Consider the following 288,358-nt stretch of genomic DNA (forward strand, 5'->3'; position numbering starts at 1 on the left):
TACTGAAGATCAAAGTACCCAACTAATTAAAACTATTTGAAAGTAAAACAAATGAAGAAACTCGGATTTGAAGCATTATTTTGAAATCACCCTTCATTTAACCCGGTGTAATCATAAAATATTTCTGCTCTGCAGGGTTACAACATCTGTTATTCAACCCTAAACACCAGAAAAAACTTTAACCCTAAAATAGCCGAAAAATTTTTTTTTTTGGTTTTTTTTTTTTTTTTGAAAATGCTCAAATCAAAAAACTTTATGTTTTTTTGGGTTCCCTATGTGGTGTAGATTCTCCAGTTTCCCGCTTGTACTACGAGTTTCCGGACACCGTGTATAAAACAGACCTACTCGTAATATCTGTGTAAATTCCATGAGGCCCGGGCTCAAATTATATCTATAGTTTTGGGAGACCTGCTGTGATATAATTTTTTTCCGAACTTAGTCCGATAAGTGCTCTTGGTGTGAAAATACAAATACAAATGATGTCCTTGAAATATTCATAAGTAGTTTTTATTTTTTATGTAATTTAATATTTTTAAAGCGAAATTCAGTTCTGCAAACCCTACTAGTTCTCTTTGGAAGAGCTAAAGTGGATAGGTACCTACTCGTACTAGCTCCCTCTCCCTAGTCTGTGGTTCTTCTGTTATCTTTGAAGTGAAGAGGCAACTCGAGTAGGGAACGTAACAAGCCAACCTCTTTTCAAGGTGTTCTTTGGGTAGGAACTTTTAGTACCTACACAGGATTAATGGTTCTTATATTTTTTTTATTTATGCATGTACCGCACAAAATTTGAGGTATTATGATATGTAATTGGGGTATGTGCGAGGCTGAAGGTAGTGGGAAGGAGATGGAGTTGGGGAAGAGGAAAATGGAGAAAGTACCTGGCCATTAAGCCCCTGCATACCCCATTTATACCGATTTATAAGAAGTTTCTCGTTAACTCTTTAAGTGTTTTTTTCAAAAAAAAAAATGTTATTTTTGAAAATAATATCTATAAATTTGCTATGCCGAATCGTTAAGTATACGAACTTCCCTCGATAGAAAAAAATCGCAAAGTAAGCTCCAAAAAATTATTAAAAACACGTTTTGTTCTGTTTTTTAATATGTTAGAGATATAAAAAAATCAGTGTATCTTTAAAAGCAACTAAAGAATTTATCGAGAGATTTATTTTATCTATTTCGAATGAGTCGTCTTTTATTAAATATTTTCACCATTTTTACTTACTTATTATCGTTTCTTTAATATTAGCGCGCTCCCTCTAACATTCGTATTTGCATATCTCCCTTTCAAACCATCTTTGAACGCTTACTACGTGGCCTTAAGAACTGATCACCAAACACAGCTTTAGCAATTTCAAGTATCTTTCCAATTCTGAATGGTGGTCTTACACCAGGGCGATACTGAAAGTATCTACCACTCTGGAATGAACCGCAAATGTACTTAGTATATTTTTAGTTAATATATTGTGAAATAACACAAAATAATCAAATAAAAAATTCTTTGTACGCCGAGATGAAAACCCGGATGCGTAGCCTAAAATGTTAACCACTCAACCACGGAGGCCGTCAATTTAATTTGTGAAACTCTTTTTTAATAAAAATAAAACATACTCTCACTAAAGGGATTAACCGATAGAAGTTGTTGTTGTAGGCGTGTCCATTACCCTAAGTATTCTCAATTCTTTTTAGCTCTGATGAAATTGGCTGAAAAGTTCAAAAACATCTTTCTTGGGCAGATAATCAATTTCATTTGCCCTTTGGGGACTATAAATCGAAAGATCTTTTGTAAATATTGGTGGCAACCGTTTTCTATTAAATTAATCATAAGGCATCTGGGAAACTGAGCGCCTAACTTTAGGAGTCAGGCAAAAACGTAGCACGCGATACAACGGTTGTTGATTTGGCCAACGATTGAAAAAGAAACGATTTGATTATAATTTTAAAATATTGCAATTATTTTTACTTCCTAATTTGATAATTTTTTTTAATTCCAAGATATGGGGAGGCTAGTGCAAACCCACACCTCCTATATAGTTTTTTTAATGTTTATTCAAAAAAGAAATAATTTTACAAAATTAATGCTAAATATAGTAATTATTTCACCTAATTTTATACGTAAGATGTACCGCCATAATGAAGCCAGGCTTGTGTGTATGTGGAATGTGTTATTTTTTATGTAATATGCCAAAGTATTCAGTTTATATTTTCAGTGTTTTTTAACGTCAAGTTTAAAATCTTTGTTGTTATTTATATTATTAATTTCCAATCTTCATATTTTTGGTACCTACCTAAAAATAATAAGTTTATCTTATTTCCTTTAGCTTATCATGTTTTACAGCAACTCGCATTTTAAATTTCCTTATTTTCTATGCAAAATCGTTCTGAAAATGTGTACTGTCAAAATTGTTTCTATGGTCGGGAAAAATGGCTGGCGCAAGGCTTCCGATTGTCGGGTTGCGTACTCACGCACAACAAGTTTGTACTTTGTACAAAGAAGCGCTTCGTAATATAGAAAGCTGGGTACCCCATAGGTAAATACAGGTCTAATAAATATCCATTAAAAAAATCACTCTTTTCTAACCTACCATAAAGTTTCTAGGAGTGTTACATAATTGAGCTGTCAAAATCCTGCAGTGTTTATGAAAATATTATTAGTTCTCGATTTCTTGTCATAAATAAAGCAGTTTCTGTAATTTAATTGATATTTTGGGTTTCTTGTCGTATATTATGGTGTTTTCTTTGGACATTTAACGTTTCCATAATTATCAAAAAAATATTGGCCTCTGAAATGACGGTAATAACTTTGAATGATTATCGTGAATTGAATATAATTTATTCCTGAACTCGAATCGGTATGAAATCCATCTATCACTATGTTACTGTAATGGACTAATAATACTTACTATCTGGTAGTTATTTGAAACCATAAATAATTTCTTTTTTTTAGTTGATATCGTCTTTCATTCCGTATCAGGGACATTGTTAAACAATTTTTTTTTTAAATTAGCATCTGTTTTTCCTCCTTCATTTAATCCATTCCTTCAAACAAATCCCTTTCTTAACCTGCCTCATAATGTTACCCAGCCAAGTGGCAATTTAGTTTGTGTCATTTCACAGTGTATTTAGGTGTCACGTTAAAAATGGTAAACATCCAAATGGCCCATTGTCTGAGAGGAGCTACACAAACCCTAGGTGTCGCTCTATGAACCACATTAATTCCTGTCCTCCATCATGACACAAGCATCATTTTCAAATAACAATGGTGGTAATAGGAGTTTTCAAATTTTGTCAAGTTATTCTGTGTGTTTCTTTTAAAAAAGTCTCTTCTTCCGTCCAAATGGTTTTCGGGACTTCAGATCCAGTTAACAATAATAATAACTTAGTTAACTTTATCTTCGACCCGACTGTCGCAAATGTGATCCATCGGCGGCTATCTCCGTATGCAGATATCACAGATCTGATCCATGAAGTTTCACTAAAAGGCATAGATTTTGTCAAAACGTCCCGCATGATGGAATAGATTGCATAGAAAAGGGCCAACAATAATAATATTAGGACAGTGCCATTTTTGTGAAAAATCACCTCAAGGGCACTGGTTGTAAAGCTTTGTTAAGCAATATTCTCTATTTGCAGGGATGAATTGCGCTACAGATGCGTGCTGCTACGCGAACGCTTCGATAAGAACAAGGACGTAAAAAACATAATAGAGGCGCGACGCCTACTGGCTGAAGGGAACGAGGAACTCTTCCAAGAAATGCATTACCAACCAAAGAAATGTAAGTTTTATTTCAATAAACAGCTTTTTTAATGTATTGAGACTCAACTGCCTTGAAGTCAGTGGAACTGTTGTTGTCAAGCATAAAGGTCATGTTTTTATGCTCCTCAGCTGAACGAAATTTGATGCAGAGAATCAGAGTTTAACAGGGACTGTTCCTTTCCAGGAAACCCAACCTTAGAGCACTTGTGCCATACATAAACCACTCACTAGATCGATATCTTCGGGCTTTTTGTATGAAACAAATTGGTCCAAAAAAACCATAGATATGTCAGTATACAGACAGTTCGATTCTCATTTGGAGCCTACTTATTATACTATACACCAATGAAAACCTCTGAAAATTTATTCCATAGACTTTCAGAGTTTTTCATCGGTGGATATAATTGGCATCACAATAATTCAGTTCCAATTTTCGATCGGAGCCTTGTGCACTAGGAGACCATTCACAAAAATTGTCTTTAAAAATCACAATTAGAGATCAGATAACATCGCAGGCTGTTCGCTGAGTGCGTCGCCGAAAAACTGCAGGTATCGGCGACCATGTGCATAAGCATGCATTTATCAATATCTAAGCTATAATATCCAATAGTCACTGAAGACCTGGTTGCCAACATCTGTCGCCTAGTGCGCAAGGGCCTTAGTATTTCATTGATGGAGCAGAACAACTTTTACTGATTTTTAGATTACGCCTTGTTGCGCATCCAAGATTTTATACAGCCATGCAGTGTCTATCGTCAGGATAGATATGTAGAAAGATATGTTATTCGGATAAAACAAAATTTGATAGAAGAATAGGTTAGGTTAGTTTGTTTTTTCTCTTCCCTTTTCTTCAATGTTCTGTTGTCATGAAACCGTAGAAACTTTACCGATTGATCGATTTCCGCTTGTCCTTAGTCCCCCACTCGCCAGGCGGCGCGGCCTACCAGCGTGATGTATTCGCCCCTGACTGGGTGCTGGACTACTGGCATCCCTTGGAGAAGGCCATGTACCCCGAGTACTTTGCACGCCGCGAACTGCGCAAGAAGGAGTACGTCGAATGGTGGGAGCGCCAGTACGGCAAGCCCAAGCCCGGAGAGTATGATGGACACCATTGAGTCTTTGATTATTGTTATAAAATCTCTGCAATTTAATTAAATGTAAATATTTCATAGTTTGTGTGGGTTTTTATTTGTTTGTTACACTCCCATCTAGACATCCTTTGTACCTGTTTTGTTTCAATGATATAGATTTCAGCCTATTTTATTATTTGTCATTTCATTCTTATTTAACCTTGTAGGGCACAATTATGGAATTTCCTAGACGAGTGGCAAGTATGCTAACCAGCAACCTATAAGGATGCGTATAAACACGCGAGCTGAACCACGACTTAAGACACAGGAACCAAACAGCTTCGTTCCTTTCCCATAATTCGTGTCTTGGCTTGCGCATTTTTTCTCATATATGCAGCATAAGGGCTTCTCCGTTAATGGAGGACTGAACACGGCTGGCTCTAATAAAAAAAATATCCAAAGAAGCGAAGCTCACAGTCCACAATGGAGTGCTGAGATCTACCTTAATGTATGGTAACGGGTCATGGAATTAGCAGCGGAAGGACGGAAGTAGACTGAACTCTATCGAAAAAGATCCCTGATGCGTAGGCACGGTAAAACCGTATATGGAGTACACATTAGAAAAACAAGTTTTCAAATTAACAGGCTTTATTCACATTCATGCCTACATTTGACATGGTTTTAAAAAAAAAGAACAAAATTATTATTGACTTTATTACACTATGTATTCGTGAAGTACATTGTTTTGATACAATATTTTTCATAATCGGTCATTCGTTTATCGCTCATTCAAGTCTTGGGACATTATTTTATATAAGTAACATTTCAATAGAAAAATGAGATAAATTGAAAACAACGTAAAATACCTAATTAAACTAAAATTCTTAAAAATTTACTCAAAATATATTATTTTTCAGGCACCAAAAGTATTTTTTACAACAATAATTTTGGAACTGGTGCCTATTTTCAGTTTGAAAGATCTAACAACCATAGTTAATCACCTCTTACAAAAATTTTATAGAAATCCTATGACATGAATCCTTGTTCCCGGACCCATAAAATTATCATTATTAAACCGGTCAGTGGTTGAGTGGGCATAGCGCTTGGGTCTCACCCGAGCGTCGCGTGTTCGATTCCTCGGCTGGCTAAGTCCTCCATCACAACACAAGCAACATTTTCGGCTTTCTGTGGTGGTAGTAGGAGATTTTCAAACATTGTTGGGTTATCCGTGACCCGGGAATGTTTGTCTTTCTTTTAAAAAAAATTTTAAAAAAATTTAATAATCCTAGAAAGTTCATTTAGAGAAAAAAAAATACAACTTCACATTCAATTTTTATAACCTAGTAATAGGGGTAAAAAAATGTGCATATTTTTTTAATCTTTATTTTACCAGAGAAAACAGTTTTTCAAATTTGCCCCTTCAGAAAAAAATAATTTAAGAACTTTTCTTAAATTTTAAAACGGCAACACCACAAAAATATCATTTACAGAATAAAAGTTGCCACTGTGCAGGTTTTTGTTAAGAAACTTGTTCCCTCATGTTTTTAAAAATCTATGAACCACAAGGGCTGATTTAGTTTGAATTAAAACCAGATTGGTGCGTGTTCCCTCTCAATCATTTGACAGAAACTTAATAAAAAAAATATTAATACTAACTAATGTAACTTGGCAGGTATTAGTTAGTATGTATAGATCTTGTTTGTAAATGTTGCATAGCTATTAGATATTGTATATTTAGTATGGTTGTATACCTGATACGTTTAACTCCGGATTCAAACTGAATAATGAACATTATAATATGTAACAACAGACGTACATTATAAAGTCATTTAGAACAATGTTACAAGAAACACATTGAAAGATTGTACTTCAAGCCAGTTGGGTGCTCTCTCCGTACTTTTTCTAACAATTGTTCATTACTTCAATGCGCTTTTCCTTGTAGTAATATGTAATTATGTTAAATTTCCAGAATTACAGGACACACTGGGTAAATTATTTTTTAAACACTTTGTGTAAGTTTAATACATAACAATGAGATATGAATATTTCAGTCGACGGACCTGGAAAATAAAGCATTTTAAAAGCTATTTTGTTTAAAATATGTATAATTTGACATCATTTCTTCACGACATGTTTTAACGTAATAATATTAAAATAGTTTTTTTAGGCTAGTTTATTTTTTAAATTAACCCAAACTAATAAACCTATTTTAGGTTAAATAAGAGAAAAAAATTAACCTAATAACTTTCACATCAGTAACAATGGCCGCCAAATGCACAATATAATTATTAAAATGTATTATTTTCTATTTCCGCCGAATTAAATTGTTGTTTCCGTGACTGGCAATTCTGGATATTTACCGTAATTCATTCCCATTATCTGCAAATGAGTTCTGCTATTTTGTTTGATTAATAGCACGATGGTTAGTTAAATTTTTTAGCAATTATTCAATTTTGGCAGTACGACGAAGATAACTTAGTACGGATGGTTGTTTCAAGACGGTGGAGGTCTAGTTGCCCAGCTGATGGCCGCGACCCCACTGGTGTCCGCGGAACAGGCCGCCCATGCCCCCGCCGCCTCCCGCAGCACCCGGCTGAGGGGCCGCCGCCCGCGACTGCGGTGGGATTCCAAACCCACCCATCCCGCCACGCGCTTCGGGGAACCATCTCTTGCTGCAGATACAACAACACATTTAGATTAGTGGTAAAATCAAACAAAAACAGCTTTATGACAAAATTCAATAACAGGTATGAAAGAACTTAATTAAGCAACTAGGTACTGAATTTTTCTTTCTTGGTAACACTGATATTAGTTAATCTATGGAATTTCAAATTCTACTGACATTTTTTGGCGCTTACTCCTATTTCTAAAAAGGTTTGTATATAATATTTTATTTTTTATATTAATATTATATTTTTCTTTCCCAGTTCAATGAGTATAATAATTGTAAATTATTTCCCTGATCTCCGCACTTTTAGGCACAGTTTAAGGAAATTAATTACACTTTGTTTCAACAATTACTATTTCATGCACAAAATAGGTTATTAGATTCTTAGTTGGGGTTGATTACGTAATTTATGCATTTTAGATTGAAACGAAACTCTCGCAAGTCAAAATACATACAAAAATGTTAAAAATGGCGGCAAAGCGATCGTTTTATAAAGTGAACATTGAATAAAAATGCATCTTTTAAAATCCATTCTGTCCGAGCGATAATTTAAACTTGTCGTCATGTAAATAGTATGCATTGCCATAAACAAAAACAAATAATAATTTCATTTTTACTACATCAATAAATTCAGGACAAGTTCGCAAAATAATTAATTCAGTTGCTGCGGTCAGTTTCAGTGAAAATAACTTCAGTTAACCAGAGGCGGCTCTAAGGATCCAGTCGTGGTAGGTCATTTGAAAAAAATGTGTGCCCATATATTATTATCTATATCAATTTGTTATAATATTTCCATTGAAATAAATACACAATCCATGTACCTACTTACGGCAAATTATTTTTAAGATGTTTAGTTTTAATGTAGTTGTGCACAACATTAAAGTAAATAAAATAAGAGTTTGATTCTATTTGACAATGATCTTTTACTTTTTTTTGTTTTGTTTCATTCTACAGCTTCATTCTAAATCGATAATAACATAAATAATTATTCCAAACGTTTCTCGAACTATCCAATGAAAAACAACCATCGTTCCACACAGTACAAGCGTGTAAATGAAAAACCGACATTTGTTTATGTCACCATCTCTGTAAAACATATAATATTCATCGTGTTGTCACCCCCACGGTCATGACCTAAACGTCCCTAAGCTTTCTTCGGTACCTAATTTTTACTTCGACGAAAAATATAGTGCCATCTCGTTTATTCTATGGCGCGCATAGGGACAGAAGATGCCAAAGAGGACATTCTTTAAATTGACCCGGCGAATCGTGTGGACTTGTGAATGAAAGCTTCTATTAGAGACAACAGATGTCACTGGTAGTCACTCGCCGCCGCCGCTGTTTCGCGTTACATTTTAAATAAAATAAGAATTAGACCAGTTGTTTTGATGCACATAATTGATTATTATTGTTGTCTTATAATTTTGGGGGGTCAAACACCAATTGACCTAAGGGAAGAACCGCCACTGCAGTTAACCATCTTTACCGACGTAAATCGTTGTTGTAGTAATTAAATTGAAACGAAGTGTAATGAGTGCCTAAAAAGCGCTGCGGCTAGGGAAATATTTGTCTAAAATTATTATAAATAAATACTGCATATTTTTAACACGATTGTAGCGTATAACTGACAACCTAATGTAAAAAAAAATTTGGAGCCTGGTCTACAATTCAACGCATTTAAAAGACCTTACACAGCTGATACATATTAACTAACGATCCCTAGCGACCGATTTTTTGTAATTTGACCTAAAAAATTTCAACATCGGATTCAATTTACTCGAAAACGAAGCTCAAATCAAAAAAGTTGCAACACAAAATTGACTCCAAATGTGATGTAGATTCTCCAGTTTCCCGCTTGTACTATATGTTTCCTGTCACCATCTATAGTTTCCTTATTGATTTGGTACCAAAATATAATATTCGTTTTAGGCAAAATTAATTATTTCAACACCTTTTTTCAAATAATTCTTTGTATTTATATATTATAACTGTGTGTAAATGGCATCTGTGTGCCATAAATAAATAAATACTCACAGAATGGAAGGTGTGCTGATGAGGGCAGGTCCTCCAATGTCCTGGGGGTACTTGAACATCAGGAAGAAGTACAGATGGCCAATCAGGATACCAACGAGCTCCAAGATTCCACTAAAACATTTAAAAAAACAATTTAATGAATTATCATGTTGGTATAGATGATATACGGTGAGGGCCGTATACTACTTGGGTTAAAATATTTACTCATAGTAATATTTATGCAAGATTTTTTTAGACTGGCACCACTTTTTTCCAATCCTCAAAAACACGGTCATTTTTGCATTTCGCATTTAGTTGCTAACTTCACATTTCTTCAGATGACATTTGAGATGTCATGACTCGTTCTGCTTTGAATTGCTTCATTCATTCTGTATTTGCTTCGGTAAATCGATATTTCAATTTAAAATATTCCTCTGGTATTACTGTTTTTTACATTTTCACTGCACGACCGATCGATATTTGTCAAATCAACCAGATTTTTAACAAAGTCCGCGAACTCCATCTTAATACCATAGTAATACAGTACTCATCCTGGGGGTCGGACTGTTTAAAAATCTGTCAGCCACTAACCTGTTCTTATCCCTCCGCATTCTATTATGAGTAACACGGTTCATGTTTGTTATTATAATTATTAAAACTTACTTTAACTGCGTTATTATCTCTAAATAGTAAAAAATAAAGTCGCTATCAGCGTCTGTTTGTTTGTGCGCTTAGTTCTTATAAACTACGCAACGGATTTCGATAGGGTTTTCACTATCACTCCCGAAAGGTTATACACGGTTTTCCAATAAGAGGTGTTATTTTGAATAGCCCGCTATTTCGGTAGATGTTACTTTCGAAGCTGTCATTTTTTGACATTTAACAAGTAGAAACTACGCCATTAATAAAAATGGAACGATACACGCTTCAACAACGCATTGAAATTAATAAAATTCACTTGAGTGAATCAAATGCAAATCATCTTGAGTGATGAGGCCCATTTCCACCTCGGTGGCTTCGTCAACAAGCAAAATTGTCGCATCTGGGGCTCGGAAAACCCAAGAGTTATTGTTGAAAAGCCTCTCTATCCTCAACATGTGACTGTTTGGTGAGGTTTACGGTCCGGCGGAGTCATTGGACCTTACTTTTTCGAAAATGAGGCTGGAGCAACAGTTACGGTGAATGGATTGCGCTATAACGAGACGGCGCTACGTGTCACACAAGCAACGAAACCGTTGATCTTTTACGATTGAATATCAAAATAACACCTCTTATTGGAAAACCCTGTATATATAAAACATGCATATTGTATTTACTGAAAGTAAAGAAAAGTCAAGCAACGCCGGGCACACATCAGCTAGTACATATTACTATAATATACTTATTAAACTCCATTGCACAACTTTCGATATATCTTTATATCATTCTACTACTTCATGTGCTCCTTTTCCTTCGCTGTGTTAATTTAGCAATGTTGTGAACACCCAATCTGTTGTAATAAAGGTTTGCCAAATACAAACATGTTTATTTTTATAAATATCAACAAAGTTACTACAGATTGCTCTGTAACTACTTTCATAGTACCTTAAGTACTTATTTTGTACTCTTGTTATTATATTCAAATAAATTAACTCCTTTGTACAACAGAACTTTCTATTATAACTTGTATTATGCCTACTTATATCGTTCGTACTCAGTTTACTATGTTATGTACTACAAACTTATTATTGTACTCCCAAACATCTTATCTATAACAATGTATATACATATCGTCGCATTAATTCGTAGAATGCGTAACCACCAAATGTAAAATTTTACAGGAGGCACAAAAAACCTCGTAGTGAAAAAAAATGAAAGACGGCTCATTCTTTTTATTTATGTTTCGAACATATAATATATTTCGAAATTTATATTCAATCATTAAACTTTTGTAAGTTAAGGCTTTCTATTTCAAATCGGAGTTAGGAAGTTTACATAAAAACCGAGAATGGAGATACGTATTTTACAAAAGATACATACTTTTCTGCAAACAGTTTTATGAGATAGGAATTTTACAGTCACAAAAAAAAACACAACAATGTATGTATATGTCGAGGCAGTCTATTTAGATGCATTTTAATGATTTTAATGATGCGGAAGGTTATCGTAAAAGGAGTGGTAATCCTTTTCTAATGTCTGTTTTAAGTCTTGTAAATGCTGGTACTTTTCCTTCCTTAAGGGATTAAATCTGACTCTCAAGTGAAATCTTCAAACTATGGAGATCATTACAGATTCGGCGACGGTTTTGTGCTGGGTGAGATCTACACTGACCGGGAGTAGTCGTGTCAGAGATACTCGTTAAGTGACGCTTGGGGTTGATGAAGGAGATTGTAGAAGAATTTGATCTGACATTTTCGATCACCCTTGTAGAGTCCTGTAGAAATAAAACTGATGTACTTACTAGGGTTTGCAAGACCAGGGCAAAGAGTAGCCATGACAGGAAACGTTGTGAAAGAGACTCCTCAGAGTGTGAAGATAGGTGGGAGAGACTTGAAAGTGGAACTGGTGAGCAAACATGTGCTTTAAGCGTAGAAACTCTTCATGCTCAGCATCACTTTGGAGTAAAGTGAACGCTTCATCTTGCCCGGCTGGTCAATCTTGAGGCGAGAAGAAAGGACGTCGATAGATGCGTGCGTTCCTGCGTACAATGCAGGACAATTGACCCTCCGCCATCATCCCATGAAGCGGGTAATCTTAATGTTGTGACAACCTGGAGTCGCTTGGCAGTTGATGTTACTCATTTCGGTAGGAAATGTTTACTCATATTTATCGATTGCGGTCCAAGTAGATTTGCCGTGTGGCGGGAAATCGAGTCAGATAATGCAGCTTCGATTATCAGACATTAGGAAGAAGTGTTTCGGGAAAGAGGCCCGCCCAAAGACTCGTTGTAGTTCTCAGTAGTTCTCATGTAGATCTCAGTAGTTCTCATGGACAATGGTACTGCATTTTGTTCCTACAGTGTTACAGATAAGTGTAAGAGATGGAATGTTCGTCAAAGATTTCGCGCGGCATACCGACCAGCTGGAAACGGTATAGTTGAACGACATCATCAAACAATAAAGAGAACTGCAGCCAGAAGTGGAAGCGATCCCCTGCAGGCAGTGTTTTGGTACAATCTTTGGCTACAAAAAGTCAGGATGATCAAGGTGTTGCGCTGTCTAGTATAGTTCACACTTACTCGTGGAGACACCCTTCTGCGCAAGTGAATATAGAAGAGGAAGTATTGACTGAGTTCTAAGTGGGCGATCTTCTTGCGGTTAAGCCAGTAGATGGGAGATGCACATCGTGCATGGAAGGGTGACAGGACTTACTTCAGTCAACAACATCGAAGTAGATGGCATACCAAGACATGTGCTTGACCCGCGGAAGATGCCTGACAGAGAACGGACTGTGTCTGAGGAGAGACGAGATGTAATTGTCGCACGTTCCACCGTCAATATTTTGGGTTTGTTTGAAGAGGACAGTGAAGAACCGGATCCGGATATGCATCAGGAGGAGATCCACTTGCAAAGAGATGGTGACCTTGAAGAAGAGATAATCACAGAACAACGACCTATTAGGTAGGACGCGAAGGGCTCCGGGTTAGTTAAATCAATTCGTGCAGTGATGATGACATCAGGAGGGCGTGTGGTGATAAGCAGGTACCACTGTAAAAGCGGTGAATGCAACCGCAGAGGCACATAAAACAAGAGAGCTACGGCAGAGCGTCACACGGTGCAGAAGACATCAGTTTAGACTACAGATACAAAACACTATTCGTGACTTCACAATTAAAATTAAGGTTATAAAATGTTCAAAATTGATTAATCAACTTATCTCAGTTAATTTCACGGTAAAACTATTACACCGTAAATAAATTTCCTGTCAAAAAACACAACAAGCGTGCACGGCTCACCGGCCAATACTGAATTAAGGAGTTTCGAAGTATTCGCGAGTAAAAATGGCACCATGATTTTACGCAGTTTCCTAATTTGTGTTTATCTAAAAGGTTAATTTTTTTTTAAATTTGCGAGTTTTACTAGTCGATGCGGGACTAATTTTAACACCAGATGGCATTAAAAACGTATTTTCGAAAAATTTGGAGTTACGCAGTCTACGAATTAATGCGACGATATATGTAAAAACCTTCGAGGCGTGAATAAATAAATAAAATAAATTTAATATAGAAAAAGTTTAACAAGGGATCTGTCAACTGAAACTTCTTAACAACCTTCCGCATCGCCATTCATAGATATTAGAAATACGGCATGGAAGCCTGCTGACTGTCGCCAAGCTACGACCAAACTGCACTGAACCGTAAAGCGGCTATGCAATGCAATTAATGCATTACGTAAATACAAAGGCAGGGCAACGCTGTGCGTAGCTGCTATTTTCACTGGTGTGGATGAACAATATTGGCAATTTTCTCAGTTTCATAACAACAATGCTTCCTTCAACAATTCCTTATTAACTGGTACAGTTAAGATTCTCACCCTCCGGAGATGACCAGGTTGAAAGCAAACAGCACCCACGGAAGGTACATTGCTTTGAATCTAGTGCCGAACCAGAAGGATACTATAGTGTCCTTGTTCAACTGGCACCAGATGTACAGAACCGAGAGAACCATTGGATCCATCAGCACCTGAAACAGATACGCACAAAACTAATTATTTTTAAATTCTCATCAATTACAGCACTTCTAATTTTTGGTGGCCACTATGAAGAGAGAGAATTGATAATGTATGTACTAAATCCAGTATGAATTTGCGTTGGATCTGGCCTACACTATCAGATATAATAATCATATTGAAGGAGATGGTCCGCTTAACAACCATTATAACTCAGGGCATAAGCCCATTGTGCTTCATCTCCCGTGTTTAGATTATTCCCCTGACAGTAACCCAGTCTCTTAAATAAAGTTCACCAGAGCTGAAATTTGGTATTCAGCTATCTCCAGGTTCCAAAATGTGTCTTTACAGGGATCTAAGGCCCAGTTGTTTCGCAGTAATAGAAATTCACGCGTGATAAAGTCATCAAATGGTCATTCAGCACCCTTTTCTTTTTTTTACATTTGAAAGGACCCCGTTAAACGCAGATTCTAGGTGCGTTTCAGCTTTCTATCAAATTGTGAATAGCTGACGACAAGCTTAACATTACAGTTGTCCGCTTCTGCCTATCATAATGGCGAACTTTTAAGTATCAAAATGGCACTGAATGGCTATTTGATGACAATATTACATTTGAATTTTTCTGAAACAACCCATCCAAAAAACGGTTTTTTGGATGGGGATGAATTTAAACAATTCATAAAAGTTAAAATTCAAGTTCTATTTATATTTTTTCATGGGCCGGTTGATTCACAGTACTCGGATAGTAACAGAACTTGAATATCAACTTTGAAATTTTATGAATTGTTCAAATTCTGTGAAAAACCCGTCCTAACTGTCCTTCCCTTCAAGACGGAACATTGGCACCATATATGAATTGGAGTTCATCCTCTTTACATTTCCTTCAGCTATTATTGGCACACTTCAATCCTAACAGTTCTGTTGGTTGCATGTGTCTTCTGAGATAGCAGTGTCCTGTTAAAAATCCTACTAGCTCCCTCGGTGAGTTTCTAGCCATATTGGACAGTTGCCAGATTCGTTTGAGGTTTGGTCTGTTTCCGGATGCCCTTTGCCTAGTTTTAACGTAATACTAACATGAATTTCTCCGATGAGCCCCACGATGATGCAGAGCAGCCAGTTGAAGATCAGCATGAAGAAGTAGTCGGCCGGCCGTCCGGCAAACAGCCCCGTCTCCAGCCGCAGTGAGTAATTGTACAAGAAGTAGCAGTTGATGAGGAAGTGGAAGCCCGTCTGGGGCGTGATGGGATAATAGAACACGGCCGTTAGAACTCTCCATAACTGAAAAATAAACAAAAACACATTGCAGTAGTTCTGTGACAGTAGATGCAAAAAATTTCTATAGCGCAGTTTCAAGATATTTCACCTCAGGATGTAGAGTATATAATCAGATTTATAGCAGTTCCTGACCACTCCTAAACTCGACAAAAGAGTTCACTTGCGACTTATGCAGGATCAGCAGTTGTGTATTATTATTCTTTTTTCTTTCAAGTTGTTGAAATTTTTTATGATACCATTTATAATGGGCCCATAGACATAAAAAACAGTAGACATGCCATAACACAACATCTGAGTATCAAACCAAGTGACAATCATTTTGGCACCAGGAAGATTGGAGCATATCTTGAATAAAAAACGACGTTATTTGTACATCGACCGCCGGCGAGCAAACATTGAAATAACCAGACCGTGCACAGAAAAGTAAGGTAACGGTTTGCAGCACAAATAACCATTGTGGGACTTTTCTGTGCAGGGTCTGAATGCACGTTTTTAACCGAGCCGACTAATACTATCATTGGGTTGCATAGCAATACAAATATATTCCTAGGGAATCAGGGATGTGCCTAGTGCACTTTTACAAAATACACAGATAATTGTTTCTTTACGTGGTATTAAATACTTTATTTTGCTTAATATATAATATTTATTTATTAGTAAAATGATGTACCCTTAAAGAAATATAACTTTTTTCAAAAGCCTGATCAAAAATACGTCATGATTTATTCTTGTATAAAATTATGACTAAAGTTTCACATAAATAATATATTAATTATGTTTAAGAGATTGCATCCCCACTCCCGGGTACTTTATGTGACTAGAGGTCACTAAACAAGACTAAAGCCATTTGAAGCAACAAAGGCGATACTGAGAGTATCTAATACAACTAGGCGCAAATAATAATGTACCTGCTATGTAATTTTTTCATTAAATTATTTATGTGTGAAATAATGAGCATAAATTAATTGAGATGATTGTATTATTATTATTATGATAGGACAATCCTAAATATATTTACCATAGGCGTTCACTCACCATGTACGTATTTGTTATAGCGGTAAATAATTATAACTCATTTGTCCTTACTAAATACTGTAACAACATATTCGATTTCAGAAACAAGCGAATCTTTTTTCATGGGACTTTGAATTTGCAATAGCGTTTATTACTGTTACTAGCGATTCGCGCGCCACTGTAAAAAGGACTAATAATTCATAGGCAGATTTTACTTTCAAAGTTTTAAAAGTGATAACTGTCAGATTCATTTACTGACCAGTAATAATTGATCCATAATATGGGCATTCACCTAATTTGTGATATTTTAATAATAAAAAATAAATAAATTCATTGAAAGGGTGAGGTCTATGCCACCTTTGCGATCCTTTCAACTTTCAGTTTGTTTCACTCTCCCTTATCGGCATGTCTATGGTTTCTCATGTCCATGAATGGGCCCTATAGACGACTCAATTTGGTTGAGCAGTTGTTATCAACCTCATTGAGTTGAAAATACGTTTTGTAAAAACGTCATCGCTCGAGTGAATAAGAATTTAACTTGCTTGTGAGATGTCCTCTGATAAGAGATACCAGGGACGAAGCTCTTGTCATCCTTTTGGACCAGTTCAAATGTATTGAAAAGGATGCAACGATTTAAACCAAAAAAAGTTTTGTTGCGTGTGTTAGTTCCCCAGAGTAGCAACAGACGAAATTGAACCAACCATTGCATCGTCTGTACGCAACACTCAATGGATGACACACAATGTGTCGGTTGAACCAGCCAAATTGAGTGGTCTGTAGGGGATTTATTACATCATTTTTCTGGCATCTTATAGGTATTGTAGGAGGACTCATTGTTTGGATCCCAAAAAATCACAGAAATATTAGTTTACCATGATGAAATAATTCAAATACTACTATAACATACCTGACATTCTTTGAAAAGGGGCTCAAAAAAGAGCATCATATAGTACGGTTTTATCAAACCGAATCTCCCTAATAAACTGAAACCTATTGTCAAACTCAACCACCATTTCGTAAAGAACGGAAGGCCGTTAAACCAATCCTTAAAGTCAGCCATGATTAACAGATTTTTGATAAATCAAACTAGTATTTTAAGCACAGGGAACAATCATAAGGTATGTTTATTTTGCCGAAACGTCAGGCACTGGCGTTATCGTCTAAGAGCGAAGTCCAGATAAATTCCACAATACACAACTTCTGGAAGTTAAAACTCCGAGATATTATAATGTTGTCGGCACAGCACTTATTAACTATACCGGCTATTTAATACGGGTTTAAAGGGACATCAGGGTGGGCGAATGGTACACGTGTACCGTTCGAATTTGTGGAAAAATCATGAAAATTGAGTTTTGTGTTGTTATCAATGAAGCTAGCAACAAACCAATACGATACGTCACTTCTTTTTTAAATAAAGCAGTATGTGCACAAACTGCGTTAAATTTATTTTCAGGCATCAGTGGCTACTCGGCCAATAAAAAATTGTTGTATTTTAATTTGAACTCCATATAGGATTCTCAACTGCCCGGAGCCAGTGGGACTATGTCATCCGTGAGGCTCAAGGGAATAAGTATGGAAATAATGGAAAGGAGTTGTAGAAGAGGATTATTGGGAAGTATCTGGCTATTCGGATGTGTTACCTAACACGGCCATAATTGCCATTATATCTAATTAATTCTTCCCAACCTTCATCTTATCTTTTTCATTTCCCTACCCACTCCCCTCAGTCTCGCGGATGCCATCGTTTCACTGGCTCCAAAAGCTGATGTTGGTAAGTATGGAAATAATGGAAAGGAGATGGAGAAGAAGATTAGGAAGTATCTGGCTATTCGGATTTTTCACCTAGCATGACTATAATTTCCATTATAAACTAATAATATTTAATACATTCTTACCAACCTTCCTCTGCTCCATCTCCTGCCCCTATCCCCTCCCTGATGCCAGAAAGGGTGAAAGTTTCACTCGCTCCATTTCTAGCAACGTTTCTATTCTGAGTGGTGGTTTTTCACCAGGGCAATAATCTGCTTGTCTACCACTCAGTTGATTAAAATGAATAAGAACAAATACAATTAAACTCATTATGTGATAACAAATCAATTAATTCTAATCATATAGGCGTGAGTAAGCCATTGAAACAGTTTTAAATATGTTTTGTAAGCCCACCTAAGACCAAAACAATACTCTTGTTATTTTTATTTGGTAAATCATCCTTAACGTACGACGATGCGACACGCATGTTTGGTGGTAAAAAAATCTGGTTCTTTGCTTAAATTTTAACTACGTAAATTGGTTTCATCATCATTGTGAAGTTTTCATTTTGATCAAATAGAGTGGCGATACAAAAAGTGATTAGCGACTTCGGTTTCTATTCAAATCTACATTTAAGAATTTTCTAGTGTGCATTTTTAGTGGTCACGAATCAAATATTTTCTTGAATGATTATTAGTTCCTCGTGTAAAAAATAATCGAAGGCATTACATTATTTTTAAACTAATTACGCAGTATAAGTAAAATAATTTGAAAACAGTATTTGAATCTTCTATCGTTGGCATTGAATTATGTTTTAATTTCGTGCACCAAAAAAATGTGTTCCATGCTACATTATTGGTAAATGTAATGATGTCCATCATTATTTTATTAAATTTATAAGTTTTTACGAGAGCCGAAAGCAGTATCAATTGACATAATATCAATTATTGCAATATTAGGCTAAACAATTTTAAAAAATCCAATACTGCCAAGCGAAATAATGTCATTCATTTATTAAAGAATATCTTTTCCCACAAATTTTAAAATTAAAAATTGTGGAAAGTAATTTTATTCTTACTGCATATTTTTATCCAAAAAATCTTTTTATTTCTTTGCATCTTTACGAAATTCAAAAAATTAATTTTGAACTTCTGTGATATAATATTTTAGTCTGCGAGAGGTATTTGCTTCTATGATATAATACTTTTGCCTGCGAGAGGACAGAATTTATGCAAAGAACCTATTTTCGTAAATTGTTGTTTGTGTTTCTATTTTGAAATAGCCAAAAACCTTTGTTGTACTTATCTAGGTTTTGTATTCACTGGACAGTGCTTTGGTCGGATTCTGATTGCTATTTTCGTGAATAGCTAACTTTACAATTTCAAATATGCCCCGCTTTGATATGCTGAAAAAATAAATTTATTGTTTATTTTCAACACTGACATCACCGATCGTCTCTCTTTTTCCGGTGTGTCAGGTAAACGTAACCTATGTTTTTGAAACTTCCATCTAAAATCCTTAAATGACACGATAATCGTATAGTTATTTGAAGTTAAATTGTTCAAACAATCATTTAAAAATGTTTCTTAACCATCGTATATCTTTATTTCAGCTCAGACGCCATTCACAAACATGTCCGACGTTGAAGTGTGAGTAGATTTCATGCCTCCTTATAAAATGTCAAATGCTCGTGTTTAAAGTTCGCTAAATAGTTAAAACATTAGCGCAATTGATTTAGTTCAAGTGAATTGATAAAATAAATTAAGTGTTAATTTATATTAATGTCAAGAAGTGACCATTTTGAGATGATAAACATTGATGTGACATGACAACAGGCTCACTTATCTGGCTGAACCGAACATAACCCTATATAAATCTGTCTGGTTGTTGGATGTAATTAATTTTAAAGTGGCGATGGCTCCTGTGTTTTGTGCGAATTACTAAGGGATTTTGTTATGTTTTTAGTGAAGCTCCCCCCGCGCCAGTTCTGGGTGGAGGACCCCTTGACGTGAACACAGCCCTCCAAGAAGTCTTGAAGACCGCTCTGATCCACGATGGGCTAGTCCATGGACTTCACCAGGCCGCCAAGGTTCTTGACAAGTAAGTAATTCGTCACATTGTATTCTAAACATTCCATTTGTCATAATTAAAAACATTTTTAGGTTAGTTCTCAGTGCAAGTGTTTCGCATAAAATGACTAAATCACTTCAAATTACGAGTCTCAAGAAGAAATAATGTCAGTTTCAACCATTTGGATTTTTTAACACATACTGTAAAATAACTGTATTACGAGTATTTGTTTGTTGTTTCCTTTTACTTAGTTTGCTCAAATAGTAAACTATTTTGTTAAATACAGCTAGTGAAATGTGAACAATTTAAATAACTTAAGCAATAGTCTTCTTGATGGTTAAAATTACTGAAGATTTCTAGTCAAACCTTTGTAATTCAAGAAAACATCTTAAAATCTGATCACCGATACTATCAACATCATTTTAAAACTGTCTAATAAGTGTGGCAATGAATATAAAACAATATTTGCTTTGATCTGACCTGTTCTAGGTTGGATAATTGCAGAAATATCATCCGGTCCCTTGTAGCCGGGTGGTCTAGCTTTGTTGCCCACATCAATGCACGTGTCATAGTACCAACTGATCACGAGTTGATCAACTGGTCTCCCATTAGTGCTACATTCATCCTTACCTTTCACCCTGCAGACGAATAGATTAACTTCTTTAAGGTTATAATTTCTAGATCTATGAGCTAAGATTTTGTCCACTCTGTGTAATCACACTTTGTTGTTGTTTTTTTTGGCTGCTCTGATATAACTCTGACCTCAATGACGTGAATATGTACATGTATTTTGTGCCCCTACAAAATTTCCTAGAAGAAAAGTACTTATCCTCAAATTTATCAGAAAATGCCATGGGCCTATAGCAAAAATCTAACATAGCTCTAACCACATTTTGTCCAATTTGCAAACGCCCGCGAGTTCATGCTGGCCAAAATGTGGCCAATTTGAAGAGATATTTTACAACATTTATTGGAATTATTTCTTTAGCTCGAGCTCGTTGGAGTCTTCGATTAATCATAAAGCTAACTTAGTAGTTTCACATTCTAACAAAAGATGTCTCACATTTCTTCAGACTTGTTATTGACATCAAATCATTGATCATGTGTTTACATATTTAAAAATCAGAATTTATAGCAGTCCTTATCAACTAGGCCATAGACAACATACAGAAGTCATAGTATTATTTAATATTGCTCCAATTAGGTACTACAATTGGCAATTTTAAAGTAAATAATAAGCAAAATTTGTGTTTTTTCCCTTCAATCACCCTTGTTCTATTTATCGATGCTACACTAGTATGACATATTAATAAGTATTTGTTGCATGTTCTTTCCAGGAGGCAAGCCGTGCTGGCTGTCCTCGCCGAGAACTGCGACGAGCCCATGTACAAGAAGCTGGTTCAGGCCCTGTGCAACGAACACCAGATTCCTCTCATCAAGGTGAACAAACATACATCCTAATCTACTCAGTGCTAGTGCTGTGTTGACAATTATTCTTAAAACTCCTTTCAAGTCTTTAGGAAGTGTTGGAGAAGGAGACGGTGGTTGGGAAGTACCTAACAATTCAAATCTTTAATTTAATCACGTTTTCTATTCTGAATTATCTCTGAGAATACTTACCACTTCTTTCTAGTCTAATAATCACTGAAAACTTTGCCATTGGTTGTGACACTTTTAACTAGCTAGTAAAATAAATCTAACCATCACACTGGGGTAGGCAGAGAAGATGGACTCCCAAACAACTCGGTCTTAGCACACACTCCTTACTTCATTCACATTCATACATCGTACATACCCTACTGTTATTCTGACTATGACTCAACTCAAGCATTTGACTCATAAGATGGTGTCAAATCTTCCTCGGGCATCCCAGACTTACACACACTCACAAGCTGAACTGCCAAGTTGAACCACAACTTATGGGAAAGGAATAAAGCAAACAGCAAATGGCATGAAATGCCGCTGGTGGTTGCTTCCCATAATTCGTAGCTCAGCTCGCGTTTCGGTTCGTAGATGTATTAGCAGCATAATACAATCTCTTTACTGTATTATTTGAACTGCTGGCAATGAATATAAAACAATATTTGCTTTGATCTGACCTGTTCTAGGTTGGATCATTGCAGAAATATCATCTGGTCCCTTGTAGCCGGGTGGTCTAGCTTTGTTGCCTACATCAATGCACGTGTCATAGTACCAACTGATCACGAGTTGATCAACTGGTCTCCCATTAGTGCTACATTCATAGATGTTAATTTTCCGAAGCTCATAGATTGCTGTGTTTTGATTGGATGGATGATAATCAAGTGTTATGTTTTCAGGTTGACAACAACAAGAAGTTAGGAGAATGGGCAGGACTCTGCAAGATCGACAAAGACGGCAAAGCCAGGAAGATTGTAGGATGCTCATGTGTTGTCATCAAGGTAATTATAATCATATTTCTTTTTAGTTGTGGCCCATTGGGCGTCTTCACTCTGGAATTACACTCAGTATAATATGATATATGCTAAGGAAATTCCATTAGGAATATGAAACCGAATGTCAGTCCATATCCTCGCTATGTGCCACATTTCTTGACTCAAATTTAAGCAGGCTAAATCTGCCTCTCAAGCCTTGGTAAGCCTCAGAATTGTTCCCCTTTTAGACGCCGAGGCGCTAGCAGTAACGAATGTCAAATATGATGTTTACATGAGTAATTACATTCCCATCTCACTGGAATTTATGTAAATTGTCTAATTTTATCAGAATATATTACATTCATAGAGCGATGATGGATGTTGATGTTGACAATTATTCTGATAAAGTATTTATCAGCATCGGGACAGTGTTTTCAACAATTTGTTTATTGAAATATCATTAATAGTGCATTGACTCCAGCAAAACTTGAAGACTGGAGCATATAAAACAGAAAAATATTTTTTAAGAGTTCAGAAAGGCACCTCTCATAAAAATCGAAAGTGGAATCTTAAGTTTTATGCCCAAGCGATGCCGATTTTGTTTTGTACATTTTTCGAAGAATTCAAGTCAAAATCGCATCGCAAATTATTCTAAAAAGGAAAATATTAGAATGCTCGCACATTCTTCAGAGAGACTCATCGGCAGTGGATCACTGTTAAAATCATAGGCAATATGTGTAATATTGCTGATATCATCTAGGCTTACGACCTGTATGCAGATTATGTTCCAAGCCACGCCAAGCTCGACATTTCAACCAAACCTCTCTTAAAATCAACTGTTATACCGGGCCTATGTACTGTGTACTGATGTGATACGAGAACAAAAAAACTTGTTGCAAGCGCTTCACTGTTTCACCGAAGGATGTCAATAACTTGTTCCACACACCGTACAGCTAGTACATTAGGCATTTTCCAAATACTGAAAAAATAATTTAGCAGAGTATAATAAAGTGTATCGAATCATTTGTGCCTAATAATAAGTTCAGACTTTTCCCTTAACCCCTAGGAGGCAAGTAAAATTTTGTAAATATCTCAAAAGCCAAATTTAACATTGAAAATTAGATTGTTTGCTTAGGAGTTTTCATGGACAGTAACAAAATGCATTAAAATTTTCTAAAACTTAGCTCAACACAATGCACACTGCAAATGTAGCCAACCGCACAATACCGGTTAATATTCAACTATTGCTTGATGCGTCTTGTTCCCACTTGTCTATTACACGCCTAGTACCGTCACAAAGCTAATACTATCTGTTTACCCTTTTGTGTTTTTTTACGAATATTGTTTTGTTTGTTGCAGGACTTTGGTGAGGAGACTCCAGCCCTGGATGTCCTCAAGGACTACCTCAAGTCATCCAGCTAGGCTTAACATTTAGATTTATTTCTATTTACCAACAAAATAAACCAAAAAAAATGATAAAACACCATGGCATTTTAATTATTTATCCCCTTGTCGACTTTACCCTTTGACACACGTAATGAAATGCTGACTTATATCAAAATCAAAAACGTTTTATTTTAGTCTACAGAGAGCTGATATGAAAAAGTTATATCCGAGACCCATAATAAGTAAGTCCCTTGGTGTTATTTTTCTTAGGGACACCTTTGGGAGACAGTAATTTGTCGGTATTGTTTTGTAAATAGTGGAAACATCACAGACATAATGTCTCTATTGGAAACATGAATTATTTTCAACCTAGAGACACAATAAATTAGAAAATCTAATAGGCAATCTAACAGTTTTTTAATCCATCTATATTTTGTCGAGTAACGGTCAATGCATAGATAACTATGTTGACCTGTAAGTTTTTTTTTAGTGAAATTTTCTATTGACCCTCAAATGAAAAGCTTGCTTTTGAACGTGAGTGGTTTATTTATGGTTTGAACTGAGCAAATAGTCTAGAAGTTATACCTATGTGAAAGAAAACATCTTGGTAATTCATGCAATTGATCAATTTCACCAGAATTAAGAGAAAAATTATCATATTTCGGGTGAATGGACACACACAACAACACTCTTATATGAGTTTTTTGTTCAGTTAAAACGCCGAATCCACTGAAATAAATTAATTTGTTCATTAATATGAACAAATTAATTTATAATAGCCAGAGATGTGCTTTATTTCAAATAAATCCATTTCAAATGGAAATGCAAAATGGGTATTTTGCATTTTAAATGCTTTTCTAAAAGCCATTTTGCATTTTAAATGCTTTTCTCAATGCATTTTCCATTTTAAATGCTTTTTTGCAACATTCTTCCTACTATCTCCACTCATCTTTTTTTCATAAGCCCCAAATATCAGTCGGTCCTCAACCTCGCTATGAGAGATAATTTACATTTGTCAAGTTGCTTTCTGGTCGCCCTGGCAATTGAGTGATACCATTACAAAAAATACTGATTCAAAAACTGAACATGGGGCCATGACGCTGTAATATTAACTGCTAAGTTTCTATGTTTTTACTTTGGCAACATTAGTCCCGCGCAAATTTTTTGTGGTTTCATAATCTGTCGTCGTGGTGTTTTTGGATTTACCATCATGTATAATGTTTTTTCTACATTGATATCCATTAAAATGACAAAAATGTTTAAAAATTATATAATTATTTTATTGTTTGACTTGAGAAACCATTTTGCATTTTCAATGCATTTTGAAAATAGGTATTTTGCATTTAAAATGCTTTTGTAAAAACCATTTTGCATTTTGCATTTTCAAATGGAAAAATTTTGACCCATTTCCATTTTGCATTTCAAATGGTTTTGGGTACCCATTTTGCTCATCTCTGATAATAGCTGATGTGTACCTGGTGTTGCTCGATTTTTCTCTACTTTTTATAAATATAATATGCATGTATTACATATATAACAATATAATAAAATAAACCTTCTCAATATAATAAACCTTCTGGAAATTCTCTAAATGATGTTGCGTAGTTTAGAAGAACTAAGCGCACAGACAGACGTGGATAGCGACTTTATTTTAGTAAAGTAAAGATTAAAATTCCATGGGCCTTTTCAAGAAGGTATATTTATATTTCAGATTTATTCCATGCAGAAGACGGAGGAACGAATGAGGCCTAAAGGCCCGTTTATAATAGGAATAAGCGGTAAGAATAAAGGCCCGTTTATAATAGGAATAAGCGGTAAGAATAAGCCGTAAGGCCCTAGGCCGTAGAAGTTGGAAGATAGGAAACCTGTGTATCCGTTTATAATAGATGGCAATAATCTCTTATTTTTTTCCATAACCGAAAAGATGGTCCAACTTTATCTTTTGCGGTTACGGATTACAGAAAGCTGAGATATATACTGAGATTTATGTATTTTCGATCGATACTCTATGGCAGGGGTGCTCAAACGGTCGATCGCGATCGACCGGTCGATCGCGAGTACTTTTTGAGTCGATCTCGAGAAAATTTTCCCATTTTTCATGCCTTATTTTTTATTATTTATTTGTAGCTTGTAAGACTGAGTTACTGAACGTAGTGTTCTGAAACAGCTGGAAAATTTCGTATTCGCAATGTTTGGGTCAACTTATTTGTGCGAGTCTGCATTTTCTGAAATGAAGATAATTAAGTAAAAATATCGCAATCGACTAACTGACGAACATATGTCATCGTGCTTGTGATTAGCACTCGGTAATTACGTACCATCGTATGAAAAGTCATTATTTAGTTTAGAAACTAGAACTCGTTTGTTTTTTGTATGAACCAATAAACTTGCAATTTTTAATAAATATTAGTTTTTTCATCGACTTTTTAGTGCAGTTCTCCACCTACCTTGACTAAAAAAATGCATATTGCGAACTAATTTCTGTTGTTCCTCCAAATTCTATGTGGATTCGTGGCCATGCAATTATGGAACGTCCCTATATATACACTTATACCTGCGCCACGATACACCCTACCTACATAGACGACAATTCTGTATATGCACATACTTGCAGTCTCTCAGAGTCGATCGATCGGAATCTAATAATATTGAGGTAGATCGCCAGCAGTTCAAGTTTGAGCACCCCTGCTCTATGGTATCTACTATTTGACATAATGGTTTATTTATGTATTTGACAATTGAACAATAATATTTGTGTTGTAGAAGTCCTAACAAATTATAGAAATTGGTCTGCGACATTCTTGTAAATTGATCGTTGCCTACTGTCGCCATGTCTTTTTACAAATTATGGAATTGTCCTGTTTTCTTCCTTTTATGATTAATGGGACGCACACTCTAACGTCGTTTTTTCCTTATTTTTTTCGTCAATTGTGTGTCTCCTATTGCAGCGTATGCTAGCCCCAGAATCGACAAAAACATTCCACATGCAACGATATCTGATGAATCCATCGTTTCATTATTTATTTATATAAAACAATATTACTTTTATAAGATGGAGGAAGAATATACTCTCGGTTGACAGTTGACATTGACAGGTGACAGCGGCATAGTCACTTCTATGGACGTATTCTATTCTATTCCTATTTCAATTATAAACGATGATCTAAAATATTACGGATTACGGCACCGGCCTATTCTTACCGCTTATTCCTATTATAAACGGGCCTTTAGCCAATTGTTGGACATTGTTATTAAAAACAAACCTTCAAAATTAGTTCAATTTTTAGATTTCTGGCTGTCTGCACAGATTATTAAGTTTTAACTTATTTTTATTTCAAATTTTTTTATAACGGGAAATAAAAAAAAAATAAACTTGACTTTTTAATTTGATTTCCTTTTCACTGTGAGTGGTGTTTTATGTATCATAGACAATCTCGCTATATTTTTTAACTGTTGGTAACATTCTTTGTCTATGGTTTAGCTAAACTTCTTTGTTTCCTTTTCCGCAAATTTCTGCATGTCATAAAACTTTTTGGCGCTGTGCTGGCTGGCTGGCTGTTGGAGCTACGATCACTTCCTATAATTCCATAATCGGGGTGGAGACTTCGATGCAGATTCGTCGCAGGACTTTAATGTCATCAACAATGATGGCTTTAAGATATAACGGGTAAGCTTCCACCATTAAAATCATGCTATTTGCTACGACGAAAGTTTCCCAAATTTTTCGTTTTTCTTGAGCCACGTGGTAAAAAGCCGGTATTTTAAAGCTTATAATAAGCAATGGTTCAACTTTTCAACCGTTTAAAGGTGAAATTAACTGGCACTGTTCGTTACTTTACGTGATGAGCCATTTTTGTAGATTATAATTTAAATACGAAATCTACCCTGTTTTAATGATGATTACATAGTTCAGCTGAATTTTGTATTGATGACAACTCGACAATGTCTTTCGTCCCTATCTGATCAATAATTTTCACATGTCCATGTTTAAAATGAGGTTACATTATTTTCTATTACTAATATGGTACCTTTGTATTTATTTATAGGAGTCTCCATAATTCTTGAGGTAGCAACTCATCGCACCGAGGACAAATAATCGTACTATGTAAGTAATATCAGTATAATATTTATGAAAAAATTATAATTAGATGTTTGGCACACTAAAGAAAGCGTTTCCCCTTGCGTCTCGCGCAGCTCTGCAAAAGGTTTTTATGATGATAACATAGTTCAGCTGAATTTTGTATTGATGACAACTCGACAATGTCTTTCGTCCCTATCTGATGAATAACTTAATTTTCCCAACTTATTGTTCTCATTTGATTTCCACTTATGATCAAAATTATTTATTTACAGGTGCCAACATTTGAGCCTGGAAAATGCAACCAATCATTGTAAGTATTTTCTTATCTAGAATTTTATAGCCAAAACATTATATTTCTTGCAAGCGGGGAGTAGATAAGGTTTAATGCTAGTTATATTTGCGAAATAGTACATAACTTATCCATAATATTCAGGCTAGTGAATAATAATAATAATACACTTCGAGGTATAACAATACTAGAAAATAACGATAGCAACAAAATAACTAATGTTCGGATCGTTATAAAATATAGCACAATGGCGATGCACTGCAGTGTGGAATATTTGAAATCTGATGAACTCACACAGTCCTTGTGTAGATGAGCAATATGGTTGAAATTACCTTTTGTTTTTAAATATTTCTGTTCATTTTCCAAAGAGCGTAATTTGCCTCATTATTCCTACAAAAAACTATTTCCGAAAGTTCATAAGTAGGAGATTTTACACATTAAAACAGGTAGTCACTTCATTTTTTTGCTGGGCTTATAAAAGACTTATTATAATTTAAAGGTTGTTTTCTTTATTCTATTTTAATGTTTATTTAATTAGCATCTAATGGTACGTATACATTTGCGAACTGAGCCCTCGAATTACGGGAAAGGAACAAAGCAACTGCAAGCGGCGTTTTGCACCATTTGCCGTTGCTTACTTCTTTTCCCATAAGTTGAGGTTCAGTTCAACTCGCGTGTGTATACGTAGCGTTAGGGATCAATTTTCAAACCCAAAACACATTTGCCTTACAATTTATTTATTGCAGATATGTACATTTTGCCAGAATTTGTGAATTTATTGCAATAAATATTTTTATAGATTGAATTTACCCACTAATGACCCTAGCTATGTAAACTTCCATTCATGGAATATCTACTACTTATGGATGTGCAACTGTTTCTAGTTTGTCCAATCTATACGAATATGTGCATTTTAAGTGTAGCAGTTAATTTATACCTGTTTTTAAATACAGTTTGTGGCTTAAATGATGATAACATAGTTCAGCTGAATTTTGTATTGATGACAACACGACAATGTCCTTCGTCCCTATCTGATGGTCACAAATTAACATTTTAAAATTTTTTTTAACTTGTATATATAAAATACATTTTTCTACAGCGTTCTTTATTTATTTTCAGTTGGCCGATGTTTTCTACTTCAACATTGAAAGAATTTGAACAGCTGCACAAAATGCCTGAGTTGATATTGCGTAAGTATAAAATTTTAATCATTTTTATTCGAGTTATTCACGGCATACCACTGCTAAACCAAATCTTGCAATTTCAAATAGATTTGCTGTTTTAAATGCATTTCAAAATAAAATACGGTTTTTGAAAGCAGACGAAATATAAAATATTGAACGCAAACATACTTAAACGTGTGTAAACTGGAATTATCACCTTACAAAACTAAAAAAACATTTTAAACAAGGGTTTTATAAAAGTTAAACTTTTAAATCACTATAATACAAAGTGAGAAAAGTCTAGGGACAGATTGTTTCGAAGAATTTGAACAATACATCAATGTTCATTTTCGGGTTCTGTGAAAGTCCTTTTCAAGTTCTTTTATTATATCATTATAGGCTAGTTGCTTGACAGAATTCAGATAATAACAGAACTTGAAAAGTATCTTTAAAATTTGAAGAATTGTTCAATTTCTCCGAAACAACCCGTCCTTAGGCTTCATTTTCGATTTATATCTTAGAATTATAATATTTTAGTCAAAAAGTTGGTTGTTACTGCAGAGGTTTGTTAATGAAGAGGGAAAAAAATCAAAACCAAAATGATGATTAGAAAAGTAGTGGACCGAACAAATAAATGTTGGACGAAAAATATCTGATTCAAATATAACAATTTTTTTTCGCAAAAATCTTAAGATACTGTCATTACAATGTTTTATGTCTTATTTCCAGGTGGCTTTAAACGATTTGATGCTTATCAAATAACATAGATGACTGCTATAATATGAAATGGTGAGAATTTGTCTTTTTTTTTTAAAATCAATAACTGATAGTTTTTTTTGTTCATCTCAGCAAAACAGTTTGTAGTTTTCTAATCAAACAATATCAGAGATTTGACAGAAATTTAATGATGATATCCAACAGGCTCCCTCATCCGATAGAACCCAATAATACAATTGTGACGATGATACCTGGTTATGTCTGATTTATGTTCTGCTTCCTACTGAACGTCTTATTTAAATTCTTTTACCCGTCTTCTAACTATTTACCATTCTTCCACAGAGATTGGAGATGTTGCAGAAGTTAAATTCCCTATATTTGCGGTAAGTAAAATCATTTCTTTTGCAGAATAATTTCCTATAGCTAAGTTATCAGTTCATTTATATTCTGCGGACTTTATACCCATCCCATGATTTTATTCAGATTGTCATTGAGAAAGTTTTGATTTTACACCATGTTGAGTTATAGGGATAGTGGATCTATGCACAGTCTTAACTGCTGGTTTAAACTAAGTGTCCACATCGTATCGGACGGATCACGGCTAACGGATTTATTAGGCGTAATGCGTCCTCTGTAAAAAGAGAGATAGGCTATGGTTTCGCCAACTTTTTCATTCCTACTACTGCAAATCTTATCAACGCACGACAGTGCCCTGACTTTGTTTTTACCTACACACCAAACTTCCATTGCATAGCTGCATTGATTGTCTGTACAGTTTGGTTATAGCTCGGTGACAGTCAGAATGCTTCCATGCACATATCCTTTTGTATCAATCCTGTATGGTTACATTTGGGAGCATTACTAGTGTACATTTTGTGGATACAAAAATATTTGTAAATAGTTTGTTCCCCCCTTTGCTGCCTAGTTTGTTGATTCAAGCTGTATCTTCAATAATTGTCCTTTGATGGTTTTCACAAAAATCTTGCTGTTATAATTCCAAGTATCTAATATTTTATTTTTTGTGCAGGTCCCCACGTGGTGCTGGTACCAAGATGAACTCACAAAAACAATATTTTTTTACTGTAAAAAAAAAGATCAAATAAAGAATACCCAATAATTTTGTTTTATTTTTTTTTTGTGTATAACCACAAACACATTATTTTACTTTGGAAAAAAACACGGGTCCGCAAGTAAGAATGATCGCCCGTTCCGTATATGAATTTCTATTGGCGCCCTTACACGGTTGGTGCAGTGGGAGCAATTTGCACAATTCCAATGCCTTTATTCTCAGGGGATTTACACTGGTCAGTTTTGTAAAAATCAACCTTGCAAATAATTTCAATAAGTCGCAGGTGACGAAAATGCACGTGGCAAAATAGACCAGCTTTCTACATTTGCCGCGGCTAAGTCACGCTTTGGCCATGTTTCGCACGTTTCTGTGAAGCATTTCAAAATTGAGTCTGGTTCGATGTTAATCTACTGAAAATAGAGTGGCTGTGTGATGAATTGCTATGAACGACAGGGTGACTAATCGCATGACGAAAATCGATAGTCTAAATCCCCAATTACTCCATGAGGGAGGGATGCTGATTTCATACTGACTTGTGAAGGAGCGGGCTTGTTATTTTACGCTTGGAGCAATACCAAACATCAAAAAAGTTTATTAAATTACTTGATAAAATGAATGATTCTTGCAATACTGGTAGGTTGCTTTTTCCTCACAAGAGTCCCAACTGCTCCCGTCTGGAGCCAGTGAGACTATGGCATCCCCAATTGGGGGATGTTGTGAGGCTGAAGGTAAGTGGGGAAGGGAAAGAGGAAGGTGGGGAAGTACCTGGCTATTCAGATCTAGTCACTAAACACGGCTAAAGTGAATACCTCACAAGAGTCCCAACTGCTCCCGTCTGGAGCCAGTGAGACTATGGCATCCCCAATTGGGGGATGTTGTGAGGCTGAAGGTAAGTGGGGAAGGGAAAGAGGAAGGTGGGGAAGTACCTGGCTATTCAGATCTAGTCACTAAACACGGCTAAAGCCATTTGGAGCAACGTTTCAATTCTGAATGGTGGTCTTACACCAGGGCGATACTGGTAGTATCTTCCACTCTGGAACGTGCCGCGAATATACTACATATTATTTTAATTAATTAATTGTGAAATAACACAAATTAATCAAATAAAATTTATTTGCGCAAGCCGGGTTCGAACCCGCGACCTTCGGAATGGCAGTCCAATGCGTTACCACTGGACTATGCCGGCCGTCATAATGCTGGTGCACCAAAAGCATTTAATTTGGTTATACATTCTGACGGCCTCCATGGTCTAGAGCAGAGGTTCCCAAAGTGGTCTATGTAGACCCCCAGGGGTCGATATCGGCTTGCTGGGGGTCTATGTCAGCGAGAAAAAAATTTGGGGGTCCACGAGATTCAAATGGGGGTATATACGAGCGGATCCCCATTTACCTCAAGTCAACATTTAGGAGTTCCGTAAATGACACAATACACCTAACACAAATAACACAGTTTGCGTAATATTAATAATTGACTGAGAAATTACTTATTTGATATTTGTATTTTTATATTTCGTAAAGTTGTTTATTGAGGTATATAATAAAATTATACGTTCCTTTTCTTGTCAGTATTAATATATTCAAGCAAATCGGAAGCCGCGAATTTTCCTAGATTCCCAACTTGTTTTTGAAAAACGTCCAGGGTAATAATGACGTTCAACATTTAAATGTACTTCACACAGACTTCAAAACTAAGTTTAAGGACATTTTGGCTGTGGAATGTTGAAGAATCGGATATCATATGACAAGAAGAACTGACCGGAATAAGCCCTGACAAAGAACTTAAGGCGCAGTTCTGTAGGGCCAGCTACAGAAAGAAATTCCCGTTGCTTATCCTGCTCCATTTTCATTTGGTGTAATACCTCACAAGGGCGCCCCTGTCTGCACAGTGTAAAGACAGAGGAACTATACCCGCCACCCGGTTGTTGGACAGGCAAGGTAAGGGAATCTTCTTACGAAAAAGAGAAATGATTATCACATGGGACTTTAATAGTTTTAGGAAAATTCAATATTTGGCAGGCAGGGGGTCTACGGAAAAAAATATATTTGGCTAGTGGTCTACGGGGCAAAAAAGTTTGGGAACCTCTGGTCTAGAGGTAGAGCTTTCTACTAGCAAGCCGAAGATCGTGGGTTCAAATCCCGGCGTGGGTGGTGCAAGTAAATTTGATTTATTTGTGTTATTTCACAATTAATTCATTCAAAAAAATAATATGTAGTATACTTGCGGCATGTTCCAGAGTGGAAGATACTCTCAGTATTGCCCTTTTGTAAGACCACCATCCAGAATTGAAACGATGCTTGAAATGGCTTTGGCCATGTTTCCCCACATTTCTCTTCCCCTCCCCTTTACCTTTTCCCTCACAACATAGTGGATGTGGATACATCATAGGAGATGACATAGTCTTCAGACGGTAGGGAGCATTTGGGACTCTTGTGCGGTATTCATATTAAAAAAACATGATGTCTAGAAAGTTGAGGTACAGGCGGTGAATCTATATCACACATAAAGAATCCAAAATAACTTATTTCCTTTTTTCCAACTGGGTTTGTAAATCAAAATGTCACATCAAGTATGGTATTGTTTTCATGTTGACCTTAACAAAAGTGTATTTTTATTGAATATTCTTGCCAGCTTCTACGGGTTAAAAAGCTGATATTGACCCTACAGCGAATGATTTTTTCAAATCGAAAAAGGTTATACCACAAAATCAACTCCAAAAACAAAAATAATTCAGTCGGTTTTCCACTTGAATTGAGTTTCTGGACATCGTGTTTAAATTGAGTGTGTTCGCCGGTGGCTTACCGCCACACTGGGCCTGTAGCATGGGCTCCAAGGTGCGCCAACTTCAAGTACTCACATGCACACAGAAGGTGCAAAACAGCCAATTTATTATATTTTTATACAAATATGGTAAAACCATAGACATATGAATATTAGTAGACCTGCCCTAAGTGATTAAAAGCGTATTATTCCCCACTCCCCATACCGGTTCCATTGGAGCCGGCTGGGCTCGCGTATGGCTTCCCGTGAATCTTGAGAATGTGACGTCATCATTCTTGTTCGAACTAGCGTCGAGCTATGGTCGAGGCATTTTATGAAATAACACGGCAACATAGTGGCTTGTGATATGAAAACTTGTAAAAATAGATGAGAAAAAGAGAATAAACCCAATTGTCGTATTACATTCCATATGTAAGCATCATTTTAAGCTTATTCACGTCGTATAATATGAATCAGTTGTAGAAACATATACTATCACATCGAGCCAACATTGGTCGAATGTAGCGATTCTCAAGTGTGCGCATCGTTGTTACTGGGAAGTAAATTATGAACACTTATAAAAGTGTCTTAACTAAATACGTAAACAAAATATTCGACTCTGAAAATAAAAGAATTTTTTTTTGTCGAATTTGGACTTCGCAAATTTGTTCATAACGTGGCGAGTAATTTGCGCTCCCATGTAAAAATGTCTATTCATTCAAAAGCAGATTTTACTTTTAAGAACTAAATGGTGATATTATAATGCGAGATGCCTATATACTGTCAGATTGATTTATTGACGAATCACAGTCAGCTTTACCCCCTTCGTTCTTCAACAGTTGATTTTACCCCTCACCTTTAATTTCTAGTCTATATATTCATATGTCTGTGGGTAAAACCCTATTTATCAACGAAACATCACACCATCGCCTTTACTATCTTTTCCAGAACAACTTGTACATGGAGTATCTTACTGTAATTGTCAGCATTTTGCAGTCATCGCTGGAGACCTGTACCCGGCGAGCGCTCGAAAGCGACAAGCCAGTGGTTAAAATCTCAAAATGTCAGCTAGCCCTAAGTTTTTCCCCATATTTTCAATACTTATGTTTGCTCCATATTGTCGACGAAGAAACAATACCGCCTAAGCAACCTAGTCTAAAAATCAGTCCATGAAATTCAATAGAGAAACGAAATGGCACACGGTGGCGAAATAGCAATACCTGACATCGGTTATGTTTTGAATGAAGTGCCTATCTCCAATACTAATCACAAATTAGTTTGACGTGCCGCAGCAAGCTGATACCCGATTTTTTTTCTCTTTGCACAATGATATTTTTGGCATTGCATGGAGCCGTCTATTCATGGACGGTATTATATACCTCAAAGAGGTTATTTCAAAATTGTATTATAAGATTGTCCCACCAGATTGGCAACTTGTTATCAGTTGGAATAATTCCAGGAGCTTATGTCCTGCATGACGCCATGTTTAGTGTATACATAATTCTCCACTGCGGTAATTAAAGTTTTGACCAAATACAGCAGGCTAATTTTGTAGTGTGTTTGTAATGTATATAAGATGTGAGTGTTCTTAAATCTGAACACATGGTAGTCCTGCAAGAGCATGAAATCTTTATTATAAACAGGCGTATAAATAAAAACAAATAAAATTTTACGCATTTTTATTTTATTTTTATCCTTATCACATAATGTACACCCCGACTACACATTAGATCATCTTTCTGACCAGACGGTTGATCTTGTCTTCCCTGTTACCAAAGTCTCCGCCTTCCACGTAGTGGGTGGTCTTCTTCCTCCATCCTCCGGTGGGGGTGTTTAGCTTGAAGGGCCACAGGAAGTTTGTGGCATACTTGAAACGGCTGCCCACTGTGAATACCTCGTGCACGAGGTCCTCCACGCAGATGATGTTGGAGCGCTTCAGCTGCTTCTCCACAATAGTGTTGGAGGTGATGGGGATGCGCTGGTTGTTCACCTTGGCGAAACCGCGCTTGTAGATGATCTGGAACAAACAAACAAATGTATGCATTATTAATACAAGCGTCTAAAACAAAGTCTTATAATGGAAAATCATTTCAATGGTCACATCAGATAGGGACGAAAGACATTGTCGAGTTGTCATCAATACAAAATTCAGCTGAACTATGTTATCATCACTGTAACCATTGTAAATTTAAATAAATATTATAACCAACAAGTGTTTACAAGATAGCACAGAATGTGTTTTGTTAAATAACACCAATAAAAACGAATGCTTGCCCCATTACATATTTATTTACTTGAGGACTACGCAAGATTTTCAGTAACCACATCGGTTTTGGAGATTGGGTTAGGTTGCAATTCCTTAGCAGTTCAGATGGTGGATAACCCTGTGGAAATGGTGCTTGTCTACCAGCCAAGACAGATTGAGTTCAATACTCATAGCAGGCACTGACGTACTGCCATTTCAAACAGTCATGTTTGTTAAAAAGGTCTGTACCATAAAAAATAATTCCAAGGTCTAATATAAGTGTAAATGAAAAGATAACGAACCTCCCTGACAGTCTTGAGGTTGGGATATCCCCAGGTGATGTAGGGCTCGCAGATGCGCAGCATGTTGAGGGTAGCCTTGTTGAGGCGCACAAACACACCATTGTTGATCTGACGCAGCCTGAAGAGTTGGAGCACCTTGCGGACCTGCACCACACACACAACAAACACAAGGGTCAGTAAAAGATTATATTAAAATGTGGTGTTTGGTTACAAATCAGATAGGAGCGAAAGACAATATGCAGTAACTATGTTATCATCATGATTGATTTTGGGCTTTATAAAGTTTCACATAATTTATAATATATTAGATAATCTTGCAAAGGAATAGATAAGGCCCTAATTGTATCAATTTATTTAGGTAATTATAATAATAATTGGATAACTTGTAGAGCCCCATTTCTGTGAAAAATCACCTCAAGGGCGCTTGTACAATTTATTTCCTAGGATCTACATTTGTTATTTAGAAAAGATACCAAAACATACTTACCTGGCAAGTCACTTCCGACAAACACACTTATATTAATATTAATGCTTTAATGTCTAGTGCACTCAGAAAGTAACAATAAAAATAAAGGCTTTATTTAATAAAAACATGTGCACACTTCATTATGAAACTTTTGTGAAAAATTACTCTAAAACCATTTGCAAATAAATTCATTCAGAATATCCAGCCCCAAATTCTTAACTTTATATTTTGGAATAACTTCCAAACTCTCTGGGATCACTCCCAGCAAAACCTGTATGAATTAACTTATACATGGCAAAAAATTTCCATAAAAGTCTTCACCACTTCATTCTCCTATAGCCCAGTTTGAAAACAAACCCACTGTGTTTTTGAACTTGTGTTATAACGTGCATCTTTACGAATGTTAAGTTGTCATGTTTACGTTCGCGAGAAAACTCCACTTAGAAAACTTATTAGAACGAAACAAACAGAAACACATGTGACATTGCTAGAATGCAGAGTGGACTAACCGAAACGTCCTTAAACAATAATGAACCCCGGTGACTGATAAGCTGGTGGTATGGTAACTGAGGGTGTAAGAATAAGAAAACCAACCCTTCGCATCTGTGTGTACAAAGCTTGGCTTCAGTCTAGGCGCGCGGCGGACTACTCAATTTGGCTTAAGAATACTGTTGAATTATAGAACTTGATTTTGTGCTTTCAACTAATAAAAATAACGGCAGATTATGGTAGCAGTCGGAAAATTGAACAGCAGATGGAGAGTGTACCGTAATTTATGGAAATTGGTAAAAAAACATGATGCAATGCTTATTGACGGTAACAACCTTGGAATGAATTGACAGCAGTAGTAGCAACGTTAATGTCGGAGGGTGCCCCAGTGGAAGAGGTGGATAGACTGCATGGACGATGATTGGAGTGGGACAGGAGGTGATTGAATGTGTGTTACCTTGGGAGCGAGCTGGTTGATACCCCTGATCCTGAGCACGAGGGCGAGACGCGCCTCCGAGGGGATGTAGAAGTTACCCTTGCGCCTGGCCTGACGCTGCAGCCTGATCTCTTCACGCTCCTTCAGGTTGTACTCCTTCACGTACTTCTCAGCACGCTTGAAGATGTCCTTGCGCTTCTTGGCGGCGCTGGTGCGGCGCTTGATTGTGAGCTGGAATTATCATTTACTTTCATTGAGAGGGTGTCCAACACAAAACAAATAGTCAAATATACCAATAATGACTCCTCAAAGGCAGTAAGAAGCTAGAATATAAAACAGTAAGTCCATTAACCGCCCTATGCATACGAACGTACGTAATACGTCCGTCAAAGTATCACCCAAACGCAACAAGCCGTATCACGTACGCTCAGGTACAAAAAAAACTTTACCGAAACCCACAAAACGTTCGTGCGCGTCAAGTTTGTTCCTGTGTCATCCGTTTAGGATTTCGAAGTCAGCCGAAGCAAACGGGTGAGTTTTCGTCACTCCCATACAAGTTACGTCGCTAGTCAGTGGTTCTCAACGCAAGTGGCGCAGTTTTTATAACAATATTATTACGTTACGTGTTTTTTAGTGAACTTCATGTGAATGTATGTCTATTTATTAGTGACTTTTATACCGTTTATGTACTTCGTGTTATCATAAACTGATTTTTTTGTGTTCCAATATGTCAAGTGAGAGTGAATATAAAAATATTAGCTCCTCCGGAAGTGAGACCACTATAAGTGAGGATTTTTCTACATCACAAGATGAACATGAAAGCGAAGTAGAAGACGTTCCTACAAGACTCTGAAATAGAAGTTTTGCAACCACCATTTGAATTTAGATCGACATGTGGCTTTCCTGAAGCACTCAATAATTGTAAAGATGAATATGAATTCTTCACCTACTTTTTTGATGAAGAACTGATGCAAGTGATAGTGGATCAAACAAATTTGCTGAGTAATTTAGCAATTCTACTTCACCTTGGACGGATGGATGGCACGAACTTACAAGGCTTGTCGAAGTTCGTGGCATCCAACAACAATCAGCGAAATGAGAATATTTTTTGCAATCATTTTAGTGCAAAGTTTGGTAAAGAAACAAGAAGAAAAGATGTACAGGTCCAAAAGTCCGATATTTGAGGCTCCATTTTTTGCACGTACCCTTTCATACAGGCGGTTTTTATTGCTAAAGAATTTTTTGCATTTTAGCAATAATGCTGAATACAACGAATCGACCCACCCCAATCCCAAACTGAACAAAATATGGCCTGTGTATCAATATTTGCAAAAAAATTTCAACAAAGATATATCCCCGAGAAAAATGTGACCACAGACGAAAGTTAGATGTTATACAAAGGACGTTTAGGATGGATACAGTACATGCCACTCAAAAGATGGAGATTCGGCGTGAAGACATATATGTTGTGTGAGTCCACCTCAGGATAAATATAGTCCACAATTATTTATATAGGAAAAAATACCCTTTTTGACCAGAGCTACAAACATCTTCCAGTCTCCTCCCAAGTCGTTATGTCACTAATGAGACCATTGCTCAATAAGGGGTACTGCCTAACAGACAATTTTTACTCGTCACCAGAATTAGCGGAGTTATTAGTTACAAAAAAAATCATAGAGTTTGTAGTGAAAAAATGGCCTAAGAAAAGGTGTTATGTTCATTTTGACCGCCCACCAACAATCGCTGGCTACCTCATATGCAGAATGTACCGAGATTATGTTGATTGACATATTATATTCAATACAAAATATTCAATAGAATATTATTACAAAAAATATTCGGTGACATCTTATGTTGAGAACCTCGGACTTACAAAAGGATATAAAAAGGGTCATAAATGAGTCTGTTGTCTAAAAGTAATGTCTGGTATGTTGAAAACAAGTATTGTTATTGCGAAATCTAATGAAAAAAAAACCCGATGTGATTTTACCTACATTTTGAAAAATAACCAAAAGGTAGGGCGGTTAAACTTAATTACTACCAGAAACAACTACTTATGTGGGGGGGGAGATAGTAAAAGATGCTTTAAAGTTCCTTTGTTCAATCGGTAGTTTCCTGTCAGTATGATCCGACATTTGTCATAAGGTTATTATAGGTTAAGAAATTTTAGGGAATACGCAAATTATTTGAACAATCCAACTAAGAAACCAATTATCTATTTCGAGAATGTTTTTTACATCTCCTTCAATGTAAATAGTTGTTTCTTGTAATAATTAAGTTAAAACGAAATGTTATTTCAATAATTTGTGCATATAAACTGTGAAACGGAATACCAATAAAAACTATAGTTAAAATTAATCTAGGTTCAGAACCATCACATGTCATTTTTGTTATTTGTTTTTGGGGTATTATGCCGTGTTGCGCTAACTCCTTCTTTAGCCAACGTTTCGGACAGCATTGCAGTGTCCATCATCAGGGCAGATGTGTTATTTATCAAAAATAACACATCTGCCCTGATGATGGACACTGTAACGTTGTCCGAAACGTTGGCTAAAGAAGGAGTTAGCGCAACACGGCATAATACCCCAAAAACAAATAACAAAAATACTTTTGGCCGTGAAAATCTTAAATCATATCACATGTCATATTTGACGGCAGAACAAAAACATTGATACTGTACCCCAGACCAGTTATTTCCTTTCCCATTGATAATGGACTTTCCACTTCTATGATTAACAAATTTAATGACAAGTTTTGCTTATTTATAAGGCATGTACTAGAAATCTATGCATTTATTTTAAAATTATTAAAACTTCTGAGAGGTTTATTCAGAATATCGCTCGCCAAACATTGGCATTGGGATTGTATGGCGAGCGATATGCTGAATTAGGCCAAGCCATGTTATCGTAATCTGTCAACATCATTAGTCTTTCTCAAACACAATAAACTAATCTAAAATAAGTATTTTTAAGATGTATTTAAAAAAAATATTAATAATTAGTACAAAAAGTGTCACAAAAAAAAGACATGTGGTTATTTCAATCTAAATACAAAAAAAAGTTTGTGACTAGTAATTCAACATGCGAAAGAGACAATACAGATTTCAAACAAGTAAAAAATATTCAAAATTCTTGAATACAGAGCTAATGTCAAGACATATTTTAACACATTATATTTGCATGAACACAATATGTGTCTAAATTGCGCAAATTGTCAAACTTTGACATTACCGTCACATGTTGCACACCTTGAATATTTATTGATAAATGCTTTATTAAAATTATTGGCTTTGTTTGAGCCCGAGTTGCACTCTAGTTGATTACTGTGTTAAAATCAGATAGGGACGAAAGACATTGTCGAGTTGTCATCAATACAAAATTCAGCTGAACTATGTAATCATCATTTTAAAATCACAGAATCAACACTAAATACTCCCAAACGTGTTAATGATAAACATACTATATTCATCTTGATTTATTTTATTTACCTGGACAAGCTTGGCGCGGTTTGTCTCTCTCCTTTTGCGGTGCTTCAGAACGGATTCTGGCACTGCTGGGAGCTTCTTGCCATCCTTAACTTCGTTCTTCTTGGCTTCAGCCTTGGCTGGAGCCTTGACTGTGGTGGCAACCATTATAACGTGCTGCAATAAATGAAAGCAATGAGGTTAGACATGGCCGACTCCTTTGACAGTTGTAGGTTAGGAGGCATGTTTACCTCAGATGCAACAAAACATCATGTAAAACACGACACTAATTAAAATCCCATATCCATTCGTGCAATTTACACTCGAATAAATGCACAAGAAACAAACTTGTAGCCTTACTATGCAAAATTATGACAACTGAATTCTACGGGAACACGAGTGCAAGGATGTTAAAAATATAAGTAAATGCGCTTCAATTCGAGTGAAATTTTAAACAATAATATTCAAAGGAGTATAAGGATGAATCAGGTCCACTATATTTCTCGAAAAAGTCCGAAGATTGCACTAAAAATACAATTATTTTACTCACCAGCGGGTAAAATCCTCGCGACACGTGTGTTAACAACTAAAAAGAACGATAGAGCAGATCGTCGGTATTTCCGGCGCTTTTGGCTGTTCGGAAATGCAAATATCTATGGTTAACAGTAGTACCTACTCCGACAATGAAAAAAAAAAGTTTTTAGGCTTTAATAAATTATCTTATTAAGTTATACTGAATCGTTTGCAATATTTTTACAATAATTTAATAAAAAACACATAGTTTTAATACTAAAAATTGTTACTGCGCATCTATAGTACACAAATAAAATAATCGTTTTTGGCGTACTTGGAAGAATTTCGAATTTTACTCTAAATATTAATAAATGCATCTCAAAACAATGGTATTATAAAGAATTTTTCGAACAATTCCTTGAGATGACATTAGATGAACACAATATATGGATTAAGCATTACTGTATAATAAAAACACGTAGAAACCGCATTTGTCGGAAGTGGAACATTTACGAACATTGTGCGGAAAATTCGAATATGGTATTTTGTGCAAAACAATATTTGATATCGTATTTTTCCGTGATAAAATAATTCTTGCTCCCACATTACTGTATATATATTGTAATAAACTGGATTTTTTTCTTTAAAATGGATAAAACTCTTGGAATACACATAGATTCAGGAGAATTGGACATATTTTTGTAGTAAAATGTATAAATCTTCTGGAAGAAAAGGATAATTTTTCAATTCATAAATAGAACATTAAATTACTCATTCGACTTAGTGCATCCATTTTAATGTGTTTTATATGGGTTGAATAGCACAATCGCTTCCGAAAAACTATGTCAATTAGCGGCTTTGGAAGGTGGCTAGCTTTCAGAAGAACTTATAAAAGATACCTGCTTAAGTGGCAAAGTTTGTGCAAAATAGTAAACAGGTATATTTTTGGTAAAGGTTACGAATTCCGCCTCACGGTAAATACGCAATATTTTACTTTCAAATAAATGGATTTAGCTTTATTAATTCAAAACATGATTTATTATGTCGGGGGAGACGGAAAAATACGCACTTTTAATTTTAATTTCGTTTATTAAGTCACTTACGCGATATGTCACACGAGATTTCAAAGAAACAAAATAATGTGACATTTGCCGGAAATACCACAACTAGTTATTTACCTAGCCAGTGCTCGGGTTAGGTTCAGTACCTACCTACGAACTAATTCAGTTAAAGAAAATAAAATCTTGAAAATATTAAATTAATGTATAAAACCTAACCTAATCTAACTGTGATTTTCTATAGCAAAAAAATGCCCCTTTAATAACGCCTGCTCGCGTCCCCTTTAGAGTTACATCCCAGTTTTCAAATAGTATGTGGGCTACGCTAGGTTTGTATAGACTTGTTTGTGATTTAATTCTAATACCTATTTTCCATGTTCTAACCTAACCTAACCTAAACTACCTAAACGGAATACGTTTAATCACATTTTATTCTATTTGTTTGTTATTCGGGTTATTTAATTTAATTATATGTTGATTATTTGTTATAAATAATACATTGACTTACATATTAATATTGATTAATTATACACGATAATATTATTTATTTTATATGGCAATACTAATTTTTTTTTGGTTGGCAGCAGCGTCTATGAAATATTTTGTAGGTATGAATTACGATATTATGAATATAATCCAACTCTTGATATGAATATAGTCGCTTTCGGCGGCGCCGCATACTAATTGACATATCGCGTAAGTGACTTAATAAACGAAATTAAAATTAAAAGTGTGTATATTTCCGTCTCCCCCGACATAATAAATCATGTTTTGAATTAATAAAGCTAAATCCATTTATTTGAAAGTGAAATATTGCGTATTAAGAGTGAGGCGGAATAGGAGAAAATTAATATATTTTTTAACACTTGTTAAAAAATATACCTGTTTACTATTTTTAATTCAATTCAATTTGTTTATTCCTTTAAAAACATTACAAAATTACATTTAAATTCGTTTTTAAGTACATATATAAAATGGTATTACATAATAAATAGAGCTTGCCTTTTAAAGGCAGCTTCACCTTCAGCTAAATATGTCGATATCCGAATTGATTCTGTTCAACAGCAAGACTGTTCTCCCCACCGGTATGACCATTGATAATTGTTTACCTTCTTCACTACTATTTCAGGGTCTGATGAACTTGTCGAATTTCACTGCACGCTGAAAATAGCAAAAAAAAAAAAAATAGCAGGGTTTCAACTACTAATTACTACAAGACAACTATTGTTGGGAGATGGTAAAAGATGCATTTAAGTTTAATTTTTTCTGAAAGATAGATTATTTATTAAAATAACTAAAGCTTAGGTACAACGTATTTTGTGAATATTTACTCAAACCCCCAACTCAAATAGTTGTCTCTATTAGACATTTACGTTGAAATCAAGTGTTGTTTGGTTAAAGAGCCTTTGCATTCAGAGGGATTCAACAAGTTTACCCAGGTTCCTTTACGAAGTTATATGCATTTCAATTTGGATGCAAGAGTTTTAAAATTTTTTTTGAGTCAGATCTGGAAATGTTTCATACTAGTAACCTTTTTTGCTGTGATTCATTCTCAACGAAAATTTTAGTTTAATAATTTACTATTCTGGTTTTCAGCTTTATCCAAAGCCATTCCACTATGGCATCTCCATTTTGGAGAATGTTGTGAGAAGGGAAGGAATGAGGAAGGAAGGAAGGAAGGAATGAGAAGAGGAAGCTACCTGAGTTTTACAGATCTACAACACAGAATTGACAATAAGAGTTATCATCCAGGCTGAAATGACGAGCAAATAGTGTCGAGGGTTCCCAAACTTTTTGAGGTTGGGAGCTACTTTTTACCCTAGTTAAGGTGGGGATTGATTTCCAAAGGGAATCTTACAAGAATTTTTGCTGTAACATTTTTAGTTCTTCAAAACTTTTGACCATTGCTGCTTCATTAATAAATCTAAAAATACACACATTGGAAGACAGGCGTAAAATAAACGACTTAACTTTTTTATTCAAAATTCGACTGTTGCGAACTTCTGTAACTCATAAACTTATGAATACCTACAATAACAACACGGCAAAATACACTATTCCACTGCAACACACATAAGCGCAATTACATTGTGAACTCCCCAATTCAACGGTTTCACACTATTAGAAAACAATACTTAGGTGATGTCGATATATTTCATATTAACTTTACGAATTTTGTGGATCACGTAAAAGATTTATTTCAACACTATTCCTAAATGGAAGTTGTATTTTTGTAAACCAGTCAAAAAGCTGTATTTTTTAATTTATGTTCTTGTCCTTTTTATTTTTGTTTCTTGCATATATTATTTCTTTCTCATGTTTCAAAATTGTCTGTCATCAAAATTGTACCATCTACATGTAAAAGCCCTCTGGGCGTTAAATAATACCAATAAAAAAAATAAAAAATGGTTTTGTTCAAAGGCAGATTTACACAGTGTGCAAAATTTCATCAATCTCGGAATAAAACTGCAGATTTGTATAAAAATCACATCCATGCCCCCTGCCTGGTGTACACACAACGAAATTTTCCTCTTACTGCGATGGTAGTAGGAAATTTTCAAATATTTTTAGGTTATTCGTAACCTGAGAAAGTTGCTTTAAAAAGAAAAAAATTGGAAATAATTTATGCAAATTCATTCCTGTGCAAGCAAGACATTCTCCAGTAAGCAACTAATAATTTGAGATATTATTATTGTTGTAGGCCCATTACAATTAAATCATCGGTAGACTGATTTTACAGCCATCACGGAAATTAAGGTTTACATAAATTATATACAGAATAAAGAATATTATTTGCAATTGTGATAAATATTTTTAATTTCTTAAATTTATTTGTCTGGTATAAAATGTTTCTTCGTGTAGTTTGGTCGTAACTCGACGACAGTCGGTACCCCCTCCATGCGATTTCTCCCTTTGTTTGATCTGTGATTCCAAATGCAGGTTAAGTGTGGCTATCCATAGAGGGGGACCAGTTCAGGGGGGCAGGGGCGTAGCAGACCAACGCGCCAGGAATACATCACCTGAAAATTGGTAAAGGGAAGAGATTAAAAAACTTTCTTCCTTTAAAAAAAATGGTGACTCATACCGTTGCATATCGCTGAAAGTTCCAAAAAAAGGAAGGTTTAATTTTTACTTCAAGGTTATGTCTGCCTTTATATGTATTTTCGAACTTGTTGTGAAATCCCTCTGCCTAGGTCTCGTCATATTGGTAAAATGCCAATGACATCTCGATAAAATCCCTCCGACAGCTCTCCGAGAACGACTCTTGTAGGGTCTTCTTTTAAATTTATAACATTGGCAATGTTCTCACGAAGATTCTGAAACCAAAACAACATGATAAAAGTTGAATAATTGAATTTCAAACCACACTCGATATATCTGGTCTGATCATAGATAATAGAAACAGAGAGATAGGCATGGAAGAGTGTCGGCTGTCGCTGAGGTACGACCAAACTGCACGACGGGCTATCAAAAAGGTGGAGCCAATGAAAATTATGCTTTTGGTGTGTAGGTGGTAACGGCGGCGGGGAGCCGCTGTGTGTAGATGCCCATCTCCTTCGTTTTTCTATTATCTATAGTTCTGATGATGGGACTAGAAGAGAAACTGTCTACACTAACAAATCCCCATCAAGCAGAACTGCTATACTGCTGTCATAAGTAAAAACATAGTGTGAAATAAGATATAATCATAATTTAAGAACACCGGTGTCGAGGGGATCAATGATACTAGAAATACCAGTAGAACAAGGATAGCATTCCCACGTGGCATCTGCATTTTAAAGATTGCGATGCATTTGTTAAGTTAGGGGAATCTATCAATGGACCGCCCGTTTCAACACAGAGTCGAGGGTTTTTTTCAGACACAAGTCAAATAAGTTTGGAAAACTCTGGCATTATTATGTATACTATCAACAAAATATTGTGCAAATTATAAATATTAATAAAAAAACAATGTAGGGAATAAATTATTTTTAAAAAATACCTGTAAAATCATGTAATCGAAGTGCGGCACAGCCTTGATAAATTTGGGAGAGTTGTCAATATTAATATTTCTGAAAATGTCCAGCAGACATCTATATACATCCCAGCAAATGTCAACATTTGTACTGGAAATTTTTACCTTGTCAAAATTTCCCTCAATTTTCTCGTTGCAAATTTCCACAAAATCATTTGCCACAGAAATTCGTAACGGTTTCTCTCGGTCGATAAAGTCACTACTGCAGATTTCTTCTTTTAACTTCACTGCCTCAGAATCAGATATATTTTTTAGGAAATTGTCAGCAAATTTTTCTGCACATTTGTTGAGAGTTTGAGGAAGTTTAATATAATAGGAAACTGTATCTTCGTTCTTTTTAATTCTTGCTTCAATATCAAAGAGTAAACCACAATTTTTTTTAGCTAAATCGGTTATCCTATCAAACAATTTTCGTTTGTTTGTAGTGATTAAAAGCATTCTTTTGCGAGGATTTGCAACAGGCAATTTTAAATGGTACAATGAATCGATAATGGCAGGTTTTGAAGGCATTATGCACCAAAAAACGTGCTGTTTATTGTATACGCCCGGTGTTAGAGCTACTAATTTAGTTTCAAGTAAAATGTGCATATATTTTTGGCTTTGTGAAACGGGCAGTGCTACTTTTAAATTTGTAGTTTTGTTTATCTGTAAACTGGCATTGTAAGAATCATAGACATTGTTTAATTTAATTTTAATATCCAAATGCCAGAGTTTATTATTATTTTTGTTCATGTTTTCAATTTTATCTTTCAAACATTTTGAAATCTCACATTCAACAACATATATTTGGGCATCTTCATTGCAATATTGTTTAGTGTTTTCTATAAGTACAATATCATTTTCATATTCCAAATTTGCAATGTCATATATTTTTACCGTTGGAATAAAGTGCTCCAGAATAGAATTCTTTTTCCTATTCAAAAATAAAGCGATAATATAATTTTCTTCTTCCATTATCGCACTTAAAATTTGTTCATTTTTATTTGTTTCTTCATGAATTGCGCTGATTATTTTCTTGGTATCTGTTAGATTCTTTGGAACTTCAAAGATGCTGTTTAATTCTGTTGACACCACGCACTCATCTAATTGAATGTCCACAGTGTAAATGATATTGTACATAGAAATACAATACGCTTTTTGAGTTTCTTTAATGTAGAAAAAATCATAAGGCATTCTTACGTTTAACATTTTGTGTTTAAGTTTAAAATCATTGGTGCTTGATTCAATTGTGGTATGCCATAACTTTTGTCCATCGGTGTATAGCACCGATTCATTGATAAAAATTATCCGTTCTATCGAGGAGTTTAAATGAATTATGTCGGATGCAAGACATCGGTTGATGATGTCACAGAATATGATAATAATGGATCCAGTTGTTAAGCTCAGATATATTCTAGAATTTGATTCAATGTGCAAATTTTTGATAGGAAGAGGACTCGCTATCAGAACCGATAGATTAAGGATTGTTTTCGACTCACCATCCAAAAGTACCCAATACAGAACATTGTTTTTCGTAATTAATAATAACAAAGATTCGAGAATTATTTGCGATATTTCAATATGGAACACACTGGATATAAAGTCAATGGAGAAGTATTTCAAAGGTTTCACCTCCATTTGGATTTCATCAACAAGATCGTTGCAATTCAATTTGATTTTATATGTGTCTCTAACTTTCATCTTTGATGTACCAATAATAGTATAAATATAAAGGGTTGTGTAGTTTTCTTTTTTAATTAGCACAAATATTTCTTCATCGTTGTGGTGTACTCGTAAAACATGTTTCGCAATAGTTTTAAATTCGAGTGTTTCAAGTGGTTTTACTTGATTTTCTCGTTTCCTTAAAATGGTGAAGTGTAACAAGCAGTCTTCATCCAGGCAAAGGAATATATTTCTGGACAAATAGATATTTTTAATTATGAACTGAGGATAGTGAAGAGCTTGATTGATTGACAAGTTTTTAACTTCTTTAACCATGATGGTGAACTTATTCCACAGAACCACGATGAAACTATTGTTGAACTCGAAGTTTAACAGTCGCAATGGTAAATATGTTTTCTCTCGGATCTTGTAACATTCTAGGAAATTGGTGGGAATGGCTACATCTTCTTCGTAATCCATTTTATCAAACAAAACGCGCAACACAATATCAATAGCTGTCAACGCTGTCAAATTCAATTACCGCCATATTTTTCTTCTATGACCATCCATAGATATACCAATCACGACCATACCATAATGCAAATTCTTTTCTTATATACTTTTTGTTCAGTTCTTACCTACATATTTTGAAAATAAAACATGACGAGCATGACTGAGAGGTTTCAAATAATTTTAAATTTTGCGTGAATGTTCATTGCACATGAGATTCGGAAGATAGGTTGTAAATAAAGGGTATTTGATATCCACGAAGAATGAAGCGCCAGTCACCTGTCAAAATATTTATTTCACTCGACTGCTATGTTTTTCCAGAAAGTCTTAATATTTCCAATCGTTAACATAATATGTATGCGTAATATAGTCTTTAGCTCAAACACAATCTTCTAGTCTTAAAAAAATCGGTAGATATTTCCATAACCGCTGCACTTTTAATAGAAATATTATGAAAATTATACTTCATTTCAACTAAATTACTATAAGAAAAAAAACGATTTACGTTGGGATAGATGGTAAAAGATGCCATTACAAAAAAAATTAAAAAAAGTTCAAATTTATCTTGCAAAACGATCCCTTTGCCACCATTTTGCATGGATTGGCACTTGCGAGAGTTTTGTTAAAATCTAAATATGCCCACATTACTCAATGAACTAAGAACGTGATAATTTATTTTATGCATCTAAATAGTTTCTTGTAGTAATTGTTGAAAAAGTGTAATTCCCAAAATCTGTGCCTAAAACTGTAGCAGTTAGGGAAATAATAAAATTACCAATAAGTGTTCCACGTGCATCTTTAAAAAAATATAAAAGCTCAGTCTTGCTCTTGCGATGGCAAATCCGGGGATGAAATTGTGGCAACAAATATTTTTCAGGAATAGTTCTTAACTAAAACTGTGTAAATTTATTTATATTTAGATATTAGCAGCCAGGTATGTAAAGTATTATGCTATCTTGCTTTAAAAGTTAACCCTTTCATACCTGTATGGGCAATATGGCAGTCATAGAACATATTTATTAAACTTGATTTTTCATGCAGTACCTACTTTAGAAGTTATGGTAATTATTCGGGCCACGCTTAATACGATTTTTGTTTAAATAAAACCTACTAATTCACCTTAATTACTATAAAACGAAACCATCTGCACATATGATTGGGAAAAAACGTTTATTATAGCCACGCATGTAGTATCAGGAATACCAACATGAAAATATTGTTGATATATATATATAATTTTTTTAATTTTCTGGATTCTTATTTGGCATGAAGTGATGAATCATTTAAATTTACTGAATTTAAAGTTAATGTTCTTTATACAAATAGAACGGCGTCATTACACCTCACAATTTTACCTCATATGGGTGTTTAAAATGTTACCTAAAAAAACTATTAAAATTGCATGTTTTTGCATCATCAGCAGCATCAAGCTTCAGCATCAGCAGCCATATATTACATACATGTCTGTTTGTGTTGTGTTGGGACTATTGGGAGTAGGAAGGAGTCGGCTATGGCCTATTCTTAGGAATACCTCTGCATTTGTCTGTTGTATTAAGGGAAACCATAGAAAACCTTAATCAGGAGAAATATTTTCTAAATAGATATACAAACATTATATAATGGGATGGAAGTCGGGAGATTGGAAATACCTACTGCTCGTTGCTTATGCGTCCACGTCTAAATCTGGTATGTGCCAGATATGATCTAAGTCCACCAGGTAAGGTCGCTAGGTGAATTGTACTGTCCGATTTCTTGAATGTGTTAATTATTGTGTAAAAATTGGTAAAATTTGGTCAGTCTGTGTTTGTACTCATATAACGTAGGTATTTCTTCTCGGTCGTGTAGTTTTGAGTTGAAGAAAAATATACTTGGAAAATGGGCGGTGAGCCAGATAAGGTTGGGAACCTCTGGTCTGGACAGTTCACACAACGTACAGTACATATTCCCTAGCAAATAAATAATTAAACCATCAAAAGTTTTAAATAAAGCATAGGTATATACCAGTAGGTATATGATAATAATATTTCTATAAGTGTTCAACTATTCCTTGATACTTGTTTGCACTTGTCTAACAAATGCGTGGCACGCCTCTGGGAGTTAGGACGAGACTAACCGTGTGTGTAGAAAATGTTGGAGATACAGTGGGATGTAAGTAAATAAAAGGTATAATATTATTTTAGAATGTTTTTTTTTTACTATTTATTTTAAAAAAGTTAATGACCAACCAAAATGCTTCCAAAAATGAAGATTTACCTTTTTTAGCATTTTTTCTGTAAATGTCCGCAACAGGGTCGAACCGGCCCGGTCTAAAATATATTAGTAGAACAAAGTTACACAATACAAACATTTTTAATTACAATATATTTAATGTATTATTGCCCAGTTCCAGCTGTAAAACAAAGAATGTGCAAATACAACAATCAATTATTCAAATAATAATTTCAGTTGTCTGTGTCCTGCGTAACACTGATTCCCACGCAAATTTGCTTTGAATTTAAGAATCATTGTAAAAATTGGAACTGTTTGTGTGAACAGTTCAGAAAAGCAATAAAGCACCAACCTGTTATATTATATTTTTAACAGAAAATTACAACAATCAGAACAGATTTTTCAAGAATTTTTGTCCCCATTAAACCCATTATTTTTACGGGTCTGCTCTACTATATAATTATAATTTCCTTTGTGAGTGCATCCTCCGTAGAGCGTGATCATTTCAAAATTGTAACCAATGGGTGTGTTAAAAAAATCCAGGCAAGTGATTATGTAGGTAGGTACCTAAATATAATATATTTATTTCATATGTTTCACTTTGCAGGCCATTATTCAGGTCAAGTTACATCTTGTGATTTTTCCCAGGTAATTGTAAAAAGACTGAATCAAAAATGTGCCTAAGACATGTGTGGCTTAATAATACATACATTAAATTTACTTTAGAAAAGTACCATGACAGTTTTTGCATTGGAATTGGCATTGTCTATATCAGAACACGATTCTTTCTCAGGCTCGGAAGAAAGCTTACTCTTTTTACAATAATTTAATTTGATGTGTTTCGTTAGATCTGTTGTTCTATAGAAGCCTTTAAGGCACAACGGACAAAAGTCAGTGAAAATTTTAATGTGAATTTTTGTTACGTGGTAATCCAGCTGCAACTGAGTACAGAAGGCGGCGGAGCATTCATTATAGGTGCACACATATTTAGATGCGTTTACATGCCGCACACTATGAAGGCCCAGATTTCTTTTGGTTGTAAATTTCTTATTGCAAGTTTGGCATTCAAATGGACGCGTTCCCGTATGCACCATCATGTGTTCTCCCAAATTGATAAAGTGTCTGTTGCACTGTTCACAAGTTCCGGAGAGTTCTGAGTGTTTGGATTTCAGGTGGTTAGCTAGGCTTTTTGAGAATGAGAATGTGGCACCACATTTGTCGCAAGAGTGGGGTTTTTCTAAGGTGTGCACGCAGATATGATGTTTTTTTAAAGCGCAGAGAGACTTGAGGCGCTTCTCGCAGATATTGCATTGGTATTTCTTCTCGTCGGAGTGAGATGCGACGTGTATTTGCATGGACGAGGAAGAGATGAAGCGCTTTCCGCAGATGTGACAAGCGTGCGGACGCTCTCCGGTGTGGAGTCTGGTGTGCGCATTTAGCGTGCTGACTTGTGCAAACTTGCTGGGACAGTACGTGCACTGGAATGGTTTTTCCTTGGTGTGTACGCGCATGTGAATGATGAGGTCCTTTTCGTGGCGCGCCGACCTGCCGCACACGTCACAGATAAAGTTCCTTCGTCTCATTCGTTTCTCGCCGCCGTGCAGTCTGAGGATATGCTCTCTCATTGTGCCCTTTTGGGTGAAACACTTCTCGCAAGTGTCACACTTAAATGGCCTCTCGCCCGTATGTCTCCTAGCGTGGATTATTAAGGCAGATTTACTTGGAGTCGTCTGCCCACATTGGTCGCACGTCAAAGAATCATCACTCTCTGAAATTGTTTTACTAATTGTTCTTTTTGATATTTTTGTTGATTTTTCACTTTTACTCAACTTTTTACTATTTTTTCTTTTTGAAAGTTTTTGCAACCTTCTTTCAATTCTACTTTGTTTAGTGGAGACTTTCTCTTTATGCTTTTTTCTAACCTTGATACATTCCTCATCATCATAGTTCCCAGGAGAGTACGTATGATCGTCTAAGAATCCCATCTCTTCCTTTTTTATGTTAGTAGTTAGAGCACTGAGAGGGAGATCCTCTTCTGTCTTAATATCAGATTGTTCGTCGAATATTTTCAAATATATATCGAGCACTTCTTGCAGTTTAACATTTGATAAACGAACCTTTGTAACAAATTTAATCACAACCGTCAGCTCGGTTAAACACTCTTCACAAATTATGTTTGGTAGGGCATCATTTTGGATAATTTCTAATCCGGTGTACTCATTTATAAGATCAGCATATTTCTTGTTGCCCTGTTGTTCATATATTGAAACACCTGTTTTGTCTGTATTTAGACAAATGCGACAAGTAAATTTGTTCCCACCAACCATCATAATACTTCAATAATTCAACAAACTGAACAAATCCTGCAAAAGCACAACAGTGAACGGGCTTAAAAATATTTTACCATTCTCATATTCATAAATATACCACTCTCTCATATTTAACTTTGACGTTTGGGAAAACATTGACCATAAAGAAACAAAGGGTATTAGCCATAAAACCACCCACGTATTAGCCGTCTGTGGTAATTTTTGTTCAATGGTCTCTGAAGGGGGCCACAGATTGTGGTTGAATTATTTATGCCACAGAGATGATCTGATTTTCTGTCCTAGACGAATGAAATATAGCTCGGCTAATACTGCGGATACACAGCATTAGAGAGCAATATTGTTTACAGGTTTTTCCTGCGACATTCGATGACTGTGAGTGACTGTGAGTGAGTGGTTTACTAAGTTTACTTGTGCGTGTGCGTTTCACTTTACAATCGAGTTGTGTCAAATTTGACGTTTATCGTTGTAAAAAATTTGTTGACAATGCGATAAAAAATAACAATTTTGATAAAATGAAGGCTTTAAATAAACTCAAACAACTTATTAGACATAACAAAATCAACACGCGACGAAGCTTGTCATCGACTGCATCATATTCTAATAAAAACCGTAAGTCCAATTGGAGGTTATGATTTCATTAAAACTTATAACAAAGAAAAAACAAAAGCATAATATCATTATTTTAATCAAATATTCTGTCTTAATTTCAGATGTTGTAATCCAAAAACATTTTAATGTTACCATGATTGGAATTAACAGGCCTTCAGAGAGAAATTGTTTGAATTCTGAAACATTTGGCCATCTAATAAACGAGTTACAGATTTTTGATGAGGATAGTGACGCCAAGGTGGCCATACTGCACGGAGAGGGGGGAAACTTCTGCTCAGGATTTGATTTGGAAGAGATTATGAAACAAGGATATGATTCAATACTCAAGACTATTGTAAGACCCTCCACAATAGCAAGCAAATTCTAAAACTAACTTTCACACCGTTTTTCCGGAGTCGGTAGAGGATGGACCGCCACACAAATGATTCCGTTACACGCTTCAGCATTTATCCGACTTAAGTATTTGATTCACATTTGGTTGTGTCTGACTTCTTCTAACATACGATTTTGCATTGAGGGAATTCGTATTACTAAGTTGATATTGACATCAACTTTTATTGGTAAAGTTGCCGAATTCCGCTGTATGCAAGCGTTTAAAAAAAATGACACTTAATTACTACTGGAAACAACTATTTAAGTCGGGGGAGATTAGTTTGGGTTATTTAATTCATTTATGCGTATTTACTAACCTTCAAAGTTAACTTTGAGAAAAAAAATGGAACTTTAATGCACCTTTCGCCATCTCCTCCGACATAAATTCTGGTGATGCAAGTCGTAAGTCAGCCGGTGCGGTGAAGGCCTGCGATGCGAGTGTCGCAAGTCATTGAATGGACGACAGTGACTTGAAGAATTGCTGGCAGACGCGGCGTTTATATAGATGCGGTTTCTTGTAGAGTGATCCTGAAAGTTTTGGAAGGCTGTCATATTTTCATCACGTGTCTCGAAGCTTCTATTCTGCATAGATTGCTGATAACATGGCCAGCTGGCAGTTGTGCAATAAGGCGTACATTTTCCTGGCGCTCCGTTCATCCGCTCTACATGTCCAAAGCATTCCTTTCTTAATCTTTTCTCTACGCTTGCTTCAAGCCTTGCATTCTTTTTAGATCTCCACATTAGTAATGCGGTCATACAATAAAGCCTGGCAAGTAATATTTATGCAGCGCTCTTGGTGATTTCTATTATAACTATAATGGCTGCGTCACTCTTATAATACTGTTTCGGAATTATTAATATAATGATACTAGGTACTTAGTTCATCTTTTAACCGTGAACAAAGATTACGGGTTTGTGTTATTTAGTTGCGAGCTGGAATGTTAAAAAAATGAGGCTAATACATGGGCTTTTATACTACTATAATATATCTGTCTCGCTCTCCACTGACGAAGTCAAACATTTGACTTTCTTGTCCCACCGTCATTTTTCAGAAAAATGGCACTAAAAACATTACCCTATTATTATTAGCATCATATTTCCCAAATTAGAGATGCCTTAGTCTCACTGACTCCAGGCACCTAGCGACTCTTGTACGGTATCACATAAACCATTAAATTCTTTAATATAATAAATAAATACTAAATAAATATATCGGGAATTCCAAAGGACATTGAAGAGTGCTGAAACCAATAATTTAATTTCCAAACCAGATATAAATAAATGGCCCTGAAACTGTTTATATCCAAAGTTCAGAATCTCACCGCCCGCCCCTGTATATTACTTATTAATCATAGATAATAGAAATAAAGGGAGATATGGTATGGAAGAGTGTCCACTGTCGATGAATTATGACCAAACTGTACAGACTATCAAAGCAGCTATGCGTTTGGTACATAGACATATGAATATTAGTAGACCTGTCCTAAGTGATTAAAAGCGTATTATTCCCCACTCCCCATACCGGTTCCATTGGAGCCGGCTGGGCTCGCGTATGGCTTCCCGTGAATCTTGAGAATGTGACGTCATCATTCTTGTTCGAACTAGCGTCGAGCTATGGTCGAGGCATTTTATGAAATAACACGGCAAAATAGTGGCTTGTGATATGAAAACTTGTAAAAATAGATGTGAAAAAGAGAATAAACCCAATTGTCGTATTACATTCCATATGTAAGCATCATTTTAAGCTTATTCACATCGTATAATATGAATCAGTTGTAGAAACATATACTATCACATCGAGATACATCTGGTCGAATGTAGCGATTCCCGAGTGTGCGCATCGTTGTTACTGGGAAGTAAATTATGAACACTTGTAAAAGTGTCTTAACTAAATACGTAAACAAAATATTGGACTCTGAAAATAGAAGAAATTTTTTTTGCTGAATTTGGACTTCGCAAATTTGTTCATAACGTGGCGAGTAATTTGCGCTCCCATGTAAAAATGTCTATTCATTCAAAAGCAGATTTTACTTTTAAGAACTAAATGGTGATATTAAAATGCGAGATGCCTATATACTGTCAGATTGATTTATTGACGAATCACAGTCAGCTTTACCCCCTTCGTTCTTCAACAGTTGATTTTACCCCTCACTTTTCATTTCTAGTCTATATATTCTTATGTCTGTGGTTTGGTATGTTGTTTGTATAGTATTAGATCCGTAGATGCAATAGTATAGTTGAACAATGTTGGCAACACAAATTGTGCTTGCGGTTTCATACTAATAATGGTTTGTAGCCCATTTCTATTATCTATGATATTACTAGTCATTTGTGTATATATTTCAGGCGAATTTAGATGGCAGACCTCTTTGCAAGAAGCCACTGATTGGGGCAATAAATGGATTCGCTGTTGCTGAAGGATTCGAACTGGCCTTGGCTTGTGATCTGCTGGTCATCGAGGATACGGCGTCCATGGGCGCTCTTGGAAGGAGATTCGGTAATATTTAACTTCCAAAAGTTCCTCCAATCTTACCGGTCCTGCAGTACATGAAGAGCTGCGGCGCCGATCACCCCAATCTTCCTTTGCTTCTACCTTCCACTTTGCCAGTGACCATGAGTTTCTCCAGGTTTGAGTTCTCAGTTTGGCCAGCAATGCTTCCTAAATATGTTAGGATACACTGCAGACAAACAGTTGATGGCCTACTTTTGGTTACACGGGGGTAAAAGCTTGTCATTTTTAATAGTTTTGCTAATGGCCTAACATTGCGTACATAGCATGCGTGAACTTCCCTCACCACATTGCTTGTGGGCCTAAAATCTTGAACTTGACTGTTGTGACCATAGATAATAGATACAAAAGAGAGACATGGCATGGAAGCATGCCGATTGTCATTAAGCTATGAATAAACTGCAGGGACTATCAAACCGGGGAACGCAATGAACTTTATGCATTTGGGCGTAGGTAGAAACAGAGGCGGATTAACTGTTGAGAGCGCCCTAGGCAAGCACCTCATCGGCGCCCCTCTAGCGACCACATATTATAAATTTTAACAAGTACCTAAAGTAGCCGAATTTGTAGTTAGGTGGGTTTTACGTGAAAATAAAAATTTCGTGGGAGAGGGGGGGGGGGGGGTGGCTAGAGAATTTCAAGAAAATAAAATTTGTCCCGAAAAAAAAAATTCATGGGGGGGGGGGGGTGGCTAGAGAATTGTTTCTGTTGTCTCGTTCTGAGTAGCCTAAATGGCGATATATCGCCCTCGTTGGCAACACTGTTAGTAACATACTACCACTATTTTGAACTTCTTCGGTGTTCAAATTGACCAAATTGCTTAAAAACGAAAATTTGGTATAAAAATTGCTGTACGCTTCTCGTCTCTTTTGAAGTTCAACGACAAGTCTGTCTATAATTACTAAATATACTGTCACTCTAAATGTTTCCCGACCAGATAATGAAAAAGTAATATCTTCGGCAGATTCATCTGCTGTGAGTTTTCTCTTCCGTATCCTCTTGATGTCCTTTTCATATTCTCTGACTTATACGAATTCTAAGGCTTGCTCTTCATATTTATTAAAATTTTCCCTTTCTGAAGAAATTATTAGAATCAGACTGTCATACATTTGAATAACTGTACAAATATCAATATCAACGGACTGTAATTTTTTATTGGTTTTATTCATGTGAACTAAAATAAAACCCCAAAACACGATCATGAAAGCAGTTTCTAGTCGTTCTAATTTCAATCTTATGCCTTTAGCTTCACATACAACAGAACGTTTTTGCTCTGTATTGCTCTCGATAGCAATTAAAGCATTGCAAATTTCTGGAAATGACTCTTTCAAACTTTTGCAAGCATCTGCTCGAGCTGACCAGCGTGTGTCAGATGGATTTTTGACAGTAGTTTTATTTTTTTTATCATTACCTAGGATTATTTGTGCTTGTAGAGTTTGCCATCTTTGAGTTGAAGCTGTAAAAAATGTGTAGATTTCTTGAAGGAGACCAAAGAACCAACAAGCTTCTTGAGCGCATTCAGCGGCACATTCACCCACTAGGTTAAGCGAATGTGCAGAGCAGGGTATATATTCTGCTAGGGGACATAGTTCTTTTATTTTGGCCTGTAATCCATTGTAAATGCCTGACATATTTGCGGCATTATCATACGACTGGCCTCTACAGTCTAATATATTAATTTCAATCATGTCCAATGTTTTAATAATAGCATTTGCTATGTCTTGTGATTTGTGACCGACATTTGCGATAAACTTAAGAAAACGTTCAACGGGCGTACCGTCGGTTTGAATGTATCGGATCACGAAAGTTAATTGGTCAATGTGGGAAATATCTGGTGTTGAATCCAATATTATTGAATAATATTTTGATATCTTGATTTCATGTTTTATTTGTGTTAATATTTTGTTTGCCATCAATTCAATAAATTCGTCACACGTTGTAGAACTTAAGTAATTGGTATATCCCTTTCCCTTGCCGCCATATTGAGCAATATGTTTACTTAAAAACGGATCAAACTCCGCTATGAGTTCCAGCGTCAATAAGTAATTTCCGTTATGAAGAGAGCCAAGTTTTTCGTCATGTCCTCTAAAAGGTAAACCACGCGATGCTAAAGATTTTACAGTGGCAACCACTCGTTTTAAAACTTCACGCCAATAAGTCATCTCTTCTAGAAATTGAGTGGCGAGCTCATGATCGACACGACCGTCAATGTTAGATCTACGTTGCAAGCTCAAAATACATGTTTTATGTTCACATGAGTTTTCGTGGCTTTCTAATCTATTCGATGCGTTCTTCCAATCATTAAAACCAACATCTTGTTTTCCAAAACTAGTTCCACCACCGAATAATAAACAAGGTCCACAATAAACTTTACCTGTGCTTGGAGAGTAAATAAGCCATTTCCTTGGAAGTTTTTCTCTATTTAACAACTTTCTTTCAAACATTGTTTTTGTTAAAAAACGTGAGATTTTATCTTCATATATTCTCTTACTCAATGAAAAATCTGCATTTTGATTTTGATTAAATCCATTAATTGCAATGTATTCTTGTGTTTCGTTATTGATATCCCACTTGACTGGGTCACATCCCACGATAAACAGTCTATTTTGCGACTGCCTCACAACTTCTACGGCTGACGGAGTAGGCAGCATGGACAAATCGTGTTGTTTAGAACTAGTAGGAATTTCACATTGAATAGACTCGGTAGAAGACGCACTGTGAATTGCGTTAGAAAATTCCGAATCATCACTTTTTAATTTAGAAAAAAATGTCTCAATATGTTTCGTATGCTTTATAATATTTTGATTTTTTTCTTCTTTTTCCTTAGCCTTCCTTTTATAAGCTGCACCACTAGGTTTCTTCTTCAATTCACTCATTATTTGGGTAATGAACTAAAACGCAATGTACTAATTAATTCACACAAATACCGCTGCGAGTACGTAATCAATAGAAGCGCGCGTAACCGGCGACATCCAAGCTGAAAGTGATGAGTGTGACTGTCACCCAGTCATCCGTTCGGAAGTCCGGTGCCGGCCGCTTAGCCCCTGCCCCCGCTGCGCCCTTTGCCCTGCAATCTAGCAACGCCCGCGAACGAATCCACGAGCGAGCGGTCTTCTATTAAAAAATCATGCGATGGAGGCATGGAGGAATAATCAAGAAGGCGAGTATGCTTTGGAAGCTCTGCATCTCTACAGAAGTAAATAATCTTTTATATTGTGTAAGCAGGTGCATACTAACTTACAAAATTAAGTTTATATATATATTTTTTTTAATTCTAGGGGCGCCTGCCGGCGCCCCTTTGTAACTGGCGCCCCTAGGCACGTGCCTACTTTGCCTTAGGGTTAATCCGCCACTGGGTAGAAACAAAAGCAGCGAGCCGCTGCACGAAGAAGCGATTTGCAGTAGTATTGGTGAATGATGTTGATGACATTTTTACATGATTCTAGGCCTATCTCCCTTGTTTTTATCATCTATGGTTGTACACAACACAGACGGGAATCTCTTATGCGGTGTCACCTAAAAGTAAATGAACTGATTATATTTTCAGGTGCTCCCATGCTCCTCGGTGGTGCCAAGCGACTCTCTGATCTGGTGGGCGGTTCTAGAGCCCTGGACCTGATCCTCACCGGGAGGGCAATCACGGGAATTAACGCCCATGAATGGGGCATGGCCGCCAGATCCGTTGGAACTGGCACTGGTACGTTTACGTAAAACTGGGATAATGCACTACATGTAGAAACTAGCTTTTCACCAACAAGGGTTGATAAGTCTGCAAAATGAAATAGCTTATTAACTTAGGTGGCTGGACAGTATGGAGGCAAACGCATTCTATGGGATGAGAAACTGGAGGAAAAAGAGCATTTCCCAGAGAGAGAGTGGACTCTCCAAGGATTGCACTATTGGTGGTAAATTAGGTCACCTACATTAAGCAAGGGTGCCAGGGTTCTTAGGTGAGGTTTCTTGGACCACCCTACCTCCAGATTTCTACACACCCCTCATACCCTTTTCTTTCTCCTCCTCTCCTTAAAAGACCCTCCACACAGCATTCCTAACGATGACATACAACATTAGGGAAATTATTTTCCTCAGGGCCTTCTGCGTGGAGCTAATGCATAAAAAGGAACTTTAACCTTCCAGCGGGCGCGCTGTCGTAAAATTTACGACAGACGCGCATTGTCGCTTCCCCCACTCTTACCACTTAGTCGTAAGCATCGAGCTTCGAGCTATGCTAGAGTCAAATCAAATGTCAAACATTTACTGCAAGATATAAATGCTTCTCTCAAAGTGAATTACGGTCGGACAGTTGAACCGATAACAGAAGAAGAAAACAGAAGCTTTCCAAAACGCGGTGTTTGTCAGTTATGTGCGCTGGATAAGAAAAGATCCTCAGCCTCAATGAAGTGTTGCCGTTGCCAGTCCTTTACATGCAAGAAACATTCTTCAGTTGAGGTGGTTTGTAAAAATTGTAAGGATGAGAATATTGATTCTGACTAAATAGGTCGATAGAATATTTTGTATTCAAATATTAACATGTTTATAGTGTTGCTTTATTTTTTTTTTAAGAAAGTCAAATATTTTTTTTTTAAGTACTGCCTATTATCATTTTTCATAACCTTAAAGAAATTCCCTAACATTTATATAAAGAAAACACCACTTACATGGAGAAAACTCGATGACGTAAAATTTACGACAAGCGCCCGCTCAATGGAAATTTCTCAACGCGCCCGCTGGAAGGTTAAAACATCCAAAAAAGAATGTTGAAAATTAGGTCAGGTAGTAATAAAGCATAGATAATAGAAACAAACGGAGATACGGCATGGAACCATGCTGGCTGTTGCTAAGCTACGACCAAACTGCACAGACTATCAAAGCAGCAATGAAATTATGAAAGCTATGCATTTGATATGTAGATAGAAACAAAGGTGGGGTGTCGCTGTGCATAGATGCAAGCAACAGTAGTACGGGTGAATGATGTTGGCGACAGCCTATTTCATACTAATAATGGTTTATGGCCCATCTTCCTTGGTTTTTATTATCAATGATATAAAGCCAGTCAATTTATAATATTGTACTTTATATTTCAGCTTTAGGTCAATCTCTGAATTTGGCTCAGTCCATTGCAAAATACCCCTCAAATGGTTTACAATACGATAAGCTGAACATCTACGAGTCTTATTTGAGCCACAACGAGGAATGGATCGCTCAGAATAAAGAGTATTTGAAAACATTAAAAGTGGCAGCCATTAAAGACTTGGAAACAAATGCAGTTAGATTTATAGATGACGGTAAGCTTTATCAGTATTAGATTTTTTTAGTAACTCCACATAGGTAATAACATCGACTTTAGGGATATGTCTGTTTAAAAAATAAACTGGGTTGTGCATGCAAACGGACCACTCGTTTCTGTACAGAATCAAGTTTTAGAGGTGGCTGTCAAACTCAACAGTGCGGCGCAATAAAGATTTATACAGGGTTAATAGCGCAACATCTGCGGTCCCTGTACAGTACGCCCAGTTTCCGAGAGGCTAACTTGACTCTGGATTCGATGGAGCCCCCGTCCCTGTTTCATAAAGTAATGTCAATGGAAGCTTGTTGAGAAGATTGCTAGCGTTGAAGTAGATCACAATCATCAAATCATATTAGAAAAATACACAAGAAACTGACTGATGTAATTTTAAAGAGTATAAATTATATATATTATTCATTATGATGTTATTATTTGTTTTATTTCCAGGAATTGGTAAACATGGAAAATTTAAAAATTTATCTCTAAAGGAAGTTACTAGTTGGGAAACAGAGGATAACTTAGAGAAAAATAAACAAAATAATTGATCTGTCGCACAAACTGTAGTGTTTAATAAAAATATACCGCTGTTAATACAAAAGATTATTATTTTATTTAAATTTGAATAAATTATTGTTAATACCGCAAATGAGTTCCAATTGCCCAAGTATTGGGACTATGGCATTCCAAATTGGGGTATGTCTGATAATAGGGAAGGGAAGGAGGGAGAAGTACGTGGCTATTCAGATCTGGGTACTAAACACGGCTTAAGTCATTTTAAGCAACGTTTGTGGTTTTTCAATCTGCGCAATTAAGTGAAATAAAATATTTTTGGGTTTTAAATGCACAACCTCTGGATCCGTGGCCAAGGATCTTAACTCTTCGGTTACGGAGGTTGCTGTTGGTCAGTCGGGTTAGCATTTAACTTGGACAAGTCGTTGAATAAAAACATGAAATCATCATAAAAAATGTATAATATGTATTTCCAATTAAAAATAAGACAAAATTAAAACACCACTTTTACCAATCAACAATGACACAAATTGGCTGAATTTGTATTGAACCATACCAGAAGTCGAGTATTGATCATCGTGGATTGATTAGAACAGTGCTCCACAACCATTGTGCCGTGGGCCGATGCAAGATATGCCGGTGAAAGAAGACCAAATCTTAAATAATTTGTCCCTTCTCAGAAACACAACAACGCAAAACCCAGAATAGGTTCTGCATGCAAAGCGATAATTATTTTGTGGAGCTTAGACCGAAACTGGACAAAGCTTAAGGTGATGGTTAAACTTGTCATGATTCCTAATTGTTTTGTACTAAGAAATGCAAAGTTTTTGGCAAGTTTGAATCATAATACTTGCATGAAGCAACTAACACGAATAGTTGCAATCAGAACATAAGAATGGTTTCTTTTTACAGTGAGTCAGCATGATTTAATTTAAAAAAAATACATTATGGCTATTGTGTACACGAATTGCTGCAATCAGAACACGAAAATGGTTTTTCCACTGAGTTCGAATGTGCCTCTACAAATATGACTCTTTTGAACATGAATAGCTGCAGTCAGAACATGAGAATGGTTTTCCTCCACTGTGGTAATGAAATTTTTATATATTTTTTTCTTTATCAACATTTACAATGCTGGCCTTTTCAATGCAATCTGTGTTTTGGTGAAGCTTCATGGATCACATATGCGACATCTGCACACGGAGATAGCCGCCTACGGATCACATACAACAGCCGAGTAAATCTGGTTAATCTTAAAGACAACTATAAAAATGGTTTTTGCTATACCTGTTTTGTCGAGAGATTCTTATTTCGAGACAGATGTAGACTTTTTGTGAAAATAATAAAATCGTAACGTATATTTATTTATCAAATTAAAAAAGAAAGTTAAATTTGTGTATCCAATTTAAAAAATATATTTTTACTTTTAAATTGCTGCTGAATTCTGGGAAGAACTTCCAAGTGCCATGGAAGAGAAACGGTTGCGGAGCACTGAATTAGAAACAATGTGTTTACGCCATGACAACGCTCTTGGGCTTGGCTTCCTTGTCAGCCAGATATTGGTAGTGGAGGGTCATGCAGTCATCGTTGGAGATGTTCGTCCATCCGTCCTCTTTGATGTGGTAGACGCGCACAATACCGCCGGAGTAGGCGTCCCGGTGGGTGGCGTGGTAGATGGAGCGGCGGCCCAGCTCTGTCCAATCAAAATGACAATTAGTTCATGACAACAATATTTCAATGCAAAAACAAGTCCAAAAGAGTGATATTGAGATATACTTAATTCTGTTTTTGGCAAATATACAGAAAAACAACACGGTTAATAGGAATTTATTTTAAAAAACACTTTGTTTCAGTTAAAAAAACTGATAGTTTCACATATTGTTGCCATAATAATATTAAAATATATTTTTTAAGACAGCTTTTTTATTTAAACAAAAAAAATATTTGAGGTTCGGGTGTAAATTTTCAGTTAAATAAGATAAGAAAAAAAACTAACCTTAAAACATTCACATCACGTAATGGCCGCCAAGTGAACAATCGATTTTAATTTGAATGAAGTAACTATTTAGTAAAATGAATTATTTTCTATTTCTGGAAACTAAAATACTTACTTCTAGTAATTATCTAACTGATACCAAGTGGTTTTTTTTTTAAACTGTGTATTAACTGTGTCTCACATTTCTGTATATTTACCCTGTTTTTACATGGGGATAAAATACAGTACATATAATGGGAGATAGGATCTATTTATTATTATTATTATCTCCAAAATTCTATAACATAAGAGAATAAAACATATACACGCAACACAAAAAAATGTATAAGGCAAGCGGCACGCACAAGCACATAGATCATTGTAAGTGCCGATTTCCATTCCCTTCTAATGTTTTTATTTTGGTGTGAGAATTGGATTTTGATTTCTAATCTTTATTTTTGGTGTAAATTTATATTTATTTTAATGTTGTTTTTTGTTTAAATGTATAAATTCGTATATTTTAAAATGGGGGCCTCAGCACGGGTGAACAACCCAGTGAGGCCAACGTTGTTGAATTGAAATGTGAAGTACTGTAGAGTAATGTATCAATAAAAAAAAAAAAAAAAAATAAAAAATAAAAATAAAAATTGTATGAAAATCACTCCAGGATATCATAAAAATAATACTAGTATATTCCTACAACATTATTGGGTTGGCACAAGTAAGAACAGAATTGACGGCATTCACGTTTTAAAGTATTTAATGAAATTAGATAATAGTGAATAATATGAAAATTGATCTCAATACTTTAATTTTTCAAGACAGAAAACAAATTCAAATAAGTGACGTTGAGATATTCACGTTTCAAAGTGTTTTTTATGAACTTGTCAAATGTAATTGTTTCAGCACGGCTTGATACGATCCTGCACTCGGAAAAAAACATGCAAAAGTATAACACAGTCCTGGACCGCTAATGTTTTTGGAAGGGGAGGTGGTAATATGTTCTTTAATTTTTCCGGTCTCTTACGAAGATAATGACCAAGTGGACTGAGGAAGAGATGGATAGACTGCGTGGATGGAACGGTCAGTGGCTGAGTTGACATCGCGTTTGGGTCCCACCCAGGCTTAGTGTGTTCAATTCCTCGACAGGCTAAGTCCTTCACCACAAAACAAGCAATATTTTCCGCTTACTGTGGTGGTAGTAGGAGATTTTCAAATATTGTCAGGTTATTCGTAGCCCAGGAATGTTTGTCTTTCTTTTTAAAAAAATAATATATATACATGGTAATAAAATAATGTATCGGCAAGTACCCGACAAACTTTAACCAGCTATTCCTCAGCACATTTGGAGTAAAAAATGTTATGGGCGCTTTGCTGTCCGGTAACATTTTTTTTCCATTAAAAATAAAAAATCCACACTCCATCACTGTCATTTGCTTTGTATCTCGTGTTCAGCAGCTGTTATTAGCAAGTGTGTCAAAAAGTGTCCTCGCTCTTTCGTACACACTAAAAAATAATAGTTAAAAATGAGACGAATGGTGCCGTGCCATTTCATTGCGTATTGTAAAAGCGCGCCAACGTAGGTACGTACGTACATTATTCAACGAAACTCGAACAAAATATTGCCAGATGGGTTTTCAAACTTTGACAAAGGATAAAACATTGGTGACATGTGGTGAAAATATGAATAATACATTTTTTATTAAAAGAAAATGTTACCGGACAGCAAAGTGACCATAACATTTTTTACTCCAAATGTGCTAAGGAATAGCTGGTTAAAGTTTGTCGGGTACGTGCCGATACACCCTGTATATATATATATGGAGCGGGATGGAAAGGAGCGACGATTGGAGGTGAATAGCGAGGGACCAAAGTCAGTGGAGATCATTAGTGGAGGAGGCCAATTCCCACACGAGATGATGCATGTGGTTTATGATAAAATGTTATAATGACTGTTTTAATAGTTGTATGAAATAATGATGTTTTCAGAGAAAGGTTATTTATTCTTACCGAAAGCAACTTCATCAGACATATCCCATTTGAATTCAGAATCAAACACTCCCAGGGCGTAGATAGACCCAGATCCAACGGAGAAACACTTTCCCGCGGTTCTGGTGCCTTCAGAGTCCACGTAGTATAGGCTGGGGCCCTAAAATATCAATATTGTGCTTTAGTCCTTCCATTCACCGATAATATTGATAGTTAACTCCAATCCAGCGACAATTTTTTGTTGTTGTAAATATTGTGCAATATTTGGCTGATTTAAATTGCGCCATTTTCGTGAAAACTATCATCAAGGGCTCAATATACAATTCAATCGAATATCTACGCTATGGATGGCAAAAATCTTAAATGTCGCTCTGCTACCGCAACATAAATACATTTTTCTATCGGATTTCAATGTTAGAAGTTAAGGTTTCTAACAAGTGCACTACTGAAGGCTAAAAGCACTTAATTTGGAGAGGGTTTTTCAGATAAGACGGCAATTGAGAATATAAAGTATTGCGGTCAGCAGATCGATGAGGATTTCCTCAACATAAATAAGTACATAGAAAGTTAAAGGTAAAGTGGATCTAACTCACCCTCTTGTCCCATCCTGCCAACATCATGCCCATGCTAAGCCCCATGCCCTTGTAGCTGTAGACCAAGTTCGACATCAGCTTGGAGGCGGCTGCCACGCTGATCCTCTCCCTGTTGCGCAACTCGTACAGGCGGCACTGCTTGGCCAGAACGCGGTCCCAGTACACGCAATCCGCTGCTCCTCCGGCCAGGGTCCCCAGCAGGAAGTCATTGATCTCTACAATCTTCTTCATGGACTGAGAGCCGATGAACTGGCCCCCGGTCGCTCGGGAATCAACTGCTAATACAATACCGCCCTGGTATCGGAAGCCTAACGTGGTTGTTCCGTGGTGGAAGTCCATCTTGATCGCTTTACCGGTCCCATCTTTGGTGAATCGGGTTAAGTTTTCAGCGGGATCTGTGAACGGCGGCACACTCAGATCGCAATTGGCGGTGAAGTTTCTGGTGTGGTGAGCTACTTCGTTGTGTATATCGTTGTACCGATCCAAGGGGTTAGTATTCAGGTAATTATCCAGCCCGATATACGCTTGCAAAGCCATTTTTAATTATTATTGTACAACGACGGCAACGAGAAACACAGAAAACAATGACAAAATTTGTAAAATGACAATCGTTTCACATTGGATTGACATGAAGTTGTATTCAGTTTCTACCAACCTCAGAATAAAACCGACGTCTACAAAGCTGCACTAGCAAGGTACCTACCTAAATGTTTGGTACTTGCATATCGCTTGCGAGAAAAGTAATATTTTATATTATTTCTTCGACCTTATTAGACCAATATTTGGTAAAAAAAGAACATTTATTTGCTATAATATTTCCGTTTTAGAAAATACAACTAATACTAGAATTTTGGTCTAAATATTTTACTCTCCAAAAAATAGAAATTTAAGCATTTGTAGGTTTTCCTTTCGACCTAGATTTTTTTTACTGCGGTGCCTTTGTCGTGTGTTTGAGAATTCAATAATTCATATTCCACTCCTTTCACCCACACCACACACCTACCCCAATTGGGATAAATGGAAAAAGTTTAGCCTGCTGCGCTTTTTCCGTGGGTTTGTAAATGCAATAATTACCCCAATTGCGAATACCTACCTCAATTGGGAATACCATATACAAAAAATCCGCTTTCGTCGCTTTTTACGTATTTTTCTGAATATAAGTAAAAGAATTGTAAGATGTTGCTCTAGCTCGTTGATTAAGCCACTTTTCATTATATTTAACGAATCATTATCTACAGGAACTTTCCCAGATTTATGGAAAAATGCACATATTGTTCCAATACATAAATCTGGTGATCAGTCTTTTGTGAAAAATTATCGACCAATCAGTATTTTATCTTGTTTTGCAAAAGTCTTCAAATCTATAATGTATAATTTAATATTCACTAATTTAATAATTTATTATTAATTTAATATTTTAGACCACAATTATGCATTAATCAACGTGGATTTGTTACCAACAGATCTATTAATTCCAATCTTCTTGACTTTTGTGATTACGTTTGCAATGCTTTTAACGAAAGAACTCTAGTAAATGCCATTTACACAGATTTTAAAAAGGCATTTGATAAAGTAAACCATTCTATTCTACTACAGATTCTTGATCGTATGGGTATCCACGGTGATCTATTAAGATGGCTTAAATCTTACTTGGAAAACAGAACATAGCTAGTAATTATAAATGGGTATGAGTCACCTCCCATAATTGTAACCTCAGGTGTACCTCAGGGGTCCAATCTTGGCCCTCTGCTTTTTTTAATCTTTATTAATGACCTTGGCCCCATGTTACGCTGCCATTTTGTTTTATTTGCTGATGATCTCAAGATTTCCACTGATTCTGATCAAGTTATGCTTCAAGAAGATCTTTACACACTACATAGCTGGTGTACTCAAAATGATATGTTTCTAAATATTGATAAATGTTACATTATAACATTCACTCGTAACAGAAGACGAAATAATAGTGCATATTTCATTAATAATGTTCAATTAAATGCAGTCACCACTATTAGAGATCTAGGAATCACACTTGATTCAAAATTTAAGTTTGATCTACATATCAGTGGTATCACGAGTAAATCCTTGAAAATGATTGGATTTATACATAGAATATCGAAACCATTCAAAAATACCCAATCCATTATAACCTTGTACCACTCGTTGGTCAGAAGCAAATTGGAATATGGTAGTGTTATCTGGAACCCACACTACTTGAAATATTCAAAAACTATTGAAACTGTACAAAAAAAATCTAAGATTGTTATCATTTAAACTTGGACTAAGTGCCGTACTGCAGTCTTACGAGGAACGACTCCAATACTTTAACTTTACGACACTGGATAAAAGAAGACAATTTGCTGACTTAATATGTCTACACAAAATTATTCATGACAAGCTTGAAACAACTCATTGTCTGAGCAATATTCTTATTAAAGTTCCTAATAGACGTAATCTAAGGAGTCAGAATATATTCCATCTAGAATTATTTAAGAACAATATTGCATACTTCAATCCATTGTCTAGAATTCTAGAATGTGTCGTCTGTACAATTCTATTGAGTATAACTACATAGATATATATGCAAATAGTCTCGCTTATTTTAAAAAGCAATTTAGCAATAGATTGTGAATGTTTGTTTGTTTTTTTTTATTTACTCTATTTGTTTTCTGTTTTATTTTTGTTGCTTTTGTTTTTTGGATCATATATTTATCTGTTTTTTTTGTTTTTGATATCTCTTTTTTGCCTTTGCTCACGTTTTGCTGTTTATATTTTTTTGTTAGTACATAGTGTATAATGACACAAACTGTGCATGATGTGAACATTTTTAAGTGGACTGTTGACATATACGTTTTTTTGCAGCGCTTATCTAATGAATTTTTTTTCATCTAATAGTCTGTAAATGTTCCTAAACAATAAATAAATAATAATTCGTATTCCACTCCCTTCACCCACACCAAATATCTACCCCTGGGGGATGCCATGGAAAAATTTTCGCCTGTGACGCTTTGCCGTGTCATTGTGAGAGTTGTAACTATTTTCGCTCTCATCACTTACTCCAGTTGGGGACGCCATAGTTCCACAGACTTCAAACACATGAGACACACGAACCCTTTCAACAAAATTATGGATAAAATGTGGTTTGGCGTTTTTCTGTAGGTTGACGGTTTCAAAGGGGGCTGCCGAACTTAGTAAGCCTACTGGCCTTTTCACAGCTTAAGCCGGCCCTGTTCATAACCCCGCGCAACGACGGGTACATTTCAGTATGTAAACATTTCTAGTTTATTCTGACTACTTCATTGTTCCTGTAGCGATGCTACGAGAATATTCTGGAAAGCTCGGGGGGGGGGGGGGGGGGGGGCTATATAATGAGGCACATCAAGATGTACTTAGTCAGTCATCAATTAGCAGTTTTATGAGTGACCAAGCTGCGAGCGCTGCTACTGCTCGCAACTGCGCAACTCTACTGACGCAAAATAAACGCTGTGACAAAACACAGTCATTCTCTTTCATTGTCTCCTTACCAGATCACCAAATTCCTTCCCTATAAGCTCTATACAAAATTTTAGCTGCCCCCCCTAACTTGAAAACTGGCAACGCCCCTGTATACGTAGAATTGTTAGGTATTATCAGCTTTTTGGTTCCCTGGCTCCTTGGCGCCTTAGAAAGTCAGCGCCGGACGCAAGGTTCTTGGGAACCGCAGCGCACTCATTTTTCTACATTTCTGTGTCAAATATCTTTGTCTCTCTCCATATTTCTTCCGTTCTTCTTGCGTTGTGTGCTTTTTTGTTTTGTGCATAGATGTGATATGTAAATAAGAAATCAATATTGTTATAATCAACTTTTTTTTATTTAATGTAATGTGAAACAAATAGAGAACACTCGGCGGACAGACAACGATCTGCAGCACATTCAAATAAAGATTCACAAGAATGGATATGTTTTGAAAATAACATTTTATAAAAAAAAATATGGCAATAAAATGGCAATTATCTTTTATACATACATTTAAAAATACCCCAGTAATAATAATAATAATAATTGAATAAAAACTATATAATCCTTATTACGTAAAATACTCTTACCCGCTATATATCTAAATTAATTGGTAAACCTACAAGTCTAAAAGAATATTTTTTTAATATATAATATAATATGTATAGAGTATTTATTGAATGGAAGAGATTTCATAAGATTACACAAGTATAATATCTACATTATAAATTAGAGAGTAAATAATACTTTTGTGAGCAAACTCTCTTTGCCACGGAGAGAAACGAGTATTGCTGATTTATTAAAATCCTGTTAAAAACGAGATAAGAGGCCGTTTGCTAATAAACTGTTCATAAATTCATAATATATCGAAACACGTTTTAAACCTGATAATATACAATGATGAAATGCGAAAATATTAGTATTTTATTGAACACGTTTTTCGACGTCACACATTCGTGTTTTACTGAAAGTTTATTAGGAAAACTGTCAATTCATTCGTTAAAGGCCTGTTTTTAACCGGATTACGAATAATTTGAAGAGATTCTTAATACATTAGCAATATTTTATATCAGTTGGTTTTCTCCGTGTGTGAAGGAACATTACAAACTTGTTGAAGTGTGACAATATGTATTGACAGTGGTGATCCTTCATAGATGGCACTAATTTAATTATTTTAGGAAAAAACTCTTTTGCAAGGTATGCTGTAAAAAATTAAGATAAATTATTTGTTTGCGCCAGTACACACGCAATATAAATACGAATACATATTTTTGTCCATATACAAACTCAATTTTTTCAAGAAAGGCATGAAAATCCAATATTGTTTTTGTATTCCTTTTTTGAAAGATTTTAGTTTTTTACGGACAAAACTATTCATATTCATATTGCGTGTATATGGGCGTAAACAAATAATTCATCTTGATGTTTTAAAATTTTAACATGTTTTTCTACTAAAATAATTAATATAACGCCATCTATGAAAGCGCAGATCATGAATTATTTTAAGTATATCCTTAAATACGAATTCAACACCTTGTTTTATTTACAGTAAATTGGAGTAAATTTGTAAAAATATGAATTGATTGATTTGTAAATCACACTTCATTCTATGTAAGATATGAACACATTAAATCATGCATAAATAAATAATTAAAATTCATCCATACTACGAAATAGAAATTTGTTTTTGTAAGTTTTAAAAAGTTTTAAGCTCTACGTTTTTCAAATGTGATGCTAGAAGCTTTGATTAAAGTTAAATGCAACGTAAGTTATAATTAACGCTTTCATAGATAGCGTTAATTAATTAATTTGATTAAAATACAATTTTGCAAGGCTTTACAATATTAAGACAAATTAACTGTTTGCTTTTCAATATTGAGACACATTATTTTTTTGCTTTACAATATTAAGAAATGTTATTTGTTTGCTTTACAATATTAAGACAAATTATCTGTTTGCTTTACAATATTAAGAAAAATTATTTGTTTGCTTTGAATAATTGATTCATATTCATATTGCGGATATACGGGCGCAAACAAATTTTTCGTCTTAATATTTCAAAGCATAACTTGCAGAACGTGTATTTTAATATAATAATTAAATTAACGATATCTATGAACGCGTAGATTATAATGCACGTTGCTTTTAACTTCTGAGAAAATTAAGACGCCATATTGTTTGTTACATTTGTTTAAGCCCCAGTTAAGAAAAATAGATTTCAATAGTGTTGCCAGGTAGTAACTAATATTTTACAAAAATATAGTTTATTTGGCACAAATTGTTCGTTATAATATATATTGAAAATAAAATGAAAACAATTTACAATGGAAAACCATAGATAAATATATGAAGAAATGTGAAGTTGAATAGTATTATAAACATAAATATTAAATTATCACAATTAATTATTGTAAAAGACAGAAAACCATCACACATATATTATATGACAAATAACCTACACATTGACGCATTTCTAATTGAGCTGGAATTGGATTTTAATTTAAAACTATTTACCTAAACACCTTTTTAAAATCATTGCATGTTGAAACATCTTTGTATCATTTAATAACAGTAAGTATAAACCTACTTTATTGTTATTTAAAAATTGGCATTATTTCAAAATATAATTAGCTGTAGGAGAGATTGACAAGTTTTAGGACGGGTTGTTTCGGAAAATTTGAACAATTCATCAAATTTCAAAGTTCATTTTCAAGTTCTGTGAATGATTTTTTCAAGTTCTGTTTTTATTTCAGTTTTGTCAAGCAACTAGCCTACAATGATATAATAACAGAACTTGAATAGGACTTTCACAGAACCCGAAAATGAACTTTGAAATTTGATGAATTGTTCAAATTCTCCGAAACAACCCGTCCATCATTGTCATTGACAAAAAAAAACTTTTTTAAAAATGTATTCGACCATGAAAACGTTATTTAAAAAAACGTTTCTAGGATATCAGTTATACAAGTTGTAAAAAAATACCATAGTTTCTCAAAATGTTAATAAAATATGGCAAAGTTCTGGTAAATACGTAGGTACATTATATAGGTAGTTGAAAAATAAATCAAAATTTTAAATAATCAAAAAAATATCATATTATTTCTTTGCAACTTTTAACACAATATTATAGTTTATGATAAGAAATCAAATAAGTAGTTTTTTGAAAATCACAATCAAAGTTATTTTATAATGTCCTGGTGAAAGACCATAAGCAATACCGAAATTTTGTTTGAAATGGCTTTAGCCATCTTTAGTGTCCATATCTGAATAACCAGCTATTTTTCAATCTTTCATTTCACACTCTTCTTTCCCATCCCACTTCATTCAGAACAACACACACAATTGGAATATCATAGATATGAAATATAAGCCCACTGTCTGGGTGTGTTGGGACTTCTCAGAATACATTTAAAAAACGGTTTATTTGTGGTTTGTTGAACAGATGAATTTGAATTTTCAAACCTATTCCATTCTTATTTTAAAAATTAGAATACAGTCCAGACTTTAAAGTTTAAAAAAATATTAAAAACATTTTTCCCTTGCGTATTTAAAAATGGAACATTGTCTTAACGATTTAAAAAAAATGTACCTACACAGATGATTGGATTTTATTTCTACCGAAAAATGAGTAAATAAAATTTCTGCTTTATATTAGAATATTCACGAGAGAAATAAAAATAAGTTACTTCCGTTATAGTTTTGTCTTTCTTTAATATACATGAAATTATAAAGATAGTTAAAAAAAATTCCACGATAAAAATACATCAGTTTTCAAAATATGTATAAGCGTAGGTATTTGTTTTGAATCCATATGAATAAATTACACATTACACGGAATAATATACACAATCTCAATAAACACAAAATACAAAAAAACTTGGCACATAGGTACTTGAAGATTTTGCAAAGTTATTTTATAATATTATATACAATTTTTTTGACTATTAATTGTACAAGATTTAGATGTCTCATTAAATAAACCTAAATAAAATCAGAAAATTATGAATGTATTAAAAATATCCGTTTAGCTTACACAAACTTTGTACAATTGAAGTTTTTTTTTCTTTGTGATTTGACGAACAACACGGCCTAAAAATAACATGTGAAATATATTATATTTATATATTTTTGTTGGGATGAAAAATGAATTTTTAAAAATATATTTTTATTTATCATATATTTTAATCCCTTTGAGACCTTAATGATTATTAAAAAAAATGTTAACACCCAGAGAATTGTTTGTAAATTTTTGGTGAAAAAAACATTTTTAATGCCAGTTTAATACTCACTAATTAGATTATATTTGAGTTAAGGCTCCTTATTAAGTGTTCAAAAAGAAGATAGTTTGAAAGGGATAGTAATAATATTAAAAAAAATAATAAATTGTGAAAATATTTATTAAAAAACGACTCGTTTAAAATATAGCAAAAATCTCTGGACATAAGACTAATTTGCATTTATAAAAATGTTGTGAATTTTTTCATACTTATAACGAGTTAAATAACAGAACAGAATTTTAGATAATTCTCGGAGACTACTTTGCGATTTTTTTTAATAAGGGTATTTCATAAAATTACCGTTTCGGCTCTACAAATATATCGATATTATCTTCAAAAACAATATATATTTTTTGAGAAACTTAGATACTTAAAGTGTTCAAGAGAAATATGTTATAAGACGGTAGAAATTCCGATGAACATTGGGTCTCAAAGGGTTACAGAGTTTGGCGTTCTTGAAATATGAATTCAAATAATTATTTTTTGTACCTATTAATGTGTGTCAAAGATAGTAACTTCATTAATTGGCTAATATACACAAAACAAACAATCTTATCTTAATTATTATAAATATGTTTAAAGTATGAGTATTTTAATTGCACTTTGCGTAAGATTTTTCTCTTTATGGGCCGGCATATCAGTTGCTCTTGAGAGATATTTACGTTCGTTAAGTTGTTCTATACTAGAAACCCTGACAAGATAAGCCTAGTGATACCATTACTAATAATTACTGATATACCGGGCCTAAGCCAACAACAGAACATATTAATTTTTTAGTATCCAAATTCTGTTTGACAACCACAGCCGAGAGCTCGCAAATCAACATTATTATTTAATTATGTCCTTGTTAACACGGTTTTGGCGTTTTTTTCATTATAATGATATGTTTTATGGCACCAGTTTTCACATTTTTTGTCAGTTGGCACCACTCTTCTTCTGCTTTATTAAAGATGGCACCACCTCTCTTATGCTTGCTTACAAATATATCTGTTTTTAGTGAAAGTTGACGCACATTTGGTTTATGTTTATTCGCACCCCTTTGCACAGGCAAGAACTGCATCAGTTGACACCAAGATAATATGTATTTTATATCCAATGGCGCCACGTACATTAGTTTTATGTCAAATGTCGTAATTTGCATAAGTTTCATCGCCGTTTTCATTGGTTTTATGTCACATGCCACCGCTTGCATTAGTTTTATGCCAGATGGCGCCACTTGCATTATTTTTATGCCACACGGCGCCACTTGCTTTAGTTTTGTCAGGTGGCACTACTTGCACAAGTATATACGGTGAAGGTGCTGCCAACTCGCGGAAGTTCTGCGGCCACCCCTGAGGCTAGGTCCTCCAGCCTTCCGTTACTTCTTGATGTCCTGATCCATCTTGCCTTTATCTAAGGAAGACGACACCATCCCGCTGCCCGGATACAGCTTGTCCATGTGCTTCAGGGATTCGTTTAGGAAATTCTGGAAGAAAGAAAACACAGATTATTAATTAATTATGATATTTTACACCCTAAATATGCATGTTGGATATCATGCATCAAAACAGAATACTTTGCTAAGGTTACCATTGGAATATCTAGTATACCTACATATTATTTCAAAATCGTTCTCAAAACCTCTTGGGCAGACCAGCGAGGCGTTTCTGTTTCTGCTGGTATAAGGAATTATCCTTAATCTAAAAATTACGATTCCAGTTTACACGGAAGACAGCGAAAAAGTCTTTAATTTTAAGGTTTAGGACAATTTATTATCTAAGTAGAAACGGAAATACGAGGAGAAGATAGTGCGATTAGTTTGATGAAATTAGTTACCTGTATCGCCGTCAGAGCCGCCACGATCGCCGGCCCCCCGAACCCGTGCGAGATGAGACTAAAATGCGTGAGGTGCCTCTGCACGGCCGGGTCCAGCAGGTGCGGGGGCCGCGTGTTGCACAGCGGGCTGCGGTCCTGGTTGAGCAGGTCCATCAGCTCCTTGGTGACCATGCGCGCGGCCAGCAGAAGCTCGCGGCGGCGGGGGGCCCCGTGGGGCTCCGTGGTGGCGTGCTGGCGACACAGGTGCTCCGCCACCTGGCGCGCGGGAAACTCCGTCTCGCACACGTAGCCGAAATCGCGGGCTAGGTGGACTGCTTCAGCTGGAATAAGACAGAATGTTTAATTATTAAAGAATAGAATATATATATATATATATATCTGGACTGTCCGTGCAGCGCGGGACCGTGAGGAGTGCAGGAGACTGGTTTAGGTGTCTGGTAATAATTGCTAATAAAGCCCGTGACAGACCACGCTATATTTTCGTGGCTTGACCATAAATTCCCATCGGTAGTGGTGTATGGCGAGCGATATGCTGAAATAGGCCAAGCCGTGATGCGTGTAGCGTAATGTGTCGCCTACCTAAATGATACAACGAAATCGGTCAGCACTAAAAAATACACACTTTTTAACCTGCTAACGCAAGAAATACTAGAATGATTTTTCTGTACATTAAATACAGAGTAGTTTGATGCTTTACTTAGTGCCTACTGCCTACACACATTGCCAAGTTACAGCTTTTATTATGTTACAACATCAAAACATTGAAAACAATGTAATTACTCAACAAAAAATATGGGTTTTTATTTCCTATCCTACAGTAACATTTTGGGGTGAAATGCACTTTATAGATGAAAAAAGTGTGTAGAAATTCATTAAAAAAAGAATTAAGGCGCGGAAGAATAAATTGAGGGAGATACAGCCGATCAAAGTTTAATAAATTGCACTTCGCGATCTGAGGGTAAAATTCGGTTTATGGGAGTATAACCGAAATTGAACTTGATTTAGACTAATTTAGGGCTGGGGAATTAGGTGGGGGTCGGCACTATTAACTGAGTTATAGGGTTTTGAAACTTCGTACGCGATACATAGGATCTGCATTCCTCCCACATTTTGTTGCACATATTAAATTTGAAAAGGTGCCAAATCTAACAGTCTCGCTTCATATATTGATATGAATAATGAATAACAACAATTTTCGAACAGGAGAAAAATGTTTTGTATTGTGATTAGTAGTGCGAATCTATTTATAAAATATGCCTTAAAAATTATAATATTTACCTTCAACTAACGAAGTAAGAAGTGTGACGTTGGCCGCTTTCCTTCTTCCTGCCGGCAGGTTCAGGCCGATCTTTTCCAGCTTTTCTCTTAGTAATCTGCCGCCATTTTTACTCTTCGCTCTGAAAAGCATAGAAAAATACAAAATTAGATGGTTGAACGGTCAAATAAGATAAAAACAAAATTATGATGGGAGAGAAGGCACGAAAAGAACACAATGATGAGGGTGAATGGAATATGGCTTTTACGTTTACGAATTGGTATTTTGAGTTCTGCAAGGTGGGTCAGTCAAAAATATATATTTATAAATTAGTGAAAGCTTCAAATAAATTTACGATTCCAGCGTTTAATTAAAAGTCTTTCCAATCCACAACAAAAATGCACTAATAAAACAAACAATTAATAAAACCAGATTTGATTTGCAGCGGAAACATGTTTGAAGCTATCAATGAATTTTAATACGTGTTGTGTAATAAAAAAAGTACTAATGTTTTACGAATATATTATTCCAATCTACTTTGGTACATTTTTTACGATCTGAAGGGGATTAAGTATTTAAAATTAATGTAAAAAGCCGCTACAAAGTAGAATATTTTCAGCTTCGTATTGATTATATCAATAATATATTATGGATTAACACATATTATTTTTAAATGTACGACTGATATCTAGTATGAAAGAGACGGTATGAGAGAGCGAGAAGGACTATAAAAGAGGGTTGTCCATTACCCTTATTCACCACCTTACTCCCTTCAACTTCACAACACACCCAATTGGGAATGCTTTCCTTCGGACAGTTAATTTAATTTCAATTTATTTAGTACATTTTTAATTTGTTCAAAATCTGAGACGATTGATAATCGGTTTTTAGGGGAGATAGTTGTTTCAAATTTGTTTATTTTAATCCACTGTGCGTGGGTAAATACTATTATAATTTTTAACACTATTCTATGATTAAAGATTTTTAAATTATATATAAAATATTAAGTAGGTATTACACAAAGTCTTAGTTTTTTATGAAAAAAGATATAACACGAAAAACAAACTAGACAAAATTTAAACAACAAATAAAAAGATGGATGACTGTTGAGACTTCATGAAGACTTCAAAACATATCTATTTCAGTGATTTTAACCATGATTTGGAATATTTTTGTATAATTTAATAAGTAGCAGAGATGTGCAAAATGGGTACCCAAAACCATTTGAAATGCAAAATGGAAATGGGTCAAAACTTTTCCATTTGAAAATGCAAAATGCAAAATGGTTTTTAGAAAAGCATTTCAAATGCAAAATGCAAAATACCTATTTTCAAAATGCATTGAAAATGCAAAATGGTTTCTCAGGTCAAACAATCAAAATAATTATAGAATTTTTAAACAATTTTGTCATTTAATAATGGACATCAATGTAGAACAAACATATTACATGATGGTAAATCCAAAAACACCACGACTACAGATTATGAAACCACAAAAAATTTTCGCGCGACTAATGTTGCCAACGTAAAAACATAGAAACTGCTATCTAACATTTAATATTACAGCGTCATGGCCCCATGTTCAGTGTTTGAATCAGTATTTTTTGTAATGGTATCACTCAATTGCCAGGGCTCCTACCAGGGAGCAACTTGACAAATGTAAATTATCTCTCATAGCGAGGTTGAGGACCGACTGATGTTTGGGGCTTATGAAAAAAAGATGAGTGGAGATAGTAGGAAGAATGTTGCAAAAAAGCATTTAAAATGGAAAATGCATTGAGAAATGGTTTTTAGAAAAGCATTTAAAATGCAAAATGGAAAATACCCATTTTGCATTTCCATTTGAAATGGATTTATTTGAAATAAAGCACATCTCTGATAAGTACTAGATTTTAGGGGCAATAAAATTAATATATCTTTGAGCAATTCTAATCTGTCTTTGTAACAGGCATATAATAGACAATAATATAATAAACAATGTAATAGACAATAATACAGAATATAGATAGAACGGTTTGATTTTTTTGTGAAATTGTTAATATTTAAAAAAAAATAAAAAAAATCAAAATGGATTTAATGGATATCAAATGTGACGAGAGTTTGTAACAAACCAACCCAATTTAATTACTTCAAATAAAATACAGCATGTCCGGGGGTAAATTGCACTAACTTTGTGAGATGATTATACGTGATAGTAAAAGTTAAAAAAAAAGTAACTTTTTTACAAATTGCAACGTTTTAAAGAATTTTTCAGATTGAATAAATTGAATTGATTCTATGGAAAAACATTTTTGTACCACGGGACGCCCTGCATATATGAAACATCGAAACTGACTTTTATTAAATGAAGTAAAATGAAAGGAAACAAGTATATTTTTTATGGTAATATAATTATTTTATTATAAATAAATAAATTCCAAATAAAAAATTCGTCATCATTTAGAATAGATCCCAATATATCGCACAGAGGAGGAATACTCGGAGCAGGTGGATGAGTTTGTGTATTTAGGAAGTAAGTTCTATAGAGATGGGAAGGCTGACAGAGATATTGAAAGAAGGGTAAATGCAGGTAATTACGTTAATGGAGGACTGAACGCTGTTGGCGCTAACAAAAAATTGTCCAAAGAAGCGAAGTTAGCAGTCCACAATGGAGTGCTGGTACCTACCTTGATGTATGGAAGTGAGGCATGGAACTGGCAAAGATAGGATGAAAGTAGATTGAATGCTCTTGAAATGAGATCCCTGAGGCGTATGTGTGGTAAAATCATGTTTGATCGTGTGAGGAATGTGGAGATCCGCAAAGAGTGCAAGGCTGATGTAAGCGTAATGAGTAAGATTAAGAAAGGGACGCTTAGATGGTTTGGGCATGTAGAGCGAATGAGCGAAGATAGGAGTGTAAGGAGGATATATGATGCAAATCCGAATGGTAGCAGAAGTCGGGGACGCCCGAGGAAGACATGGCACGATCAAGAGAATCAGATACTCGAGTCGGGCCATGTCAAGAGTCAGAATAATAGAAGAGTATGTATGAGACGATGTATGAATGTGAATGAGGCAAGAAGTGTGTGCCAAGACCGAGTTGTTTGGCGGTCCGTCCTCTCTGCCTACCCCTGCGGGGAAACGGCGTGATGGTTAGTTAGTTAGTTAGAGTTTTGACGACCGGTGGAAAGAGCCGAGGAGTGAAGTGTCCCCGTTTCAGTGGAAGAGCATCATCCCTTCTTGAGAATAAGAGAGAGCCAAAAGATGCTTGACGTCAAAAAAACAATTGTAATTTCTACCCATAGAGTGACCTTCCTAAGTTAGTCACGTTACCCCCGAATATCCTATACATTATTTGTTAACAAGTTGCTAAATTAGGTTGTTAACAAACTCTTCTCACATTTGATAAACATTAAATCGTCGATCAGCGCCATTTTGATGTATGTAGGTACCTACCTATATTGTGTATTTTAAAAGTTTTTTTTTGGCAACCAAAATAAGACCGCTCTAATGATTAAAAAATGCTTTATTGTATTTTGGACACTTTAAAAAGATTTATTGATCGTATCATACAAAATTGGTAACAAATAAAAATAATAATGATTAAATTGTATAACGGTAAAACCGGGGTCTCTTGTCTGTTGTATGGACTGCATGTCATAAACTAAACTGTGAATACGGGGCAAGATGTTGTTTGGTTTAAAACAATTTTATACTTAAACGTTTTATGGCTTAATTTTACTGTCACAATAAAACGGAGTGGGTACCAGAATAGCTGGCCCATTGGATTTGAATGTGGTGATTATGATATCCGTTTTAGATATCAGATATTTAATTATATTCTATGATGAAGATTAACAAAAGTTTTATGGTTAGGTTGTGTAGATCGAAAACTCTGACTAATGCGTGGCGGTATAATATAGGGTTTTCCAATAAGAGGTGTTATTTTGATATTCAAAGAAACTTTTCCCGTAAAAGATCAATGGTTTCGTTGCTTGTGTGGCACGTAGCGCCGTCTTGTTGAAAGTAAACGTTGTCCAGATCAAAACCATCCAATTCCGGCCATGAAAAATCATTAATCATCTCTCGATAGCGCAATACATTCACTGTAACTGTTGCTCCAGCCTCATTTTCGAAAAAGTAAGGTCCAATGACTCCGCCAGATCATAAAACGCACCAAAAAGCCACACTTTGAAGATAGAGAGGCTAATCAACAATAACTCTTGGGTTTTCCGAGCCCCAGATGCGACAATTTTGCTTTTTGACGAAGCCACCGAGGTGGAAATGGGCCTCATCACTCAAGATGATTTGCATTTGATTCACTCAAGTGAATTTTAATAATTTCAATGCGTTGAAAAGCGTGTATTGTTCCATTTTTATTAATGGCGTAGTTTCTACTTGTCAAATGTCAAAAATGACAGCTTTAAAAGTAACATCTACCGAAATAGCGGGCTATTCAAAATAACACCTCTTATTGGAAAACCCTGTATAATGCAATGCAAGTTAATTTTAATTAAGACGACACAATAATCTAAAATAATGTTGGAATCTTAACGTCGTAAGTGAGAAGGCGTGTAAAAAACTGTGCGACGCGTGCCTCGGGCCTATAGGAAGGACGTACGGTCGAATTTGGCTTAGCAGGCCTAGAAAACGAATATTTCCGAGGGGTATATTTTAATTATTTAATATCTCAGATGTTTTAGGCTGAATAACTCGGAAAGTTATTATTTCATCGTTTAGAATAATAAAATTGGTGCATATGTTTTACGTAGAATATTTTAACGGTTTTAATAATCTTGAATATAAATAACTTACATCCCTTGTGAATTCCTTTAAAAAATAAAAATAAATTGTACACCCCCCTGGCAAACCCTTCACTTACTCTGGCAACCCCCTTAAAAATGTGGCGAATTCTCCTCTTAACCCTTTCAACACTGCACTTTAGATTTCACATATAGGTCATATTTTATGCTTGTTAACACCAATTATTATTAGAATTTTTGTGTGTAATTTTTTTTTGGTTAATAAATCAATTTTTTTCTATTTTTTTATTATTATTTTTAAGCCTCAAAGGGTTGTTTTGTAAAATAGTAAGGAAAAAAAATCTAAAACAATTTTTATTTATTTATTTACTCAGTATAAGCCCTGGTGAAAGACAACCATTCAGAATCAAAACATTGCTTGAATTTGCTTTAGACGTGTTTAGTGACCAACCCTCACAGGCAGGTAGGTACTACCCAACATTAATGACCTTAGCCCAAAAATGTATTGAACGTATTGGGGATCTTAAAACTTTTGATATTATTTGATCACAGTTTATTGTCTAATTTATGGCCCCAATTAAAACATTATCCATGAATTAGTTCACAGAGTAGGTAAAGGGCAGATATAAAGGTACAGAGGCTGTTTAGGAAGTTTGTTTTGATTTCACAACCCGTTTAGTGTGAACCTTAAGAACCTTGGACCAAGCATTAGTGTGATTTGTATGAATGGAATTGAAGCCAAATATATGGTGAGGGGAAAACGAACTCTAATCAGAATTCTTGCCTGAACAGACTATGCAATAATTACAATGGCGTATTATCCAAGGTGGATATTTTCAGTTGCGAAACTTACCAAATACAAGAGGTCCATAAAAGAATATTTCTCTGATGGTTTGTGAATAATGTTATGTCTCTATTGTCTATATTTCGATTATGATTTGATATAATCTTTTGTTTTGTATAAATTATTGAATTCATATTCCTTTCTTACAAATTTAAATGACTTATTCCTTATTATGCTGTCTCAGTAGAGGTAAAGTCACAAGGACGAAATCAAAAATTAGTTTTATTTTAGCTATATAATACTTATGTGCAAACTGAAATAAATGTAAACTGTCGATTTCCCGAAAATTAATAATAAATAAAAATTGCCTGGTAGCCATCTTGTATGACTAACTTTTGAACAGATTTATATGGGGGGTGGTTCACGATGAACTGTTTGTGTTGATAACGTAGTTAGAACGGATTATCAATATTTGGGGTATTTGATGAGATAATAAATGGGATACATCGTTAAAAATTTTAAGTAGGTTTTGTCATTTTTTACACATCTCCTCCCTCGCCCCGCGGCTTCAAATCGTTTTTGAATTGCTCCGTCCAAGGTTTTTTAGCTCCATTTTTTTGATTTCACAACCCGTTTAGCGACCGCTTACGATTTCTCTATGGTCAGTCCAGTTAGGTACCTACTTAGTACGTTTTACCCCACGGGTTTACATCTAGTAGTGTCCACAGGAAAATGAACACGCATAATAATATAATCTTTTTATTAACGGTTGCGATCATATAAAGGAACTTTTATAGCGGAGAGCGGTGAGAAAGGCATTCAATTCGACCAGAATGAGGTGAGTTGTGTCATACTGCATCAATAAAAGAGACCCCATTTTGTTAATTTGATAAATCTTTAGAACATTGATATGTGGTGGGAAAGTTAAGTTTGTTCTTCCAGTATAATTTCAATGGATGGAGCTCCCAACTAGCATTGATGTTCTGACAAAGCGCATTTGCACACGGATGAAATTTATCAAATGGGAACCTGTAAGTACGTACCCACTAAGGAAAAACTAAAAATAAAGCATTTTCTTACTGAACTGCGGTGCTTACTCGACTGATACTGAATTAATTGGATGCTGTGTGGAGGGTTTGTTAAGGAAGGAAAGGAGAGGAAGTTCTGGGAAGTTAAAATGTACGAGGGTTGGGTAGGAATCTAGGGATCAGTGTCCAGGAGTGACGGACATATTAATATATTCCCCCACTGCCCTTGTCCTTCCACCTATTTTTGTTCATTTAAAGTATGCGAATGATCGAAATGTATTAATCATAATAGGTAGGTATATTATTTCAACCTGAATATTTTTCATGAACAAAACTACAAAATAATAATACATCACCGATATTCGTCAGGTACCTACCTTCCTAATCAAAGTTTATTGCCACACGCCACATTATTATTCCGTGTTCTAATACGGATCTTTTTGTCGACAGCCGATGCCGCGCGGGAAATTTGACGTATGATCAAAGATGGCTGCCGTCGGCTGCGCTGTAGGTAGGTATATCCAATGAGCAAACATGATGGAAGTCTGCCAATCAATAAGCTATTACCGCTGCACTGTTTGATATAATGTCCATTGCCGATTAATAAATCTAAATACCATTAGCTTGGATATGTGTATCGAGAGGTTGCACATCTTTGCAGATATAAGTATAACGATGGTACCTATCAAACGAAGAAGTGATACATATTATGGTTCAATAGCAGTGATAGACATAATCGAAGCATTCATTTCGAGTGATCAATCATTAACGGAATCGAAACCTTTCGATTTGTAGAATTAATCATAGAGTATTCGATTAGTTTTGTGCTGTTACGTATATATATTTTTAAATCACTTTCAAACGACTATTTATTCCATTAATCTGAACGTTGCATTGCCCCGATATATTTTTGCTAATTTTGAGTACTTTATTTTTATATATTGTGAATATTTAAATGACTTCTAAGATAATTACGCCAAAATAGCCCTTAGTCGTCTATAATACGAGGGAGAGAGGTCGATTTACGAAAAACTGAATAGTCTGAATTTTTACCGTACGATTTATCATTTGAACAAGACAAATACAAGTCCAAATAAGTGAATTGAGATATTTGAGATTATTTTTTTTTTAATATCATAACAAAAGTTACAAAACAACCTTCTTGAATTTCCATATCTGTACCTACTGAAAAGCAATATTTACATAAGAAAATTCTGCGATATTTGGACGACAGTTGTTTGAGTTTTTCGAATGAGTTATTTATACATTTATGGAAATGGTATGATTATAAAATAAAATAAAAAGTTTTTAGACTTGTTTCTGTCTTGACTGGTGTTTCGATTATAAATCACTCTAAATTTGGTGGTAGTAATTATTTTTATAGGTACCCCTTTAATATCCGGATACGGGATGAAATATAAAAAAAATTCAAATGAATTATTAAGAATGAAAAAAGTTAAGTAGGTACCTAAAAATCACTCATGCTAAAATTCGACGTGCAACACTAAGCTCCATTAATATTATAAGAACGACGTTCCATATTTAAACTCGCGTCAAAATCAACTTCAAAGATGGCAGCCTCTATTTATTGGGGTTACGCCCTAATCTAGATGTAATTATTGAATTTTGCTCCTACAGAGACGAATGTTTTAGAATTAATATATTGCTACGTTTCCATCTCTAATGTCGGAATATATTAAATACGCTTTAGAAAGTCGTTCGTGTAATGATGACTAAATTTAAATATGAATCATTACAGGGTTGTTCACTAGTGCTTAGTTACCTACTTATGATCTGGAGTACAATTTAATCGCGCTTGTATATTTTCCAGAATAATACTTCGTTCAGACGTTTCAGTTTTAGTTGATTAACACTCCGTTGAAGGATACTATTTCATCAAGTTCTTAGTTAGAAATCTTGTTCAATGTTTGTCGTTCATTAAAATGTAATCAACCACCATTGAAATATCATACCGCGGTATATTTCTTATGGTAAGAATTACGAGCACAAAAAATATACAGGTTGCATGATTTTACAGAAATGTGGTCCAAAATCACTCATTTGTGAGTTTTAAGGCGATGCACTACGTCGTGTAATATTTTAAATTGAGCCGCTATCAATAACAACCCTTACGTAGATGGCGATAAGGTTTAAATTCCCGCTTAAAACCATCCGCCTGTTTTGATTTATGCAAGAAAAAAACATGGCCAAAAAGTGCCTTTTATTTTATTTTGTGGATGTTCAGGCATAAATATTTAATTTTTTTCGATCATTTTATAAATAACTTAAATTTCCACATTATAAAATAAAATCATAGCCGAAAAAGGGTTTGTAAGTAGGAGATTTTGAACTTAAAAGCAGTTTTCATAGGCCTTATACGTTATTTTTTTCTGGGCTTATAAAAAGACTTATCTAAAAAATACTTGATTATTTCAAAGATCAAGATGTATTCTACTCGCAGTATTTAGATAATTAAAGCATCTGAAACATTTCTAGGCGACCAAATTTTCAAACCAAAAACACATGATTTTGCATTACTACGTATGGCATCGCCTTAATTATAGATTCCAAAATATTTATGTCCGAAAAAGGTTTTCCTTGCTAGTGCTTACTTATTAAAAATAATATATGGTATATTTGCGGCACTTTCCAGAGTGGAAGATATTCTCAATATCGCCCTGGTGTAACACCACCATTCAGAAGTGCAACATGAATTGTTGCTTGAAATGGCTTTGGCCATGTTTCTGCACATTTATCTTCCCCATTTCCTACCCCTCCCCTCTACCTTTACCTTCACCTGATCCCTACACTGATCGCTGAAGTATAACGGATAAGAGTTTCCAAACCACAACACTATCATCGAATCTGTATCTGTCACATAGTGTGTTAACTGTCATAACTAGATGTCACTCACGTGTCAAAAAACGATGTTTTCGTGCGCGTGAGTATTTGGACCATAATTGTGGCGAAGTACCTACCATATAAGTTTTGTGAAATTAATCACCTCCTTTTCCAATCATTGACGTAAAATTTGGGATATTTAAAACTCTTGTCATGTTAATTTGATGACCGTCATAATTTTAGATCAGCGCCATTTTGAATAATAATAAACATCCCTAACCTAGTTCTGTCCGTAAATATTAATTATTAATCTCGGTCAGTCGAAAGATAAACAAACCTAATTTTTAACAGTTTTTGGCCTTTGGTTTTTGACGGCCCAAACATTTAACAAACTAATATTAATTTGTTAAAATTATTGAAGGCAGTTCTATTTATTTGAAAGTACCTACCTGCGCACGTCATTGTCTTAAAAATACATTAAAGGCTACTAGATAGTACCTAGTAGGTACCTACCTCGATCATATTTACATATCACGTATTTGCATACATTATTTAGGCCCGGAGAATGTGGTCGAGTTCATTTTATAGGTAAGTACCTAACTACCAACTTATCATACAAGATCATATCATATCTTCTTTTTTTAAAAATATAAATCGATCTATAGTAAATAGGTAGATACCTACCTAATGAGTTATTATTTTATTGGAAAGTTGGTACTTATTCTGGTCTATTTCAAATCATCTATGATGGATAAATGTATGATTTTGATTCACGACTACACGGAGACAAATCCGGTTAAGGCGAAGCTTAATGCTAAATCACTATTTTGATTAATCTTTATAACGAATTGGTGTACATTATGAATACCAAAACTATGCTTTAGATAAATTGAAGGTTTTCCTATCGTTTCGCTTAAGTAGAATACAAATAAAACAATAAATTAGGTACTCAATAAAAAATATAAATGTAAACTACTAAAAAATATATTTTTGCAAATAGAAATGTATGAACACGTAAAGAAAACAAATTTTTAAAAATACAGTATTATAGCTAAGATTATCTGTGACAGTTACACTTGATTAACTTTTTTGCTTTCTTATAAAGTTATTTACAAAATAAATAAAAATCAGTTTTGTGCTTGAAATCGAACGTTTCTAGACTCCCTTTGTCAGGCGATTTTAGTGCCTATTACCTACAATATAAGGTACCTATACAAAGATATTAGAAGAACGAGATGTGCTATGAGCAGTTCGTACTGAGTGGAATTGTTTTGCCGAGTGTCGCCGGTTTTGTTCACCAATACTACTGCACACCTTCGCTTACGCTAAGGTATCCGCACTAATACATAGAACAGATTTCTGTGCGTACACGTCCCGATACCGTTCAAAGTACCCTAATTAGGTAGTACTCCGGCTACGGTCCGGCGGCCAACATAGCATATCTCGTTCTTCTAATATCTTTGTACCTATAGGTACCAAGAATATACACAATTTTTAGTTTGTAGCTTCCTCTTATAAATTGGATTGCAAGTCGTTTACTATTAAACTTTTATAATATATCGGGACACGTGTTCACGCACTTGCATGTGTCCTGATATAAAATGACGAAATGCGAAAATATTAGAATTTTTATGAACGCGCGTTCCGAAATCGCGATAACACACGCGCGTTCAACTGAAAGTTTATTACGAAATTAAAGGCCTGCAATCCCGTTTTTAACCGGATTACGTACAATTTTGAATCTTAATAAATTGGCATATTCAATATTAGCAATTTTTCTAAGTGTAACCTGAGAATGGTTCTTTCCTTAAAAAAAACGTCGCCATTTACATTAAAACTTTTTAAAATTTATATGGCCATGATATTATCCCGATATTTTTTTTTACTTAATATCCACCTTGGGATCTTTTAATTACGTAAAATTAGTTTGATATGAAAGAAAATTGACGCAAAAACACCTCTGCCTACTGTTAATTATTGTGAAAATTAATTGCCGTATTAAACTGCTTCGACGATGATTACGTTGATTATCGAGGGTATTATTTTAGCGGTAGCAAAAATCAATTAACTCGTTTCCTTCGTACTGCTTTAAATGATAAACGCTTTGTTGCCAGGGACGAAGTGGAAAACGGCGGTCAGGTACTCTTAACTGCTTTTTAGTCCTTGAAGAAAATAATTTTCCACAGTGCCTATGTCGTCTTTGGGGATGCTGTGTAGAGATACGACGATACTTGTATTTTATTATTATTGCAAGAATAGTATAGGCCTTAGATTTGATCCCTGTGGTACTCCAGAATACGCCGTGAATTCCCCGGATTTGTAACCGCTGATGATAAGATATTGTTGTCTTATTGTGATACCGCGCTGCAAGCATTAATCCTCTTAATTTCAGTATCATAATTAGTGAAATTGGTATGGGTATCAGCGTTTTGTTTTGGTGTAACCGTCAAGAATCCGTCCCTATTGATTTTAGAGAGCCGTGGAGTTAAAAGTACCTCTCTATGATTAATATTAATAATGAAAGTTTGGATAAATGACTGAATACACAATACCTACAATTGAAATTGTTTGCTGAGCATTTGTGCAAAATGAACATAAATTTCAACATTTGTTTTTTCACTGTTCTATTTGGTCATGTAACCGTTTTCCTCAATACGGCACTGTTGCGTTTCGGCCAGGCCACTTTCCCCACCCTCCAATTACCAGAGCCGTTGACGGATGCTGTGCTACGCGCTGAGGTACACGACCAAGTCGAGCGAGACTGATGGTTGCTCGTCAATTAAATGCCCATCTGCATTCAGGTCAGCCGTGGCACCAGCAACCAGCGAGCATTTTGCGAACGGGTTCGTAGATTGCACGGCCAGATTGTCTATATATGAGGTGGTCGATGATCTATTTGGAGATTTTTAAAGTGTGGTGCGTGAGATGTCTTCACCTTAATAAAAATATTATTCATTAGACTGTAATTCACAAGGTTCCACGACAAAACAGAACAGCGAAGAAAAGTGTACGAAAAACATAACTAACTTGCTATTATTTTATCGTGTTATGTCATGTCTTTGTTCTTTTATTCGGTTACCGCGTATTATGTGGTATTAGTTTACAATGAGGGAGTTTTACTGTGAAATTTAATAAAAGTAAAGGAAAAACATACCTAACCTAACAATTATTTTATCAAAATTTTGTTTTATTCGGTTTTTTGTGTAATGGCCCTTTATGACTTTACATTAAGGTTTTACAATGATAATGAGATGGCGGAATAGTAGTCAAGCGGCTCTATGTTACACAATTTATTATTTCGGGTGACAAGAGACGCCGGACAACCTTACATACTCTTTATATACATAGGTACCCGCAGTTGTCTCGCTTTCATGTCTTCTCTCTCAGTAAACAATTTCATTCACTTTAGAAGTTATTAACTTTATAATTCATTCGCTTAGGAATTCATTCACTTTAGATTTCATTCACTTTAGAATTAATTTCTTTAGAATTCATTCACTTTAGAATTCATTCCCTTTAGAATTAATTCACTTAAGAATTAATTCACTTTAGAATTCATTTACTTTAGAATTCATTCTCTTTAATTTTCTCTTTGGAACTATAAAACTCTGTTAAATGATCTAAAATAATATGGCACTGTCAGCTAGAAGGATTCTAACTAACTTGGTATTTCTGTATAAATTTTAAGTGATGCGCTTCATAGTCCAGAATTTTTTACAATGATAAGATTTCGGATTCCATTACATAATATAGAAGTCGGGATTTATTTCAGTTTCGAAATTATGGGACTAACTACCATATAACATTATGTACTCCTCATTGCCCACAATGAGGAGTACATAATGTAATAAAAAAAAACTGTATAAAAAGGCGTTACAAAAAAATAGATTCACAATAAATTAATCAATTAACTTTAGAATTAATTCATATTAGAATGGGTTCACATTTTAAACATTAATTCATAGCTGTCCTTAGAGACATCGAAATGTAACAACTTATTTTGAAGTCAAACACAATACTATGAAAAATTTGCTTGTAGGTAGGCTGACATGGGAAGTTGAATCAATGAATAATTAATTATCGAATTTCGATTATAAATAATATTTTGAATACGATTTATCAACACAAATATGCATTAAGAAATAAAATGGAAGTAATTCAAATCGATTCTTCTCGATTAATATCGACCAGAGGATTTTACAAATTCAAGGGATGCAGTACTACGATAAATATGTTAAACCATCGCCAGTTTTCAGGCCGTGCTGTAGAAAATGAACTGATAGTTAAAGATATCTGTTTTCGGACTTTTGCACTGGGTTTAGCAGAGTTTGGTATTGATCCCTGCTACTAACCTATAACACTATACAGGATGTCCGGGGGTAAAGTTCACTAAATTGAAGATGATTCTACACGATGGAAGATATAAAAATGATAAATAACTTTTTTAGAAACTCCTACATACTTTTCCCACACTAAAATATTTTTCACTATAAAGGAATCAATTAACTTTAATTCACATTAGAATCAATTCATATAATGGTAATAATTAACCTTAAAACGTTAGAATTTCGAAAAGAGTAATTCATCTTTTCTACTTCTAAAATCCTGTAGAATCATCCTCCGAAATTAGAGCACTTTACCCCCGGACATTATGTATATATAAACCCAGTGAAAAAATCCTAAAACAGGTCTTTTTAACTGTCAGTTATTTTTCTACAGCACGGCTTGTATTAATAAAAGATGGCGGTGGTTAAACTTAACTGTCACTATTTCAAGATGGCGGAATTCATATACCATTATACAATTATTTTAATTTTAATTTGCACGTTATTATTGATAATTATTCTTAAAACTCTTTGAGATGTAATCTATCTTCCAATGCATTAAATATATACGTACTTAGATCAACAATATAACTAACAGGTTCTTATTAAAAATTAAACAAAATGTTTTTTTAATGTGAACACCGCCCAAGAGTCCCGTTTGTTGGGGTAGGTTGCGAGGAAATTATTCCGTCTGGAGCCAGTAAGACTATTGCATCCCCAGTTGGGGTACATTGTGAGGCTGAATGTTGTGGGGAGGGGAAGGAGATGGGAAAGAGGAAGCTGGGTAAGTACCTGGCTATTTAGATGTGATCACCAAACACGGCAAAAGCCGTTTCGAGTAACGTTTCTATTCTGAACGGTTGTCTTTTTTTTTTTTTTTTTTTTTTTTTTTTTTATAGTGAATACCTCACAAGAATCCCAACTGCTCCCGTCTGGAGCCAGTGAGACTATGGCATCCCCAATTGGGGGATGTTGTGAGGCTGAAGGTAAGTGGGGAAGGGAAAGAGGAAGGTGGGGAAGTACCTGGCTATTCAGATCTAGTCACTAAACACGGCTAAAGCCATTTGGAGCAACGTTTCAATTCTGAATGGTGGTCTTACACCAGGGCGATACTGGTAGTATCTTCCACTCTGGAAAGTATCTTACACCAGAGCCATACTGAGAGTATCGTACGCTCTAGAACGTGTCTCAAATATACTATATAATATTTTAATTGAGTAAATTGTGAAATATTTGCCGGGATTTGAATCCGCTACCTCCAGTTTGCTAGTCGAGAGCCTTACTCCACGACCACGGAGGCCGTCAGAATCATTGGGTGTGTTAGGGTAGATAGGAAAAAGGAAGGTGGGGAATACCTGACTATTCAGATCTGATCACAAACGCAGCTAGAATATTTTCAAGCAACGTTCCGATTCAGAATTCTTTCACCAGTGATAACCATTGTATATCAAAATTCTTTCAGCCTTTCGATTGGCCATCGAATATGCAAACCACCCAATATGATTTGCATTTTAAACATAAAACGCCATCTGTCGATGGTTCCGTGAAGTAACGGGATGCGTCATCAGTCCTGCCAGCAGCCAGCCCTCTGATTGAGTTGACAGCACTTTTTATGTCGGGATAAAAGCGAAGAGGCGAAATGGACCCATCTTGGGAATGCACCATTACATTTTAAGACCATCGCCGTTATTTATTTAATCCACGCCGTTGTTTATCAAATAACCCGTTGATGTCTTATTTGGATTGCGATATTATCTTGAATCGTAAGTGAATTGGTGAAATATATTAAGCCCCAAAGCCTCTGATATTTTGCAATGTACGTCTCAGGCTAGCATTACACTTGTAAGTTTTTTCGTAAATTTACGACTTCTAGCCAATGGGCATCTTGCATTTTGAAAATCCAATGCGCCCATTGGCTAGAAGTCGTAAATTTACGAAAAAACTTACAAGTGTAATGCTAGCCTCATACGAGAATTGTCAGAAAACTTTTCACATTACATTTGATTTCAAATAAATTCGATGTTTTTGAACGAAATTTAAAATAAAATACTCTTCTTGGAAGCAGACAAAAGATTCTTTCAGATTTTAGTATTAAAAATCGATGTCAGCAATTAAAAATTATAAAATTTTGAACGCAAACAAAGACAAAAAGGCGTTAAAGTTTTTAAAGGCATTTACCGAAGGTTTTCATTGTGTTAACTGTAATTACTACTTTACACGAAACTAAACTGTAATTACTACATTACACGAAACTAAATTGTAATTACTACTTTACACGAAACTAAACTGTAATTACTACTTTACACGAAACTAAACTGTAATTACTACTTTACACGAAAGTAAACTGTAATTACTACTTTACACGAAAATAAATTGTAATTAGTACTTTACAAGATACTAAATTGTAATTACTACACGAAACTAAAAAACATATTTAATTGGACAAAGATATTTAAAAGTGGAATTGATTTTTACACAAATCTATAGTTTTATTCCGAAATCGAAGAAGTTGACTTTCAGTTATAAATAAATAAATTTATGAGGCTGATTTGGTGAGAGATGGTTGATTTGATGATAGACTATTTTGGATGCTTCCTCTTCTGGAATGGATAGATTAGGGCATTTGGCTGTTCGTTCGAAATTTCCCTGACCTCAGAAGATTTTTATGAAACATAAAAATAACATGTCGCAGTTGAATACCTATTCGAAATACAATTAAAAAATCTTACCTTCTTAAAACTCCTCCAAGAAGGGACGCGTTGAGGCACTCGGGGGGCGATAATCGCCTCTGCACCTCCGCCACCGTGACCTTATACTTGCTGGTACTGGAGAGCAGGCTCAGCCGCCCAGGGACGGAGCAGAATACGTCGGAGGGAGACCCGCCCCCACCCAAGCCGCCCATGTCCTTTCCTTTCATACCTGGAACAAGGGAATATGATTAAAATTCTATTAAAAAAAACCTTCCATTGATATGCTTGGTGTAACTCTAAGTGACCACGAAAGCTTTATCGAAGCCTGAGTAAGTTAGCCTCCTAGAAGCTGTACAATAGTACTTACTGCTGACCCTGTACAAATCGCAAGTCCATCCCATTGTTGAATTTTTTCAGTTGCCTCTGATCTGAAGTCCCAAAATATTTGTAAGCCATGACTCCTTGAAGTAATGGCCGGTCTCCTTATCTTGACAAATAGATTGCAACTCTTTACAGCACAGGCGTCAGGTTGAATTGCTGTTCTTATTCTTCTGGTATTTCAATGAAAGATGCTCTGAGGAAGTAGCGTCATTGATCTCTTCAGGAAACATTTGAACACTGTTGACATTTGTGACATGAGAACAGATCGTTTCTATATCTAGTACTTGAGTTCAACAACTCGGCTGTGGAACAATTTGCTGTCCTCTGTGTGTTCTTCCTCCTATCACGTGGATCTCTTCAAGATCTTCATCCTCTCCTCAAAAAGATCCTCCACATAGTGTAGGCATGACGTACTCTGAGTAGTCTTCAAAGATATACTTCGTCTCGTAACACGGTGATATATTATTTATAAATTCATTGCAAAAAATACCAAACAATGATCAGCCGATTAAAATTTAAATACGACATATCAAATCGTAGCCTTAACAAGAGTAACTGACATATAATACATGGTAAGCACTATCCTAGCATAATTATATGCAGACACCTGCTGTTGATATTTATATACTCATTGTATACATACGAGAACCGTATTTAACATATCGCCCAGGCGTGTAGAAATTTCTAAACTCCCCATATCAATTACTGGGCTATAAATTATTATGTACGTACATAATGTCAGCATGGACGGAGGATAGTGTGGAATATAATATAATGACGTTATTGACCAAGTTGTAGAGACTATTAACTATTTATCGCCCTAGAGAAAGACAGCCATTTAATAAATAATTTTAACCATGTTTCGTACCAACGCAACGTTCCACTTCCCCATCTACTTCACTTTTCACTATTCATATGGTACCCTTTCATTTTAGCACCTTTATGGGCATTTTTGACTAAATATCATGTTTATAACATTTTTGTTCTTTCCTTTCCGTTTAAGGCGATGCCATACGTAGTAATGCGAAATCATTTGTTTTTGGTTTGAAAATTTGGTCGCCTAGAAATGTTTCAGAAGCTTTAATTAAATACTGCGAGTCTTTTTATAAGCCCAGAAAAAATAATGTATAAGGCCTATGAAAACTGCTTTAAAGTTCAAAATCTCCTACTTACAAACCCATTTTCGGTTATGATTTTATTGTATAATGTGGAAAATTAAGTTATTTATAAAATGATCGAAAAAAAATTAAATATTTATGCCTGAACATCCACAAAATAAAATAAAAGGCACTTTTTTGCCATGTTTTTTTTCTTGCATAAATCAAAACAGGCGGATGGTGTTAAGCGGGAATTTAAACCTTATCGCCATCTACGTAAGGGTTATTATTGATAGCGGCTCAATTTAAAATATTACACGACGTAGTGCATCGCCTTAATACCAGATTATAAAAAGTAGGAATTTTTTGCAGCGCAATTTATTTTTATTTTTTATTTGAACATATTTCGAAAACACACAGTTAAACATGTGAATTAATTTTGCATTTATGATGTTGAGTGTAAAATAAACCAGTGTGATATCTGTACGAATGTGGATGAGTGCAAGCGAGATGGAATGTTTGCAAGATCTTATAAAAGGAGATGCATATTAGTTGTGTGCCTCTTTTGTTACAAACAGCTCCCCAATAAATCACCTAAGAGTATTATTGCATACTACCCTACACACTACTATAAAGGCACGATAATATTACATACACTACACCAGTTAAGTTCCATTTACAATATTTTTTATAATTACAGGTTAGGAAGAAAGTTGATATTTAAATTTAAAGTTTAAAAAAAATTCAAAAGGATAGATCAACGAAAAAACATTATTATTGTTTAAATACATTGTAAGGGTAATGTTGTAGTAAAGTAGTAGTTTGTAAAGAGTGATAGGGTTACATTGATGATTTTCAAAGCCGTACGATAGTTGTCTCAATTTTTTGTTTAATATTTTTTTAATTATATTGAGGATTCCAAATGACAGAAGATGCAAATGACAAATGGTTTAACATGAGTTTTTTCTCAATTTAGAGATGGTAAGTTTATGTCAAACCAGTATTTATGTCTTCTGTTGCTTTTAGTTTTACTAATTCCCATGTATTGTCAGTTTCAATGATGCATAAGCATGAAGCATAAGAGGTTATACTACCATGAAGTGATTGAGAAAACATCCCGTTTACATATATAATGAATAATATTGGACCCATTAGCGTACCTTGTGGGATTCCATAATCAGATGTAACTTCATCGCTATATTTATTGTTTATTTTGACAGATTGAGTGCGATTTTAGGTGGCTTTTTTATCCAATTCGCTACATTCTTTTTAATTTTGAGATGAGATCTTACGAATGCCATATATAGTAGTTCTAGTGTTAAAGGTTTATACAATGGTTTTTCGATGCCTAGAATGAACCTCATTTGTTTGTAGGTTTTTCTAAGATGTGTTCAACGTGATTTTGAAATAATAATTTAGAGTCAAGTTCTCCAAGATCTCTGATTTTTTCAACTTAGTGGTTCAGGTGGAAAGTATGGATGATTGTGTGATTTTTACGTGAAAATGTTTTCGCATTACATAGAATATAACGTGCCCAAAATGTACAACATGTTGCAAAGTAACATCAAAAATTGAAAATTCCCAAATAGATTCATGTACAGGATTTTCCAATAAGAGGTGTTATTTTGATATTCAATCGTAAAAGATCAATGGTTTCGTTGCTTGTGTGGCACGTAGCGCCGTCTTGTTGAAAGTAAACGTGATCCAGATCAAAACCATCCAATTCTGGCAATAAAAAATCATTAATCATCTCTCGATAGCGCAATCCATTCACCGTAACTGTTGCTCCAGCCTCATTTTCGAAAAGTAAGGTCTAATGACTCCGCCGGACGAGAGAGAGGAGATAAAGAGGCTTTTCAACAATAACTCTTGGGTTTTCCGAGCCCCAGATGCGACAATTTTGCTTGTTGACGAAGCCACCGAGGTGGAAATGGGCCTCATCACTCAAAATGATTTGCATTTGATTCACTAAAGTGAATTTTTATAATTTCAATGCGTTGTTGAAGCGTGTATCGTTCCATTTTTATTAATGGCGTAGTTTCTACTTGTCAAATGTCAAAATATTATAGCTTCAAAAGTAACATCTACCGAAATAGCGGGCTATTCAAAATAACACCTCTTATTGGAAAACCCTGTAGTTCATAATGGAGTTCTGATTCTAATATGTTGAAAACATGGCTCATAGAACTAAGAAGAAATACTTTATACTAATCATCACTATTAATCAATAGTTTTTATTTATTGGCATGTAGATTTAGTGTTATTTTAGATTATTCGTAATAATCTGAATATCTAATAAATAGCAACAATATTATGTATATTTATAATTGGTAATAATATTAAGTATACATATTTACTCTGTAATTGAACATGTACATACTGTTGACAAACTGCTCAGTTATAGTTTAACGGGAAAAACTTTAAAGAACAATAAAAAATCATTTACAAATGTTGTGGCAAATTTATCACAGCAAAATATTGTTTCCTAAACTTCCCATGTGTCGAAAAAATGTTTGATTTAAATTTTTTAGGTTTTTCTATTATACGGCTCACGAATACACCCCAAAAACATTATATAAGTTTATTCCTTAAGTGCCCTGATGAAAGCAAACTTCCTATAGGAATTAAGCTTGAAAATTGAGTTCTTAATATCTCTAGTTGCCATACGAATAATTCTTATTTCAAATTGAGCTGCAGTAACTTTTTAACTATGAATTTTCTATTAGTTAATGTTTTCCAATGCATGCCAGTTGTGTTTGGAGTTTCGCAACCCGTTTATCTATAAAATAATTGGCAGAGAAATAAAATGTATTGTCACAAGTACAGGTAATTTCTTGATAAAGGCTGTTATGCACAGGTGGCTAGGCTAGGATATTGCCGAGAATAGGCAATTAATAAAAAAAAATCCACGCAAGTCGGTCGCAAAGGAAAGCGGTTTTTCATTTCGTAGGCAAAGTTTTTTAAGACTTGTACATAGTGCAATGGTTTATCTAATGCGCGTATTAATATTATCATGTTCATGAAGTAGGTAAATGCATTACATTTTCTATAATAGTGGTCCATTTATCTCCCGCTAAACAGAAAACTCCTCACACTGATAATGTGCAATGGATCTACGATCAATATAATAACATTAACACATAAATGAAGCTGTGAACTTTAACTAACGATCGGCACAATATTAAATTACAATATGCCCCAAGAGATGACGTAAGAACAAATTGTTTATAGACAAAATAATATTATGGATTGATTAAAAATTCGTTCCTACGTAGGAACTGGAGTGGATATCTCTATCAACCTCGCAAAATGCCGATCGGGTAGGACCGACATTTATTTCGTATATTAAGCCCTCGCATACCCAATTTCTACCGAAGTTTCTCGTTAACTCATTTTTAAGTTTAAAAAAAAAAGTTATTTTTGAAGATGAAATCTATACATTTGTCATGCCGCAACGTTAATTATGTGAAATTAACTCGATAGAAAAAAATTTCAAAGTAAGCTCCGAAAATTATTTGAAACACGTTTTGATCTGTTATTTAATTTGTTATGATTCGTGTTTTATTAAATAATTTTCGTTTAATTATTATAGTTTTTTTAACAAAAGTGCGTTCCCTCTAACATTCGTATTAGCATATCTCCATTTCAAACCATATTTGAACGCTTACTACGGGGCCTTAACTGCTGTAATGTCAATTTCAGAGAAATGTGTACATGTTGGCGTGTGTGTGCGTTATTGCCACAAAACTCCTCAAAAAGACTCTTAACACAGCATCCCCAAAGATGACACATATTACGGAGAAAAGTATTTTCCTCGCAACTTCCTGTGTAGTTTTAATGTACAAATAAGGGTTACAAAAATGTATTAGAGAAATAATCTCTGGTTGGAAAGAGGTGACTTAGTAAAAATGTCTATAATTGGGAGAACTGTTACAAGTCACAAACTTTCCTTTCTTACACATTTTTCCCTTCCCTAATTTCTTTAGCCTCACAACACTTTCAAAATTGGGGATGCTATAGTCCCACTGGGTCTGGGCATTTGGAATTCTTGTGCAGTATTCAAATGAAAAAATAATATTTTTAAGGAAGTGGGAACTCCGTGTTAAGAGGAAGCTACAAGCCAAAAATGTATATATTCTTGGTATACCTTATATTGTAGGTAATAAACATTAAAATCGCTTGACAAACGGAGTCTAGAAACGTTCGATTTCAAGCACAACACTGGTTTTTATTTATTTTTTAAATAATTTTATAAGAGAGCAAAAAAGTTGATCAACTGTCACAGATAATCTTAGTTATAATACTGTATTTTTTTTAAGGTTGTTTCCTTTACGCGTTCACACATTTCTATTGAAATTTTTTTTTTTTTAGTAGTTTACATTTATATTTTTTATTGAGTAATTTATTTATTTATTTGAATTCTACTCAAGCGAAACGATAGAAAAACCTTCAATTTATCGAAAGCATATTTTTTGGTATTCATAATATACACCAATTCGTTATAAAGTTTAATCAAAATAGTGATTTAGCATTAAGCTTCGCGTTAAGATCGAGTTCCATTGCATTCCATTCTCTCTGCATAACCTGAGAGGAATGGTGCGATGGTTGGATAGACCCAGTTGTTCGAATCCTTGCCATATTTGACGTCGTTAAATCAGTACTTAGCGCCATCTTGAAATTTTGGCATTTGAACTGTTTCCGTTAACTAAAACATTTTAAAGATTTTAACTTTATGCTTGACGGTTGATCAAACGCTTATCGGCACTTAATGGCGACTATTAACCAGGTGGTAAACGTCAAATAATGTGTGCAGTGGCATTGATTGCCGATTCGATGACAACGTCAAATGTGACGGGAGTTCAAACAACTAGGCCTTAGTCTTAGATAGAAAATTATATTGGTAAATTGTTTTGCTTTGTGTCAATATGATTGACGAGCCAGAGCGTTCGCAAGTATGGCCATGTTTTGCGAATATATTCCGAAGTATTACTTATTACCTCCTCGTACGGAGAATATGTCAACGGACATGTGTAATTTACGTCGTTATAATTGAAGGTTTGAATTATTTATGATGCCGGGAGCCGAGGGGATTATGCAACCCGCACAAAACGCGAATTTATGGGAATATTTCTATGAAACACAACTGGTCGACATGCAACTAAATCAATACAGAACCGGTACGAGATATAACACATACAAAATGTCCGAAGTTATAGATCAATTAATGAAACTATATTAACGGCCCTCCATAACAAGTGCAATAAATACGCGTCGAAACGACTTTGGTAAAGCAAGCGTTAATTTTAAAGTAAGAACTCTCCAAAAAAATTCGTAAAAATTTAAAAAAGAAATACCTCGTATTTTTCCCCTTTTAATGTAGGTAGGTACCTACTGTTCTGAGAGTAGCTATCTATCTACGAGTACTTTCCAACTAAAAGGGTTAACAACTTTTTCTATGGAAAGGAATGGAATGTCGAAAATTCGTGGCATTTGAAATTTTATTCCAAAAGTAAATCTCTTTGCGAAATAAATGTTGCCAGAGAAAAAAACACGGCTTTATATTAAGAGAGTTATTCAGGTACCTACTAACTCATGTACAACTCGAGGAATTTTAAAACTGGGATTTATTTTATAATCTTTCTTGCCATTAATTTTTAATTTTTTTCTAAACGTTACTTTAACATTAATTTCTCGCAAATATATTTATAAGGATTAAAATACTTATATTTAATTTGATCCCCATAACTTTGAAAGATTTAATATGTAAATACGTCAGATTAAAACACATAAATAACACGATAAACATGTCTAATTGACAAATAAAATACACGAATAAAGGCTTTAGAATCTACCATTTAAACCACATTTAAAAAAGTGTGATTGTCGGTTAAATATAAACATAAACGCAAGTCACTCACAAGAAAGATACTGAGAGTATCTTTCACTTAGGAATGAAAATATTACAGAAAGGCAAAAGGCATTTTTTACTACCTTTATTACCTTTCGACTCGTAGGCCCCAGACAGGTCAATAAAATTGATAATCTATCCAAGAAAAAAACGTCGATGTATGAAAGTGTTTCATCAATTTCACAAGAAGTAAGGAAAAATTGAGGTTAATTTAGGCACACGAACACGCCCACAACACATTCTTATCGGTGTATTTCTTCAGTGATCCACCGTTAATTATACTTTCTGAAGTGTTATTAAAACGCAATTAGACATGTGATTTCGGATTGAAAAATACCGGTATCAAATTGTGGGCATACAAAAAACGTATAGAATTATAATTCTTTTCAGCTATATTTGTACACCTTTGGAAGAACGACCACAAAAACTTGGTTTCGGATTACAAATATAACAAGGGGAGAGTCTATTGTGTTGGATTTCATACTAACGGGCGTGTATATAAGAATAATTATTACATTTATTAGCTATATTGTATGAAAAAGGAAACCAAAAAAAGATTAAATGCGGTGATGTATTTTTAGTACCAGTACAAAATAGTTTTCGACACTTTTGTTAAGTTTTGAAAATTCAAATGACTTATTACACCCAACAAAAAAACATAACGATTTGTAATTTTTATTATAATGCAATGGATATTTCAGAGTGCCTAAGCTAGTGATGTAAATTTTAAGACTGACACCCCCAATGATCAGTGGCTGAGGTGGCAACACGTCGGGTTCCTACTCAGTCGGCGTGTGTTCAATTATTCCTCAGCTGACCAAATTGTCCACCACAACACCATTTTTGAAAAAAAACAGGTCGTATTGTTTTTTAAATAAGAAAGGAATATGTGAAATGGAAGTTTAGGTAATAACTGGTTATTTAGATCTGATAACAAAACATAGCTAAAGCCATTTCAAGGATTTTGGAACATTCTGAATGATAGTCTTTTCTTTTGGACTGCAAATTTAAGTGTGTCATAATATCATAAAATATCGATTAGGTATCTAGACAATTTAATTCTAGTTCAGCGTTTGATCGTACAATGTTTAATATATTTGTGCCTCTCTAGTACCTACATGTTGATCTAAATAACATAAAATCACCGCGTAGGTACTCGATACAGTACCTAATTTAAAACACACGTGAACACCTGGCAACACTATCTCACATTCCAATTTTAAAATTCAAATAGCTCCGTAATGGCGTACATAGAATAATATCAAAGACGGCGCGCAGTTTTGTATTCAAATACCCAAGGTGACGCCGATGTTATTATTTCATTATTATTTCTTGAAAATAAAGATGGCGAATTTAATAACGTTTATTATTGATATTGGATCGTATTGATAATGTATTGAATCTGTGCAAAATGGACGTCAATCTATTTAGATTTTTAATGATATCTGGTAGACAAGAGATGGATTTTTAAATTTGTTTGTACAATAAAGAGTCTATTGTCGGTTACACTGAAGAGATATCAGTAGAAGTGTACGGTGGGGAGTCTGTGTCCTCGAAGTAAACGCAATTTTTCCTTAGTTCCGTTGAAATTGGTCAAAAAAATTAAAATATGTTTATCTTTATAATAGACAATATTTTTATGCCATCTGTCAGGGGAAAATGTCAATTAGGTAGATGTTTTAAATAAATTATACTTATTGGTTTAGATAAAATATCAAAACTATGATAAAAAATAAGAACATATAATAAATCAGGCCCATGAAAAAAATATTTAAGACAAAATAGCTTTAAAGCCAAATATATACGAGTATAAATGGATACAAACAAAATAGCTTCAAGGCAATAATACATATATACAAGTATAAATGTATGAAAACAAAATAGCTTATAGGCAAAATATATACGAGCATAAATGGATAAAAACAAAATATCTTCAAGGCAAATTGTAAATTAGTATAAATGGATAAAGACAAAATAGCTTAAAGGCAAAATATATACAAAATATATACAGGGTGTATCGGCACTAACCCGACAAACTTTAACCAGCTATTCCTTAGCACATTTGGAGTAAAAAATGTTACGGGCACTTCGTACTACGGGCTGTCCGGTAGCATTTTTTTTTCAATTAAAAACAAAAAAAAATAAAATTTCCACACTACATCACTGTCATTGGCATTGCGTTTCGTGTTCAACAGCTGTTATAAGCAAGTATGTCAAAAAGCGTCTTCGCTCTTTCGCACACACTAAATAATAATAGTTAAAAATGAGACGAATGGTGCCGTGCCATTTCGTTGTGATTGTAAGTGTGCGCCAATATAGGTACACACGTGCATTATTCAACGGAATTCGAATAAAATATTTGCCAGATGGGTTTTCAAACTTTGACAAAGGATAAAACAGTGGTGACATGTGGTGAAAATATGAATAGTAAATTTTTTATTAAAAAAAAACGTTACCGGACAGCAAAGTGCACATAAGATTTTTTACTCCAAATATGCTAAGGAATAGCTGGTTAAAGTTTGTCGGGTACGTGCCGATACACCCTGTATAGATAAAAACAAAATTGCTTTAAGGCAAATTGTATTTTAGTATAAATGGATAAAGATAAAATAGTTTTATAAAAATAATCAGCCCAGCTATGAAATAATCCAGAGACAAAATGGTTAAACATAAAAATGAATTAGTCCAGAGACAAAATAGCCCAAAAGAAAATACAGAAAAGCCTCAAAATAATGATAGCTTTATGAAAGATTCATCAAATACAAAGAGGTTTATGACGAATTACAATATGGCTTCAGACGAAAGAACTCAAAATATTATTTTTCTAAATATCAAAATCTTTTACTAAGCAAGATTCAGAACTATTTTTAAATGTGTAGGTTGATTTAACATAGCGATACATGGATCCGTGGACTGGACTGAAGTGGGTACCTACTCTAAGGTCAATCTATTTTGGCCAAAAAAACTGTTCATGTGCTGGCAATTGTCTGCTTTACGATCATCAGAGAATAATGAACGTTTTTTTCAGACGTTGAATAATGTAATTTCAAGAATGAGAGAAGGAGAGTGGATCACACTTACGTTGAATTTATTGTGGATTACTTTAATCTAGATTAGCAAGGTTTAGTTGGAAGTATATGGAAAATATATGAAAATATCATCGGATTACATCATTTGTTGTGGTAAAGAAACTGAAGTCACCCATTGATAGACAACCTAAAGAGAGCTGCCCGATGGATTGAAGAATCCTTAAAATTAACTGAATAGCCAATCACTTAAAGTGTGTTGCATTGTGATTTGAAAAAAAATGTTACATCGTCAATTTACAAAGGATCTTTCGTATTTGTCATCAATTTACATAGGACCTTTCGTATTTGTCATCAATTTACAAAGACCTCTCGAATATATCATCAATTTACACAAGACCTCTCGAATTTATCATCAATTTACCCTAGACCTTTTGAATTTATCATCAATTTACACAAGATTTTTCGAATTTATCATCAATTTACACAAGACCTCTCGAATTTATCATCAATTTACACAAGACCTTTAGAATTAAGCGTCAATTTACATAAGACCTTTCTAATTTATCGTCAATTTACTTAAGACCTTTCGAATTTATCTTCAATTTACCTAAGACCTTTCGAATTTTTCATCAATGTACACCAAGCCCCTCGAATTTATCATCAATTCATACAAGACCTCTCGAATTTATCATCAATTTACACTAGACCTTTTGAATTTATCATCAATTTGCACAAGACCTTTCGAATTTATCGTCAATTTACATAAAACCTTTTGAATCTTAGGCAGGCCAGGCAAGACCCAGAAATTGTTTGTCTGCACAAAAAATAATTTCAATATTTGATCAATCACATAAAACTTCTGTTGGTATTTTTATTGAAATTTAAAGTGTAAACTGGATACCAAAAAGCTTATAAAAAAGAAGAAATCAATTTGGAGAGTTTTCGTATTTAGATTTTTTCATTTCAGAATAGATTTTTCGCAAAACGGACATCACTAATAATTCCGTCCATAGCATGAGATCTCCGAAGTAATTGACAATTACGATTAGATGTTTTTTACATCCCTACGGTACTCTTTACAATTTCAAGTTGGATTTCATATTAATATTTGCAATATAAATGTATATTACATACACAATATTTTATTATACATACTTCTATGGTGTACAAAAAACGTGGTTTAGTATCAAGACTCCGTAGTAAGCGTTCAAATAGAAGAAAAAGATGGTTTGAAAGCAAGATCAGGTACTTGGCTTGCAATACAACATCTTAGTATGAACTAATGATACAAATTATAACAGCTGTAGTCAGACTGATAGAACCTAAGCGAAAGCCAAATACTAAGTTTAGTGATCGCGCTTTCGGAGTATCTGGGCCGAAGGCTTGGAATAAACTCCCTCCGGAACTAAGATCCATAACAAGTCCAATAGAATTCAAGTATAAACTAAAAACTTACTTTTTTAAGCTGTCATACCCTTAAATTAAATATATCATTCCTGAAACAAAGTCCAGTTATATTCAATTTCCCAATTATGTCCTAAATCCTGTATCTAAATTTCGCTAATAAATAATTAGATAATGTTAATTAAGTGTTGATCTCAAGTGACCTACCAGGTAAGTATTGTACTGTATATTATCTCCATAAATAGTTAGTAATAACATTGATCACTGTAGAAATGTATTATAAATTTGTACAGCGCCCTTGAGGTGATTTTGCACAGAAACGGCGCTATACAAGTTATACAATTATTATTATTATTATTTAAAGATACAGAATTTATAAGCGTTCAAAAAGAAGATTGCTGAAGATGGTTTGAAAGGGAGATATGTAAATACGTATGTTAGAGGGAGTAACTAATATTAACTCTTGACAGGCCAAGATGCCAAACAAAACGTCTGTAACCAAGTGGGTCTTCCGACGACCCCATGCATTTTTCTATCTTATGGGATTTTAAACTAAAGAAATCCTTAGTCCTTAGAAATATTTAGTCAATTATTAATGGTAACTTATGTATTTGCGCAGAAATAACGTAAAATACTAAAATGATATGTCAAGTATTTAAGCTAATATAATAAGGATAGTAATTTTGGGTACTACCTACTCCCCCACTTGGCTGCGGGATAGTTAAAAAAAGTCAAGCGAAAATTGTGAAAATATGTAATAAAATACGTCTCGTTTAAAATAGAGCAAAAATCTTTCGGCTAAATGCCCATGTTGCATTTAATGAAACACTGAGATATTTTTCATACCAATAACATGTTTTTTCTTTTGTTGTAATTATATTTACTATAGTCATATATTTACCTATTAAAAATACAAATAACTTTGTTTACATCACTTTTATTTATTTACACCTTACTCGTACATGTTTCGTGAACGATGTTCACATCATCAGGATTAAATGTACACTAAGATCTAATCCTGATGATGCGAACATCGTTCACGAAACGTGTTGAAGTTGTATATAAATAAAAGTGACGTAAACAAAGTAATTGGTATATTTAATAAATAAATAATGAAATAACAAATTCATAAGCTTAATAAATATTTTTTCTTAGAATTTTTTTTTATCATTTCGGCTTCACAAATGTATAGATTTTATCATAAAAAACAACATATTATATATTTTTTTAAGGAACTTAAAATATTCAAGATAAATATGTTATAAACAATGGACTTACTTTTTAATAGGGGCAGATCTGACATAAAACCAGTGTTGTCGTCCAATCCAGCATTCTGAAATAAAATCAGAACTTATATATATTAGAAGAACATTTATTAAATTGTTAATATATAGAGTTAGAAGTTAGTACAGCTGCTAAACAAACTTATCTCTAATTCGTAAACAAGAGGGACAAATGAATATCCATTGGTTTTTCTTTTAACAATACCAACGGTAAAATGTTCAGAGATATGATTGTCACGTCGTTAAATTTTTCACATTGATAATATTCGATATCAATATAAAACTAGTAGTTCTGTGAACAGTACCACGCGCCTTAAAATATATGTCTTTAATTGTATAATAAAATTATTATCAAAACCAAAATTTCCTGTGAAATGATAAGATTTGTAAGTAGGTACCAAATTAAATATCTGCCTTTAAATTACAAAACTTAAATATTTTAGGTTACATTTTTAAAATATCAAATAAGGAATTGTACAATTTGTCTATTCTATCATGCAGAGGTAGGTACCACAATACTGAAAAAAAATGGAAGTATTTCATATTTGAAGAAATATTCTTTACTTTACCATTAAATCTGCTTAGATATTGCAACGGAACGTACAAACAAATTCAAAGACCGACAAAATGCCAAACGGTCTAGATTTTTTATTTTTTTAAATTGCTTTTACCCCAAACGTGTTCTAGCCCTTGGAGGTGATTGTGGAGTTTGTAAGTGTAGGTAAAATTTAGAAGTAATTACAAGTAGGTACCTACATTATTGATATATCTAAAATACGCTAAAGCCACAAAATACAAGATGTAAATTATTTTAATTCAGAGGTAAATACTTAAAAAACAAGACTGCGCTACCCTTAGTCAAATAAAATATAAAAAAATACAAATCTACAGTTTTATTCCGAGGTTGATGGAAATTTGCACACTTGACCTTCAAAACTGTCCAAGTCTGATTAAGAAAAACTCTGTGTGAAGCCCGAGCAACGACGGGGAGTTCAGCTAGTATTCAATAAAGTTTAAAAAATTCCACCCACTCTTCTTAAAAATCTTAAATTCTCCACAAAATAACAATTCAAAACAAAATCCAATCATAGCACAACTTATATCCCCCCCAGATATAATATGTCCGAACGTGAAACATGAAAGGAATCCAATATTAATTCCCATCTAGTAATATATATATCTCAGATGGCTGCTGGAAAATGATTCTTAAGTTTATTAAATTCCTTTAAGTGAACAACCCACCCCGTTTTACCAATACCATTCTCGTATCGTCGGCTGGCTTGATAATAGGATGATGGTATGGCCATCGGAAAAAAGTAATATTTTTAATAAGCTGGCAACTTGAACGTTCGTAAAATGAACACAATGGTATGCCTGTTCATAAAATAATATCCACTAAGGAAATCGGTGGAAGTACTTCAATTTTTTTCATTTTCATTAAATAAAGGTTTACAAAACTAAAATAATTTAAATTTTTCATAATGGGATCAAATGACGAACTACTGAAAAGCGAAAATATCGTTTTTAAATTATTTTTGGAGCTACAATATCTACGCACGATAGCACAGATAATTACCCCATACCCAAATAGCACAGTTAATTTTATTTTTAATACAATCATTGCGTTCCGAAAAGGTAATCTCACAATTTGTGGATTTCTTCTAATTCCACCATTATTATGGAAAAATATTGATCGTGCAATGATGGAGGAAAAGATCTACCATCAAATTGAACACGTAAAAACGTTCAATGTATTAAATTTCAACATTTTTTTTCAAACTCTTTAAGGAACACATCAATATGACTGCATCAACAGTATTGTGAACAGCCCTAAGCATTTCGCTACGTTTTATGGAGTACCACAGGGATCAAATTTAGGACCTTTACTATTCTAAATTCAATTATTTTTAATATTAGCTCCATACAGGAGATCACGAGTTACGAGGGAGATTATTTTTTTTCAGGGCCTGTCATCCTTGGGGATGCTGTATAGAGAGGGTAGGGTATGTTAAAAAATATATATTTTACTTGTCCGTCATCAACTGCGTTCTGCAGCGCCTGGTGTAGGGAGAGGGGGTCATGATGCTCGTGGTGCGGGATCCTTCCACCACCCCCACCCCCACCGCCTCCTCCGTCGCCGAAACCGCGACCTCTATCGCCCCCGTAGGAGAAGCCAGAGTTGTGGAGCTGAAAGAAGAAGATACAATAAAGAACACATTTAAATTATGGAACAAAATACAAGTATTATAAGAGAGATTAAAGAATTTTAAGACGAAATTAGAAATTCTAGCCAATTTTTGATAATATTTAACATCACGAGCTTAAAAGATACATCCAGTATCGCCGCGGTGGATAGCCACAATTCAGAATTGAAACGTTGCTTGAGGTCGTTTTAGCATTGTTTGATGACTAAATGTGAAAAGCTTGATACATTCAAACCTTTCTCTTTCCCTCCCCACTATCACATCATCTAAATGTAAAGTTATATTATTTATTATATTTAATTTTCTCATTCTTAGAATCGCTACAATAACATACACAAATGATCGGAAAGAATATTCGTAGAGATAAAAATCATTTATATTAGCTTAGTGGTAGTTAAGGAAATATCAAGTTAATTTGAAAGCTTTCTAACAGCGTTCCGTATAGATTGAATGACGACACAGTGTATTGCCCCGGGGCTTGTTTGACCCCAAATTCCTCATATTTCAGCCCCTCTCAACTCTCGCAAGGGGAGAAGGAAATTCCTCCAAAAGGGGGAGAGAGGGGATGCTTTCATCTCTCTATTTGGGGAAAAAACTTTTTATACTCGTTTGAGATTTATAATCCAATATTTTCAAAGAGATTAATAACGAAATGACAGCTTGGTCAATATTCTTACATCGATGTTTCGCAGACATACAAAATGTAACATTATCATAAAATGGCTAATACGCCTCAATTTGTTTTATTTTTTCACATTCGATCGTCGTTTCTAGGCCCGTTTCAGCTTTTGAACAAATTGTTATCATAAAAGAACAGCTACTATTATGCTTGTCGTGTCGTTACAATTTTATAGAAAACTGAAACTCACCTTCACGAAGAAAACTTACTGATATAAAATATAACTTTTTTTTTAATCTGTTAAAAACGGACTGCATGCCGTAAACGAATAAAGGAACACGTGTTCATATAAATCGTTATATTTTCATATTTCTTCATTATATTAACAGGGCAGAAGTAGATGCATGAATACGTGTTTATTATTATTATTTAATCCTGAAACCTCGTATTATTGACGTGATTTGAAGAATCTGCACCCCTAGCCCCACCCTTTAAATATACAATTTATCTACGATCATAGCTCATCTGCCCCCTAAATAACATAGTTAACATCTTGCAGCATCTAAGTACTGCCACATACCACAGCGTGCATTAGAATCTTGTGGTAATATTTTAAATCGATTCAGCACAATTTTCAATAACTTGAAGTTAGCCCAGCTTCTTCCGTATAACAACTATATTTCAAATTGAATTTTTGAAAAATAAGGAGCAATTATTATTTTTTGTCGGCCTCTTTGGTTGAGTGTTTACGATCTTTGGCTACGAATCTGACTGTCGCGGGTTCAAATCCCGGCATACGCAAATATTTTTTTATTATTAATTAGTATATTCACATATATAGTATATTTGCGGCAAGTTCCAGAGATGTTCCGGCAGATACCACTATTCAGAATCTTAACGTTTGAATAGGCTTTAGCCATGTTTAGTGACAGTATTTGAATAGCCAGATACTTCCTCACGTTCCTCTTTCCCATCTATTTCCCCTCCTCACTACTTTCAGCTTCACAATATATCCTCATTCTGGAAGCCATAGTCTCACTGGCTCCAGACGGTTGGAATCCTTATGCGGTGTTAGAATTAAAAATAAAATATAGGACCAACATTTGCGGCACGTTCCAGAGTATTAGATACTTTCAGTATCACCCTGGTTAAAGACCACTATTCAAGATAGTATCGTTGCTTAAAATGACTTTAGCCATGTTTTGGTTTTGGTTATCAGATCTGAATAGCCAGGTAATTCCCCACCTTACTCTTCCACTCCCCAATACCTCTAACCTTACAACGTATCCCGATTGAGGATGCCATAGTCTTACTGGATCAGTTGGGACTTTTGGAGAGTAAAAGTAAGGTTAAATTGAGCTTATTCAGTAACAACACACTTTTCCATCAATTTATCTCATGCATGCAAACCAGATATATTATAATTTAGAATCGCGATTTACTAGAATTCCCTCGCATATCTCAAATATTAATAAATAACCCCAAAATGCCGAGATGCGCTAATAATGCCAACTATTTCCCAAGAAACTACTCTTGGGCCAGTGGCGCGGCAGGGAGGGTACACCCCGGGAACATAGTTTGCCCGGGGACCCGTATATCCCGGGGCCGTGTCCCGAGGAAACGTGTTTCTCTCTATCCCGGGGAGAATATTATTATTAAAGATATTTAGAACAGACCGCATCGTCGGAAATCTTACGAGAAGAGAAGCGAGGGAAATTATTACAGATCTTGCGGTTCCAAGTTTTAAAGCTATGCAGTCTTGATGGCGTCACGAAGGAGGAGATTACGACATAACTCAATAATTTAATCTGTCAATAATTTACTACAGCCCTCAATAGAAGATTAGTTTTTCGAATTCTACTAAATTCACCGTACTTATAATCTCCCTTTCAAACTATCTTATTACATTTTTTGAACGCTTGCTACAGAGCCCACAATAATGCCAATAATGCCAATAATTCAGCTTTTTTTTAAAAATTATTTTGAGCAGTGCAATGGAATGCAATTTTCACCTATACTCGTAGGAAACTGGTTTTTACTAGGATCTGGGCGTGAAGGTTTTTAAATTTTTTTTTTTTAAACTTTAAACTACAGGGTCTTCAAATAAGAGGTGTTATTTTGATATTCAATCGTAAAAGATCAATGGTTTCGTTGATTGTGTGGCACGTAGCGCCGTCTCGTTGGAAGTAAACGTTGTCCAAATCAATACCATCCAATTTCGGCTATGAAAAATCATTAATCATCTCTCTCGCAATCCATTCACCGTAACTGTTGCTCCAGCCTCATTTTCGAAAAAGTAAGGTCCAATGACTCCGCTGGACCATAAACCGCACCAACGTTGAGAATAGAGAGGCTTTTCAACAATAACTCTTAGATTTTCCGAGCCCCAGATGCGACAATTTTGCTTGTTGACGAAGCCACCGAGGTGGAAATGGGCCTCATCACTCACGATGATTTGCATTTGATTCACTCAAGTGAACTTTAATAATTTCAATGCGTTGTTGAACCGTGTATCGTTCCATTTTTATCAATGGCGTAGTTTCTACTTGTCAAATGTCAAAAAATGATAGCTTCAAAAGCAACACCTACCAAAATAAAGGACTATTCAAAATAACACCCCTTATTGGAAAACCCTGTAGAATTGAAATATTGCGAATCAGAAATAACACTCCAATGGTGAGCTCGAACGCCTTGCTATTTTGAAAACAAAATCGATCCGGAATTTCAGTCAATGCAACATTATTTTTAGCTCGCAACTGATTAATTTGTTATGATATAAGAACTCACCACATGGTTCTGTAGTTCGGCGTCTCTGTGATTCCTGTGCAGGAGTTGGTCCTGTGAGGGACGCAGCGAAGCCAGCTGTGAGTAGTGGTGCTGGAGGGAACCGGCGTGGTGCAGGGGTCCCAGGGCCTGTCCGTAGGGGTCTGCAGACAGGTACTCGAGGGGGCCATGGTTTTGCTAAGGGTGGTCAAAGATAATAATTAGCATTTTTGGTTTCATATGATGTCTAACTTTAATTTTGTGAAAAAGATGTCCCCTATAGTAATAAAAAGGATTCGCACTATGCATCATACCTAGATTTAAACGACTTAAAAAAATATGTTTCTTTTAAGGAAATTTACCTCTCAAAAGAAATTTAAATAGTTGTTCTACTGATATTTGGCGCTTTTGGCTTATGAATTTGACACGCGGAGAAAAATGAGCATTAATAATTTCTTAAGGCGATGCACTACGTCGTGTAATATTTTAAATTGAGCCGCTATCAATAACAACCCTTACGTAGATGGCGATAAGGTTTAAATTTCCGCTTAACACCATCCGCCTGTTTTGATTTATGCAAGAAAAAAACATGGCCAAAAAGTGCCTTTTATTTTATTTTGTGGATGTTCAGGCATAAATATTTAATTATTTTTCGATGATTTTATAAATAACATAATTTTACAAATTATACAATAAAATCATAACCGAAAACGGGTCCGTAAGTAGGAGTTTTTGAACTTTAAAGCAATTTTCATAGGCACTTACATTATTTTTTTCTGGGCTTATAAAAAGACTTATCTAAAAAATACTCGATCAAAGGCCAAGATGTATTCTACTCGAAGTATTTAATTAAAGCATCTGAAACATTTCTAGGCCACCAAATTTTCAAACCAAAAACACATGATTTTGCATTACTATGTATGGCATCGCCTTAAGAATCTCTTCAAATTATTGGTAATCCAGTTAAAAATATATAGAATATATCGGAGCAAGTGTTCATGCACCTGCATTTGCCTTGTTAATATGTAATGGCGAAATACGAAAATTTTAGGATTTTTATGAAGACGTGTTCCGACATGATAATCAATTCGTATTTTACTAAAAGTTTATCTGACAAAACTTATTAATTCATTCGTTAAGGGCCTGCAATCCTGTTTCTAACCGGATTACCAATAATTTGAAGAGATTGTTAATAAATTAGCATTACATAATTTTTTCGTCCTGACCGTGCGTCGCACGTCTAAACGAAGGAATTAAAAAAAATTACACAACTGCGTTTATTTCATCTTTGGAGATGCTGTGTGGAGGATATTTTTAAGGAAAGGAAGGAGAGGGAAGGGAGAAAGTTCTGGGAAGGAAAAAGTTATGAGGGATGGGTAAAAATCTAGGGATCAGTGTGTCCAGGAAAGACGGACTTATGAATGAAAATGAAGGCAGACCAGTTGGAGAAGTCAAAGGGTCTCCCCAAACCAGCCTCTCCCGATCTGGCACGCTACGCCGCTGGTGGGCAGGCGTTTCCTGAACACACCTCGCCCAATGAACCCGGGCACCCCTGCTAATTCACCAAACGTAGCTAAACACTCGAGGTGACCTATGTGGTAGAGGTGTTGGTTATCCACTAAATAATAAATTACCAAATGAAAGCATTTTAGTTGGTTTGTTAGTTTACCTGCGGGGGACTCTGCGCCGGCGCGTGGTGGAAGGGCGGCGGGAAGTAGGGCGGCTGGAAGTCGCTGGCCGAGGGCGGGGGCGCCTGGTGGTGGGGGGGCGCCGCCCCACCCCCGCGGCCCCCCCCGTGGGAGTGCGCGGACGGGTAGGCGCTAACGCCGCCGTGCCCAGTCAGCCGCTCCTGCAACAAAATACACGACAATCAGATGATATCAAATAAAAATACACAACAATCAGATGATGTCAAATAAAAATACAAAACAATCAGATGATGTCAAATAAAAATACACAACAATCAGATGATGTCAAATAAAAATACACAACAATCAGATGATGTCAAATAAAAATACACAACAGTCAGATGATGTCAAATAAAAATACACAACAATCAGATGATGTCAAATAAAAATATACAACAATCAGATGATGACAAATAAAAATACACAACAATCAGATGATGTCAAATAAAAATACACAACAATCAGATGATGTCAAATAAAAATAAACAACAGTCAGATCATGTCATATAAAAACACACTGTGTAATGATGAACTTCGCGAATATTGGCCAGATTTCATTATTTAATTTTTTTATTATAAGACACCTAACAAGATTTCCTTTCTGTACAGTGTAAAGATAGGGGAACTACATTGTCATCCGGTCCTACAGAAAAGTCCGCATTTATATATTTATTTATTTATTAACGGACATCGTCCAAATTACAAAATAATAACACGAATACAGTAAAATGAAAAATACAGGAGTAGACAAAGGTACATGAAAGCAAAGACATAAGGCAGATATAAGAAAATAAAGTGATAAGTCGAATCAAGTCAAGACTACACCGTGGGTCAGGACCATGTCAGGACCACAGGACACTTATAATATTCCGTCACTTGTTTAGCGACCGGCAAAAATCATTCAGACTTATCCCAAAAAGTTAAGGTTTTGACTTGAGTTGACCAGTCTACACATTCTGGACAATGGTGAATAATATCCCTAATTTGTCGAATGATGGTTGAGGAACAGCAGTTCATTATTTCTGAGTCTGTGCGAGGGGATATTGAAGGGAATGAGTTGCAGTAGAGTAGGTGAATCAAAAATACCATTTATAATTTTGAAGAAGCAAATGAGGTATATATATATGTCCATCTTCTAAGGATAACCCCCAGCAACGCTGGACAACGATCTGATCTGGACAACGTTTACTTTCAACAAGACGGCGCTACGTGCCACACAAGCAAAGAAACCATTGATCTTTTACGGGAAAAGTTTCCGGACCGTGTTATCTCTCGAAGAGGTGATAACAATTGGCCACCGAGATCTTGTGATTTAACACCTTGCGACTTCTTCCTTTTAAGCCACGCGAAAGAGAAGGTTTACGCCAACAGCCCAGCTTCGATTCAAGACCTCAAAGATGGAATTCGTGAGGCTATCGAGGACATAAGGCAGCCACTTTGCGATTTGGTTATGGAAAATTTCATGAAAAGGATATGGTCCTGTAGGCGTGGTCGTGGTGGTCATTTGACTGATGTTATTTTTCACTATTAACGGCATACCTTCCTCTTTATAATGAAATAAACATTTGATCATTCATATTAAAAAATGGCAATTTTCTTTGAGTATCAAAATAACACCTCTTATTGGAAAACCCTATATAATGATAAAATTAAAAAAAATAGATTTTAGATTTCTTATAGTTCAGATCTTAGAATATTCGTAGGAATGTAGGTACCCTGCAGTTTGAAACAAAAAAATCTACTTTTCGACTTCGACAGCTAACAACATTGATGTCTGACGAAAGTGACCCATAAAGTTAATTTATAATCGCAATTCCCCAATTTTTTTTTTAAAATCTGTTTCACTATTTTTATTTTTGAGTTGTTCTCGACAGACGGAGCGATGTTCACAGCAAAAACATTTGTCAGATTATTGTAGCAATACATAATTTTTTTTCACTTTCATTTTGATAAAAGCATTACGACAACTCGTCGCGGATGACTAGATCTGACAATCAAATTATCCTGTCAATCCACCGGCTATGAATAAATAAATAATAACGGTGTTTCTGTTCGACATTAAAATAAAATAATTAATCGAGCAATATGTTGTTTTTTTAGACGGGCAACATTGCTGTACGCGTTATAATTTTGAATTACAATTCAGGTGCGAATTCGGGTTTGCTCATAAAAGTTTTAAAACTCAATTTAATCAAATTTTCTAAATAAAACCTTTGAACAAGGCATCTAACTCTTATAGCAGGTTGTTTCACAGAATTTAAACAGTTAATCGAAGTTCAACATTGATTTTCAGGTTCTATGAAGGTTGTATCCAAGTTCTGTTATTATATCATCATTAGTAGTTGCTTCACAAAACTGAAATAATAACAGAACTTGAATAAAACCTACACAGAACTTGAAAATCATCTTTGAAAATTTATGGTTTAAATTCTGTGAAACCAACTGTCCTAATTAGTCACTGGGATGATTGTATTATTATTAAATTACTAGCACGGACTTATAGGATTTCTGAAGCGAGAAGAAGAGTATTAAAATAATATTAGGATCATTGCCTTTCAAAAGACAATCATAAATTTGCCTTGCGAATGAACAAAATTAATACATTTTTCAAAATTTTCAAGTATAGAATTATTAATTAATAAAATAATTTTGGTACATATTTTAAAGTTTTTCTGAATCAATCTCACAAACAGTTTCAATTTTGAAAAAATAAAAGCATATATTAGTTCTGGAAGTAATTGAATCAGAGTTACACAGAGACACAACCGAAATAATGATTTTTAATAATAAAATTAATCTTTTTAAATCACGACCAACGAAAAAGCACATAACTACCTGTATTGTATTTTACCAGGCGATATTTTTTATTCTGTATTTGAAAAAAAAAGTTTTGCATAGGTAAACACAATTTCTATAATTGAATTTAGGCAATGCAAGTTTCACAAAGCCCAGTTCTGACCTGTAAACAAATTGATTTCAATGTAGTGTTGTGACTTGATCAACTGATTCGATTGATTGAATCGGAATGAGTTCGATACTAAGACAACTTGAGGATGATTTCAGATTGATCTCTTCGATTAGATCTGTCCGAGAAGTATTGATGGAACGGTAAATTATGCTAATCCAACGGAGAACAAGAAATGTTATGTACTCTCAGTGTTTACATTTGGATTAACTAGATTGTTACCTACCTTCTTCGCAATGTAATGTACCTAATTATAAATTTAATTGACAATGGAATTGACATTGACACAAAATGTAAAAAAACACCCCGAGGAGGACTTTTGTAGAAGCTGTGTCGTGGGACCAAATGTAGGTCTATTTAGGATGTCACCCTTGCGAAATAATTGGTTGAAATTGAAAGGTTGCTTAAGCTGCGTTTACACCAAAGTCTTCCACTAAGTTTTCCACAAGTTGCGGCAATTTGTTGCTTTTTCTAGAAAATACACCAACTTTTTCTGTCTTCCACTTGTGGAGAGACAAATCTTTCACTAAATTTTAGTTTCCCGCGGAGTGTCGGTAAAGATCAAAAAAAGATGACAACTAAAAGTGGTAGATTTGTAGCTACGCGCTTTGCGCTAGCAACTTGTAGGAAACTAATGGAGAACTGTTCCCCCTCCACGCAAACTTACAAACATCAATAACAAACAGTGAAATGGTTGATTTTGAGATTTTAAACAAATAACCAAGACTTGTGTACGAATCACCAGTAGCCAAAAAACGTAATGTAACTGCTAGCTGTTCTTGGACAGGTACTGCTTTCCTGTAGTTTGTGCCACGTTTCTTGATTTTATGTCCGATCATTGAAATCAAATACTCAAAGTCACTACTGGTCATTCTCAGTGCACTTTTTGACACTCCCGTCGCACCTCAGCTCACCACTCAACGGATCAATCTCATCTTCTCGGAGATAATGCCTAATTCTTGACACTACTGCCTTTGGCGCCAATTCTTTGGCAACATGTTTTCCATTTGTTGTTCTAAATTTGAGAAGAGCAACTTTTAGTTTTCAACTAAAAGTTGAAAACATTGTTTTGTCAACTTTTAGTTGTCAACTTTGGTGTAAACGCGGCTTTAGCTGATTGAGCGATGGGTGTTCGATTATCGATTTGATAATTCGATTTAAAATCCTCGTCTAATATTATTATAGAAACATATGAACTGCTCACTGCGATTTAAGCCAACGAATCTTCCTAAATTTTACTCTTTATCGCATATTTTTAATTATTCGATTCCGAAACGAAAATCTGAAACAGAAAAAGATAGGGTCACATCTAGGAATCGAACCTAGGACCCTTGCCTTGCCGGGGCACCGCACTATCAACTGAGCAAATGGGACCCTATCTCCTTCGGTCATATTTAACTGTATCATACTTCGAATAAGAACTACCAACATTGGCAGCTATATTTATGTATTGGATCTTTATGCCATATTTTTAGGTTTTTAATTTGGCTCATTGTTGACGCAACTATTAGTCTTCCATTAATATCATCCTCGCAATTTTTCCCATCTTATTTTACCTACAAGTACATGTCATTATCCGACTGTACCCACGTTTTTGTGTAACATTTTACAAGAATAAAAGTAAATGTCAAAGCAGTTTATTAATGAAGCTTGTTTGATGAACATCTCTTTGTTATCAGTGCTGTTATTGATATGAACTCAGGGTAAAAGGCCTGTGCAGTGAATATATTCGGTTCCCTCAGTGTCTTTCGTATCCAACCTGGATGTTATGGAAGCTTGTGCATAAAATAAATCATATCTCCTGTGAGTGAAACCAACCATAAACATCTTTGAAGAACATCAAAAGGGGTAAGTCGGATTCCTTCCTTACTCCATGTTCACCATCTCCAACCATAGTTGTATCAACTTCAAAGTTCACAATTTGTTTTTACAGTCCACTTTTGATTAGCCTATTGCGATCACACTCATTATGTCAAGCGATCACTCAAGACATTTTGCGAACTTGCCACTATATGCCAAAAATTGTTAGAGCCGTTAGAATTGTAAAGTAATCAGAATTAAGTTTATTAATTACTGACGAGGCATGGAAGGATGAAAGTAGACTGATTGCTGTAAAAATGAGACGTTTGTGAAAACTATGTATGACCACCTTATAAATGCACACAATACATGTTCTATCGCTTGGCTTGATCAGAATTAAAATAAAATTGTTAATTATGTCATGAAAAATATAAGCGTAAACTACTAAATAGATTTCCTTTTCATGAGTTTACTATGAATTCGTATAAGGAACAACTTTAAAAAAATACTGCTTTACGGTTACTACCACCACAGACATAGGAATTAATAGACGAGAAGATAATGGCGAGGGGTAAAATCAACTGTTGAAGAACGAAGGGGGTTAAGCTGACTGTGATTCGTCAATAAATCAATCTGACAGTAAATAGGCATCCTGCATTATAATATCACCATTTAGTTCTTAAAAGTAAAATCTGCCTTTGAATGAATAGACATTTTTACATGGGAGCGCAAATTACTCGCCACGTTATGAACTAATTTGCGAAGTCCAAATTCGGCAAAGTAAATTTCTTCTGTTTGCAGAGTCGTAGTTAGTTTCAGAGTATTTAGTTAAGACACTTTTATAAATGTTCATAATTTACTTCCCAGCAACCAACCAGCTTTGTGTTTCGCGTCCAGACGTTTTTCGATGTGATAGTAACAACTGATTCATATTATACGATGTGAATATGCTTAAAATAATGCTTATATATGGAATGTAATACGACAATTGGGTTTATTCTCTTTTTCACATCTATTTTTACAAGTTTTCATAGTACAAGTCAACATTTTGCCGTGTTATTTCGTAAAATGAACCGATGATGCCTCGACCATAGTTCGCACAAGAATGATGACGTCACGTTTTCAAATTTCACTTGAGGCCATATGCGAGCCCAGCCGGCTCAATGGAACCGGTATGGGGAGTGGGGATAATACGCTTTTAATCACTTAGGGCAGGTCTACTAATATTCATATGTCTATGACTACCACTTGACATGAAATGAAGCCAAATATGCTGTGTGATGTCAAGTGTCAGAGTAACAGAAGAGTTTGTACGCGACGTAGTATGACATTCATTGGAGCGAGGATTGATTTTGATCACATAATAGAGTTGTGTGGCTGTAAATGTGATGGTTATTTCAAATGTCCAAGATTAATTTTACACAAAACAAAAATTAAATCAAAACTTATTTTAATGTGGTAGATATCTACCGTAGCGTTGTGAAATTTATGAACATTTTACCTCAGTTATATTTACCATCTCCTATTTTAACAGGATGTGAGTAAAATCTGCCACATTTGATAGTTAACAAGTTAAGTACTGGTAGACATAACGTGCGAATATACTTTGCAATTCTAGTGCAATGGGTCTAACTTCCTACTTAACTTGTACTGAGGTAAAATACTGGTAACTAGTACAGAAAGATTAAGACTTAATATCATTTGCGACTTTAATGAGCGCTCAACTTGATATACATTGTTAACTCTTGTCACTGGTTGGTAAACTCCCTGGCTCTGACCAGAAGACAGCGGAATCAAGTTGATGGTAAAAACATACATAGATAATAGTTTTCTGTTCAGAAACTGCTGAATCGTTTGATAGATTCAAATGTCTTAATAAACGGATTGCAATCTTTAAAACACAGGCGTCAGGTGAGGATGTTGTCTTTGTTCTCCGGTATTTCAATGGAAGATGCTTTGGGGAACTAGCATCATTGTTCTTGACTCGTTCTTGAGATCAACAGCTCGGCTGCAAGACTATACGTCGGCTTCTGTGTTTCTTAACTTCAACAACATGAATCTCTTCAAGACCCATGCTCACTACCTCCTTTCCTCAAAGAGACTATTCACCCAGCATCCCCAAAGGTAATAGAGAATCTGTGTATGTAAATTAATTTAATGTAAAACAAAATAAAAACAAGAGGAGATATGGCATGAAAGCGTGCCAAACATCTCCAAACTACGACCAAACTGCGCTGACTATCAAAGCGACAAGTTTGTTTTTTTTTTATCCATCGGAAAACACTATAGTAAGAGAAATACCATGAATCGAAACGCTACTTAAAATAACTTTGACGTTGTTTGGTGACCACATCTGAATAGCCAGGTCCTTCGCAACATTCCTGTTCCCATATCCATACCCACTCCCTTCAGCCATACAACACACCCGAATTGGGGATGTTATAGTCCCTCTGGCTCCAGACTGCGGAATTCAAACAAAAAAAGGCATAGAAAAAATAATGAAAACGGCGTCCCTAGCGTTTTAACTGAGTTAATATCAAATTAAAAAACAATTAACTTATGAGTTATTTGACTACATTAGGTAGGTACCAAATTATTGCTCGGGTCCGGAGTTCTGACATCCGTTTAAAAATTTAAAAAAAGAATGCGGCGGCCGCACGAAGCGTGTTCCAAATTGAAATTTAAAATAAGATCTATTTCGTGGGCTGCGCCGCTGACCGAATTCGAGAACCGCATTTTTCAAATACGAAAACTGGAAGCCGATTGGTTGCAATTACGATAACACCTTTACGTGTAATTTAATGACTGAAATATGTTATTAATAGCATGTCATCGATGTGAATAGGTTAATTCGTTTTCTTGGGTGAAGGTTGGAGGTTTAATAATACTTTTTTTATGTGAATACCCCACATCTGTCTGGAGTCAAACACAATTTACTTGCATACGCCAGGATGTGAACCCACTACAACAAACACCATAACTTTAGACTTACTTACATGAATTATTAACTCATTCTACATACATATTTCGTTCACCCTAGACGAGAGACTGGTATTTAGGAAGTATGTTTACAAGAGACGGGAAGGCTGATAGAGATATTGAAATAAGGGTAAATGCAGGTAACTCCATTGAGGCGATGCCATATATGTAGTAATGCAAAATCATGTGTTTTTGGTTTGAAAATTTGGTCGCCTAGAAATGTTTCAGATGCTTTAATTAAATACTGCGAGTAGAATACATCTTGGCCTTTGAAATAGTAGAGTATTTTTTAGATAAGTCTTTTTATAAGCCCAGAAAAAAATAATGTAAAGGCCTATGAAAATCGCTTTAAAGTTCAAAATCTCCTACTTACGAACCCATTTTTGGTTATGATTTTATTGTATAATGTGGCAAATTAAGTTATTTATAAAATGATCAGAAAAAAATTCAATATTTATGCCTGAACATCCATAAAATAAAATAAAAGGCACTTTTTGGCCATGTTTTTTTCTTGCATAAATCAAAAGAGGCGGATGGTGTTAAGCGGGAATTTAAACCTTGTCGCCATCTACGTAAGGGTTGTTATTGATAGCGGCTCAATTTAAAATATTACACGACGTAGTGCATCACCTTAATGAAGGACTGAACGCGGTTGGCGCTAGCAAAAAAATGTCCAAAGAAGTGAAGTTAGCAGTCCAAAATGGAGTGCTGACACCTACCCTGATGCAAGGAAGTGAGGCATGGAACTGGCAAAGGAAGGGTGAAAGTAGACTGAAAAATTAGATCCTTGAGGCGTATGTGTGATGAAACCATGTACGATCATATGAGAAATGTGGAGATCCGCAAAAGAAACAGCGTGATTGTTAGTCAATTAGTTATTTAGTTACAACCGAATTCGTAGTTTAATGCAGCAGCACGGCTCATAACCGGGGTTTCAAAATATTCGCACATTTCAGAACACCTTCACTGGCTCAAGTGCCCTGAAAGAATCCAGTACAAATTGTGCTGGATGGTGTTTAAATCTATCAATGAAATGGCCCCACCCTACATCTCTGAACTATGCGTCCCGGAAAACACTGGTCTGAGGCAGTTAACTCTTAGATCAGCAACATTATCAGCTGTAGGCAGACTGACGGAACCTAAGCGCAAGCCAAATACTAAGTTTGTTGATTGCGCTTTCGGAGTATCTGGGCCGAAGGCTTGGAATAAACTCCCCCCGGAACTAAGATCCATAACAAGTCCAACAGAATTCAGGTCTAAACTAAAAACTTACCTTTTTAAGCTGTCATAACCTTAAATTAAATATACCTTTCCCGAGAGAAAGTCCAGTTATATCCAATTTTCTAATTATATTCTAAATCCTAAATTTCGCTAATAAACAATTAGATAATTTTATTTGAGTGTTAATCTCAAGGGACCTACCAGGTAAATATTTTACTGTATATTATCTCCACAAATAGTTAGTAATAACATAGATCACTGTAGAAATGTATTATTAATTTGTATAGCACCCTGGAGGTGATTTTGCACAAAAACGGCGCTATACAAGTCATCAAATTATTATTATTATTAAAGGTCGTAACAAATCAACCACGAAGGTCGTCTATGACTGATACCCTTTAAAGAAACGTATCGTTTTTGATTGGTGGTCTATAATAGGGCGTTACTAAGAGTATCTATTAAACCACTTATATGATTACAATAAATAATAGCACTTGGGGTGAAAGTTGCAAATACAGTAAGTTAGTTACCTACTTGAATAAGAAAATAAAATCGGACATGTTTAGGTCGGTTCTGATTAAAGGAAATCTCACATATGTGATAACAGCCTTACAGATAACAGATCAGATAAAGGTTTCTCTTTTACCGACTCAGCTTCCAGACAGCTATGTTATACGTACAATGTTATCGGTGATATATTAAATGCTAATCGAAAACACGATCACTCTCTCTTCTCGACTTGACTACCTTTCATATTTGATGAAATATGAAGTCGCCTGATTCAAACTGTTGTTGTAATCAATTTATCCATGGTGCCTACCTTTGCAATTATTATTTTTTTTTAATACACAGACAAAACTTACTTACTAATGAAATTTATCAAATATCTGGTCAATTTTTTCGTATTCCTGTTAAAAATGCGACTGCAGGCCTTTAACGAATAAATTGACAGATTTTCTAACAAACTATCAGTAAAAAACAAGTGTTTTATGAGGATGTCGGAACACGTGTTCAAAAAAAATCTAGTATTTCGCATTTCGTCATTATATTTATCAGAATAAGCCCAGCTGCAAATGTAGTCATATTTTATTAGGAAGTGGCTGCCATCACGTTTTTAACAGGATTTTAATAAATCAGCAATACTTATTTTTCTTCATATTAGGGAGAGAGGGAAGGAGAATTAATATGTATATTAATTTTGCTTAAAAATTTATATGGGAGATTGGAGTCGTGTTTAGACATAGAAGAGATGAAATGTTGAGTGGAGGGGAGGCAATTTAAGATAAGGCTTGAAAGATGCGAAAATATCTCCATGAAAAACAAAACACATCTCTAAAAATACTAATTTCGGTTGTGAGTCTGTTCTTTCTGTGTAACTCCGGTTCAATGAACTCGGATTTGTTTTGAATTTAGGTGTCATTTCCATAATTAGATCTGTTTGTGTAAAGCGTTAAGCGACAAAGTACCAACCTATAATATAATATTTAAACAGAAAATAATTTTTATTATAACTTGGAAAAATTGGACGTGATGTGTCAAGAATGCAGACTATCCCGCAATTTAAATTGTAGATTACAATTAGTAGAAGATAAGCGAAGAAAACTAACAAACCAAGCTTAACCCAACCTAACTCAACTTAACTTAACCTAAACTAAAGTAGCTACTTATTTTAGCATTAAATTCTATTTTGTCACTGTTCGGTTTTTCAGGTAACCAATTATTACCAAAATGCCATCGTGTAAGATGTATTGTGTTGTATTGCACACCATGCACACAAAACCAGAATACAGTGAAACTGTGAAATCCCTAATTGAGGTGTGTTTTAAAGCTGAATGTAGAGGGGAGGGAAAGGAGATGAGGAATAGGAAAGTACCTGACTATTCTGATCTATAATGATGATGCCTTTTCAAGCGACGTTCGATTCTGAATTGTGGTTTTTCACCAGGGTGATACTGAGAGTAACAGCATTAGGAAAGCAACACGATTATACAAGATGTAGTAAGACTAGTATATAAACATCAATCTTATTATTAATTCATTGCGTGACGTGGTATATATAACTGGTTCTCAGTAAAAATATACTTAAAAAAGTTTTAAAGCTTTCGGAAAATTTCAATAGAGCGGTGAAACGTCAGAAATTATGAAATGTCAATATGACAGAAGTATGATGAATGAACTTGTCTCCTATCTAAGAAGTGCCGGATCTGGAATAATTCCAGATGTACCGTGTAACCAGGGCGGTAATCGTGGGAAAAAATTATCACTTTTACATATCAAGAGCACGGAGAAAAATAAGTAATGCTCTTAAAAAAAGGACTGCAAGCCGCTTCCTGATAAAGTGTTAGGTAATTCATAATATTTAATAGTATATCACGACGAAATGTAAAATTTTTCATTTTTATGAACACTTGTTCAGACATCGTGACATAATATTGGTATTTTACTAAAAGTTTATCAGGATGCCTATCAATTCATTCGTTAATGGCGTATAATCCCGTTTTTAACAGGAATCCGAATAATTTGAAAAGATTCTTAATAAATTAGCAGTAACAAGCAGGCAAGCCGAATTAAATTAATTAATTAATTTAATTAATTAATTAATTAAATTTATTTGTTTAATTTGTGATATTCCACAATTTATTAATTATAAATAATATATAGTGTACTTGCGGCACGTTTCAGAGTCGAAGATACTCTCAGTATCACCCTGGTGTAAGACCACTTTTCAGAATTGAAACGTTGCTTGAAATGACTTTAGCAGTGTTCCCCCCAACTTCCTTTTCCTTATTCAGAATAAAACAGAAGAGCTTGTATTAGATGATGCATGAATATGAATGAAACAAGAACCGCATACCGATACAATGTTGAGTAGCGAGATAACGGTGTGATCGTTTAGTAGTTATTAAACATTATTTTGTCGGTTCCATTAGACTCCTTTTAAAACTATTCCCTTCAGCCTCTCAACATACCCTAATAATTAGTGATGTCATATCCATTGGCTCCGAGAAGTTGGGTCTCTTCTTTGGTAATACACAAAAAGACAACATTATTAATAGGTTTAAAATTAATTGTCGTAAGGGGAAGCCATTTATCCCGTTGCACCGCGGCACCTAGCGCAAAATTAAGTATCTAAGCCCAGCCCTGCAATTAAACTAGCTTCTTTTCACTTGCGAACAAGATATTTTTTTTCGCGTGCAATATTATGAATTTACGACTAGTTGCGTTGGTCAAAGCCGCTTAGATTGGCCCATAAATATGTCAACAGCCAAAGCAACACAATCAGCAATTAAAAAAGTCGTACGAGCAATAAATACACAGTCCAGATAAGATTTTCGCCATTTATTCGCATGACAAGGGACTGGTTTGATCGAGTACGACAGACACAATATTCATCAAAGTTGTGTCAGAATTATGAGAATTAATCGTTTATGGTTTTATTATACATTTCACGTGAATTATTGTACAAAAATGAAAAGGCCTTCACAGGAGAAGAACAAAAAAAATTGTAAAAAGTTGTCTTGGAAAGTTTTGTCTGTGAAACTAGAAAAAACTGGCAAAATTTAGATATTAGATTTTGTTGACGTTCTTACAATCGCTTTGATGATAGACCACCATTCATTGCTTAAAATGGCTTTAGCCGTGTTTAAAGAACAGATCGGAATAGCATAGATCTCTAACCTTTCTCTTTTATTCTCCTTTTCATCCTAGCATTCCTCAATTCAGTACAATCTCTCAGCAACAATCGAAATCAATATAAATTAGCGTCTTTTAAAAAATCCTGAAACATTCCATATTCCTAATCAAATAACCAATTTATTCTCCTAACCTCTGGTGCGAATGTGTCGACTATATAAAATCCACTGGATAGGCAAACTGGCAAATTCCGGATATATTTAGCAATAGTCTCCAGAACTTTACTAAATTTCTCGAATTTCTTGTTTTCACTTAACGCTGACTCTATTGTGTGTTGTTCTGTTGTTATTTTTTTGCACACTTACAGCCTCACTAATATTCATGGTGAATATTTTATACAATTGATAAGCCGTGGATGTAAAAACCTTACTAAAAGAAATTCACATTTAAAAGCTATAAAATTATTAGGAAATGGAAAAATATATAAATTATTTATATGGCATACAGCCAAAAAGGGATATTTATCTGTTGTATAATGTTGCACATTTCAGAACACCTTCGTAACCTTCAAACCTGAAAGAATCCAGTACAAATTGTGCTGGATGGTGTTTAAATCCATTAATGAAATGGCTTCATCCTACATCTCTGAACTATGCGTCCCGGAAAACACTGGTCTGAGGCAGTCAACTCTTAGATCAGCAACATCATCAGCTGTAGGCAGACTGATAGAACCTAAGCGCAAGCCAAATACTAAGTTTGGTGATCGGAGTATCTGGGCCGAAGTCTTGGAATAAACTCCCTCCGGAACTAAGATCCATAACAAGTCTAACAGAATTCAGGTCTAAACTAAAAACTTACCTTTTTAAGCTGTCATACCATTGAATTAAATATACCATTCCCGAGAGAAAGTCCAGTTATATCCAATTATGTCCTAAATCTGTATCTAAATTTCGCTAATAAACAATTAGTTAATAATGTTAATTAAGTGTTAATCTCAAGTGACCTACCAGGTATATATTGTACTGTATATTATCTCCATGTATAGTTAGTAATAACATAGTAGAAATGTATTATATACTTGTACAGCGCCCTTGAGGTAATTTTGCACAAAAACGGCGCTTTAAAAATCATCGAAATATTATTATTATTATAAATATATCATTCGTTTAAAAATCAAAAAACACAAAAGCATTGAAAATTTGCCTAAAACTGCAGATTAATCGTAGATTTTTTTTCATGTATAAATTAGTAAAGATTAAGTCAGATATTGACCAATTTTCCATCTTTTTTTCTATGCATCAAGATGAACAGATTATTTTCATCGTTTTTTTTTGTCTTCATCGGAGTTGATATTCTGGTATAATCATTGTGCTGGTTTCATCAATCTCCCAGTCGCGTGCCGAGCCAATGAGCCATTCATCTCGGCTTGTAGATTACCTTTGTTCTTTCTCTAATGACTAAATATTTTAAATAACAGTTACAATGAGATATAGCTCCGCGTCTCCGCTGACAAATGTACATGTTGTTTGCATTTGCCTGAATTAAACATCTTTCTTATTTTATATTTATCGTTTTATTTTAATAATAAAAATACAGTTTTTAGGGTACAGAGGGAAAATCGCCCGACGAATGCTTCCGATAGGGTATAAGAAAAGAATTTTTAGAAAGATAAAAGAAAGAAAAAGTCGTGAAAATGGGTCCATTTTTTATTTGTAATTGTCAAAAAGGGATCTCTCATCAGATGATGTCATATGCCTAGTCGGGCCTAGTCATCATTGATTGAAATGACATCAGAGCCAAGTCGGAGAAGCCGTTCCAATTTTGAAAATTATTCTATTGTACGTGAGTACCTTCTTGAACCAGATATACTGAAATTAATATGCTTGATTGATTGGTAGGTATTTTATGGCGTTTCCGAATTTTTAGACACAATCAGTTCTAATTTTGACCCTTAAATTCAAAATAAATCGAGTTCATTGATTTAGAGTTACATTCGGTCACAGACAGACCCACAACTGAGTCGAAATGGGAAGGAGGCTGTGAAGTAATTCAGGTACTAAAGCAAAAAAATATTATACACATCAAAGTACAATTTTTCTTTCCTGGTGGTTATCGGAAGTATTATATTTTAAAATCAAATCAAACCAGACAACTTGAGACCAACAACGCAAAATATTTATCTAGGTATATTGAATAGCTCTGCTTGTAATGATGGGTGTAATACGAGCTGAAAATATAACGTTTTATTGTTATAATTTATTCAAATACTTCAATCCCATTTCGAGCGATAATCCGAAATATAAATGGCCGCACCTTTTCACGTGTGTTTATGTACGTCTGATTGATGTATGCATGGTAGAATAACAGTACCGGAGCTAACAACAAGCAAGCCTAGGATAATATCCAGACTTTAGGCTTTGTATATTCATCAATTACGAACAACACGCGGTCTTGTAGCTATTCGTGATGTAATATCGTAATGGCGGCGTCATTAGCCGTCATGGGTCAAAATAATTCCCGCCGCTGACAGCGAATGGCGCGGGAAAGCACTGAGGAAGTGTTGCCACTGAAGAAAATGATTGGGAAATTGAAAGCGGGCAAGTGTTAAGTACCTACCGCGTTACTTGAATAATTGCCAAGTAAGAACTGGCAGAAATCAATCATTTTGTTGTCTTTTAAATAGGTACGTATTTTATTATTTACCGTTTTTAATTGCGAATCAATGTCGTATTTAGGGAGGAATCAAAGCGGACACTTCTCGGGGCGGAAAAATGGACATAACAATGGCATTGTTTGTTTGTTTGTATTTAGAAAGAGGGGAGGGGGTAAGCCATTTTTGTTTTAAAAAAGATATCTAAGATCCATAACCGTTACAATTGTTACGAATGCGACCATAAACATACAAAGGTGCTAAAGTTTTACAACACATACGCCTCATGGATCGCATTTCTATAATCTTCCTCTTTCCGCCAGTCCCAAATATTTAATAGACAGTAATTTAAGATCGACGTTTTTCTATGAAACATTTTAACAAAAGGCGTCAACCATTGAGTCATAAAACGAGTCAGATTTATAAAAAAACTGTAAACAACTAAGAGCACATTGTATCATAAACAAAATTAATGTTATTACCAATTAATTTAATGTTTTCCCCGCGCGCAGGGAATGTATATTCAACATAATTAAACCGCTATGCTCGTAAGCCATTAGAACTATGTGTACATATTATCATATCGAGCATAGCCAATTTATTGATAGCGAACCAGCCCGGATGCATGATATATAAAATATATATCTACATATATGGTTTTACGCAATAGCCATAAACGACCAATACGAATAAAAATAGCCTGTCTACACTATGGCAACACTTGGGCGGGTATAGTAGAAATCTACCCACACAATTTTCTGATACGGGATCGTAACCTCAAATAAAGAAACCATTTTTTTAACACTGAGTAAAAAAATACAAATCATTTGCATTGATGCGTGTACAATTTGTATGATTTTTTGATAAATATGTTAATTTAGACCAATATTTCGCCAGTTGAATCTTGAAAGAGCGTGAGAAATATGCAGTTATTTCGTGAAAAGGATAAATAAATCAGTTTGTTCAATGAATTCAAAGCGGGGTATTATGATAAAATAAACTTTTGGTATATACACATCAATCAACAACTACGTTTACCAGGTTTTGTCAACAAAGTGAAATATAATTTAGATTAGTAAGTAGGTATCTTAAATGAAAATAGTTGCATAAGTTAAAAGGGTAAGGCTTTAAGGGTAAAGCTCATAAAAAAAATAATCAATAAAATTTCACCAAGAAATATGGAACCAAAAATCTGTGCTATTTTTTATGTTGCCATGGCTCATCGTTAGAGAGTTTTAACTGCTTATCACTATCAAACAAACAGAGTTTTCTAAGAAATATATTTTTTTAAATTTAATTTAATGCTTATGCTGAATAAACGTAGCGAATTCCTGTTTTAACTCGACCGTTTTGTATTTCACCTGTCTGTTAATTTGTTTGTACGTTGCGTTTCCGTTTGAAGATACTGTGGCCGATTTAATGGTTCAGTAAAGAATCTTGTTTTCAAAACATCATCATGATACCTAACTGCCTGAAGAAAGTTTGAAAAAAGAATTTAATGTCGTTGAGATAGATTTCGACAAATTGTATAGTATTTTGGACAAATTGTAAAATTCCTTATTTGAAATTTAAAATAAGTTCCATAAAATATATGATTTGTAATTAAGTAGGTAGGTTTTTAAGTACCTACTCATAAGTTCATGATATTAGAGAAAAAAATGGTTTTGATTTATTGAATAATAGAAAATCAGAAACATATTAGAAACACAACTAGTTAGTTCAAATCAAAAATGTCCCAACTGTAAGATAACATAGTTTGCCAGTTTTTATAAAATCTTACTGACTCTTAAAGTTGCAGAAATTCAAATGAAATTGAAAGAATATCTGTGTTTTAAAATGGCCGATCAATTTCGCCAGAAGTGAAAAGAAAAAATGAGCTTGTTTCGGTCGCACTGAGTTGTACTTAATTTATAATATTTAACACTTTATGATTTTGCGACCATTTAAACTTTGAGTACACCATATGGCGTGGAACAGCCTCAAGTTATCTGTAATGGTTTTAAACCCTTCCGGTTTTCTAGTTATCACAGCTCCAGTTCTATGCAGTCTTCAGTCTCATGTCTTCCTGGTATAAACTCGTTCTGATAGGTGGAGTCTCATGCGAAAGAAAACGGATGCGAGCACCTGCTTCTAACTTATGTGCTCCTGCTATATTAACCATGCGAAAACTGACACAAACAACTTGAAAAGATCGACAAGCTTAAATTTGCAGTTAGTCGCTGGTGTCACAAGTACCTAAAGATTTTGTGAATAAAGTTAAACATTAAAAGTACGATCATCATAAGCCTGAAACGTTGTTTGTGGGGTGATGGTGAACTTTGCTATCTAAGGATTGAACCTACGACGCCAAAATCATTATAAATATTCAGACTAACAGCCTTACTCAAAAACTTGGTCTAAATATGACGCGCCGCGTAAAAACAGCGAATAACTTGACGTATTACAATGGCGTTTGTTTGGTTAAAACTTCTTTAACCAGGCTCAAGGACGGCTTTACCACACTAACGTTGAACGGGAGTGTAAGAATCTAATTAGTAAGACGGTGAATACAATTATTCCTACTAAAATAACAGCTGGGCAGTACGCTTATATTTGGCAAAAATAACATTCTACTGTAAAGTATAACAAAGTACCTGTGTTGGCTTATCAGCCACAATTACAGGGTGACCATACTGGCAATGACAAGAGAGACTGTATGAATAATTGTTAACAAAAAATAACGTTAAGTAAATGAGAATTAAAATAGGTGAAATGTATAATAATGCGTTACTTCTTTAATACCTCATTTGGTTGCCTGAAAAGTTAAGTTTGTCATTCTGCAGTTACATGTTGCAATCTTGATGTGTTGCAGAAATGACAAAGATTTTTATATTTACCCAATTTAGGACTGTTATGAGGTATTAAAATAATAAAATAAAAAAATTCTTAAAGAATTACTTAAAGAGATTTGTAATACATATTCGGCTTATATAATATATAATCTATCGAAAATATTTGTAAAATTATCGTAAATGAAATGTTTTCTTATTATTTCCAGTGTCAGTCACTTTTTGATATTTCCTTATAATAATTTATTCCATTACCCGTAATAATAAACGCTAACTAGCAATAATAATTACTCTGCCATTAATTTAATGCAAGTGCACTTACTTATAACTGCGCCATTAACAGGGTGTTGCCAGTTGCATAATAATTTCATAGACAATAATTAAAACTTGATCACTTGTCTATGGCTTCGATTGACAACAGTTGTTCCGCCATATTTGAATCTTCTAATAGCCAGACCACTGAACAGATAATGCGTAGACGTGTGATCTGTGACGACTTGAAAGAAGACTGGTGTCGCCAATTTACATTAAACATTTCAACTCCTAGGCCCCCAAGAAAACCCAACGAAGCTAATTATCAGCTCGTAAAAGACCCGTGTTAACTCACCAGTTTTTTTGCATTTCGTCCCTCTGTAAACGTTCCGTTTCCGTTTTAAGATGGTGGCCGTTTTAATGGTTCAGTTATGTACAGTTTTGATAGTCGTGTTTATTTAGATTTGAGTTAAGACGCATTTTTTTCAACTGTGCCCGGAGAAAAATGAGTATTACTAATTTATTAAGAATCTCTTCAAATTATTGCTAATCTGGTTAAAAACAAGATTGCAGGCCGTTTCATAAAATGCGAAAATATTAGGATTTTTATGAACACGTGTTCCGACATAATGATAATCAATTTGTATTTTACTAAAATTTTACAAGGAAACCTATTAATTCATTCAATTCATGCAATTCCGTTTTTAAGCGGATTACCAATAATATGAAGAGATTTTTTATAAATTAGCCATATTCATTTGTCTCCCTGTAGTTCCTAATTGCCTGAAGAAAGTTCGAAAAAAGGAAAAAGTTTTCCTTTCTTGAAAAAAAAAAGTCTGGTTTATAATTAAATAACTACTTAAAAATCTATTTTAAATTCAGATGAAATTCTGGTTTAATTTATTAAATAAGAAAAAAATATAAACATATTTTTGGACGTGAGGTCTACTGTTCACAGAATTATTAGTTTTAAATATTTGATCAATTTCATCAGAAAGAAAATTTGTACTCACTGACACGTCCTCAGCACATTTCTATCTATTTATCTCTTCAGTGTTTCTTATCGAACAAAGTTATCTTCTTTAGTAGACTTTCTCTCATTACTCAAATTAATTGCAATTATTATTTCGAAGAGAGTTTCGTTTCTTTTTGTTATTTTTGCAATTGCGATTACAGAAATAAATTATTGGGGTTCTATTGAAGCGATTTTTTATTATCATCGTAATTCTGGTGATATAATTGTTAATAATAATGTACATTACTGAAAAAAGTCTTCGATATTAAAAAAAAAGCCTGATGACTGCGACGCCATTATGAATGGATGTAATTACGTTTTATTATTTTCGATTGATTAAAATTCGTAAGTGAAAGTGAATTTATAAAAAAATAAATAGCAATGTCTGTAAATACCACAATTGATAAATAATAATATGATTGTCATGTTCTTTTTAACGTTACTAAAAGTTATTACGATAAATGTGCTTCCTTTTCAAAATTGTAAATTCGGAGCTCGACTGTTGCGAACATCTAAGTCTAGTCAATTTAAGAGAACCTACTCAACATACTAGGCAAATAAAACTATTTCAATGCCACCATTCAGAAACAAATTATGTAGCGAACTTGTCAATATTTGAATATGCCAATTATACAATGTAACGTCAAAGAATTGTGCAAGTTTGGATTGCCAGGGTAGTGCCCGATTATTGTTTTGTTGAGAGTTTTTTCGGGTGGCTGCCCTGCGAGCGGTTGGACGGGCGGGCAAAAATAACGCGGGTAGATTTAGATCGGGACGTTACGGGAACAATACGCGAGACGACGATTCCGCGGGGCGGGTGGTTTTTGGGCGAGAAAGAGTGATATGGAAAATAATGAAAAAGATCGCGCGGATACCTTGAACTTAATATCCTTCGGAGACTTTCCGTTTAAATTTACAAAACATAAAACCAACGTTTCGACCAGTGGCGGTTCGTGGTCTTTTTAACAGGGGGTTCAGAAATTCAAGAGAAGATAAACATATCTAATTAAAATTTACTTACTGTTGTCCTTCGTCAAATAGTCGAATACGGCAGCAGTCACACAACTTAAATAAAGTTAGTGGGAGGGGTACCTACATATTATTGTTTTTAAATCACTTTACACTAGACACAAATATTAGATAATGAGAAAAGTTTTATAGGAATTAAATTGTTTAATGTTTTTATAGCACTCAATGTATGTTGCTAATTATTATTGTTTTTTCGAGAAGAATAATTTCGTAGAATATATAATAGATATTTAAAACATTAAAAAAAAAAACAAATAAAGGTGGCACGAAATAAATTTACTAAGTCTACTTCAATAGGTAGTAGATTTGCAAATGCCATAAGCAAACGGTTGGAGAAATGCAGAAACAAGAAAACAAAAATATGTACAAAAATGACTACAAAGTTAAATACCATAATATAACATAAAAAATAACACTTGCTTCCCTATGGTTCAAAGTTCAAACGTCGACCGCGAAGTTCTCGGGTTTCTTCGGTTACATTCGTCAATGTTCGGAGGTCACGTGATAACATAACGCGTGTTCGGCGCACACAATTTGTCTTACTTTTGCAAAGAAAGACCAAATTTTGTATATGTCACCGTCATAGGGTATGTACCGGCTAAAATTCTTTTGTATGAAGAGTTTGGCGCGGATTACAACTCGCACAAAGTTGGAATATGTATCGTATTTTTCGGTGGCGCGGGTTTTGAAGGCGAAATTTTAATAGCGTGCTATCTATAATGTGCTTATATTATTATAAAACAAGTTTGTTTTATTTTCTCATCTTTTTAATGGGGGTTCGCCGCACAAACGCACTTTAGAGAAAACCGCCACTGGTTTCGACTCCTGTGTGAGATCGGCCTGTGCTTGTTCGAGTGTTGTGGCTTGAAGAGATGAAAATATACAATCGTTTGTTTGAAAGTAAAAAATGGTTTTATTTGTGAAGCGAAATTCCTTGGAGATTACACTGGATTACCAAGCATGCTGTCGAGGTGACACAAAGATGAATCATAATTGTTCCGTTAAACGTTCAATGGATGCTGATTAATTGAGGATGGCCTCGCGCAATCCATCTGACGAATCTCTACCCGGCGTAACCTGCTCATCAGACGTGACAACATGAACAAGGTTCTTCAATGTTTTTTACACATTATGCCTGCTTGCTTTAGCCCCATAATAGCCCTGGTGATTGACAAGGGTCCATGCTCATCAGACGGGACATCAACCGGGACTTCAGACGTGACAACAAATCGATATTTCTAATGTAACGAATTCGAATTTTAAAATATACTTTTTTATGTCAATATATTTTTCTGATAATTTTAGTTTACAATTATTTTTTTAAATTTTATCATCTTGTTAACCACTGAAATATAAGTTTTTTTAACCATTGTTTATAACGCTTACCTACAAAATTGTAAACATTTCAATGTACCCAAAGTAAAAGCCCCAAGGGCTGATAAAAAGATTAAATAAATATAAGGTAAATTTTACTACCTGAATAAGAACTCTACTTAAATGTTTTAATTTTTCTTTGAAATTTGACTGAATTTTCTTTGCGTAATGCTGCTTTCCCATCTGTGATAATCTATGGTTAAATTATAATAATAATTGGACAATTTTTATAGTGCCGCTTTTGTAAGTTATCATGGGCGCTTTACAGTTGATGCAGGTATTACAAAAAATATAAATATTACCAAAATAAAGTGATGTTAAGTAAAGTAGAATGAAGAATAGGAACAGGTGACACGAAGATAGAAGATGGAGACTCTGCAGCAAGAATCCTAGGTGGTGAAGAAACTGGACCAGCTGCTGCAGCGAGAGAGTCCACCAACAGTGCCAACACGAGGTTCGTCATCCATCCAGGTATGTGTCTGCTGCTAATAAAGCGCTGACACAATATCCTCACATAGATAACAGACCTTGGCAGCACCGCTGTGACGTTAAACGAAGATATAAAATGGAGACTCTGCAGCAAGAATCCTAAGTGGTGAAGAAACTGGACCAGTGATTCTACTTTGGGTTTCCTTTTCATTTAGCGCCTGTTATAATTTAATAGATTCTATGAAATAGATTACGTGCAGGGAAGTATATAACTCCGATCGAAAATCGGAATCGAAATATTGTGACGTCATATGATTGTCTAACTATATCCACCAATGAAAAACTCTGAAAGTCTATGGAATAAACTTTCAAAGTTTTTCATTGGTGTAAAGTATAATAAGTAGGCTCCGAATGAGAAATGTACTGTCTATATATTGGCTTATTTATGATGTTTTAGGACCAATTTGTTTCATACAAAAAGCCCAAAGATATCGATCCAGTGAGTAGTTTATTTATGATTAGGTGTGATTCAGGCTTACACAAAGTTGTGCATGTCTTTATTAGTAAGTACATTTTTTTATAAAATCCATCATCTCAGTAATTAGAAGTAGCTTTAAGTACTTTACGTAATAAATCAGAGACGAACCAATAAAAGTCATCTGCCATTAAAAAACTGCATCAGAAATAGTTAAAAAAAACTCAAAGAAAACGACCAACGATCAAACCGTTTTCAAATTTGTTCCCCCTATATATAAAAAAGCGGCAAATTATAACCATAGACACAAAAACGGCAGTGTAATCACATTTTTTGCACAGCGAGAAGAAATTGCGTTCTTAAAAAAAACCGGTTTGCTGTATGTATCCTAAATAGGTAGGTACCTACTCGGTTCAGTAATAATGATTGTGGACGAACAATAAACGAGATTGAAAAGTCGTATATATAAGGCAAGCTTTGTTACGATGTGTTGCCATTTAAAAATCGATAATGACGATAATATAATTTACTGCTATGGTCGGCACATTTATCTTTGCAGTGCGTGGCGTTTACTATGTAGATAATGTTGACTATACCAGTGGAAGATTTCAACTTAAATGTTTTTCTGATTGTCCTGTTCGGGTCGGAGACCCATCTCTCCGATAAGGGGTTTCCGGGTGTCCTTGTCCTGCGTTAGTTAGTGGCCTCAGTTAATTGCAGGTCCTGCCTCTCCTCGCACATCCTCTAAAGTTTCTTTCACACTGGACGTATTCCCTCTATTATTACCGGCAGTATTTTATGCTAAGCAATGAGAAAGCCAATTCATATGCGGTGACTTAAAAAAGACATCTAAAAATTACGGGATAGTCTGAAATCTTGACAAATAAGTTACAATTTTGAAAATTTGTTAAAAATATTGTATTATAGGTAGGTAAACCTACTTTATCGCTTGTCAAAATTCTTCACAAATCGGTTCCAATTTTGAAAATGAAACTTAAATTCAAAATAAATTTGAATTCACTTAACAAGATTTCTCGCAGGACAACGCACAGCATTATCAACTGAAATTTTTGTTTGATGACTAGCGCAGACCCGTGATGAATCACGGGCTAGTCTGAAATATTGACAAATCAGTTCCAATTTCGTAACCTACTTTATAACTTGTCTGAATTCTCACACAATCATTGCCAATTTAAAAAGTAATACTTAAATTCAAAGCGAATTTGAGTTCAGTTAACCAGGTTTCATGCTGTACTAACGAACATACCACTGAAATTAGTGTGTTTGGCAGTATGGGTAGGTACCGACTTTATCGCTTGTCTGCATAGACATAATAGAAAAATACTAGCTCCTAATATAGTCACGGCTCCCTAAAGGCTTCAACTTTCTATTATTCTATTATTTTATCATTTTATTCTATTTTATTCTCAATTTATTCTGTTTTCTTTTCTTTGGTTTTCTGTTCTATCTTTTTGTTTTTGATTATATATTTTATTGTATCTCTATATGGAATGTGTGGGACTGCACTAACCTCCCCACATACCGAAATAAACACTTTATTATTATTATAATGCAACGACACTTAAATTCAAAGAAAATTTGAGTTAATTGAATTATATTTTATGCAGGACTCACAAATAAAAAAACATAAACGCATGAATAGTCAAGTACAACACATTTATATGAATAATATCTGTTGCCTACTATGGAATTGCCCAGATAACTTGAGTTGAGTTACTTAGCCTACACAAATAAATATACTCATGATAAAGATCACATCAGATGATTTCTGCAAGATAAGACCCGGCACACATTGCCAACATATCATGATAAATGAGACACTCAAAGTAGAACAGTTCAAAGCTATACTAAAGAGTTCTTCCATTATATTTCAAGCAAGTAACAAAATGGGATAGAGTTACTCTTATAGAAATGTCGCAGTAGAGGTTGGACATGTACTCAGAATGCCAGAAGATTGACTTCTATAAAATACTGGCAGATATACAGGAGGAAAGAAGTTCTGTTGGTCGTTCCAGATGGTTGATACACCGTAAATTTATTCTCTTGGAGAGTTGATCCCTCGGACATTTTATCCCCAAAGGATTATTTCTCTTGTGCTTTCTCCCGGAACGTTTGCAGAGAGGATATTCGGCTGTATAATATGTTTATAAATATAAAATAACATCCCTGAAGGAGTATGTTGAGATGACATGCCGTCAAATAACAAAATACAATGTACATTCAAGATGCCTGCAGATACATTTAAGTATATCGGCCTTTATATCCTCTCTGCATACGTTACCAGGAAGAAAGCACAAGAGAAATTATCCTTTGGGGGATAAAGTAATCCGAGGGATCAACTAGCAGAAGAAGAACTAGCAAAATCCACATAAACAACTGTCCGAAGGGATCACCTGTTCTGGGAATCAAATGTTGGTGGCCAATTCTCGGGGATCAAGGTTCATGGAATCGTTCCAATCAAAGCTGTGGAAATCAACACCGGAATATGATACGAGACTGGGTTTGCAATATAACAGCTTAGTATGAATTCCTAAATGACAGAGATATAAATGATAGCTTCAGAAGCTGCAAATTATTTGTATTATTTTAAAGTTTGCCTGGTATATTAGTTTAATTTTCACATAATTACACTTTGATTTCTTAAAAAATATGCCTCATTTAATATGAAACGCTCTACATTATTTCAAAGTCGTGATCTTCCACCATTCCTACCGTGTAAAAAGTAAAAACCTATTAGAAGCTAAAAAAGCAGCAATAATAAACACTCGTAATTCTTAATGTATGGTTGGATAGCCTCTTTTTAAAGATATTAAATCAAGCATCTGAAACCAGGGACGGACGTAAGCTTTAAAGATATCATTTTATCGCTAGAAAACTGCTACTACCTATTTATACCAACCATCTCCTACTATTCATAGTTTTTTAACAGTAAGCTTTTAGATTGAAAAATAATAAACACATTCGTGCTCATAAAAAAAATAAACAAAGAATTATGGAGCCTTTAACATCTATATTTCATAATAAAATTACTCTTTACGTCATCATATTTATACACACGAGGATCACTAGGTAGATCTATTCAGAATTTGAAAACATGACTGGCAAAGCAGTTGGTTTATTTGCGTTTCAAGAAAGGGGCAAATTTTTATGTTTAACAACTATGATTGTCCAAAATGGTCGTTACTGATATGATAGATATAGTCACTAGTCACTAGTCACTAGTCTTAGAGTTTTGATTAATGTTGTGAACTTGACCTGCTGACAAACTGCTTTGGGTGCTTATAATGAAGAATAAAAAAAAATACAAAGAACACAAGCGTAAAGGTTCAGATAGGCATCAAAAGAATTTAAAAAAAATAGTTTTGAGTTCCGCGTCTCGTTTATGCTATTGGAATTTGATCATTCATATATAGAACACGCTTTTGAATTATTTAAACAATATCTCCACGAAAGGTACAATAATGAAAAATTGAATTCTCAGTATTTGATCCAATTGAAAACATTCCGGGAGTTCCGCAAGGCTCAGTATCGGGTACAATTTTATTTTTAATTTACATAAATGATATTATAATATCAAAAGTAACTCAATACAATGAACTTCTGATGCATATTCATTGTGTTTTAATGGTAGATCCGGCACTGTCTAAAACCGACCGATTCTTTTGACACCCGAGAATTCTTCAGGCTTCCGGACTTGGTTAAAAAACTGGTTCGCCTGATCTAGTTTCTCTGAGGTGAACGCATGGGCATAATTATATGAATATTTTACAGTTAAATTGTAATTATTACTGATAAGGCATATTAAACAATCAAACAGTAGAAAAAATATCGTTCAGTTGAATTAAGATATAAAAGATAATAATGTAGCATATTTTTATTTGAGTTGTCAATCAGTTATTATTATTGAATTTTCAAAAATAATAATACAAAAACACTGTAAAAGCGATAGCCAATAGCATGAAAAATTGTTCATATGTATTCTTAAAAAAATGTACTTCATCTTGGTCACATGGAAAATGTCCACATTTCCTCTGAAACAATTAACCAACTCAGTAAATCTTCTAAGGGGCAACATTGGTACGCTGGTTCTGCACCTGGGATGAATCAAAAGCCTGTGTTGGTGGCCTCAAGTGGAATTTCCATGATTCACTGCGAATCTATATTTTGCTTTTAGAATTCGTGGTATGGTGAAGAAGCCCAAAATTCAACAACCAATTACAACGTTTTTTCAACGGTGTTTTATATGTACCCGCATAGTTTGATATCAAAATATTGGTTCAATATTTGATCAAGTAAACAAATCGACGGAAGCCGACGATGATTGTTGGGTCATTCGATAATCAATCAGAAGTGGTTGGATATTATTGATGGATTAAACTGGTATTCAATCAAATGTTTTGCAATTTTCAACGGATATATTATCATTAATACTCACTAGGCCTTTGTGAAATACAGAGTGTTTTTTGCAATCTACATTCGACTTATAAAAATAGATTGATTTTAATTTGGAAAACATGTCATAAACCGACTAAATAGAAATTTACAGAACTGTGTTGTGAATGTATCTGTAAGCCCAAAGTAAAGTCAATTTAACCGAAATCCTTTTTTGAACGAAATATCAAATTCAGTTGCCTAAATGGGGATTCGAGACGAAAGATTTGTAGTGAATTGACGACGGCAGTTTTCAGTAATAATAGATCAATAGCAATAATAATAGATCACACTTCTACGTATTTTCTATTCAGTACGAATAGAGCGGAACACAAGATGTTTTGTATGAAAAGACATCAACGCATGGACAAGTGTCAAAACCACTTTTTAAATTGAAAATCATTTGAAGTTCTTACACAGAACTTTGTACAAAATATTATTATTTACATTTTCGTCAGAGTAATAGATACTCTTAGTATCACCCTAATGAAATACAACTATTCAGTTTCTAAATGTTGCTTAAAATGGCTTTAGCCATATTTGGTGATCAGATCTGCATAGCCACATACTTTTAAGCTTCCATTTATCCATCCTTTTCACCTCCCCGCTCTTTCCAGCTTTACAAGATACCATAAATTGGAATGAATAGTCATACAAGATTCGGGCCGTTGGAACACTTGTGCGGTGTTCATATACGGAATAGAACTTGACTTGTAAAGTAAAAACTGATGCATTTAAGGTTTGTTTCACAGAATGAGAACAATTAATCAAATTTCAATGTTAAAATTCAAGTTCTGTTATTATTTCACCATAATCCAGTTGTTTCACAGTTGTCTTAATTTTCCACAGAATAAAAAAAACATTTCACATATCAAACACAAAATAAAGAAATCGGCGTGCAAAATTTATTGCATATAGATTCTTTGTCTTCTGCCATGTAGCATATAGCATTACAGTATTAATCGTAGGTTGCTTTATCGCTTGTTTGCATTTATAAATATTTTTACTTTACTTTTTAATACACAATACATATTATCAGTTCTAATCCACCAAATGTCACAGTAGACATGCTTTTATTATATTAGTGTTATTTTTATATTTACCTGAACTTCTATGACACTGGAGAGGTCTACGTAAGCCAGCGCCACGTTTGAGTTTTCACGTTCCTTATTCGAAATATAAAACTCGCAAAATGGCGTCGAGTTTCCCGTTGTCACTACCACCGAACTGTTACGCAAACACCCGGTTCTGCGCCTCCGGAATGTCACAACACATAGCAGATAAAGATAAAATCACGTATGTGTTTTTGATTTTATCTAACGTGATTTACTGGTGGAGATTTATCTTGTTTTATCCCCGGTACACTATTGATGTTTTCACACAAGGAATTGTTTTCAAATGGCAAAAATTCGTTTGAATTTCGAACAGAATGTTTATAATAATACGGATTGTCACTTAACTCACTTTATTTACACAACCTGTAAAAATTTATAAGTTTTTAACTGTTCCGCAGCCAAGTGGGGGAGTATGTAGTACCCAAAATTACTATCTTCCTTATATTAGCTTAAATACTTGACATATCATTTTAGTATTTTACGTATTTCTGCCCAAATACATACTCGTAAGTTACCATTAATAATTGACTGAATAATTGGGATTTGTATAGTTTAAAAGTGATAAAATAAAAATCATGGGGTCGTCGGAAGACCTACTTGGTTACAGACGTTTTGTTTGGCATCTTGACAGGCCAAGATGTTTATTTAATGATATGTATAACACTTTAATTAATTAATTACGTTATCCTACTGCATATTGTTATATTTATGTCTATAGGTACCCTATTTGTCTATGCTTATTCGGATATTTTTATGGCTTAATTTTTACAAATACCCTGTAATATTGATTACGCGAAACTCCAGTAAAATATCAGCAGTATTTACTCGTATTGGCTGGCATATTGAAAATGTCAGAAGTTCAAGATATTATAACTAGTCCACAGAATTCGATTTTCCATCTGATTTTGAACATTTTGATAAGATTTATCAAAAATAGTTATGCAAAGAAAAATTGGTTATTTTTATTTATTTTAAAATTACCCCAATAAGTAATTTTGTAACTTAAAATATTCTAAATAATGAGGTTAGGTTTTATTCCATTAGTTCAGATGCATTCATTATAATTTGATAGACAAATATATCTTAAAATATTCACTACATCTTCAGCACAATATGATAATAAAAGATGTTAAGTGAATATTATCAAAATGGGCACCAAAAGCATCTTAACTGTAATATGGCAAATTTAATAAATCTTATTCACAGAAAACTAGCCGCCGCTTTGACTCAATTAACCAGTCGTCTCATAAGTTTTTTCATCGCAGATTCATGCCATTTAAAATACATTCAACCCTCTGTCTACGCTTACTCTTTACGCAGATGGCTTAAGGTTCAATTCGCTTCAATTCAATTCTAAATTCGTTGAATACATTTAACCCTCTGTCTACGCTTAGTCCTTACAATGGATTAAGGTTCAATTCGCAATTCCATATTCGTTGAATACATTTAATTAAGTCTACGCTTAGTCCTTACGATGGATTAAGGTTCAATTCGCAATTCAATATTCGTTGAATATATTTAACCTCTGTCTACACTTACTGTTTACGCAGATGACATAAGGTTCAATTCGCAATTCTAAATTCGTTGAATACATTTAACTTTCTATATGTGCTTAGTCCTTACCTAGATGGCTTAAGGTTCAATTCGCAATTTCAAATTCGTTGAATACATTTAACTTTCTATATGTGCTTAGTCCTTACCTAGATGGCTTAAGGTTCAATTCGCAATTCTAAATTCGTTGAATACATTTAACTTTCTATATGTGCTTAGTCCTCACCTAGATGGCTTAAGGTTCAATTCGCAATTCTAAATTCGTTGAATACATTTAACTTTCTATATGTGCTTAGTCCTTACCTAGATGGCTTAAGGTTCAATTCGAAATTCTAAATTGGTTGAATACCGCCAGTTTGAATCATACTTAAATCAATAACTAACACTTTATATTTCTCTAAGCTTATAAAAAGACTTGTACGACTAAAGACTCATATGACTACGATGGACAATAGAATTTTACCTAATAAACATCGAAATTATTTATTGAACAAATAATCAATATTAACGACCTGTCGACCTTTGAGACCATAAGGTCTTAAGTAAATCAGTTTACTTTATAATCGGTATTGATCCCACTTTCATTGTTCTTCTATTAAATCTGAATTCGTCGCCATACCGATATGAATAGTATAATATGTTATTACTTTTTGTGATTGAAAACGGGTTAAAATTATCTCCGACAGTTCTTCGACATTTTGCCTTAATTTTCGGGCAATAAAAATCGCTTCAACTGAGTTTATAAAAGACTACGATCCATGAGATTTACGATCTTACGAAAAAATTTGACACCCATCGTCGTGAATGTATTTGAGGTAGGTAATTAATGTGAGAAAGATAAGGTCGGATTAAAATATTTTAATATTAAATACCTAAGTATAATTAATTACACAGTTAAGATATTTTTATATCAAAACGTTAATCTCAAACATCGCATTACATAACCATTAGATTCGACAATTAAGTTAATTAATACGTTATTATTTTTTAATCGTGGTTCCAATATTATAAAAACAAAAAATGAGTCATTTATGTTTTAAAACAGAATCGATCGAAATATTATGTAAATTTAAAATTGTGGTATTTAATATATCCACTTTTATGCCATTATTTTTTTTATTTCTGTTTAAAGTTTTGTGTTTTAAATACCTACCAAGATAAAGGTTGTTTTTTAATCAATTCAAGAGGAAACCGTGACGTAAAAAAAAAACGGTCGTATGGATTTGATTTTTATACAAATCTACACTTTTATTCCGAGACTGATAAAGTTTTGCACACTTGATCTTCAAGACTTAAGAAAGGTTATTTTTTAAACGATATTTTGAAAAACCACCTCATTCCCTTTTCCCGACCTTAAAGCAGAACTTTTTTTATTTATTTTTGATATTTTGCACACTTGACGTTCAAAATAAAGGAAAAATTATTGTTTACATTTCGGAAAAGTACTCATCTAGTACGAGTATATCTTCTAGTTATATAAAGAAGAATATCAGTGGTGGGCGAGGGGGGCGGAGTGGCTTTGTTTTTAATAAAAATCTACAATTTAATTCCGAGATTGATAAAATTTTGCCCGTTTGATCTTTGAAACAGGAGGAAGATTACTGTATACATCTGATTTCTAATAACTCTGCGTAAAGCCCGGGCAACGCCGGAGACTACAGTTAGTATAATATAAAACTGTGATTATTGTTTGTGATTTTATAGTATTTAGTTTATATTTATTGTCAAATTGTTACTACCCGACCTAAACCGATCTTTTTTGAACATTGTTTTCTAGTTCATCAATCTAAAAAACACTATTTTCTTGTTCATCAATACAAAAACATTGTTTTTTTATTCATAAATATAAAAAAAAATGTTTTTTGTTCACCAATATAAAAAAAACATTGTTTTCTTGTTCATAAATTTAAAAAAATTGTGTTTCTTGTTCATGAATATAAAAAAATGTTGTTTTCTTGTTCATTAATACAAAAACATTGTTTTTTTGTTCATCAATATAAAAACATTATTTTCTTTTTCACCAATATAAAAAAAAAACATTGTTTTCTTGTTCATAAATATAAAAAAACTGTGTTTCTTGTTCATGAATATAAAAAAATATTGTTTTCTTGTTCACCAATATAAACACACTGGTTTTTTGTTCATCAATATAAAAAACATTGTTTTCTTGTTTATAAATATAAAAAACTGTGTTTCTTGTTAATGAATATAAAAAAATATTGTTTTCTTGTTCATCAATATAAAAACATTGTTTTTTTGTTCATAAATATCAAAACATTATTTTTTTGTTCATCAATATAAAAGCATTATTTTCTTGTTCAATAATATACAACATTGTTTTCTTGTTCATCAAAATAATAACATTATTTTTGAGAGTTAAATGATATTTCAAAGGTACATCACGAAAATAGCACTGCAAGCCGAAAATATTGCGTCAATCGTATTTCAGATAGTAAAAGTCGTACATATTCCATAGTATCCATTAGAGAGTTTATGATGTATAAAAATGTAGGATTTGAATATGATTTGAGGTTTTACATACGATAACAGTATTATCGTGATTTATTTTTAGGGTACTATGCCGTGTTGCGCTTCCTCCTCCTTTAGCCAACATTACTACGGTATATTGTGACACTGGTAAAGGGGTGTTACACCACTTTTTTGAGCAGACACTGCCTCCTCTAATTCCTTTCAACCCTTTTTGTATTTGAGCACTTAAAAAAATATTCATATGTTATGAAGATAATCTCCAAACATTTTTTGAGTTCAAAATGTAAATATATGAAATTCCCTTGATAGAAAAATTTCTATGTATGCTACGTATGTTATTCAATATATTACAGGTATGAAAAAAATCACAGTGTTTCTTCAAATGCATCTTGACATTTGACAAGAAAATTTAGCTGTGTTTTAAGTGATCTTTTTTGTTTATTAATATTAGTGCACTCCCTCTAATATTAATATTTACTTATATCTATATCTCCATTTTAAACCATCTTCTTCTTCTTTTTAAAGGCTTACTACGTAACCTTAAACCTTTTTTAGATATATGTCTAAATCAAAGCATAATTATTAGTGAGACGATTAGAATTATAATAGCAATAAGCAATCATTGGCAGTTGATTGAGCCGGATCTGAGACTTGCAGTACTGACTGATGACGGTACTAGGGCAAGGTACACCAACATTTACATATAATATATTCACAATTACATCGTATCAATTATTTGGTAAATATAGGAGCAGGTAATGCATGCAGTCGTTATTTTATAGAGTTGTTCATATGAGACGTTCACTGGTTATTTGGAATCATGTCAGGGGTAGAAAATCTTTTAAAAGAGAGAATTTTTATATTAAATATTTTTGATTACAAAATTTATTTATTTTTTAAGAAGGATCATTCCCAGGTTAAAAATAATCTGAAAAAAAATTGTAAAATTCCTAATACCATAATTATAAGCGGAAGATGTTGCTTGTAGTAGTGATGGAGTACTTAGATAGGAAAGGAACTTTTGAACCCACGACCTCGGTGGAAACCAGACGCGTTACGCCCAACTAGCAAGTAAGTTAATACCTAGATGGGAAGGTGCGTATACACCATTACAGTCACAATTATTATTGATTTCACATTCTTTATTTTGTCCTTTTAAATGCTTAATTACTTAAATTATGAAAATTTCATTTTATTTTCATCAATTTATTAAGGGAAACACAGTCATACATTAAAGTATAACAAATAAACATTCGTATGTCCAGTTAAATATTGATTTAGTTTTTGTACCAACACAATACATCAAAAATGATAAAAAAATAAACGTTATAAAGAAATACATAGTATAGGGTTTTCCAATAAGAGGTGTTATTTTGAATAGCCCGCTATTTCGGTAGATGTTACTTTTGAAGCTGTCATTTTTTAACATTTGACAAGTAAAAACTACGCCATTAATAAAAATGGAATGATACACGCTTCAACAACGCATTGAAATTATTAAAATTCACTTGAGTGAATCAAATGCAAATCATCTTGAGTGATGAGGACCATTTCCACCTCGGTGGCTTCGTCAACAAGCAAAATTGTCGCATCTGGGGCTCGGTAAACCCAAGAGTTATTGTTGAAAAACCTCTCTATCCTCAACGTGTGACTGTTTGGTGCGGGTTATTGTCCGGCGGAGTCATTCGACCATATTTTTTTCATAAATGGGGTTGGAGCAACAGTTACGGTGAATGGATTGCGCTATCGAGAGATGATTAATGATTTTTTATGGCCGGCATTAGATGGTATTGATCTGGACAGCGTTTCCTTTCAACAAGACGGCGCTACGTGCCACACAAGCAACGAAACCATTGATCTTTTACGATTGAATATCAAAATAACACCTCTTATTGGAAAACCCATTATTATAACTAACTAACCATCACGCCGTTTCCCAGCAGGGGTAGGCAGAGAGGACGGACAGCCAAACAACTTGGTCTTAGCACACACTTCTTGCCTTGTTCACATTCATACATACTCTTCTATTGTTCTGACTCTTGACATGGCCCGTCTCAAGTATCTGATTTACTTGACCTCGTGCGTCCCCGACTTCTGCTACCATTCACATTTGTATACTATAAACAAGTAAACAAATACAATTTGAGCATGATAATACTATTCAAAACAGTAAAATAAAATACGGGTAATGATATCAATATATGATTTCAAGTTACAGTTGAAAATAAGGTATCGTGGATTGGATGGTATTTGGATTTAGTTCTAAATACGTCGTTCGATCTGGTGTTGTGTTTTGGGTAACGAAATGCAATATTTTCTAACAGATATGATGAATCAACAAAACAATTCACGATTTTGTATAAAAATACGACATCAGAGATTTTTCTGCGTTTGTATAAAGCGGTAGGGTCAAACCGAAGATCACTAAAGCGATACGGTAGCTGTTTTATAAATTTATTTAGAAATATATCTTCGTTTTTTTTATTTTTATAATTAATATTGGCATCTGTCAAACATTTGAACGAAAGAAATACGCATTTCTAAAAAAGATTTTTATATAATTTTACGCATTACGCAGGATATTTCACACTACTAATACCCATGCACAAACAAACGAAATTAGTATGTTTAATTATTAATATAATTTATTGATTGTGTTTCTCGATAGCTTACGGTCCAATCCAAGTGTTTGACATTTACATTTGGGTCAGGCCCCAAGAGCCCGAGTGCTTTGCAGGTGTTTATGTGGTCGATGCAGACATTTATTTACAAATGCCCGACCACTCTTATAAACTTTGTTTAATTATAGGTTTGATGTAGGCTGCGATTTATAATTTACGGGCAACGGTTAACCTATGAAGCTTTTATTGTTTGAAATAAAAAAATACTATTATATCTGAGTGAAATCAAACAAGGACAAAAAAAAGTTCTCCATATATAAATACATATTACACGACGATGGACACTGCGAGGCTGTTTTAAATGTTGGATAAATTACAAAATAAATCTCCATAGAAAAACTGTTTTTAAAATATTTAAATAGCATTTTAAAAAATATAATTAGTAAATACAATGGCGTATATAAAACTGAGATCGATGAGGGGGTTCAACCCCCCCCCCCGTAGAAAAAAAGAGATTTAGAGTAGTACTCGAAAACACGACCTATTTATTACTTGCACCATCTCTTTTACCAATGTGATGTAAATAATAAGTTGTGGTAATTAGGTCCCAAAAAAAAATCTAATAAATCAAAACCTACCCCCTTTCTCCTATATAATTAATCCCCGCCCCTCTTAGGGTCAAACCCCCCTCCCCATGTGAATGTTATAGCTACGTCCATGAGTAGATATTATATGTACAGTAATATATATATTTTTAATGTAATATTAATTGATATTCTTGTTCAGGTTACGATTATTTGTGATTCAGCAGAATTCTTGCCTGAACAGACTATGCAATAATTACAATAGCGTATTATCCAAGGTGGATATTTTCAGTTGCGAATTTACGAAATACAAGAGGTCTACAAAAGAATATTTCTCTGAAGGTTTGTGAAAAATGTCTCTATTGTTTATATTTCTATTATGATTTGATTTATATCTACAACCTCTCTCCGTGGCAATAAATGTATTTATAAATGTTTTATTTTGTATATTTTTCGTTTTAAATAATCGTTAGTTTTGTATAATTTTTTTAATTCATATTCCTTTCTTACAAATTTAATTTACTTATTCCTTATTATGCTGTCTCAGTAGAGGTAAAGTCACAAGGAGGAAATCCATAATTGGTATTATTTTCCTATATAATACTTATGAACAAACTGAAATAAATGTAAACTGTCGATATCTCGAAAATTAATAAATAAATAAAGAAATAAAGGACTCAAAAACCTTTCAAATAAAATTTTCAACCCCACTTTATCTCTTGCACCCTCCTTAGGATTCACCCCCCATGTGAATGCTAAAGCTACACTCTTGACTAAATATACTTTAATACATACTATTCATTCATTATTAATTGACTTATCGGTCGGTGGCTGAGTTGACATCGCGTTTGGGTCCCACCCAGGCGTAGTGTGTTCAATTCCTCGGCTTTGTAAGTCCTCCGTCACAACACAGGCAAAGTTTTCCGCTTACTGTGGTGGTATTAGGAGATTTTCAAATATTGCCAGGTTATTTGTAACACGGGTATGTATGTCTTTCTTTAAAAAAAATTCTATGTAGGTTTGTAATCACAAAATATTGTGATCGTTCAGTAAAAAGTCATTCAGTGTTTTCGTTGCTAATGATCTGCAAACCTACATTGGAAAAATAATAATAATTAAACAGGCTTCGAGGTAATTATGCAGCCTTAAATTATGCAAACAGTTTTCCCCATCTCCAATACAAATTGTTCAACCGAACTACCGTTATAATGGACCAAGGGAAACGTTTAAAAAATAATTCTTGGAAGCACAGGGTGATTCGGAGAGCAAGCGACAAATTAACTTATTGAGTTTTTTGGTAAATGTGAATACCGCACAAGAGTCCCAGCTGCCCAGTGGATATATATGGAAACCCCAATTGAGGTATATTGTGAGACTGAAGGGAGTAGAGAAGAAAAAGTGTCAAAAAACTTCATTCGTAGTTGTCACAACGAAGTGTTTACCACATGACAGAACAGATGTTCTAACACAGAATAGCCCGACAAAGGGAATGATCTTAATGACAGGAGTTATATTTAATTACTCTTCAAATAACTTTAAAACTTTTTTTATACCATACATATATAAATTTATTTTATTTTAATTTTATATGTATATATATAAATTACAAACAATACAAAACAAAATGAACCTTTGTCTGTCCAACTGGGAAGGATTCCCGTTTCAGGACAGCCAAATTGTGTATTTAGTACATAATATTCTTACAATGGAATGGCGATGCTGTCAAAACAAATTTTGAGAACATTGTTGATTGCATTCGAAGTGACAGGATGGTTTCTTTATCCTTGAAAGAATCGCAAAGATGTAATTTATTACCAGGGTCAATTTGGATAACATTGGTAATTGCATTCAGTACAGATGAATGGTTTCTTTCGGGACATCACAAGTAGATATTTCTAATTTATTAAATACCTCGTCAAATTATAGGTAATCCGGTTAAAAACACGATTGCGGACCTTAAGATAATTGCCTTGATAATATACAATGACGAAATGCTGACATAATAAGATTGTTATGTACACGTGTTCCAACATCCTTAAAATACGTTTGTTTATTAGGGAACCTCATCAATTCATTCGTTAAGGACCTGCAATCCCATTTTTAGTCGGATTAATAATTTAAGAATGTTAAAATAAGAAATTCTCTACTATAAATGTTGGACAAATCTGTCGTCGAATTATTTAAATAAAATAACAATATTCTGAATGTTGTAGTCTTTACCGGGGCGATTCTGAGAGTGTTTCATTGGTCTATTCGTCGAATAAGTCCAGTAGTCGAAGAAAAGGTCTAAAAGAAAATATTATATTACGTTTTACGTAAACGTATTATCATGATGTTGGAAAAAGTTTCATCAGTATACATTATTAAGGCGATGCCATACGTAGTAATGCAAAATCATGTGTTTTTGGTTTGAAAATTTGGTCGCCTAGAAATGTTTCAGATGCTTTAATTAAATACTGCGAGTAGAATACATCTTGGCCTTTGAAATAATCGAGTAATTTTTAGATATAAGCCCAGAAAAAAATAATGTATAAGGCCTATGAAAACTGCTTTAAAGTTCAAAATCTCCTACTTACGAACCCATTTTCGGTTATGATTTTATTGTATAATGTGGAAAATTAAGTTATTTATAAAATGATCGAAAAAAATTAATTATTTATGCCTGAACATCCACAAAATAAAATAAAAGGTACTTTTTGGCCATGTTTTTTTCTTGCATAAATCAAAACAGGCGGATGGTGTTAAGCTGGAATTTAAACCTTATCGCCATCTACGTAAGGGTTGTTATTGATAGCGGCTCAATTTAAAATATTACACGACGTAGTGCATCGCCTTAAGGTGAATGCAGGTGTATGAATACATGTTCCGATATATGTATTAAGAATTTACTAAAAGTGTATCAGGAAACAGCCTGCAATCCCGCCTTTTATTAAGAGATTTTTAATAAATTAGCAAATGATTTTCTCCGTGTACTGTTTTTCTTTTTTGTTTTTTAATGGAATCCTTTATACCATATCATTAGAACAAGTTTTTTTGGTACACCGTGCTCATATTATGAGAGTAGTAAAATGAGTAGATGGGATGTTAAGATGCGGGTTGCTGCAAGCTGGTAGCTGTTTGACTGATAGCTCCTGTTTATCAGGACCTGCCGAGGTGATTATATCGCGAGATGCGCTAGGCGATGATGTTTATCTAGGGGCTGGCAATACAAGGCTATTATCCAGGGGAGATGTTAATACTATGTTATTTGTCCGTGGAATGAATAGCAGTAGCTCTGTTTTGCCTTTTGTAACTCTCACAAACACATGCAAACTAATAAATGGTGATTTTTTGAGAGTAACTTGAGTAAAATCAAAATAATCACAAACGTAACTACTTTGAAATCATTTGTTTCTCATAAGTTAAACATATTTAACGTTTTTATTCAAAATACTTAACTCTAAATTCGACTGTTGTGAACTCCTGATTATAAACATACATACACCTACAGTAACAACACGACAAAATACAATATTCTACAGCAGCACACATAAGCGTAACTACATTGCCCACTCTCCGATACAACGACTTCACACCATGGGAAATCATTACTTGGGTGATGTTGACATATTCAATACCAACTTGGCAAGTTTTGTGGATCATTTATTTCAACAATACTTCTAAACACATCATGTAAACCTACAAATAGCTGTAATTTTCTGTTTTTGTTTCTTGTGTTTGTATGACTTGTTGCATAGCTTTTATCAAATGTAATTTTATTCTTATTTTTTATGTTTCAAAGTATCTGTCAAATTAAAATTATACTACCAACCATTTAAAAGCCCTCTGGACGTTAAATAAATAAAAAATATCATCAAATTTTAAAGTTAATATTTAAGTTCTGTTATTATTCCATTATGGGCCAGCTATTTCATAGAACTTTAATTGTATTAAAGTCGTGGATGACCGAGGAAGACATGGCACGACCAAGTGAATCAGATTCTTGAGTCGGGCCATGTCATGAGTCAGAATAATAGAAGAGTATGTATGAGACGTTTTTTTAATGTGAATGAGGCAAGGAGTGTGTGCCAATACCGAGTTGTTTGGCGGTCCGTTCTTTCTGCCTACCCCTGCGGGGAAACGGCGTGATGGTTAGTTAGTTAGTTTAATAGTATTAACTGTTAAATTTAACGAATAAAATTTTAAAATTCTGTGAAAAAACTGGACCTAAATGTTAGTTGTTTGACCGACACTTGATATCGATACAAATCGACAATCAGCGTAATTTTTTAGACATTTGAAGGGTCCCCGTTGTCCGACGGCAATTTATTAAATTTTTTGTTAGGTTGAATGATTAGCATAATGTCAATCATATATTAAATGCTAAAAGTTCGAAAATCGAAGTTCAAATGTCAAAAATATTCATAATGGGATTCCTTGGCTCTCCTATACTGTCTAATGATATGAATAATCTCCCCAGGAAAGAATTAAAACAACATATTATTTCGGGAACGCGGACACGCCCACAAAATACTTCTAGAAGGAAGTTAATTTGCCAGTAACTGTGCTGTAATTTGTGCTACTTTTTTATTGGCATTTTTATCATAGGTACCTACTCAGTAATTAAACGTAGAAAACTTGCTGACATAAAATACTGTTAATTTATTAAAAATCTGGTCAAATTATTCGTTTTCCTGTTAAAAGCGGGACTGCAGGCACTTTAATGAGTTAATTGACAGATTTCCTAACAAAGTATCAGATATAAGCGAGTGTATTATGAGGACGGCAGAACACGTGTTCATACAAATTCTGATATTGATATTGACATACACTGACACAGATATTGTCGTATTCCGTCATGTTATTTATTAGGAAAAGAGCACGTGTTGTCGATATATTCTGAATGACTAATATTTTGTCAGGAAATCGCCATGCGATCACGTTTTTAATAAATTTAGTTTTCTGTATATGAATGAGATTTTCACGGCCAAAAGTCCTATAGTGATATATTTTTGGGGTATTATGCAGTGTTGCGCTACATCCTTCTTTAGCCAACGTTTCGGACAGTATTATAGTGTCCATCATCATCTGCCCTGATGATAGGCACTGTAATTCTGTCCAAAATTTAATTATAAAACAAATGCAGCATCTTTCATAATATAATATTTGTCTAAACTCAAACATTAACATTTTTTCCGATTCACTGCCCAAATTCAAATGTGGCATCATGTCAATAATTTAAACTGTTTAATGCGCATACATCCACACAAACACTCACACATACATTATACACACACACCTATATACTACACACGTCACGTGGTAATAAAGAAATAAACATACCACTTAGCAGACATTACAAGGAAACATATCATAGGTACTCAACATGAAGTATCTTATTCCTGTTTATTGTTTCATTACTGTAAATCATGTACTGTTTGTTTCTGTTGTATAAAATAAAATAAAATAACTACAAACTGCAAACAAGTAGTTAACTAGGATAAAAATATATTATTATTTATACTTCCTGTTATCAAGCGGTCGAAAAATAAATAATCACACATGCAAATATCACATGTAAACCAGAATTTAATAACATCAAACGGAAGGTGAATAATGCGCAGTATATCTCTCTCATGCGGGTATCATTTACTAGGAAGAAATAAATCAAATCTTCATTTGAATTTAATTGCTAAAAATCAACACGAGAAAGAAAATATCTGTGAATTTAATGCCGAGTAAATGTTTGGTCGTTAAAACGTTTAGAATTTAGAATAATTACTGACTACCTGTAAAAAAAATAATATTAAAAAAAAAATGGAATTTCGTAAAACTGTGTATTCAAAAATTGAAAGGATAATATGTGTGATTTTTTTAACCAATTTTAATGACGGCCCCCGTGATCGAGGGGTGAGGCTTTCGACTACCAATTCGAAAGTCGCGGGTTCAAATCCCGGCGTGCGCAAGTAAATTTTATTTGATGAATTTTACTATTTGTGTTATTTCATAATTTATTAATTTCAGAGTCCCTATTGCTCCCAACAGTCTGTAGCAAGTGATACTATGGCATCCTCAATTAGGGTATGCTGTAAAGCTGAAGATAGTAGGGAGGGGAAGGAGATGGGAAAGAGGAAGACGACTAAAGCCATTTCAAACGTTTCAATTCTGAATGGTGGTCTTACAACAGGGTTATACTGGTAATCTGCCACTCTGGAACGTGCCGCAAGTATAAATGTATGATGAAATAACATTAATTAAATTAATCAAATAAGATTTACTTGCGCACGCCGGGGTTTAAGCCCGCTACCTTCGGCTTGCTAGTCGAGAGCTTTACCCCACTACCACCGGGGACGGAAGTTGATCGAGCAGTCTAAAGCGTTGGATTCTCACTCAGGTGCCGAGTATTACCTGTTAGCACCAAATAATTGTTCATACAACATTTTCCGTTGATTATGATGGTACCTACTCGTAGAATGAGGAATTTTAATGTTTTAAGGTTAATTGTAACTTATAAAGGAATGTTTGCCTTTCTTAAAAACGCAAATAAAAATAAGGTACACAAGTAGGTACATACAATAATGCACCGCACGGCACGAAAAACGTTATTTAAATACACAAAAGTAGGTACCTATCTTTCTAATAATATATATCTCAAGTAGGTACCGGCTTAAAAAACAATAGAAAAATAAATTGGGGTCAAAATTACAGATGCGTAATTGCATTTAGGATATTGGAGGTTTTTTCTCCGCTCTCGCGGCTGACCGCACTGCTGCTTTTACATGTGGGTAGTGTCTATGGTCAATTTCTAGGAATTCATAGACAAAAAATAAAATAGATTGCCTCGAACATTCCGTGCCGGGTTCGAATGGAATAATGATTATATCGAAATTGCTTTCGTCAATGATGGTTCATGAATGTGGAATAAGATTGAACACAAACTATTCGCAGTGGATTTGTGAACGTCTAATAGAGGCAATAATGATTGATATTGTAAAGATAATTGCGATATTTATTCCGATTTTAATGGACAAACGCTTTTTTATGCTTGAAGTCAAAATTTGAATTTGCTCTACCAATGATAATTTTGTGAGGAGTCACAAAATATGATCGAGTTTGAAAACATTACATTATCGGATCGACAGACGTACCTAACGATGATTTTATACCGATTTCTTGAGCACGGTCGCGCTGTTGATAGTCAAACCGATATTGATAACGAAAAAAGTTATAATAAGTTGACATTCCGAAGCGTCAAACGTCATACAGTTATGTAAAAATATTAGTAAATTGGCGATAATTTTCTATCGTTGGTCGGGATTTTTCTTATCAATCGTTGACAGTGCTCGCAAATATCGCTAACTGACCATAGACGACAATATTGTTTTGACATAGGGCTTTATAAATGGCCCGTGCTGGTCATCTGGAGATGTGCTTAGCATCGGACCCCTGTTGTTATCCTTTAAAGTAAATTTAGACGTGTTATTCCAGAAGACCAAATTTAGCATTAAAAAATGGTTGCAATTCCAAGGGAAGACATGGGAAGGCCCAGGCAATATTGGAGAAAGTAACTCCAGATACTGTGCGAGGAGAGGTTGGTTCTACTATGGATGGAGCTCAAGTAACACAGGACAGGGACGCTGGAGGCTATCGTCGAAGCGAAGAGTATAAGATAATTTATGATTCAAATAAGAAAACGCAAAATATTATTTTGTTGCAATAGGTTAAACTACTCTAGCCATGTATCTAGAAATGGATTTAGAAAGAGAGAACAACGAGCTTTCTCTTTGCATCTAAAAGTTTACCATGAACTCCTGTAAAATTTGAAATAATTTTACGAAGCAGAAAACCGCTGAACAGTTCAGCCGGTCAAAGTTTGCTAATTTTAAAAATAATGTTTTTTTATGTAAAAAAAGAAAAAAAAATTAACAAACAACACGCTTGTCTATGTAATTAGATAATTAAATATGTTTTTCGTTGCATATGCAGTGGTAAACAAAGATTACAACAAAAAACCATCGGTTAGCAATTTTAAAAACTTTAGCTAAATTTGCGCTCAAAAATTTAATATATAAATTTGTAATTTGGTTTAAAAACAGTATTTCATTTTGAGAAACGTACAAAAACAGCGTATCTATTTTAAATTGATTAGCAAGCGGGAAAATTTGATGACATTAAATCATTTTGGGTAGAAAAAATTGTAGGAATCTAGTAAATAATATACTCTTGGGTTATAAAAATACCCGAGCAGGGCCGACCCAATGCGGGCGCAATTGGAGCAGAACGCTCCGGGCGTCGGGTTGTCAAGGCGCCAAGGCGCTGATAATACCTAACAACTAACAGTCCTAACACATCATCCTTTAGATTGTTTTTCATAAAAACGGTGCTATAAAAAAATACAAATCATGCTAATATTATTGATCACAATGATCACCTACCTGAAGTTTTGCGAGGGGTACTAAAATGTTACTTGCAAAGGAATAAAATGAAAAGCTGATTACAGAGAGTGTAGCAAAGTTGTATCCAAACTTGCAAAGCTTTTGCAAAGGTTGGGTAACTTTGAGTGGGTTACAATTCTCAGCAATCGACCAAAGAAGAAACATTGAATTTTTGTAAAGGTGTTAATTATTTATTCCTTTATCAGAATAGTCAGTCTTCATCTCTCAGTTTTTCCTGCCTCTTTCCCTTCTCATTGATTTTTCCTCTAAAGCTGTGCAATCGTCTCTCTGCATCCGAGACGCTGGGTTTGATGGTCACATGAAAAAGTCGTCCAATATTCCCAACAAAACATAAATATCGTGCAGAATTTTCTGAAATTCTTGGAAGATAAATTGTTAAAGACTTTGGCGTTGTGAATTATGTGCAGAAGCCGACGGAAAGACGTCGCGGCGTGCGTTTTAGGGCATATTAAATTGGACCCAATTTGACCCATATTTTTAACTGTTTCTTGAACTTTTACAGAAAAGAAAATTTAATAAACATCCAGGATTATTAAGTCCCTACATCTCATGTGTAGTTAATTTCCTTCAACGTGAGAAAAAGTGTAGGAAAATATGCTAGTTATTTTTTAGGGTAGGATTTTTAATATGACAAGTACGATGTAGGCAACATTACAACCGGGTATGTTTTTAATGTAAAGCCGCATAAGCCGCACCACCCAGTGACGATGGAACCAAAACATCCTTTATACTTTAGGCAATGCAAGATAAATCCACGACGTAATTTAACTACATCATCCCTTCGATCCTTACATAATAATCAAAGTAAATATAATTTTGTCATAATAGTGTTTAATATTTGGGTTATTATTGAAATCCAGACAAATCCCATTCATATCAATAAACAAGAATTGTTTTAGCTTAATAGTATTTGGTACTTGGCGACTACACTAAAAGTAATCGCCGATAACCAGATTAATTTGACTAATTATTATAATGAAATACCCGCTTCAAGAGAATTAATGCGCATGCCTGATAAAGGACACTGCAACGCTGCCCAAAACGTTAGCTAAAGAAGGAGGAAGCGCAACATGGTATAATAACCCAAAAATTTATCACAATAATACTTTTGGCCGTGAAAATCTCAAAACTCTAATCACATATTAACATTAAACGTCTACAGAAATACAAAATTATTGAGGCGACTACAAGTGGATCAAAATAACAGTTTTTGAATCGATAGATATTAATTTGTGTACAATATCTATAGTGGCGATGTTCCTGACTGCTCAGATATATCGATCTGTACATACGCATAACCTACTGACTCCTAGTTACCAGAAAAGTTAATGAAATTGATTGTCTATTGAATAAGTATTTGGTATTTTGATCAATTTTATCAGAAGTTAGGAAAAGTTGACCTTATTTTGGGAGAAAAAACAAGCTACAAACACTTCTATCAGTTTATGTTGTGTTGCAATCTAATACCTACTAACTGTTTGGTTTAGTTATAAATTAGTTTGACGGTTTACAGGGCTATAACGAAGACCTATATTACTTAAAGCACATTTCTGGCTATGTTTTTAAGCAGATCAAAGGATGGTTTCGATTTGAAACCAAATGAATAAGCGTTGATTGGATGCGGTCGATAGCCCAGTGGGTAGGACGTTTGACAGACGGCCCAAGTACGATACTTTTAAACTTAATTATGCTTAGTGGAAAAGCTGTAATTTAAATTTTAGGATAAACAATATCTTTGACGGGAATCTATCAACAAATAGATAAAAATATAGCAGACTAATTTATTTAAAAAAACCTACCAAATACATCACTTTGTTATTAAATAAATCATTGTTTTCAATAGCTTAAGAATGTCACTGTGAAACTTTTGTTAAGACAAGTCGTATTTTGCAAAGAAATAGCGCTTTTCCGCAAACTTTTCGCGCGAGAATTTTCCGAGGTTTTCCGCGCGGACTTTGACGCAGGATCGCGCGCGAAAATCTGACGTTTGCGCTGTGCACGGTTTGACGTTTGCGCCGCAACTGAAACTGACAGATATAGGTTGGGTGGCTGGCTGGTACGACGCCGCCGAATGAAGGAGCACTACTGAGGACTGCGCGCATCCGTCACTTGTGGGCGAGGCCACGCCTCTGGGGACCACGTGGTCGAAGCGGGCCAATGACCTGCCTGATAGCGTATCGCCCTCCGTAGTGACTGCAACGGCATTGAGTGTATAAGGAAAACCAAAGAAAATTATTATAAACGGTTAATATTTTTATTAATTAAAAAAAAAATGTTTTCCAGTCAAGAACATTTTATAAAAATTAGCATATATTTCATCAACCAAGAAAATTCTGGCAGATGAAACTGTGCACATTTTATAACACCAAAACATGAGAATAGAGAGATTTTGCAGCTGTGTGGAAAACGAATTAATTTAGATCGGAATATTTTGGAAAACCGAGCATCTCTAAATATCCTAAAACAAAGTCACTATCCGCGTCTGTCTGTTTGTGCGCTTAGTTCTTCTAAATTATGCAACAGAGTTTAATAGGGTTTTCACTATTATTTAGAGAATTTCTTCCGGAAGGTTTATATATATAATAAATGGATATTATATTTATAGAAAGTAGAGAAAGTTGAGCAACGCACAAAAATATACACACATTTCTTTGTTGGCGGAGAAAAGCTAACTAACGAATTGTTTTTAACTGTTATCACTCAAATGCTAATGCAAGAAATACTTACTATGAATAATTTTTTTTTTGTAATTATTTATTATTTTTATTAATATGTTTAAATGGTACATAATTCATTTTACATCTTGGGTCTTTTTACTACTCTTCCATTGAAAGCATTTGCTTGTGTATGGAAGGGGAGTGTACATAAATGTTGTTGTTAGTTAGTACTTAAATAATTCATCGTACATAAATGTATGTTTTAATTTATCTGTAAATTCCATACGGCTAGTTAGAAAAATATATAAGCATTTCGTAATATAATAACTGATAGCCGATCTATTTTTTTTAGTTGAATTACCCGGATTTACTAAAGTTTCAGCAGATTTTCATCACAAAATAACAAATGAAATAATACAAAATGTATGAACAAATGCTTAGCATAACTCTAGAAGAAGAGCATGTATGAGACGATGTATGAATGTGAATGAGGCAAGGAGTGTGTGCCAAAACCGAGTTGTTTGGTGGTCCGTCTTTTCTGTCTGCAGGGAAACAGCGCGATGGTTAGTTAGTGTTACATCTGTCTTACTTTGCAGATTTTAGTGTTGGGAACTCTTTGTTAAAAAGTAAAAGGTTCTACTTATAATTGTGTTTATTTACGTTACAAATAATAGGTCTGGATTTAGCTACACTGTTCATTACCCGAAGGTTGGTAATTCTCTGGTTCGAGAAGCTTGTTCCCTGTCACTATAACCTCACAAGCATCTGTTACACTCTAGCGACATCTGACGGACTCTGGAGTAAGCTTTATGACTAGCGCCATCTATCGCTTAAATACTCAACCATACATCATAGTTAGTTAGTTTAGTTAGACGCACACCATAGTTTACACGCGTCCTCTCAATGTTCGCTCTGTTAGATTGGCGAAACGATCAGAATGTGAAAAAGCTGATAATCTTAGCTATGTCTAATAAACACATTTATGTCTTCTTGTTGAACAAATATAACAATTGTTTAATTGAATCCTAGACAAACAGTTTACACCCGCCCTCTCAGCGATCGTTCAATTAGAATTGCGAAAGAATAAAAAAATGCTGTGCTTATTAGTTTTAAAATGTTTTCCGTCATTGGGAATTTCACAATATATGTACCTACATATTATCTGCATAGATAAATCTAGATTGTTTTTTCAGCTTTCTCTCAAACGTATGCCCTTACGGAGAGACGTAATGTGTGTATCTATTTAAACATGGGCATGAAAAACCAGCCACAAGTCTCAGTACTACATTTACAGTTAATAAAAATCGTTAAATTTATAATCTTAATCCAAGATCTATCTACATATCTGGAGTTCACTTCATTATGCGCGAGATTCGGAGCATTTTGTCGATTTCAAGCAGTATTTCCTAACACGGACTTTAAGGGAGTTAAATAAATTATTGCACAAGCGATTACATGACACCCGGCCTTAATCGGAAATTCCTAAATAGTTCAACTAAACAGTTCTACATACATTATAGTATATTATATCGATTGCTGATATTCTTTAATTCCACATTTTATTACTATGTGAATTATTTGAATGCTGTACACAGAGTTAGAGAAATCAATATGAATTAACAGGCCGTATTAATAAAATATCAATTTAAGATTATTTAACCGTTTTGGATTGATATGTCATGACAATACAAAGAATTTTCATTGTAATGCAAAAATATTGGGATTTTCATGATGACGTGTTCTAAAATCATGATAATGTATTCGTAATTTGCTAAAAATCAGGAAACATTTTAATTAATTTGTAAGGCCTGCAATCCCGTTTTTAACCGGAATTTCCAATAATTGAAAGAAACTCTTTATAAATTAGCAATAGTCATTTTTCTCCGTGTACCTGTTTATTTTTAATTTTTAAAAACTAACTTTCCTATTTGGTGTAGGTATGTTGGGATTTAAAAGTAAATGAACGAAGGAAGAGGTGTGAGAAGAATATAAGAGCTGGAAGTAAATGGTAGAAGTTGAGGACGCCCGAGAAAGACATGGCACGATCATGTGAAACAAAACAAAAAAAACAATTATTGTTACTGATATAGCTCTTTTTACTACTACTGAATAGAAATTCAATTTTCTACGGTCAGGTTGTTTCATTTTGAAATCCCAATTTAGCAAAAACTTTTGCGATAACCTTTCCAACGCCAGAAACATATGACTACCTCCGTCTATAACATATCACATATGTCTAATGTTACTTTGAGATATGGTATATTATATGTTATCCTATCGCTTCTGGGTCGCCGTTTACTCGCCTTATAAGTTGGTTTATTTATTTGCATTTGATATTCAGTTCTGATAAAGTGCGCGAGGAGCGGATTGGAGCATGTACCAATACGCTTGAGATACAGATTTTACGATTGTATATAAATTTTATGTTGTGCATTAAGTCGGCAGTGTTTGTATAATGCTACAAGTTAACACTGTTCGCATGACATGACGCTGTATATTGGATTTTTAACGGGTGAAGTTCAATAGTAATCATTTTTTTACGTTGCATGATTTATTGTAGAATTTTCTGCCGAAAAGAAAACAGGATAAACAAGGTATCTTTATTTTGAACACGGTCTTATTAAAACAAGAAAATCGGGATGTGATTTAAGAAAGTTTAAACAGAAAAAATCAAGGGTTTTAAAGTTAAACAGTGTTATCTACAAAAAACATGTAAATAAATCTATTGATTAAAGTTTAAAAAAATGTTATCTACCGCTGCCCGGGAACCATTAATTGGATAAACAACACCTCTGCCGTACGTCACACCAAGTGGTTCCTAAGTTTGGCGACTTAGCAGGGGTGCCCCGGTTCATGGGGGTGAGATTTGCCTAGATCCATGAGGCGGATGCATCTGTCCACTCCATGGCGGGCCGGATCGGGAGGGAATGGTCGAGTGAGACCTTTTTGACCTCTTCAGCAGGACTATCTCGACCCATCGCCTTGCACCACAGTTGGAGTGATGGATTCATACGACAGTCACTCCTGGACACACTGATTCCCTGATTTCTAACTACCCCTCATATATTTTCCTTTCTTGAATTTTCGTACCTTCCTTTCCTTACAACATCCAAAAAGATTAAATCCAATACGTAAAATAATGTAAAACTAATGATAAATAGTAAAAAAATAAGAATCCTAAATCTTAAAGTAAAACATATAAATGAATACGTATATATTTTTTGTAACTGTGGCTTTGAGCCAATCCGTTCCTGTCTTTACGGTGTCAGCGGTACCGTGTCGCCGACGGGCTAGTAAATTGCGCGCACTTTATATCTCTAGGTTTATACCTTACATTGTTATCTATGGACCAGAGAAGCTGCAGACTTGCCCTGTTTGTGTCAAGTGCCACAGAGATCCGGCAGCCAAGTGCGCAGATACTGACATGTGAAATGCACAAGTAACAACGGTTCCATCACAAACAGAACAAAGAGAATGACTCACAAAAGCTTAAAAAACATACAGGTCTAGGTACCTACCTAACACGTATTACATGTTATAATGAGAGCATTAACCAATGATTAAATTACACGTGGAGAACATTACAATTAAAATTACACGCGATGAAATCGTACAGATTATTTTTTTAGAACTATTTATTAGGCATTTCTTTTGGTAGATCCGTGAAAAATCACGGGATAATCTTAAATCTCCAAAAATAAGTTCAAATATTCGAAGAGACGATTAAAATTATTTTTCTAAATTTTTTTTACGTAGGTTATATTTTGTCAGAATTCTTCACACAATCAGTTCCAATTTTGGACATTTGACATTTAAAAATTGAGCAAATTTGAGTTCATTGAACAGAGTTACGTAGGATACACCGACAACAGAAATTAAATAATATTTATTCCATTTCATCGTGTAATTTGTAAAAAATGCGCTTTATATGAATTTCAAAATTATACTCGTGATCTGAAAGTAGTTACTTATGACATGAACTAACCCCTACAAATATTTCCAGACAACCTTAAAAGTAAAATGGAAAATCAGAAATCACTTGCAACATTAAGGCGTGCTCCATTGTGCCCTAACTGCCATAGCTTCCTCTCCTTTACGGCCGTGTCTTCCTGTGGATTTGAAAGAGATGGCAGATAAAGATTCGACGCTACTACAGCAAAGGGGGACCACGGCTCTACTGAGATATTGACTTTTTCTTATTTTAACGGCTTTCTGAATAAAATCGATAACGCATTTCTCATAGTCTGCATTTTGGTAACTTTTTGACATTATTACGGCTAGAAATAGTACTTGTTCACCTTAGGCAATTGTCCTAAATACTGTATCTAACTTTCGCTAATAAACAATTAGTTAATGTTAATTAAGTGTTGATCTTATGTTTGATTGTTTTTGAATCTTTATTTAGATGTACGCAAATTTTTTCATACATCTAGTAGGAAAATATAAAAAATACAAAAAATAACAATTACATTTTAAGAGAAAAAGATAAATACACTAAATTATATTATATAAGATATCTAGGTGACTAAAATAATATTGGTGAGTATGTTCAACAATCAAAAATTGTTTTTTTTATATATAAAGCACATGTCCTACGAAAAGTGCTAAGGCTTGTGGCTTCCTTTATGACATTTGGTAGGTTATTATAAAGTTTTTGCCCTTTATAAAACTCGCTGTTTTGTGTGCATGAAAGTTTAGTTTTGGGAAGCCTAAAATCTCTGCATCTTCTCGTAGGATAATTGTGAACATTTTCATGGTAAATAATATTTCTTTGCAGATAATTTGGGAGCATATTATTTTGAAGCTTATACATCATTGTTAACGTATTATATATTATATGTTGTTTGGTTGTCATCATATTTAAATTTTGTAACATAATTTTAACTCTAGTAAAAATGTTGCATTTTAAAATCATCCTCATTTCCCTATTTTGTATAACCTGTAGTTTATTATTTTGGGCTTCGTTACATAAGAATAAAACACTAGAACAATAATTTAAATGAGGAGTAACAATAGAATTGTAAACAAGGCGCGTTGTCTTTAGATCCAAGTTATTTCTGATCCTTTTTAGGAATCCAACTTTTTTAGCAATTGACCTACCAGGTAAGTATTGTACTGTATATTATCTCCATATATAGATAGTTATAACATAGATCATTTAATAAATGTATTATATTCGTAAAATACGTAAAAAACGGCGCTACACAAATCATCCAAATATTATTATTATTACTAGGCACAACAGTGTAGGCTTTTGTCGTAAGTCACTAGATATAAGTCTTAGATTTTAGTCACTAGTTTTAAGTCGGTAGTTTTAATATTTATTGCAGAGCCATTGAGGTGATTTTTCACGAAAACGGCGCTAAAATTATTATAAATTAAAACATAAAAATAAAATTAAATAATATGATATAAAATTAAATAATAATATTAAAAAAATGTTACAAATAAAAACTTAAAAGCTAAAATTTGTGAAAAGAATTTGAACGGTCCCCGTTTATCGCCGATTCTCGTTCTATTTAAAATAAAAAAAATAATATTTTTCGAGAAATCGACAGTTTACATTCAATAAGTTTGTACATATAGCCAAAATAAACCAATTATGTATTTCCTCCTTGTGACTTTACCTTTACTGAGACAGCATAATATGGAATAACAAAATTAAAATTGTGAGAAAGGAATATGATCAAATTGTGGTATAAACATAACAGTTAAGCTGTTGTGCTTTTCAGTTGATTAGATTTTGATCAGAGGTTTTAATGAGCCGAAAATCGAAGTTGAAAGAGACAGTTCAAATGACAAAGAACAAAATTACGCTGATTGTCAATTTGATAGAGTTCTAAACACTTCAACCAATAATTTCAAATTTTTGACAGCGGTAAAACAGTTTTTCAGGTAACTGTGTATTTTACACATTAAAAATAATAATAAAATAACACATTCAATTTTGCAAATGATTTTGCTGAGAGGTCTTTATATAATAGGCAAGTGTTGGTTATTCTATATTCTAATGCCAAAAAAACTAGTTTTGGACCTTAATGTGTTGAGTCTAATGTAAGTATACTTATAAAAAAAACCAGCCAGGAATGTAAAGGAATATTGTGTTTAGTGCATTTTTTGAATAAATTAGTAAGCATTAGATCTAATTGTCAGAGATTTCCACGAATATGGTCAGTTCTCACGGATTTGTAGGCGGATCGTAATTAAAATACCAATTAGAGATTAAACACGTAATTTTTATTGAATATTTTAATATTATCGCTAACTGGGTGTAGTTTATACGTGTTATTAAAAGAAATGTAAAACACAACATGTACGTTGATTTTTGCTTGAGATTATTTTTGGTGGTTTTAGCAAAGGAACTAACCATCACACCGTTTCCACGCAGGGGTAGGCAGAGAGGACCGACCGCCAAAAATGTCATTCACATTCATACATCACTCATATGATTCTGACTCTTGACATGGCCCGACTCCAGTATCTGATTCGCTTGATCCTGCCATGTCTTCCTCGGGCGTCCCCGACTTCTGCTACCATTCACATTGTATATTCTTCTTACACTTATTCTCCTTACTCCTTTGTCCAGCGACAATTTTCCTATATTGCTCCCAAGATATTCAATTCACTCAATATAGATACCAAAAATCGGAAACTGAACATCTTTATATAAAAAAAATATTCAGCCTTGCACTCTTTGCGGATCATTTCTCAAACGGTCATACATGGTTTTAACACAAGTACGCCTCAGGGATCTCATCTCTACAGCATTCATTCTACTTGCATTCTTCTTATGCCAGTTGCATGCCTCACTGCCATAATTAAGATAGGTACCAGTGTACTCCATTGTGGACTGCTAGATTGGCTTCTTTGGACAGTTTTTTGTTAGCCCTAACTGCGTTCAGTCCTTCATTAATGAAGTTACCCGCATTTACTCTTCTATCAATTAAATATGGATCTATATTTATTATTTAAATTTCATTTAATAATAATTATAAAGTTGTTATAGAGATCTACATAACGAATAACTTGACAATATTTTAACGTCAGGTAAAACTCTCGAATCAGCCGTTGGCGCTGGTGTAGTTGGATATCATGTCAGCCATTATTCTTATGCAATGGTAAAAGCTTTATACAAAGGTTTAATAATAATGATAATTATAATGCCTCAATGTTGTATTATGCCTTTGTGTTCCTAGATAATGGCTGGGCGAAGGTTTCTAAGTAAAGCTCAGTTAAGAATAAAGTGTGATGTGCTTTAAAAATATATAAATGTAAACCGATATAAAATTTTCGTATTTACAATGTGATGCCTCCGGAATCTGTTATGATCCTAAGTATGGTGTCATTTAAAATAAAGCTATTTTAAAAGCGATAAGCACTCAAGTTAACGATTAATCAATTTGATGTGATATTATTATAAAAGCTTGTATTACCTCACCAAACACAAAAGCTTTGTCTCTTTATGGTGAGTTTTTTAAAATTAATAATTTTAACCAATATTTTTTACGATATGTTCACTGTGTAAAATGTAAAAATAATTTATATATTTTGTGTAAAAAATAAAAATATAAAATAAAAAAAACTCAGGTTAGCGTAGGTTAAAAAATCAATAATTTCTATTCACTTTCTGAATCAGTAATTTCCTAATGTAATATTCAACCCTATCGACTTTTAAAAATGATTAACCCCTTATAACTTTCGATCGGCGAATCGCATTGCGTTTCAAATTTAAATTGATTAACTTCCAAAATCAAGGCGTTTTATTGGTTCGCATCAAAATGGAGGGAGGTCCATCGCCTCCAGGCATAGCCTAAGGTTCTATAGACCCCACGAGGGCTGAAGGGGTCTGATGGACCCCTGCTATAAAAAACATGCTGAGATGTTCATTGAAGTGGAAATTAACGAGATGTTTAATTGGTAATGATGACGGATTTTGGACGGTTTTTTATTCAGTACATATTTTTCAATAAACTAACAGATGTTTTTTTTATTATTCTTGTATTCTACTCCTATATTATGGCCCTTACTAATAAACTTTATACAACTGATAAAAAAACCTTTTATCATACATATATGGTTGTGTACCTGTAAAGTTGTGTAAAATTTAAAAGTCTTCTATTAGTAAGTGGTGAGTGTTTATGATTGAACAATATACAACATACGACTGAATAACAAATGTAAAAATCAGAATGCAAGACAAATGTAAGCCTATCGAAAGAAATTATAAAAGGGTGTCTCTTTCATTATCTTTTTCAATATGGATAGATTGTCATTATGTTATATTCGGAACTCCATATTCTAATAAAATCTACAATAATTTAAGAGGCATTTAAAAAAATCTGCGCCAGTGTCCTAACTGTCGCCAACTGTGCGATTATGGCACTACTAAATGTTATGGGAATGAAGTGAGTGCGGTAGGTGAGTATATGGGAAAGAAAAAAGTACCTGGCTATTCAGATTTGGTCACCAAATTAGGGAATGGTGGTCTTTAATCAGGGCAACAATGTCAGTATCTACCATTCGGGTGTGTCTGAGGGATCACATTTCTCAGTCAACTATTGTCTTTCCCCTGCCAGTGCCATGCCTCATTGACAAAAAACAGGGTTAGAATCAGAATTCCATTATGAACTATAAGCTTCATTTCCTTTTACAACTTTCATTATTAAAAAAGCTTGTATAAAAGTCAGTGCAGAGGCGCTATATAAATACATGTCTCAAAGATGTACACGGCGTTGATATGTACAAATATTTTTTGAATTTACTGTGACTGAAGAGGAGTAAAGGCGATTTTCCATCTGTTTTCCCAAATAAGTTTCGTTTTTAAACGTCAATTCAACCTTAAACCACATTGTTTCTGTTAAAAACCCACTATGCTGAATAATTTGACTCCGTATCTCAATCCATTGCCGAGATAATACGTAATAATGAAACATACCTAAAATATACGTACAAACACCAAAAATGATTATTGTATTAATATAATGCTGGCACACATCCGCTAATCATCGGTTAAACTATGAAAGAGGCGAGTTTAGGGGAGTTTCTACCATTCTACCCTTATTTAGGGGGCTGCTAATTCACACTTCAACTCGGTGAGCAGGCCTATTACCAGGGGGCTGTTATTTGTAGGCTGTCATGTATGGAGGTTTTTTATTTGAAATATCGTTGACTAAGGGGTCTCAAAAGTTACATAAAACCATAAAGAATATAACCAATGATTTTTATTGTGGCCCTGTATTGAGACTTTAATAAAATGGGACATTAAACTTAGAGTGATTTTTTTTGAAAAAAAAAAATGTTCAGAGCTATGCCATCCCCAGTTGGGGTTAGAGATTTGTTATGAGTCTAGAGGGAGAAAGAATAGATACAGAGGAAGGTTACGAAGAACTAAAAAAGGTTCTAACTAAACAGTGTAACAAAATATTCAGTTTTGGAAACAAGCTAGAATTTTTTGACCAGGAAATTTGCGCGCCATTGTAAAAATGACTAGTAATTCGTAAGCAGGTTTTATTTCCGCAGACCAAATAGTTATATTACAATGCGAGTTGCATGTATACTGTCGGATTCATTTTTGACAAACATTAGAGAGACGAGAGGGAGATGGTCATACCCCCTCTCCACTCCTCTCATCTTGGTTTGTTACCCTTTCCCTGATGGGCTACTCTCAATTTGGATGTTCAAGGTCAGTATGATGTTTCTGGTATGTAACATTATCATCAAATAGCAACATAGCCCATTTTAGGCTATTTTGATCTGGTTCCTAAACACGGCTAAATCTATGTCAAGTAAAATTTCGATTTAGAACGGTGGTCTTTCTTTCACCAGGGGTATACGGAGAGTATCTACCACACAATGCTAAATATTAATGAAGTGCCAATAGTAAGCAATTATCCAGTTTCTGTATGATTTGAAGGTAGTTTTATCTTTCAATAAATCAATTTTGATCTTTCGATAGTCAAAAAAATACATAGGTATAAGTTGTCGGGTTTCTATCTCTTCAATCTTTTAGCAAGTCCTCCACCATTGCATAATAAAATTTTCTGCTGATAATGGTAGTAGTAGGAGGAATTGAAATACTGTCAGGATACCCTTAACATGGAAATGTTCGTTTTGTTTTTTAAAAATATTGGCTTTTGGTACGGGATCGTAATTAGTACAGCATAATTTTTACAACATCAGTATTTGAATGCATAACTTTTGGTATCCCTGATCTTTCCAAAAGCGAAAAAATAACCCTCAATTAAGTAGGGTGCCGGGGTCAGGGGTAGTGTGTAGTCTGCAGAGTTTAGGGTGTGAACCCACGGGGTGTAGAATTTGTAAAGATCCGCCCAATTAAAATCACATTACAAGCATTGAATATGATTTTACGTCAATGTTTGAAGGGTGCTACTTTTAGTTGAATTAATTCAAACGCGTAATATTTTTATAAAGGACATAATAATATATTTATTATTACATGACGAAACATTATTCGTACGCAATGAATCTATGTTCAAATTGGAACGTAATTTACAACCTTAAACTGGAAACCAAGGAAACCCGTTAAATGATGGTATTTAGAGAAGGAAGCCGGTGAAATGGTAATATTTTCACAAGGAAGCCTGTGAAATGGTGATATTTTAATGAGGAAGCCTGTGAAATGGTGATCTTTTCACAAGGAAGGCTGTGAAATTGTGATATTTTCAAGAGGAAGCCGGTGAAATGGTGATATTTTCAGAAGGAAGCCTGTGAAATGGTGATATTTTCAAGAGGAAGCCTGTGAAATGGTGATATTTTCAAGAGGAAGCCTGTGAAATGGTGATATTTTCACAAGGAAGCCTGTGAAATTGTGATATTTTTATGAGCGCATTATCAAACAACCAATTTAGAAGTTCTTCGTGGAATGACTCAATTTCGAAGGGTTCACTAGAAGTTAGGAAAAATTGAGCTTATTTCGAGCATTCATAAAACACTTCAATAGGTTTATCTCTTCACTGCACAGAACCAATAGTGACGCTGCATATTGTCGAATGAGTAATCGATAATAACTTCTAAATTCGATCGACTATTCTAGTTCCTGTTCAATATAGCCTAATTATTAATTACACTCGTCAAATGAGGCTTTGATTTAGAGTAGCCTCATCGTGAGGGGTGTGTCTCCATGTCTACGCCTACCCCGACGGGGACCTGGCGTGATGAAACGTCACGCTTCACTCGGGAGATGACTAGGTGCTGGATTCTAGGCGGTTGGGTTTCTCTACTGATGCTGGCTTGCTAATGGTAATGAACCACGCATCTCATACCTCTTGATTGTCTTTTCCTAGCCTTTGTCTCAACCGGTCAAACGTGAACACATTTAATAGAGTGGGTTCGACTTGACTTTCATAGAGAAAATAAAATTCGCTGTTTTTAAATGCATCCCAAAACGAAATACTGTTTTTGAAAGCAGATGAGAGAGTCTTTAAGATTTTAAATATACACACAGACATGATGTAATTAAAAATATGAAAAATTTTAAGGCAAACACAGCTAAAGTTTTGAGAATCGCTTACCGATGTTTTTTTTCGTAAACTTTATTTACCATACAACTGCTGTGGGGTGAACTGTTTATGGATATTTTCAAATTATACGGGAGCGTCTACAGTAAACTTTTAAATGCAAATTGAAAGTTTGGTGTTTTATCTTTCTAAATCTGTTTATATTATATGTTTGACCATAGTAGCAAAGGAGATAGAACGAGTTTTATGCGAACGTAATTGGCGACATGTTTGTGAGATATAGTACCTGGCCTGAGTGCAAACAATCTGGTAATAAGTATTTTTCCAAGTAGTGTGGTAGCAGATTAAAACTTCTGAATCAAATCAATCTACTTCATTTTTTTTTTTTTTTTTTTTTTTTTTCTTTATTCATGAAATATTAATGTGTACAGTTTTTACATGTTTTTCGACTACCACACTAGACACACGCCCGTATTATGGTAGTCGAAATTTATATACATAGGTTTATATAATTATATAAATGTAATATTTGATAACTTGTTAATCTAAGTATTTTTTTTTCTTACATGCAATGTATGTGTATAATAGGTGACACTTTTACTGGTTCCCAGTTCAGTAGATTGCTCAAGTGTACATCAACCGTATTTTAAACTGTTGATATTAATGAGATAAAAAAAATCTTAATCAAATTAAAACAATCTTAATTCTTCAGAATTTGGAATCCCTCAAGGAACATTTTAAGGCCCTATATTATTTATCATTAAAATTAATGAAATGATTACAAATACGAGAATAGTAAAATATCATTTGTTTTCGCCAACGTCTTTCAAAAAAAAAAACTTTTTAAGATGCCTACTGAAGCACGAATGTAAAAATAAACATTTTGGTTGGATGACAATTATCTATTCTTTAACTATGATAAAACGCTCATCATTCCAGTGAGTAAAGAAATGATCACAATGAAAGTTGAGTCCACAAAACGCGGCGCTACAATGTTTTTAAGTACCGTGTTATGGTAGCATGTCAAAATGTTTGAAGTTCGACTCCATCCCGTCCAGTGTTCGCTTGTCGAAACGTCAGAGCGAACCTACTCTGATTTTACTCTAGAGTAATTATAATTTATTATTGTACCTTCGATCTTAGCTGGTCATTCATATTATGATTACAGAACAACCGACGTTGAACCAACGCCAGAAACGGTATGATGTATGAAGTACAACCACTAAGAATATTTTTTATTTGAACAATGAGAGGGCATTTTTATAAAACTTTTCTTGGTAAGACATCATTTTAAGAATGTTTCAACACGGTTGTTGGATGGTCGTAATTAAAAGCTGGCTCGGTATGACGTTAGGTTATGTTTAATCTATCTAAAATCTTCTACAGGGTTTTCCAATAAGAGGTGTTATTTTGAACAGCTCGCTATTTTGGTAGATGTTACTTTTGAAGCTGTCATTTGTTGACATTTGATAAGTACAAACTACGTTATTAATAAAAACGGAACGATACACGCTTCAACAACGCATTGAAATTATTAAAATTCACTTGAGTGAATCAAATGCAAATCATCTTGAGTGATGAGACCCATTTCCACCTCGGTGACTTCGTCAACAAGCAAAATTGTCGCATCTAAGGCTCGGAAAACCCAAGAGTTATTGTTGAAAAGCCTCTCTATCTTCGAAGTGTGACTGTTTGGTGCGGTTGTTTATGGTCCGGCGGAGTCATTGGATCTTACTTTTTCGAATATGAGGCTGGAGCAACAGTCACGATGAATGGATTGCGCTATCGAGAGATGATTAATGATTTTTATGGCCGGAATTAGATGGTATTGATCTGGAAAACGTTTACTTTCAACAAGACGGCGCTACGTGCCACACAAGCAACGAAACCATTGATCTTTTACGATTGAATATCAAAATAACACCTCTTATTGGAAAACCTGTATATATATTTATATAAATATATGGCGGCTTTGTTTTTGTATGCAAATCTACAGTTTTATTTCGAGATTGAAGAAATTTTGCACACTAACGTTCAAAATAAGGAAAAAATAAGTTTGCTTGATCTACCATGCAAATATAATTAAATATTAAATAAAGAGCATTAAAAATGTTGATGTACCCAAATTTAAATTGTAAGAGCCCGATTGACGTATGAATACAATTTTTTTATCTCAAACTTTGAGGTTTTCCTATACTGGACTGTAGAAAAGTCAACAGACTTCGCAAATTAAATAAAAAAAATCCTTATATACAAGACAATATCTAGATAGCATTTACTTCAGTTATTTTTTTAATAACTACGAAACTCACAAAAAATTGTTAAAGTTTCCTCTAAAATCATAAAAATCAATTCCTACTAATGGCCTGCATTTTATAATTTAAAACATAAATAAATTAAATATTGACATCTGTGTCTAGTAGTTGTGTGTTGCAAAACCTTTTGATTTTTTTTAATATTCAGTTTGGTTGGATATTTTAGCCTCAAATCGAAAATTATATTCAGTCTGGTTGGATATTTTAGCCTCAAATCCAAAATTATATTGAGTTTGTATGAATATTTTAGCCTCAAATCAAAAATTATATTCAGTTTGGTTGAATATTTTAGCCTCAAATCCAAAATTTATTATGTTTTGAATGAAAAAAGTCTGCGCTGCCGTTCTTTTTTACGTCTACCCTTATGATGGACACTAATCAGAAATGCTAGTTTAAGAACCTGAAGGAGACTCTGAGGTAACGGTACCTCTTTGTTGCTATTAGTAATTATGTATTATAAATGGCTATTAGAGAATGATTCATTGTTGTATTGGCATATTTTTAGACTGCGGAAATCATATAATAACAGTTATGTGGATAAACATGGGTGCGGCCAGTCTTACTAATGTGAAGATGTCTGGATTTCTGGCGTGAGAATAAGGTCAGATATTATAATATATATATATAGCGAGTGGTTTGAACTAACAAACTATATTATCATCACGTGTTTTCCCCGGAGAGGTAGGCAGAGGGGATAGACCGTCACACAACTTTGTATCGGCACACACTCCTTGCTTGATTCACATTCATATATCGTCACAAACACATGATCCGACTATATCAGGTATATATATATATATATATGGTGCCATGTCTTCCTCTGAAGTACCAGTTCTTTCATCGGCTCTACATGATGACGGTCTCTGTGGTCGAGGGGTGAGACTCTCGACTAGCAATCCGGAGGTCGCGGGTTCAAATCTCGGCATGCGCAAGTAAATTAAATTTAAATTTATTTTGGTACAATATTTTTTACATTTCAGAGTTATCCAGTAATGTTGGCCTCACTGGGTGGCTTACCCGTGCTGAGGCCTTCATTTTATAATATAAAAATATAATATAGGTACATAATACATTTAAAGAGAAAATAATACATTTAAAATATAATCTTGTGTGTTTGTAAGTGGTGTGTGTTTTATATTGGTTTTGTGTGTTACGTGTAGATTTTGTTATTATTTTATGTTATGAAATGCCTGAATTTATTTTTGTTTTCCTCAATTTTATTTGTTAAGTTTTAGACTGTTGAATGCTTTTATAGCATGGCATTGATAGTGTCGTTGTCCAAAGCTTGTATTTAACGTCGGAGTTTTTATGTTTTCTTTGTACGCTTGTATAACTGATTTGTTAGTGATATTTTTTGTATGTTGAAATAATATTTTTTTTGTGAAAAATGTATTATAAATTATTTTGTATTGTTTCGCAATTAATTTACGAAAATTAAAGGAATGTAATGAGTCACGTTAGAGAGTGGAATATACTCTCAGTATCGCCCTGGTGAAAGACCACTATTCAGAATTGAAACGATGCTTGAAATGGCTTTAGCCTTGTTTGGTAACCAGATCTAAATAGCTAGGTATTTCACCAACTTCCTCTTCTCAATCTCCTTTCCCTCCCCACTATCTTCATCCACACAAAGTACCTCATTTGGGGATTCCGTAGTATTATTGGCTCCAAACGGTTGTGGATTTATTTATCTACTTTGCAAATTTCACCAGAATTAAGGAAAATTTTGCTAAGGTACTTTAGGTCACACGGAAACGCCCATAACCCACTTTTATTCGTTCAACTGTTCAGTGGCTGTACACAATTATCATAAAAATATGTCAAACTGTCAAGGTGAAGCACTTGTTTGTAAATTTTGAAAACATAGTGCCATTGTCACAATGTGTTAAAAAAACAGGATAATAGTATTAAACAGAATCTATCTTTTATAAGTAGTGAGTGTTTGTCTCCTTTTGTTGCTCTGCCTACCCACTTAGATATGTGTCTTTATGTTGCTAAGAAGAAGATAGAAGAAAATAAACGAATATTTCGCACTTAATGCCTATGAGACAGCATTCACATGTGAGGTACTACCGGATGAAAAAGTTTTTTTTCAAAATCGTTGTCTACTTTTTATAGAGATTTTAATTTTTCTAATAAAAATAATAAAAATGTCAGTTTACACAATACAATTATTTTGATTTCCATTAAAATATGCATATTATGTAGGTACTTAACAATGCAGTGATCATTATAGTGATAATAATGTATTTTTTAATCTTAATTGGGTAGATTTTTAAATACGTCTAGTTGAATTTCAGTTTTGTTTATGTGAATGAATGCAAATCTCGAAAATGGATATTAAACAACTTCCAGACATCCGATGAAGCTGAAACTCGGCAGATTTGGTGACATCACACACACACACACACGTGGATATGTACGCATTTTTCTGAAATTCACTAAGAAAACACTACATAAGTTAATATAAGCTATTAATGTCGGTATTATCCAATCGGGATTTGGCTCGGATGGTAGAGTTGTCGACCAATTTTTTTAAAGTTTTAAAACACATACTACTATCGGTTTATCGCTTCAATGCTATACATGTAAGGGTTTTTCTTTTTTTAATGTATATGCATGTACCCCCTAACCAATAAACGTATTTAAAATTTTACACAACCGATAGACAAGTATTTATCATTCATTAATGGTTGTTTATCAGTTGTGTAAAATTTAAAACACGTTTATTAGTAATGCTTTGGTTAGCGTTTAGTCATTGACGGGGAGAATATTATCAAATCACAGTGAAAATAGAAAAACACAGAAAAAAATGCGATCCCGGTGAATTACAAAACTCACTGTAGGACAGGAGGAACTTAGGTGGTACTTTGGAAGAACAATACATAGGTGGGAGTTAATATTTACAATTTTACATTTGCATTTTCAAATCAAAATTATAAGTTTCACAAACAAAACAGTACAAAATTAAAAAAAGGGAGGTTAAGAAGAACAAACAAGAAAAAACAAAAAAGGAAATAAACAAGTATATACACATTAGTACAAAGCCGAGGTAGGAATTTACAAAAGGGTACTTAACCAATAATACATTGGTAAAAATAAATTATGTTCAATTACAAATACAGGGGATAAGAAACGAGAGAGAAAGAAACAAGACAACATACAACACGACAAGAATATCTACGTCAATGATTAAATATTACAATTAAGTTTAAATATTCAATAAGATATCAATAATAAAATTGAAAATATTTATTGTGCTAATTTACATGATTGCAATTAGGCGGGCGATAGTACATTTGCCTACTTAGAGCAGCACCGTTAGACGGTGCCAGGTTGACTGGTATTTATGTTTAGGCTGAGCCTAAGCTAAGCGCATTCTTACTATTACCAACGTCTGTTTCCGCAGGGGATCGGGTCGGTTATTGAACCAGGACCGGATCTACAGAAAATCCGATGAGCTCGCTGCATCGGAGCTTATATTCTAAAAGGCCTAAAATTTATATATATATTTTTTCGATATGGCTGAATTTTTTTGAAAAACTAACAGCTAAAAAAACGTGGTGTAAATATTACGCGGCGCGTAAGATCAGAATAGTGAAAAACTTGACTTATTACCGTGGCGTTTGTTTGTTTAAGAAAAATGAGTACGTCTTCTTTTATCAAAATACTGTTATTAAACAAACACGCAGGTGGCCTTGTCCCAATAAATATAATAATAAATATAATGGTCAATGGACGAGATGCGAAAATATTATTATTTTTTAGAACACGTGTTCTGATTTCCTCATAACATACTCGTGCTTTACTGATAGTTTGTTATGAAATTTGTCAATTCATTCTTTATACGCCTCCAGTCCCGCTTTTAACAGGAAAACGAAATGTTTGACCAAATTTTTAATAAATTAACAACATTTTTTATCACTCAGTTTTCTCCGTGGAGGCTCAAGGCCGGCTTTCCCACACATATTCGTGCTTTATTGATTGTTTGTTTTTTTTACTCAATTCATTCGTTATAGGCCTCCAGTCCCGCTTTTAACAGGAAAATGAATAAGTTGACTAATTTTGTAATAAATAAACAATATTTCTTAAAAGTAGGTTTTTTCCGTGCAGGCTCAAGGCCGGCTTTACTACATTGAAAGTGTTTTTTCATTGGATATATTTATTGAATTTAAAAGTGTGGGGTTTTTGTATAGTCTGTACTCGAATGCCAAATATATCCAGTTTTTCCCATTTTTTAAGATTTTTATGTGTGGAGTGATTTTTAACCATGGAGTTAATGGAGCTATTGCATCTTCAAATTGCGGCATGTTGTAATACTGAAGGGAGTGGAATGGTAAGGAGATGTAGGAGAGGAAGGTTGGGAAGGATCTGGCTATTCATTACTGATCACAAAACTGAACGAATAAAGAATTAAGCAACATTTCCATTCTGAATGTGATGTCGGGGAACTTAAAGCTCTGTATTAAACGTTCAAAAAGAAGAAGAAGATGGTTTGAAAGTTAAATACGTAATGTTGGAGGGAGGGTGCTAATTAAAAAAAATAAACGAAAATTAAGCGGAAATTGTGAAAATATTTAATAAACCACGACTCGTTAAAAATACAACAAAAATATCTCGAAAAATGCTTTAGTTTCATTTAAAGATTCACTATGAATTTTTTCATACCAATAACAAATTAAATAACAAATACTATTATAATTATAGAACAAAATGTGTTTTATGATAATTTTCGGAGCATACTTTGTGATTTTTTTCTCTCAAGGGATTTTCATATAGGTAACTACGGTTTTGGCAAAACAGATATTATTTAAAAAAATAACATACTTTTTTACGAACTTAAAAACTTAAAGTTTACAAGAGAAATATGTTATAAATTCGGAATGCGGGGCAGAGATTTCAGGTTGAAATCTCGGTGCACGAAAATCACTTTTCTTTTAGGAGCGTTTTTCTAGTGAAAAAGGTATTATTTAAATGTATTACTTTGCACTCAATAAATACTACTGAAATCATTAAGTCACGCACATTGATAAGATATCAAATTAATCCCTCAAACACGACGCGCATAATATCCAGTCACGAAGTCTGCAGAATTTCTTTCTAGATATTACGGAGTAGGTTTCAAATGAAATTGGCACACACGTTCGTTGGTTCGATTTAATATTTTGCGCGTTTCTTTCAATTAACGACGTGCTTTGTGCTTTAAAATGGACCACCGAAGAGATACACCGATAGAAGTGTGTTTTGGGGCGTGTTCGTATAACGGAAGTAAGCTTAAATCTGACTTCTGGTGAAATCAGCCAAATTTCAAATATTGAGAAATAATCAATATCATTTGACCTGTCTGGGGCTTAAGAGTCAAATGGGCTTATGTTAACTCGTGACTCACACTGCACATCATACTTATTTACCTGTTTTTTGACCATACAGCATAAGCACTGCACAAATTATTTGTGCATTTATTTCAAAAGGCGGATCAGAAATCAGACTCATTTACATAAAAAGGCGCCTATTACAGGCTCAGTTATGTAGATATTTAAAAGGGCGCCTTAAGTTCAGGCTCCTTTATTTTAAAGTGCGCTTATTTCAGGTTCTTTTATTTTAAATGGCACCTTTTTCAGGTTCCTTTATTTTATGGCGCCTATTTCAGGCTCATTCATTTAAAAGGGCGCCTAGTGCAGGCTCCTTTATTTGAAAGGCGCCTATTTTAGGCTCCTTTATTTTAAAGGGCGCCTATTTCAGGCGCCTTTAGTTAAAATAGCGTGTCAAGTGCAGGTTCCTTGATTTAAAAGGGCACCGAGTGCAGGCTCTTTTATTTTAAAGGGCGCCTATTTCAGGTTCATTTAGGCGCCATTATAGGCAGATTATCCTAATGTATTAGTATTAGGAACACGACAATGATAAACAAGTTCCATGTTCTATTAACTGTTTACTTCTTCTACCATCAATATACATCTCGTTCAAAATTTCAAAACAGCCGACAGTAAAATCGATCATTTAATTTTTTGTTTTTGTTTGTAAAGCATATAAAATCGCCCACCATCTTCCTGTTGCAAACATTTCATATTTTAAGTTATTTAATATTTCATTACGGTTTCTTACTAGCTTAAATCGGTTATGTTCTTCATCAACAAGAAAAAAGGCCATTAATCAAATTACATTTGTTATAATATTAGGAACAATGAAACGCAGTGGACCTCAACACTGTATCCGCGGACGCATCATTTAATCTTGTCCATTTCAATTTAAATATTAAATGACATAGAATAAAGAAGAAAACAAGAAGTTTTGTTTTCTCTTTTCATATTTTAAGCGAAGCCTTAACTAGCATGTGGTAGCTGGCTACGTAGATCTGGTCACCAAAAACAGCTGACATAATTTTTCCATCTTTAGCCAATTTACAATAAATCAATTTCAGAAGAAGTAAAGACAAACTACAGGGTTTTACAATAAGAGGTGTTATTTTGAATAGCCCGCTATTTCGGTAGATGTTACTTTTGAAGCTGTAATTTTTTAACATTTGATAAGTAAAAACTACGCCATTAATAAAAATGGAACGATACACGCTTCAACAACGCATCGAAATTATTGAAATTCACTTGAGTGAATCAAATGCAAATCATCTTGAGTGATGAGGCCCATTTCCACCTCGGTGGCTTCGTCAACAACCGAAATTGTCGCATCTAAGGCTCGGAAAACCCAAGAGTTATTGTTGAAAAGCCTCTTTATCCTCAACGTGTGACGGTTTGGTGCGGTTTATGGTCAGGCGGAGTCATTGGACCTTACTTTTTCAAAAATGAGGCTGGAGCAACAGTTACGGTGAATGTATTGCGCTATCGAGAGACGATTAATGATCTTTTATGGCCGGAATTATATGGTATTGATCTGGACAATGTTTACTTTCAACAAGACGGCACTACGTGCCACACAAGCAACGAAACCATTGATCTTTTACGGGAAAAATATCAAAATAACACCTCTTATTTGAAAACCCTGTAGTATACTTTGAGCACACTCTGGTTAGTGGCTGAGTTGACAGATGCCTAGATTACCATAGTGGATTCAATGGCTGTATTTTCAAAAATTATAAGTATAGTTAAAAATGGTTCAAACTGGCTACAGCGTCATTGTGACGTAGAATACGATATGACTCATAAGACGGCTGTTCCCGACGTTGGTGGGCGTGACGTCAACAACGCCATATTCACGAACATGTCGTTTTGACACCAAATCAAAAATGGCACATTTTAAACCATTAAAATTTATTCCTCAAGTGTTACTATCGTATTTTTTTTCAACATTAAAAAAATAGTGAAAATACACCTTTCATTTGCTAGCTTAGTCCCCCGCCATGACACAAGCAACATTTTTTGACTAACGACAGGTTGTTTCGGAGAATTCGAACAATTCTTCAAATTTCACAGTTAATTTTCAAGTTCTGTAAAAGATTTTTTCAAGTTCTGTTATTATTTCAGTTTTGTCAAGCAACTAGCCTATAATAATATGATAACATAGCTTGAATGGGACTTTCACAGAACCCGAAAAAGAACGTTGAAATTTGAAGAATTGTTCAAATTCTCCGAAACAACCCGCCCTTAGTATGACGGTAATATGAGTCTTTCAAATATTGACGGGTTATTCGTACGTAGCTCGAGAACGTAAATTTTTTTTTTATAATAATAAAAATAACAGTCAAAAGAACTTTTTCCTACGTCATGTCAGTTTCTGCTTTGTATCAAAAGTGCCCTGACTGAAAAATGTTGAGATCCCCTGATAAAGTGTAGGTTTGTTTGTAGGAAATAGACAAATTCTCTAAAATGCCGAGATTAATTCGGGATTTCAAAGCATTGTTGCCAGACAATGAAATGTTTAAAAATATCGCCCACGCTCTCCTAAGTAGTTACTTACTTAAACGTATACACTTATCCACTGAATAGATAATCGATAAAAGTATGATTTATACTGATTTAAAAGATAACAGAAGTCGTCAAATTACATAAAAACCTTTGACTCCTCAGCTCCAGGCCAGTGAAATTTATAATTATTCTGAAAAATTGGATAAATAAATAAATTTACAAAGATGGTATACAACGTATCCAAAACAAATTTATAAAATATATTACCTACAGATTCAACAATAACTTTGAGTGTACATTTGAAACTTTGCAGCGAAGACGAGCAGTGGTTGACTCAATATTTATACACAGAATTTTAAACAATGACATTGACTGTTCTGAACTTCTGTCCCTTGTTACCTTAAACATACCTTTGAGACGTATACGACATAATAGTGCTATTCCACGCGCTAAATTATAAAACAAATGCAGCATCTAATTCGAAAATTAACCGAGCTCTTCATACTTTAAATAATATTTGTCTAAACTCTAACATTGACATTTTTTCGGATTCACTGCCCAAATTCAAACGTGGCATCATGTCAATAATTTAAACTATTCAATGCGTATACATACAGACACACACACACACACAAACACTCACACACCTACAGTGGCGGTTCGTGGTTTTTTTAACAGGGGGTTCAGAAATTCAAGAGAAGATAAACATATCTAATTAAAATTTACTTACTGTTGTCCTACGTCAAATAGTCGAATACGGCAGCAGTCACACAACTTAAATAAAGTTAGTGGGAGGGGTACCTACATATTATTGTTTTTAAATCACTTTACCTAGACACAATTATTAGATAATGAGAAAAGTTTTATAGGAATTAAATTGTTTAATGTTTTTATAGCACTCAATGTAGGTACGTTGCTAATTATTATTGTTTTTTAGAGAAGAATAATTTCGTAGAATATATAATAGATATTTTAAAACATCAAAAAAACAAATAAAGGTGGCACGAAATAAATTTAAAAATAGGTAGTAGATTTACAAATGCCATAAGCAAACGGTTGGAGAAATGCAGAAACAAGAAAACAAAAATATGTACAAAAATGACTACAAAGTTAAATACCATAATATAACATAAAAAAATAACACTTAACTTGCATCCCTATGGTTCAAAGGTTAAACGTCGGCCGCGAAGTTCTCGGGTTTCTTCGGTTACATTCGTCAATGTTCGGAGGTCACGTGATATCACAACGCGTGTTCGGCGCACACAATTTGTCTTATTTTTGCAAAGAAAGACCAAATGTTGTATATATCACCGTCATAGGGTCTGTACCGGCTAAGATTATTTTGTATGGAGAGTTTGGCGCGGATTTTAACTCGCACAAATTTGGAATAGGCATCGTACTTTTCGGTGGCGCGGGTTTTGAAGGCGAAATTTTAATAGCGTGCTATCTATAATGTGCTTATATTATTATAAAACAAGGATGTTTTATTTTCTCATATTTTTAATGGGGGTTCGCCGCACAAACGCACTTTAGAGAAAACCGCCACTGCACACCTATAAACTACACAAGTCACCTGGTAATTAAGGAATAAACTTACCACTTAGCAGACATTACAAGGAAACATATCATAGGTACCCAACATGAAGTATCTTATTCCTGTATATTGTTTCATCTCTGTAAATCATGTACTGTTTGTTTCTATAATATAAAATAAAATAAAATAAATAAATGAGCTTTCTTCTGGCGCCCAGACATGCCCACAACACACTTCTGTCGCTTTATCTTCTTTGTGCATTCGTCGCAAAATTAAATATTAAAACATTTCGCGTTGTCATGCTAATTTGAATCTAAGATGCATAATAAAATGATCTCAGTTTGAGCATACACTCCTTGCTTCAATACAATTAAAACATCGTTCTATACAATGTTTTTCTGTTATTCTAGCTCTTGCCAATACCTGACACAAGTTATTGATTTACTTACGAGGGGTTGAAATCGAGCATTCTTGTTAAGAATAAGGATGGATAGTTCGTATATTCTCTTGTATATAGGTATGGCATAAACCTGTTTTGTCCTTTTTCTATTTTTAAGATATGGTTTTGTTCGTAAGGGGACAGAGTGATGGAGCAATATTCCAGGATACTGTGAATAAGGGCTTCTAATGTTCTACATAATGTGTGACATGTCTATCTCTGGAGTCGTCGTTTACACTTCTTTTCTACTTTCATTCGCTCCACATGTCCATACAATCTAAGAGTCCCTTTATTAATCTTATTCGTTAGGCTCACATTAGCCTCTCTTATTATTTTTCCGGATCTCCACGTTTGTAGTACAGCCATTCATGGTTTTACAACAATTGTCTAAAGCAAAGCTAGCAGTTCATAGTAGAGTGCTAGTACCTATCCTGATGAATATCAACGAGACAGGGAACTGGCAGAAGAAGGATGAAAGTAGATTGAATGCTGTAGAAATGAGAACCCTGAGGAGTATGTGTGGTAAAACCATATGTGATCGTCTGAGAAATGTGAAGATTCGCAATGAATGCAAAACTAATATAAGCGTAATGAGTAAGTTTATGAATGGATTGGTTTGGGCATGAAGAGAAAATGAACTAAAAAAAGTAGTGTAATGTGAATGGTAAACGAAGTCGGGAACGCCCTATGAAAACATGTCTCAATCAAGTGGATTGAATACATGATTCGGGCCATGTCAAGAGTCCTAATGACAGAAGGTGATATGAGTAATATGAGACGACATATGAATGTGATTGAAGAAAGAAGAAAACTACCCGTGCATGAAAACGATGTGATGGTTAATTAGTCATCTCATTTATACAGCATTCAGTTTACTTTCATCCTACATCTAGGAACTTTGAGTCACCCTGTATAATTTCCTTAATTTTGTAACAGTATATTTCAGCAACTTGCCAAAATCACCATTCTTACCGTGCAGCTGTTCAGAAATGTTCCCATGACTCTCTGGAACATATTATGTGCGTATACATGTAGACACCACGCCCCAGATACTTGGTAAGTTCGCCAATACCAATACTAAGGACGTGTAGGTAATAGGATGGTCCATAAATGTTTTATATTATATATTTACGACGATTTCATGGCGTTTGATCTTTCGTCGGTTGACAGTTGAACCCTCTGACTCTATAATAAATACAATACTCTAACGAATGCATATATTTCACCAAACAGATATGGAAATAAACACATCATCTTATCGGCAGAAACAGCCAAGTTGTTGAATAGTGAAACAAGATTTTGTAAAGCGCGTAGAAGTTTTTTTTAAATTTGCAGGTACTTCTTATGTTATCTTAATTTTTTATCTATTATTCTTAAAATGAGTATACCATTGTCAGGTTGCTTTATTAACGATTTTTATCGAATCCTTTCTCGCAATATATCTGTTCAGTATTCAAACTTCGAAGGAGGACAAAAGTGCTATTCTTTTTGAATATTAAAAATGAGGTCAAGACTAAATAGTATTTTTCAACTTAGTCAAATTTTGAAACCCTTAAGAGAATACACTTTTTGAGACCCTTAAGTAAAGAAACTTTTTTAGACCCTTCCCTTAAGTGAAGATATTTTGAGATCAGAGATAACTTTTTGAGATCCTTGAGTAAAGATACTTTTTGAGACCCTTCAGTGAAGATACTTTTTGAGACCATTAAGTGAAGATAATTTTTAAGACCCTTAAGTGAAGATACTTTTTGAGATCATTAATTTTGAGACCCTTAACGAAACCTTTCAAAAACGTCCTTGCTACATCAATATTCAATGTAAAAATACTTAAAACAGGGCAAAAGTGCGCTTTGCTGTCTGAAAATTTAAAGTGTGGTTAGTATCTAAATAATCTCACGCAATTTCTGAGACCCTTAAAAGAAAAAAACACCCCCAGTCTACAGTAACCAATACCTCCCAAGTCCACCAATACCAACACTTAGCAAGTAAACTGGTAATGGCAATATCTACACCACGTGCTACAGTCGTGACGTGCCGGACCCAATAACTGTAGTCAGCAGTGGGTCCCGCATTCTCCCGACTACCAATGGACCCAAAACAGCAAGGAACTAAAAAAGGGCGTTCATTATAAACCAACTTCATTCTTTTATGGATTTATTAAAAATCGAAATCAACTTTGAAACATTGCTGCCCGATGTTTAGTAGAGACGACGGAGTTAAAGTTTAAACTTAATAGTTAGCGGCTACACCAAAACTAAACGCCAAAAACAATTAAACACATTGAAGGAATTAACTGTAATGAAATTCTGGTCCTACGAGGATTGACGCATGCAACACGGCATCGCACACAATACACATTTTTATTTTTATTTTTTATTTTTTATTTTTTATTTTTTATTTTTATTTTTTTTTTATTATTTTAATATACATCATATGGGTTACATTAATACATACATATTTTGCAAAATATAATATTAAGGGTCATAATTGGTCATGTATACCTTAGGAGAAAAGAGGAGCTCTTGTGCCTGATAAGGGAGCCACGATTCTTACTTAGATTCATAATTCATAATGTGATATAATAATAATATAATAATAGTATATATTATAATAATAATATATATATATATACATATATATATATATATATACATATTACGACATTTACCCTGATGATGAATACAGTAACGCTGTCCTAAACATTGGCTAAAGGAGGAAGCTCAACATGGCATAGTATCCCAAAAATGAATACATCAGAGCTCAGAGCATATGTAGAGAAATATATTTAAAGTATATAATTTCGTTCGAGAACTGCGAACTTCAGATGAGTTAAAGCAAAACTGATCGCCAAAAGCATTAAGAAGAACCTGACTCTTTGGACCACTCTATTAACCATGGGTAGCTAAAGTTGTTATTGTGATAAGCTAACCATTCGACTCTTTGACGAACATTTTTTTTGTTCAACAAGTTCTGTTTTTAATTAGATTTTATTAACAAATAATTATAAGTAATAATTAGTGTCCTGAAATATCAATACAAATTGAAAATATCTCTCGAGTAAAAATAAATGCCGCCAACGGGAATTGAACCCGTGCCTTCTGATGCCCGGTCAGGTACTCTGAAACCACTGAACTATGTCGGCTTATTTCCAACCCGCCAAATAATTCAAAATGTACAAGTACCTCAATCAACAATTACAGCTTATTATATTTTTTACACCTGTAAACAACCAACTTTATTTTTGTAGGAAAGGCTTTGTCAGTGCTAAATTTCTCACTAGATGGCGTCGAAACATATTATATCTTCATTTGTTGGTGAAATATTTTTGACTTATTTTTTAATGATAAACTATTGATTTATAAGAAAAGGTTTTATGCATAGAATAAAGGATAACAAATGATTATAAGCAATAATTAGTCGCCGATTTTATTATATTTAATTTATGTAACGAAATATAGAATAATGAGGTGATAATACGAAATCATATATTACATAATACAACACTAATTTTTTAAGATTAATTTCACATTTTAAAACTAAATACAGAACTATGATAGAAACGTTGCCTTTTTTCTTTTCAAATTACTTACTCTTCGAGAATATGACAAGTACTCGGTAAGTATCTCTAAAACAAAATAACATATCAACTAAACACAACCGCCACGAGCACATGTCTATTGGGCAGTATACACAGGTAGATTTGCATTTTGATGCTCGTCATTTCAACGAAAGTTAACTATCTAGGGTTAAATGGAAGTCGACGTTCCATTTTCAACTCCCTTTGGCCTCGCGAAATAACCCAATTGCTGATGTTAAGCTCTTGTGCCGAATTAACATAAAACAAGTTTTAAATATCTACGCAAAATTTTGTTGCAGTTTGTCAGCATCTCATCCATGCCACCGAGGCGTTGAACACAATTCAAGAGACGAATCAAATAAAGATTCACAGATAGATACGAAAATCATAAAAGAAATCATAAAATAAACACTTGGGAACCCGCCTACGGCATTCCTCGACGCATGTTACAAAACGGCCGGCTTGCATTCGCATTCTTCCTGCATGATGTGGGACTGGTCGGTTAGTCGACTGGTTGGTGTTTGTTGTTTGGTCGCAGTCAGTAACGGGACTTTTCGGATGCGGAAGTACTCGTATCTGGCTGGACCGCGAAACTTGGGTCCCGCGGACGTACGGCGAACTGGGCACTGTATCTTCTGTATGTTACAGGTGATTCGCGACGATCAGCAGAGGACACAGAACAGATATGAAACTTTTCAGATGTTTTAAGGTCCACAAAGTAAATACAGGGCTTTCCAATAAGAGGTGTTATTTTGTTATTCAATTGTAAAAGATCAATGGTTTCGTTGCTTGTGTGGCACGTAGCATGTTGAAAGTAAACGTTGTCCAAATTAATATCATCCAATTCTGGCCATTAAAAATCATTAATTATCTCTCGATAGCGCAATCCATTCACCGTAACTGTTGCTCCAGCCTCATTTAAAAAAAAGTAAGGTCCAATGACTTCGCCGGACCATAAACCGCACCAAACAGTCACACGTTGAGGAAAGAGAGGCTTTTCAACAATAACTCTTGGGTTTTCCGAGCCCCAGATGCGACAATTTTGCTTGTTGACTAAGCCACCGAGGTGGAAATGGGCCTCACCACTCAAGATGATTTGCATTTGATTCACTCAAGTGAATTTTAATAATTTCAATGCGTTGTTGAAGCTTGTATCGTTCCATTTTTATTAATGGCGTAGTTTCTACTTGTCAAATGTTAAAAAATGACAGCTTCAAAAGTAACATCTACCGAAATAGCGGGCTATTCAAAATAACACCTCTTATTGGAAAACCCTGTATTTAAAAATATCTCGTGGCCACAGGGTTGTGGTCATCCCATGCGAATACTATAGCTGCGCCACTGATTGTCACTTACAAGTGACATCTAAAAAGTAGTGTTGTAAGTCAGCCAGAAGCTACATCAGATCTGACGAGGTTAAATGGCATCAACAGGATAAATATTTTGACCCACAAAATGGTGTGGATTCTCAAGAATTCTGCAAATTTCTAAATATTGTATCTTAATTTTACCAACAAACCAAAATCGGTAAATAAAGTATTAATTCCTCAGGGATTCGCTAATTTCTATTAACACAATTTTATTTATTAAACTAAACCTAACCTAACCTTAACACAGGCTTGTCCTAGTGAGGTTAAAAATTCTAACGTAAAAAAATATACAATGTAAGTAAACAATAAACAAAACAAAAAAGCTATTTGCAAAAAACTGATTTAAATTTTTATTCTAAAATATGACAAATTTGCACCCAGAAACATACCTACTATACCTACCTACTCGAGAATTCCATTAATCTGTGAATGTCAATTTCTCTTAACTTTAACTGCAATACTTGTCAATAAATGTACGCATATAACCCTTAAACAGATAAACGAAGAGATTATTTGTTCTCGTATTTGATTATTATAATTAACGAACGAACTGCAATCAACACTCTTTAATTCTTCCTTCACGCGGGTCCAAACACGATTAACGGTGGCTTGTTTTTTCTCTCAGACCAGATCTCCTTTTGAGCAAGACCTGTTCGACCAAAACAGAAGAAAGAATGGCTACTGGTTATATCCACCGTACTGTCCGAGTGTTCGAGTGTCCGAAGTACTTAAATCTGAGGACAGACTATAGCCAAGCCTATAATTCAGAGCTACCGAGAAAGGTGCATGCGAGTTACTGGAAGCGGACATACAAGTTCCACGATAAGTTTTAGCAGAAAATAAAATAAGAAACCTCTAAAAAAGAATCAACGAAGACTAGTTTTTGAATTTACGTTTTTACGTGGAAACATTTTGAAAACTTAACCTAACTTAAAAAGCTTAGGATATCAAAATGGTACTGTACGAGTATATGTAATTACATTGAAAAACAAACTGACGATAAACCAATTAGGTGGATTTGTATAATTTTCGTTTCGTGTGATAGATTCAACCAGTTAGACTAATAATATAACATGACCTAACGTTACCTAACGTAACCCAACGTAACCCGACGTAACCTAACGTAACCTAACCTAACCCGTGTTAGAACTCTAGTATCCCTCGTTTTGAGGGATATTTTTCTTATTGAATAAATATTGAAAAAAATACAGCGAACAGTTTGGCGTTATTTTTCTTATTTTTGTCCAATAGAGGTAATGTCACCACTTATTTGTCATACAGCTTGACCTTTGAGTTAAAACTCTAACTTATACCTCAAAGTGGATGATTTTCTAAGTATCGTAGCTTAAGATGGAAAAAAAGTTCAAAAGAGTTGACCGACCTAGAAATTTCAGATAGAAAAAGCTGTACGAACTTCAAGGCATCAGAGCTCACCGTTTGAGAGATTTTGTTTTCTTGTTTAGAAAACAAATGTTCATTAGCTTATTCTTTTTATCGAAAAACTTGTTATATTCGCTGCTATAACCTCAAGAATCGGAGATGTGCTAGTAGAAAATCAATTTATAACTTTAATTAGTCAATCTATCCAATCAGGCATAACGTGTGATTTTATTGCTAATTGCTTTTCCAAGATTATTCCATGTTGCAATACCACAATGCATGAATAAAATAAATATAAAACGGTCAAAATAAAGATCGAAGAAAATTATTATGAAACGAATTGTCTTGTACTCAAGAACTTTTGCTTACAACGGTCAAAAACTGCATTTTTTGCAAAGTGGACTCTTGGTTACTCTTTGATACACCTCCATTCCTGTCGGTGTCCTTCTGTTTCCCTCTAGTTCCTCAAGTCAAATCGCTATTCGTCTCCATACCGGCTAACAATAACCGTCTGAGTTTTTGTCACCCAACATTTAAAAAAAAAACTCTCTTTCGTGTTCGAACATCTTCAAATCTTAATACTTATTCTGCCCAGCGTATCATTTTAAGTTTGACGGTCTTGCTATAGACAGGTACAGTCCATCAAACTCAAACATCAAAAGCACAATACCCATACTACTGGCAGTATCCATAGAGGAAATGAAAAATAAAATCTATCAAATCAAACTCTTTGATTATTATCCATTTTCATTCCCCTGCGGAGATAATTGCTTTATGGAGGTTAAAAAACATTGGAGATAAAAGTTAATGATGTTCGGTCATAACATTACGCCAGTTAAGACATTCTATGGCAATTGGCTGTAAATAACACAAAATTAATATCGATCAAATGAACCAAGCTTTGGAATAGAGGGTGCATAACACATCCACCAGTATTAATATTGGGTCATGATCACAGAAAAATAAATGATTAAATCACTTACATCATCATCGTCTTCAGTAGTTTGCGATCGATCTTCCAAAATGACGAATGTTACGTCGTCGTCCACTCCATCCTGCGATCCGTTCGTCATGACGTCTTTGTCCGTCAGTTCCGACGTATGCGACATGTCTAATTCCGTGGTGGAGTTGTCAATATCAGAATGCTTATTCCCGTAGTCCGTCATATCTGTATCATCGTGTAGATCGTCCAATCTTTCATTTCTGAGATCCATCTCTTCCTGTCTCATTTCAATTTCGTCTCTTCTTAGATCGAGCTCTTGTCTTAGTTCGCTTCTCAAATCTATTTCTTCTCGTAGATCTGTTATTTCTTCTTTTGTTGGTGTGTTTACTATTTGCAGTCTGAGATTTAGATTACTGTCTGAGTTTTGTCTCAAATCTAAGGAGTTTCGTTGGCTGTTTTTCAACATTTCTAGATTACTTCTCAGTAGATTGAAACTGCTTTGCCTGAGGTCAAGTGTGTCCAAATTTCCTAAACTTTGTTGCGTCTTTAACATTTCCAGGTTCTTTTGCAGCATGTTTTGTCTCAGATCCAAAGAATCATTGAGGTTTATATCATTTGGTTCGTTTTTCAAGAGTTCCAGCTGCGCTTGAGTTTTAAGTAGATCCAAATGGACTTGTGTGGTCTTCAAAAGATCTGCATGGATGTCTATGCCATTTTGGGCGTGAAGAATCTTTCTTCGTTTAGCTAGTGGAGCTGTAATGTTATGATTCAGCATATCAGCAACGACGAGATGGTCTGACGTCAGGGAATCTGGAGAACTTGGAATGGCGTTCATTTTAGTAATGCTTAATTCCCATTTAACGATCACCATCTACAGGTAAAATGATTAAACTGCTTTGATTGAACAATTAATTCTGAAATTAATAGCCCAACTAACGATCAAACATTCATAAAATTGGCATGTTTTTGCGGCCAAGTTGCATTTGGATTTGATTGACCATTCGTGGTGAATTGTTCATCGTAAAGAAAATACATAATTATGTTTATATTTGCGATATGTTATTGGCTTCAAGGAACTTAATTGTATCTGATTAAAGATATGGCATTTCGCATTAGAAGTACTTACGTGGTGTATTAATTGTGACCTGAAAATTACTGCTAAGTACAATGACGAACATTACCACATTCCTTAACCCTTCTGTGTTACATAATAAGATTTTTGATTATTTAATATGTTAGCACCATAAAAACTTTTCCCTAAATTTGTTATATTTATATCTACGACTTTTGTCTTGTAACTCTGTTTATATCATCATCAGCGCTGAAAAATCCAGTATAATGGAATTTCTTTGTTTACTCAACATAATATTATTAGTTTATCTATTGACTAGATTGCGAAAAAACTTCGGATACCACAAACAATATTATTATAACTCAACCCGGATAAAATGTCATGTCTTCATTCAGTTTATATACGCGGAATCCGGGTATAATATGGGTAATAATGTAACACTAATAAATTATAATGGTAAACAATGTCGTACACACGCTTTTTTCGCGCCTTTTCATCTGTCAACTTGACAGCCAATGTCACCAACACAACCACAATAAGAAGTCAACATTCACACAACTTTCAAGAACTGCGTACGTAGGCGACACCAAGTCTTTCAATACCGATAATTTCAAACACACAAATCGAACACTGTCAAATTAAAACAAAACTGAACGCGAACGAAGCTGACATTGTTATTAAAGTAAACAAAATGGCGGCATTTTATTGTCATGTTTTCTGCGTTTTTAGGTTAGTTTTCGTTATTTTTGTATTATTTCTTTGACGGTGGTCACATGGTTTATTGGTTATGTACTCGTTGTGTTGGCGGTTCGAATCCGACTGTCGCCTTGGGCAGTCGGTGCCTCGGGCCGTGGGAGGGAGACAAGATGTCGCGGTACAGCCTCTCGCCTCTCGTTCGGACACTGGTATCTCAGATCTCGAGTAGCGGCCGCGGGAGATGACAGACAAAGGGGCCGGAGGTACTGCAGATGAATGGACCCGGGATGCTGGAAAAGAAGGACTTGCGCCGGCAATTGGAGTGGATGCTGTGACGGTAATTTAAATAATAAATTAAAAGAGAAAGCATTAATTAATTCATTCAAATTTTCTTCTATTTTCACCAACTGCAGTGCTTGTAAAATAATGCGAAACGGATTTCCCCAAAAACCTTAAAATTAAAGAAATTATCTTAATATAAAGATAAAATAGGTATACCTCTTATTCAACAAAATCACTTTAGACCTGGCGTTATGAAATTTGCACAGTATTTTCCGACGAAAAAATAAGGATATTTACACCATAAGGGAACAGAGTGGAAGACATTCTAAGGATCGCCCTGATGAAAGCCTTCCATTTAGAATTGAAACGTTGCTTGAAATGGCTTTAGCTGTGTTCGGTGATCACTCTACTTCTTCTTCCCCTCCTCACTACCCTCAGCCTCATAACATACCCCCAATTGAGGAGGCTGTAGTCTCACTGGTTCCAGATGGTTGAGAGCAGCTGGGACGCTTGTGCAAAATTTGCATAAAAACGATAATTAATGCCTACTTACCATAAATTAAATTTGACACAATAATCTTCGGTAGGTAGGTACTTAATATATTTCACTTCCAAAGGCTTTTCAAAACCATTAAGACTACAAATAAACTTTGTTCATTATTTTGTCTATTATATATTCGTTCTTTATATTTGAAATCAAGAAAAAAAACAAGCACCCAAAAATCTCTGATGTACCAGGCCGTTCAACTCTATAACAAAATCCCGAAGGAAATTGCTGTGATAGAAAATATTAATAAGTTCAAAAATGAATTAAGAAAATATGTCTATCTCAATTATTAATGTTTCTTTTTTTTGTGATTTTATTGAAATATTTAAAGAAAGATTATGTTTGCCAAACAATGTACATGTTTATATGTTTATAAAACTATTAGCACACACGAAGATGTGAGCTAACTTAAGATTAATAAATAAAAATAAACACAACATCACTTCATATCTCCAAAAAGCAATGCAGAGAAGAAAGCAATCCAGACATAGCCATTATAAAAAAAAAAAATTATAGCCAAAAGTTCAAGCGCAAGCTGTCATATTATTAAATACAAATCAATAACTTAAAAAAAAAACAAGAACTAAAATAAAAATATACAGAAAAAATGTGAAACGCATCTGCGATGACAAATAGTATATATTTGATAATTCCTTTTAAAAATATTGTTCCTGTTGAATATTTAAAATAATTTACTACTTCAGATAGGTATTTTGCATCTTATTTAAAATTCGAACTAAATCCAAACTCGAGTCGTAGAAAACCATAGAAAAAATGTAATCCTTAGAACAGAGATGCTTTGTAATATTATTCTATGACTCCAGTTTGAGTCAATGGGAGGCGTGTTGTCAGGTAGGTACAGTTCATTATTCTCAGATATAAAGGTGCGTACACCTTACTGAGTGGCCAGGTGACACAACTTGTGGAAACGGAGCTTAAACATGTCTAATGCTATTTTTACTGGTTTTCTGGTGAAAGGACCCAATTTAGTTTCTATAATTTACCTGAAATAGTTTTCGCCATGTTTCGTGAGGTCAGAATATAATAAAGATATTTTTATGTATAAGAATAACTACCATTTTTAAATATGGTTTTTTTCTCATGTAGGTAAACCATTTTTAGGGCTGTATCTATGTGAATCGGTTTTATTTCAATGGGTAGGTATAGATATTCCTGCTAGCGATTATATCTTCAGTGGATAGAGCTATACAGGGTGTATCAACACGAACCCGACAAACTTTAACCAGCTTTTCCTAAGCACATTTGGAGTAAAAAATGTTATGGGCACTTTGCTGTCCGGTAACGTTTTTTTTCAATTAAAAACAAAAAATGATAAAAAATCCACACTCCGTCACTGTCATTGGCGTTGTTTCTCGTGTTCAACAGCTTTCTTGTGTTCAACGGCTGCAAGTGTGTCAAAAAGCGTGTTCGCTCTTTCGTACACACTAAATAATAATAGCTAAAAATGAGGCGAATGGTGCCATGCCATTTCGTTGTGATCGTAAAAGCGCGCTAATGTAGGTACGTACGTATATTATTCAACGAAACTCGAATAAAATATTGCCAGGTGGGTTTTCAAACTTTGACAAAGGATAAAACAGTGGTGACATGTGGTGAAAATATGAATGGTAAATTTTTTATTAAAAAAAATGTTATCGGACAGCAAAGTGCCCATAACATTTTTTACTCCAACTGTGCTAAAGGAATAGCTGGTTAAAGTTTGTCGGGTACGTGCCGATACACCCTGTATAGTGCCTCAGAAAGACTCTTATCGTCTGACACAGTTCATATTAGAACCGTCTGTATATAGCTTTTGGCCTGTCAATCTTTAAAACGGCACTTTTTGAAGCTATTGGCTACAAAGACCATTTGAAGTGACGTACGGTGCTGCGTCCCATTTAAGGCTAGAGAAAACATTAAACATTGAGAAATAAGGATGTTATAGTCAAATAAGTTCCGGATAATAACATTAACATTGGGTGCCATGTTGGATACTTTATCCCGCCGTACTTCGGATAATCGTGGTTCCTAGTGCGAGCTATAAAATCGGAAAAATCCTTAAGTGTGTAATTGAAAATTGTATAATTCTATATTTGAAATTATAAACAAACGTTTCGTAAAACATTTATTTTTATAATCAAGTAAGTAGGTATTAAGTGCCTACTTACAAAACTTACGATTTCCTATGAAATTTTGTATTGATTCATTAAATAAAATGAAATTATAAACACACGAAGTTTACTGTTCGCAGAACTACTAGCTAAATTGTTGTCATTGATTATGACAAAGTTCTTATGCCCAGTTTTGTTATTCCTTATTTATTTTCAGTTTAAAAAAATGTTTATGATCGCTTCCCTGTCGCAGTCTCCTTGTGTTAATCTACCTGTTCCTTTGTTGCCAAACAATAGTACGTTTATTATCCCTGGAACCTATTCTTCTACTGCTATTGCAAATTCGGTGAGGTGTGATTTGAAAGAATGTGAAAAAAATATTCAAAATAACAGTAACAGCATATAATATTCATGCTGTCAGACTCAGACCACTCCTGTCTACGGGCGGTGACTTGAGCCAAGTGGCGCCTGAAACAATTAGAACTACGGCGCCTTTTGAAATGTAAAAAAAACTGCAATACTCAACTAAAATAACAATCTTGTAAATTACATTACAAATCGAAAAAATTCAAAATAAATTTTTACGTTTTATTAATTTCGAAATTGGTATTCCTATTATTGAAATCAATTATGTCAATTTACGCAGTAAACTTAACTTATCGAAATTATCTGAAAGGCGAAAAACATTTGATCTCCTTTTATTATATAAAATTGTTCATTCAAGGTTAGACTGCCCTGACACTATAAACTTGCTATCTTTACATATACCTCCAAAATATACTAGACGGAATATTTTATTCTACAACAATAACTTCGCTACGAAATCTGTGTTAGAAAGAATACATAGGTTGGGCAATGAACTAAGTGATGTCGCTGACATATTTAATTTAAACTTCAATACATTTAAAGCCAAATTAGTCCACCACTTTTTGAATGAAAATAATGTATGAGAAATCATTATATTTTATTTCGATTTTCTATTGTTTGTTTTATACTGTTGTTAAAAATGAAATTTTAATTTTTATGTACTTAAAAGCCCAATAGGGCGTCAATAAATAAATAAATAATTTCTGTACATCATGTAAAAATGTAAAAAAAACTGCAATACTAAACTAAAATAACAATCTTGTGAATTACATTACAATAATTTCTGTACATAATGTGACATGTACATCATGCACTTGGATTGTAGCGGGTTTTGGACCATCTTGGTTTTGCCAAATAAAGCAATTTAAACGATTGTTACATGTGTCTATCAGGCCGAATGCATTTAAGTAATATGCTTGCATGCACGTCGATTACAACGGTTTTAGCGGTATTTGGTGACCAGTTCTGAATAGCCAGATACTTTCTTAACCTTCTTTTTCCCATCTCTTTCGCCTGTTCGCTCCCTTCAGCCTTACTAATTCGGGATGCTACACTACTTGTTTCTTTATAGACAATATACTAGCGCAGACCCGTGAGAAATCACGGGATAGTCGTAATTCAGATACTTCAGTTAAAATTTTGAAAATCACAATAAAATAAATTTCCGTTAAAATATTATATCACAGGTAGTACTTAGAATAGGTTTGAATTAAAAAAAAAACACTTCAAATTTTTAAAAATCCAAGTTCATTGAATCAGAGTTACAATTGATGATGCTTTCTTCTGATCAAGCTTACGGACTTTTATGTTAATATTTTTAACGATGCAAAAACTGTAGCGATGCACTACGTCGTGTGATATTTTAAATTGAGCCGCTATCAATAACAACCCTTACATAAATAGCGATAAGGTTTAAATTCCCACTTAACACCATCCGCCTGTTTTGATTTATGCAAGAAAAAAACATGGCCAAAAAGTGCCTTTTATTTTATTTTGTGGATGTTCATGCATAAATATTTAATTTTTTTCGATCATTTTATAAATAACTTAATTTGCCACATTATACAATAAAATCATAACCGAAAATGGGTTCGTAAGTAGGAGATTTTGAACTTTAAAGCAGTTTTCATAGGCCTTATACATTATTTTTTCTGGGCTTATAAAAAGACTTATCTAAAAAATACTCGATAATCTCAAAGGCCAAGATGTATTCTACTCGCAGTATTTAATTAAAGCATCTGAAACATTTCTAGGCGAGCAAATGTTCAAACCAAAAACACATGATTTTGCATTACTATGTATGGCATCGCCTCAACATCTTTGTTTATTTTTTGCTTTAAATAGAATATACTTAACTGCTAGCTTGTTAATTTATATTCATTTAATGAAAATGTTTTCTTTATCATTGAGTTAATAATTTCCATTTACAATTGTTTGTTTCCCAAATAAAGTAAACAAAAAAGAGTTATATATTGTATTAATATTTTCGATGATTATATTTCAGGTTAAAGTTGTTTATTTAGGTCTGCAATGACTTCGATTGTAAACTTGAACACGGCGAAACTGGTTTCCACGTTTTACACCACGTGTGGCGATGTAAGGCTGTATGGCCGGACTAGCCACACGCGTATATGTGTGTGCACACGTGTTACGATGGGCAGAATACAGTTAGCTATAGATTACAATCGCTTTATAACTCCACCCACGTAGCTTTATTCGCATGCAATCAAAGCTGAGACGCAATTAATTTAATCGTTAAACTAAAACGTGAAATGCGCTTAAAACAAATTTATTAGGTACCTACTATTAATATTACTGAGAAATATTCTAGACTAAGTCTAGTTAGAGGTAAGCTTCTTGGTTCATAGGTCTTATACAGTGGGTTGATGGAAATGTTTACAATTTTTAGTTGCAAAAAATAATTTCTTACATTACAGTGATTTAAAATTAGATGAAATAAAAATAATTATATACTTTTTAACATCGAATTTGTTACTTTAAAAATGTCGATACCATTATTGTATTCATTTTCTAAACTATGTGGGCAAGGAATTGAGGAGTTTGCTACACAATTTGTTTGTGATTGGTGACATTGAAATATGTCGTTTTTCCTAGTGTGTCGAGAAGGTACTCTTAAATTGATCAGACGCAGAAGTTTGCAATAATTGAGCTCTGAATTTATGATTTTGAAAAATAAACATAGGTCGTTTATCGTACACCGATCATCAAGCGTATGTATTTAATTTACGTGTGTTATTTATACATAATTAAATGAAAAATATTTTTGTGACATATTTGTGCAAGAGTGGTAGACTGGCACCGTCTCGGCCTGGTAAATTGCCACCATTTAGAACCAAAACGGTGCTTGCAATGGCAGTTGCTATGTTTGGTGTCAAGCTCTTAATAGACAGGTAACCTCAATTGGGGATGTAATAATCACAAAAAAGATCTGCACGAAAAGCAGTTTATTTGATTTTATTTAAGTGACGTATTACAAAAATTGTACATAACTCAATTTTATAAGGGATAACATATTGGAGTATTAACCTCAATTTAATATTTAAGCATTGACGAAGATGGTACAAGGAACTCTCAATGAAAATGTTAATATAAAATGACGGAATGTGATAAAGTGGCAATAGGTTAGTTGATGAAGCACCTGTCTCAGTACCTAATTGCTATTCTGCATTATTGACACAATAGGTTTCAATTTTAAAAATGTCACATGAAATTCAAAACAATTAAAAAAATCCGAGCTCATTGAACCAGAGTTACAATTGATGATTCTTTCTTACAATCAAGCTCTCGGACTTTTATGTTTATATCTTTAATGAAGCGAAAATTGTGTTAACATCTTTGTTTAGTATTGAAAAAGTTTTGGATAATATCTAGCATTTTTCCCATCATATACCTACTGTCCATTTACTTCCTTAAAAACAGCCTTACCCACACTTTAAAATACGAAGATTTTTGTTGCATTGTAAATTGTCGCAAGTATGTACAACATTCAAATTCGTGTCGTGTAGCAAGAAGATGCAATCGTAGTGTCCTCGTTGTATTATTCACATGCTTTGTACTAAATATCAAAATCATACTAAAGATTATCTCGTTTCAGAGGAAATTTCACCCCGTGAACAGTGAAAGTTCGTCGAGCGCCCTATTGTCGGGATTCTTGGGAATTCAAGGCAGGCTGTTCCTTCATTCTACTTTTCCCGTGATTTATTCAAAACCAATTGAATGAGCTCCTTATTGTCGTGTTTTACTTTGGATTTGATTGACGGTGCATTTATGTGTAATAGAACACGTTACAATCTATCTTTATTTTTTGCTTTAAATAGAATATACTTAACTGCTAGCTTGTTAATTTATATTCATTTAATTGAACTTAATTGGTTTAAAGTATGTTCTTTCTCATTGTGTTAGTAATTTTCATTTACAACTGTTTATTTCCCAAATAAAGTAAACAAAAAAGTTGTTTTCGATGATTACATTTCAGATAAGACTAGAAAGGACCAGGGTTCGAGTCCCAGTTACGACCATTAACTTTATATTGCTTGTGTCTTTTTGTATCATATTTTCATTATTATTAGGAGTAAAATGAGTATGGCTGATTTATTAAAATCCTGCTCAAAACGTGATAGCATGCTAATATTAGTAAATTCAGAATATTCTTATAACACATTCACGTTTCACTGATACTTTGTTAGGAAATCTGTCAATTCATTCGTTAAAGGCCTGCAGTCCGTTTTCAACAGGAACACGAAAAATATGACAAGATTTTTAATAAATTAACAATATTTTATATCAGTAAGTTTTCATCGTGTATTATCTTCATTGCTGATTAAAGGATTCCTCATCAACGCTTACCGCCTATCTCCTCTTATTAGGAGTAAAGTATGTGGAACATATCTGTATCTTAGATGTTAAATACCACGCCACGCCTCAAAAGTCGATTCTCGTAAGTGGTATCCATATAGCTTCTAGTCGTAAAAGAAGCAGCCAGTAATGCCGGGATTATGTGAGAATTAAATTAGGTAGTGATGCGAAATCCTATCGATGCACTTCAGATTGTACTGAGAAGGGCAAGGTGAAGAACGAATATTTGTTCTCGCTAAAAAAATAACACAATATTGAAGCTGCAACGCTACAAAAACCTTTAAACTAATACATTCTTACTCGAAGTTTATTTAGTTTGAGAAAAACATCAACGCTAGAGCAGACGACAAACCCGTACAATTAAGTTAAATTTTGGACACATTTTGAGTTTTTGATTATCGTGATTTATTTTTTGGGGATATTATGTCGTATTGCTTAACTTCTTCTACAGCCAATCTTTTGGACAGAGTCACAGTGTTCATAATCATTTGGATGTGTAATTACAACACGGCATAATACACCAAAAATAAATCATTATAATCGGAGAATTTTTTTCGTTGATTTTGTTTATACTCAATTTTTACATCGTTTTATTTATTTAATTATAAAATTACATTGTTTTTGAGTCGAATAAAAACAAAGCTTTTTATAAAGTTTAACCATAAAAATCCCAGCTGCCCATAGACAGAGTGACGATGGTATCTCCATTTTGGGTGTGTTGTGAGGCTAAAAAGTGTTGGCAGGAGAAGGAGACGAGAAGAGGATGGTCGAAACGTACCTGGCTATTCAGATCTGGTAATCTAATACGGCTAACACCTTTTCCAGCCACGTTTCGATTCTGATTTGTGATCTTGAAGGCAATTCTACTTCTATGACTAAACTAAATGCAATTTAAAATTAAATATCTCCTTTAAATATTGTCTTCATTTTTTTTTTCAAGTTTTGAATACTAGATAAGTAGTTTTTATTTTATTATTTATTAGCTGACATTTAACCGGCGTTGCTGGGAGTTATACATAGAAGATGACATATACCATGAGACTTATCTGTAAGCCTTTTTAAGATATACAATTCCGTAGTACATTATTTCGATGTATCGCATAAGGTTTAGCCAGCTTTAGCAATGTAAGCGCCCAAAAATATTTTTTAATGGCTTTATTACAATATATCGACATTTATTTACTTTTTGTAAATAAAATATGCGTGTATTATATATATAAACCTTTCAAAATCCGTTGCGTAGTTAAGAAGAACTAATCGTACAAACATATAGACGCGGATGGCGACTTTATTTTATACTATATAGAGATACCTAGATCCATCACTGGTAACAATACTCCCTGGCTAGGCCAACAGGGCGATACTGACAACTTGTGCTATAAGGTGTACCATCATTAGTAAATGATAAATTGTTACAGCGTTAAATTTTAGAACAAATTAAGTACCTACACAATAAATACGATACACATTCATATACAAGCCTCATTTTTATACCTACGTACTACATAACAACGTTTTTGGATAATACAAATGATGAAATAAATATGGCGGATTGTTCAATACTCATTACTCATTTTTTTCTGTTGTAACAAAAAATGTTTAATAAGTCTTAGTATTTGTTAAGGAAATATCACTAATTCGCACTGGACAAATAATCCCAAGAAGTGAAATCGGTACTACTTCGAAAGAAAAACTGTTGACGCCATTTTGCGTACGATTTTTCAGCTCCTAGCTCTTTCAGGACATAAGCAAATGAAATTCATAATAACTTAATAAATAATTAGTTAATTGATGGAAAAAACATTCATAATGCTGTAATTATCAATAAGTTAATTCAAAGCAAGATGATTTTATTAATAATAAGTTAATGTTCTTCAAAGTAAGTGAATTAATGATATGTTAATTCGTGGTAAGTTAATTCATAATAAGAAATTCTTAGCAAGCTAATTGATAATAAGCTAATTCATATCAAGTTCATTTTATTTATATTAAGGCGATGCAGTATGTCGTGTAGTATTTTAAATTGAGCCGCTATCAATAACAACCCTTACGTAGATGGCTATAAGGTTTAAATTTCAGCTTAACACCATCCGCCTGTTTTGATTTTATGCAAAAAAAAAAACATGGCCAAAAAGTGCCTTTTATTTTATTTTGTGGATGTTCAGGCATAAATATTTAACTTAATCTGCCACATTATACAATAAAATCATAACCGAAAATGGGCTCGTAAGTAGGAGATTTTGAACGTTAAAGCAGTTTTCATAGGCCTTATACATTAATTTTTTCTGGGCTTATAAAAAAGACTTATCTAAAAAATACTCGATTATTTCGAAGGCCAAGATGTATTCTACTCGCAGTATTTAATTAAAGCATCTGAAACATTTCTAGGCGACCAAATTTTCTAACCAAAAAAACATGATTTTGCATTACTACGTATGGCATCGCCTTAAGTTAACTCACGATTACTAAATTCGTGATCAGTTAATTCACAATAAAGTGATTCATAACTTTTATTCATGATAAGTTAAATCTTAATAAATAATTAGTTATTTCATAAGTACGCATATGTAGAGCTGATTAAAGAAGCGCCAGGAAAATACATTATAACGCGCAGGTGTGATGGAAGAAAAAATCGGGGGCCATGGATGAAATGTGACGTTTGATTTTCTCTTCCCAACTGCTTGAAGCCAGGGGTGACTATGGCATCCTCCAAGCAAAAGTATGTGTAAGATTTTATTAATGCGAGTAAAAGAAATCAAATATTGTCAGGTTATTCGTGACAAATAAAAAAAGGAGATATGTAAGATGAAAATTGAGAAGTTGGTTAAAGTCGGAGAAGTGTTTTTTTTTCATCGCAGTGCTGCTTTCTTCACTATAGAACTCAGAAAAATAACTGATCTGCTGTTTAGTTATTTTAAAACCGAATTTCAACACCAGTCTAAGATCATAACGTAATCAATCAGTAGATTGGAGATATGCGGCCGCCGTATTAATTCCAGTGATATGTTAAAACAATGAATACCAACTACCTCCTCTAGTGCTTCGGTTCTGCTACAAATTCATCATCCGAGTTGCTGAATTTTTTAAACGATACTTTCTACTTGATGTCATTTAGACGGTGTCCCAATATAAGACTTACTGAACAAAAAATTGTGGTCCGCTAATTTGGGTTCTTTTTTAATGTATCAGCCGGTGAATACCAGAACATCATTTAGACAAAGGAGTTTTTCTTCTCGGTGAAAATATAAAAACTAGGTTCATTTAATCTATTCAAGAAAATGGTCAAAAATTCCACACTGGTGATTTGAGAGTAGTGATTTTGGATTACCCTTATCGTGGCTTCTGTGATGAATCACCTTAGGAGCCCCATATTCGATGTGATCAATCTGTGTATGTGTTATGTGATGTGCTTATTTGATTGAATATAATTGTAAAGCTGCTCATCTCAACAAAGGAATTCCCTAGTGAGATGAGCAGCGGTGGAAAAAAAAATAAATGTGATTGTTAGATGAAATCCAGGACGCCATTATTTGATTGGGGACATGTCAGGAGTCAGAATAACAGAAGAGTTTGTATGAGATGGTGAAAAAAAAAGTTATTTTTGATAATATTTGCATATTTGATGAGTGGAAAAAGTAATGATATGAAATTTCCTCTATCGGAAAAAATAATTATATGAAATTCCCTCGATCAAAAAAAGTAATTTTACGAAATTCCCTCGATCGGAAAAGTAATTATATGAAATTTCCTGTATCGGAAAAAAAATGATTTGAAATTCCCTCTATCAGAAAAAGTAATTATACGAAATTCCCTCGATCGGAAAAGTAATTATATGAAATTTCCTCGATCGAAAAAAAAGCTAAAATTAAAGAAATACTGTGAAAAATTGACAGCATTTAAAAAAATGCTACTTTAGACATTATTTGTCTAAATATTTGCCGTATTTTAAATAAGTCTTTCTTTATTAAATATTTTCGCCTTGTAAATATAATCGTTTTTTTTAATATTAGCGCGCCCTTCCTAACATTTTTTTACACATGTATCACTTTCAAACCATCTTCTTCTTCTTTTCGAACGCTTAATACGGAGCCTTAATCTATATTATTATATTTTGTTGAGAGATTGGGACACCTTGTTCATACTTGTCCATACATCATAAAATGATATTCTGTAAAGTGTCCCGCTGCTCTCGACGGTAGGTAGGAGCCGACTCATACGTTCATCTACGTGCATACGTCATTTCATACACAACCAAGTATTTAGGCACCTACAGTCTGTCAACAAATAGTAGTAAAAAATGAAGAGCGCTCATAGACATATGAATATTAGTAGACCTGCCCTAAGTGATTAAAAGCGTATTATCCCCACTCCCCATACCGGTTCCATTGGAGCCGGCTGGGCTCGCGTATGGCCTCAAGTGAAATTTGAAAACGTGACGTCATATTAGTATATTCAAAATTTTATCGTAAACGCCCCCAATAAATTACAAATAATTTTAAGAATCAACATTTATAATTTGATTTTTTTAATATTTAACGTAAAAAGTGAGTGAAAAAGTTTGTCTAATTAAATTGAATTTTTAGTTTTGTATAAGATAGTAATTACGGTTTTCATTATAAAAACCATCAGTAAGCGACTTTATCTTGGCGTTCAAAATTTCAATATTTTTATTTGCTTACGTGGATTTGTAATACTAAAATTGATACTGAGAGAAAAAGTTTTTCAGCTGCTTTCAAGAATAGTATTTTATTTTGAAATAAGCTCTAAAACAAGGCTGCCCAACCTTTTTAACAGTTGGGCGAAATTGACGATTTAAAAATCACTGGCGGGCCACTGAATACTGACGGTTCCTATTTCCATGGGGGGGGGGGGGTTGTTAAAGAATTTCTTAAAAACATAATTCCCCACAAAAAACTTCGAAATGAGTGCTCCCCACAAAATATTTGAAATCCATGGGGGGAGGGGGGGGGTTGTTACAGAATTTCGGACGCAAAAAAATATTATATCAAAAACCGGTGTATTTTTGTTTTGTTGTGTTTTGTTTTTTTTTTAAATTATTATTTGTGATTTGGCTGATTTAAATAACTTGTCTCTGAAGTAGCCTAATAGGCGACCAGTCGCCTTTTAGATTTTTTCGTCGCTGATTCTCGTTCTGAGTAGCCTAATTAGCGATAAATCGCCTTCGTTGGCAACACTGGTGACCGCGCGCAAGCTGCATTGTTGGTTTTACCGCGGGCCCGCGACACTTTTTCAAATTGGCGGGATTTTTGAAAATGGTTCACGCGGGCCACTTATAATTCGTTCACGGGCCACAATGTGGCCCGCGGGCCTGGGGTTGGGCAGCCTTGCTCTAAAACGACAAATTATCTGAAATCGAATGTGATGGGAAAATGTTTTATATGCAATCCGCATTCTGACAGTTTTCTTATGAGACGCGTATTGCAAAATGTAAAAGGCGTAAGTAGTTTTTGTGTTTATCTTTTTTTAAATTTATATTATTTTATTTTTGTTTTAAATATTTTTTTTTACTATTTTCCGTATTTTTTGTGCCTACCTATGTATTTTTATTTTTTTTATTCTAATTATTTTATACATTATTTAAAAATATGGAATGTATTGTATTGCACTATCCCTGCATACATTCTGAAATAAATTCTGTTTTTAATTTAGACTTTATGTCCGGGTTAAATCTTCCCCACAGGAAAAACTTAACCCTTCCACAAACTTTTCCACAAATGATCATCTAGTCAATCAACATCATGCAAGTGCATTATATAAGCATAATAAATACAAAACAAATAAGAACAACACGTCAACTCACCAAAGAATTATTTTTATTATTATTATTAATGGTTAAATGATTTTCAATGGCAACATTGGCAACACCAAAATGACTGAAAGGAAATATAATGTAACTTAACAAAAAAACTATGGTTCAAGCACTGAATAGATATGATATTACAAACTAGAAGTGCCTTATATACATAGAGCTAAAACATCAATGCTTCCATGTCGTTTTGAAAGAAACCTTCTGTAGCCACGACTTAGTAGGCAACTTTTGATTCTATCCCATTAAGCACACGTGCTTTGTCTCTCTTACACTGCCTGACATCGTATATCGCTATTCGACTTGATCATGAAAATGTTATAATGATAGTGTAACTAATTTCTTCATTTGAAATTTGAGCAAAGAATAGTCAGACTTTTAGATGACGAAGCACGCTTTCATCGCATTTCTTGTGTTATTCTTTTTTCTATGGGTTCAAATGAATATTTTTCAAGATAATTTAAATTGTTTTTTTGAAATTAGTAATGAGTCATTGAAAAGAGATGGTTCTACATAATATTCTAAGGAATCTTAAAATTATCAAATGCGAATTCGAAAGTTTTTTTCTGTACTTTTGTAATGTCGGCACGTAAATAAAAAAAATAATAAAAAACACATAGCATAGCACATAGCGAAAGAAGCACGAATTTGTAGCAATAAAAAAAATGAATTACGCCAATTTTTTCTTCATTATCATACTATAAGACATTCAAATTCAGAATTCAAACATAACCTAACATTTGAGTGTTCTTTAATTTTTATTCTAAAATCGTCGTTACTAGGTATTGCCACAGTGTTGAAAAAATTTAACCCATCTTATTAAATTTCTTCAATTTGTTGACAGGCTGTATACTTGGCCGACACGAAGTGTTGCCATGTATTCGAGATTAGAAACTCGATTTATTGTTATGGCGCGCCAATAAATTATTTATTGTTCGATTGTCGAATTTACAGGTTTGAAAATAATCGGCAGAGTGTTCGATTTTTTTTTAGTTGCGAAGATCCTTTGTCTGAATTCAAGATTAAAGTGTGAGTCATTAATTCGCACTTAAAACAAGAAATTTGTTTTAAATTGCAACATTTTTATATGCCAGGGAATAAAACGACCTCCATGGTTTGTTGGCATTCGATGTTCGTTACAACTGATTCGAGTTCGAAAATTGGCGAAGTTAAGAAATACCAAAGAGTCCATGCGTCTAAAGTAGCAGACCGATGAGTAAAAAGTAGAAGGCCTATGAGTAGAAAGTAGAAGGCCGATGAGTAAAAAGTAGAAGGCCTATGAGTAGAAAATAGAAGGCCTATGAGTAGAAACTATAAGGACTATGAGTAGAAAGTGGAAGGCCTACGAGTAAAAAGTATAAGGTAGAAGGCCTATGAGTAGAAAGTAGAAAGCACATGAGTAGAAATTAGAAGGCCTATGAATAGAAAGAAGAAGGCATATGAGTAGAAAGTAGAAGGCCTATGAGTAGAAACTAGAAGGACTATGAGTAGAAAGTGGAAGGCCTGTGAGTAAAAAGTATAAGGTAGAAGGCCTATGAGTAGAAAGTAGAAAGCACATGAGTAGAAATTAGAAAGCCTATGAATAGAAAGAAGAAAGCCTATGAGTAGAAAGTAGAAGGCCTATGAGTAGAAAGTAAAAGGCATATGAGTAGATTCTAGAAGGACTATGAGTAGAAAGAAGAAGGCCTATGAGTAGAAACTAGAAGGACTATGAGTAAAAAGTATAAGGCTTGTGAGTAGAAAGGGTATTGTAAAAATCTCATAAATTACTAAGGTTTCCAGTGAACGAAATTCTCAGACTATGTATTTTAATGCTGTGAAAAACATCTGTACTGAAATGTCTGTAATACTTAATATATTGGCAGTTTTAAAAAGGTATTTATTTCAGATCGTGAATGATTTAGAATTTTTTAAAAATCCCTTCTATAATTTTGTTTCAAATCCTACCACACCCCCTGCATTCGGAGGCCATTTAGGGTGGTGTTGGGGGTAAAATTGGCGTTAAAATTCTCTACACACCCGCCCCTAATGCGACGTAAATCTCATAGTGCAGCAAAGCGCTTGTCGATTAAGATGGCGCCATAACTTTCTAAATATCAGAAAATAGGAATGGCTTCGGCTCTTTCTTTCCGATATGATATCGTAGTGATATCAAGCGGTGATCAAGGAAGTGATCTAGAGTGCTCCCCACAACTGCGCCAATATTGACTTCAATTGCAGCAAAGTGTGCAAGAAGATATGTGAAGGTGGGTTAACTGTGAACTACCCACTAAAGTATAGGTATTTATTTATTTTTATAATATTCATTACATTATATGAAAGGAAGCTTTTGACTGTCCAACTAGGAAGGTTTCCCGTTTTATGACAGTCAAATTAACAGGTTTCAAATTATCCTAAAGGAATACAGGATTTAAGAATAGAGAAAATAAGTATGTAAAAGCGAAGATACAACTAGGCGTTTGTTATAAATAATTATCAAATACATTTTTTAGTAATATTTCGGAATCAGTCCTGCCTAGATCTAATAACCATTTTGTTATTTTTGGACCGAAGGATGACAATTCACACAGTTTCAGCTGGACATTTACGTAGATTATAAGAACAGAATTTACCTAATGAAAATTACACAAAAAGCTTTCAAGCCATACAGTAATATAAAAAATGTTTAAATGTATGGTAACATAAAATGAAATAGAGACGAAAACAATATTAGAACTCAAATTATTAAAACTACAGTATCTTCACTACTATACTAATGTAGGATTAAGCAAAGAGCTGGTAAAGATTACGCTTAATTCTATAAATGGAGTCAGTAAATATATCAATATTACCTACATCCAAACTTGCTAATCAGATCACGAATTGGTTAGTGAGTGTGTCTGTTAGGTGGTTGAGTACGTATAGCAGAAAAATGTTTCATTTTAATTTGGGTTCCCAATCGGAATATGTATTTTAGTGAATTTAGTGGTGGAGACTCTGGCAGGGCTGTCAAGTATATGGTTAATGATTCTGAATATATCTGAAATAATTTACCTGTCCGTCAACTATATTAGATGCAATATATTCATGAAACTTACATAATTAATGTTTTCAATTTGATGTATTTACCTGTATGAGATCTGAACCTTGAAGTGAAGCGAAAAAAATAGCCGTCACGGGACGCCATGTAGATGTGAAGTATAAATAGACATTAATAGTTTCTGGAAGTTATAACGGGTTAAAGATAGGAATGGTTTAAAATCAGGTGTAAACGATTGAAGAATTATTCAGACACCCTTCACCAGAGATGTATCCGCGAACCAGGGTTCAAAGCGTGCGCCAACTCTGCTCCACGGGGTGGCCTTGTCTACTCGTGCCATCGTTGTTCGACAAAGTGACCGACGATGTTTATTAAAACTGACCGACGATGTTTATTAACTGACCGACCTGTTTATGAAAGATTAAAGGTGATCGTTTAGAGTAACCTGTTTATTTAAATGCGACTTCCTCCCGTGATTGAGGCTGGTTACTGGTATGCGAACGATCGGAACTGAGCGCAAACTCAATCATGGACCGGATACGAAGAAAAGGCTATTTACAAGATATATGCGCAGAAGATGCTTTGAGGATATTCAGACCAACCGACAAGATTTGACTACACTACAAAATAAATAAATAAATCAAACCTCAACTAAAACTTTCTGCCCCCTCGGGTCTCGACAAAAGATATCATGTCATCAAAGATTCCCGCTTTGTATTCAATTCAAAAAGAAAAAAAAAACGAAATACTTTTTTTGAAAGCAGATGTAGTACTCTTTCAGATTTTAATTTTACAAACATACCTACATATGCAATTTAAAGTATGAACAAGTTATACGCAAACTTAACTAAAGTTTTCAAAATGGGTTACCTATAGTTTTTTTTTTATTTTAACTTTATTTACCGCTTTATACTAAACTTAAAAAACACATTTCATTAGATAAATATGTAATAAAAATGATTTTCTTTTCAATTTTTCGTATTATGAGAAAAATTGGCAAACCTTAATCGTGTGAACTGTTTGGCAGTTTTCTGTTTTAAAAAATTATTTCAAATTATACAGGAGCATTTATGGTAAATTTTTAAATGCAAAAATAAAGCGCGCTATTCTCTCTTTCTAAATCTTTTTACATTATATGTCTGACTATAATAGAAATTAAGATAGAATGAGTTTTGTGAGGACGTATCATTTTGTGACTACATATTTTGCACTAAATCCTAGAGAACCACTAAACAATAAATTATTATCACAGTTCATCTCAATTATCTATACACAATATTTTCTGTTGATATGAGAACAGTCTATCAAAACCCATTACAAACCCATAAAGCTATATCATTACTAGTTTTTTTCTTGTTTTTTTTTCATCTAGGATTTAGGATAAGTACCTGCCTATTCTCTAAACTCTGCCTAAATATAAAAGCAATAACCTCGTTTTTTTGGGTTTTTTTGTTGTTTTAAAAAATAAATATATCTAATGTACTGGCGGATTGGTTGGGCAATTGCACTGAATCAATTATTCCTAGAAAAGAGACCTATTCTCATTTTATTTTAAATATGAATACCGCACAAGAGTCTCAATTGTTCAGTGTCTGGATCGATGGCACACCCAAGTGGGTGGGAAAGGGAAAGATAAGTTAAAGAGGAAGGTTGTGATGTACCAAAACACGGCCGAAGCCAAATCAAGTATCGTTTCGATTCTGCACTGTGAAAAATGAGAATGTCTGATTTATTTAAATCCTTGTAAAAACGGGTCAGCAGTTTATTTCCAAATAAAATATTAGTCCTTTACGAATATATCGTAACTCGGAAAGTTTTCTCCGTGTAGTTTTTATCATTCTATACCTACCGATTTGAAAGAAAATAGATGTCGCAAATAATTTACGTAGGATCATTCGACTCGTAGGTCCCAGAAAGAACAACAAATTTGATTTTCTGTTCAAGAAATATTTTAGATATTTCAAATTTTTTTATCAATTTTACGAGAAGTGAGGAAAAATTTAGTTGATTTCGGACACACCGACACGCCCATAACGCACTTCTGTCGCTTTATCTCTTCAGTGGCTGTTTGGGATTGATCCATGGGATGAGAAATCAATTTGAAAACGAATGATACCTCTCCTGAGAGATAACTGTTCACTGAGTTATTACCTTATCACGAATTAGGGTTGCCACCTGCAAGAAATTATCAATTTAATTTATAGTTTGGTGCGAATTTAAATTTTCATCGCTCCTGGCTACCCGGAGAGTCACCGAATCTAGCTGATGGTCACACTAATCCATGCAAATTAGGGGAACGTGAAACAGTTTTTACCGCGTTAGTATAAGGCCTTAGACACATTACGCTAAATATAGCTTAGTATAAGGTTAGTATAAGGCCTTAGACACATTACGCTAAATATAGCTTAGTATAAGGTTAGTATAAGGCCTTAGACACATTACGCTATATAATGCGCGCTTAAATTGGGTGTGGAATGTACGTATTATGTGTTGGGCGCTACGCTATAATCTTCCTCAGGAGAGGGAGTTAGATCGATTGGGGGACTGCCGCGGAATATCATTTCTTTGTATGGGATCTGTCACTTTGACAGATGACAGCCGCGTAGTTACAGCGCTCCGTAAATTGTTGAATTGTTGCATAATTTTCAAATATATCCTGGCTAGCAGATCACAGCACATATCTTCGTGACGCCCACACTTATAGCACATAATTTTTTAGGTGTGACAGGTCCGTATGAGATTGTATTGCAAGCAATATGGAGTTATATAAAAAGCTTTGAACTTTTAGCGTAATCTGTCACTCTCTTAAAGTTGGTAAAATAGAGTTCTACTTATTGATAGATTATGAACAAGCGATAGAGCAAATAATATTGTTGTATTTTCGAGGAATGTAATATACGGGTAGCTACTATTTTTTTTGTATGCAATACCGAGTGAGGCCGGTGGGAGGGATTCTCAAATGTCGTACCCTATCCCCTGACAAATCAAATACAAAAACATGAGCCGTTATAATTGTATTAACACTATTTTTTTTTATTAAAAGGAGTTTTAGTATATTTGAGTAGTTTTACCATTGTGCAAACAAATCATTTCAAAAGTGTATCATATAAGATGGCTGTCAGGTAATTTCTTCTCACCCTCATTTGCCTTCAATGCCAGTCAGACAAAATCGCACGAATGCCTTGTCCAGAGCTTTTTAGGTTCATATCTACAGTGCTGTTTTTTTTTACGGACATGTAAATATTATTAACCCTTGAGACGTTGTTGATTTGCACGGATCGAACCTTCTACAAGCTTCCATTTTTTCAAAGACAATAACAAGCACTATTTCGTTCTCTTTCTGACATGAAAGAAATAATTAATTTTTAGATGAGAGGAAAAGAGATATATGCATTTTAATAATGTGCGGTCGTTCTGGGACAAATATGGTCTTAGGAGAGTATAATGCGCGCACGGCATTTGGGACTGTTTAGGTCTTAGAAGGTCCCAAGGGGGCGATGTAAGACTAATAACGGGGGTTTGCTCGAAATTCACATTTTAATTATTTCTGATGAACGTATTACTAAAATCCCAAATGTTTTTTGAGGGATCTCTACGTATGTAAGTTATTTATACTTAAGATTAATAAAAACACGACATTAAAATTAAAATATATTGTGTAAAACGGTTTTAAACATTTATACAACGTTTTTCAACTATAAAATTAGCTGTAAACACCAGATTTAATTTTTCTAGATGATGAATTAGTAGCTCCTCGAGAGATTCCTCTAGAAACATTAGAAAATTTAGTAATACGTTCATCAGAAATGATTAAAATAAACCCTACGGAAAGATAGATTTTTTTGGGTCTGCTAGAGCAAAATCGACTGTAGGTCCGTCCATTACGCCGGGCCGCGCGCCGAATATTGTTTTTACACGACTTCAACTCTTATGTTGTTAAGATTCCCACTTTATATTAGAGATTTGATAAAGCAAATTCAACTGCAGGTCTGTCCAATACACCAGGGCCGCGCATCGCATATTTTTGTGTACGGCTGCTTTACTTACGTTTATTTTAGGGTATTGTCTCGTCTTAACTTAAGGTTTATCTTTATTTATTTGACCTGACAACCCTGTTTTCCAGACAGTTTAGGGGCGAGCTTTATGGGCAACAATTTGGCTGCCATTAGGAACCCCTGATTACAGAGCGATCGCAATGATCAAATTAGGTTCTTCTACGTCGTGTATTGTATTATTTTATTCCATTTACAATACATAATTATCCGAATTGTTACCTCATTACGTAATGTGTTCTAGCAGTGAGAAACAACCTAAATCACAATTGTTTTTAATGTTACACTACGCTAGAGTCTCGCTGTTCCGAGCAGGTGGGACTAAGACACCAAGGGATGTCTGGAAAATTTTAATGTGAATACCGTATAAGAGTTCTAATTGCTCCCATCCGCCTGGATCTAGTGAGGCTACGAAGGTAGTGGGGAGAGGAAGGAGATGGAGAAGAAGAAGGTGGAGAATTACCTGCTATTGCGGTCTGGTCAACAAACATGGCTAAAGCAATTTCAAGCAACATTTGAATGCTGAATGGTGGTTTTACTCACTGAGAATAACTTTCACTGGAACGTCCGACAAAGATACCTGTATATTTGAAAATTATTAAAATTTGATATAACATAAATAAATCGAATCAAATCAACCGGATTTGAATCCGCGACCGCCGGATTGTTCGTCGAGAACCTTACCACTTTCTAGAAATCAATTTTCTGTTTCAATAGTTTATCAATCTGTTATAATAAAAAATACATCAGACTTTGATCACTTAAAATGTCCAATGTTTGCTAATGACGGCAGTAACCGCAAAATTTATCTATCAACATTTCACACGCCTGTGTCATCTTTAGGGAATGCTGCGTGGAGGGTCTCTTTAAGGAAAGGAACGTAGAAACGACCCGTTATCATTTGAAAAATTTCACCATCGTCTCGTCAAACAAATATTTTTTTCTTGCATAGCCGATTTTGTAGTCCGTGCAATTTGGTCATACCTCAGCGACAGTCGGCACGTTTCCATGACATATCTCGGTTTGTTTGTAACTGATTTATAAACTGACAATACTTAAAAAAAAAACTCCTACTGCCATGACTCTATTGTGAAAAAGGTTTCCCGTGCAATGATGGAGAACTTATCTAGCAGAAGATTAAACCCGACGCATTTGTCAACTCAGCTTCTAACCGGTCAAGTATTTGATTCATTTGATCGTGCCGTGTCAATCTAGCCGTAAAATATCTACTAGTAAATTATCAGAACCGGGCATAAAGTATTACTCCTATATGGTGAGATTTAATTTAAATTATTTATAAGTTATTTGAGACGTACATGGCATGAATCAATTGAACGATGCGAGTCATAAATGTATATTTCATTCATGAATAAATTAAATACGGTATCATATATTTTTTTTAATATTGTAAAGGAAATGAAATATACCCACGAAATTGATAATTAGAAGTCTCAATCAATCTTGCTCAGAAAACGGAAGCTTATGATTTTGAAAAAACCGTTGGTAACTATCAATTTAGCAAACAGTTCTTGTCTTTAAAAAGTACAGAAAAAATTGTACATATTTGGTAATGGGCGTTGAAAAATAACCTTTTTAAGAGGAACCAAATTTTTTCAAGTGGTAAATTATACATACGTATTTCATTTGTGTCTGTGTTATTTCACATGTAATTAATATTTTTTAAATGTGATTTAAAAAAAAAAACAGAATCAATAGTCGTTGATTTACAAAGCAATGAAGATATTTGGCGATTTTATTATTATTTTTATTTATTTTATTTATTTATTTAACGCCCAGAGGGCTTTTACATGGTTGGTACTATAATTTTAATTTGACAGATACTTTGAAACATAAAAAATAAGAATAAAATTACATTTGATAAAAGCTATGCAACAAGTCGTACAAACACAAGAAACAAAAACAGAAAATTACAGCTATTTGTAGGTTTACATGATGTGTTTAGGAGTATTGTTGAAATAAATGTTTTAAATGATCCACAAAACTTGCCAAGTTGGTATTGAATATGTCAACATCACCCAAGTAATGATTTCCCATGGTGTGAAGTCGTTGTATCGGAGAGTGGGCAATGTAGTTACGCTTATGTGTGCTGCTGTAGAATATTGTATTTTGTCGTGTTGTTACTGTGGGTGTATGTATGTTTATAAGTTGCAGGAGTTCACAACAGTCGAATTTAGAGTTAAGTATTTTGAATAAGAACGTTAAATGGTTTATTTTACGTCTATCTTCTAATGTATTTTTAGAGTATTAAGAAATTGTATTTTAAGTCTTCGACAGGGATATTTAATTTAAAATTTATAAGAAGAAAATATAAACTAATTAATTAATTTATACAAAATTTTAAAACATTATATAGTACACAATCCTTGAATGCTATAAAAACCATATATAAATAGATACATATTTTCGATACGTCACAGAATGGTAGATACCATAGAATAGAAAACTAGAAGTGAATGCAATATAAATTTGATTTGAAACAAATGTGCCATTGACTTAGTACCTTTTAGTTCTAGACTATTTAGCACGCGGTCTGTCTCTCTTACACGTACATTTGCCTGGAATAGTTTGTTGTATCGAATCACAGTTTTGTATGGAAATATAGGCATAATTTGGGCATAAATCACGAAACACGCTCACGAGACAGTGCTTGCGTTATTTGTTATTCTATGGTAGATACTTTCAGAATTGCCCTGTTGATCAGATATTAATATCCAGGTACTTTCCGACCTTTATCCTACTCTTGATTCAGCTTCACATAAGTAATAAATGACTGCGGATGAAAATTTTAAAGAATTAAAAAAAAAATGTTTTTGGTTAAATTATGCGTTTTATTTCGGCCCATCGTGTATTTATTCAAAACGGAAGCGATCATTGGCTCAAAAACACCGAACGAATTTCATGTTCTGAATTCAAATGAAGACGGATTTCTTTCATTGGTTAGTTTTGACACTTGGAGTACACGAGCCAATCAAAATGCAAAACAAGCGAACGTGTTCGGAATTCAAATGTGTTCTAATTTTGAAATGTTGTGCTGTGAAAAGTGCGCGCGCATTCGAGGCACTTAAGTAGCTATTAAGAATTATTATTCTAAGCGATGTATTGCGCTAATATTTAGGTCAATAAATGCCATTGCTGTTAATATTTATGGCCATTTTCACGAAAACAAATTTAATATTTTTATTAGTAGCTATTTTAAAACAGTCAATGACAATGGCAGCATAATGACACTCAACTATACACTCATATTTATTTATCTCGATCCCCGCCGGTTCTGGAGATCACAATTCTAGAAACGCATAACATAAAAAAATAACAGTACCCAATAATATATTTGAATTGATACAGTTCTAACGGATGACGTAGATAATTCCAGGCACGTGACCCAGCCTTTTTAGCTGTTCTTAATTCAAAGGGCTGTGCCGACAATTCGCGCCAATTGCGTTCCGCGATACGCGATAGAATCTAACAGTTTTCGCCGAAGTGCCGTCGGGAATCTTCGGAAGTGTTCGTGTTTTACCAAACCTTATATTTATTATTTTTTTTTAATCTTAATTTCCATGACAATCGACTTCTAATAAGAAACGTAAAATTATACAATACTACAAAAAAGGTCACTTGCTTCGCACTCAATCCAGCAAAAATCAATATTTGTTATCCTTTGACGAAAATTAATTAAAATTTTAACTGTGGAAGAGAGACTACTCGATTTATAAGGTTGCAAAATCACTCGAACGATTAGCTCTGTGTTCATTTAATTTGCACGCCTTTTTTGACATAATTTTTCTGACGTAATTTTCGTCAAGTTTGTTAGGTTTCAAAAATCCATAAAAAAACATAGCACCAAAATAAATGTTTTTAGAGCGACTTATTATACTTAGAAAATCCATTAAGAAAAGAGTTTATTTATTAATTTGAATACCGCAAAAGAGTCCCAACAGCTCCCAATAGGTTGAAGGTATTGGGGAGAGGAAGGAGACGGGAAGAGGAAGGTGGGGAAAAACCTGGCTATTCAGACCTGCGAGCTAGAGATATATCAGAGCTATTGATAATTAAATGGCGCCAGTATCTCGTAAACATTTTTTATTGTGATATAAAACGTATATTTCTTCTTCATAATTAAGGCGCCATTTTAAATGTGCAATCTAATTAAAACAATTAAAACACATTCATAATTAAGCTAAGATGTTTATCGTTTTGTCGAAATGGTTTATTTTCATAAATTAATGCCCAAATACGTGTGTCAGTTATGGGTTTCAATTATATTTCAGAATTAATGTGACAGTGATTTTCGCTACCGGATGTCAGTTATTGCAAATCATTTAAGCGTCAAACTTGTGGCGACGGGAATGAGAAATAAAATCCGCTTATGTAAAGATGTAATTATTAATTTTATTTGTACCACTGAAGAGATAAACCAAGAAGTGTGTTGTGGGCTGTCCGTGTCCCGATGTAAGTTAATTTTCCCTACTAATCAAACAATTACAGCATATTCATGAGAATTCAGTTCTGTTCACGCAATGTGTATGGGACTGGTAGGAATGCATTCGAAAAGACTTGGAAAATAGGAAATCTCAATATCCAATCCTTCAATTGTCCTACCTACCTATATTGTGACGTCACATGATTTTCTAACTCTGTGTCTATGGAATAAACTTTCAGAGTTTTTCATTGGTGTATAGTATAATAAGTAGGCCCAGAATGAGAATTGTACTGTCTATATATTGGCAAATCTATGCTTTTTAGGACCAATTTTTTTCATACAAAAAGCCCAAAGATATCCAGTGAGTGGTTTATTTTTGCAGGGAGGATTAATGTATAACATAACCCAACCACGGAATAAAATATTGTGAATTATATTTTAACAAATTATATTTCTTTCGAGTGCATCCAGAACTGGCAGACTATGGCCCCAACTGCGACGGGTGAGTTCCTTTTATCCTATACCTACTCTAATCTGGACTTGTCTTATGCCCAGGTTTAAACATTTAGGAATACTGTCTATCAAGTTTAGCGGATGCATTAAAAGTTAATTGTCTATTATGACATTGCGATTAACATAGTTATGGCACTGGTCTTTCGTGTGTTTTACTAATACATTGGAATTGCAGTTTTGCGACATCAGTTCCTTAGAACAATCTGCCTAGCTAGGAATTAATATTGACCTTCACAAAACATGATAACACTTGTGTATATCAATAGATTTCCCCAACATTTGACCACCGAAGAGCATTGAAATAACCAGACCACGTGCGGAAAAGTAAAGTTCTCTTACGTAAGACAATGGTTTGCAGCGCTGTCCATTGTGGGACTTTTCTGCTTAGAATCTGATTGCAAAAATTGAGTGAGGTGGCTAAATTATAACACATTTGTAAAAGTGTCTAACTAAATGGTGAAACAAAATATTGAATTTTAGAAACAAGCACGAACTTTGTATACCCAATTTTGGATATGTAGTAAGTTTTTTACGCAGCCAATAATTTGCGCGTCATTGTAAAAAGAACTAGTAATTCAAATATAATTCATTGTTAGGATATTTTATTGCGAGTTGCCTGTATACTGTCAGATTCATTTCCCTTTACGGCGCCCCGCGCAAGTTGGTTTGTTCCCCTTTCCCTGATTGGCTCATCATCTATTTATTTGGGTGTCTATGGTACCTACACATTTCATTAAAATATAATCAACCGTGTTTTGCACTATATTGAATTTTTTTAGCTTTGAATTGAAAATTGAAACATTAGAAAGGTTTGTGCAACTAGTTTTGTATATACAGATAAAGGATTTATCGTGGTTTGTCACCGTACCCTAACACGACTACAGATCGCTAAAGTACAATCAGTTCACTTAAAATAAATTAGAACACTTCGTCGTTGTGAGCTGTTTTTTGTTCGTTGGCGATCTGCAGTAACGCTCGGGACTGATGTTACCGACATTATCGATCGACCATGCTAGTTGCTGTAACTAGAAAAACATAATGTTCAGAAATCATATTACTAATGTGCAATGTGTCATTGCTATATTCAAGTGTGCTTAGTTTTTGGTACCTACCTGACACAGATTACAAGATTACACTTCTAGGCCTCTTTCTGTTCAGTGGGAGAGGTAGATAACCCCACCAGCTGTTGTGTCAGTAGGTAGGTCTGTTTTGTGTTTATTGCTGGCCGGTCAACTATCAACTTGTACCAACTTACATCAACTTCCATCAACTGCTATCTACTTCGATCCGAACGTCACAACGATTACACGCCTTTCATAAGCGCGCGTTTGAAAACCACACATGAATGAATTTTTAAAGATGTTTTTTTTTGGTTTACGGTGGTCCGACAGTGGACAGTATAGCAAATTAAAAATAATAAAGGTTTCGATAAGTTATTTACAACAATGGGAAAAAGATTTTTTTTCCAATAGGCCGAAATTTTGAAGAATTTTAATCAATTTAATTGGTCCGCCATGCAACAAAATACATAGCATAGGACAATATAATATTATTTCTATTAAAATAATGTAACATTTCCTAAAACTCGATAAAACACGCTGTAAAAACATTAAAAAAACAAGTTATTTTTCGGAAGCCCGACATATTTTCCAGTTATTGACATCTATCGAAATAATACGTAACGTGGAACATGATAAGCGAAGAAATCGGCTTCAACGCCCCCGAGACGCAAACCTAAAATGTCGGTAAAGAAGATTCCTTACTAGTTACGCCGTATTTAGTTGAGTAACTTACCCAAGGAGCGCTGCAGTCATTTGATATGGGCTGGAAAGCGGGAACACAGCGAAACGTCATCTTGCCGCTAGATGTCGTTAGTGGGTAGAAAATGGCCGCTCAAATCCTCGTTTTAAAAATGTTCAAGGAGTTTTTCTTGGTCACAACTTACCTAGAAGGAAACAAAACACCTAGTTAGTGATCGACCGACATCAATATTAAATATACTGAAGAGATAAATCGATATAATTATGTTGGACTGGGCCCGAAAAAACTTAATTTTCGCCGGTGAAATCCGGTAAAATCATTTAAACGTTTTCATGTTTCAAAATTATATCTGCACTTTTATTAGCCTTGTTGTCTAGGAGTTTAGTAGTCTTCGGTATAGTTCACATATCTATTGATTTTGTGTTCATCAATTTATTACATTGGAAACGAGAAACAGAAGAATAAAGAAACAACATGAGTAGGTACCTACCTACCTAGGTATCTATTCAAGAGCGTCTGGAAAAAAACAACAATATTATTTGCACCATCTCTTTTATCAATGTGATTGTAAATAATACGTTGTGGTGAGTAGGATCGAACCCTCCCCCGTGTGAATGCTATAGCTACGCCACCATTAGTGTATTCGTCAATGTACGCCACTGTATCTATTGTATTTAATAAAATAATGTAATACAGGGTTGTTTGAATATAAGGCAGAAACCCGTCGGTATATATGGAATGGAGGTACATACTATATGAAATTAATATGACAATGCCATGTGGAATATAGATACTAAAAATAAACTTTGCATGTTAACTGACCAGATCTGATTAGCCAGTTACCTACGAACATTTCCCTTTATTTCATCCGGACCTTCAACCCCACAACATACACCTATTATAGTGACCGGATAAATCATCAGAATGATAATTCATCACATCTTTAAAAAGTTATATAAAGTCATGGAAAGTGATGAAACAAAATTTTTATTAACTGGGTTAGGTACGTTAGGTTAGGTTAGGTTTAATTTTTTTTCATCGCTAATCCTACTTTATATCACTTTTTAAAGGTGTGTTGAATTGTCACTGTGTTAAGTTACGATGGAACCTAGAAATGCCTCCACGTAGATTATGGAAAACAATGTCGTCATTATTTGGCCTCTAGTCCATTTAGCACGTGCTCTGTTTTTCAACACTTGCCTGACATCGTAAATCGTCATCCCATTTGACTTTCATAATGATGATAATGAAACACAGTTTTATATTCAAAGCTCAGTCTGTCTGTGAAGTCCGACAGATAGAGCTGTTTTTATTTAAAGCACGTTTTTACCTGTGACAGGTGATATCTATTTAATATGATATTTATTTATTTATATATACGCCTAAAAGGGCTTTTACATAAAAGTGATACATGATGCAGTGTACATAGGAGAATATCTGTATTATACAGGAGATACTGACAGTAAATAGATACACAATTGTTAAAATGTGATTACAAGTATAATGAGAAAATATTAAGAAATAATTTAAAAAAAGAAAACTAAATAAAAACAAAAACTAAATATGAAGAAATTTTAGTAAAACGTAAGAGTATCATAAAGTGAAAAAGAAATTACTACAACAATACATTTAAGACAAAACATTAAAAGTAATTTACAACATTAGGTACTCTAATTTGTAGGATTCGACAGTGTTGGTATAGATTATGCTTAGCTCTATATATGGAGTCAATAAATAAATCAATAGCACCCCCATACTTGTTGCCCAGATCATGCATCCTATTGGTCAGGGAGTGTGTTCGATAGTTGGTCGTGTATGTATTGCAGAAGAATTTTATACTTTGTCTTGTATTCCTAGTCGGCACATTGAATTTAATAGTGGCAACGATGGCAGGACTATCAATTAAGTTGTTAATGACTCTGTGTAACACAACCAGGACTGAAATAATTCTTCTGTCAGACAGTGTTATTAGATGCAATTGATTCATCAAACTGACATAATTAATGTAATCGATAGGAATTCTGAGCTTAAAATTTATGATATAATATGAAAACACGTGTGTATTCGAATGCAATGATGTGTCAAAATTTGAAAGCAATCGGTGTAGAACTTTGGTAGATTTTAGATTTTGAACAAACATTTACATTTGTATATAGATTTAAGGCACTATTGGCCGTACTGTTTGATCTCAAAATACGCCACATTTCTTGTGTTCTTCTGTATTCTATGGCATCTATCTACCCATTCGTATAACGGCTTGTAGGTGGGTTTTAACTTGTATTTTGAATGGTAGTTAGCCGCGTATGAACGCGTATTTAGGGGGACGAGCAACCAATTTGGGTTCGTAATTATTATCTCGTGTAGTTGGAAGACATACCCTTCCACGCGCGAGACACAGGGTTACCAACATTACAAAAGTTGGTTATTAAAATGAATTATTTAACAAATTAAATGTCTTGCGCAACCAAAGATTCAATCGAAGATATTAGCTATAGATGGCCAAAATTGGAAATCGTGTTTTATTTTATTTTGCTAAGTTTAGGCACAAATATTTAAATGTATTTCAATCGTGCCACATTATGCAACAAAACCGAACCGAAAAGAGGTTCGTAAATAAGTGATTTTGAACAAAAAGCTTTTTTCTGCCAGTTTACCTTGGCGCACGACGGATTTCGAAGTGTCACGTGATCAAGTCAGTGCCATCGACAAACGACAGATTGAAAATTGATTGATTGATTGATTATTGTTGATACTATTGACTTGTGTGTTGTTTTACCGCATAAGTGTATAAACTGAAATACGCTCTAATCACAGGGAAGTTTACTTAGCGACAGTATTTGGGGGGCGCGCGTCCAGGCCTGTACTCTCATCTGCCGACTGTTGGCGTAAAATTGCACTAAAAATTGGCGTGTATTACTATTGTAAGATAAATTATAGGTAGTTTACATCTCCCGAAAATAATAACAACATTAATTTTACCCACAATTATGTATGTGAGACTGGTATCACTGTAAACCTACGCGCGATACCTCGCGCGGCAAATATTTCATTCTCTCTCCAGTGGTCTAGCCGCCGGTTTAGCCCTAAATCTCCTGTAACGTACGCGATCTGTTCGGTTCATAAAATTATTGTAACGTGAGTTTTGTTAAAATAAAAACTAAATTGAAAATATTCGAATTCTCCTTATTACACACTGAGAGTAATCACTTCACCTTGGATTCTGCGGATTGGAGAACCACAGAATCATTTAGCCAACAACCCATTTAAATTGGCGTTAATCACAATCTTTAAAACTTTACTACAACTTTTTTAAGATTTCTTAAAAATCTTTTTTTATGGTCCATGCATCCCTGATCTGCGGAATGCGTAATTTTCTTAGCCCAATCGGGAAGATAAAACGGTGGTCGATCTTCCAACAGTAGCCCAGTAGCAAATCGTGATGATACCGCGCGTGGCAGGCAGAGGGAGGGCTTGGCTTCGAACTCGGTAGCGGTAGGGGATCACGTTTCGGATCAAAGATCAGTGGCCATCTTCGGAGGCAAGATTAACAGCGATTGAGATTCCAACCCTCATTAAAATCTTAACAAATTTGTAATAATTGGGGTTAAAATGAATACACGGTGGGAACTTTAGGTTGATTTTTTAGTTTAAAAAGTAGAATGCTACATTTTATCAATTTGATTTTTAAATTTAAAAAGTAGAATGTTACATTTTATCAATTTGATTTTTAAGTTTAAAAAGTAGAATGTTACCTTTTATCAATTTGATTTTTAAGTTTAAAAAGTAGAATTTTACATTTAATCAATTTGTAATTAATGACACAAGTGCCATTTACTTGGGGTAGTTATTGACAGTCACAGTGCTAAATAGAATGATGAATATATATTATTATTAACACCATCACGCCGTTTCCTCGCAGCGGTAGGCAGAGAGGATGGACCGCCAAACGACTCGGTCTTGGCACACACTTCTTGCCTCATTCACATTCATAACTCGTCTCATACGTACTCTTCTATTATTCTAACTCTTGACTGTCACTTAATTTCAGTCTCACAACATACCCCAATTGGGAATGCCATAGTCTCACTGGCTCCAGATGGGAGCAGATGGGACTCTTGTGCGGTACTCATCAAATACAAATAATTTTATTATTTTTTAAGCAGATAAATACTTCCGTGGACCTGTCTGGGTCTTAGGAGTCGAAGGGTCTCATTTAAATTCGAGTTTTCTATTCAGTGACTACAAACTAACGCAAAACCCAACATTAGCTTTCGTTAGGTTTTATTCAAAAGTGATGTAGGTGTAACTTTGTGCCTCTTTAAATATCGCATTGAAGATGAGTTGTAAAGAAAAAGGAAAGGTTTGCTGGACCGAGAAAGGGATGCAGTTAATGAGATCATTCTCGCGTGCATCAATCTGTAGGCATTCCAAAAATGCTACCCAATTTATGCAAATTATTTGCAACACGTAATGCTTTGACTACACGATCTAATCAGTCCTTTATACTATGATTGTTACATTCACAAAAGATTTTTCCAATCCATATTCTCTTCATGTAAGAATTTCAACATTTGAAATTGATTGTCCATTTCTATAGATTTATCTTATATTATATCTTCATTGTACCATAGATAATAGAAATAAGGGGGAAGCATTGTGAAGCATTATTGGTATGAAATCACGAGCACAAAAGTGTCAGCGACATAATTCACCCAAAGCAAATAGCAGTCACTAACTACACACCAAAAGTTTCATTGGATAGCCGCTTTGATATTCCGTGCAGTTTTTTTTAAACTAAATCCTCACGGAAAGCTCTGGAGAAAATAGTTTCCCTCAGTGTTTATGTCATCTCCGGGAATACTATGTGGAGTTTTTTTTTAAAGAATGTTCTGGAAAAGAAAATGGAATCATGATGGGTAGAAATTTCAAGATCAATGTGTCCAGTGAACGTATGAATCCACCCCTCCGAATGGGTCGAGAGTCTAACCAGAGAGGTCAAAGGGTTTCCCTCAACCAGAGTCTAACGATCTGCCGCAAATACCATGACATAACCTTACCCCATGTACTCTTGTTAAGTCACTAAACGTAGCGAACCACTTGGGGTACCATAATAGATATTCAATGAATGGTTCCCGGGCGGCACCACCCATACCTGCCTCAACACGCTCTTGTGTCCTGTTCAGGGTGGATCGATGCAAAACAAACTCTAAACAGAATTCTTACCTGAACAGACAATATGCAATAATTACAATAGCGTATTATCCAAGGTGGATATTTTCAGTTGCGAACTTACCAAATACAAGAGGTCCATAAAAGAATATTTCTCTGATGGTTTATGAATAATGTTATGTCTCTATTCAATGAATTGTTCCCGGGGCGGCACCACCCATACCTGCCTCTCAAATTGAGTTTCGTCGTAGCCTGGCGACAGTCGACAGCGTGCCATATCGCCCATTGTTTGTATTATTTATGGATTCTATAGATTCAAAGGCATTGTTAAGTGTGTCGGTATCAATGTTGATCCTGATGATCGCTGCCCTCCCGTGCAAGGACGCACTAAAACAAGAAGAGAGCGCATTACCCGCAGAGCTGCAGATAATAGTACAGCGATATTGATTGGTTTATTGGTTTCAACGAGGTAACCAGACGTTATTGTATCGCATGCACAAGGCTACCATAAACATCGGCAGATCGGAGGGGGTCTTCGTTATTAATGCTATAGAACTGATGAGATTAGCAGTGGCCAGTGGTCAATGGCTACCCTTATAACACATCCTTTACTTACTCCGATACTGCAATAATTAAAACAGAATTATGTAGGTATCCTTTCTTTTATCGTGTGTTTTAGTCTGTGAGGAAAGGCTACGCAGCCTTCAGAATACTGAACCAAACTACATATTTTCTTATAAATCAAAAGGTGGATCTAATATTTAGTACGGATGTGAGCTATTTCATTTATTCGCGTTGTTATTATACTATCTGACGTGTACGTGGCGTTGCTGGGGGTTATTCTTAGAACATAGACATATAACATATTGAACTTTTCTGTAGGCTTTTTTAAGATATACAATTCCGTAGTACATTATTTTGATGTATCTCATAAGGTTTAGCCAGCGTTAGCAATGGCAAGCACCCGAAAATATTTTATTACGACTTGATTACAAAACATTGACTTTTCTCTACTTTCTATAAATATAATATGCATGTTTCATATATGTAAACCTTCCGGAAAAAAATCTTATTTGTTTATTTTATTTATTTAATGAATAGTTAATACATATCAACAAATAAGTCCTGCTAAGCCAATAGAATTGGCTTGTCAACAGGTGCTTAAAGTTTAGTTACATACAGGGTGTATCGGCACGTACCCGACAAACTTTAACCAGCTATTCCTTAGCACATTTGGAGTAAAACATGTTATGGGCACTTTGCTGTCCGGTAACATTTTTTTTCAATAAAAAAATTATTATTCATATTTTCACCACATGTCACCACTGTTTTATCCTTTGTCAAAGTTTGAAAACCCGTCTGGCAATATTAGTTTGTTCGAGTTTCGTTGAATAATGTACGTACGTACCTACGTTGGCGCGCTTTTACAATCACAACGAAATGGCCCGGCACCATTCGTCTCATTTTTAACTATTATTATTTAGTGTGTACGAAAGAGCGAGGACACTTTTTGACACACTTGCTAATAACAGCTGTTGAACACGTGAAACAATGCAATTTTTTTTATTTATTTTTTGTTTTTAATGGAAAAAAAATGTTACCGGACAGCAAAGCGCCCATAACATTTTTTACTCCAAATGTGCTGAGGAATAGCTGGTTAAAGTTTGTCGGGTACTTGCCGATACACCCTGTATACATTTTAGAAGTTATAATTTACATCTTATATGTACAGATTCAACATTTTTTCATACTTATTAAAGTAATTTTTTTGTTCCGATAGCCAATTTTTCACCATATATTTAACCTTATTCATATACTTACATTACTTTATAGTGTCAGGTAATAAATTAAATGTCTTCGGTATCTTGTATTCAAACGTTCTTTGTCCGTACTGAGAGTAATCTCTAAATGATAGTAAAAACACTAAAAAATTCGTTGCGTAGTTTAGAAGAACTAAGCGCACAAACAGACAGACGCGGATGGCGACTTTATTTTTATGCTATTTAATTAAAGATATGAAATTATACACTTCGGTTTTGTGATTTTATAACTATGGAGTTAATGATTATTATATAAAAAAAATCTTTTCTTAAAAACAATGTTATTTTTATACTATAATACATTTTTTTGGTTTGACTAAGGCTTGAACCTTTTTCCTCAGGAACTATAGTCAACCGAGTCAAATTACGATTGAGTGGAGCAGACATTCATTTCATATTGCTGTAATGTTGTCCAATTTTAGAGAAATACGTATATGTTTGCGTGTGTATGCGTGATTGCCACCAAAATTTTACAAAATGCACTGTCATTGAAAACGAGTCTATCTGACGAATTTCAGCTCGATCGGATGTCGTAAAGTGGGTTAATTTCCACTTCTAAGATTTGCATTAATTCATTGACGAAACAATATCAACATTTAAAACATCGAGACAGTTTTCCGTTGTTCTATTACTAACGTTAGTATTAATTAATTCTAATTTTAATACTGTTTTTTAACTGTTTTTGACGTGGTGGATAGAGTGTGATGGATGTGTAAGAAGCTGTGTACGTTTCTATCTATTACCTAGGTTTCAGGTACTTCAGTGGCTGAGGTTTAGTTATGCCTGGAGCGTACAAGGCACGCGCCTAGTTTCACTTAATTACTTACTAGGAAGTAATTTCTGACGAGCTCAAAATCTTGGCCTTAACAAATTTCTCTTTTTTTGTTGAAACTGTTGTATGTACCTTTAATTAAACGTTTTTTACACACACATTAAATAATTTAATGTACGAAGTGTCAGTATATGACGAGACAACCCTGATGTATAACATTGAGATATGGAAGACAAGACATTCAATGAATGCAGGACTGAATGTAGTAGTTGCTGGTACAAATTTGTCTGTTAAACAGCAAGATTAGTAGTCCATAGTAGAGCTCTGATTCCAACTCTGATGGGTGGCCTTGCGATGTTCATGAATGAGATATAAATGTGATTTCTGATACTTTTATTTGATGCTAAAACCATGGAAGTAGCCAAATGAGGTAAAAAAAAGGTCCATGATGAATTTAGTCAAGATATTTAGGCATTTATTTATTGTAGATATCTCAAAAAAAAAAAAATAAAGTCGCTATCCGCGTCTGTCTGTCAGTTGCTGGTACAAATTTGTCTGGTAAACATAAAGACTAACAGTCCATAGTAGAGTTCTGATTCCAACTCTGATGGGTGGCCTTGAGATGTGCATGAATGAGATATAAATGTTATTTCTGATACTTTTATTTTATGCTAAAACCATGGAAGTAGCCAAATGAGGTCAAAAAAAGTCCATGATGGATTTAGTCAAGATATTTAAGCGTTTTTTATTGTAGAGTCTGTCTGTTTGTGTGCGTAGTTCTTCTAAAATACGCACCGGATTTTTATAGAATTTTCACTATCATTTAGATAATTTCTTCCGGAAGGTTTACCTATATAATACATGCATATTATATTTATAGAAAGTAGACTAAAAGTCGATGTTTTGTAATAAAGTCGAAAAAAATATTTTCAAGCACTTCATTGCTAACGCTGTCTAAACCTTATGAGATACATGAAAATAATGTACTACGGAATTGTATATCTTAAAAAGGCCTACAGAAATGTCCTTGACGGTAAATATCTATCTCCTAAGGATAACCCTCAGCAATGCCGGATACATGTCAGCTAGTTTAAAATAATCATGTGATTGTTTCCATTGCAAAATAAAATTCAGTAAATATCAAAAGGTGTGTGTTTTATTGCATAAAACTTAACAATAGGATTAGACAGGTCCTCGACCCGAATAGGACAAGGATAAGAAATAATGGCGTCACATTATATAATCCAATCTTCATGAAATATGAGTCATTTGTTTTAATCTATAACCATAAACAAAATGAAACCCGATGCATATTAGTTTAACGACATGGCCGTAATTTACACAACGTTGCCGGTGCGTCAGTAACAAAATGCCACGTACATTAATTTAATATAAAACGGCTCCACGAACTCTCAACGTGACTACCGCGCGTGATTGATATCATTTTCATTTCACGGCAATTTCGTTGGATAGGGCACCTTGGAGAGTAGGGTGAACGGAGACAGGAAGGTGAAGATACAACGAAAATAAATGTTATGTAATCTTTGACAAAAGAGTCCAAACTGTATATAAGTCTAAACTATGAGCATTTTTATTTCAGGACATTACTCGACTCAACATTTGATTCACTTGGTAATGCAATATCTTCCTGGGGTGTTACTGATTTGCTTTAAATTTTCAGCTTCATACTTTAAAATTGATTCACTGAGTGTACGGAGGCATCATAAGGATGCACTATTCCTGTATAAAGTAGTTAACAATAATATTAAATGCCCAGAGTTGCAAAATAAGATTCAATTCAATGTACCTGCGCGTTCAACACGCTCTTCTGTACTGTTCAGGGTGGATCGATGCAAAACGAACTCAAAGCAGAATTCTTGCCTGAACAGACTATGCAATAATTACAATAGCGTGTTATCCAAGGTGGATATTTTCAGTTGCGAACTTACCAAATACAAGAGGTCCATAAAATAATATTTCTCTGACGGTTTGTGAATGTTGTTATGTATTTATTTATTTATTTATTTATTGTTTATTTGCAAAAACAGTATGAACCAGAACATTGCAATATCGATAATTAACATTTACAAAAAAGTGAATAACAAATAGGTACATTTACAAGTGGGACAAAGAAAAAAGTTTCAAATTTAGATTTACAATTTTAAGTATTGAATAATAATATTTCACGTTTAAATACGTTGTAGGACATGTGGAAAATATCCACATTTCCTGCGAGGCAGTTAATTATATAATGTATCTATTGTTTTTATTTCTATTGTGATTTGATTAATATCTACAACCTCTCTCCATGGCTATAATTTTTGCTTTCATATTCCTTTCTTACAAATTTAAATTACTTATTACTTATTTTGCTGTCTCAGTAGAGGTAAAGTCACAAGGAGGAAATTCATAATTGGTATTATTTTGGATACATAATACTTATGTAAAAACTGAAATAAATGTATACTGTCGATTTCCCAAAAATTAATAAATAAAATAAAATAAATGAATAGGATCTAACCTATAATTGATGAATTTGATGTTATTTTTAATAAATGTTTTTTTACTATTAGAAACTCTATATCATCTACTGGTGTTACAAAATTTACTACTGCCGTAGGTAACATTAATTAAAAATAATATGAATGTATATGTTTATACATAATATATACGTTGTATTCCACGCTTAAATAATGTTGATGTTTAAATAATGCGTTCAGTCCTCCCCGCTTTACGGTACCTACCCAAAATGACAGGCACCTGGCTTAAAAAGCGTGCAGTCAACAGCCATACGAGTTTATTATTAAAAAATCTCATTAGCTGCCATCTAGCGACCGGCCCGCGAACCACAAGTATAAATCACAATTTAAATTAGGAACAGTCAAGCCACACGAATAATAATATACATACCTACCATATTATAATATAATATGTACATGTTGTGACGTTTGGGTTTTAATTTGAAATTAATAATTCATTGTTTTCCGTCATTATTTTTAAACTAGGCTTTATGTTGGCGGCCGTATTAATTGGTTTTTGAAGAGCTTTTTATAAAATACTGCTTTCGAATCCGTGACATTAGATTTAGGTAAGAAATTTAGTGGGTAAAGCAGCAATGTGAAGCTTTATGGGAAAAAGTTGCAATAAACTTCAGTCCTCTGGCATATTGGCTGTTATGTTTCCTAAGGATGCTGTCAAAAATACAGAGGATTTTTGTTTATTTCCGCTTCTCAATAAAAAACAGATAATTGGGATATTTTTGAACGTATTCGAAAAGTTTAAAAGTTTAAAAGTTGAAAAGTGATAAAAAATGCTTAAAAATTTAATCATTAAAAAGAAACATTTGATTGTTGAAATATGAAAATTTTGTAATCAAACATTCGAATTATATTGTGGTTAAGGCCCCGTAGTAAGCGTTCAAAGATGGTTTGAAAATATGTAAATACGAACGTTAGAGGGAGCGCGCTAATATTAAAAAAAAACTATAATAATTAAATGAAAATGGTCAAAAATTTAATAAAACACGACTCGTTTGAAAAGCAAAAATCTCTCGACAAATGCTTTATTTGCATTTAAAGATACACTGTAAATTTTTTCATGCCTGTAACACATTAAATAAGAGAACTAAACGTTTTTTAAATAATTTTCTTAGCTTTGCGATTTTTTTCTATCGAGGGAATTTCATATAATTAACTTTTCCGCATAACAATTGTATAGATATTATCTTCAAAACTTGTTTTAAATCGTAAGAAATTGGGTATGCTGGGGATTAAATTTTGAATATAAAGCTTGGTGTTATCTCTTTCTAACACCGTTTAGTTAATATTTCTCACTATGACGGTAAGAGAGACACAACGATTGCTATGAAACCATATTAGCTATTCCCAATACAGAATAATTTTTCCTGAGGGGTTAATTGAATATTTATCATCGAGATAGCATCAATAAATCACCGGGGCGATAAGAATTTACGTAACACTAACTACTTATTGTTGTACTGTCTGGTTTATTATTTGGTTAATAAACATAAGTTTATCATTAAAAAATAATAATATTTGACCAGTCAAAAATTTCACCAACAAATGTAGATATAATATATATCGATGCCATCTAGTGGGAAATTCAGCACTAAAAAAGCCTTTCATAAAAAAATAATTTTGGTTGTTTACAGTTGAAAAAAATATAATAAGCAGTAATTTTCAATTGAAGTACTTGTATTTGCATATGGATCATATTTTCTTATTGGTCGTATTTTCATATGGGTCGCATTTTCATATGGGTCGTATTTTCATATGGATCATATTTTCATATTTGTGGTATTTTCTTATGGGTCGTATTTTCGGTGACCGGATAAATCATCACAGTGATAATTCATCACAACTTTAAAAAGATATATAACGTCATGGAAAGTGATGAATTATTTGGCGGGTTGGGAATAAGCCGACATAGCTCAGTGGTCCAGAGCACCTGACCTGACATCAGAAGGTGCTGGTTCAATTCATTGGCATTTATTTTTACTCGGGAGATATTTTCAATTTGAATAGATATTTCAGGCGAGTAATTAATGCTTATAATAATTTGTTATTCTTTGTGCTATGCATAAAAACCTTGTCTAATAAACATTAGTTTCACAAAAAAAATAATAGATCATAGTTGAAATGATTGCTGAAAATCGCAGGGTTAACCCATTTAGTTGAATGCCCCAAAAATGACACGTTTGCATGTATTTGTGCATACCGATGAATAAAAAAGTTTTTAAAAATAAAAAAAATATAAAAAATGATTTTTTTGTTCTAAATTTCAAATTTATGTACGACATATTTTATTCTAACGTTCGTTGTTAATTTAAATTTAAGCCTATCAAAACGCTTTTATCATTTATATGTATTTTATTTTTTATTTAAATGTCATTCTAACAATTACCTAACGAAAAATGCTAATGTTAACTTCTTATTATCTAATTAAATTGATATCATTCCCTTCCCCACTTCATTCTACCTTACAACATATTCCAGCAATTAGGGAATGTACGTTATTCACATATAAACAAAATTACTATGAATTTGTAAAGAGTAGGTACCTAAGGAGTTCCTTAGAAAGATCGAGTTACGAACAGAGAGTCAAAACAGTTTTCAGTGCCTTATGTTTCTTTATTATAATTGAGTACTTAGCATAAACGCTATTACGTTTCGTGGCAGCCCGTCCGTGTTCTAAATTCGAAAATAAATTGAATTTCGAAAAAGGAACGGAACGTAAATTGGGCTGTCCGAGAGCAACACTTCTTTGTTTTTTGTCTCTGGTTCTTAACGAAATAGCCAAGAGAAGTTTAAAGGAGAAATAAATAATTACTTGAGTAGGTACCCGTATCGAAAAATATTTTATAAAACAATGAAATTCAATGTGCGACGTACGTGCGTGTGTGATATTTTTAACTGATGTAGGTGTCTATCAGATCTATGAAAAAAAATTCTTTTCTAATCGGGAAAAGCGATAAAGTGCTCTATTACCAGGTGAATATTGTTATTATATTTTTGAAATGCATAATATTTTTTTGATTCTGTAAAATTGTCATTTATCAGTTTATCACCCAGGCTAGTCAAGATATGTACCGACAGTCCGTGATTTTTTGCTGGTTTTACCAACTAGTTATTTTTAAAGATTTTTTTATTTTTTTTATTTTGAACAAATGTAAGTATATTTTTATCTACCTACGTCCCCTACTTGCAGATTGAAAAAATAGTTTTATTTTTTTTCTTCATATTTTCTGGAATCATTTTGAAAACCTAACATAATTTTTCAAAATGATTTTAGATAGTAAGGACATACATTTCACTAATGGGCGTTTTACGCGATGCTTTTTATTGTTCACTTTTCAAATGGGTCGTATTTTAAAATGGGTCGTATTTTCAGATGGGTCGTATTTTCATATGGGTCGTATTTTCCTATGAATCGTGTATTCACTTGGATCGTATTTTCATATTCTCGTATTTTCATACTGGTCGTATGTTCATATGGATCCGGGATGAAAAAAAGGACGTGTTATTTTTTCGTACAGTTTAAGATGGCGGACATTATTTTACATCTGTCATCTGTGATATTTTTACGTAACTATATAATGTGGAAATATTGCATTTTTTATTTCGTTTTTATGTTTAAAATATTGATAAAAGTCTAAAACCCTTGATCATTACTGATTGTGAACGTGTATTACTGTACGGTATTGTGAATTAAGCTTGTCTTTTGATGATTCGTTGACGGCAACAGCAAAGACAAATAGCAGATGCTTTCATGTGATCTATGATTAGGTCCAAGGCTTTGCCATTTTTTTTAGATTAAGTACCATACCACAATATTATTTCATCTATAATGGCAACTATCTGTATGAAATCGTAAGTGTGAAAATAACGATCATGTAAAGCAAAGATTTTTCACCGATTTAAGCTCAATTTTTCCTTACTTTGAATAAAATTGGTCAAACTTTTTCAAATATTGAAATTCTTTCTAGAGCGTAGTGATATAAACATAAATATGTCGAAAAAAATGATCTTAACGAAGGTATTTTTATTTAAACGAATAAATTTTCTATGACAATTTAAAATGTGCTATTTTCGATTTGTCGCCAAAACGATATGTTCGTTTTTATTCGTGATTTCGGCGGCGTTGGTATCACGCCGGGCAACGTTGGTGACGACCTTCATACCAGATATTGGCCGTTTCTATGTCACAATGACGTTGTAGTCAGTTGGAATCGTTTCGGAATGTGCGGTTTTCGATAGTTTTTCAAATCAATAAAATTAAAATATTAAAGTTTACAAATATTTAGTACAATAATCACAATCAGAAAAATAAACTTTAAATATTGTACACATTTTAAACGGTGCTCATGGTTTGTGAAAATAACACCATGTATTGGCTTCTCTGGGCGTGGATATCGAAAAGTCTTACACAAATTGTAAAATTAATATATTTTAAGAAATATATTGCACTTTTATTCATAATACTATCTGTATTTCTATTATTAAGGTACATTATAAACTTAACAAACAACTTTTTTTAGTGCGATACTTTTTAAAAACACAAATTCCAGACAGTAAAATTACCTGACAATGATGAATTAGTTCAGATTGACTGATTTATCGCTTATATTTGTAAATTCGATAATAAATACGCTATAAAATAGTGCCTTAACGCGGTAAAGTTACCCTCATCTCAATTATAGCATTGTTTGGTTGAGAAATGAAAAGCGGGCGGCATAGTTACCCAAACCATCCAGCCAAATTACAAGGCAATCTCAAACCATAATTCATAACCCACGAGGTAATTTTTGATGCGAACCAAATTGGGGTGTGGAAAACAATATTGCATGACAGGTACCCAGTCTAAGGGTTATATCAAATTATGACAGTTTCATTTGACAGATGGGATGATGTGTGCTTAAAAACATTGTTGGAAATTACATAGGTACCTATCTGAATTAAAACTAAATATTAAAAAAATAACATTAATGTTAAGTCAATCAAATATATATAACATTGAACAGCAATTCTTATAAGCGTCATCTTATGATGTACAGGGTTTTCCAATAAGAGGTGTTATTTTGATATTCAATCGTAAAAGATCAATGGTTTCGTTGCTTGTGTAGCACGTAGCGCCGTTTTGTTGAAAGTAAATGTTTTCCAAATCAATATCATCCAATTCCGGCCATAAAAAATCATTAATCATCTCTCGTTAGCGCAATCAAATTCACCGTAACTGTTGCTCCTAAAAGTAAGTCTAAAAGTAAGGTCCAATGATTCCGCAGGACCATAAACCTCACTAAACAGTCACACGTTGAGGATAAAGAGGCCTTTTCAACACAACTCTTGGTTTTCCGAGCCCCAGATGCGACAATTTTGCTTGTTGACGAAGCCACCGAGGTGGAAATGGGCCTCATCACTCAAGATGATTTGCATTTGATTCACTCAAGTGAAGTTCAATAATTTCAATGCGTTGTTGAAGCGTGTATCGTTCCATTTTTATTAATGGCGTAGTTTTTACTTATCAAATGTCAAAAAATGACAGCTTCAAAAGTAACATCTACCGAAATAGCGGGCTATTCAAAATAACACCTCTTATTGGAAAACCTTGTAGTTACACAACAGATAGACAGTTAACATTGCAAGAGCTGGCAACGTTACATTTCAGAAGACTGACACCTGAAATTCCCTGAAAAGCCGTTTTCTCAGGATCTATGGGGCCTATCAGGCCTAACGAACTGATATTTAGAATTCACACTAGAATTAATGGTCTAAAGCTGAATCAATAATAAAATCTCAGTAATTAACCATTTAGGGAAAAACCCTATTCTCATAGGCACAAATGAAAGACTTGGGTTCGAACTTCAAAGCCGTTTTCTCATAGATTCATACTAGAATTAATAATCTGAAGCTGAATCGAAAATAAAATTTCAGTAAAAAGACATTTGAAGAAAAATCTCCATTCTTATGTGCAGAAATTAAAGACTTGATTATAAACTTTAAAAGCCGTTTTCTCAGGATCTATGTACACAAACGGACTGAAACCTGGATTCATACTAAATAATAAAATTTAAAAATTATTGTGGCCAAGAGGTAAGAATATGAAAATAATTTTGGTGTCATTTTTGCCGTGACATTCGTTAAATGTTTCTCATTTGATATATTCTATTCGCTTCTTATAGTCAGCAAGCAATGTGGATGTGTTGCCGATTCATATTAAGTTCTTTCCACTCCTAGGGCCCAGACAGGCCAATACAATTGTTTATCTGCTTAAGAATTAATTTACACATTTGATTTCCACATCTATTTCAGCGGAAGTGAGATAAAATTGAGCTTAGGTATTTCAGGCAGACGGACACCCCGACAATACATTTGAATAAGTTTATCTCTTCTCATTATGTCTATATTTATTACAGTTATATTACAGAAAGAAAAGCTCTGCAAATTTCATGATGTAGGAGGAGAAATTCCCTCAGTACACGGAGAAAAAAGAGTAATGCTAATTTATTAAAAATCTTTTCAATTTATTTTTAATGCTGTTAAAAACAGGACTGAAAGCCGCTTCCTGATAAAGTGTTAGTGCATTTGTAATAATATAGGAACACTTGTTAATACACCTGCAATTTGCCTTGATAATATACAATGACAAAATACGAAAATATTCTTATTTTTTCATGAACACGTTATAAAACATTCGTATTTAATTAAAAGTTTATCAGGAAACCTATCAATTCATTCGCTAAGGGCCTGCAATCGCGTTTTTAACAGGATTAAGAATATTTTAGTTTCAATAATAGAGATTCTTAATAAATTAAAAATACTTATTTTTCTCCGTGTAGGCGTAAGATATGAAAGTTTTAAACTATTTATTGATTATTTGTAGAAATACATATTGGTGAAGATAAAAAGCTAAAAAAAGTTTCTAGTTACAAAAAAAAAATAATGTCGTACTATCAAAAAAAAAACATTTCGTTCGATATTATTTGGAATGCGCGTTCGAAGTTTAAAAATTGGATTGGGGCATAAATAATCGACGATTTGGACAGGTAAATTTTCTACCCTGTCTGTGTTTTTTTGATCTATGGATTCCGATGATCTATGGTTAACATAATTATAAAATTTGATATGGCAGATTATTACGTACTTAAATGAAAACTTACTAAAGTGTTTTAAACAACTTTATTACAATTAATAGATTATGCCAACTGGTTTCGATTACATGTTCCTTATAGCTTGTAAAATAGATTTTTCAGTTTATAGCAGATATAATATTATACCTAGTCCTCACATATATATATCTGGTGACAGGATAAATCTTCACATCTTTAAAAAGTTATATAAAGTCAGGGAAAGTGATGAAAAAAAAACTTTATTAACCCTTCAAATATCAGGAACCCAAATTCGTATGATGTTTGGAGACAAATTTGGTCTCCTGACATTTAAAGGGTTCTGGGTTAAGTAGGTTAGGTTAGGTTATGTTAATTTTTTTTTCATCGTTTCTAATGGCTTTATATCACTTTTAAAAGTCTGTTGAATTGTCACTGTGTTGATTTATCATGGAACCATATATCTATACCACACTGGAATCATATATACTATGTAGCATTTAAAAAAAAACAATAATCATAAAATTTGTTCAAAGAAACGTCACTATCTCGATGACTATTCGTTTTTTAAGCTTTCCACAGGCAGGTAGAAAGCATTTAAAAAATGAGAGTAAAAAGTCAAAATAATTACAAAGGTTTCACATTTGAAAAAAATCTTTATTGAGCAATTAAAACGGCCACCATCTTTAATAGGAAACGGAACGCACAAACCAGTTTACAGATAGACGAAATTCAAAACGGTCGACTTAAAATAGGACTTCGTTAGGTAGGCCCAGTTAATTTGGTTAGTTAGCTTAGAAAAATGCCTCTTTTCCTTTTTCCCAAAACTTTTTGACTTGGTGTAAAACATAAAAACTAAGAACACGATGTCCAGTAACATCTAGCTAGCTAATTCGACACCACGTCATCGAGAGTTTCACCCATCAAAAAAATAGGAATATTACTGTCTATATCCGAATTTCAAAAAAACTCTGGGTAATGATCGAGCATCACCGAAGACTTAGATATTAAACTACATTTTAAAATTAAATATGCATAAATTGGTTGGTCTATTTCACATTCTAAACATTCTTTAGATTCTGAGGCAGCTCTAAAAAAGAGGTAGCCCATTTATTTTAAATTAATAAATTATTACGTACAGGTTGGTAGACATACTCTCCCGCCCACCATTCCAGGCATACCAACCTAATTGTGCAGGTTATCCTTGGATTAGTCAACTGTGTAGGACGCAACTCACGATGAATGTAATTCTACAAAATTCAAACGAAACCCATAAATTGTTGACGTTGAAGCAGGGTTCCATGATAACTCCTCAAAATGACAATTCAACACACCTTTAAAAGGTTATATAAAGTCATTAAAAGTGATGAAACAAAACTAATCACACACTATATATATCTTCCATTATTCTAATTATTGCTCATACACAATTAAAACATACACAACAGCTCAAGTTCGACTCTATCATAAGATTGTAACGATTAAACATCACAAATTAAAACATTAATGAGATATATTATAGACATAGACAAATCGCTCACTTACTTTCACATATTTTTTGGTTCCTTGGAACGGGCAATTTGCCTAGTTAGGTACCAATAATTTCGACCTGATAAGGTACAATAATCTATAATCACTAAAAATATTTTAATTATATCGTGTATCATATTGTACTGTGTGTAAATCTAAAGGAATAAATAAATAAATAAATAAAAACAAGGTTAAATAGTTACATATGTAACCTAATTTTTGTTTCATCACTTTTTATAGCTTTTTAACGCTTTTTATAGGTATTTTGAATTGTCATTCTGATGAGTTATCCGGTCACCATGGGTAACTATTTCGCAACTAGGTTGGACATCGTTGCGAGGCGGGTTAAGGTAGGGGCTGTAGGATTAGGAAGAGGCGTAGATTTTATGAAGAAGTAAAAACAGGTTAGGTTAGGAAAAAAAGTCTAAGGTTTCAACTATCTATTCTAGATACCCGTAAATATAAAGAAAAGTTGTGGTGGGTGGTTTTTTTATAAAAAATCTGTAGTTTAATTCCGAGATTGGTGAAATTTTGCACACTTGACCTTCAAAACAAGAGGAAGGTGACTGTCTATACGAAATTTATAAAAAAAATCCTCATTCCTTTTCAAATCCCTTAAAGCTGAATTTAGATACTTCTTGATGTAATTTTGCACACATAACGTTCTAAATAATTCATCAATGCCTTTAATTACATTATTCGGCAGTGAGCTACGAGTATATATCTTAGGCCTTGGGTACATTGTATTAAAATATTCTTCAAGTGCTAATTGTTTATTTATAGGATTATTTCTAAGTTTTCAAAAATGAGGTTAAGATTATACTATGGTACAAAATGAAGATTCAACATATATTTAGCCATCATAATAAAGAGAAATTGTAATATATTTATAAAACGACAGAGGACAGAGGCTTTAAGGGGTTAACAGGTAAAATGGTCGCATTCTTTCAATCAACGTTTCGAATCTGAATTGCTATCTTTTACCAGGACGATACTGGGAGTATCTTGTACAACTTCTCTGTGCGTTTTTAACCTTTAAGGTAATGAAAAGGACTGCTTGGCTACCAACTTGGAGCCGCGAAAAAACAAAAAGAAAAACAAATTACAACCCGGGGATCTACATTTCAAAACTGAACACGGTTATTTTAAATTCGAACATTCGAACCCGAGGAATTTGGAAATTGTTCCATAATACGATTGGCCGTGTGCGTGTGTTATTTTGTACCCTAAAGTGGTAAATTGGATTTATTTAGTTTTGATGAAGAAATGATTGAAGCAGGCCCATTTTTACATGATTATTATTGAAAATATCAATTTTTCGATGATTTTAATTGGAAATGCTCACTTTTCCATGATTTTTATTGAAAATGCTCATTTTTCGACTATTTTCATTGGAAATGCTCACTTTCCATAATTATTATTGAAAATGATTATTGCTCCTGAGGTGATATCTCACAAAAGCGGCACTATACAAATTGTCCAATATTATTATTGAAAATGCTCAATTTTCGCAGATTTTTTTTGAAAATGCTCATTTTTTGATGATTTTTATTGAAAATGCTCATTTTTCGATGATTATTATTGAAAATGCTCAATTTTCAATGATTTGCATTGGAAATGCTCACTTTTCGATGATCATTATTAAAAAAGGTTAATTTCTGATGATTATTATTGAAAATGCTCAATTTTCGATGATTTTTATTGATAATGCTCAATTTTCGATGATTTTTCATAGATACGCTAATAGACCATCAATCCTAGCACAAATCTTCAATAATTTCTATAGGCTCTGTTATATAGAGCTGGAAAAACATTGTAAAAAGTTAAAAAAAAAAACATCATGCCCCAAATTACTTTTTTATAAACTTTTAATTTTTCATTACCATCCTCATGACGTGGGTATAAGGCCCAGTAAAGTCCTCCAATATCAATGACCTCAAATATTATCAGGTTTTTCGTTTTCTTGGGAATTTTTGTCTTTCATTTAATAAAAAAGAATCCGGGCTACAAACAGTGCACCTAGTTTAATATTTCAAACTAACTGATTTAACTAGAATGTTTTGCATTTCATATATCTGTATATTTGTTGTTACGTTCGTTCCGTTTCAAGATGGTGGCCGTTTTAATGGTTCAGTAAAGATTCCCTTTTCAAAAAATATGGAATCTTCGTGTTTATGTGGACTTTCTTAATTGATATTTTTACAGTATTATGGTATGTACCTTCTTCAAGAAAGTTAAAAAAATAATTTTTATTGAAAAAATGTGTAATTCCCATAGACATATGAATATTAGTAGACCTGCCCTAAGTGATTAAAAGCGTATTATCCCCACTCCCCATACCGGTTCCATTGGAACCGGCTGTGCTGGCGTATGGCCTCAAGTGAAATTTGAAAACGTGACGTCATCATTCTTGTGCGAACTATGGTCGAGGCATCATCGGTTCATTTTACGAAATAACACGGCAAAATGTTGACTTGTACTATGAAAACTTGTAAAAATAGATGCGAAAAAGAGAATAAACCCAATTGTCGTATTACATTCCATATATAAGCATTATTTTACTTTATTTTAAGCATATTCACATCGTATAATATAGATCAGTTTTAGAAACATATTATACTATCACATCGAGAAACGTCTGGACGCGAAACACAAAGCTGGTTGGTTGCTGGGAAGTAAATTATGAACATTTATAAAAGTGTCTTAACTAAATACTTAAACGAAATATTCGACTCTGAAAATACAACCGAATTTTTTTGCCGAATTTGGACTTCGCAAATTTGTTCATAACGTGGCGAGTAATTTGCGCTCCCATGTAAAAATGTCTATTCATTCAAAGCAGATTTTACTTTTAAGAAGTAAATGGTGATATTATAATGCGAGATGCCTATTTACTGTCAGATTGATTTATTGACGAATCACAGTCAGCTTTACGCCCTTCGTTCTTCAACAGTTGATTTTACCCCTCGCCATTATCTTATCGTCTATTAATTCCTATGTCTGTGGTAATTCCTTATTTGAAATATACTTGTAGTGCTTTCCCTTCGAATTTGAATAGAAAAATATGTTCCATTTAGCCCAATAGTCTTACACTCGCCTAGCATCGTAAATATCCAACCCATTTAAAGTTCGTACACATACGTAGTTTTGTATTGAAAATTTATGCCTGTATTAGGCAAGTATTTGGATCACACAACAAGCATACAAAGGATTTCCTGTGTTCTTATTTGTTCTGTATACGTAGATATTTAAGTATCTACTTACAAATTTTATGATTTTATTGGAAAATTTTGGTTTTGATTTATCAAATACGTACTCATTTTTCTTTGTGTATATTCAAGCATTCCCCTACCCAACCTATTTTTTTATTTATCAGTCATATTCTAACACTGTTGAATTACATACCTGTGGAGTGATTTTGCAACAATTATATCGGTCAGTCTTGTATACTCGCCTAGCATCGTATAAATCCATCCCATTTGAAGTTCGTAAACACAGTTTTGTATTGGAAATTCAAGACCGTATTAAGCAAATATTTGGATCACAAAACACGCATACAAAGCATTTATTGTGTTCTTCTTTATTCTGTGAACGTAGGTATTTAATTATCTACTTAAAAATCTTATGATTTTAGAGGATATTTTGGTTTTGATTTTTGCTCAAATAAGAGAATATTAGAAACATACTTTTATGAACGCGAAGTTTACCGTTCACAAAACTACTTGTGTGTAACTTTTTCAATCAACATTTCTTGTTACAATCATCAACAGATTTTAACAAAGGTAACCATAATATTTCCTCACTAGAATGAACTAATTTAACATTCAGGCGTTCTGTTTACTTTCCATCAGTCATTTGGGAACATATTGATGAGATTTTTAATGTTTCCGAGTGGAAAAAACGCCCGGTCTTGAACCCCGAGTCAAATGGCCTGAAGATTTATAACTTATAACTCATAACTCATTATATAACAGTCAAAAACTTATAACCGAGGAGCTTTCTGTTGTGTTACGATGAACTCGATGAGTAGTTCCACACACGTTTATTGTGTTACATAAAGGATTTGTATCAAGGTGTGTGGATCCTTCTACTTAATTTATATCTTTGGTTTCGGCGGGTGGCAACATGGACCAAAAAAGCCCTGGGAGGAGCAATTAGAGAACAATTTGAAGCTGCGGGGTGAGGAGGAAGATGTATGAAAAATGACAAATTCTGCCTAAATTTTGAAATTTCTTATCCCATTCCTTGTATTATATGTACAATGTAGTTGTGAATGAAGAATACTTGGAGCAGGTGGATGAGTTTGTGTATTTAGGAAGTATGTTTACGAGAGATGGAAAGGCTGCCAGAGATATTGAAAGAAGTGTAAATGCAGGTAACTCTAGTAATGAAGGACTGAACGCAGTTGGCGCTAACAAAAAAATGTCCAAAGAAGCGAAGCTGGCAGTCCGCAATGGCGCACTGATCGCAATGATACCCTGATGTATGGCAGTGAGGCATGAAACTGGCAGAGGAGGGATGAAAGAAGACTGAATACTATAGAAATAAGTTCCCTAAGGCGTATGTGTGGTAAAACCATGTATGATCGTGTGAGAAGTGAATCAGATACTTGAGTTGTTGATGTATCCACGTCCACATGATGCATTCAAAATCAATCATAGGATAAGCAGGAGTTATTTAAAACAAACCTCACTACACCGAAACAAACAAAAAATGGTCAGACTCAGTTCACCTTTGACTCATTCAAGAGATTTTTTATATAACATTCATTCACCTCTCAGAAAAATAATTAAAAACGGGCAGGCTAAAGAATGTTAAAACAAAACCATTTTTTTTCTTACACCTTTTTACCTGTCGTTACGAAGTTATGAATATTCATTATAGTTAAATGTATCTGGGTTTTAGTATGAACATTTGAATTGAAAGTATTACCGTATATTCGAATTTTTATTATGAATATTTGAATATTTAGGATGAATATTCTAGTTTTTACTATGAATATTTGAATTTTTAGGATGAATATTCGAATTTTTACTATGAACATTTGAATTTTTAGTATAAATATTTGAATTTTTACTGTGATAATTTGAATTTTCAGTACGGAATACAAATTTTAAGAGGAATACACCCAAAATTGTGCATATTGTGCCTTATATCATCACGAATATAGGTAAAAGGCATAAGAATCGCAAACGGAGTCTACAAACGCTCGATTTTTGCGAAGTATTGATTCATATTTATTTTGTGAATAAATTTGCAAGATAGAAAAAAATTAATCAAAATAAACTGTCACAGATAATAAAAAATCGTTTTTTCAAAATTGTTTCTTATATTCGTCCATACGTTTCTAATATAAGAATACATTGTTTAGTGGTTTACGGTTGTAACCCAGGTACACACCTGCTTAGTCACAAAAAGAAGCAAACCACTTGGGGTGACCTATGGCAGAGGTGTTGGTTATCCAATAAATGGTTCCCGGGGCAGCGGTACCCAAATCCGCCTCCCGTTTTTTTCTGGGCGGTATGAATTATTTTGGGCCTCAACCTTGAGGTCGCAATAGTACATATTATAGTCTCAATCTATGGGGGACCACATAAACTAGTATCTAGTGACATCTATGAGTAACCTCTTAAACTAAACTACTAACCAGGATATCACAGTCTATAATGGATTACATTGCATTGCACAACCCCTGTATTTCACTAATGGCTATTATCGACAAAGTTTCTAAATTGATGCATTTTGTTACCGTAATATCCTTGATATTAGTGTATGAGCTCACCCACAGATGGCACTAGATTAGTCTATTAGGCTACCCGTAGATGGCCTTCGATAATAATAGTACAATTAATAAGGTGAGAACCTCAATGTTGGTGTCCAGATTACTCAAACCGCCTGCTAATTAAGTCACCAGAGCTATTGTGCTTGTCAATCTATCATATATATAATACAGGGTTTTCCAATAAGATGTGTTATTTTGAATAGCCCGCTATTTCGGTAGATGTTACTTTTGAAGCTGTTATTTTGACATTTGACAAGTAGAAACTACGCCATTAATAAAAATGGAACGATACACGCTTTAACAACGCATTGAAATTATTAAAATTCACTTGAGTGAATCAAATGCAAATCATCTTGAGTGATGAGGCCCATTTCCACCTCGGTGGCTTCGTCAACAAGCAAAATTGTCGCATCTGGGGCTCGGAAAACCCAAGAGTTATTGTTGAAAAGTCTTTCTATCCTCAACGTGTGACTGTTTGGTGCGGTTTATGGTCCGGAGTCATTGGACCTTACTTTTTCGAAAATGAGGCTGGAGCAACAGTTACGGTGAATGGATTGCTTGCACTATCGAGAGATGATTAATGATTTTTCATGGCCAAAATTGGATTGTATTGATCTGGACAACGTTTAGATACTTTGAACAAGACGGCGCTACGTGCCACACAAGCAACGAAATCATTGATCTTTTACGATTGTATATCAAAATAACACCTCTTATTGGAAAACCCTGTATTATATAAAATTCCAAGTGTTTTCTTGAAGCCGGAGTTTTATATAATCAGTGAGTGTGAGAAAACCCCCGAGACACAACAGTTACTACAGGTGACCAATTTATCAGAATCACAATTAAAAACCGTGGACGTTTTTTCGAAATAATATAATTGGTTTAAAAAATTGTTGCGTAAATGCAAATGTATTTTTTATATCTCCTGCTATTAGAAAAGTACACGATAAATAACGCGTAGGAATGTTTGTTTCTCTGACTGGAAGAATGCAGTACCTATTGGCAAACATGATATGATAAAAAGCATCGTTAAAATTTTAAAAGATTAGATAATTGTTTTGTTTTAAATAATGGTTGAACAGTTAACGCCGATGTAATTACTATCGATCAGGGATTTTAGAATGATAATGGATGCTTTCAGTGTAGTAAATATTCTCAGTATCGTCTTAGTCATTTTGGCACGGCTTGATACGAAAGTGCATTTGGTACAAAGGATACGCAAATGTACACAACACATGCTACACATTTGATTCACACGACTGATTCGTGGATGGTTTGAAAACTTGGTTATCATGGAGAGCATTAATTTATATGTTCTCGGTGGTTGTCTCCTTTATGCACATAACAGCATAGACTGTTATATCTCTCAGTCTACAGAACTAACTTGGCAATGGTCACGCAGGTGGAGAGAGCAATCTTGCTGTTGAACAGAATCAATTCTTACATTGACATTTTTAGCATAAATGAAGCTATATTTATGTAAGTATTTTCCTCAACATATGTTTTTAAAAACGCATATAAGTTACAATTGTTGTAATGTTTTTATAATTAATGAATAAATTGAAAATTGAACACATCACTGTTCTAGAGTAATTTCCTGTTTAAATTTTATCGGACCCATAAGAACACAAAGGTAAGCCTAAAGTTTGACGGTCTACGTGGTTGAGTAGTTAAGATATTGGCTACAAATCCGAAGGATTTGCAGCCAATGATTGAACATTTACTTACATTCGCAATTTATTAATTTGAAATAAATATAGTGCATTTGCGGCTCGTTCCAGAGTTTTCCAAGACTTTCAGCGTCACCCTGATGAGAGACCACCGTTCACAATTGAAACGTTGATTGAAATAGCCAGGTACTTCTCCACCATCCTCTACCCCATCTCCTTCCCGACATCTTTCAGCCTCACAGCATACGTCAATGGGGATTTAGACCACAGTTTTACTAGTTTCAGACAGTTGGGAGCAGTTGGTACTAGTATTCTCTCATAAAAATAGCTATCTCCAAGTATAATCACCTCCTGTCATAAAATATAATTATCACCAAACAATGAACTGATTGGTCCCAGCTAACCAGTGATTATCGAGTGGTTAATAAGCGAGAACGTAGAGCAACATGACATGTGGTCTTGTAATCTCTATACATATCTGTAAAGATTTGTGGTGTAATTTGTACGTAACTTGGTGGATTCCGGAATTGATTCATTGCTAAATCGCTCCGTTCTCAATGTGGTATTTAGAGAAGATTATAATTATAATGAATCTATGGAGTTGAGTGTTGGGATGTGCGAGAGAATCAAAACATCTATGGATATGTCTGCTTGAATCATTAACATTATCAGGTAATAGGTAGATATCTATGCCATTATTTAGTTAAGGTACTGAATTAGTTCGTAGCGTCTTAGGTTTTCAACATACACACAGTGCTTTGTAGACAATAGTTGTTAAGGGGTATTTTCATGAACCTGACAGATTTTAATAATTTAATTCCTTAGCATATTTGCAGTAAAAATGTAAATAACATTGATTTTTCCATTTAAAACAACAACAAAATACTTCATTTTCTTAACTTTTAAAGGAACACCATACAACAGCTCTTTCACAGTCCTTCTTAATAGGGGTTCCTGTTCCTGTTGTCGTGTTGGGGTTACTTAATATTTCTATGATTTCCTCATTTTCGTGTTTTAATGCCTCATCTTCATGTTTGATGATTTCCTCATCTTCATGTTTGCTGACTATAGGTTGTCGTGTTAATGTTACTTAATAATTTTTATGATTTCCTCATCTTCGTGTTTGTTGATTTCCTCATCTTCATGTTTGCTGACTATACGTTGTTGTGTTAATGTTACTTAATATTTTTTGTGATTTCCTCATCTTTGTGTTTGAAGGCCTCATCTTCATGTTTGTCGATTTCCTCATCTTCATGTTTGCTGACCGTAGGATGTTATATTGGTGTTATTTAATATTTTTATGCTTTACTCGTTAATGTTCGTTTATCAATATTTGGTTGTTTTTAAAATTGTTTAATAAATTTATGATTTCTCTGGCCAAAAGATATACATATTATTTAGTTAGTATTAAGATAACGACTAATATACATCTAGATACGGTATACGGGCGACTTACATTACAAATGCAGCATTTCATTTGATTGGCAGGTAATTCCAAAGGTTTCCACAAAGCGTCTTTCGCGAATCAATACCCAGACGCATGTTTTTATTGAAGGAGACACAATAATTTGTTACTAATTCCCACGTCTTCAGGTCCAAGTATCCTTCTTTCCAGGTATCGCCCGATATCGCGTGATGCACGAGGATAGCTCAATAATTGACCCGAGTGACAATCACGCCTCACGCACGGTCACACTGCGGCGTTATTACCCCAGATCTGAATAAGGCTTTAATTTTAGTTCTATAGAAATCAGTTCTGTATTTGAAAAAGGAAAAATGTTATGGAAAATATACTTATCACGGGATATTATAATTATTATAGAATTTCAAATTGGGTAAAAAAATGAATAAATTTTAAATATTGGATATTGGTTACATGGAAAAAATAGTAGTTGTTAATTCATTAAGAATCTCTTTAAATTATTCATAATCCAGTTAAAAACGGGATTGAAGGCCCTTAACGAATTGTGTGATAGGTTTCCTAACAAACTGTCGGTAATAAACGAAAATGATATTAGGATGTCGGAACACGTGTTCATAAACATTCTAATATTGTTTCGTCATTATATTTATCAGGAATAGAACACCTCCATGAACACGTGTTACGATATTTTATGAATGGATTAATATTTTAATGGGATATGGATTGCTATCACGTATTTAACTCATTTTTCTGCTTGCAGTATGTTGGAACACGTGTTCATAAAAATACAAACATTTGAGAATTTTATCATTATATATTATTAAGGCAAACGCAGATGCATGAGCACGTGCTCCGATATATTTAGAATTTACAGCAATGAAATCACATTTTTAACCGGATTACCAATAATTTGAAGAGATTCTTAATAACTATTTTTTTTTTAAATACCTACACACATAACTAGATTATTTTAGGAATTTTTTGAAAAAGTGATTTGGAAATTGAAATTATAGGGGACTATATTTAAGAATTAACGTGTTAAAATCTGATGAAATTCCATCAGGAGTTCAGGATTAGTAAAGGGTCTGCCTTCTGTATTTCGAAATCGGGTGGGTTTTATATCAAAGAGAATATGAAACAACGGTAGCCAATCAATTATGAGCCGTAAAGACAATGTATTGGCCGGGCACCCACAATTACAGTCCTACTGTATAATTCCTGCACCCATCTTGTGTCATTCTTGTTTTTAAAGTATTGAATGTGCAGACGAACGGTTGCAGAAAGATGTTCACTTCAATAAATAGTAAAAAATCAACAATTTTGTAAGTTGACTACCAACAGATTATACACGTGAGGACGTGAAAATATGTATTGAACATATATACGGTTTACTTTGTCCTAACAAATATATAAAATAAAGTGAGAATCTTAACTACATAAGTGATGGGCGGTCCTGCGTAATAGACGGACCTACGATCGAATTTGCACTAGCAGGCCGGGAAAATTGGTTTTTCAGTGGGGTTTATTTTAATTATTTTCTGATTAACGTATTACTAAAATCTCAGATGTTTCTATAGAAATCCCTCGGGAAGTTACTAATTTATCGTTTAGAAAAATAAAACTAGAATCTTATCGCTAATTTTATGGTAGAAAAACATTTTATGAAATTTTCTAACTTTTTTTTCATAAAATGTTTTGACATTTAACTCGAGGAAACCCTCGTTATTGGTCTTGTGTCACCTTGAGTTTATGAGAAAACACGGAGCAATTTTGAAAAGAGTGGAGTACCTTTCTCAACTGCAATAACTCCATCAAATTCCACATAACCCTGTAACAATATTCGGGTAGATTACAGGGTGGCTGGTTGTTGGGTTGTTGGTACCGTAAGGGTGCCATTATCTTGTCGTTCTGTTGGCAGACGCGTTGCTCAATTGCTGTTATCATGGTGCCAACCTAACCAAGCCAACATGACCAAATTCGAAACTCGAACTGTGCACAGCCACAGTATTATTTTATTTTGCGAATGCCCTCATGAATTATTCAAAAGTTGATATATGCATTATGACCACTGTTGATGCAATTCCTTTTATTAATTTTGAGCAATGATTTGATGCAAGTGAATTTGTGACTACTATAAAAAGAAGATTAATAACATTTTTTTTAGTACTTTACATTTATATTTTTTATTGAGTAATTTAATATTTTATTTGTATTCTACTCAAGCGAAACGATAGGAAAACCTTCAATTTATCTAAAGCATATTTTTTGTATTCATAATGTACACCAATTTGTTATAAAGATTAATCAAAATAGTGATTTAGCATTAAGCTTCGCCTTAAGACTAACCTCTGATTTATATCACCTTTATTTAAAATGGTTAAACGTATTGATAATATAAAAACCTTAACTAAAAAAATATCCATTCACAAAATTTTAAATTATTCACTCATTAATAAACATTTCAAAAACAATATGGTTCCTTCCATTCAGAAGTTCTCGCATTTTGAATTTGGAAAGTGACCCCCCAGCGGGGTTCCTTTTACCGCCAAATTATGTTTGTTTGCCGCCTTTAATGTTCTTTTTTTAAAAACCCTGATGGTGATATTCGTTGGCCATAAAAAGGTTCTTTTTAATTGTGCATTTTGTATTTTTTTATGTGGTTTTAATTGGAACCAAAGTTAATCGCTTTTATGCAGAAGTTCTTCAATTAATATCGAATGCAAAGCGAATGAATTTTCTATGTTTTTTTCGTTTTCCCTTTTTAGTAAAATTAATTTGTCTAAACAATGGAGAAAAAAATATTTTGGAAACACGAAAATGTTAATTAATTTAAGGCAAAACGTTGCTATTGCGGCGTCAGTAGTCGATGGGTAAGGCTCTCGACTAGCAATCTGAATTAAAAGAAATTAGACAAAGTTTATCCAATTTAAAAAAATCTGGTCCGATTTACTAAAAATGATTAATAATTAAATATCAAATTTTCCAAATTTCTAAAAATATTTTTTCAGACACGTAGGAACTCTCAGTATTGCCTAGATGATAAAACATAATTCACATAAGGTACTGATTCAAATGGTTCTGATATAGGTAGCTACTTAATAGCTAAATCTGAATAGGCTAGTACCTATGGTATTCTCCACAAATATGTTCACCCATCTCCAAGCTAATTCCGCTACAAAACATGCCCCAAATAGGTGTTATAGTTCCACTGGTTCCCGAAAGTTAAATAAGCCTCCCATGAAAATTAAGAATTAGTAACTTATATTACTTATAAAAATACAAAGTTATTGTGTATGCACACGTTAAGGAAACATTAGTGGAAAATGTGCTGAGTCAGCGACAGTTCAACCGGTTGCCGCCTCAGCGTCATGAGGAGCATTCAATGACAACACGTCGGTTTAGTGAAGCCGCAACAAATGAATAACCCATTCAGGTGGGTAATCGATACCTACTTTTCTTCTAGACGGTAAACTTACAAAGAACAAAGACTTGCATCCGAGATTTAACTTTAAACGTTTATTTATTTATTTTTACTAAGAATTGACCCGTTCGTATTAAATGTTTTTAAATTTTAATGATGTGGTAACGCTAATTCGTGTGGAGCATTGATAAATATTTAGTGAGATTGGTCCTCACCGCACAAAAAGATCACAGCAAATAAATCTATTGCGTAGGTACCCACTAATTTACACCTAGTTACGTGTGGTGTCTACCGCTAGCTTTTAGCATTCGGGTCTCACGAATGATTCCCGAGTAGGGCCGAACGGACTAGCGAGATTTTTATTCAATATACAATTTCGGGAAACGCGCCCAATATTTGGAAATTGTTGACATCATGTGAGAACGGGTCGCTTCTACGACTTGTTCTTCTGTTCAACAGTTCAGCTATGGAATAATTTTATGGCCTCTGCTTATAACTTTACTCCCTTCTACAATAATTTTTGTCTATCCAAGACCCAGGATCACTACTTCATTTCATCAAACAGACACTTATGTCAGAATACTTATAGACGACATAGGCCCACAGGGAAATGTTAGATATAAAAATATCCAGACCGGTTAGTGACTGAGATGACATTGCGTCTGGTTCCATGCGTCGCGCATCGGAAGTTCAAGTCCTCAAGTCCTCCATCACAATACAAGACACATTTTACGCTTACTGTGTAGGAGATTTTCAAATATTGCCAGGTTATTCGTAAACCTAATTAAAAATAATGAACAAAACAAGCTTTCTCCAAGTCTTTCTGTGTGCAGTTTATAAATGTTGTAGAAAAAAACACTTTATTTGAAAATGTTTTAACAATTTTACCAAAAGAAACAAAAAAGTGAGATTACATGAGCACGCCCAAAACACGTTTCTCGATTTATAACTAGTTTCTCGTCAACTTTATAAAAAAAATGTATGTTATTTTTTAAGATAATATCTATACGTGTGTTATGTCCCCTCCTGTAAATTCCCTCGATAGAAAAAAAATGCAAAGTAAGCTCCGAAAATTATTAAAAACACGTTTTTTAATATGTTAATAGGCATGAAAACATTCACTGTGTCTTTAAATGCAACTAAAGCATTTGTCGAGAAATTTTTGCTCTATTTCAAACGATTCATATTTTATTAAATATTTTTACCATTTTTGCTTAATTATTATCGTTTTTTTAATAAACTCCCTCTAACATTTGTATTTACATATCTCCCTTTCAAACCATCTTTTAACGCTTAATATGAGGCCTTTATCTGTTTTCCAGTGAAGGGACCATCTAGTATATTTTAATGTCATTTCGAGAGCCATTTTTTTCAAACATAGATACTAATCGTTTGTGCCCAAAACATTGAGATGAAAAGCGTAGGCGCTAGATCTCAAATTATTATTTCTGACCCCAAATTTGACCCCCAAATAAATAATCCCCACACGTAATATTTAATATACGTTATCATTTACTTACAGCAATTCATTTTAATATTTTGATCTATTGTTTGTTTCACCTTTTGTGCTTTTTAACGATTTTGGTGACAGCTGTTTCGTCATTTAAAGTAAAAAAATTTCACGTCACGTTTTGGTTTTGTTTTTAATAAGTCATAGAACCAAGACGGGATCGGAAATTCACCGCTCCAAATTCACCGCGTAACATTCACCGCGGGGAATATTCGCCGTTTCAATTTACTTTCATCCTTCCTCTGCCAATTCCTGTCAAGAGTGGTAGAGGTATAACAATATAAAAACTGTTTTTTTTTAAAACTATGAAATAATGAAACATTTAATTAATAATTTAGTTTGTCTGTGCTTGCTCAAATTTGATGTAAACTTTAGCGGCATTTTCAAAATTAGAACTGATTGTGTCATGAATCCAGATAAGCGATATTGTAGGTACCTACCTATTATGCAATATTTTATCAGATATTTTTTTCACTTAGTGAAATTTTTCAAAATTGGAACTGATTGTTTGAAGAATTCAGACAAGCGATTAATACTTCCTTCATCTATCTATTAAAAAAAGTGCTAATGTTCGTTTTTTTCAAAATCTTAAATCTCCAAAAGTTCTTTACCGATTGCTTTGAAATTTTGACAGAACGTTGCATTCGAATACGCGTGTGTTTTTATGGTTCCATGATAACTCAACACAGTGACAATTCAACACACTTTTAAAAAGTGTTATAAAGTCATTAGAAACGATGAAAATAAAAACCTAACCTAACCTAACCTACTTAACCTAGTTAATGAATAATACTATTTTATAGCTACCCACGTGTACATATTTTAAAAATAATTACTCTAACACAAAAGTTACAAAAATTTCTCGTCAAAAAGAATTCTCACGTAGAAACCTAATTCTGTTTTTAAAAACCGCTATAGGTAATTATAATGTGTTTAAAATTTTTGCCATTTGAGGCAGTGTCTCCGAAAAAGGTCTTTTGAAGGCTCTATATTCCTAACCTGGAGATCCCAATGTTACCATAATTGGCCCCATTATACATTTTATTTGGATTCCCTAATAACAGGGTTAGGTTAGTTCACGGTATGTAATTACATGGTTTATTGGGCATAATGGCACCATAGCACAATGGGATGGACACTTTTATTAAAACAGCCTAAGTCTTCTTAGAAAATGTCGTTAGGGAACTTAAATCATTATTATTTATTGCTAAAAAATCCGTTTATGATGCAATGGATTTCGTAGGTTTCACAAACCGCATTTTTAATGATACACTATATTTGACGGTAAGTAACGAATGAAACGTTTATTGAAGTATTTAAATAATTTTGTGACGCAGATTTTACTAACTATTATTATAGTTTTATAATAAAAGAAGTCGGGGATGCTCGATGATGACATTACACCAATTGAATTGAATCGGGTCATGTCAAGAGTCAGAATAGCAGAAGGGTGTGTATAATCTTTATGTTAAATTTTTTAAATGGTATTATAGACAACCCTGATATACTCAACCTCATTGACTTTCATTTACCTATGAGAGCTACTATGTAATAGTACAAGGACTGAGCATTCCAGTGCAGAGATATTGGGTTAAGTCTTTCTCGAGTGTCCCCGACTACTTCTACCATTGAAACTAAATACTCCTGGCACTAATAAGAACAGATTTTTTGGAGAAATATTTTTGTTCATCATTTATTGTTTTTGCTTTATTGTTTATTATTTGTTGTTTATTGTTTATTGTTAATTGTTAATTGTTAATTGTTAATTGTTAATTGTTAATTGTTAATTGTTTAATGTTTATTGTTTATTGTTTATTGTTTACTGTTTATTGTTTATTGCTTATTGTTTATTGTTTATTGTTTATTGTTTACTGTTTATTGTTTATTGTTTACTGTTTATTGTTTTTTGTATATTGTTAATTATTTATTGTTTATTAATAATAATAATAATAATTGTTTATTCCAGAATATTGTTTATTCCAGAATATTGTTTATTGTTTACTGTTTATTGTTTATTGTTTATTGTTTAATGTTGATTGTTTATTGTTTGTTGTTTATTGTTTATTGTTTATTGTTTATTGTTTATTGTTTATTGTTTATTTTTTATTGTTTATTGTTTATTGTTTATTGTTTATTGTTTATTGTTTATTGTTTATCGTTTATTGTTTATCGTTTATCGTTTATTGTTTATTGTTTATTGTTTATTTTTTATTGTTTATTGTTTATTAATAATAATAATAATTGTTTATTCCAGAATATTATTTATTCCAGAATATTGTTTATTGTATCTTTTTTAAGTTACAAATTTTAACTTTACTAGGATAGGCCTGTGTTGAGGTTACACCTCCTTTTAAAACCATCTTGTTCTTCTTTTTGAACGCTTACTATGAAACAAAATGACGCTGATTTGCCATTTGATGACAAGGTTACATTTGAATTTCTGTGAAACATCCAAACATAACGTAACACAACCTAAATATTAAAATTCACGAAGTCTGGAGAGTACAATAACACATATCGTAATGGTTGAAGCCCTGAAACGTAGTAACAAACCCATTGCAATAACACTAAATTAATTACACAGTTAAGGGTTAATTGGATAATTTTTGATTACGTGGTGCTTTGTTCCATAGCTTTCGGCAAGGCTATTGACTGTAGGTCTAATGGGCCCGAACCACATGGGGTCCGGCCCGCTTTACACGGACTAAGTCTTTCCCAAACAAACAGACTGACCGAGTTCCTATTGTTGTTCGGTTTGCCGTTCGCGGTTTCTTTGTGCTTTTGAGTTAGAAGTCATTTGAGTTAGATTATACATTTTTTATAACAGATACCTGATTGGAAGTGATTTTATTTTATTTCACTAGAAGGAAGTGATTATTTTGTGTTCTGTTTTTGGGATATCGGTGAGTTATGATTAAAAATTAACATTAGATAGGTAGGTACTAATTTACAATATGTGGAAGCCGAGAGGTATGGTTAATTTCTTTATTAAGTTTTCCATCAGAATCCGCTTGATTTCCCGCTTTTATTATTTGCAAAATGTTATCACGTGATTAAGACATGTTTATTTATTTATTTAACGCCCAGAGGGCTTTTACATGGTTGGTAGTATAATTTTAATTTGACAGATACTTTGAAACATAAAAAATAAGAATAAAATTACATTTGATAAAAGCCATGCAACAAGTCATACAAACACAAGAAACAAAAACAGAAAATTGTTGAAATAAATGTTTTAAATGATCCACAAAACTTGCCAAGTTGGTATTGAATATGTCAACATCACCCAAGTAATGATTTCCCATGGTGTGAAGTCGTTGTATCGGAAAGTGGGCAATGTAGTTACGCTTATGTGTGCTGCTGTAGAATATTGTATTTTGTCGTGTTGTTACTGTGGGTGTATGTATGTTTATAAGTTACAGGAGTTCACAACAGTCGAATTTAGAGTTAAGAATTTTGAATAAGAACGTTAAATCGTTTATTTTACGTCTATCTTCTAATGTATGTATTTTTAGAGTATATAATAAGAAATTGTATTTGTAATTGTATGTTAAATCGTATTTTTAAACATTTGAAGACAAGCGTGTGTATTGTAAATAAATCCATAGAATTATGTAGATAATAAGAAATTTATAAATTTTCTGTGGATAAGTAGGTATGTAGGTATACTAATAATTTTGTTTAATAAACATAAGTAAAGAGTTATACCACAAATCTTGTTAGGAAATATTAAAAATATATGCATACTACGAATCATTGTAGATTTTAAACTATGCCACTACATTATTTGCGGGTTTTAATGGTCTCCGATATTTAATGACATATTTATATCTTTATAAACTGATGGCGTGATCAGGCTAATGATTGTCTGCATTGTTAAAAATGACGAACTTCAAAGTGTAGGTATTTTTTGTGGTGTTTATAGATCAAAAAATATGCATTTCCAGCGCTCTTTAATATTTTGCGCCCTGTGCAGACATTATGTCTTGCCCAACATCTGGATCCGGCACTGATTCCACGAATTTACTGCAATGGTTATTGCATTCAGGGAAGTGCATGACATAGCGAAATAAGGCCTTAACAAACATCTAAATAATTTTTTTAAAAAAAGTTTTCCTAGCGCCCTTTACGATGTTCCGTCTGACCACACGCCAAGATCCGTCACTGATTCCAGGGATTAACGGCAATAGTTATCGCATTCACAGAGAAAAATGAGTATTGCTGATTTACTATGAATATCTTAAGTATTCGTAATCCGTTTATAAAAGGGATTGCAAGGGAATGATTTAATAGATGTCCTGATAATCTTTTTGGTAAAATACGATTATATTATCAAATGTCGGAAAACGGGTTCATAAAAATACTAATATTTCATAATTTCGTCACTATATACAAAGTAAATGCAGGTGCATGAATTCGTGTTCCGATATTTTAGGAAATATATATATTTTCGATATTTTCCTAGGAAATACTAAGTTTATCAGGAAACGGCTTGCAATCTCGTTTTTAATTGGATTACCAATAATTTCGAGAGATTTTCAATAAATTAGCAATACTCATTTGTGTTCATGAAATCAAAATCTATATAAATAAAAATGTAAATATTCGTTTGTTCAAAGTCTTAAATCTCCGAAAGTTCTTCATCCATTGCTCTGAAATTTTGACAGACATACTATATAGATGTCACCTATGACCTGTGAGAGGTAAAAACTTGTTTTTATTTTTATTTTTAAACAGCGCCATCTGTTGAACTTAAAAGTGACATGCGATATTGTTTCTCTATTTGCACAAACAAACTGAGCCACAGCAAAGCGTGGAGGGGTATATCTAGTAAAAAATAAGCATTACTAGCGCCCTCCACGGTTACGCGCCCTGAGCAAGTGTTCCATCTATCCCATGCCTAGATCCGGCACTGGTTGCAGGGAATAACCGCAATAATTATTGCATTCAACGAAATGCATGCTATCCCGGAGTAAGACTTAACTAGTTGCCTGCTTTTATTATTAATGAAATAAATTATCGGAATCCATATCGCACCCAGCGAACTGTAATTGGATTCTGATTGGAATGAGAAAATTATGATAGTCAATTTGGAAGCGTGTAATATACAGATATAGCACTGGGAAATTTAATAAAAAATATTCTAGGGATCGACTGTGAAGTTAATTGAGGTGAAAAACTATACTGGAATGGCTGCAACTGGAATTTTTAATTTAATTTATTTTTATTTAATACCTATATATTATTTTTTTAACATTTTTACGAATATGTTTATTTATATATATTTGTATAATAGACATTGCTTATATTCGTTGTCCTCCTCACTAGGAGATCCTGTGTTGAGGGGGACTAGGTTTTGGAAGTTTTCAGCAACTTCTATGGTTTTTTTTATTGTTTAACTTATAACATTGTTACATTGTACATAAAATAAGGTAATAATAGGTAATAGTGAAAAACAAATGTTATTGAATTTCTACTCCAATGAAGAGTGCTAGCTCTTGAGCTTGGCGTGGGAGTTATTTCACAATTATTTCATGTTTATATCAGTAATTAACATAAATACAGTACAATAAATATAAACTTAAAAGAGGATTGTAACGTTAATTTTGGTTGTAACACTGATTGTGACGTCAATTTTGGTTGTGGTTTGACTTCATGTTTTGGGTTTTCCAGAAACTTCTATGACGATGTTTTAAATATGCTAGTAAGTTCTTTATCCGGTAGTTCATTAAGCCAAGATTTAATGTAGTTATTTTTTGTTTTGATTTTTTTGATACTAAGTGGGAGTTTGTTATATACCTTTACTGTTTACAATTCAGAGCTTCTTTGTCGAAAGGTAGAGTTACACTTTGGTAATTAGAAAACAAAATCACCTCACGATCCTCGACAGTGAGACAATAAATCAAAAATAAGGTAATATCATAAATAAAGAGTTTTAGATGCAGGAACAAACTTTTCTTTAACCTTATGATGAAGGGTATACACATCAATGTCATATTATTGAAGAAGAAGATAATACTAATAAATCTAAGCGTAACATGAAATAGAAAAGGACACAGAAAATATAAAGATAACGGTCTCAACTAGGAATCGAAACCAGTATCTCTTGTTTTACCGTTACAGGTGTCTCAACCACCCTACTTAAAAAAAATAGTTGTCAAAAATATGGGAAAGATTAGTTGCAAGATGATATTGTTTATTCTGAATTTGAAATAATAAATCGACAAATATGACGTTTAATAAATAGGTTCCGATGTTTGGGTGGTTAAGACGCCTGTCCCGGTAAACAAAAGATCCCGGGATCGATTCCTACTTGTTATCGTTATCTTTTTTTATTTTCTGTGTCTTGTTCTGTTTCATGTTTTGTTTAGATTTATTGGTTATTATCTTCCTTTTCAATGACATTTTTACTTGCGTTTGCAAATGAAAATAGAAAAACATGTTATTGTTTTTTAAATTTTTACTGGTTTTCACCCTTCAAGGGTGTTCTAGGCCATCATTTCAAATAATGTAGAGGTGTAATGTGAATTTATATATTCATTTTATTCAAATGGATAGTAATTATATGGAGAAGAGGAGACGACTTGAGACTTAGAAGAGATGAGATGTTGAATGGAGGTGAGGCAATTTAAGATAAGGCTTGATAGAAGAGAGGATATTGGTTTAGAGAGGGACAGCCAAAAAATATATGAGATCTTAAGTTCCCACTTCTATACCACAGAAAATATAATCTGGGAAATCAAGCACGTGAATTTTAAAAGGGTGAGAATGAACGGAACAATTTACAATTCTCATTCGAATAAGTGAGGAAATTATTTTTCGGGACAAGTTGGGCAGTTGTTGAAACCACGGTTTTGATTAGGATAGTCCTTTGTATTGGTGTAAAGGTGCCAATATTCTGTCCAAGCATTGCGTGATGTGTCTTTAAGAATAAAAAAATATTAGATAGGGAAATACGGTTTATGATACTAAAAATAGGGTTGGATGTTCCTTGTATTGCCAAGAAATCGGCAATATCGTCATCAAGTATACTAACATGTTTCATATCTTTAGAAATAAGAAATCCCTGGTCGTAGGTTGTAAGTATGATGCGCACACGTGATTCGCGCATGTGCAGCTTTCTATAAACGGTAACAAGCTGCGAGAAATCATCGCTGAAAGATGGTTTTAATCTCTTCATTACGTTTTATTAATCTGCGAAGACATTTTCAATAAAGATCTGAAGCTTGTCAACCTAAGATGATTTAAGACTTTGGACGGTTTTTTTCAAAAAATTTGAACAATTCTTCAAATTTAAAAGTTCATTTTCAAGTTCTGTGAATTTTTTTTTCAAGTTCTGTTATTATTTCAGTTCTGTCAATCAACTAGCCTATAGTGATATAGTAACAGAATTTGAATAGGACTTTCACAGGACCCGTAAATGAACGTTGAAATTTGATGAATAGTTGAAATTCTGTGAAACATCCCATCCCAGTTTCAGAAAAAATGTATCATACACAATATGGAACAGAGCTTTTGCATACAATCTTTATTGTATAGTGACTGGCGTGTGTTGCTATCTAAGTTCAATATTACAAAAAGTAATGTCTATATTTGATGTACGGACTCTTAGTTCTTCATAAAGCATCATCTTTGTTTGGCTTTTTAAAAATCATTTATCTGAGAAATTGACAAGTGCATAATTTATATTTTTTCTACCGTATTTTAAGGCTTTCTTCGATTCGATTGTATTGCTTTATAATGTATTAGTATAATAATAAATGTTTTATTATCTTCCAATTTTGTAACCAATCACCTTTACTGTGGATTTCATTCTCATTTTTACAAAAAAAAAAATAGTATCAATAATTTCGACCACCATAATACGGACATGTGTCTAGTGTGGTAGTCGAAAAGCATGTAAAAACCTGTATTCAAATATATTTTATGAATAAAGAAAAAAAAATTGTTATTTATTTTTTTTCATCAAAATAAAGCTACAAAAAAGTATTTCGTGGTCTGATAGACTAACCTCAAAAAAAGACTAGTGACTAAGATATTTGAAAAATAATTGAAATTCAATGGTGAAGTATTTACAATTAACGAGAATAAATTGTTTTCGCACCATCGTTTGAGAGTTTTAGACGCAGTCCACAGGGCAGAGAGGGGTTAACAGCATAATCTAATATACAGCGGGGTCAGGGAGACCCCGCTGGGTACAGCCGGGACCACGCGGCTCGGGGGGCCGGCGGCTAATGGGTTAAAGAACTTCATGTTATTTTTTATTGCACGCGCGTAGACGATAATTTCAAAGATTTACGGGAATTCGTTATGCGGTTAATATTGACTTTACTGCTTTAAAAGCAAGAGAATTCTCATTCACTAGATACTCTCAGTATCGCCCCAGTGAAAGAACAACAATCAGAATTAAAAAATTGCTAAAAATGGTGTTAACCGTTAAAATTAACGATCATTTTTGAATGACCAGTTACTTTTAAACCAACTCCTTTTCCTCCCCACTCCCTTCATCATCACAAGTATACCTCAAATGGGAATATCATAGTGTCACTGGTTCCGGGAAGTTGCGACTCTTTTGTTTGTAATCGCGTTAAAAAGAATTAAATAAATAGAAAAATGGCAAAACAAACTAAAGGAACCATCATTCAAATTCTTCTGTTAATTTATTAGATTCACTTGATCGTGTCATGGGGAATCCCTTTCATTTTACTGACACTTCTTTCTCCATCCTCCCACTCAATCTATAATCTAGTCAATTCAAAACTCAATCAATTCAAAACTCCATGACTAAGCTTTTGGTAAACAAACGTATTTATGCACAAAGAAGAGATATAAAATTATTATATGAGTCAGTTAACGTATTATCTGTTCGAGGAATATTATGGTTTAAAATTATATGTCAAAACATAACGTCAGATTCAATATACAAAGAAAATTATGGTTTAAAATTATATGTCAAAACATAACGTCAGATTCAATATACAAAGAAAAAGTAGATCATGCATATGACACAAGATTCAATAGAAATGACAGCTTTCTCTTATCTTGTGCCTACCATATTTAATAAGATTCCAATGGACATAAAAATTCAATCAAATTGCACCCCGGAATTAAAAAATGGTTAATAGATCAAGCTTTTTATACTGATATTGTTTATAATCTTAATATATGAATATGAGTAATTTGCTTGTGTTACAACTGACTGTCTTTGTATTTTATTATTTTGTATTGTAGTAAGTTAAAAGTTATTCTATTGTTTCTTTTTTATATATGGCTCTGTTTTGTGGTTATTTTAGTTCTTATTTAAATTCTTCTGTATCTGTTTTAAATATTGTGATTTCGCGCTATTTGTATGCTTAAGTAATATATTATGTTAAACTGACCTGCTGACAAACTGCTTTGTCAGTTTAGCGGGTATAAATAATAATAAAAAAAAAATAAAGTACTTATACAGACCCGTCTGGGGCTAAGGAATCGAAAGGTCTCATGTAGATTGGAGACATCTGTCAGTATCTTACAGGTTGGTATAGATCACATTTATAGAGATTCATTCTTTACAATGTAAAGAATATTCTGGTTTGATCAGTATGATGAGTGCAGACATAGAAGGCTCAGAGAAAAATAATTTTGTTCAGGGCCTTTGTCAGACTTGGAGATAATGTGTTTTGAGGTAAAGAATGAGAGTAAGTTCTGGGAAGGTAAGAGGTATGAGGGTGGGTAGGAATCTGGGGTCAGTCACCCCTACCACTGCGGTTCAAAGCGTATAGCGTTGGGTAGAGAAAGCCCGGCTGGAGAGGAGAAAGTGTCCCTCTTGCCGCTCACCTGGTGGAGAGTCACATCCGCCAACAAAAATGGACAAACCTCACTCGTAGCAAACGACTAGGGTGTAACCTTTGGCAGAGCTATTGGTTATCCAATGAATGGTTTTCGGGGCGGATCTACCCATATCTGCCTTTTTAATTGAAGTGATTAGTTTAAAATCGCGCACAACGCGTGTCGCCAACATCTTCAACTGCAATTCACATATATACACGGTGTCTTCCCGCCTTCGTTTCTAAACTAATAATAAAAAAATAATATTTTGCTGCTTTGAAGTCCGTACATTTAGGTCGTACCTCGGTGAAAGTCGCTTCCAAGTTACATCTCCCTTTGTTTCTTTTATACATGGTTCTACCATTTTCTGAAATTGATTAACTCAACTGAATAGGATAGTGTTTAAGTTGTTAAAACAGCGGGGTACCAAGTCAAAACCCTGTGGGATCACAGTGTGACGTCTATGCACTGTTTACACCCATTCATGGTGTTAAATAAACATCGCCATTCAAAGACCCTTAAGATCTACATAATATTGTACCGGGAAAACGTCAATAATTTCATCAACAGATAATCCGACAGAATTATTTGATCAATTTCACCAGTAGAAAAAAATGAAGTTAATTCGGGCACTCGAACACACTTACAACTTACTTCTATATATTTATATCTTCAGAGGTTGTGGAAGTTACTGGTCTGCCCGAAGTTAATTCAAATTTCTCTGACTTCGGGTGAATTCATTAAACAATTTCAAATATGGAAATTATTTTATTAACAGATAATCTATATCATTGGCCTGTAAGAGGGATAATCTATTTCCTTGGCCTTTAAGATTGATAATCTATTTCATCGGCCTGTAAGAAAGTTAATCTATTTCATTATCCTGTAAGATAGATAATCTATTTCATTGGCCTGTATATAAGATAATCTATTTCATTGGCCAGTAAGATAGATAATCTATTTCATTTGCCTGTACGATGGATAATCTATTTAATTTGCCTGTAATATAGGTAATTTGTTTGATGAATACATAGGAATCTAAATGTCTTGTAACTCTATATACGAGTAGATTGGCTACGTCAGTTTTCAAACTTTTAAGAGATTTTCTGTTAAACATTATTTTTTTTTACTTGTGAATTTCTAAAAAAAAATACAAATTTTAGCTGTCGGTGCATGCTTGAAAAATGTGAAATATTTCTGCGTGAAATTATTCACGTTCAATTAACATTTATTTTTTTTTAAATTGGAACTGATTATAATTCAGACAAGCGATAAAGTAGGTTCTTATTTAAATTATTTTTTCTTTTATTAATTAAAAATTATAAAGGCATAATTAAATCCTGTGGAATATATTTAATAAATACTTTCAGCTTCATAAATCCTACAATTGTAATATTCCGTGATATTTCAAGAGTCTACGCCAGTGGTAGGCATAAACGTTTATTGTAACCGAGTGAGAGCTTTGACTACGTTGATCTGTCTGTCTATGTTGGCGCCGGTTTGTGTTTATATGTTTGTGTTTCGTTGTGTTTTATGTTATGCTGTTGTGTGTTTTATGTGCTTTTGGAAATCGATTATAGACGCCATCACGCTGCACGTTTGCGCAAATTGGAGCGGCCTTTCGAACTATTCGGTTTGACGAGGCGTTGAAATTGATAAAATCTATCTCGTTAAATAAATAACACTTGGAATAATAATATAACGCATTTAACTTTCATATTACATAACCTAACCTAATCTAACTCACCGGAATTTTCAGATCATTATTTGAGTAATGGTTTTAAGGATCCCACAGTTAAAACCTTTGTAGAAAATGTGCCAAGACTGTAAATACTTACTTACTTCAAAATAAAACAACGCGCATAATTCACTTAGGTGCGGCATATAAAAATTCATCTGTAAGTGAATAGTAGAAGAAGTAGGGACGCCCAGTGAAGATATAGCACATGAATCAAATAGCTACTTGAATTAGGTAAATATGTCGAGAGTCAGAATAATAGAAGAGTATGTATGAGACGATGTACATTCTCTCTGTTTTAAAGTTCGGTTAAGCGGTATAATTTTAGTTAGTTTTTAGAGATAATTTTGGAAGTAATATTTCAAACATGCCAGCAAAGCAAATTATTTGCAAATTTATATGTTCATCGACCTCTTTCCGCATCACCTATTTTTGATCTGAAAGATCTTTAGCTAATGTTTCGGACAGAGTTACAGTGCCCATAATCATGGCAGATTTGTAATGATGGACGACGTAACGTTATTCAAAACTTGTGTCTAAATAAGGAGGTAACACGAAATAATACACTAAAAATAAATCACGGTGATATTTTTGGTTGTAAAAATCTTATATAACAGACTATCCGACTAAATAAAGGGTTTTCCAATAAGAGGTGTTATTTTGAATAGCCCGCTACTTCGGTAGATGTTACTTTAAAGCTGTCATTTTTTGACATTTGACAAGTAAAAGCTACGTGATTAATAAAAATGGAACGATACACGCTTCAACAATGCATTGAATTTATTAAAATTCACTTGAGTGAATCAAATGCAAATCATCTTGAGTGATGAGGCCCATTTCCACCTCGGTGGCTTCGTCAACAAGCAAAATTGTCGCATCTGGGGCTCGGAAAACTCAAGAATTATTGTTTGAAAGCCTTTTTATTCTCAACGTGTGACTGTTTGGTGCGGTTCATGGTCCGGCGGAGTCATTGGACCTTACTTTTTCGAATATGAGGCTGGAGCAACAGTTACGGTAAATGGATCGCCATCGAGAGATGATTAATGATTTTTTATGGCCGGAATTGGATAGTATTGATCTGAACAACGTTTACTTTCAACAAAACTGGGCTACGTGCCACACAAGCAACAAAACCATTGATTTTTTACGATTGAATATCAAAATAACACCTCTTATTGGAAAACCCTGTTGTTTAGTATGTATTAAGACCCACTTTATTTACTTCTCGGTCGATGGCGATCCATTCACCGTAACTGTTGCTCCAGCCTCATATTCGAAAAAGTAAGGTCCAATGACTCCGCCGGACCATGAACCGCACCAAACAGTCACACGTTGAGAATAAAAAGGCTTTCAAACAATAATTCTTGAGTTTTCCGAGTTTTGCTTGTTGACGAAGCCACCGAGGTGGAAATGGGCCTTATCACTCAAGATGATTTGCATTTGATTCACTCAAGTGAATTTTAATAACTTCAATGCATTGTCGAAGCATGTATCGTTCCATTTTTATTAATGGCGTAGTTTTTACTTGTCAAACGTCAAAAAATGACAGCTTTAAAAGTAACATCTACCGAAATAACGGGATATTCAAAATAACACTTCTTATTGGAAAACTCTGTATCTCTTTTACTCTCTGACTATATCAAATGTATTTTAATTGTATCATATGTAAAATCCCTAATTGGGAGTAAACAAATAAACAAATCCGTGATTTTTCACGAATTTGTACTAGTTTGTCATTTTTTTTTTAATCTATCACATATGAACAGTTTCATAAATTGAAATATCACTGAGAGTTCTTAGTGAAATATTCTTGGAAGGAATTAATGATATGAACCGACGTCGAACCTTCGCGTAAACCTGGAGGCGTGTAATTATTCAAAAACTTTAGTTAGGGAGTTCTCACACAGTCTTGGAATTTAGACAGCGCTCAAACAATGCGAGAAATTTATGCTCAACGTTACTTATTTTAGCTATTCAGTAGTTTTCTGTATAATTTTAGAGGATATTTTATTTTACTATTTTTCATAACTAATACAAATTATTTTCTGAGCCTCGCGAAGTTCTGTTTTAACTCGACCATTTGGCATTTAATCTGTCTGTAAATTTTTTTATTATGTTCTGGTTCCGGTTCAAGATGGTGCCCTATAGTTACACTATCTACCGAAGGTACTATGTAGGTACTACCTTTTTATCTCGCCAGAGCTCACGTGATCGTTGTTCTTACTACGAGCTGTCAAATCAAAACAAAATGAATAATTCCTTATTTGAAACAAAAACGAAACGTTTCTTAAATTAATAAAGTGTGTCGGAATGTAAGTACTTACTTAATAAAGTGTGTCGGTGTTTAAGTACCTACTTAATAAAGTGGGTCGGTATGTAAGTACCTACTTAATAATGTGTTCGGTGTGTAAGTACCTACTTAATAAAGTAAGTCGGTATGTAAGTACCTACTTAATAAAGTGGGTTGGTATGTAAGTACCTACTTAATAAAGTGGGTCGGTATGTAAGTGCCTACTTACAAATCTAATTATTCCAGAAGATATTTTGCTTTTAATTTATGAAATAAGAATAATTTAGAAACATAGATTTTTGAACAGGAGGTCCACTGTTCATAGAACTACTAGTTATAGTAGGCAGAAATAGTGGAACGCAGCACTACTTTGTCGTGGTCACATATCATACATATTAGTATATTTTTTGTTGTGTTGTTTACATTGATTTGTTTTTGGGGTATGATGCCGTGTTGCGCTACCTCCTCCTTCTTTAGCCAACGTTTCGGACAGCACTGCAGTGTAAATCATCAGGGCAGATGTCTAATCATCCACATCTGATTCAGATTACACATCTGCGACAAGGCATAATACCCCAAAAACAAATCACTACAATACTTTTGGCCGTAAAAAACTTAAATTATACCTTTTCTAAAATTAACTGTTTTAGGGTAGCTAGGTAGGTAATCACCCGTCAACAACATATTACCATGCTAAAAAAATGTATGTTTTAAGAAACTTCTAAAATTTGGCAAAGCTTTTGCTACCGGAAATCAAATGACTTCCTGTGTAAAACCTTAATTTAACTACCTGTTTGTGTTTGGAGAAAAGAAAGGTCAAAACATCCTTCAAAACGACCGGAAGTTATTTGTGTGTCATCGTCAAAGTATTGTTTCCAGCCAAGTGTTTAGATTTAAGGATTTTGTTTACTTCGAAGGTCCAATTAGCTGTTTTATTATTTTCTTTTGTGCTTGCTTGGAGGGTACAAATACTGCTAATTTAGCAGCGATAATATTTTACTGAAAGAAAAGTGAAAGTTGTTTTCCTATTATTTGTGTTGTTAATTGTAAAAGGGTTGTCTGTGCCTCAATGATCATGCTGTGAGTCACCTAAGCACCGGTATAAGTGAGTCAGATATACACATTTTGTTAGTACAAGTAGTTAGTAGTTACAACAGTTTGGTTAGTCCTCAGTTCATAATAGATACCAAGCATTTTTTAATCTGGAGGTAATTAATTACCCATATTACCTCTTCAAAGTGCAGCCTTTTGAGAAAATTATTTTCGAATATACATTTCTGTGTCTCTTTTAAATAATGTGTTTTGCTAGGAACCTGAAAATTACGTGAATTTTTTTTTTGTAAAAGTTGTGTTATTTTTGATAAAAGTTGTGTTATTTTTAGCAAGAGTGGTGGTTTTTTTGGTTATGAAAGTTATATTATGTTTACTTTTTGGTAATTTACAGCAAAAAGTATCATTTTTTTGTTACAAAATCTAAATCAGTAATATATATACTGGAGTCGAATTGTATTATCTGGGCCCCATTTGAAGCATCCTATATTTTGAACATTGAAAGAGTTCATAAAAATTCCTACGTTTTTTTATTTTTACGCCTCTATGGAACATATCCATATTTATATCCATCGAGATTTATTCTAGGTATAACTTACTACCATTCTCTAGAAACTCGTAGATGTTTTGCGTTGCCAAAATATTTCTTTCAATTAACCAATGGCCTCGTCTCTAACGGTGAGATTCTGGCGCAGATCAATTTATTTGTCCCAGAGTCTCACTCTCGGGCACGTCACCATAACATATTATATTGCCGATTGAGTCGCACAAATCTGTACCCGAATTCGCCCGTGGGAAGAGCGATACGCTATTTAAATAAGATAAAAATTTCGACATATTCTTCGGAAAATTCAATGAGTTTGTAAGGTTTTTGGCGCTACATTCTCACTGTGAAAATGGTACTTTTACAATTAGTTAGATAAAATTTCTGTAATGTTGTAAAATTTTTTGTACATAAATAAAATAAAATAAAATTTAACATGAATACTTAGATATTTTTAAAATTGTAAGCCACCAAAGTTAGCAGCGTATTGATGAGTATGATAATTGTTTTGTAGAACCGAATGACTGTACAGAGAAAGTTGAATGGTTGTAATTGGTCATTTATCATTAGTGCTGCAGGTGAGTGACTAGTCGGGTGGGAATCGTATAACTAGCTGTTGGATATTTCTAATGTTATAGTACAATATCACTGTTTGTAGTTGCTTTAAAACAACAAATAATTAATATTCTAACAAGAAGCTAGTCTCTACTGACAAGTGCATCCATCATCGAGCTTGGTGCATCCGTTAGTGTCGGTTGCATTTACGCTTCTATATGTCTGCTAGCCAAACGAATTATGTACTTCGTTATATAATCTATACATTTAAATTGATAGCTCATTCGTTTGCCCTCAGTTTTATCTCAATATAGATTTAGTATAAGTTTAAAAGTTTTGAAAATAAGTAGAAATGTTGCAAGACACGCTATCGTATTAACAATATATTAATTCATACAATAGTTAATGTTGAATTGAGTATTATAACCTAACATAATAATAACATGGCATTTATATAGCACAGTTTAGTTTCATTTCACTTCAAGTGCGCTTTACTATAACAAAACGCTAATTTAGTATTAGTGGTCATGTTCTTAAAGTTATTCCTTCAGTGTATACCTTACCCAATACAGATCTAATATTTTAACACTAAATATATTGTTTATACAATGTGATGACAAAACTTAGAATAACAATAACAGCAGGACAGGACAAAACAAGATTATTAAAACTAAAAACATAATATAAAACAGGAGGCAGTTTGTGCTCAGAAATGAGAATCTTCTGAGCAGACATGTTTAGAGGTACAATAAGAAGGCAACCGAAACCAAACAATTACCGGAAGTTTTAGAATATGGATAATTATAAAATATCGTTAGCCTAGGTTAGGTTAAGTTATATATGTAAAACTAACCTAACCTAACCCAACCAAACTGATCAAAAAAAGTAATTAATGTAAAGCATTATAAAATCCTTGACAGTTAAATGTTGACACCACTAATTCGGAATCTAACTGAGCATGAGACCATTTTTAAGATCATAAGATCAATGAGAACATTGTAAGTCCTCAATATTGCGAAGGGCGGCACAATGAAATGTTGAAAGAATGCCAGATGACAGGATACCATAAATCATAAATAAGTTGGTGGCTCATGGAAGCGAACCAGAGGTGGATAGATTGTGTGGAAGAGGATTGGAGCAGGACGAGAAGGACTGAGGACTGCCTGGAGCCCAATGGTGAGAGACTGCAGCCAATGATATCTTCTAAGATATCATTGTTCTGTTACTAGCTTCCTCAGCGAATTTCAATATTAATCTTTCATAAACATTTTTTCTATGGCAACTACGAATGCTCCATGTACCCTTATAGGCGTTTTACACAATGTATTTTTTTTCATATCAATCTTCATTCGGAAACTACATCGGGACCATATGGAAAATCTTGGCTTTACACAATTATTGTTTTCATACTTACAATTTTTTGGCATTAGAAAAGAAATAATATTTTAGGACGGAACCAAATCGTCAAAAAATGAAAACACCTTGAGCATAACCATAGATTGCATTTTCCGTTAACGGAGTGCAAGGCTGATGTAAACGTAGTGAGTAAGATTAAGAAAGGGACGATTAGATTGTTTGGGCATGTACAGCGAATGAGCTAAGAAAGAAATATAAGGAGGATATATAATCCAAATGCGAATGGTAGCAGAATTCGGGGACGCCCGAGGAAGACATGGCACGATCAAGTGAATCAGATACTTGAGTCAGGCCATATCAAGAGTCAGAATAATAGAAGAGTATGTATGAGACGATGTATAAATGTTAATGAGGAAAGAAGTGTGTGCCAAGACCGAGTTGTTTGGCGGTCCGTTCTCTCTGCCTACCCCTGAGGGACATGGCGTGATAGTTAGTTAGTTAGTGAATAAATCATCCAAAATTCACGCGAAATTCACAATACTGAACAGTAATAAACATTTTTGCAATTTGTTTTTGGGGTGTTATGCCGTGTTGCGCTAACTCCTTCTTTAGCCAACGTTTCTGAGAGCATTGCAGAGTCCAAATAACACATCTGCCCTGATGATGGACACTGCAATGCTGTCCGAAACGTTGGCTAAAGAAGGAGTTAGCGCAACACGGCATAACAGCCCATAAACAAATAACAAAAATACTTTTGGCCGTGAAAATCTTAAATCATAGTAATAAACTTATATTGAAGTATTTTTTTATCAATATTGTAAATAAGTGTAAAACGAAATAAGCATGCAACATTTCCGCCATTATAAAAAGAAAACAGACGTAAAATAATGTCCGCCATCTTAAAAGTAATATAATCGATACCAAAATAGAACACGGCCTTTTTTCATCACAAATTTATATGAAAAGTCAACCCATATTGAAACTGGACGAAAAAAAGGCATCGTGTAAAGCGACCATCAGCACGAGTATACATTCTCATATCGATTAATCCCTTTTCAATGAGGATAAACTGTTTATGTTGAATAAAGCTTTAATAATTCTTCACAAAAAATGATTTGCTATCTGAGTCAATATTAGGCATGATATTGTTGAAAGCAACAGGTAAATTTAAGATGTTCACGTGTTTACTTCAATTCCAAAGAATCCTTGAAATTAAGGATAATATACCTGTGGGAGTTTTTGAACTCAGAAAATTCTGCTTATTGAATTATTTTACGGTTCGTTTAATTTTGTTTACAGAAATGATGAAAACGGTTTAGAAAAACATTATTTTGCTGGTGGAATTTATACACATCACGCTGTACAAATTCAATCTCCCTTGATAATACATTATTTTAAATTTTACACAACTGATGAACAACAGTTTACCATATATTAATGGAAGTATATCAGTTTTGTTAAATTTTAAACATGTTTATTAGTAAGGCTCAACGAGTATTTAACTGTTTATTTTAACATGCAATCTTTCTCATAAGGATCACCAAAGGATGTTTAACAAAAGATGAGAAAGATGTTACAACTGCCTATTTAATGAAAGATGTAAAAGAGAAAGATGTAACAACTGTCTATTTAACGAAAGCTATGAAAGAGAAAGCTGTAAAAACTGCCTATTTAATGAAAGATGTGAAAGAGAAAGATGTTACAACTACCTATTTAACGAAAGACGTGAAAGAGAAAGATTTGACAACTGCCTATTTAACGAAATATGTGAAAGAGAAAGATTTGACAACTGCCTATTTAACGAAATATGTGAAAGAGGGAGATGTTACAACTACCTATTTAACGAAAGATGAGAAAGAGACTGCCTATTTAACAAAAGATGTGAAAGAGAAAGATGTTACAACTACCTATTTAACGAAAGATGTGACAACTGCCTATTAAACGAAAGATGTGAAAGAGAAAGATGTTATAACTGCATATTTAACAAAAAATGTAAAAGAGGTAGAAAAGGATTCAGTCGCATCTAGGAATTGAACCCAGGAACTCTTCCTTTTGTTGGGGAAGTGCTCTGTCCACAGAGTTAATTGGACCATATTCGACTGAGAGCCACCAATATTATCTTCATTTTCTTACAGCATATTTTTATTTCTGTTATATTTTATGTGCATTGTAAGAATCTACCCGAACTAAATGTACCCGATCTAGATAGTGTCTCGAATAAACACATCCATTTTTATTTTAATGTGCAACATCTATTTCTATTTAACTTTTCTGCATGTCTGGGATGAATATTTTGATAGTGGAATTTTACACAACTGATGAACTTAAAAATGTAAAATGTAAATGATGAAAAATGTAAATGATGAAAACTTAAAAATTGTAATATTTCATCTCGAAAAAGTACTTACCTGGAAATGAAGAGTTCCTGGGTTCAATTTCTATATGCGACTGAATATTACTGTTTTACATATTTCGTTGGAGAGTCTTTAATATTGAATTTAATGATTGAATATTACAATAATCGTAAGGTTTAATTATTAAGTTATTCCACTATAAAAATAAATAATAATTTATCAGTTTTCTTTGCCGTAGATACTCAGGTACATAGTTTTTTTTATGTTATCGTATCTTTACAGTCTGCATTTCCACCGTATAAAAAACCGTTACATATAATATATCAAATAAATGATAATTTAATTATGATGATTTAAGGTTATAAGCTACATTCGTTATAATCTACATGTTCATAGATGGCGTTAATCTAATTATTTTATTAAAATATGCTTTTTGTAAGTTACGCCATATAATATTAAGACGAATTATTTGTTTGCGCCCGTACATTTACAATATTGATATGAATAAATAGTTTTGTCGGTATAAAAACTCAATTTCTTTAAGAGAAGCATACAAATACCATCGGTGATTCAATACAATATTGGATATTTTATGCCTCTCTTGAAAGAACAAAAAAATGTAAAGCATAACTTGCAAAAAGGGTATTTTAATAAAATAATTAAATTTCCGCCATCGATGAACACGTAGATTATCAGGAACGTCGCGTTTAACCTTAATGTCATATCTACAAATACAAAATTAGTCTATCTGTAGACTTATACACATGCGTAAGAAGGTAGGTTTAATTATGCAGTTCTCTCACGACAAATTGATAGGAAATTTACTGTGAAATAAATTTCTAATTGAAAACTTATGACGTGTTTTTTCCAGAATTTGAATAATTCATCAAATATCAACGTTCATTTTCTAGGTTTATGAGAATGACACTCAAGTTCTGTGATTAAATCAATTTGGGACAGTTGCTCCACATCACTGAAACAATAACAGAACATGAAAATTAACTTTGAAATTTGATGAAAACTTTTGTAATTATTATTCACATTATTATCATTATTTATTACTAGCGGAGACCCGTTGAAAAACATTGCATAATCTGAATTCTCCACAATTCAGTTCAATTAAAAAAAATGTTCTGTTAACTGGTTGGTGCTTGTTTGAATTCTTCACCAAATCAGTTCCAATTTTGAAAATGATACTCATATTCAAAGAAAATTCGAGTTCATTAAACCATCGTTACGCAGGACGCAGAGACAACCGATATTACAAGGAGAAAAATAATACTGTTAAAAGCATGCTAATTTCCTGATAAAATCTTAGTCAATATCATGATGGAATGCGACAATAGCAGTATGTCAATATCAATGTCAGTATTTGTATGAACACGTGTTCCGCCGTCCTCATAAAACATTTGATTTTGACTGATACATTGATACAATGATAGGAATTCTTTCAATTCATTCATATGGGCCTGCAGTCCCATTTTAACAGGAAAACGTATAATTTTACCACATTTTTAGTAAATTAACAGTATTTCATATCAGTTAGTTTTAACCGTGTAGTATTTTTGAATATATGTACATCTTTTCAATCTCTGGAACAATATCTTCACATTTTTCTGAGCGTGTAACTTATATGATAAGAATTTTAATGATATTGACAACATATTTTCGTGTATCTTAGTGATTATTGGTGTTGTCAGTGAGGATATAATTGATATATTGTCATTTATTTGTGTTCTTTTAATTTTAATTAATATTTACAATTTTGTAGTTTTTGAAAATATTTTTAGCCCACGGGTACTGGACCCTTTGTTTTTTATTATAATTTTATGTTGACGTGAAAATCTGTCGTTAAATTTTATTTGTATTGTTTATAAGTTAAAATGTAAAAAAATTGTTAGTTTTCCTAAATAAATAAATAAAATCATGGTGTCCAAATAAAAAAAATATGCTCTCCTGAAAAGATGTTGTTTTGACTTATACTTTTTATACTTGGCATGGTAAATATATTATCTGTTTTGTTCTTAATCTATTTGTAAACTTGACGAATTCCGCTGTAGGCAAAGGCTCTTTAAAAATAACATTTGATTTCAACTTATATAGCTAATGGAGACAACTATTTAAGTCAGCAGTTTAAGCAAACATGCAAAAGATAGGTTATGTTTTTAGTTTGGGCTATTTTAATAATCTATGCGTATTTCCTAACCTTCAAACTTAACTTTGATTAAGAACAAATGGAACATAATGCATCTTTTACCATCTCTCACCACAAAAATAGTTATTTGTTTAAGTAATTAAGTTAAAACCATGTGTTGTTTATATATATTTTTTGCGTACTAAGCGTGCAACGATATTAGACATGTTTTATATATTATTAAATAAGCTAAATAATGTTAATTGAAAAAAGAATAAACGTACCATATTATTAAATAGGGGAGCAATTTTGCAGCGTTTCAGGAACTTTTGTGTGAAATACGTCTTCTGTTTTCACAAATCTTCACTTTTCACTCACCGACGGAAAAAAATTTTGTAGCACTTTATTTTTCAGTCTTTTTTAAGAATAATTTCAAAAGTATCACAGAAGAATTTTGGATTATTAATTTTTTGAGCTATTATTTGAAATATTTGATTTAATACGAATTGCTCGAGGCAACAAAGTATACTGGAAGTTTTAGTGTAGAATATGACTGCAGAAGTCATTAAGGCCGGTTTCACAATAGAAGAGAAATTAAAGTTTCGACACAAATTGAAGTATTCATTAGTGAAATATGTCGTTTTGGTTGGTTCAATGCCAATATACAAGTAGATCTCGTACCTACTGGTTTGTCACGGAGTTATGCGTGCATTTATTAAAGTTTTGTCGCGGAGTTATGTCAATTTTCACTAAAGTTTTATCACGGTATTATGTTGATTTTCACTAATATTATTTTATTTCACGAGATTGTCACTTTTGATTTTGATATACAATTGTCTATTTTGGTATGTACTATTGCATAAATCACAGATATTAAAGGCACTTTGATTAATCTATTTCAGATCTGAAATTGAAAGAAAATTCATGTTCTTATAGCAATAAATGAAAATCGCCTAGACACCCTTTAACAATTCCTATTCCTTATGTTAAATCAACATTTGATGTTAACAACTACTAACTTACTATGTTTACAGAAGTATTATGTAACCCACGATTGCTGTGAAGTTTGTCTTAGCGAAAGGAGTTTTGAAAACAGGTCGACAGTTATTTAAATCAGTGATATGTTTCAAACTGTTAATTGTTTAGATATGATTTGAGATTTCAAAAGTATTATTTCTTTTATTAACGCTCTGCTGAAATTTTACATAACGATCATAAGTTTATTGAATAAAACAGCATAAGATAAATAAAATAAATACCTAAAACATAAAATAAAGTAAGCTTGTTAAAGTTATTTTCACACTAATTTTAAAAAATCCTTGAAATTTATAAAAGTGTATTAAAAAAAAGAATAATTAATCATTTTATTCCTAAATTATGATTACCTACTCGTTATTTAAATGAACTAAAAAGTGCCGAACTAATTTGGCTTTGATTGTGTCTAGATTTAAAACGAAAATTTACCCAGTCTGTATACTGTTATCATAGATATTTTGGGGTATTATGCCTTGTTGCTCTTCCTCCTCCTTTAGCCAATATTTCAGACCGCCTGCCAGTGTCGATCATTAGGGCAGATACGTAGTAATAAATACATTATTAACTACAATCTACATATCATTCCTGATGATGGACACTGCAAGCTTATCTGTAATGTTGGCTAAAAGAGAAGGACGAGCAACACGATATAATACCCCAAAAATCAATCACGTTGAACAGTTGGTACCTAATTGTTTTGTTTTATTGTAATATTAACATTAGTAGGTATTCCGGGTAACTTCAGCTCGTTCATGTTGTTTTATGGCGTATTTATTTACGTCTTTTGTAAAATTATTTATGTCCGTTTTACAGTACAAGCGAAAAGAGCTCGTAAAGCATTCAGCATATCGTCGAAATTGGCATTATTATGTCACTGGCAAATGAGGTTTTTGAACACCGCGGGCGAGAGTGCAAAGAGATTTATGCATTATGCAAGCACCACAATAATTGAAACATTTGTCGGTAATATTGGAGACGTCAACGCGGGGAAGCGCGAAACCTGATAATAATTATGCAGCACGAAAAATCACGATGAACTCTAAAACTAATTAATTCGGTAGGTAACCGAAAAACCTACCTAAATTAAATATTTATCATTTCGACCGAATTTATTTGTTGCACATCTATTTATGTGGGGTTTCCATGTTTTTTTTTACTACACTTGTCTCACCAGGATATCCTGTGTCGAGACATGCTAGTTTACAAATATATTATAATAGCAATAGGTAGGGACATTTAAGGTTAATTTACAGGTATTTAAACAGGTACATTTTTTTGATAAGTTGTAAGCAAAAATATTTGAGAGATTTATGTAATACAGGTTGGTATTGGAATTTGATGACAATAATAAAATTGGAGGACTTTTATTTCATTTACATTTGTGTGAGTTGACTAATTATTGCACGACAGAAATTGTTTAGATTTTTTAATTATCTTGTTTTGTCAGGTGGATCATTGTTTATTTTTGTCGCAATATACTTGAAATTTCTTTGTCGGAATGTTGTATTTGTTTTAGATATTGATGGTTTTAAACTGTGTGTTTTATATATTTAGTTGCTTTGTTTTTAAAGTGAAGAGTTAAAATGGTTTTTTGATTTTTCGAACATCTACTTGAAATTTTTTGAATTTATCTACAGTGCTTGTTTTTAAAATAAAATAAAAAACATATTTTAATTGAACAAAGAAGTTCATCGATATTTTTTTTTTATTTTAATAAAATGTACGATATATAGAAACATAGGTTAATTAAATAATGTTAAAAATATTCTTTTGTAATGTCAGTAATAATAGAAAATACAGATATCCCGAAAACAATAAACTTTAATTTTTGTTTAATCTTTAATTCTTGTTTAACTCAATAAATATTTATAATGTTTTAAGTGGGTAGATACGAATAGTGTAGAAGGCTTTGTATTTTGATTTAATTAAAACATATACTATACGAAAAAGTACTTTAAAAAGCATTTAAAAAGAATGGTTGGCACCTGCTTAAAAACATGAGGTTTCACCGTTTAATAAAAATACGAATTTCCCAACAACACAGTTCCAAAAAAAATACATCAATTAAAAATTAGGTAAGTATCTAAATTTCTCCAGAATATTAATCTATGTTTTTAATACATTGGGTAATAATATATATTTATATTTCTCTATATAAACATTCCCGGGTTACAAATAACCTGACAAAATTTGAAAATCTCCTACTTTCACCACATTAAGCGGAAAAGGTGGCTTGTGTTGTGATGGAGAACTTAGCCAGCCGAGGAATCGAACACACTACGCCTGGGTGCGACCCACCGACCGATCGAATATAGTATTTTAACAATGCAGTTAATTATCACCGATGTGTCAGTAATACGAAAATTAAAATTATACAAACAAAAATTTAATTATTTTTTCTCCATCTACTTTGCCCGAAGGAGTTTTATATCTTTCTTTAGTTTAATAAGTAGCATTAATAAAATATCCGGATTATTATTATTTACGTAAATACACAGAAAATAGAGACACGCTTAGTATCAACTTAAAACTTAAAAAAAACACTTTGTTATAGTCAGATAATAATGCGACGCAACCATTTCAGTTTCTACAAATGGAAAATAATGTATTGAACGGTTAAAATAAAAAGTTGTTAACTTGGGGGCATTGTTATTGATGTCAAAATTTTAAGATTATTTTTTTTCTTTTATTAATTATTAAACCGAACAAATGAACGTAATTATTTTTTTAAAAAGAAAGACAAACATTCTCGGGTTACGAATAACCTGACAATATGTAAAAATCTCCTACTACCACCACAGTAAGCGGAAAATGTTGCTTGTTTTGTGATGGAGGACTTAGCCAGCCGAGGAATTCAACACACCACGCCTGTGAAGAAAAATAGGTTCTTAGCATGGGTGTAATTAAGAAATAAATAAATATTATTATGTTTATCATGACGTGAAGAAAAGATGCTAAATTATCCGTTTCATTTAACAAAATAGGTACTAAAATGCATAATTTTCCATTTACAGAAACTGAAATACTTACTTCTCATAATTATCTAACTCAAAAAAGTGTTTTTTGAAAATAAAATCCTTATTTTCTGCATTTTTACCATTATTTATTATCGACAAAGTTAAAAAAAAAATATTGAAAATCATTACTTGCTTATCGATGGTTAGGTATTTATTCAAAAAACAGTTTTTAACATAAAAACATACTCTGCACATCTCAATAGGGCATTCCTGTATCAAAATGTGCAGCTTTACAATTACATCATTTAAAAAAAACATATATGTAAACTTAATATAATAATAACATTAAATTTAAACCCAAAAAAGAAATGTTAATGACACGGTTGTTTCGAGACCGGTAGACAAAAATAAACAAAATTTTAGTAACAAATGTACGAAAAATAAAACAAAAATGTCAACAAAAGAAGCATTGGGCAGTACGTTTATAGTAAGTTGGCAACAATAATATTCTTCTGTTATCGATAACGCATTTATATATTTTTTTAATTTTTTATCATTCTGAAGATGCCCGTCATAATGTGATACCGACTTGATCATACTTTTAAAAAAATACATAAATAGTCACAAAAATTGAATTCCATCATGAATTATTAACGGTTTTAAAATAACAAAAGAGGTGTTTTAATTCACTTTTTTTTAAATCCGATGTATACCTACTTGTGTCTTAAAATAATGAGTACTATATTATATCTTTTGATTTTTACTATTTATCACTAACGTAAAAATATTAAAACAATCACGGAACATTCGTAAAATCACAATTTCTTTTTAAAAAAATCACTGCCGACCGAAGATTATGTATTTTGTTTTTATAAGTTTATATAAATTCGAGGTACTCGCGTCTTAAAATAATTACGTACTGTGCCACAGAGATGTCACTTTATCGGGAGGTAAAACTGTCGAGTTTTTGCTAGCCGGAGGGTTTATCGGGACCCTAGCAGAACTCGCAGACAACGTGCCCCGGGCGTAGATTAATCATACTGAACTCTCGGCAGTCTCCCCCTCTCGCTCTAGCCGGCGGCAAGTGGAGGGGACAAAGAGTGGGGGTCGTCCACGACGGGTATCATATTATCACTATGGTACCTTTGTTAGAGCTAGTTTCGTATGCTCCGTTTTGTTGAGACCGATTTTTCTATCGATTCTGAAGTCAGATTTTTATTTTGTTCGTCATAAAGATATATAAAGCTCTAGTTTTGTGCTTGTTTAAATGGAGTTTTTGTATAGGCGATTATTCGAATGACATGAGCTTGATTTTTGATTTTGTTAGAACGCGGTTTTTGGAGGCGATCATTATTGATAATAAGCTCGAATTTATGCAGAATTTGTTTAAATGTGGTTTTGGATTAGGCAATTATTCGAACGAAAGTTCGATTTTTGAATTTGTTCAAATCTGGTTGTTGGAATCCTGTTCGCATTGCAAAAACCAGATTCGGTAGAAAGCTGAAATTTATGCAGAATTTGTTTAAATGTGGTTTTAAGAAAGGCGACTAGAAGTTTGATTTTTGAAACCAATTCAATAATATGGTTCTTTAAAAGAGACTTTTCGTTCGAAGGTTCGACAGCGATTGACAGCTAGAATTTAGAATTTTTTTTTAATGTGAATTTCCGATCCCTTCATATGTTTTTCGATCTTAGGTAGGTACCCACATGATTCAGTCATATTTCTCTACAAATACAATGTATTAGAAACAATTTTCCTATACCTAAGTTTTTTTGTTCAACAATAATTCATGTCATGTAGGTAAACTCGTATATTGGTATACAGAAACTCTTTCAGTTAGCATAACTTGTTTTGAAAAGAGCGTTCCTAAGTCGGTAGGTACCCACCATCTTTGAGTAACAAACTCAATTCATCCGACTGCTAATTGAGCGTCTTACCCACCGAGCTATCGACCTCCTCTAGAAAAAGCAGTTAAACATATCGTGATTGATTTCCTATCAGGGCAGATGTCCTAGCAAAACATATCTGCGTATTATCTATATAATTCTTGCATCAAACTCAATGCTGGCATATTTTACATAACTGCATCTGTTTCAAACAGAATGCACTCGTAAAAAGATGTACCAAAGTAAGTAGGTAGGCACTGTATTATTTGATTCATTCTACCCCTTCGGATCCTATCAAACGATTTGACTGGCTTATGAAATGCCGGAGGCACATCTTTTATGTAGGTAGGTACCCCAACTATTTCTCTACCAACCCTATTATGTATTATCATGCAAAATTAAATACATATATACACAAGAATTGAACGCAGTGACGAAAAACGGTAGTGAAAAGAAAACATTTTGATAAGCCATGATCGATATTTTGTTATTTTACTGTGATTGTATTTTTGAAAACAATGCTATGTGATGAAACATCTGGAAGAGAAAATAAATCGATAAAATTCGTGTTCCCAAAGTAAATTCTATTTTTTTTCTTCTTTCTAATTTGTGGAGAAAACGATAAAATATTTTCAGATTTCGAATTTTTTTCTTGAACAGATAAACCAACAAAAAGAATATTATTGACTGGTCGAAATATCTTATCTAACAGTTTTTTTAAATCTGTAGGTCACGTGAATAAATTTGTTGAGTTAATTAAAAATGAAATGGTTAAAATAAAGTAAATTAGAAAAAATAATTAAATAAAAATTAATCAAATAAAATTTACTTACGCACGCCGGGATTGGAACCCGTGACCTATTGATTCGATGTCGAGCATCTCAACCACTCAACCACGGAGGCCATACATAATAGTATAGATAATTGGCGGTGCAATTTACAATTATAATTGATTCAAACTAATTGTCACCAGTCTCCGCGGATACTAGCAAACTAATTGCCGAGAAATGGCTCTTAATTGTAGACGGTGAATATGTCCAGCATTTATTTATTAAGAGGAAGCTACAAGCCAAAAATGTGTAAATTCTTGGTATACCTTATATTGTAGGTAATAGGCATTAAAATCGCTTGACAAACGGAGTTTAGAAACGTTCGATTTCAAGCAAAAAACTGGTTTTTACTTATTTTGTAAATAATTTTATAAGAAAGCTAAGAAGTTAATCAAGTGAAACTGTCACAGATAATCTTAGCTATAAAAATGTTTTTTTTTTAAATTGTTTCCTTTATGCGTTCATACATTTCTATTGAAAAAATATTTTTTGTAGTAGTTTGCATTTATATTTTTATTGAGTAATTTATTTTTTATTTGTATTCTACTCAAGCGAAGCGATAGGAACACCTTCAATTTAACTAAAGCATTTTTTTGGTTTTCATAATGTACACCAATTCGTTATAAAGATTAATCAAAATAGTGATTTGGCATTAAGCTTCGCCTTAAACTCCTGTTTATATCAGTTAAGAATGTTTCAACATGAAGTTAATTATTTAAAACTTACAATTTCTCACGTTTTTCATCTTACAAAGCGGCAAACAGTTTAGAAAACTGATTTCCAAATGATAAATATCTACCTACTAATAAATCATTTTAAAGAAACCCTTTCAATGTAGTGTTGTACGGAATGGATAAAAAATTAATTTTATGTACCTATTCATAATTTTTTGAGAAGCCAAAGCATGAAACAAAGGAACGAAGAAATTTTCGAATTTGAAATATTGTGACGTCATATGATTGCCTAACTATATCCACCAATGAAAAACTCTGAAAGTCTATCAATAAACTTTCAGAGTTTTTCATTGGTGTATAGTATATATAATAAGTAGGCTCCGAATGAAAATTGTACTGTCTATATATTGGCATATCTATGCTTATTTAGGACCAATTTGTTTCATACAAAAATCCCAAAGATATCAATTTAGTGAGTAGTTTATTTATGGTCGGTAGGCACTCACTAACTTTGTGCATTTTTGGGGAAGTGGGCGCACGCTCTGCCATTAAACGCAGCGGTTTTGGAATAGCTGAAAACGCTAAATCGCGTAAAAACACGCACTCTTTCATGGCGGTATTGAAAGAGAACTAAAAAAACTATTCCAACACCGGTGTGTTTAAACGCAGTGCGTGCGCCCACTTACCCCGAAAATGCAAGGATTTTCCAAGGAATCAGTGCACTGCAAAATGCAACTGTTTCCATGTTTTTTTTTTTAAATAAAATATGACCACCGCGTTAGAGTCCCAAATTCTCGCAGTTGGGGACTCTTGCCACCTCCAATTAGAGTAGGTATGCTGTAAGGCTTAAGCAAGTGGGGAGGAGCTATTCAGATCTGGTCACCAAACACACGGAGAAAACTTACTGATATGATTACATATATTTTCCTGTTAAAAATGGGACTGCGGGCTTATAACGAATGAATCGAAATAGTTCCAAACAAAGTGTGAATCAAAAGCAAATGTTTTGTAAGGACGGTGGAACATGTGTTCAAACAAATACTGATATTAATATCTACTGACATACTTATATTGTAGCATTCCCTCATGAAAAGAACACGTGTTCTCGATATATTCTGAATGACTAATATTTTATCAGGAAGTTCGCATGCTCTTACTTTTTAACGCGATCGTTTTTCTCCGCGCACGATTATTGTTATTCCAAGCAACGCTCTAATAAAACACGCTTTTTAAACACGAGATTTGAACTCGTTTTTTTTAACTACTCAATCACGCAGGCTGTGAAAGGTACGGGAGGTTTTTTAGGAGGCTGTGTTAGAACATCTGTTCTGCTGTGTGGTATATCGAACAAATCGTATAGACGACAACTGCTGAATGTTACTCGTAACCTGGGAATGTTTGTGTCTTCAATTAATTGAGTTGAAATTTGACGATTGGAAATCGACATAGGAATTTATTCTAAATAAGCAATAGACAGGTATGTGTTTTAAAAAATGATTTTTTTACTGTCTTCTGAAGAGTGTGGAAATTTTCCCGTCACTCTCAAAAGTCGTTTACACGTCAAGAATCGATACTACCTACTCCATTGATTATAACCAGATTTGTCAACTTGTCAACTTCCCTATACGAGTTTGTCAGGGACTAAGGAAAGTTATGGACGCTTTTTAATAATTTGGTAATTTTGAATACAAAAACAGTAAATAATTTTTTTAACACAAAAATAGACATATGTTTATTTTTAGCAGTCTTTGACGCTCGCAACGAATGCTAAATATGGGTAAACTAAGAAATACATACTCTTTGTGGATGATTATAGTCATTAGAATTTAGACAAATATTATTAAAAATCTGCAAGAAATGAAAGTAGTTGCAAACGAGAGTAGTTGAACACTTGAAGTGCCTAAATAGTGTAGGTTTTTCAGAATTCGCAACACACCTAATAGAAAAAGATCACTCTTTTAATAAATTCTCGGCTATAGATGTGCAGCACATAAATGGGATAGGTTTACGTTTGAACAATCTAGAAGCTTGGAAATAAAAAAAATCCCTAAAAATAAATAAAACCAATTTAATGAATAAAATATTGCCCTCCCCTTCCCCTACTTTCACCCCTAACTCCCCTTCACCCCCCCCCCCCCCAAAGTTGATGTTCTCTCTCCCTCTTCTCTCATACCTATAAAAACACTGTAACTCTGCTATTGATTTAATATGTTTTTATGTAACCCTGATGAAGGTTTATGGTGATTCGAAACCTGTTGGTTTTACAATAAAATGGTATTAAAAACAAAATTATTTTAACATAATTATGTATATCTACAAAGTGATTGCTACATGTAGAAATTAAATGTTATTGAATGTATACATTTGTATTTTAATTCCCCAATCAACCATGCTATTCATAAACTCAATAATATATGTCCAAATTGTAATTAAATGCTGCAATTGTTTTGTAATTCCCCAATCAACAATGCTCTTCATACATTCAATAATATTTGCAATTTTTCGGATTCAATGCCCAAATTTGAAAGTGGCATCAAGTCAATAATATTATAAACTGTTCAATGCAGATGCAAATACACACACTTACACATAAACACACTACACACATTACCCGATAACCATATATGAGACGTTACAAGGAAACATAATATATACCTTGAAATATTGAATATCTGTAAATTGTTTCGCCACTCTAACCTATATAGGTACTAATTGTTTCTATAATATGTGTAACGAGAGTTTGAAACAATCTAATCTCAATTTCAATATCACTCAAATAACTTGAAAATTTATTTTCTTATTTAATCCGTAAATCTATTTTCCTTCATACTTTTGACCGCGCGCGATCTCCCTATATATTCCGACCTGCGAATAAACCTGTACTGTAGCTACTGTACTGAGGTACCTGGGAAAATGTCTCATAATTATTGTACCGATATGTACATTGCAGTTTACCTACATAAATGCATGCAGGTACAGTCAGCTGTAAAATTTAGTAAACTTAAAGAATGTATTTAATTACATACCTACCTAACAATCATGGTTTTGTAATTAAAGTAGTTCCGAGTGAAGCGAAACCACTATTTTTTTATAACATATTAATATGCCTAAATCATTACTCTTTTTATTTTAATTAAAGAAAAACATTCCCGGGTTACGGATAACATGACAATGTTTAAAAATCTCCTACTACCACCTCACTAAGCGAAAAATGTTACGTGTGTTGTGATGGAGAACTTAGCCAGCCGTAGAATTGAACACACTTTTTTTCACCCAAACGCTTTTTTTCCTTCTTTCTAAAGCCTTCCCATTTTCTGTGCTTTTTTACAAGATCGAACAAAAGTAGGTATTCTAGTTATAAACATCAAATTTCTTGTAAATCGAGTTCGAATTGATGCCAACCTAATAAAAAAGGGCTGGAAAACTTTACGAATATATCTACAAACTTAAGTAATTAGTAAGTAGATATATTTGGTATACTATTATATCTATCTGTCCCTATCTCGCATAAAACAATAAACAGGCGTAAACAAGGCAAAATACTGTTTGGCAAGGACATCGCTGTAGGCAGGAACAGCTCTTGACTTTTCAGTGAGCTAGTGTTGTAATATTAAATATTCAATTTTCTAGATGTTGTTTTGACTGAAAACATTTTTTCTCAAAATTTAATTTTTAGAATGAAGATTTTTTCAGTTATTTTTAAAGAAATTTGAAAAAAAAAATATTTTCAGCTAAGTACCTACTACCTAACAAACTAACTAACTAACTATAACGCTGTTTCCCCGCAGGGTAGGCAAAAAGGACGGACCGCAAAACAACTCGGTCTTGGACACACCCCTTGCCTAATTCACGTTCATACATCGTCACATAAATACTATTCTATTATTATGACTCTTGACATGTCCCGACTCAAGTATCTGATTCACTTGATCGTGCCATGTCTTCCTCGGTCGTCCCCGACTTCTGCTACCATTCAGATTTGGGTCAAATACTCTCCACCTACAACATAAAGTAAGTAATTTTTTTAAATCTTACCACTCTAGTTCACTGAAAATTCACGAGCCGCCCATTATTAGTGACCAAATTATTAGTGTTCGAACATGAGTTCCGACATCGTTACAATATATTCGTTATCTACTAAAATTTTATTACTAAACCTGCTAATTAATTCGTTAAATGACCGCAATCCCGTTATTAACCGGATTACCAATAATTTAATGAGATTCTTAATAAATTTGTGATACTCATTTTTCTACGTGCAGAAAGTGTAATAAGTAGGTACCTATACCAATTCTCTTTTTTTCTATATTTTCAGATGTCTGAATTAGCTAAATAGATAACAATATAGGCAAATATACCATTCATATATTATTATACGTTAATTTATCATCTACCATTATTGTATAATGATTTATCTATTTCACATATTTCACATATTTCTGCAGATGACTGTATGAAAATGAATATTTACAAACTTGTTTACATCGAGTTGATGTGACAATATATTGTAGTTTTAAGGGCCTGGGGCTAAATTTCTACATTAATTATTCTACCGCAATTTAATCAATCCCATCCCAATTAAAACAAATTATCGATATCAATGCAACAATTTTTATCTCAACTTTCACGGGTAAATAATTACGGAAAATTTCAT

At 33.9% G+C, this 288,358-nt stretch overlaps 9 protein-coding genes, 1 long non-coding RNA gene and 6 other non-coding genes across 16 annotated transcripts; 7 read left to right on the forward strand and 9 right to left on the reverse strand.

Moving 5' to 3' along the window:
- The first annotated feature begins 2,373 nt into the window (after nucleotides 1-2,373).
- On the forward strand, nucleotides 2,374-4,928 carry ND-B22 (NADH dehydrogenase (ubiquinone) B22 subunit). The gene is made up of 3 exons (XM_089648617.1): nucleotides 2,374-2,528; nucleotides 3,631-3,773; nucleotides 4,670-4,928. The coding sequence occupies exons 1-3, from the start codon at nucleotides 2,422-2,424 to the stop codon at nucleotides 4,867-4,869; spliced, it is 450 nt and encodes a 149-aa protein (XP_089504743.1). The 5' UTR covers nucleotides 2,374-2,421; the 3' UTR covers nucleotides 4,870-4,928.
- Nucleotides 4,929-6,106: 1,178 nt separating this feature from the next.
- Nucleotides 6,107-17,829, reverse strand: Der-1 (derlin 1). The gene is made up of 5 exons (XM_089648888.1): nucleotides 17,348-17,829; nucleotides 15,226-15,429; nucleotides 14,017-14,165; nucleotides 9,527-9,637; nucleotides 6,107-7,496 (listed from the first exon to the last, which is right to left on the reverse strand). The coding sequence occupies exons 1-5, from the start codon at nucleotides 17,498-17,500 to the stop codon at nucleotides 7,334-7,336; spliced, it is 780 nt and encodes a 259-aa protein (XP_089505014.1). The 5' UTR covers nucleotides 17,501-17,829; the 3' UTR covers nucleotides 6,107-7,333.
- A 1,788-nt stretch (nucleotides 17,830-19,617) lies between these two features.
- Nucleotides 19,618-24,135, forward strand: RpS12 (ribosomal protein S12). Its single transcript, XM_089648776.1, has 6 exons — nucleotides 19,618-19,666; nucleotides 19,802-19,838; nucleotides 20,155-20,289; nucleotides 21,597-21,699; nucleotides 22,578-22,679; nucleotides 24,012-24,135. The coding sequence occupies exons 2-6, from the start codon at nucleotides 19,822-19,824 to the stop codon at nucleotides 24,072-24,074; spliced, it is 420 nt and encodes a 139-aa protein (XP_089504902.1). The 5' UTR covers nucleotides 19,618-19,666; nucleotides 19,802-19,821; the 3' UTR covers nucleotides 24,075-24,135.
- A 3,418-nt stretch (nucleotides 24,136-27,553) lies between these two features.
- Nucleotides 27,554-31,405, forward strand: LOC149410247 (uncharacterized). The gene is made up of 7 exons (XR_016305038.1): nucleotides 27,554-27,705; nucleotides 28,085-28,143; nucleotides 28,392-28,429; nucleotides 29,528-29,598; nucleotides 30,301-30,360; nucleotides 30,631-30,671; nucleotides 31,316-31,405. It is a non-coding gene; the product is annotated as an uncharacterized LOC149410247 (long non-coding RNA).
- On the forward strand, nucleotides 27,923-28,009 carry LOC149410248 (small nucleolar RNA snR60/Z15/Z230/Z193/J17). Its single transcript, XR_016305081.1, has one exon. It is a non-coding gene; the product is annotated as a small nucleolar RNA snR60/Z15/Z230/Z193/J17 (small nucleolar RNA).
- LOC149410249 (small nucleolar RNA snR60/Z15/Z230/Z193/J17) lies at nucleotides 28,241-28,327 on the forward strand. The gene has a single exon (XR_016305078.1). It is a non-coding gene; the product is annotated as a small nucleolar RNA snR60/Z15/Z230/Z193/J17 (small nucleolar RNA).
- LOC149410250 (small nucleolar RNA snR60/Z15/Z230/Z193/J17) lies at nucleotides 29,365-29,451 on the forward strand. The gene has a single exon (XR_016305080.1). It is a non-coding gene; the product is annotated as a small nucleolar RNA snR60/Z15/Z230/Z193/J17 (small nucleolar RNA).
- Nucleotides 31,406-35,778: 4,373 nt separating the features above from the next.
- RpL7 (ribosomal protein L7) lies at nucleotides 35,779-42,160 on the reverse strand. The gene is made up of 5 exons (XM_089648796.1): nucleotides 42,066-42,160; nucleotides 41,540-41,692; nucleotides 38,074-38,283; nucleotides 36,662-36,805; nucleotides 35,779-36,131 (listed from the first exon to the last, which is right to left on the reverse strand). The coding sequence occupies exons 2-5, from the start codon at nucleotides 41,681-41,683 to the stop codon at nucleotides 35,841-35,843; spliced, it is 789 nt and encodes a 262-aa protein (XP_089504922.1). The 5' UTR covers nucleotides 41,684-41,692; nucleotides 42,066-42,160; the 3' UTR covers nucleotides 35,779-35,840.
- LOC149410252 (small nucleolar RNA snR60/Z15/Z230/Z193/J17) lies at nucleotides 36,209-36,294 on the reverse strand. The gene has a single exon (XR_016305077.1). It is a non-coding gene; the product is annotated as a small nucleolar RNA snR60/Z15/Z230/Z193/J17 (small nucleolar RNA).
- LOC149410253 (small nucleolar RNA snR60/Z15/Z230/Z193/J17) lies at nucleotides 41,378-41,463 on the reverse strand. Its single transcript, XR_016305079.1, has one exon. It is a non-coding gene; the product is annotated as a small nucleolar RNA snR60/Z15/Z230/Z193/J17 (small nucleolar RNA).
- Nucleotides 42,161-45,926: 3,766 nt separating the features above from the next.
- On the reverse strand, nucleotides 45,927-49,280 carry LOC149410254 (uncharacterized). Its single transcript, XM_089648620.1, has 3 exons — nucleotides 47,069-49,280; nucleotides 46,220-46,403; nucleotides 45,927-46,106 (listed from the first exon to the last, which is right to left on the reverse strand). Exons 1-2 carry the CDS (start codon nucleotides 49,220-49,222, stop codon nucleotides 46,287-46,289), a joined length of 2,271 nt encoding a protein of 756 aa, XP_089504746.1. The 5' UTR covers nucleotides 49,223-49,280; the 3' UTR covers nucleotides 45,927-46,106; nucleotides 46,220-46,286.
- Nucleotides 49,281-51,479: 2,199 nt separating this feature from the next.
- On the reverse strand, nucleotides 51,480-53,980 carry LOC149410255 (zinc finger Y-chromosomal protein 1-like). The gene has a single exon (XM_089648847.1). The coding sequence runs from the start codon at nucleotides 53,788-53,790 to the stop codon at nucleotides 52,183-52,185; it is 1,608 nt and encodes a 535-aa protein (XP_089504973.1). The 5' UTR covers nucleotides 53,791-53,980; the 3' UTR covers nucleotides 51,480-52,182.
- A 193-nt stretch (nucleotides 53,981-54,173) lies between these two features.
- LOC149410256 (uncharacterized) lies at nucleotides 54,174-64,007 on the forward strand. Its single transcript, XM_089648848.1, has 6 exons — nucleotides 54,174-54,399; nucleotides 54,501-54,733; nucleotides 57,118-57,268; nucleotides 60,828-60,977; nucleotides 62,365-62,565; nucleotides 63,015-64,007. Exons 1-6 carry the CDS (start codon nucleotides 54,303-54,305, stop codon nucleotides 63,110-63,112), a joined length of 930 nt encoding a protein of 309 aa, XP_089504974.1. The 5' UTR covers nucleotides 54,174-54,302; the 3' UTR covers nucleotides 63,113-64,007.
- Nucleotides 63,521-68,259, reverse strand: LOC149410257 (proteasome subunit beta type-5-like). The gene is made up of 3 exons (XM_089648849.1): nucleotides 67,635-68,259; nucleotides 67,063-67,201; nucleotides 63,521-64,770 (listed from the first exon to the last, which is right to left on the reverse strand). The coding sequence occupies exons 1-3, from the start codon at nucleotides 68,169-68,171 to the stop codon at nucleotides 64,589-64,591; spliced, it is 858 nt and encodes a 285-aa protein (XP_089504975.1). The 5' UTR covers nucleotides 68,172-68,259; the 3' UTR covers nucleotides 63,521-64,588.
- An 8,390-nt stretch (nucleotides 68,260-76,649) lies between these two features.
- On the reverse strand, nucleotides 76,650-193,539 carry TfAP-2 (transcription factor AP-2). Its single transcript, XM_089648980.1, has 9 exons — nucleotides 192,745-193,539; nucleotides 115,240-115,419; nucleotides 113,595-113,768; nucleotides 110,013-110,171; nucleotides 107,980-108,034; nucleotides 94,922-95,111; nucleotides 78,497-78,615; nucleotides 77,219-77,538; nucleotides 76,650-76,868 (listed from the first exon to the last, which is right to left on the reverse strand). Exons 1-9 carry the CDS (start codon nucleotides 193,537-193,539, stop codon nucleotides 76,761-76,763), a joined length of 2,100 nt encoding a protein of 699 aa, XP_089505106.1. The 3' UTR covers nucleotides 76,650-76,760.
- Nucleotides 188,503-188,576, reverse strand: TRNAP-GGG (transfer RNA proline (anticodon GGG)). Its single transcript has one exon. It is a non-coding gene; the product is annotated as a tRNA-Pro (tRNA).
- Nucleotides 193,540-288,358: the final 94,819 nt, after the last annotated feature.

Source organism: Hesperophylax consimilis, chromosome 28 (genome assembly GCF_061612785.1).
Source record: "Hesperophylax consimilis isolate HC1 chromosome 28, BYU_Hcon_1.0, whole genome shotgun sequence".
Lineage (NCBI taxonomy): Eukaryota > Metazoa > Arthropoda > Insecta > Trichoptera > Limnephilidae > Hesperophylax > Hesperophylax consimilis.

Excerpts from the sequence above, each read along its gene's own strand:
- Der-1 (XM_089648888.1), bottom strand. The coding sequence starts at position 17,500 with ATGGCTGACTTTAAGGATTGGTTTAACGGCCTTCCGTTCTTTACGAAA. Across the intron at positions 9,638-14,016 it reads AACCTGGTCATCTCCGGAGG|TGGAATCTTGGAGCTCGTTG; the intron begins GTGAGAATCTTA and ends TAAATGTTTTAG. Across the intron at positions 7,497-9,526 it reads ATCAGCACACCTTCCATTCT|CAAGAGATGGTTCCCCGAAG; the intron begins GTGAGTATTTAT and ends TTGTATCTGCAG.
- LOC149410254 (XM_089648620.1), bottom strand. The coding sequence starts at position 49,222 with ATGGATTACGAAGAAGATGTAGCCATTCCCACCAATTTCCTAGAATGT. Across the intron at positions 46,404-47,068 it reads TCGATTACATGATTTTACAG|AATCTTCGTGAGAACATTGC; the intron begins GTATTTTTTAAA and ends TTTTGGTTTCAG.
- RpL7 (XM_089648796.1), bottom strand. The coding sequence starts at position 41,683 with ATGGTTGCCACCACAGTCAAGGCTCCAGCCAAGGCTGAAGCCAAGAAG. Across the intron at positions 38,284-41,539 it reads ACCGCGCCAAGCTTGTCCAG|CTCACAATCAAGCGCCGCAC; the intron begins GTAAATAAAATA and ends TGATAATTCCAG. Across the intron at positions 36,806-38,073 it reads TCAACCAGCTCGCTCCCAAG|GTCCGCAAGGTGCTCCAACT; the intron begins GTAACACACATT and ends TGTGTGGTGCAG.
- LOC149410255 (XM_089648847.1), bottom strand. The coding sequence starts at position 53,790 with ATGATGGTTGGTGGGAACAAATTTACTTGTCGCATTTGTCTAAATACA.
- ND-B22 (XM_089648617.1), top strand. The coding sequence starts at position 2,422 with ATGGCTGGCGCAAGGCTTCCGATTGTCGGGTTGCGTACTCACGCACAA. Across the intron at positions 2,529-3,630 it reads GAAAGCTGGGTACCCCATAG|GGATGAATTGCGCTACAGAT; the intron begins GTAAATACAGGT and ends CTCTATTTGCAG. Across the intron at positions 3,774-4,669 it reads GCATTACCAACCAAAGAAAT|TCCCCCACTCGCCAGGCGGC; the intron begins GTAAGTTTTATT and ends GCTTGTCCTTAG.
- RpS12 (XM_089648776.1), top strand. Across the intron at positions 20,290-21,596 it reads GCCGCCAAGGTTCTTGACAA|GAGGCAAGCCGTGCTGGCTG; the intron begins GTAAGTAATTCG and ends TGTTCTTTCCAG. Across the intron at positions 22,680-24,011 it reads GCTCATGTGTTGTCATCAAG|GACTTTGGTGAGGAGACTCC; the intron begins GTAATTATAATC and ends TGTTTGTTGCAG.
- LOC149410257 (XM_089648849.1), bottom strand. The coding sequence starts at position 68,171 with ATGGCTTTGCAAGCGTATATCGGGCTGGATAATTACCTGAATACTAAC. Across the intron at positions 67,202-67,634 it reads TGGCAGGATGGGACAAGAGG|GGCCCCAGCCTATACTACGT; the intron begins GTGAGTTAGATC and ends TTGATATTTTAG. Across the intron at positions 64,771-67,062 it reads GTCTGATGAAGTTGCTTTCG|AGCTGGGCCGCCGCTCCATC; the intron begins GTAAGAATAAAT and ends TTGATTGGACAG.
- LOC149410256 (XM_089648848.1), top strand. The coding sequence starts at position 54,303 with ATGAAGGCTTTAAATAAACTCAAACAACTTATTAGACATAACAAAATC. Across the intron at positions 54,400-54,500 it reads ATCATATTCTAATAAAAACC|ATGTTGTAATCCAAAAACAT; the intron begins GTAAGTCCAATT and ends TCTTAATTTCAG. Across the intron at positions 57,269-60,827 it reads CGCTCTTGGAAGGAGATTCG|GTGCTCCCATGCTCCTCGGT; the intron begins GTAATATTTAAC and ends TTATATTTTCAG.
- TfAP-2 (XM_089648980.1), bottom strand. The coding sequence starts at position 193,539 with ATGAACGCCATTCCAAGTTCTCCAGATTCCCTGACGTCAGACCATCTC. Across the intron at positions 115,420-192,744 it reads CTACTGAAGACGATGATGAT|GAGCGGCTGACTGGGCACGG; the intron begins GTAAGTGATTTA and ends ATTTTGTTGCAG. Across the intron at positions 113,769-115,239 it reads CGGCGCAGAGTCCCCCGCAG|CAAAACCATGGCCCCCTCGA; the intron begins GTAAACTAACAA and ends GACCACCCTTAG.